This window comes from Microcaecilia unicolor, chromosome 9 (genome assembly GCF_901765095.1).
Source record: "Microcaecilia unicolor chromosome 9, aMicUni1.1, whole genome shotgun sequence".
Taxonomy (NCBI): Eukaryota; Metazoa; Chordata; class Amphibia; order Gymnophiona; family Siphonopidae; genus Microcaecilia; species Microcaecilia unicolor.
This window is the reverse complement of record NC_044039.1, coordinates 7671986-7908663: the sequence shown is the minus strand read 5'-3', so window position 1 is coordinate 7908663 and position 236678 is coordinate 7671986. Positions and strand designations below refer to the sequence as shown.

The 236678-nt window shown below is 43.9% G+C and overlaps 3 protein-coding genes across 6 annotated transcripts; all 3 read left to right on the top strand.

Annotated features, from left to right (window-relative positions):
• The first annotated feature begins 48144 nt into the window (after positions 1-48144).
• On the top strand, positions 48145-99371 carry MDM1 (Mdm1 nuclear protein). Of its 4 annotated transcripts, XM_030215427.1 has the most exons (15): positions 48145-48241; positions 49932-50049; positions 52309-52664; positions 54409-54543; positions 59226-59399; positions 61901-62043; positions 65682-65778; positions 75291-75329; positions 80686-80858; positions 84639-84929; positions 86091-86218; positions 86329-86462; positions 88591-88837; positions 91598-91657; positions 93541-99371. In XM_030215427.1, exons 1-15 carry the CDS (start codon positions 48224-48226, stop codon positions 93651-93653), a joined length of 2226 nt encoding a protein of 741 aa, XP_030071287.1. In that variant the 5' UTR covers positions 48145-48223; the 3' UTR covers positions 93654-99371. The 4 variants fall into 4 exon arrangements, with proteins under 4 accessions (XP_030071287.1, XP_030071290.1, XP_030071288.1 ...); XM_030215430.1 differs by lacking the exon at positions 59226-59399; XM_030215428.1 differs by lacking the exon at positions 75291-75329.
• A 20843-nt stretch (positions 99372-120214) lies between these two features.
• Positions 120215-123276, top strand: IL22 (interleukin 22). The gene is made up of 5 exons (XM_030214828.1): positions 120215-120415; positions 120656-120721; positions 121419-121562; positions 121843-121908; positions 123094-123276. Exons 1-5 carry the CDS (start codon positions 120215-120217, stop codon positions 123217-123219), a joined length of 603 nt encoding a protein of 200 aa, XP_030070688.1. The 3' UTR covers positions 123220-123276.
• Positions 123277-123717: 441 nt separating this feature from the next.
• LOC115477759 lies at positions 123718-190389 on the top strand. Its single transcript, XM_030214827.1, has 9 exons — positions 123718-123742; positions 135161-135294; positions 140969-141100; positions 146910-146978; positions 157208-157274; positions 182412-182497; positions 184071-184148; positions 185263-185457; positions 190240-190389. The coding sequence occupies exons 1-9, from the start codon at positions 123718-123720 to the stop codon at positions 190387-190389; spliced, it is 936 nt and encodes a 311-aa protein (XP_030070687.1).
• Positions 190390-236678: the final 46289 nt, after the last annotated feature.

Sequence of the window (236678 nt, the reverse complement as noted above, 5' to 3'; positions counted from 1 at the left end):
TTACTACTACTTATCATTTCTAGAGTCTGGATGTACGCAGCGCTGTACACCGCGTCCCCTGCTCGACAGAGTTTACAATCTGGACAAATAATAAGGGATAAGGGCATTACTTAAGGTGTGAATGGTAAAACACACATGGGTTGGAGGGGAGAGGGGACTCAGATGCTGCACTTAAAGCTATAGGGGATAGACAGCTGCTGGATTGCAGGGGTGGTGGAGGGAGAGGGGACACGGAGCTGCTGGGCTATAGGGATGGGAGAGAGGTAGAGGGGCGGACATGAATCTGCAGATCCTTAAGGGAGAGGGGACACACAGAACTACAGGATTATGGGTTGCAGAGGGGGGAGGGGACAGGGAGCTGCTAAACTATAGGGGTGGTGGTGTGTGGGAGAGGTGACACAGAACTGCTGAACTATAGGGAAGGGGGAGAGGGGACACAAAGCTGCTGGACCACAGGAGAAACAGGGTTATGCTGGATAATAGGGGTGGAGGAGAAGGGACAGGAAAATGCTGGACCATAAGGGTGGAGGGGAAATGAGGGAATGGAAAAAGATCCTTGGGAACAGGGTTTGATTCCTACTGCAGCTACTTCTGACCCTGGGCAAGTCACTTAGCCCTCCATTGTCCCAGAGAGTAGCAAGATTCCGTGTTACTGACCCCAGGGATAAGCAGTGGCTTAAATCAGGAACGCGACAAACACAGAAGAACAAGAGTCCTCCGCACAGGCAAACAAGCTCGGCCTCTTCAGCTTGGAGAAAAGACGGCTGAGGGGAGATATGATAGATAAGTACATAAGTAATGCCACACTGGGAAAAGACCAAGGGTCCATCGAGCCCAGCATCCTGTCCACGACAGCAACCAATCCAGGCCAAGGGCACCTGGCAAGCTTCCGTAACAAAAAAGCGCTGTTTTATAAGCCACATTTAATGTTAGGTATGTTTATGCCCAGAAATTGTGCTCACATTAGGTGCATATCCCCATTATTCTATTTATTATTTATTTAGATTTTGCTCACACCTTATAGAGGTCTATAAAATAATGAGTGGAGTAGAAAGGGTAGACGTAAAGTGTCTGTTTACTCTTTCCAAAAATACTAGGACTAGGGGGCATTCAATGAAGCTAAAAAGTAGTACATTTAAAATGAATTATAGAAATTGTTTCTTTACTCAACGTGTAATTAAACTCTGGAATTTGTTGGCAGAGAATGTGGTAAAGGCAGTTAGCTTAGCGGGGTTTAAAAAGGTTTGGCTGGCTTCCTAAAGGAAAAGTCCATAGACCATTATTAAAACGGACTTGGGGAAAATCCACTGCTTATGTCTGGGATAAGCAGCTTAAAATGTTTTGTACTTTTTTTTGGATCTTGCCAGGTATTTGTGACCTGGATTGGCCACTGTTGGAAACAGGATTCTGGGCTTGATGGACCTTTGGTCTGTCCCAGTATGGCAATACTTATGCACTTAAGCACAACGGGGGTGACACGAAGGATGATGCAGAGCAAAAACATCCAATGGACTCAGAAAGTTCACATCATTCTGTTCAGTATCAAAGGTAAAAAGCCTATAAAACGTAAAACAAACGCAGGAGCGCTGTGAAACAATGTCGTGGCTGACAAGCAGTGCTCTTGCATTTGTTTTACATTATATAGGATTTTTACCTTTGATACTGAACAGAGTAATGTTTAGCTACATTATCACAACATACAGGGACTCTTGAAGCAGGCCTCTGTGGCCGAAACACAACGTCGAGTCGAGTCCATTTTATTATGAATAAAGGTTCTGTTGTGAACTTTCTGAGTCCATTGGATGTTTTTGCTCTGCATCATCCTTCGTGTCACCCCCGCTGTGCTCGTTTGTCTTGCTTAAATCAGGAACTAAAATGTGGATCTTGGCACCCACTATGTTCCTGCATTTTTAAACTAGCTGTTTTGCAAGTATATTTCAAGATTACGGGGAAAGAACAGTAGAATTCACGAAACAGGCATCGGGGTGCAGACAGCAGCAGTGTGTTTTTATAAGTCCAATTCCCTAGTTCAGACCAGGCACTGAAGTGGTTAAAGTCTTACAAAACAACCTGTAAGGCAAGTGCCCAACATGGCTGACAGACTTACCTGCTTCCTCAAGGGTTGTGTTTCCTTTGGAAGGAATCCAGTACATTTTAGAACACGATTGTAAATATGCAGAGCAAACTTCATAAACCTCTTTTATCTTGAGGCTGTCTGCTGCATTTTTAGGCAATTACTCACTTCCCTCATAATACATCATTGGTTTCCAAAGGCTTCAGGGACATCATGCTGATAAATGTCAGGATTATAATTGAAGTTTCTTTTTTTTTTTTTTTCCCTTCTGGAATAACACATTAAATCGCTCTCTGCTGAATCATCAAGTTGGGAAAGGTATGATAGCACTTCCTTGAGAAAGCCTCTCTGGTGCACAATGCTACTAACCCTGATTATTATTGGACAGCTCCCCAAATGTCCTGCCTGCTGCTTCATCCCTCCCTCTTGTTGTCCCCCTCCTCTCCCCTGCAATAAGGCAGCATGATGAAAGGCAGGAGAGGAGGGGCTGGAACAGGGAATTTACAGGGCAGAGGTAATTTGACTGCTCCTATCGGACCGACCGTTCACTTGTCTATTAGATTGTAAGCTCTTTGAGCAGGGACTGTCTCTCTTTGTTAAATTGTACAGCGCTGCGTAACCCTAGTAGCGCTCTAGAAATGTTAAGTAGTAGTAGTAGTATTACATATAGCAGTGATTTAACCAGAGCTGATATTGTGATGTCATAATGCCTCATTCCACCAATGCCTAAGAGCCAACCTCATCAGTGATGTCACAATGGCTCGACTGTCCTATACTTGGCCCACTTCCCCCCTTAGTGTGAAGAGTTTCAGTCTCTGGTATCCAGAGCTGAGATTGTGATGTCATAATGCCTCATTCCACCAATGCCTAAGAGCCAACCTCATCAGTGATGTCACAATGGCTTGATTGTCCTATATTTGTCTCACTCTTATCTATTAGATTGTAAGCTCTTTGAGCAGGGACTGTCTCTCTTTGTTAAATTGTACAGCACTGCGTAACCCTAGTAGCGCTCTAGAAATGTTAAGTAGTAGTAGTAGTAAAAGCCATTACTTCTTGTTTCAGCCTCTTCCCTTCTATCCATCCCCATTTCCACCTGCTGGCCCTAGATTTTATTTATTTATTTTATTGCATTTGTATCCCACATTTCCCCCACCTATTTGCAGGCTCAATGTGGCTTACAGAGTCCTGTTATGGCATTGTCATTCCAGGATATCAGATACAATTAGTGATGTACAAAGATTAAGTAAGGGAGAGGAAAAGTGTGAGGCGGGTAAGTATAGAAAGTAGACTTTCATAACTGGGTAGGTTGGCGGGGTAATTTAGTGAGGCTATGGGTTCTCTTTGTAGGCCTTGTTGAAGAGATATGTCTTCAGAGATTTGTGAAAGTTGGTTATTTCGTCAATAGTTTTCAAGGCAGTAGGCAGTGCATTCCACAACTGCTTGCTCGTGTAGGAGAAGGTAGTGGCATGTATCAGCTTGTATTTTAGTCCTTTACAGCTGGGGAAGTGCAGATTGAGAAATTTGCGGGATGATCTTTTGGCGTTTCTGGGAGGCAGGTGCACAAGGTTTAGCATGTAGGTTGGGACGTCTGCATGAATAATTTTGTGTACAATCGTGCAGATCTTGAACGCAATGTCCATGCTGCAGGGACTTTGGTCTCAGCAGACAGCAGAAGGGGAAAAGAGTCACCTGGACCTTCAGTCAGAAAAGGATAAATGTTGGAAAGGAGTGGGGTATGGTAAAACGGGGTGAAGAGAGATGAGGGTGAATGATTGGGGGAGGGAGGTGCAAACAAATAATGTTGGGAGCAGTGGCATAGCCAGACTTCACATTTGTGGGGGGGGGGGGGGGGGGGGGGAGACTTAATATGGGAGGCACTAGGCATACAGGCGTGAGTAGTGCTTGATATACTCATAAATAATTCTATTCTATTCTATTTGGGGATTTATAATCCATCTTTAAACCAAATGGTACAAAGTGGAATACAGAAACAAGAAGCTTCCCAAGTGGAAGGAGATTACATATAATTTTATAATTAAACCAAGAACATTGAAAGCGCGGAAAGATTACATTATTATTAATCAGGATACCTGTCTAGTAAATAAATATGTCTTGAGCACCTTGCAAAATAGGGTATAAGAAGTCAAAGTACGTATTTCAATTGGGATACTATTCCAGATCCTACTTGCCTGAAAACCAAATGACCATTCCCTTGGAAACCATTCCCTTTACTGAAGGGCAATCCAAAGATAAATTTGTCCCACTCCTAAGATGATTTCTGTTTCTAGTAAACTGAAGAATCCTTTTCACCGATTCAGAATTCTGTCCGTGAAAACATTTAAACAACTTCCCCCCCCCTTTACTAAACTGTGTGGTAATGGGCTGTGTCAGCATTAGCGCGGCTTAGTAATCGGGGGGGGGGGGGGGGCTTCTGTACGTGCAGGACATCAGAATCACAGAAACAGAAGCCTGCCCTTGCAGATCAGCAGTGCGGCCGCGCCAGAGAAGAGGACTTCGGATGGCGGGGGTTGGGGACCCCCACCAGCAAAGGTACCTGATGGTGGTGGGGGGGAGGGTTGGTGGTGGGAGGGGGGGGGTCGAAAGGGCTGGTGGTGGGGCCAGGGCCAAATCTACAGGGGCCCGTGGCCCCACGTAGCTACGCCCTGTTTTAGAAGCACTATTTGGCCTTCAGAAATGCATAAACTAGCGTTTATAGGCATATAGGAGGAGATTCTATAGGTGGCGCCTAAATTATCAGCACTGAAATCGGTGCCGACTAAGCGTATTCTATAATTGGCACCTAGATTTAGGCGCTGATTATAGAATAGGCTTAGTTGATATTTCAGCACCGATATCCGCGCACATCCATTTACACCAACGAAAACCTGGTGTAAATCTCAGCGCGCAGATTTAGGTGCACTGGGCCGTATTCTATAACTGGGAATGCCCGTGAGAAGCCCATTTTCCCGCCCATAACCACGCCCCTTTTTTGCCTACGTGCGTTAGAAGTTCGGCACACATTGTTATAGAATACGCTATGCGAGTCGTGCGCCTAAATTCTAATCGGTGCCAATTACTGCTCATCATTGCTTGTTAAGTGCTGTCATCAGCGCTCATTAGCTTGTTAAGCCAATTAAGTTACACGCGGTGTTATAGAATCCGCGTCGATTTTGGCACCTAAATCTCAGCGCACTATATAGAAACTGGGGGATAATTCCGATTTTATAAGTTTGGGATATAAACATCTAAAACTTTAAAATGTGGATTAAAAAATATATATACAACCTTAAAAATGTGCATGTGGCAGGGACATGGTCTGAGAATGTATTGGGTGGGCCTAAAAAATAAACATATATTCCCTGTTTCAGAAGGGAAGGCACATCTATATCCTAAAAAGATAAGATCAGTGTCAGGATTTCCACCCGCCTTGTTTTTACCACACCTTGATAATTTCCCCTCCCCCCCCCAAAAAAAAACCCCTCAGAATACATGAATTAGTGAATGTGTTTATCATCGTTTTAGATTATTTCTGTGCTTTAAAAAAATTAAAACATAAAACAATGAATAATAAAGAAACAATACATAAAACAATCACAGTAACTAAAGCAATTGGTTTGTTGTGAATGTTTTTTTTTTTTTCATAGGGCTTTAATTTATGAATGCTGATAGTTTGATTTTTTTGTTATCTAGTAATGTGTGCGTACAATGTTCAGTAGGACGTCTCATTTCTTGCCTTTTGCTGTCCCGTGAGGATCCTCAAACACAGCTGATCTTAGCCTTGGTCCACCATCCAAACTGTTTCAAAACCCTCAAGAGGCAGCGGCCATGACAAAAAGACAGATGCCTCCCTCTGACTGTGTCAATATATATGATAATGTGATAATGCTGCTTGCTGGTCTTCTCCAACCGTGGCTCTGGATCCCTTATATTACGGTGGTAGGTTCAAACAATAAAGCTGGCATATTGTCAGCTGCTGAATTTGCCTCCATCAATAGGGAACTAGGCCAGGAATATGGGAGGAGATGCAGGAATGATACAGTGGAGCCATCAGAAGAGAAGAGAGGGAAGATGAGGGCGAGTGGGCCAGGTATTGGGGTGAAAAAGAGGATGTGTGACAGTTCAAGAACTACCAGAGACTGGTATGTGGTCATTGTTTTCACACTGAGCTATAGGGGCAGAGAAAGAATAGGGCTGGAGGGACAAAGCTTGTTTCTCATCAAGTCATTGTGAGGCTTCATGTCACAAAAATATATTGCCTTCAATTAGAACTGAGCAAAATAATTGCTCGAGCGGTCAGGGTTCAACTAAAGTGCTTATATATTTTGACGAATCCATAACTGGATTTTTAGGAGGAAGGGAGCAGAGGAAGCCCTAACTATGATGTACTTTCAGCTTTGTGGCAGCAAGGAACTCTGTTTTGCAGCTGGAGCAGTATTGGGCATCGTCTTCATGAGTTACTCCCACAAAAACAGAAAATAATAATAGTGTGTTGGATCGTCAGATATGGAGCAATTAACGGTGCTTCTGCACCTATGGCGCGTCTCCTCATTGTCAATCACAAGATCCAGAATAATATGCAATGTGTTTTAAAAAATCTAAATGATCACATTATCAAACCCTCATTGTGAAATAATTTTCGTAGCTTTCTTCTTAAATAAAATTTCCACATCACTAAGCCGCGCTAGTGGCTGCAGTCGCTAACGCCGACACAGCCCATTCACTTTGAATGGGCTGTGTCGGCATTGCCGCGCGGCTTAGTAAACAGGGAGGGTGAATATGAGAAGTATAATCATGTAGTCAGCAGTCAAAAGTACCAGCCCAGAATGCAGACAACATGATTAAAAAAAAAAAAATCTTATTTCCAAAATGACTTAAACACAGCGCTGGCCGGGAAATAGACGTGCGGCAAAATGAAAACCAGCACGTGTCTATTTACGGCCTGAGCCCTTAATGCCACCCATTGGCTTAGTGGAAAGGGCTCACACATTACCTGCACGATAACTGTTCAGCATGCGCCAACTGCTGATTACCGCCAGGAACGCCCCCACGGTAGAACGACAATTGGGTAAATAGAAACCAAGGAATAAAAGCCACGAAACAAGGGAGGGGGAAGGGAATGGGTAATAGAGGAAAAACCAATACTATGTATTTTTTTAGTGCTGGGGTGTGTTTGGGGCGACAGCAGGCGTGCTACATTGTGGCATACCAATCAATTAGCGCAGTGATCTGCTGCCCTGCTGCCTGCAGCGCTTTCACACGGAGGTCAGAGGCATTGTGATTTCAATGCAGGGGTCCTGGCCCGGTGGCAGACAGTCGACGATGGAGGGCGGGTGGGACTGCAGCGCTGGGCCCCCCCTTGGAGGCCCGGGCTTGGGGAATTTTATCCCCCCTGCCCCCCTTCTCGGTGGCTATGGGCACCAGCGGCGTAGCCAGACCTTGATGGGAGGGGGGCCAGAGCTCAAAGTGGGGGGCACATTTGGCCTGCCTCCCTACTGCCGCTGTCCCCCCCCCACCGCATCTGCCCCCTGCTGCCACTGCAAAAGTAACTTGGTGGGGGTCCTGAAGTGTTTCTGCGCTGGTCTCGCATTACCTGTCCTGTTTTCAGTCGCGCAAAACAGGACAGGCAATGTGAGACCAGCAAGGGACAAACGCTTCAGCTGGTGGGGGACGGGGACCCCCGCCAGCCAAACCGGGGGCCCCAGAGCCAAGTTGGGGGGCCCAGGACCCCATGGCCCCCCATAGCTACACCGCTGCTAGGCATGCCTACTCTCTGCCCTCAAAAATATTTTTTAATGGGTGGGAAGCACATGCCAAAAATACCTCAGGATACCTGAGCGTGGCCCGTGATAGAGATTTTCAACCTGAGGTAAGCATGCATTAGGGCTTACCACAGCTAAGTAAAAGAGGCCCTTTGTGTTGGCCAAGGATAATATTGCCTATGTGGTTATCTTATCTTATCTCTCAGATAAGGTTCCTGATATCAGCTCCTTTTCAGCAATTACACCTTTAATTAAATACATTAGAAGGTAACCAAGATGAAAATACATCTTGCTATGCTTCTCTTATTTAAAATCTAATTATCTTGAAACACTTGTCCTCTTTTCACCCACTGTAGGAGTCAGGATGAGTTGTATATGTTACAGGTACTAGATCCATGCTTTACATTCATCTCCAGACTGCAGCAGGACATGTTTATCCACTCGTACCCTAGCTGAGATAACATTTAATCATCTCTCTGACCTCATGTGCAACTTTCTTTAAATTAGTCACTCTCATTTTCTAACTCCTCTTACTCTCTTTACCTATCTATAGGGTCCTTTTACTAAGGTGCACTGAAAAATGGGCTGCGCTAGTGTAGACGTGTGTTTTGGGTTCGCAAAGATCCATTTTTTAGCGCGCCTGTTAAAAAGGCCTTTTTAAAATTTTATGACGAAAACGGACGTGTGGCAAAATAAAAATAGGCGCGCGTCCATTTTGGGTCTGAGACCTTACCGCCACCCATTGACTTAGCGGTAAGGTCTCATGCGTTAGCCGCGCGGTAATTGTCTAAACGTGTAGAATGATGATTACTGCCTGGTTTCTGTTGTGCACCAGAAAATAAAAATTATTTTTCGGCGCGCGTAGCATACGCGTATCAAAAATGAAATTACCGCAAGGGCCACATGGTAGCCAGGCAGTAACTCCGAACTGATGCACGTTGGGCGCATGTAGGCACCTACGCGGCTTAGGGTTCCTATATGCTCCTTCTTTGCTTATACCCTACGCTGTCAATTAAAATGTTTTATTACGTATTGTGTTGACATTGTAAGTATACAATGCCATACTTTGTCTATTGCTTAAGTTTGATTTATTCCTACTGTACACCGTCTTGAGTGCATTCCTTCAAAAAGGCGGTAAATAAATCCTAATAAATAAATAAATAATTTATACTACGCTTAATCTAAATTATAGTAAGCAGCTGACAGTGGTCAATTGCATTGGCCAATGAATTATGCATGTACTGTTTATGTCTTTATAAAAAATTGATCCATATACTATACACAGTTCTTTTAATCTCATTAAAGGTTTGTACGATTAGCAAATTGTTCCAAAACATGAGTTAACAAATAGGAGAAAGTTTTTCTTTACTCAGCGTGTAGTTGGACTCTGGAACTCATTGCCGGAGAATGTATTGACAGCAGCTGGCCTTACGGAGTTCAAGGGGGGGTTGGACAGATTCCTGAAGAAAAAGTCCATTGAACATTATTTTTTTTTAAAAAGGGAAAAAATTAATTAATTAAATTAAATTTTTTTTTTTTTGGGGGGGGGGGGGGGTTGCCGGGTTCTTGAAGCCTGGGTTGGCCGCTGCCAGAGACAGGATGCTGGGCTTGATGTGAGTATGTGAGGTATCTTTTAATTGTTACGTTGTGTTCTAATAGTTTATCCTAATGGAACCATGATGTGTCTTCACAAGCTGTAACACATTGAATATGTACCTGTGGGGTCCTTTTACCAAAGTGCGCTGAAAAATGGCCTGCGCTGGTGTAGACGCATGTATTGGACGAGCGCAGGTCCATTTTTCAGCGCACCTGCAAAAAAAGTCTTTTTTGGGGGCCAAAAATGGACGTGTGGCAAAATATAAATTGTTGCGCGTCCATTTTGGGCCTGAGACCTTACCGTCACCCATTGACTTAGCGGTAAAGTCTCACATGTTAACCGGGTGGTAATCATCAGCACGTGCACACTGCCGATTACCACCTGGTTAGCACCCCTCGCCGGTAATTTTTTGGCGCGCGTAGCGGACATGCGTAAAAAATGAAATTACCACACGGGCCACATGGTAGCCAGGCAGCAGTTCCAAAATGGCACATGTTGAGCACATGTGGGCACATACGTGGCTTAGTAAAGGTGACCCTGGGTCTCTTCTACTCAAGTTTTGAAACTATATAAGTTTGAATTGCAAATGAACAGTAAAACAATTAGTCTAAAAAAGGAAACCACACGAAGTGCGGAGGTGCACTTAATCCCCATGAAACAATAGAGAGAGAAAAGGAGAAGAGTGGGGGAAGATAGGCTCTTTCCAATCAATAGGGGAGACGTAGATTTGAAAAAAGTATAATATTTATTGTAACAGGTTGACTCAACACAGCCGTGTTTCGGCGCTGTAGCGCCTTCTTCAGGAGTCTACAAAGCCAAATATAAAACATAAATAGATATAACTATAAATTGTGAACAACAAAGAATGTTATAGATATAGTAACGTAAAAGATATCTATAAAAGCATAGATTATAATTGAGAAAAAGCATCAAATAAAATTGTAAATGCAAAAATGCATGAAATGTTCTCAAAAAGGAAACGTAAATTAGCAAAATTAAGAACATGGATAAAACAGAAACAGATGTGATGTTGCAGATGAAGACTTAAAATCTTAAAATGCGCAGAGAGATAAGAATTGATGACACATCAATATCAAACATTTAAATGGCGAGTGAACGTACTCACTCGCAAATGCGCAGTGGACTTCCCTCTCTGTCTCGCCCCCGCGTCAATATGTGATGACGGGGGGGGGGGGGCGGGACAGAGAGGGAAACTGCGTGAAGGGGAGGGAACCGCCGAGGTCGTCACCGCTCCCCCTCCCCCCCAAGGTCGCCGCCACTGGTACCCCCCCCAGAGTTGCCGCCGCCGCCACCCCTCCACCCGGCCATCTCTTCGTTATTCAACTTACATCTCCGCAGCAGGCAGATCAGCTGAGCTGCCGTTGGCCTTCCTTCCCTGCCTGTGTCCCGCCCTCGCTGACGTTACGTCACAGGAGAGGCACTGTCAGGTCAGTGCAGGGGGCCCGATACGGAGGGGGGGCGGGAGCGGCGGATGAGATAGGGGGAGAGGGTGGAGGTTGGTGCGCACGATGTTCATTTCCAGGCTCCAGCGACTGACTCCGTTTCCCTCTCTGTTCCGCCCTCTGACGTCATCACGTCTTGACGCGAGGGCGGGACAGAGAGGGAAGTCTCTACTGCGCATTTGCAGGTGAGTCGGTCACTTGTCATTTATATGTTTGACTAGCTGTTGAGCCTGTTAAAACGGGCTATTGGGTCGCCGCTGCCCCCTCCCCCCGAGGTTGCCGCTGGCCCCTCCCCCGAGTTTGCTGCTGCCGGTATCCCCCGAGTAGAAATGTTTCTAAAACAGTTTGGTCCTTCCCTTCACCTCTAGGACTCAGGATTGCGGAGCAGTGATTGTCCTGATGATCAAGCAACAGCATCCTTCTGTGTGGAGCTGAAGCAACGGCCGACCATTCTTGATGTCCTGTGGCAGTCGAGTTTGGTTAAAATAAATGGACAAAGGATTAAATACGGATTAGGACTGGGATATCTGATCATGCTTCTGGCTGAATTCCAAGAGTTTTGTTCTAATCAGAGTCAGGCGCCACATGCAGCATCGGTACTAAATGCATCATCGAAATTGTGTGAACCTATTGTTTAAGACAAGGAGGTGTTCGCTTAGATGCCAATTTAGATCCTTCTGAAGGGCATAAATAGAAATCGAGATTTCTATAACTAGCAGTAGCTTTGTTTGCTCTTCTTTCTGAAAATCAGCTCAGGAACTTCGTTCACAAGTAGGAAATAGAACTGAAGAGCAGGTACTGCAAAGACTTATCCTTAATGAAGCTGAAAGTCCTGTGTTTGCTCTTTTGTGTCTGTGTGTCCCAGAGAGGGACCAATAGACAGAGGAAGAGGATCTGAAATCAGTGTCCCCCGAATTCTATAGATGACACTCAAAATTGTGCACGCAAACTGTGCAATTTAATTGATTCACAAGCCAATTAGCACCAGTAATTGGGGGGCTAATAATTATTGGAGCTAATTGGCAACAAATAAAATGTATGCGCACATCTTCCTAGTTTGGATTGTATAAAAATGTGCACGTAAATGTTCCGTGTGGGTTTGAAAAGGGGCGTGACCATGGGAGGGGCCTGGGCAGATTATGGGTATTCCTAGGACATGTGCGCAATGTTAAAGAATATTTATTTATTTGTGACATGTATATCCCACATTATCCCAAACAAGTTTGAGTTCAATATGGCTTACAATAAACAGTATAGAATACATAACAAAGAATAATGCATAAGAAAGTAATTTGTTGTAAGAATTCAATTTTACAATACAGTATCATAAACATACTGGGATAACTATGGATGTTTAACATTTAGAAAATGTGTTATGAATGAGAAATTGTACACGAAGCAAAGAGAAAGTTAATGGTAAATAGAGTAATAACCAATTCAGGTAATAATTAGTTGTTTCAGATATGGTCGTTCTTCGTGAGGGTTTGTTTGAATAGGAATGATTTGAGGATTTTGCAGAATCTAGGATATTCCTGTATATTTCTTATTTTGGGTGGGAAGGAGTTCTAGGTAAGTGAAGTCTGCAGAGTGGACAGTTTTGTAGATCACTTTTTTGCAATTTGGGGGGTGTAGTCTGAGATAGTTTCTTGCTTCATATTTAGTGTTTCTTTGAGGTAAGTTTATTAATGGTACCATATAATCTGGAGCTGTGCCATTTAGGATTTGAAAGATAAAGGTACATAATTTGAATATGGCAGATCTGGACCAGATACTGGACCAGATGGACCATTGGTCTGACCCAGTATGGCTATTCTTATGTCTGGTTCATTATGCTGGGACTAAATATATCTTTTTTTGCACTGGGGCGGTTTAAAGCTTTTCTGGACTTGATCTCAGGGGTCCTTTTATCAAGCTGTGGTAAAAAGGACCCTGCGCTAGCTGTGTGGAGGGGGGGGGGGCGTTTTTGCTATGCACTGAGGCCCTTTTTACCACAGCAGGTAAAAAAGAAAAAAAAAGACATGGCCATACAGTAAGATTGCTCTTACCGCATGGCCATATGAGGGGGGGGGGGGGGGGATGCACTTAATGCCACCTATTGAGGTGGCGGTAAGGACTCCCGCGGTAACTTGACGGTAACTGGATAGCTACCGCTGGGTTAGCACCGTGCTAGAAAATAAGGGCCAATTTACATTGGGCCGGCGGTAGCTTCAGATTAGCGTGTGCTAAGCCCATGTTGTAAAAGGACCCCTCAGTTTGTTCCACTTGTTTTTGATTTTGGCCAGCTGTAGAATTGGGGGGATTTGAATTCATGTTGTAGCCTTACTTCAAATTATTTGCCTTTTATTTCCTTTTCTTTTCTGATTCCTTCCCCTTTTTATTTTGTAGTGTAAGGAAGAGCGATACGTTACTTATTTGAAACTAGCAAAAAAAGCCCGTTTCTCATTGAAATGAAACGGGCGCTAGCAAGGTAATCACCTTCTGCCATTAATGTTTTTAAGGGAAGTTCCAGCGTCCCCCCTCCCTCCCAATTCCAGGGTCCCCCCCCTCTCTCCCTCCCTCCCAGTTCCAGTTTCTTTCCCTGGCGACTATACAGAGTTCCCTCGAGGGCGGGGCAATTACGAACCCTACGAACACTACACGGCTTCACTGGCACGCTGCCATGGAGTCAGCTTCAGAAAGTTGGAGGTGCGAATTATTATATTAGATGTTGCTTAAATCTGTTTACATAGTAACATAGTAGATGATGGTAGAAAAAAGACCTGCACGGTCCACCCAGTCTGCCCAACAAGATAAACTCACTTGTGCCATTTTTTGTGTATACCTTACCTTGATTTGTACCTGTCTTTTTCAGGGCACAGACCGTATAAGTCTGCCCAGCACTATCCCCACCTCCCAACCACCAGCCCCACCTCCCACCACCGGCTAAGCTTCTGGGGATCCCTTCCTTCTGAGCAGGATTCCTTTATGTTTATCCCACGCATAACTTATTATAAAATAATAACTGTCATCATTTTTACTCTGTTTTGCTTTAACAAGTTAATCTTGCGCATAAGTTTCTAAAAATATATTAAAAAAAAAAAAGAAAACAGGGAAGCACAGATACTAAAATAATTACATAATGCACTAGATGTCATCAGATAAGGAGCATTTGGCCTGCTCACTCTATTACTCCGTCTAGCTGTCTAGCTACAGATATTTCCTAGTGGTCAGCTCTACAAGATTGACAGTCTGCGGGTGATTGTTCTTATCGTTTATATCTTTACCTGGAAAAGGTTCTCAAGTTAGTTGACTGCCCCTGTCATCTTTCCCCTTCTCCATCCCCCTGAGAACGTATCAAGTACTGGTCACCCTCGTCTCCTCTGATAGGGAGGCTGTGCCGCTGCTGTTTGGAAGTCTGTTTCGGTCTCTTTAGGGCTCCTTTTACGAAGCGGTGCTACCGATTAGTGTACGGTGGGGCCATGGGGGCCCCCACAAATTTCATCCGGGCCCCTGGTTTGGCTGGCGGGGGTCCCCAACCCCCGCCAGCCAAAGCCTTCTTCAGTGCGGTCTCCGGCGCAGCCGCGTTCGCAGCCTGCACCCTGCTCTTCTTTCTTCTTGCTCCTCCTGTGCACGCTGACGCTGAGCATCAGCGTGCACAGGAGGAGCAAGAAGAAAGAAGAGCACGGGGCAGGCAGCCAACGCAGCTGCACCGGAGACTGCGCTGAAGAAGGCTTTGGCTGGCGGGTTTGGGGACGCCCACCAGCAAAGGTATTTGTTTGTGAGGGGGCGAGGTGAGGCGTTGGGGGGGCCGAGGAGGTGAGGCGTAGTGGTGGGGGGCGGCACTCAAAATGTGCCCCCAACCTCGGGCTCTGGCCCCCTCCCACCGTGAGGTCTGGCTGCGCCCCTGGCTGAATGCAAAGAAGTCCACGGGAATTGAATGGGCTTCTTTGTATTCAGCGTGCCGCTAATCGGTATTGCCGCTTTGTAAAAGGATACCTTATCCTTCTGTCATTCCAGGCAGATGAGCATCTAAGTTTTCAATCGTAGATGAAACAATCAGGTCTCAGCATTTGTTGCCCCCCTGCCTCTTCTCCACCCCAGTCTTAACATTGCCCACTTTGTCTCAGGTATGCTTTGATTTAGTCACAGACAAGAGTTAGAGAACCAGGCTTGGTATGGAGGGGTTCCCGGTTCAAATAGCACCGCTGCTCCTTGCGGTCTTGGGCAAGTCACTTAGGGCCCCGTTTACTAAACCGCATAGGTGCCTCTGCATGCCCAACATGTGCCAAAATGGATTTACCGCCCGACTACCGCGTGGCTCTTGCGGTAATTTCCTTATTGGCACGTGTCCGCTATGCGTGTCTGAAAAACCATTTGTATTTTCGGACGCACGCCAAGTGGCACCTGAAGCGCGTAGGTCCTTACTGCCCAAATTCTTTACCGCTAGGTCTACGGCTGGCGGTAAGGTCTGAGACCCAAAATGGACGGGCGGCAATTTTGATTTTTCCGCACGTCTATTTTCGGGGGGGGGGGGAAATAAAGAGGCCTTTTTTTACAGGTGCGCTGAAAAACAATTCTGCGCATGCCCAAAACCCACGCCTACACTACCGTAAGCCACTTTTCAGCGCGCCTTTGTAAAAGGGCCTCTGAACTCTCCGTTGCCGCAGGTATAGAAATCAGATTATAAGCCCTCCAGGGATAGGGAAATACCTGATGTACTTGAATATAACTCACCTTGAGCAAAATCCAGATTAATAATATGTCTGATCAGTCTATTGGCTTTACGCTGCAGTGAGAATCTATCTTATTTCTACTGTGGACTGGTTGTCTTATTTACAACAAATTTGAATATAAATGTGTGTTAGTTCTTATGTTGAAAATGTTCTTCATTTATTCTCTATATAGCAATTAACATTTTATGGCTGATCTCTTTTGCATATGGAGTCAAGAGAATGGCTGTGGGTCATGAAGGAAAGGAAAACGTTGGCATGGCAACTGACAAACTGATGACAATGATCAAGACCTCATTTAACGAGCATACACATTTCCCAATTCGAAAGAATATAATCTAAGCACGTTACTGCTTTTTAATTGCACATCTCCAACTGTTCAATCAACTTTTTTTTTTTTCCTCACAGTGTAGGAGCTGTGACAATGTTGCCTTACTTTCAAGAGGTACAGGACTTTGATGCCGCTTTCTGCCTGGGATTCTCTTTGCAACTTTCAAACAAAGCAGAGGGGGACACATCCTGGCCCATGATAAGGCAAGTTCGCTGTATGCTAGAGAATGACACAGGGACAAAGTTTGTCCCCAGTTCTTGCCCCGTTCCCAGGGGATCTGTCTCCGTCCCCACCCTATCCCCACAGGTTCTATCTCCTGGAGGAGTGGCCTAGTGGTTAGGGTGGTGGACTTTGGTCCTGAGGAACTGAGTTCAATTCCCACTTCAGGCACAGGCAGCTCCTTGTGACTCTGGGCAAGTCACTTAACCCTCCATTGCCCCATGTAAGCCGCATTGAGCCTGCCATGAGTGGGAAAGCACGGGGTACAAATGTAACAAAAATAAAATAGATACTATTGGAGATTCTACATGGAATGTTGCTACTATTGGAGATTCTACATGGAATGTTGCTACTATTGAGATTCTGTTGCTACTATTGGAGATTCTACATGGAATGTTGCTATTCCACTAGCAACATTCCATGTAGAAGGCTGCGCAGGCTTCTGTTTCTGTGAGTCTGACGTCCTGCACAAGTCACTTAACCCTCCATTGCCCCATGTAAGCCGCATTGAGCCTGCCATGAGTGGGAAAGCGCAGGGTACAAATGTAACAAAAATAAAATAGATACTATTGGAGATTCTACATGGAATGTTGCTACTATTGGAGATTCTACATGGAATGTTGCTATTCCACTAGCAACATTCCATGTAGAAGGCTGCGCAGGCTTCTGTTTCTGTGAGTCTGACGTCCTGCACGTACGTGCAGGACGTCAGACTCACAGAAGCAGAAGCCTGCGCGGCCACATTGGTGATCTGCAAGGGCCGACTTCTAGTGGAATAGCAACATTCCATGTAGAATCTCAAATAGTAGTAACAGTGGAGGAGTGGCCTAGTGGTTAGGGTGGTGGACTTTGGTCCTGGGGAACTGAGGAACTGAGTTTGATTCCCACTTCAGGCACAGGCAGCTCCTTGTGACTCTGGGCAAGTCACTTAACCCTCCATTGCCCCATGTAAGCCGCATTGAGCCTGCCATGAGTGGGAAAGCACAGGGTACAAATGTAACAAAAATAAAATAGATACTATTGGAGATTCTACATGGAATGTTGCTACTATTGGAGATTCTACATGGAATGTTGCTAGTGAAGGAGTAGCCTAGTGATTAGTGCAGCGGACTTTGATCCTGGTGTTTGATTACCACTGCAGCTCCTTGTGACTCTGGGCAAGTCACTTAACCCTCCATTGCCCCATGTAAGCCACATTGAGCCTGCCATGAGTGGGAAAGCGCAGGGTACAAATGTAACAAAAATAAAATAGATACTATTGGAGATTCTACACGGAATGTTGCTACTATTGGAGATTCTACATGGAATGTTGCTATTCCACTAGCAACATTCCATGTAGAAGGCTGCGCAGGCTTCTGTTTCTGCGAGTCTGCGCGGCCACATTGGTGATCTGCAAGGGCCGACTTCTACATGGAATGTTGGAATAGCAACATTCCATGTAGAATCTCAAATAGTAGCAACATGGGAGGAGTGGCCTAGTGGTTAGGGTGGTGGACTCTGGTCCTGGGGAACTGAGTTCAATTCCCACTTCAGGCACAGGCAGCTCCTTGTGACTCTGGGCAAGTCACTTAACCCTCCATTGCCCCATGTAAGCCGCATTGAGCCTGCCATGAGTGGGAAAGCGCGGGGTACAAATGTAACAAAAATAAAAAATAAAATCCTTTCCCCACATGTCCTGTCTCCGTCCCCGCCCCTCCTTCTCATTTGCAGAAGCCTCGAACACATACGATTTTATATTTAAATCTTTTTATTAAAGTATAAAAAGGAACAATATGCTGAGAAACTGTTGTTTATAAATCACAAATAGAAAACAATAATAAAAATTAGCAACTATAATAACCCCCCCTCCACACACACACACCACACTCTACCCTTCCAACCCCAACAATAGCTGACTTCTACTACCCCAAGGAATCCTAATTCACCCTGTTAAAATGTAGACGCACTGAGTACAAAAACGTTTGGCAAATGGCCATTTTCAAAACAAAAAGTTGGATGTTTTTCTGGTCTGAAAATGGCCATGCTCGCTACTGGAAAATCGGATTTAGACGTCACATCCAAAATGCCCCTCCACATGTCTTACCCTTGCCTGTAGCTTAGCGCCCAGTTTTATGGTGCGGAAGTTTTAGTCCCCTTTATTGAATTGAGCCCTTTATGTAAAAGTCATGCGATTTTGATATGCACAATTGTATAATTGCCATTTTCTTTGTGTACCTACATGCTTTAGGTGTGTAAAATGCTTTATAGAATTAATTATAACAAAATAAGAGTTGCCATACTGGGACAGACCGAAGGACCATCAGAAACCCAAATAGTAGCAACATTCCATGTAAAACCCCCAAAGAGTAGCAAGATTCCATTCAGAATCCCAAACATATAAGTACATGAATGTTGCCATACTGGAACAAACCGAAGGTCCATCAAGCCCAGTGTCCTGTTTCCAACAGTGGCCAACCCAGGTCACAAGTACCTGGCAGAATCCCAAATAGTAGCAACATTCCGTGTAAACCCCCCAAAAGTAGCAAGATTCTAGAATTCTAAAGAATAACAAGATTCCATGCAGAATTTCAAAGTGTAGTAACATTCCATGTAGAACCCCAAAGAGTAGCAAGATTCCATTCAGAATCCCAAACATATAAGTACATGAATGTTGCCATACTGGAACAAACCGAAGGTCCATCAAGCCCAGTGTCCTGTTTCCAACAGTGGCCAACCCAGGTCACAAGTACCTGGCAGAATCCCAAATAGTAGCAACATTCCGTGTAAACCCCCCAAAAGTAGCAAGATTCTAGAATTCTAAAGAATAAGATTCCATGCAGAATTTCAAAGTGTAGTAACATTCCATGTAGAACCCCAAAGAGTAGCAAGATTCCATTCAGAATCCCAAACATATAAGTACATGAATGTTGCCATACTGGGACAGACCGAAGGTCCATCAAGCCCAGTGTCCTGTTTCTAACAGTGGCCAACCCAGGTCACAAGTACCTGGCAGAATCCCAAATAGTAGCAACATTCCGTGTAAACCCCCCAAAAGTAGCAAGATTCTAGAATTCTAAAGAATAACAAGATTCCATGCAGAATTTCAAAGTGTAGCAACATTCCATGTAGAACCCCAAAGAGTAGCAAGATTCCATTCAGAATCCCAAACATATAAGTACATGAATGTTGCCATACTGGGACAGACCGAAGGTCCATCAAGCCCAGTGTCCTGTTTCTAACAGTGGCCAACCCAGGTCACAAGTACCTGGCAGAATCCCAAATAGTAGCAACATTCCGTGTAAACCCCCCAAAAGTAGCAAGATTCTAGAATTCTAAAGAATAACAAGATTCCATGCAGAATTTCAAAGTGTAGCAACATTCCATGTAGAACCCCAAAGAGTAGCAAGATTCCATTCAGAATCCCAAACATATAAGTACATGAATGTTGCCATACTGGGACAGACTGAAGGTCCATCAAGCCCACTGTCCTGTTTCTAACAGTGGCCAACCCAGGTCACAAGTACTTGGCAAGATCCCAGAATTGTAAAAGATTGTATGCTGCTTATCCCCAACATACAAATATATGCAAAATATTTGTTTTTCTTTATAAGCTTACCAAAAATGATATCAACCTGCAGAAAATGCTTATTAATGGTGACAAAGGGTGAAGTGTAATGCCTGTGCTGCAGAGGTGATTTTACGAGCTCGGACACTTCTTAATGCATTATTTATAAAGTGGGAGATGGAGGAGGGTCCGCTCGCTGCACAGAATTACAAGTATTACACAGATGCTTAAACAATTCAGATTTGCACATGTTGCTGTTCACTGCCTGGAAGAGCATTTGAAGACCTGAGGAGAAAAGGTCATTTGTACTGAAATGGAACAATTACCAAGAGATTAAGGGAGAAAACCCCACATGTGACCAGCCTGCTTCTGCTACACTTTTTGCAAAAATTTTACAAGTCCCCACAGTGCTGTTGAACAGGCTGTATGATCCTTCTCGCATCTTGTGAATAAGGCCGATTACAAATATGGGTTAAAATAAATGAATAACAAGCACATTAGCCTAAGTCTGCAAACTTGTCAAACATTCAGGATGAATTTATTTCCACTGAGCTGATTTGGTTTGTGCAAAGTAAATAATCCGATTGAATATTTTAATTACTGTATTTGTTAATGCAGTTTTACCTTACTGGGAACCAGATTCTGCTCCTATTGTGAGCAATTAAGAACTAATTCTATAACCAGGTGCTTCCATTTAGGCACCCCAAGGGCACACGGTAGGAACCTATTGTGTAACTAAACCTGGGCACCTAGGTTCCCTTACAGAATACTAGCATAACCCGGTCTTGATGGAACTAACATTTTTGGGATCCCTACTTGCACCAACCTCTGTAAAATCTCAGCATGTGTGGTGATGGTGGTGGTAGAAGAGTCTCTTCCAAAATTGCATGTTGCAGTAGGCTGGAGGAGGGGGGGTGTCTGTCTCGATGTCACATGTGCCAGCCGTCGTCATATCTTGTGCCAGAGTGAACTTCTGATGCCAGAACAGCTGCTCCTAGGCAATTGCCTAGTCTGCATTTTAGGATGTTTACCCCTTCATATGGCTAGCCATGATGTCTGAGTTTTCGCAGTCATTGGGTGTTTGCTCATGGAAACAATAAGGTGGGTACATTAGAAATCCTTTTTGCAATGTACATGTGCAGATATCAGCATTTAAACAGAGATTTCAAATACACCTAGAAAACTCAGTTTTGAAAGCTGAGATTTACATGTGTATATCCCACCAGTGTTGTTATGTTCATATTAGCCCTCTCCTCAAGTCACTTCACTGGCTTCCTATCCGTTTCCGCATACAGTTCAAACTCCTCTTATTGACCTATAAGTGCATTCACTCTGCAGCTCCTCAGTACCTCTCCACTCTCATCTCTCCCTACATTCCTCCCCGGGAACTCCGTTCACTGGGTAAATCTCTCTTATCTGCACCCTTCTCTTCCACCGCTAACTCCAGACTCCGTTCCTTTTATCTTGCTGCACCATATGCCTAGAATAGACGTCCTGAGCCGGTACGTCAAGCTCCATCTCTGGCTGTCTTCAAATCTAAGCTAAAAGCCCACCTTTTTGATGCTGCTTTTAACTCCTAACCCTTATTCACTTGTTCAGAACCCTTATTTTATCATCCTCACTTTAATATTCTCTTATCTCTTGTTTGTCTTGTTTGTCTGTCCTAATTAGATTGTAAGCTCTATCGAGCAGGGACTGTCTCTTCATGTTCAAGTGTACAGTGCCGCGTACGTCTAGTAGCGCTTTAGAAATGATAAGTAGTAATAGTAGTATATCTGCACTACATGCATGTGGCATAGGGGTGGGATTAAGGCCTACATGTATATTTCCCATTTCAGAAGGGGAATGTACGCATATGAGGAGTTACAGCTGCTCCTGGGGACATCCAGTTTTTTTTTTCAAAGTGCTAATTTTGGGCAGCCCATTACAGGAGGGATTAAGGCAGGTCTACCCCTTAATCCCCCAATGCTTTTTTTTCTCTCAAAATTGACAGTGCAGAAAGATTGCAGCCTCTGTACTTAATAAGGAGCACTTACATGTGAAGGATTCCAAAATGGCTGACGTTCACATCAAAAGTGACGGCACTTAGCTTGTCATACCTCTGTGGTGAATTCATGTGCATTCCTGCCAGATAAAGCAGCTCATGATCCCCTGAGGAGTCTCAGGGCTCTGGGAGTAAAGGAGAGTACCCAGTCCTGTACCTTCTCAGGAACTGGTGCCTGGTAAAGGTCAGGATATCAGAAACGGATCCGTTGGGGGTGAAAGGGATTATTTCGGAGAGAAATCCGGAGGCTGAGCACCCTACTCAAGATCCTCTTAACTCTTCCTAGGTGTTTGTGTCCCTCAAGTGTTTTAGCCAGTGGGGAAACTCTTGGAGAAGGACTCGCAAAGAAGATTATTACAGTACTAAAATGGGGAGGGAAGGTAGCATGGGAAGTGCTGTGTGAATGAATTCTGTTATGAGTTTTGTAAATAAAAGTAGACCAGTTGAGAAAATCACAGGGCATTGTTTGCCACCTTGAAGAAACTGTCTAACCCCTTTTTAAACTCTGCTAAGCTAACCGCCTTCACCACGTTCTCCGGCAACGAATTCCAGAGTTTAATTACGCGTTGGGTGAAGAAAGATTTTCTCCGATTTGTTTTAAATTTACACTGTAGTCCTAGTAATACTAGTCCTAGTATTTTTGGAAAGCGTGAACAGACACTTCACATCCATCTCTTCCACGCCACTCATTATTTTATATACCTCTATCATGTCTCCCCTCAGCCGTCTCTTCTCCAAGCTGAAAAGCCCTAGCCTCCTTAGTCTTTCTTCATAGGGAAGTCATCCCATCCCCGCTATCATTTTAGTCGCCCTTCGCTGCACCTTTTCCAATTCCACTATATGTTTCTTGAGATGCGGCGACCAGAATTGAACACAAGGGTTAACCCTGTGGCCATCTGGAGGGTCCTACCCAGCACTGCCCAGGCCCACCTTTGCACATGCGCCTACATTTGCATATCCTCCATCCACCTGCTGGGTCCCGCTTTCCTCTGGACAAGTTCTCCCACCCGCAAGTTATTTCCCTGGTGGTTTCTAGGGACACTGGGAGCTGAAATCCTGGGGCCCCACAGTTCCTAGAAGACACTCACAGACCGAGAACACAAACTGCCAGGATTCTTAGTCCAGGTCACAACAGAGCTAACAAACTAATGGGTTTATTATTAAAAAAAAAAAAAAAGTAGAACAGTGAACGGTAAAATTTCAAAACAGCAAACAGGAACAGGTAAAATAACAAGGATTTAATGTTAAATCTAACTGAACACTTTTTACTATCTAAATAGTGTCTGGGGAGAAAAGAAACTGCTTATAGGAGTTGAATAGGGTCTCAATGCCGAGGTCTACTCCCTCCACGCTCCCAACTGAGCACATTCCAGGCTAGGTCTTTGGCTTCAGCGCCAATCAGAGCGTTAGCACTGAGGATGTTTGGCCAATGACACTGCAGGTTACGTTTCTTCTCAGGAGTTTTCCTCTTTTCTTTGGGGAAGGTAAGCTACAAAGAAAACGGAACTCTACTACAGCTATAATGCAGAGGTCAGACACCATCTGCTGGCCAATCAAGGGAAATACCCTGAAGGGAAGAAAAGCGTTGTAGGGCAGCATTACAAACCCCAAAGCATGAAAGTCCCCAGTTTCACCACACTAAACATCTCCAAGTAAAAGAAATAAAGCCACTAATGGGGGTCGTTCAAGGCTGCTTTCTTTTCATTCTTCGTCTGTGGGATTCTAGCCCTAGGTTCCATGTTCAATAACAGTTTCTTTCACTTGCTATGCCATTCTACCACTTGCTTCTTTCTATTAATTCATATTTTATTGTTACATTTGTTCCCTGCGCTTTCCCACTCATGGCAGGCTCAATGCGGCTTACATGGGGCAATGGAGGGGTAAGTGACTTGCCCAGAGTCACAAGGAGCTGCCTGTGCCTGAAGTGGGAATCTAACTCAGTTCCTCAGGACCAAAGTCCACCACCCTAACCACTAGGCCACTCCTCCACTGTTGCTACTCTTTGAGATTCTACATGGAATGTTGCTATTCCACTAGTAACATTCCATGGAGAAGTCGGCCCTTGCAGATCACCAATGTGGTCGCGCAGGCTTCTGCTTCTGTGAGTCTGACGTCCTGCACGTACGTGCAGGACGTCAGACTCACAGAAACAGAAGCCTGCGCAGCTTTCTACATGGAATGTTGCTAGTGGAATAGCAACATTCCATGTAGAATCTCCAATAGTAGCAACATTCCATGTAGAATCTCCAATAGTAGCAACAGAATCTCAGTACTAGCAACATTCCATGTAGAATCTCCAATAGTAGCAACATTCCATGTAGAATCTCCAATAGTATCTATTTTATTTTTGTTACATTTGTACCCCGCGCTTTCCCACTCATGGCAGGCTCAATGCGGCTTACATGGGGCAATGGAGGGTTAAGTGACTTGCCCAGAGTCACAAGGAGCTGCCTGTGCCTCAAGTGGGAATCGAACTCAGTTCCCCAGGACCAAAGTCCACCACCCTAACCACTAGGCCACTCCTCCACATTAGTAGGCGATTAACCACTGATAATCTCTGATCTCATACTAGCAAAATGCAAATTACATGAACTGTATCTAAATCCTGGAATTGATACTATACAGTTTATGGCCTGTATTGATACCAGTTTAACCTTAATGAATAGGCGTAAAATGTTATCTCCTATGTAAAAGAAATTATGCTCTATAAAATGATTTCATTGCAATGTTTGAATCCCTAGAAAAAAGCTATTCTAAAAAGTGCTTCCACAAGAAAGAGAATTGGAGGATTGTTACTGGTTTGTTGGCACCATATGGTCTTGCATTGAAGTCTTGCAGAACTGTATATTGCTGGCCTCAACAAGGAAGAGATAGACACTTCTCTGTAACCCCCAAACAAGCCATATTTCAACTGTAAACTGCAGTGGTTTTTATTACCTCTGTTGAGCTTCTGATTTTCTACACTTGCAGGTATTGGCCGCGCCCACTGAAGCTGAGTTCGAAAATGCCACCCTACTTGAGGCAGTGAGGACAATCGATGCCAGTGGGAAACCATTTGGAAGACCACAGAATACATGTGACCCCCCCCCCGGCAATGAAGGTCAATGATGTCCTATGGAAGGCCTGCACATGTTGCAATCCTGAACATGGGTTGGGGGTCACGACCCACAGGTTGAGCTTCAATATTTTCTGGATATCTTCCAGCTAATAATCTAGTCTTTCATTGATGACTTTATGCCTTAAGCTCCTTCACATTAGAACAAATTCTCTTGCATCTTAAAATTTGTAAGTATGGAAAGGTGTTTTTTTAAATAGATTGTAGATGACCTACTGCTATAATGCAGGACATAGGCGGTCGGTGGCCCAACTATTTGGGGAGGCTAAAGGGGGTGGGGCTTACATCCATAATTGTCTGACAACACACAGAAAAAAAATAAGTACAAATAAAAGTCATCACAAACAAAATAAAAGAAAACCAATGGACTGCATTAGGGGCTTAGAGCCCATTTAGTTATGTTTAAACAAAAAAGACTCTTTTGTTTAAACATAACTAAATGGGCTGCGATCTGCATGAAACAAAATATTCATTTTTTTATTTTGACTTAAAGCCTGCCTCAGAGTCAGCACTTACCTCGCAATGTGTGCTGCATGCCACAATTTTCTTTTGAATTTATTATGGTCTTCTACCATCGAAGCGAAGGAAGTGGATGGAAACTCTTAGCCAGCCTTGCCTTCTCAGTGACGGCCCTGCCCGCGCGTTCCTGACTTTGCGGAAGTTGCATCATGATGGGAGCGCCCTCGTAGGGAAGGCTGACTGGCTGAGGGATGAAGGCAGCGGATGAGTCAGCGCGAATCGACGATTAAGGCGGGAGCACTCAGGAGTCAGGACTCGATCATGTCGGCAGGGCAGCAGCCGCCAGCCCTGAAGGCTGAAGAGACTGAGGCGCGTGGGGGAGGGAAAGAGGAGAAATGGGGCGCAGGCAGCACTGCAAAGAAGAGAGAGGAGTCAGGACTGGTTGGAGGAGAAGAATGGAACGGAGAAGAATAAAGACGGAGAAACAGCTGATCCATCCTGCTCCTGTTGTTGAGAACTTGTGGCTGCCAGCTGGGGAGGCTTAGCCTCCCCACGCCTCTTATACCGGGCGCCTATGAGTACCCTCCACTGGCAGCAGTTTGGTTAGAGGATTCCCGCACAGCTTAGAGCAGCCATTCCCAATCCAGTTTCCGGGGCACACCTAGTCCCATCGAGTTTTCAGGATATTCACAATCAATATTCATGAGTTAGACATGCATGCAGTTGAGGCAGTACATGCAAATCTAACTCTTGAATACTCATTGTGAATATCCTGAAAACCCGACGGGACTAGGTATGCTCCGAGGACTGGGTTGTGAATGGCTGGCTTAGAGGGAACACGGTAAAAACTTTAACATCTACAGTTACCAATATCAACCCATCCACTACTGAAGGAGTAGCCTACAGTTGGAGCAGATATTGGGCAAATCACTCAACCCTCCATTGCATCAGGTACAAAGTTAGATTGTGACCCTCCAGGGACAGGAAAATACATAGTGTACATGAATGTGACTCATCTTGAGCTACTAGCGAAAAAGGTGTCAGCTAAATCCACTTGTTTATCATGTTCACTTAATAATCTCAAAAACGAGCTGTATTACGAAGGTACATCTTGAACAAAAGGGTTAAAAAAAAAACTAATTGACAAAATTAATGGTTTGAGGAGTACAGACTTCCTAGCTGATACTATTGGACAACCAAGAGGAGATACACGTCTTTATGAATCTTGGGAAATGAACAATTGTCAAAAACTGAATTATTGATTAGTAACAGATCCTTTTTGTAAACTCACCATAGTGGTTTAACGAATCCTGTAATCAAATTTGAAGGATTGTATGATAACCTTTTGCATCCAGATCATGCAGTTGTTGATATGGTTCTGCCAAATAATCAACAGTGTTCAAAACAGCAATTGTGCCTCCTTTCGTGACTTATAAGATGGGAAAACTTCATAGCATCGTACTGGTCTTTGGACAGGTTGTGATGAATATTATTTCTTTTTCTTCTAAACCCTTTCAGTGTCACAAAGCACCCAACGTTTAAAGCTGTCTAAAGTAGAATCTAAAGGCCTGGCAAAAAAAACAATTGGATTTAGGTCTGAAGATCGAATTTGAAAACCCAAGAGATGGATGTTCAGAAAAAAAAACAGTGTACCACCCGATCACTCGTGTCCATAGGAGCCAACTTTTCAAAATGATTGGGGGTGCTAAACCAAATGGAAGTTACCCTTCCCTTGACACAGTCAAGGAGTTTGTTCAATATTGGGGGAGCTCAAGCACCCACGGCACCCACAGAGCCGGCTCCTATGCTCGTGTCCACCTCAGTGCTGATATTCAGTTAAAGTGCTGCTGAAAATCACCACTAACCGCTCCTGCACTGTCTGGTTAGTGCCAGGGCGGAGCTCGTACTTAACCAGTTAGCTCTTTGCCTGGATTGTTCTTATGATAAATTTAAATCTGGCCTCAAAACGTTTCTCTTCAAGGATGTGCATAACCACTGGCCTTATCGCTACCGCTCCATGATTCGCTTGGGAAATGCTGTGGAGCAACGGTGCTGTCATACTCCGCAGAAATATATGTCTTTTCTCCTGTTATATACTGCACTTCCTTTCTTTTATCTGCTAACTTGATTTTTGTAAACCACTCTGAAAGGTCCCTCAAAGGCCCTATATCAAATACCAATAAACTTGAAACTTCAGGAAGTGGCTAAAGCTAGGACAGCAAAAAGCAACTGCTAGGCCCAGACCCTTCTCTCCCCCCCCCATAGGCCCCCCCCCCCGGGCCTTCCTTGATGCCCACTCACTAGGGGTTGTGGTGGACATTTTGAGGTCAGACCTAGAACAGGCATTTGTAGACCACCAGAGAGCTTTAAGGTAGGCTGGGGTGGGGGTTTTGGGGGTAGGGGGTAGATGAATCGGCCTGGGCCTAGTGGTTGTTTCAAGGGAGGTGGAGGGAGGGGGATTGGAGGGGCTGAGGCCCCTCTTTCAACCTATGTGGGCCCTTGTTGAATATCAGCTGGAACCTGCATGATCTCCAGTGTCCATTGCCGTTTCAATTCGCCCTGGATACTCAATGCCGGTGCCTGGACATGGCCTGGAATTGAACATCTGGGGCTAATTCTTCCATGGCTGAATATTGACCGAAAAGTGTTTACAGATCTGATTGAGTTGGAAATGTATGTATTTTTATATAAACACACACACACAATGAGGGCAATTTCCGAAAGCTATTACTAGAGTATATAGACTACTTGAAAAGTGCTCATCCACCTCACTTCTGTACATGCTGATGGTTCTTTGACTTTATGAGGCTGTTTGACCCTATTGTTTTATTTTAACTGTAGCCTCTCGGTGCTACCCTGGGCAATCTTCTATTCTGCCTAAGGGTTAGGCCGGCCCTGTTTCTATCCTCCTAACACTACCCCACATATTAACTGCAAGAGTAATTTACCAGTTAGTGGTATCAGAAATGATTTATCTGCTGCAAGAATGAAGCTTCAAATACTGCCCTTAGCTGGGAATCTGATCATTCAGATGTTTACGCTGACAGAGGTCCAATCCCAAATGCTCCAATTTCAGAATTATTGTCTCACCTTTTAAACTTTGGTTCGCTGCTAGAAACAGTGACCTTTGAGACTGAAGTGGGTGCATGGGTTCTTTTTTTTTTCTGAGCCCTTAGGTGAAAAAGCTGCGCACATGCAATCAATCTCTTCATTTAGACTGAGCTGAAAGTCTCTTGCTGGGTCTGGGCACCTTTAAATGTCAAACTGAGCCATCCTGCCTGATTTATCGATATGTTTCATACTCTCTAGTGTCGCCATGAACAGCAGAGAAAGGATTAATGAAAATGGAACCTCAATAAAACCCCCACAAACTCTGGTCTCTAATAAAAGATCTTCAGCTTTATCAGAATAATACTGAGGTCCTAGAAGGTTAAAGAAACCAATAATGAACAGCAGGGCATAGCCACAGGAGATCGGAGCCTTTGGAAGGACATTGACTTAACTGTCAGGATGTACTGCAGAGTCAGGGCCTATCTTATAGTCCATGACTACAGGTTCTGGATTGGTCAACTCTAACGCAATTACAACCCTGCTATTTGGGCCCGACAAGCTTTATTTGAGTAGGATACTTGAGCAGGCCAGCAAAGAAGATATGGGCTTGATATTCAAAAGCAGTTATCCATATAACAGCAGCCACTTTCCCCCAAATTCTATGTCCCCATGCACACCTCGACCCAGCATCTTGAAACATTAACACCTCAGCTAAAAAATAATAATAATAATAATGGAAAAAAATCGGGCATATTTAACCAAGTAATGTTTTGTTGTCTTGTAAATGAGGGTTGGGTACAGGAATGGGAAAGAAAGCTGTGGAAATGGTGAGAGGACACCGGGATGGTACCAATATGATGGGGGTTGGGCAGGGTTACCATATGGCTCCAGAAAAAGGAGGACGGATTGAGCCAGCCGGGTTTTACTTCCATTGCTTTCCAAGCAATGGAAGTAAAACCCGGCTGGCTCAATTACTTCCACTGAAAGCAATGGAAGTAAAACCCGGCTGGCTCAATCCGTCCTCCTTTTTCTGGAGCCATATGGTAACCCTTGTGCGGGGATGGGGACCAGATTATGTCCCTGTGTCACCGAGGGGGTGCTTGCTGCCATATGTCTTTATTCAATGCTGTCACATCTGTGACAGAGTTGAATATATGTAAAATATTTAAGTGCCATGGCCAGCGTTTATAAAAAAAAAAAAACCCCAAACACTGACCATATTATGGTCTCTGCAAAGATCACAGTGCAGAGACTTTGCTGTTATTAAGTTTTGATATTAATAGGTTGTTTTTTGATCAAGGTCTATAGCTTATGCTGGTTTTACTTGATATAATGGCTGTTTTACACATTGTATTGTATGATTTTAATATCTCGGGGGTCCTTTTACTAAGCTGCGCCGAAAAATGGCCTGCGCCTTTTTTGGGGTCAAAAATAGGTTTAGGCCTGAGACCTTACTGCCACCCATTGACTTAGCGGTAAGGTCTCATGCGTTAACCGGGTAGTAATCATCAGCGTGTATACATTGCTGATTACTTCCCGGTTAGCACCACATGGCAGAAAATAAAAAATATTTTTGGACGCTCATATCAGATGCGCGTAAAAAATGGAATTACCGCCCAGGGCTCATGGTATCCGGGTGGTAGTTCCAAATTGATGCTCGTTGGACGTGCCTAGGTGCCTACATGCCTTAGTAAAAAGGCCCCTCTGTTAAAATATTTGGGACAAGCTGGTACACTCCTGAAATGCAGTGACATAGGAAGGGCGGTGCGGTGGGGGCGGTCCGCCCTGGGTGCACGCCGTTGGAGGGTGCAGAGAGCAGCCGCGCACCTATCGGCTCCGCTGGTTCCCTGCCGTCTCTGCCCCGGAACAGGTTACTTCCTGTTCTGGGGCAGAGGGAGCAGGGATCCAGTGGAGCCGACAGGTGCGCAGCTGCTCTCTGCACCCTCCAACAGCCAAGAATGCACCCGGGGGGGGGGGGGTTGATGCGCTGGGGAGGGGGGTGTCATTCTGCCGGTGGGGTGTCATACTGCATCCTAGGAGGACGGACACTGCTGCACCCGGGGGGGGGGGGGGGGGGGGGGGTGCGCAGCGGCGATCCACCCCGGGTGGCAGCCGACCTAGGAACGCCACTGCTGAAATGGTTTCTCTCTTTTTTTCTTGGCACAGATTTGAAAGATTTTTTTATAAGAACTTCAAGTTCCTCGTGTTTTTTTTTTCACTTCTTTCTGGAGTGCCGCAGGGATCAGTACTGTCTACTCTGCTTTTCAACATTCTCTTGTAACCCATTTGTGGAGTCCTGTCATGTTTAGGCGTTTCTTACTGAATTTACACTGATGACATCCAGCTCTTTTTTTCCCCGTTGGAATTCAGTTGATGAAGTACTGGTTATGCTTTCTGAATATGTTCTGCAGGCTCAGGAGTGGATGTCTAGCAGTGATGGTTTGCAGCAGTCTCAGGGGCGTAGCCAGACAACAGATTTTGGGTGGGCAAGGGCAAGAAGTGGGTGGGCACCAAGTGTTCTCCCCCCCCCCACCCCCAAAATATCTCAGCTGGAAGGAAAACACTTCTTTCCACCTTGGTAGCCTACAGCAGGCATGCGCTGAAAACTGAGCATGCGCAGGTGCCGGTATCGTGGAGAGCATCGTTTTCATTACCATCAGGGGGAAGTCTTCAGCCGGCGGAGCTTGGGATCCCCACCAGCTACCGCTAAACGTGTGCTACTGTTGGGTGGGCCTGAGCCTGAAGTGGGTGGGCCCTGGCCCACCCAGGCCCACCTGTGACTATGCCGCTGGCAGCAGATCTCACATTGTAACATGCCCTTAACAAGTAAAGATAGGTGAGACCTCAGTGCTACTAGTAACTCAGGTGTTACTCTTGATTTATCTTTGTCAATGAAAGCAGCGCGGGAAGCCCCAGTTTTATAACTGAATCAGGATGCCCTGAATCCATTATGGAATCCTAGTGCAAACCTGCTTCGGTGTGTCCAAAAGGAAGATGTGCCTGTCTACAAGTCAATGGCAGGCATCACGGGTGAGCCTAAAAGCATCACTCAATATGCACATTTGATGGCATTCTAAGATGCACATGGCTCACCCATGCCCTGTCCACATGGACACCCTAAGATACTTACATGCAATATTACAGAATAGTGTGCAGTGTATTAGACAGGCGCCCCCTTGTGCACGCCATTTCTAGAATTGCCTTTATAATTGTTTAGGCTCCACGTATTCCCCTGGATTTTATATTTGGTGAGTAGAATCCTCTAAAGAACAAAGAAAGTGGTAGTGGAGACAAAAATTCACTCACTTGAGTATAAACAATTCACATTCCCCACAGAAAATAGTAAGAATAATCTGAAAGTCTACTTTATTGAGGTTAATGGTAGGGAAAAGCCTCAAGGAGCTCTTGACTGACAAGTCTACAGAGCTACATATGATCCACTCACTTGAGTATAATTTATTATTTATTCATATTATTAAATTTATTACAAGCAAAAATCTTGTGCAGGAAAGTATCCGTTTAACAGTAACATACTCAAACATAATAAAAAAAAAAAGAAAAAGTGAAAGAAAAAAAGGAAATTCCTCACATTTTCAATAAAGGAGCAATACTCAAGTCCATAAATTCAGATCCAAGATTTCGGAAAACAAAGGGAGAAAAACATTACAAAGGAAAAAGAACACAGGATATGCAAATTCCACTAAGCAGAGTTATTATTTATATTTTAGCGCTTTTCCACTTTTACTGAGGCTATAAGTGCCGACACATGAGCAGGTTCTGTAAATACATATTTTTTGTCCCTAAACTTTATTATGCACTTGCAGGGGTATCTTAAAAAAAAGGTACCCCCCAAGTGCAGAATTTCAGGCCTAAGGAGCAGAAATTGTTTCCTCCGTCTTCTTGTCTCCTTAGAGACATCCGGAAATAATAGTACCTTAAAACCTAAAAAAGGTTTATCCTTATTACGAAAAAACAGACGAAAAATCCAACTCTTATCTGGTAACAATGCGACTGTTGCCACTAATGTGGCTGCAGTCGCTAGGTCAGTGTCCGAAGTCTCCAACAAAAGTGAAACATCTAATGGAGCTTCAGGTTGATTTAGGTCTTTCCCAAGGATATAATAAGCCATAGTCATTGGTGGTAAATTTTGTTCAGGAATTAATAGTATTTCGCGCATATAGCGCTTCAACATTTCCAAGGGAGCAACATTTTGAAGTTTAGGAAAATTGACGAATCTAAAGTTACAGTTTTTAGTATAATTGTCAAAGATTTCCATTTTAACCCTTAGGCTCGTCAAATCTTTAATCATAGTAGGTTGTACTGTTTCAAATTTCATAATTCTTTGATCCATTTTAACAACTTTATCATTCAAGTCTTTTATCAGCTCTTCTTTCTTTTGTAAGTCTTTTTCCAAGGTTTTTAATTTAGGTAATACCTCATTAGACTGTTTTAGGAATAACTGCCCAAGGTTAGAGACTAAATCCCACAAAGCTTCTAATGTAACCTCCTGGGGTTTAACCAGGAATTCTGTAGGAATTTCAAACCTTACAGTTTGCTCAGATGTGGCACTCTGTTCCCCAGAACTTCTCTCCTCAATTCGCGGCGTTTCCATGGGCAAACTGCCCTCCAGTCCGGCCCCAGATGTGATATCAGCTTCCATTCGGCGTTCTTCTGGGCCCCTACCCTCTTCCGGGGTGGACCCTGTCGATTCCTCGAGGAACGAACTGGCGCCGAGCGGTTGAGGAGGAGGGGTGCGCTCGGCGGGGCTCAGGGTAACATCGAGGCCAGGGAGCGCCGAAATCTCTAATTCGCCGGCGTCTCCCACTGGCGGCATTCCGCCTTCTTGAATAACTCCCTGGGGTCTCAAATAACGATCCAAAGGACCAGGTAAGGAGGGAGTTAGCGGGGAAGCTCTGACCGCTAATCTCCCTCTCCGTTTAGGCATTTTTTTTTTAGTAGAGAGATCGAGACCCGCTACTGCTTAGTGAGTCGCGGCCATCTTGGTCGTGCCTCACTTGAGTATAAACAATTCACATTCCCCACAGAAAATAGTAAGAATAATCTGAAAGTCCACTTTATTGAGGTTAATGGTAGGGAAAAGCCTCAAGGAGCTCTTGACTGACAAGTCTACAGAGCTACATATGATCCACCTGACCTAGCCTTTTGGTCAAAACAGGATCTCTTCCTCATCATAGGCAATAAACCTTCCCATAACCCTCAATTTATTTATTGTATTTGTACCCCACATTTTCCCACCTTTTTGCAGGCTCAATGTGGCTTACAGAGTATGGAAATGAAAACGTCGTTACATGATTTGAAAGAACAAAAACAGTCAATCATAAGCTGAGGTGAAAGAGGAATTCAGATGGAAAGGTGTTAGGTAAGGTCGTGTGAGAGGTGTTGTAGGTGCCTTATGTAGTTTAAGGAATGATATGTTTCATTGAGGGTGACTTTTGTAGGCTCTGTTGAAGAGATGTGTTTTCAGAGCTTTGCGAAAGCTTGTTAGATTGGTTATGGTTTTCAGGGCCATGGGTAATGCGTTCCAATATTGTGTGCTTTTGTACACAAAGGTAGTAGCATACGCCTGTTTGTATTTCATTCCTTTACAGCTGGGGAAGTTCAGGTTGAGGAATTTGCGGGCCGATCTTTTGGCATTCCTGGGTGGTAGGTCCACTAGGTTTAGCATATAGAGTGGGGCATCAATATTTAACGTTCAACAAAAAATGTTGTGCATTCAGTTACAAAAATCCATGCCTCGTGTCATGGGAAAAATCTCCGGGCTCAAAAGCAAAACTCAGCTACTAGTTATTGCTTCCAGTTGATCAAAGTTAGTTGAAGACTAAATCGCTCGGAGATAAAGATGACTTAGCTCAACAGAAATTGTCTTTCCTGCCGTCTCTTCTCTTGCTTGACAGCCAGCAAATTCCCGGATCGACGATGGCCAGCGTTTCGCTAATGCCTTATAGCACAAAGCTTCTTCAGGGTCCATACGCTGGCGGAAAAATGATAGCTCCCCGGCTTGATTTCTCTTTCCACCAGTCTATGGACCCTGAAGAAGCTTTGTGCTATAAGGCATTAGCGAAACACTGGCCATCGTCGGTCCGGGAATTTGATTTCTGTGAAATATGAAACATACATGTGCAAGTACCGACACTTAGCTGTGTTTGTTGTCCGGTTGACTGCAGTGGTGTTTTAGATGTTGACAATTACAAAATGTGTGCTGCTGCTGAACATAACCGGCACATACATGTCATTCCTTCTGAGTCGGCAGATCCTCTTCTAAAATCCTGACTTGGATTCTCAATTCTGATTTGTACATTCTTTCTAAAATCTGCCTTCATGGGCATGTACATAAGTACATAAGAATTGCCATACTGGGAAAGACCAAAGGTCCATCGAGCCCAGCATCCTGTTTCCAACAGTGGCCAATCCAGGTCACAAATACCCGGCAAGATCCCAAAAAAGTACAAAACATTTTATACTGCTTATCCCAGAAATAGTGGATTTCCCCCAAGTCCATTTAATAATGGTCTATGGACTTTTCCTTTAGGAAGCCGTCCAAACCTTTTTTAAACTCCGCTAAGCTAAGTCATGTTATTTATTGGATTATTAAAAAATTTTCTATACTGCTAAACTTAAGGTAATCAAACCAGTTTACAATAATAACAACAGCACTCAAAAAGAGACACACTCCGAGGAAAACCTTGCTAGCGCCCGTTTCATTTGTGTCAGAAACGGGCCTTTTTTACTAGTATATATATATATTTATCAAATAATTTGGAAGATATAATGGTTGGAATGGGTATGGACTGAGCACATTTAAACACGTATCACATAGGGTATACACAAAAAGTAGCACATATGAGTTTATCTTGTTGGGCAGACTGGATGGACCATGCAGGTCTTTTTCTGCCATCATCTACTATGTTACTATGTAAAAGAGAATAAAGAAAGGAACTCAATTAATATATAAGAAAGGTACAAACATTCAAGACCAAACATACTTAACAACCAGAAAGTTAAGATTTCCCCGGAGACGTATCTGTAAAGTCAAAGTCCGAAGCTCATAACATATCCAAATCACTAACCTCCAACCCAAATGCTAAAGGAAAATATTAAGATTTCAACAAACCTTTGAACTTCTTGAAAGAATACTTTGAATATTTTCACTGCTGTAATTTATTCTTGCTGTATACCACTTTGAGTGAATTCTTTCAAAAAGGTGGCAAATAAATCCTAATAAATAAATAACTAAAACATTCTGCCCTAATATTACTAGGTAATTGATTCCACCACAAAAAAAAAATGCCTTCTCTCTTGTGGATTCCCACTGTGCCCTATAAAGAGGAGGTACTTTCAGTCTTTGAGCCAACACTGATTTAAGAGCCTTCCCAGGAACATAGGGCAATACCGTAAATGCAAGATAAGATGATGCTTCTGTATATAAGACTTTATGAGTGGGAATTAATTTAAATTGTGGGCTATACTGTACTGGCAACCAATGGCAAACATAGTAACATAGTAAACGACGGCAGAAAAAGACCTGCATGGTCCATCCAGTCTGCCCTACAAGATAAACTCATGTGCGCTACTTTTTGTATATACCTTACCTTGATTTGTACCTGTCCTTTTCAGGGCACAGACCGTGTAAGTCTGCCCAGCACTATCCCCGCCTCCCAACCACCAGTCCCGCCTCCCACCACCAACTCTGGTACAGACCGTATAAGTCTGCCCAGCACTATCCCCGCCTCCCAACCACCAGCCCCGCCTCCCACCACCGGCTCTGGCACAGACCATATAAGTCTGCCTAGCACTATCCCCGCCTCCCGCCACCGGCTCTGCCACCCAATCTTGGCTAAGCTCCTTAGGATCCATTCCTTCTGAGTCACTTGGTCAAATTTATATGCGTTGCCAAGCAAACATATGACAGCATTCTTCAATGTTCATAAAAGAAGTGAGTGTAATGTTTGCATAATCCAACTTAGACATTACAAGAGCATGTATCAGAGTATGTAAATCTGTTTCATCACACAATGGCCTATTGTGTCTGGAATGTTATATTGTCATATAAGTTCTAATGTTTATATGTAGTTATTTTCAGTGTTGCACTGTTTCTTGTCTAGTGGATGGCAGGCTACAAATACTTTCAAATAAATAAATATTGACCCGATTATGTCTCCCATTTATTATAGGCAGGCAAGCAGGGAAGTAGAATGTTTCTTTTTTGTTTTTTTCTTGCACAGAGCTGAAAGCAGCCTATTCTCGGTTTATACCATTTTCCCATTCACCTATCAATCAAAGTCTTTTCTGAGCCTTTATTCCATTAGATCTGTCACTCCAGCGCTTGGTGTTTTCATGTTCTGTCACTGATTCCTCTACTTGGTAATATCCGAGTGAAGTAAAGTCATCAAGGTAAAGCCAGCGTATTTTTAGTCCCAAATTGTCTCATTATTGTTTTCTTTTAGCAAATAGCAGTAACTATGTAAAGCATATTTATTTCAGACATGTCAACCCTTAGGTGCCTGACAATTGATTTGAGGGCTCCATGTAGCAAACTCTTGCATTCCAGTGCATTGAAATAGTTCATCATTTAAGCAAACAGTATCAACTGTTTAAACGTTTCTGTTTCATAAAGAATGTTGAAACTGTAGTTTTGTCCTTCAGCTCTGGCCCCTGTTGACACCATTTAATTTAATTTAATATGGCATTTATAACCCGCTTTATTTATTTAAGTTACATTTGTACCCTGTGCTTACATGGGGCAATGGAGGCGCTACAAAGAACTGACGAGTGCAGCACAAGCATTCAGCGCCGAAGTCTCAGCTTACAGACCGTTGTGAATCTGTTGTGGGCAATTAACCCGAGTCCCTGACGAAAGCACTGAAACCCGCGGCGTCGGGCGCAATAAGGGGAAGCCTAAGTGGATTTCAGCAGTGAGAGACACGGACACGACTTTAAGAAAAGATAAGTTTTTTGTTTAGAGCACATGTAGTTTGAGCACTTCTTATGTTTTCGCAATAGCACCTCAAAATAATGAATCAAGGGACAGCCCAATGAAGAGATGCTATGCCACTAGGCAAAAGAATTTATGATATTGCCTATTAGTGGTATCTTCTGAGGGTTCCCTTACACATATACATATATATAAGAATATACCACACTATGAATATGTTTTACGTCATAATGTGTAAGGAGACAAAAAATTCAAGGTAGGGCTATTTGCAGACAGTTAGTTCCTATCTTTGGTTTTGTAGATTATTTGGTTTTGTTTACCAAAGAGTATTTTTTTGGGGAGATTTTTAGTGGTTTCAAGCTAGTGGAATAGCAACATTCCATGTAGAATCTCCAATAGTATCTATTTTATTTTTGTTACATTTGTACCCTGCGCTTTCCCACTCATGGCAGGCTCAATGCGGCTTACATGGGGCAATGGAGGGTTAAGTGACTTGCCCAGAGTCACAAGGAGGTGCCTGTGCCTGAAGTGGGAATCGAACTCAGTTCCTCAGTTTCCCAGGACCAAAGTCCACCACCACTAGGCCACTCCTCCACTCACTTTACCGACAAGTTCTAAGTGGTTTACATTTAACAGTATGTTATCAAAAGATTAGCTAACATTAAGTAGTAATAACTTACAGTCGAATTGTTCAGCATACAGTAAACAACATTACATCTTACTAACTAGCTAGACTAGATACATGGTTGCAGGACGTCAGACTCGCAGAAACAGAACGAAGCCTTGCACCGGAAGAAGAGGACTTCGGCTGGCGGGGGTTGGGGTCCCCCGCCAGCAAAAGTAGCTGACGGCAGCGGCGGGAGAGGGTTAGCGGTGGGAGGGGGTCGAGAGGGTCGTCGGCGATGGGGTCAAAGTTGTTGTTGTTGTTGGTGGCGGTGGCAGCGGCAGCGGGGTCGGCAATGGCGGGGGGGGAGTTGGTGGCGCCGGGGGGGGGGGGGGCTAAAATGTGCCCCCTCACTTCGGGCTCTGGGCAGGGCCATCAGCAGGGGGGTCCAGGGCCAAATCTACGGGGGCCCAGGCCACCGTGGCCCCACGTAGCTACGCCACTGCGTGTAACTACTATGTTAGAATTGGTATTTAGCTCACATCATCCCAGTGACTAACTTTAGGTGACCTATAGAGAATTACCCCCATTGAGGGGCATTTTCCATATGACGTCTAAGTCCAAATTGAGATGTTTTGAGGAAAACATCTCAGAAAAACCATCTAGCTTACAGCCATAATCGAACCAGAAAAAGTCTAAATTTCTGGTTTGGTTATGGCTTTGAGCTACACGCTTTCAGACTGAACAAGTCCATCTGAAGGTACCATTTTCGGGAAAAAAAAAATGGCTCAGTGAAAAATGTAAAAAACAAGTCATAGGGATGTCTGTCTGGCAGCATTCCTAGTAAACTGGCCACACAGACATCCCAGCAGTGCAGAGGGACAGGTTAGCGGTCAGTGCAGTGGACTTCACATAAAGGGACCCAGGTACAAATCCCACTGAAACCCCTTCATATTGTACTTTGAGCCCTCCAGGAACAGAGAAAATCTACCGTATCTAAAGCTCCACCACTACAATAGCCCTCAGTAGGTATTTCGATGCTTCAGGAGGGGTCACATATCTGTACTGAAATTAAAGAGTTAAAGTGGGAATTGGACCTGGGTCCTGTGTCCACTACACTGACCACTAGGCTACTCCATCCACTTGCTTGCTGCTTTCTTAGGAATGGCCTCCACTGGGGGATTATGGGGGGGGGGGGGGGGTCATGCCTTAATCCCTCCAGTCGTCAGCTGGTCAGTTAGGATACCTCTTAGACTAAAACAGGTCTAGACAAAAACATACTTATTTTTTGCCCTGATCGATTTTTTCTATTCCATTATTGCTGGAAAACATCCAGATTTTAAGCCTACCAAAGTTACACCCAAAACGTTCCCAATATGCTCCCTTGGGATTTAGCCAAACTGCAGAGTAAAACATCCCAATTCTGAGGTTTGAAAATCGTAAAATGGACGTTTTATTGCAGATTATAGCCTGGTATGTTTGCATCCCATTCATGGGAACCATTGAGCCGCGTCTCTGTGATTGCAACAAGGTCTAAGTCCGCCTCCAACATCAGGGCTTGAAGGTCATGAACTTTATTGCTTAGACTGCGAGCATTTGTGGCCATCGCTTTCCATCTACATTTCCTGGTATGTGTTTCAACGTTTGTGATTTGGGGGTGTCTTTTCTCTTCGGGTACCTTCATATCTCTTTGTTCCACCTTCATTGCTTTTTCTTTTTCTTCCGCCTCAGTTCTATTTTCAGGAACACATCCAGATGTTTTTCTCTGTTGAAAATGAGTCCCACTGTGTCTTACAGTAACACGCGTGGACTGCGGAACTTTTCATTATTAGGGAACAGGAGAGGCTCTAAAGCTACATCTAATTCCTCCTTTTTAAAATAGATTTTCTATAGGGTAATTCAGCTGCCCGCAACTATTTAATCTGTATTCTTCTGTATCCTTCAGAGCTTCAGCCAAGAACCATCATGTGTTTTATGACAACTAAACCATTTGAAAGTGTACACTCAGGCCCAGATGCATTAAAGACATTGGTAATTCCCGTTCCCTACCGATTCCATAGCGAATCGGTAGGGAACGGGAATGCATCAACGATAGGGAATGCAAATGAGCTACTCATTGTAGCTCACTTGCATTCTCTAGTCCTTCGGTACCTGAGTCGGAGAATCGGGACGTCCCTTTAGATTAGGCTCCTCTTCCTGGTCTCTTCAGCCAATCAAAGCGGGCTTAGCTGGCTGTTGTCAGCGAAACGCGCTCTGATTGGCTGAAGAGACCAGGAAGAGGAGCCTAATCTAAAGGGACGTCCCGATTCTCCGGCAACCAGGAAAATATAAAAGTTTTGCTGTGGAGGGGCAGCGAAGACAAAATAGAAGGGGGGAAAAAACACCAGCGCCGGCAGAGCTAAAAAAAATGCGAAAAAAAAGACGTCTCTCAGAAGCGCAGGGAGAGTACGTCCTTAAAGGACGCCCCTCACATGCGCTCCCTGCTTTTTTTTTTCTTTTTTACCTTTTTTGGGGGCCCTTTTCCTTTCCGATTCCCTCACAGGAGCCCTAACGAGAGGTCAGACATCTCGTTAGGGTTCCTACGGTAAGGGAATCGGAAAAACGGTAGTGCAGCTCATTATAATGGGCTGCAATGGTAGTGCAGCTCATTATAATAGCTTTTCAATCATTTGCATTCCGTTTTCGTTGCCTGCTACCGTGGCAGGGAAAATGCCCTTAGTGCATGCCCGGGGTGAACTACTTGCGTTTTAAACTGGCTGGAACCAGTTTAAAACGCAAGTTGTGGGCTCGTTAGGTTTTGTGCATCTGGGCCTCAGAGCAGTTTCCCAAATTGCTCCTATTTCTCTTCTGCAGTCTGTAAGGATGAACTTGACTGCCCTACTCTCAGCATTCACAGTAATGGGTTGGATGAAAGTAATTAGCATAAGGGACACCTGCAGTGAGTCTGCTGTGGGACTTTAATTTCCATTCACCGGGTCTTTTAGTACCTATATGGGTTGGATGAAAGTAATTAGCATAAGGGACACCTGCAGTGAGTCTGCTGTGGGACTTTAATTTCCATTCACCAGGTTTTTTAGTACCTAAACATAGCAGTGCAACAATACTATTCTCTTACATATGTCACAGCTGGGAATAGTCCAGCAATTGTTTCTTTTGAAAAAGAAAAAAATAATTGAAACACTTCAGCAAAGAGCTGGAGCTTGAAGCCTTCCACACAGCTTTTCTACCTGACTATAGGACACTTGTCAGACAAATGTAAAATAAAAGAGGTTTCATGAGTAACTGATGGAGTCTACTTTCTGAGCTGTACACATATTTGATTTTATTATTTATTTTAGGTTTTGCTCACACCTTTTTTCAGTAGTAGCTCAAGGTGAGTTACATTCAGGTACTCTGGATATTTCTCTGTCCCAGAAGGGCTCACAATCTAAGTTTTGTACACCTGAGGCAATGGAGGGTTAAGTGACTTTGCCCAAGGTCAGAAGGAGCAGCAGTGGGATTTGAACCAACCACCTCTGGATTGCAAGACCTGTGCTGTAACCACTAGGCCACTCCTCCACTTGTTTTTCTTTAGGGTTCTACATGGAATGTTGCTACTGTTTGAGATTCTGCATGGAATCTTGTCACTCTTTAGGATTCCAGAATCTTGATATTCTTTGGGGTTCTACATGGAATGTTGCTATTCTTTGAGATTCTGAATGGAATCTTTATTTATTTAGATTTTGCTCACACCTTTCAGTAGTAGCTCAAGGTGAGTTACATTCAGGTACTCTGGATATTTCTCTGTCCCAGGAGGACTCACAATCTAAGTTTGTACCTGAGGCAATGGAGGGTTAAGTGACTTGCCCAAGATCACAAGGAGCAGCAGCAGTGGGATTTGAACCAGCCACCTCTGGATGTTGACTGGTGCGCTAACCACTAGGCCACTCCTCCTCTCCATGTGCACAAAGATGTCCAGAATATTACAACTGTTTGGGGGGGGGGGGGGTAACCTAAGAAAGTATTTGGAATGCAGGGCTTTTTTTGAGGGGGTACTTGGGGGTACTGAGTACTGGCACCTTTTCCATTGTCAGCTAAAATTGACCCATAGTACCAAAGTTTTAATGAAAGAGCTCAGGCTCTACACACAAATTCTGCCTTGTCATAAATTCTGTGACTGGTTGTAGGGGGCCCGGCTATTGTGGGATGGGTCCCTCAGTGATCACAATACCCCTGAAGGGTGGCTTGGCATTTGAGTACCGGCACCTTTTTCGCTAGAAAGAATACACTGTTAGAATGTAACCGGCTGCAACTCAACCAACCCCATGTAAGGAAGATAATTCATGAATCAGAGGATGTTCTACCAGAAGTGATGAATATGGCCCTTGGTCCCAAAGAGGCGATATGTAATTTGGGTGTAGTACAAGATAGCAAGCATACCGTCCTAATATCGAAGGTTGTATGTGTGCCCATTTTAGGTTACGGGTTTGTTTATCACAGAAGAAAGTTTGGACAATAGAACAGATGCTTGGAACAACAAAGATAGATTACTGTAATGCCTTGTTAGCAAGGCACAGCAAGAACTAACTTAAAAAGATTACAGTTAACACAAAATACAGCAGCATGGCTGCTAGTGAGCATACATAGGTATGATGTTGTTACTCCAATCCTATACCAGTTACATTGATTGCTAGTAGGTGCTCATACAAAATGAAAATGTTGATGTTAGTTTTTAAGGGACTACATAGAAGGTGGGCTGAACTATTGCATACATATGAACCGAGCCAGCCCTTGTGTAGTCGGTGCAAAGGTTTGTTATCACTGCCTTCCCTAGTTGAGGTGAAATTGGAGGCTACAAGCTGAGCAACATGTAAGTATTGTGTGCCAACTTTTGGAACTCATCAAGAAATAAAAAATGAAGGGGCCCTTGTACTAAGCTGCGTTAAAAAGTGGCCTGCGGTAGTTGTAGTGTGTGGCTTTCCCCGTGTGCCGAGGCCACTTTTAGTGTGTGTAGGATTATGAGCACAGGTCAAAAATGACAGAGGCTGACAAGCTACTCTGGAAGCTATCAGAGATTGAGATGTCTGTAATTTATTAAAGAACATGAGCCTGTGTAAACTGAGGAATTTATACCCTTAGGGGGCAAAGCAGGCCTTGGGAAATAAACTAGTATAAACAGAAGAATGTGATTTAGCAACTTAAGGGAAAATATATGGTGAGAACAGAGAATAGAATGATCTCTCAGGAAGATAAGTGCTGAAGTATGTGAAGCCTTGCTTAACACAAAAGGTATATAGAATCAGAGCATTACGTGGGAGAGGTAGAGGCCGACCACATGTTTGTGTCCCCTCCTCTCCACAAGAGAAACTAGCATTTGTAATTGTAACTTTACCTTGGTAAGAAATTAAAGAATTGCTTTTCTCATACGCTGGCCTTCCTATTCTTTTATCTCTCTAAATTGTGGGTGGCTGGTACATAATAATTTGGGGTAGTAGTAAAAAGAGCAGCCTTTTTAAAAACATATGGTGGTAAAATGGCCACATTTTTTCTTTTTTTCCCCTTAATGGCCACATGCGTGGGAGCCCTTACCGTCATCTACCAATTACCAGTGCTAATTGGTTGGTGCATGGCAATGCCTTCACACTAACCGATAAACGCAGGTAATGCCAACTCTCCGCCTATAAACACGCTCCCACGCTAAAAAAAAGAAACCCTATTTTTTAATGTGGGATTAGTGCGCGCTGATCAGTGAACTACTGCAGGATGCCTCAGCGCATCCCGCTGCAGTGCTTTTTGGTGCGCAGTAGGCACACACCAGTGCTAACCAGCACTTAGTAAAATGGCTCCAAAGTATCTTATTTATGTTTTAGGAAGATGGCTAAAGCATAGTTTTTTGAAAAGTGCTTCTGATAGATACTGGAAGATAATCAGAAGGCCAAGCAGTAGGGTGTTTAGGGCTAGTCGAGTACATATGAGCAGGAGAAATATATTTTATAGTTTATTATGTTATGATTGACTAGCCGTTAAGCCCGTTAAAACGGGCGAGATTTCCAGCTACCCTCCTTGCCGCCGCTCCCTCCCCCCTCCGTGCCGGGCCCCCTGCACTGACCTGACAGCGCCTCTCACCTCCGTGTGAAAGTGCTGCAGGCAGCAGCAGATCTCTGCTGCTGCCTGCAGCACTTCCACACGGAGGTGTGAGGCGCTGTCAGGTCAGTGCAGGGGGCCTCTCACCTCCGTGTGAAAGTGCTGCAGGCAGCAGCAGATCTCTGCTGCTGCCTGCAGCACTTCCACACGGAGGTGTGAGGCGCTGTCAGGTCAGTGCAGGGGGCCCGATACGGAGGGGGCGGGAGCGGCGGCGGGGATGGGGGGAGGGTGTATATTGGGTGCACGCGATGTTTGTTTCCAGGCTCCAGCGGCAGCGTCCGACAGTCCGACTCCGTTTCCCTCGCTGTTCCGCCCTCTGACGTCATCACGTCTTGACGCGAGGGCGGGACAGAGAGGGAAGTCTCTACTGCGCATTTGCAGGTGAGTCGCTCACTTGCCATTTATATGTTTGATTGTGTGTTTTTATTGTTTTGGAATGCCTAACAATTTGGATGTTTAACTACAGAAGGCAGGATATCAGGCACACCAACCTAACCAACTAAATACACACGGAGAATTCCAGAAGCCTCTTGACCTGAAATCTGGTGTGGACACCACATCCAAATGTTATTATTTACATACCCATGCATACGCAGAGTGATTTCATAAGACTTCTTCCCTCCAAAAAGTAGGGTGAAATAAAAGTTCCATGGTCACAAATAAGGAACCTAAGCAATTCTTTAATGAACCCAGCCCTAGAAAAATGACAGCAGCTGAAGCAACAGACTTGAATCCACCATTTCATTATCTTCAGAAAGCAGCCCTGATTTTAATACTCTCTGCTCAGCTGACTTCACAGGGAGCATGTCATGCCATCTTGAAGATTTCCTTTTGATAAATTGAGCTGTCAGAAACGTTTTTTTTTTTTTTTTTACCAGTTGTTGTGAAGTCAGGCACTGCATAGTGATATTTTTTAAAATCAGATGTAAATTTTACGTTTTATGAAGGCAGGTGTTTGGTGAACTCTGACAACTGCCGCTCGCAAGTCCTTCCATCTCTAATGTGAACCATCACATAGCAGTTTCATCAGTCTCTCTTGAACTGTCTAATCATTATCTGATGCTACCAGATGTTGACCTGTCACACTTCCAGCTGTAAATTTAAAAAGTCAAAGATTCTAGCGGAAAAGAAGAAAGTAACGTTAATGAGTGATATGAAGTCTGGTGCACGAAAATATGTTTGGCTTAGGATATGGGTGAGTAATATTAAGGAATGGTTTATTAAACAATTAATACAGAGGAAGAAAGTTCAAATCTTAGAAAAGGATTTGGAAGAAGTCTAGGTAATTGGCTGATAAGAAAAGGTGGTGATTTGAGGCTAATTGTGCAGCAGTGGGTGGCTAAGAGGGGACAGCCAGCTCCCGTGGTAACAAGAATGGGCACACGTGTGTGTGACTCAGGTGGAGGCACGTTCAGGGCCACAGGGCTGCCGAGAGACATAATCGGGCCTGGGGCAGAAGCAGACTGCAGCTAGCCGCTCCCCAACTTGCGCCGTTCCCCCTCACTCGCGCTGCCACTCCCGCCTGCCCACCTCTTACCTTTCTGTCTTTGCCTCCAAGGGGGGTAGGGGGTGGCCCATGTCTAGGCTGGCAAGCCACTTCCTGCATGCCTGCTCTCACGGTCTGTCCTCTCCTGCTCCTGTCTACGCCAGGAGTCAGCACCCAGACGACAGCATTAACGTGATATTGTGCTAATGCAATCAGCCAGGTCCTGGGCGGCACGCAGGAGCAGGGGAGGACAAACCCGGAAACAGGCAGCAAGAAGAAGCTTGCCGGTGCTGGGCCCGAGCTCGGGCCCCCCCTTGGAGGTCAGGCCCAGGGAATTTTGCCCCCCTGACCCTCTCTCAGCGGCCCTGCAGGGCCACATTTTGGGTGGCACACAGACAGAGTCATGATATACGTGTGGTCCCTATGAAACAAATGTTCTCACACATACTGTGCATGCACCCATATCCACCAGCTCTAGAGCACCAACAGATTTGTTGTTCCTTTTATTTGCTATTGACTGGTGGTTACGGTTTGCAAAAAAAAAAAGAGAGCTATTTTAGTGGCAGTTTTGAGCTTATGGAACAAGTTACCATAGAGCCTAAAAAAAAAAAAATTAGAGCATTCAGGCTCGACGCTCAAAACTCCGGCGCTATTCTGAATATCACCGTAAAAATACAGCCAGAACAGAGCAGAACAACGCCCTAATGCTCAATGCTAATGAGGTGTAAATATAGGCACGCTCATAGCATTGAGCATTAGGGAGTTCAGTGGGAGAATTGTGCTTGGCGCATGTGAAGAAGAGATCTGCGGTAAGTTCGGCTCCTGTGTACATGCATCTGGTTAAAATCCGAAAATGAAGCATATGTTGGTGTCTGTTTTCTGCACCCTAAATATAAGCATTTAAATTTTTTTTTGTTTAGCTTGGACCCATATGTAGATGCAAGAAACAGATGCCAATGTGTGCTTTCATGTGGGGCTGCTGTTTCTCATGACCTGCACTTAAGGGCTTGCAAGAGCTTCCTTCTGCTTCCCAAAGCAATCAAAACCAGCAGAATCACAAGAAAAGCACGAGAATCCGGGAAATCTTCTCTTCCAACACCCTAACGCTTGCTCCGACTTTTGCAGCGATAAGGCAGGTGCTCTTTTCTGTGCATTGGGGAGGAATACAAAATGACCTCATTTACATGAGCTTGACTACATTTGCATGCTGTCTGCGCTAGTGCCTGGTGCGCTCATTGTTTCCCACGCTAGACCCCTCTGCATTTACTTTTGAGCATCACCCCGATGGGAACTGAATTATCTCTGTTTTTGTAAGTCGGTGAAGCCGTGAGTTTGGCGCAAGCATTTGATCCTTAGAAATGGCAGTCAGTGCATTGAGGGTGGGTTCCATTCTGAAGATATTAGCATAAATGGATGAGTAGAGTAAGTCATATATAGATATATTCATTTATTTATTGCATTTGTATCCCACATTTTCCCACCTCTTTGCAGGCGCAATACCCTACCTTGATTTGTACCTGTCCTCTTCAGGGCACAGACTGTATAAGTCTGCCCAGCACTATCCCCACCTCCCAACCACCAGCCACGCCTCCCACCACCAGCTCTGGTACAGACTGTATAAGTCTGCCCAGCACTATCCCCGCCTCCCAACCACCAGCCCCGCCTTCCAACCACCAGCTCTGGTACAGACCCTATAAGTCTGCCCAGCATTTCCCCGCCTCCCAACCACCAGCTGTGGCACAGACCGTATAAGTCTGCCCAGCACTATCCCTGCCTCCCACCACCGGCTCTACGCGTGTGAAATGCCACTTGGCGCGTGTTTGAAAATAAAAATTATTTTTGGCCGTGCGTATTGGATGCACGCCAAAAATGAAATTACTGCAAGAGCCACGTGGTAGCCAGGCAGTAACTCCATTTTGGTGCGCGTTGGGCGTGCGTGGATGCTTACGTGGCTTAGTAAAAGTGCCCCATGAACAATGCCTGATTACTGACGAGTCACTGCCATGCAAGTCATTTCTGGGGGCATTGACATCAAAGGCAAAAAGAACCTGTTCTTGAGATGGTTGTGGAAGAGTAGCCTAGTGGTTAGAGAACTGGTCAGAGGTACAAACTTTAGTGATTTCATTATATATGTCTACATATGGGAAGCTGTCAAATAAAAAAAATCACATAAGTGCTTGCTATTGTTTTTATATAGCAATACCTTTATTGTCATCATAAGCAAACATAAAGGCATATAGAGCAGCACTGCAAGTACTGGAACACTGATAAATACATTTTAAACCCCGCCCCATCCCCTCCTAACGGAGAGAATGCTATTGTTTTGTTCTGACCAACATGGCGGCTAGCTCCGCCCACCGTCTTCAGCCCAGGCACTGGGCCAGATATGCTCCTGTCATTACACCTCCTTAGCAGGCGCGGAAGCAGGGGGGTGAAGGCGGGACGGAAGAGGAGGGTGCCGCGATTGGTTGAGAGAGTGGGCGGGTTGGCCCCTGAGGCGGTTTGCGCCAGTCGAATGGCTGAGAGCGGGGAGGGACGAAGGAGTGTCCACGCAGGCGCAGAGAGCGGGGGAAGGCGGGGTGGCGTCTGGCGTGGGTTTTTGCTAAGGAAACGGCTGTTGTTTACGGCAGTCGGGTCGCCTTTGTGTTTCTGCGCTTTTACCGTTATCCATTGAAGCTCAGTCGCTGCCGTGATGCCGACGCGCTGCAAGGTTGGTGAGGCCGTTCCCGGGCGAGTGGCTGCTCCTGGGGGTGTAGGACGAACGCCCCCAGCCTGCGCGCGAGGGGCGTAGCCAGACCTCACAGTGGGAGGGGGCCAGAGACCCAGAGGTTGGGGGGCACATTTTGAGTGCCCCCCCACTGCCTCGCTCCCTCACAAACAAATACCTTTGCTGGGGGAGGGGGGTCCCCCCACCCCCCACTGAAGCCTTCCTCAGCGCAGTCTCTAGCGCAGCCTGCCCCCTGCTCGTCTTTCTTCTTGCTCCTCCTGTGTACGCTGATGCTCAGCGGTCTCCGGCGCAGCCGCGTTCGCTGTCTGCCCCCCCCGCTCTTCTTTCTTCTTGCTCCTCCTGTGTCCGCTGATGCTCAGCGGTCTCCGGCGCAGCCGCGTTCGCTGTCTGCCCCCCCCGCTCTTCTTTCTTCTTGCTCCTCCTGTGTACGCTGATGCTCAGCGGTCTCCGGCGCAGCCGCGTTCGCTGTCTGCCCCCCCCGCTCTTCTTTCTACTTGCTCCTCCTGTGTACGCTGATGCTCAGCGGTCTCCGGCGCAGCCGCGTTCGCTGTCTGCCCCCCCCCGCTCTTCTTTCTTCTTGCTCCTCCTGTGTACGCTGATGCTCAGCGGTCTCCGGCGCAGCCGCGTTCGCTGTCTGCCCCCCCCCGCTCTTCTTTCTTCTTGCTCCTCCTGTGTACGCTGATGCTCAGCGGTCTCCGGCGCAGCCGCGTTCGCTGTCTGCCCCCCCCGCTCTTCTTTCTTCTTGCTCCTCCTGTGTACGCTGATGCTCAGCGGTCTCCGGCGCAGCCGCGTTCGCTGTCTGCCCCCCCCGCTCTTCTTTCTTCTTGCTCCTCCTGTGTACGCTGATGCTCAGCGGTCTCCGGCGCAGCCGCGTTCGCTGTCTGCCCCCCCCGCTCTTCTTTCTTCTTGCTCCTCCTGTGTACGCTGATGCTCAGCGGTCTCCGGCGCAGCCGCGTTCGCTGTCTGCCCCCCCCGCTCTTCTTTCTTCTTGCTCCTCCTGTGTACGCTGATGCTCAGCGGTCTCTGGCGCAGCCGCGTTCGCTGCCTGCCCTCCCCGCTCTTCTTCTTGCTCCTCCTGTGTACGCTGATGCTCAGCGGTCTCCGGCGCAGCCGCGTTCGCTGCCTGCCCCCTGCTCGTCTTTCTTCTTGCTCCTCTTGTGCACGCTGACTGAGCAAGAAGAAAGAAGAGCAGGGGGCAGGCAGCGAACACGGCTGCGCCAGAGACCGCGCTGAAGAAGGCTTCGGCTGGTGGGAGTTGGGGATCCCCCAGCCAAACCAGGGGCCCGGATGAAATTTGCGGGGGCCCCCGTGGCCCCCATAGCTATGCCCCTGCCTGGTGGTCCCTCGGGGTCTGCCTGCCACTGCAGTCGCCGCTTTCTCCTGTCCAGCTTTACATCCACACATTGTCCTGTTTTGATGTTAGCAAGACTCTTTCCACAATGCTTCAGCAGCGAATAGCAGCATGTAGTCGTGCCCAGTCTACCATGTCTCACCCCCCCTGCCCCCCCCCAACTCAAAAGGAATTGAGTACTTAGGGGCCATTCTGTTCCTCACCTCCAAAGCCACTGGTCTCACAGAGACGAACAATGTGTTGCTCCTACTTTGCAGGACACAATGTTGGCAGTCTTTCCTGGCCTTTACCTGCAAGTGTTTGCTTTTCTGTCTCTTGCAGCGATTAAGTGAATATGGCAGAAACTACAAGTGGAAGACCTCAAAGAGGTCAGAGCACCGCAGACCAGCCTCTCCCTTGCAAAAGTGCCCATCTGCTGGACTTCGATCGGATCAGTTGGGTGAGCTCTGATACTTAAGATCTTGCCCAAGCACTGACTTCAGTAGGTCTTTCAGATGAGAAATGAATACTTCACGTCATCTGCAAAGAGAAGGGTAGTTGTGTACCTTAGCTCTTGCACATAATTGAAAAAGTAGGGAAGGTGACCTAACTGAATAATTTGCTTTACACTTTGCCTGCACATTGTCTACGTTTTGGAGATCTGAAAATTAACTTTCACTGAATACGGACAGATTTATCTATAGGGTTATGAGTTGGCTCCTGATTTGCCTGTCCGAGCTAATCTGTCAGTTAAAATGTTCTATTACGTATTGTATCCACATTTCCAGGAATAACATGTATAGAATGTTTGTACGTTTGGGAAGCTTGCCAGGTGCCCTTGGCCTGGATTGGCCGCTGTCGTGGACAGGATGCTGGGCTCGATGGACCCTTGGTCTTTTCCCAGTGTGGCATTACTTATGTACTTATGTAAGTAGTATACTATGCCATACTTTGTATTATTCAAATATTTTTTTACTGCTCTAATTGTCTATTGCTCATGTTTGATTTATTTTTATTGTACACCGCCTTGAGTGAATTCCTTCAAAAAGGTGGTAAATAAATCCATCATTGCATATGCAGGGATTGGAAGTTCTCCTCACCTGTTTCCATTCCCTGAGAAAAGCAAGACCACAGGTCCTTGCATGCAATGAGGTAAAGTCAACAGGGATGCCATACAATACAAATTGCCTCTCCCTGGACACAGTCAAAGAGCTTACTTAATATTGAGGTGCTTGGCACCCAAACTAGTTGCAATGTCTGTTGAGCAAATTGGTTGCCAGGTAACAGCCCTATTTACTTAAGATGTAAAACATGTTTGCAAACATTGAAAATTTGGCATAAAGAAAATTAGTGCTATTATATATTTAACATTGTACTCTCTTTGATGAAAGGTGAAGCAATGGTTTCCATTATGAGTAGATAACTGAGGCAGTGTGACACGTCATAATGGTGTATCTGTTGGAAATTAATTATCCTTTAAGTATGTCAAACCTCCCCCCCTCCATGCAGTCATTCTTAATTCCTCATTCCTGAAGATATTATGGAAAGAAAAAGGTTAATTGCATTTCATATTCTAGTTATTGGTAACACAGTCAATATAATTGTTTTGCCTGTGGCATTTTGAAGCCTTTTTCTAATAAGTGATTTTTGTTCAGATCTATCATTCAAAAGGTTGTCAAAGTGATTGTACCTGCTTGTTGATACGGGAGTGTGATCTAGGATTGCCTGAATTCAGTACATGTCCTGCATGGTTCACGTTATTGGTGAGACGAAGCTGTACTATGACATCTGTTGTTGACTTAGCTGTGCAAGCTCGGATTTGGAAAAGCCACATGAAATCTATAATTAAAATCCATGAGGTAGTAGTTTGGCCTGTACTAGGTCAGCCATACAGGAGAATTGGTGAACAGCCTGCCCAACAGATTGTGGTAATAATAAAATGTTCCTTTATAGTGAAAATGCTGTTTTTCAAAGATATAACTGATTAGGTCTGTGGTGGAACGGAGGGATGTAGTTCATTCCAGTACAGACTTTATAATCTGTTGATTTTTGATGGGGAGAGACTTGGGGGGGCCCTTTTACTAGTGGTAGAGGTAATGCATGTGCCAAATCGGCTCTACCGCCAGGGTAGCATGGGCACCTGGTGGTAATTCCGAAGTTGGCACACATTGAGGCATATTTTCAAAGCACTTAACCTTCCAAAGTTCCATAGAAGGCTAAGTGCTTTGAAAATATGCCTCATTGTTTCCTCTGGTAGAAAATATAATTTTTTATTTTCTACCGTGGGGGGGGGGGGGGGGGGGGGGGAAATTCCCAGTAGTAATCGGCAGTGTGGCCACATGAGCACACGCTGCTTGATTACCGCACGAGTAGCGTGTGAGCACTTTTAGGTTAGTGGCTGGCAGTAAATAGCTCCATGCTACTTTTGATTTTACTTCACAGCCGTTTACTGCCCCCATTAAAAAAAACTTTTTTCCCAGCTGCGGTAAAAAAAAATGGCCGAGCACCAATTTCACTTGTGCACTCAACTGCAGGCCACTTTGAGGCTTATTTTCAAAGCACTTAGCCTCCCAAAGTTCCATAGAAACATATGGAACTTAGCCTCCCAAAGTGCTTTGAAAATATGCCTCTTTGTCTGTGTATTTGCATATGATAGAACAACTTTCTTATAACCAGCACTGCACATCTCATTGAGCATATATATGTATTTTTAAAACAGGAATTACAAAAGAACCAAACTTCATTTCAAAGAGAAGAGTTCCTTATTACAAAACACAGATTTCAAAGTCCTTTGAATGGAAAGGAGAGAATAACGCAGAAAAGAACTCAAGTATACCACCAGAATCCATAAAATTGCCAGTGGCACAGCACAGAGTTCGGGAGAACCAAGAAAACATTCCGACACCAGATGCACCCAGACTACTCCAAAAAACTCGTGCCCGTTCTGAAGACTCAAGAGTAAAATATGTTCAGGAAACTCCAGTGACCGATGGGGAAAAATTGCCGCCTTGTTCGGTAGTGGAGCAGAAAGAAGCAGATGCTGCTTCCAAAACAGACTTGGAAAAAGAAAATGGAGTAAGGATCTTTTAAATGCTATTTTTTTTTTTTTTTAGTATTATCTCAAATATTTCATGAATCTTGTTTCTTAAAATGTAATTGATTTTATGATTCAACAATTTTTTATTGATGGCACATGTAAAATGCATGTTGTCGCATGTAGCACATTTAACAATACAAACAGTGCACTTAAGAGCCACAATGCTCATTATAAGCATACTAAATATGAAACGCCATCAAAGTTTTATTAATCACCCTCTTATGCTCCCCCCACCCTCCCCCCTTCCACTGTTATCCATGTATGAACAGAAAAGAAAGGGAGGGGGGGAAGGGGCAAAATGTAATTGATTTTATAATCAGCTGCTACATGCATTTGTTTTCCTCATTACTCCTTGTAAGGTGGAGAAAAAAATTTGCATTTTGGAACACAATATATATTTGTAGCTGTATTGAGGGAGGGTGATTTTCAGACAGCCAATTAAATACATGTAGATCTCTGTACTAGTTCTTCTGAGTCTTACCAGGGGCGTAGCCAGACAGCAGATTTTGGGTGGGCCTAGTCAAGAAGTGGGTGGGCACCAAGTGTTCTCCCCCTCCCCCCCCCCAATGCAATGGGCCAGTATCAGCAGCTTAGAAAGCACCATCAGGGGGAGGTCTTCAGCTGGCAGAGCTTGGGATCCCCACTAGCTAGCATTAAATATTTGCTGCTGTTGGGTGGGCCTGAGTCCTAAGTGAATGGGCCCCGGACCACCCAGGCCCACCTGTGGCTACACCACTGCTTAGTGCTGCAGCTTCCTTCAGACAGTCGTGTGGAAAGACAGGTACAAATGCTCACTTGCTTTAGCAACGTTCTTTTGCCTCTTTTCAACACACATCCTCCCAGAAAATGTATTGCACAGGACTTCTGATATTGACAACCTCTGAATATCTAGGGAGTGAGTTTTGATTCCTCCTCCCCAGCATGAATGTGCAAAGCTAAGCTGCTTGCTTTGTCTCCCTTAAAACATTCTTTAGAGTAAGTGGAGCCTGTCTTGCGTGGATGCTCTTTTCCATCCATGTCTTCACCCCCCCCCCCCCAAAAAAAAAACAAAAAAAACAAAACAAAAACAAAACCTTGAATCTGCAGTATTGCTTTGCCAGGGAAATAATGCATGTTAGTTGAAGTAGTCCTTTCTGATTGTGGCTTGCAATAAAAGGAGGTAGGTCAGTAGGCACTCCTGTGATGTGTTCATTATGTTCTGTACCTGAACCCCTCTATATTCCTGGAGGCGCTGAGGGGCAGGGTAAATAGGAAAGAAGGAAGTTTGCAGAGAGACAGAAGGTTAGAAGAGGGAACATGGCACAAACACAAACTCTCTCTCGTCTCCCACATACCAGTGATTCTCATTGAAGTCTTTGGGATGCACCTGGATGATCAGGTTTACAGGGTATCCACAATGAATATACATGAGAGACTTGAATGTATGCAGATCTGTTTCTTGTATGTTCATTGTAGAGATGCTGAAAGCTGACTGGTTGTGTCCTGAAAACTGGGTGCAGAACCCCTGCTTGCTATAAAAACATGTTGGGAAGTAAGCATTCTGTCCATGGCCTGCCTTTGAAAAGCTGACCTCATTTACTAAGCCGTGCTAAGTACTGGATCAAACCTGCCAGCCTGCAGACACATTGTTTTTTTTTTTTCCTTTTTGATCCCGTAGTTACTATTTTTAGATAAATAGAAAGCATAAAACTGATTAGAAATATTCTGCTTTTGTGTTGCCAGCTTCACAGAGTTCTGAAGAAGAAGGCAGGTTTGCAAGTTGCACCTTTAAACAGCTTGGCTAGAAACTCTGAATACAAAAGACAATTTATATGGAAAAACCCCTTACAAAACTCTCCAGTGCTGGCAGCTGAACAGGTAATTTCAGAGCATCTGGAAGTGTTGCTTGTAGACACCACCAGGAACCACAGAGGGAGGAGTATTTCCAAAGCAGTTAGACTTAGTAACATAGTAAATGATGGCAGAAAAAGACCTGCATGGTCCATCCAGTCTGCCCAACAAGATAACTCATATTTGCTGCTTTTTGTGTATACCCTACTTTGATTTGTACCTGTGCTCTTCAGGGCACAGACCGTATAAGTCTGCCCAGCACTATCCCCGCCTCCCAACCACCAGCCCCACCTCCCAACCACCGGCTCTGGCACAGGCACAGACCGTATAAGTCTGCCCAGCACTATCCTCACCTCCCCACCACCAGCCCCGCCTCCCACCACCGGCTCTGGCACAGACCGTACAAGTCTGTCCTGCACTATCCCCACCTCCCGATCTTGACTAAGCTCCTGAGGATCCATTCCTTCGGCACAGGATTCCTTTATGCTTATCCCACGCATGTTTGAATTCCGTTACCGTTTTCATTTCCACCACCTCCCGCGGGAGGGCATTCCAAGCATCCACTACTCTCTCCGTGAAAAAATACTTCCTGACATTTTTCTTGAGTCTGACCCCCACATGGAGGTGTATTTTCAAAACACTTATTTACAAACTTGTATAGTAACCTATGGAACTTTGTAAGTCCGAGCTTTGAAAATGAGCCTCATGGGGTCCTATTTTCCAGCAAATGTGCAAATCGCCATAAAAATTAAATAGGCAATAATCATTCTACCCATGTTGGTACAAACCCTGCAGGTACATTTTACTCTTGGGTTTGTACCAATAATTCAGAGCAAAATCACACTGTTAATTTTTCTGTGGACATTAAACAAAGAAGCTACCTTGCTTTCTCTATGGGTAACTTCCCTTCAGAAACTATGTTTAAAGTGTGATAAGATTTGGCTGTTAACCTATAGTAACTGCAAAATTAATACATGCAGTAAGTGTGAAGCCACTGTTACCCGCTGAGAATGTTCCCAGCATTTTGCCGTTCAGTTCATGTGGGGTAAATAACTTCTTTTTTTTTTTTTTTTTGTGCTTTTTCTCTTGTGTAACTTCTTACATGACAGCTGGAAGGCACAGTCCTTGCCCGTTCTCTACCCTGCTCCGTATTGGTTGTTTATGTGGAAATTACTGTGCTTTTAACTAAAGCACCATGTTAGCTGTTAGCATACATTAACTGCAGTGTTATCAGCTAAATGCAGCTCAGTAAATAGGTTTCTATGTGTGTGGTGCATCCTGCCTATGGGAATGTGGACAAAATTACCTGGATTGAGATGGGTCAGTTTCCAAAGGGAAGGGAATTTAGCTCCAACCTTTCAGTAATAGTTCAAGGTGAGTTAAGTTCAGGTACGTTCTTTTCCTGCCCCCAGAGGGCTTACAATCTGCTTTTATACTTGAGGAAACGAAAGGTTCAGTGACTTGCTCAGGATCACAAGGAGCAATGATGGAATTTGAACCTGGCTTTCCTGGTTCTCAGCCTGCTGCTCTTCCACTCCTTTAAGTGGGTTACACTTTTTGTTTTGTTTAAAAAAATTTTTTATTTATCATTTTACTTAATTACATTCACATTTATCACATAAATGTAAGGAAATACAGAATTTAATATAAAGGAAAAAGAAAACATTTTCTCTCATCAATATTATAATAATTGTCCACAATTGGGGGATCCAAGATCAGGAAAACAATCTCAAAGAAAATAAGAAAAACACAAAATGGTTAATCTTACAATTCATATTTTGAGGGAGGAAGGTTAATCAGTAATTGCAGCCGGTATGGTGGTAACTAAAGGAAGTTGATGCAGAGGGTTCTTCATCTGTTCTTTTAACTCCACAAATTCTTGTAATTTCTTGGGTTCAACAAATAAGTAATAAGGAAATAAAACTCTTACAAGGGAATCGCTCTAGGAAGGTCCCACCTAGGGCAATGATTCCTGGCTTAAAAGCCAAGACTTCACACCTCCCAGTCTGCGATTCCCTTGATATGTCAGGAAATATATGCATCTTTGAACCCAAAAAACTATCAACCATGTATCAGAAATACAATTTCAAAATATTGTTCCTATCTAAATCAAAGATGAAAGTCACTAATAATATAACTCTTATCTATAGGGTATTTTAGGAAAATTTATCATTCAAGTTATTTTTCCTTAATTGGTTCTCCAGAAATTCCAGTTTTTTTTACAAGAAACATGACTGTCCTTCATTACCAGATTAACTGATTTTCGTAGAGAAACGGGTTACAAGTTTTTACATAATTCACCTAAACAATGTTTCACCTGTTGAAATGGCTTTAAATATTTTCTTATATGTATACAAAACATATTTGAATGTTTCTTAAATGCAAATCATGTGAAGATTAAACAACTTCACTTTATTTAGTCAATATATAAACTGTGATAAGTAAAAATTGATTTGCCTCTCATATGATTTTTGGTTTAAGTAATGGGTGATTTTCTAAAAATTAAATAGGATCTGACCAGAAGAACAAGAGATTGTTATTCAATCCTAGAATCTTTCAAACATCTTTTTCCCTGCCAATAATAATAAAAAAAAACCCAAACCCTCCAGTGGATTAGCGAAGACTGAGTCTTTTTAAACGCATTAAAATCCCATCTAAAGTGGGACAGTGGTCTGAGTTAAGAAGTTGGTAATAATGGAGTATGTTTATCCAGTAGTTTGCCTGAATTCTTAAGCTTTCAGTTTGCTTTTGGCTTTGAGTCGCCACAATAGAGCATTTCAGATGCCTGTGCACAGAAAATTCAAAGTTGTAGTGCAGGTAGATGTACCTCTGATTTGCAGGCAAGGGGCACAGTAAATCAGGATTAGATTTAGGCCTTATTGGAGTGAAAAGTTCAGATTTTCCAAACCAGTTACCTATGTATTGTAGTTGGTGCAGAGTCCATGGGATAAAGTACATGCTGATTTGTATTCATTTGGGTAGTTTAGAAAATTGCCTTTTGAAGGATTAATAGTTAAAGTAACTTTCTGGGACGTAGAGGTTCAAATGCCCTTCTTCCATGATCTTGGGCAAATCATTTCACCCTTCACTGTCTTAGTATATATTTAACATTAGATTTACTAATGTGCATTAATCGGATGTCCTTATTGTCTATGCTAGACCAGTCCAGATGAGTGGTTTATGTACTTCTGCCAGCAGATGGAGCCAGAGAAAGAGCTCAGAGGTGACTTTGCGCTCCCTTATAGGGACTGATGCTGCCTTCAGTTCCTCAGCCTTGTTGCTCCAGTGGATGATGCAGTAACTACGAGTGGGCTGTTGTCAGGAAGAGGCTGTAGGACCAGGTTCCCATTAGAGCCAAGACAGAATATGGGGGATGCTCTGGGCAGCAGTCCTTTGGGGCTGATTCTTCCTCCCGTCTGGGGAATGGACACCACTAGAATGTAGTGATACTAAGGCAACATAGCAAAGATACTTGGAGGCGTATTTTCAAGTGCTTTGAAAATGAGCCCCTTAGTGCCAGGTGATACAATTTTCAGTGTTGTGAAAGAGAACCACATGCCAAATTTATGCTACAGTTTGAAGCTTCTACGAGTTAAGTTTTTGGGGCAGGGTTGGCGTTACATGGGAATTCAAACAGGACAGTTGCCCTGAGCCACAAGCCTGCCTAAATTTGAAGGAAATACAGCTTGCTGGTGAGCTTTAAAGCCCCCTTTTAAAATTTCTGCCTAGGGCCCCAGCGTGTATTAATGATCCTGTTTTGGGGAGATGTTTTCATTTGATGGATCTGTGTTTTTAGTTTTCTTTAGTCATCTTCCTCCACAAGAGATTGGGGTGAAGACAAGCACACAGCTGTCATAGAGGGCAGAGGCTTAGCTTCTGGGACATAGTCATAGAAGCTCTCGCAGTACTCTTCCGCATGGGATGGGAAGTAAATTATGCAAGACCTCTATTTGGCACCTGAGTTAGTCTGATGGTCAGTCCTCCCTTTCAAGCCTCACAGTGTAGTTTTTCTTTAGGTCTTGGGGCAGAGGTTGGTGTGCTTGGATGATTTTAAAGAAAAGGATATGCAGTGGCGTTCCTAGCCTCGACGACACCTGGGGCGGATCGTCGATGCGCCCCCCCCCCCCCCCCCGGCGAAATGACACCCCCCCCAGGTGCACGCCGCTGGGGGGGGGGGGTGCCGCGGCACGCGCCTGTCGGCTGCGAGTTCGAATCGCTACGCTAAATTCTCTCGTTCGCTGCAGCTCCCTCCGCCCCCCCCCCCCAATCATCCTAGAGCACTCTGGTCGGTGGTGTCCCATTAGGACTGTCATTGAGTGCTTAAGGTAGTTGTACTTTGCGCAGCTGTGGAGGTCACTTTTTTTTTTTTTTTTGTTACATTTGTACCCCACACTTTCCCACTCATGGCAGGCTCAATGCGGCTTACATGGGGCAATGGAGAGTTAAGTGACTTGCCCAGAGTCACAAGGAGCTGCCTGTGCCGGGAATCGAACTCAGTTCCTCAGGACCAAAGTCCACCACCCTAACCACTAGGCCACTCCTCCACTCCTCTCTTACTGAAACTGGCCTTTTTCTGTGTCCTAGAAAGTGGGCTCAATCAGTTCTGTGTGGAGCCTCCTGGTTTAATGTTTTCATTTTTTATTTAATGGCTTAACTCTGAAAGGTTAATAGTAATAATAATAGCTTATTTTTTGTACATTTATTTTAAGGTTATTTACAGCAAGCCTAGACCCGTTACCCCATTTAAAGCTGATGTAGTTAATAGTGAAACGGAATATAGGAGTCAGTTTAAAGGTTCACCTCCAGTGAAGGGACCAAAACTGAGAAGAAACTATGATGAGATCTCCCAGTATGAACCTGAAAATATTTCCCCTGAAGAGAAGGTAATTTTCTGTTTTGCTTTGTAAAATAGCTTGTTTAGAGTTCCACCTGTCTTAGCTTTTGTGCAAGTGTGTGTGTATATATATATGTTTGTGTATATATAGATAATCACCCTATTCATGATTTTATAAAGCTCTGTCATAGCCTCTCTCTCTGTCTTCTCCAAGCTGAAGATCCCATGCTTTGCCTTTCTTTGTAGGGGTGCTGTTTGATCCCTTTTGGTTGTCCTTCTTTTAGCCATTTCTATCTAGTTCAGCTATGTTTGCTTTGAGAGAGGATGACCAGAGTTGCATATAGTGTATGGTCCTTACTGCACATGGACAAGGAGGTATTATAATCTCTGTTTATTTTCCATTGTTTTCCTAATAATGTGTTACTTTTTTGACTGCCACATCCACTTATTAAGCTGAGCATTTCAACGTCAGCAGTGACTTTAAGAGCCTTTTCAGTACAGTAGCAGCAGGTGCCTTTCCAACCCATCACCTGCACTTGTGTGTCATGTCTGGCTGACTGACGGATGATCTGATCCTGGATGGCCTGTGCTGTGAGAGTCGGCCTATGGCTGACTGACGGATGATCTGATCCTGGATGGCCTGTGCTGTGAGAGTCGGCCTATGGCTGACTGACGGATGATCTGATCCTGGATGGCCTGTGCTGTGAGAGTCGGCCTATGGCTGACTGACGGATGATCTGATCCTGGATGGCCTGTGCTGTGAGAGTCGGCCTATGGCTGACTGACGGATGATCTGATCCTGGATGGCCTGTGCTGTGAGAGTCGGCCTATGGCTGACTGACGGATGATCTGATCCTGGATGGCCTGTGCTGTGAGAGTCGGCCTATGGCTGGCTGACGGATGATCTGATCCTGGATGGCCTGTGCTGTGAGAGTCGGCCTATGGCTGGCTGACGGATGATCTGATCCTGGATGGCCTGTGCTGTGAGAGTCGGCCTATGGCTGACTGACGGATGATCTGATCCTGGATGGCCTGTGCTGTGAGAGTCGGCCTATGGCTGGCTGACGGATGATCTGATCCTGGATGGCCTGTGCTGTGAGAGTCGGCCTATGGCTGGCTGACGGATGATCTGATCCTGGATGGCCTGTGCTGTGAGAGTCGGCCTATGGCTGGCTGACGGATGATCTGATCCTGGATGGCCTGTGCTGTGAGAGTCGGCCTATGTTAATTTTTGAATCAGTTTTCAGTATCTCTAGTACTTTTTAATCAATAATCTTTACATACGTCTATATTTAAGAATAACTAACTTTTCCCCAGTTTGATAATTCTGAAAATGTATTTGTCGCATTTGTATCCCACATTTTCCCACCTATTTGCAGGCTCAATGTGGCTTACATCTTGCCGGTCAAGGCGGTTGCCTACACCGGTATGGAAACAGATACAATTTGATGTTGGGGTTGGGTAAAAATAATATGTTCAGGTGCCTAGGGATCAAGGATAGGAGGTAATATGTAGCGTCCAGTGCAGCTTATGGTTTGCTGTGTTGCAGATTGGAGGCATCTAGGTTAGATTGGTGGAGAATGCTTTCCTGAACAGGTAGGTCTTTAATGATTTCCTGAAGTCTAAATGGTCGTAAATTGATTTTACAGTCTTTGGGAGTATATTCCATAATTGTGTGCTTATGTAAGAGAAGTTTGATGCATAGGTTAGTTTGTATTTGAGATCTTTGCAGCTCGGGTAGTGGAGATTTAAGTAGGTGCGTGATGCTCTAGTTCTGTTTCTGTCTGGAATGCTGATCAGGTCGACCATGTATCCTGGGGTTTCACCATAGATAATCTTGTGGACCAAGGTGCAGATTTTGAAGGTGATACATTCTTTGCATTGTATTGCATTTAATGGCAATAATTTCATAGCTAGCAAGCTAGTTAACTGATTAATCGGATGTTGTGAACTTTATCCCCCACTGAGCAGCTAAACGTAACTGATTACTTTCACTATGCAGGTATATTTAGCTGCCACAAAACTGTTTTTTGGGAAGTGGGCTTGAGTTGGTGACCATATATTGAATTTCCCAACGTAGATGTCCATTTCTTCCTGCATGAAACACCTGCAGATACAGCAGAAGCAAAGTACCTGTGTAGAGACATAGAAACATGATGGCGGATAAGAGCCAAATGGCTCATCCAGTCTGCCCGTCCACAGCAACCACAATCTCCTCCTTTCTCTAAGAGGTCCGATGTGCTTGTCCCACGCATTCTTAAATTCAGACACAGTCCTCATCTCCACCACCTCCACCGGGAGGCGATTCCACAAGTCCACCTCCCTTTGTAGGTGGTGGTGACAAATTTCAAAGTGAACGGACCCGTGTGATTTACCTTTTGAAAGTTTGCTGTGAGTTATGCAGGTACACGGATTTTCTTACTCTGATCTTGACAGTAGAATGATACTATGAAAAGAATTCATGAAGTTTCAACCTTTTTCATTTTTCTTAATGTGAACGCTAAGCAAAAACTGCTACTCTTAATTTTGTTTAATTTATCTGTGAATTAGAAGAAAGAGAGCATAGCCTTAAAGTCTGGGGAAGGTTCACCAAGGCAAGACCAATCGGAAACGGAACAGAAACAAGCTAATCAAAGAAAGGCAATGAGGCAAAGATATCTTCAGAGGCGTCTCTTTCCACATCAGGGCTATGGGTACGTACACGCTTCAGTGGTGTGATGCTACAGTAGTAGTAGATTGTACTGCAAGAGAATTGCCCGTAGATATATTCCAACCTGAGAGATGGATTAAATGTGGAACTTATATGCTTACTAGCAAAAAAGGCCCGTTTCTTTGAGAGATGAAACGGGCGCTAGCAAGGTTTTTGTGTCCAGTGACCGTCCTGTTCCCCGGTCCCCCCTGCAGGCACCCATGGCCAGGGACCCAGCTGTCCCCCAACCCCCCTCCAGGCAGGCACCTGTCCGCTGCTGTCGCTGGCGCTCCATCCCTCGGCCCCCCCCCTGCAGCCACCCATGGCCAGGGATCCAGCTGTCCCCCAACCCCCCCTGTAGGCAGGCACCTGTCCGCTGCTGTCGCTCCATCCCCTGGCCCCCCCTGCAGCCACCCATGGGCAGGGATCCAGCTGTACTCCAACCCCCCCTCCAGGGACCTGTCCGCTGCTGTTGTTGGCGCTCCGCGATGCGGTGTGCATGTGCATGTGAAAAATGGCCAGCGAGGGGCAGGGGGAGATGGCGTTTCGTGGAGTATGTTTGCTCCGCCCTCGTCGTCATCACGTTGTGACGCGAGGGCGGGGCACACACTCTTGGGCAAACCGGATATCTCGCCCCCTTCACACTTCCGGCTGGAGGCTTCATAGAACGTTGGTGTTGTCTTTTATATAGAGAGATTTACTCATCTCGCCCCCTTCACACTTCCGGCTGGAGGCTTCATAGAATGTTGGTGTTGTCTTTTATATAGAGAGATTTACTCAGAATGGTAGCGAGCCAAAGATAACAATCGATTACTTACGTGTGCTGAAGCTATGGCTGGCAACTGAGATACATAACTGGTCTTTTATATGTCATCCTGTACTATGTTACTGTTTAATCTGAGGGCACCAGCGTCTAATGAAAAGGCAAGGCTGGTCTGGCTACTGGAAAGTAACTTGTTCAGTTCTAAATTGTTTTATGGTCTGTCACTTTCCTGGCATGTTTCTGTTACGGGTTTACTTTTGTCCTTTCTTGTTTTTAAGGCCTCTCTTTCTGTCACATGCACTTTTTAGACCTCTGTTTCCTTTCCATGTATTCCTTTTCCATCTGATCTCTCCTCTTCCTTTTATTTGCTCATCCTTCCTTTACTCTGTGTCTCCTGCCTCTTCCTCCCCCAGTTGTGCCCATCTCTGGGAAAAGGTGACTAAAGTCGTTAGAAGCGGAAATTGAGATTTTAACAAATTCTGTTAGCGCAAACAGTTTGTTACGCAACAATCCAAACACCATCCTTTTTATGTGAAAAAATAAAGTTACAGGAGCTCTCCAACATGTAACCTTTTCAGGCTGCTTATGGACCCATGACATGAAAAATCGGCCATTCTCAACATTTTGGATCCCCTACTTTAGTCACGTTTTCTCAGAGACAGTCAATTGTCTTGCGTGATGGTTCTCTTTGATTTATCTTCCATCTTCTAGTCCCTTCTGTCCCGATCTGATCTCTAATCTATCCTTGGTCCTTGCCATTAAATACACAATCTTTTTCTGAGTTTGAGCTGGCTTTTCCATTTATTCATTTGTTCATTTATGGTCTGGAGGTTGATTTTAACCGAGTTGGTCATTTTTATATTTATAAATAGAGAAAAGCCATTGTGCAGCAGATTTGACGATGGGGAGAAGCTAGTACAGTACAGAAAAGAATTCTTTTTTTTTCCAGTTACGATTTTAGAGTATGCTCTATGTTAAAACTACTTCTGGTCTACAAGAAAAAAAACAAAACCTGTACTCTGCATTTGTGATTTTGCTACTTTTTTTTCTTTGAAAAGGGTATGTGAAACATAAGGGCTGATTTTCAGCCTATCCTGGGAACTAGCAGACCTACCAACTTTCCTGGTTGGCCAGTGCTATGGAAATCATTTTTACCTGCATGTGTCGTAGGTGTAGGAGATGTGGGGGTGGCCTGAGGGAGATGCAGAGGGGTAGGGGCCGACAAAAAGGGCCTTGTGTGAGAGACAGTTGCTCGTTGGTAGGGCTGGGCCCTACTCATGGGGTAAATCGGCAACAAGCAGGCACAAGAATTCCCAAATGAAATTGCCACATTGCTTTTGCTGCCTTGGCCTAGACCTACCCCCAGAAATCTCTTCCCATGGAGAGAGAGAACAATTTTTAAAGCCCCCCCCCCCCCCCCCCCCCTAGAAAAGGACAGAGCCTGTTCTGTAGCATTGAGCTGGAGTTAGCACCAACCTTTTTTTCCTTATTCCACAACTGTCTCAAATAAGGGTAGTGACCAGGATAGCTACATAGGTAAAGACAGACTTTGTTCAGTTAAGATTAGTTTGCCACATTCAAATATCCCTTTTTCTTCTGCTTTTGCAATGATGGGTCCATATTCAGCTGGACGGTGAGTGTTTGTTAAAGGGTTTTGGAGCTGCAAGCCTTTGTGCAGAGATATATTTTTGTATTTTACTGAGGTGGGGATTACCTATCTTTCTTGCCTAAGGTGGTTTCACCATGTCATTGTAAATCAGGAAATTTCCCTGCCTTCTTTTTTGGAGAGAAGTGTGTGTGAGGAGGATTACAGAACTTCTCATGTCCTGGATGTATGCAGGATGCTCTGCTGTTGTTCGGAAGCTATGAATCAGTTTCTTTAGTTTGACAGATACTGCCCTCTTCAGTGGTCAGCAGTAAGGGGAAACTGCTTCTAAGGTTGATGATAGCAAGGTGGCTTAAGGAGACAATAAAATCAGTATACATTATCTCTGTACTCCAGGGGTTAAAAGCACATTCTGATGACCTCATGGATAGAAATTCATTCATTTTTGAGGCATTATAGATTGAGTGAGGCATTTGGGGCTGGTGTCCTTGGAACATGTCTTTTCTCTCTCACTGAGTCTAAGCGGTGCTTTGATACATCCTATTCATCTGGACTGATTTAGTGGGCGATTAGCAGGTAAGACTGAAGTTTTTAACCTTACTTCCTTTCCTTGAGTCCTATCAGACCAGTCCAGAGTCCCACCTGGCTTATGGTCTTGTTCATGTTAGCTGCCTTGTGCATTCTGCTTGTTCTGGTTGCTTAGTTCAGTGTTTGGGAGGTTCTCTGCGTTGGCCCCCTTCTCCCTGGTGGGAGGGTTATGAGGGAGGTCTTTTTTTTTTTTTTTTCTTTGCTTCAGATTAAAAAAAACATACAAACTGAGGAGTGTGTGACTGCTCAGTGCACTGTACAGGGCAGGGTGTACAAATGTGTGTTCTCTGTCTCCATCTGCTGGTAGGTGGGGCAGAACCCATTAATTTGGACTGGCCTGGAAGGACTCGAGGAAAGAAAATTTAACAGGTAAGATCAAATTTTGCCATAGTGTACCCTTTCTTCTATACATCATCCTTTAAGATTTATCTTTTAATCCATTTGTGAGAATCATTACTTAAGAGGCCAGTTTCTGCCTCCTTCCAGGTACTGTTTGCCAATAGTATTACATTCATTAGAAGATTTATGGACTGTTTCAGATCTGAGGGACTAGCCCTTTTTGTACTGTAATGCTTTCTGTATTCTCTTTAACACAGATGTTGGCTAAATGGTAGGTTTAAAACAAAACTAAAAATGATGCTAGAACTGGATTTGAAATTTTTTTTTTTTGCTGCTTATTTTGTAGGAAGGTGAAAACAGAATACACAGCAAACTTTATGTCCCCTGTTCTTTATAAGTATAGAGATGGTGCTTGGGTCCATTCCAAACACATGAAAGCAGAGGTGCGTATTCAATATTGTTCAGATTCTGTACATTTTTTAAAATGTATATGAATCTGAGGTTAATCAGGAACTAAATAGCGTACTGCACACACAGGTTACATTTGTTGAAATATGTGACCATATCTGGAAAAAGGTGACTAAAATCTCCTGAAACAAAAAATACGATTTTAATAATTTCTGTTAGAGCAAACAATTTGTAATACAACGGCCCAAACCCCATCCTTTTGTGTGAAAAAAAAAATAAAAAAGTTATAGAAGTTCAAACATGTAACTTTATCCTAATATTTGAGTAGAGAGGTGTGGTAGCCGTGTTAGTTCACTCTTAAAGGTTATCAATAGAAATCAAACAAAATAAAACATGGAAAAGAAAATAAGATGATACCTTTTTTATTGGACATAACTTAATACATTTCTTGATTAGCTTTCGAAGGTTGCCCTTCTTCGTCAGATCGGAAATAAGCAAATGTGCTAGCTGACAGTGTATATAAGTGAAAACATTCAAGCATTACTATGACAGTCTGACAGGGTGGGAGGATGGGGGTGGGTAGGAGGTATGCATGGGGACATCAAAGCATATCATTGATATTCTAACAGGATGGGTGTGGATAGGTGAGAGGAGGGTAATAAACAGAGAAATAAACAGAGAAATACAGCTTTATGGTTTATAATGGGTTAGAAAACCCAGATCCTTATTAAGTCCTGTTTGTTGGGTGTCAAAATATTCAATCATTCTTATTTCAAAGGTCTTAAGTTCCTGTATTGTTTTAAAATTACCTTTCAGTATTCTTACTGTGAAATCACTGGTGCAGTGTTCTGGTCTTGTAAAGTGTTGGCCCACAGGGGTGGGGGCTTGACTGGCACCGGCTATTTTCATGTGATGTCTGTGCAGATTGAATCTTGTCTTAAGCATCTGGCCTGTTTCTCCAATATAGCATCCTTCGTTACAATTTTTACACTGAATGATATATACCACATTGGAAGATGAGCATGTAAAATAGCCCTTTATGTTGAATATTTTTCCTTTGTGAATGACTGTGGGGTCTTGTGAAATGTTTTGGCATAGTTTGTAGCTGGATGTGTTACAGGGAAACGTGCCCTTTTCTTTTTCCGTCTGTGTTGGGAGTTTACTTCTGATCAGCGTGTGTTTTAAGTTTGGTGGCTGTCGGAAGGCCAGCACTGGTGGGGATGGGAATATCTCTTTCAGTAATTCATCTTCCTGGAGTAGTGGCTGTAGGTCTCTTATGATTTTCCTCAGTTTCTCCAGCTCTGGGTTTTGTGTCACTACAAGGGGAATTCTGTCTGTGGCTTTTTTTTTCTTTGTACTGTAGCAGGTTTTCCCTGGGTGTTATGAGGGAGGAGGCAATATTCTTGGATATTATTTTGGGGTTGTAGCCTTTCTGTTTGAAGGATGCAGTCAGGGTTTCAAGGTGTCTGTCTCTATCCTCTGGGTCTGAGCAGATATGGTGGTATCTTGTGTCTTGGCTGTAAATAATGGATCTTTTTGTATGTGAAGGGTGGAATATTTGGAACTCTTTTGTTTTAAAATTAGAAGATCTGAATAGCTATGATAATTTTCGGAAATATTTGAAGACTATTCTTATCTAATTAGTTGGTACAATTGTGATTCCTGAGGTTTGTCTCGGTTCATTGCTCTTTTACTTCATTGTAAACCGCCTAGAACTTATAGGTTAGGCAGTCTAGAAATTCAATGTAATGTAGCATGAAAAATTGACCATTCCCAACATTTTGGGTCTGAAGCTATAATTATCTTTTCCCAGAGACGGTCACATACATTCTTTGTTCATATATCGGATACAACGTGGCATGAAGTCTAACATTTTGTACAATGGGGGATAATTGTATAAAGCATTAACTCATGTAAAGCATGGCTCTTATAAAACGATGTGGGTATACATGTGTAAATGTAGGCACTAGGCAACCTGGCACTTAATTTTTATTTGATACACCTGCAGGTGTAAAGCAGTTGGCATCAGCATTTTAGATAGCGTCATTCCAGTTTGACACCATTAGGTCTACTGCGTCGTTACAGGTTCAGATTGAGTATCCTTGAGGTCTCGGAGGAGTGGCCTAGTGGTTAGGGTGGTGGACTTTGGTCCTGGGGAACTGAGTTCGATTCCCACTTCAGGCACAGGCAGCTCCTTGTGACTCTGGGCAAGTCACTTAACCCTCCATTGCCCCATGTAAGCCGCATTGAGCCTGCCATGAGTGGGAAAGTGCAGGGTACAAATGTAACAAAAATAAAATACATACTATTGGAGATTCTACATGGAATGTTGCTACTGTTGGAGATTCTACATGGAATGTTGCTACTGTTGGAGATTCTACATGGAATGTTGCTATTCCACTAGCAACATTCCATGTAGAAGACTGCGCAGGCTTCTGTTTCTGTGAGTCTGACGTCCTGCACGTACGTGCAGGACGTCAGACTCACAGAAGCAGAAGCCTGCGCGGCCACATTGGTGATCTGCAAGGGCCGACTTCTACATGGAATGTTGCTAGTGGAATAGCAACATTCCATGTAGAATCTCAAATAGTAGCAACAGTGGAGGAGTGGCCTAGTGGTTAGGGTGGTGGACTTTGGTCCTGGGGAACTGAGTTCGATTTCCACTTCAGGCACAGGCAGCTCCTTGTGACTCTGGGCAAGTCACTTAACCCTCCATTGCCCCATGTAAGCCGCATTGAGCCTGCCATGAGTGGGAAAGCGCGGGGTACAAATGTAACTAAAAAACAAAAAACCTATCCACAGTTGTTCTCCTTATCCAAAATGAAGCAAAGCATGATAACATGTCCAACCCCGGTAGATTACAAAGTTATAGATTTTACAGTTAAACTACAGTGAGCCACACTCAGAAGGCAGCAGGTGTTATTGTGCTTCTCCATTACTAGGAGGGTAGTATATTTAGCAACCAGGAACAAATTTCACAGTTAAGTACATAAGTAATGCCACACTGGGAAAAGACCAGGGGTCCATCGAGCCCAGCATCCTGTCCACGACAGCGGCCAATCCAGGCCAACGGCACCTGGCGAGCTTCCCAAACGTACAAACATTCTATACATGTTATTCCTGGAATTGTTCAGTTGCTAGGTATCACCGTTAAGAAACCTGTATGGTTCTGTCGCTAGGTTTCACATCAAATGAAATACATATCTGAATCACCAAGAATCAGCATGTTAGGATAGAGTTACGGCAGCAGTGAAGAACAAGGAAGATGTATGGTGGGGAGAACATGTGGAGTATACCTCGTGGAATTATTTCCATTCCGTCTGTAGGTGTGTGTACTTGTCTTGGTTCTGTGAATGTCTATGACCAGGAGAAGGAAAAAGCAGCAGTTTGAAAGGAGCAGTTCCACAACTGTTGTGTTAGTGGGTCAAAATTTCTGTGCTGCTGAAGGTGCAGCTGCTTCTCCTGTGGACATTAATGTAATATTCTTCTCTCTTCGGGAAAAAAGCAGACAGTTGGTAATCCTAACTTCCTGAGTCCTGAACACTCTGGAACTCATTGCCGGAGAAGGTAGTGACGGCAGCTGGCCTTGCTGAGTTTAAAGGGGGTCTGGACAGATTCCTGAAGGAAAAGTCCATTGATCATTATTAAATTTTGGGTTTTTGCCAGGTTCTTGGGGCCCGGATTGGCTGCTGTTGGAGACAGAATGCTGGGCTTAATGGACCTTTGGTCTTTTCCCAGCGTGGCAGTGCTTATGTACTTATGTACATTTAGTGGAGGAGTGGCCTAGTGGTTAGGGTGGTGGACTTTGGTCCTGAGGAACTGAGTTCGATTCCCGGCACAGGCAGCTCCTTGTGACTCTGGGCAAGTCACTTAACCCTCCATTGCCTGCCACATTGAGCCTGCCATGAGTGGGAAAGCGCGGGGTACAAATGTAACAAAAAAAAAAAAAATGTAATATTCTTCTCTCTTCAGGAAAAAAGCAGACAGTTGGTAATCCTAACTTCCTGAGTCCTGAACACATCTTGCATGTCCCCTAAACATGTGAACACAAAGCCATGGGTAAAACATTGCACACACTTATTGGGCTCTGCCTGTGGATTGCAGGGGTAGTCATGGGGGTGGGGGTAATTTTGGGGGGGTGATAGGGCAGTTGCATGGCGGTAGTTCTTGAAGTCAGTTTGATAGGGCAGTTGCAAGGGATGTTTGGGGGGGGGAGGGGTAGTTTCGTGGGGGGAAGGACTGTTTGAGAGGGGGTGGGGGTTAGAAGAGCAGGGAATTCACTTTTTAAATGACATTGCCCTGTTTTCTAACTTCTGCGTTTCACTCTAAGTTCTATCCTGCAGGAGCTGGAACTCCTTTTCCCATAGAAATGGATTGGGCCATATTTTATGGCGCTCATTTCTGTGGAAGTTTTATTCAGATATGGCCCATTTTCAAACTCTGTGTGATCTTACTGGGTGTTTTTTTTTCTCTCATTCTGTTACATTTTTGGCGGGTTATTTTGCCCCTGGACAGGTGGACATTCTGTCTCCTTTTTGAATAACTCTTTCTAGGTGTGTTGTGTACTGAACCATAGAATGTGAAAATATTGTTCTATGGAAACCACTATAAGGTTTGATATGAACGGTCTTAACAGTAAAGTGAAGTAAAATAAGACAAGTTTTTAAAAAAAATATATTTACAGTGTTGTGATTCAGACTAAGTTGCTAGGACTTTTTTGCCCTTTATTACAGCTGCCTTGATGTAGGATTAGTATCAGTATTTGAATTTTTTATTGGCTTTCTTGGTTCTTAACTGACTGGTATAACCAGTAGACTAATTCACCACTCTAAAATCTCTATAGATACAATTCCAAAGGGTTGGGCTATATTTCTTACACCGTGTGATTTGCCAGTTTTCACCAGGAACTGAACTTCAGATTAATAACAATAAAAAGGTTTAAGCATAGAAGAAACAAATGTAAAACCGACTACTGGCCCAAGAAAGGATAGTGGGCTGATCAGATGGACCTTGGTGGCTTTTATCCACCGTCAGATTCTAGCAAAGACAGGCAGAGAGTAGCTGAGGAAATGGCAGGCTTGCTCAGAACTAGAACGAAAGTCTTGCAGCATTTCCTGTTAACCTTTCATGCACTCGTATGACCGTAAAAGAGAACCCAGACTTTTATGAAATAAGTGAATGAATGCAACTTATTTACTGTTGAGTCCTTAAAATCCATCAGGTGGCAGTGTTTTCTATAAAATGAAGTGGTGGATTCCACTTGATAAGTTCATAGTTCATATATAGAAACTCATGCACTCACCCTATGATATGCTTAAAAAGTACGTAAGTATTGCCATACTGGGAAAGACCAAAGGTCCATCGAGCCCAACAGTGGCCAATCCAGGTCACAGATACCCGGCAAGATCCCAAAAAAGTACAAAACATTTTATACTGCTTATCCCAGAAATAGTGGATTTTCCCCAGGTTCATTTAATAACGATCTATGGACTTTTCCTTTAGGAAGCAGTCCAAACCTTTTTTAAACTCCGCTAAGCTTAACCGCCTTTACCACATTCTCTGGCAACGAATTCCAGAGTTTACACGTTGAGTGAAGAAAAGTTTTCTCCGATTCGTTTTAAATTTACTACATTGTAGCTTCATTGCATGCCCCCTAGTTCTAGTATTTTTGGAAAGCATGAACAGACGCTTCACATCTACCCGTTCAACTCCACGCATTATTTTATAGACCTCTATCATATCTCCCCTCAGCCACCTTTTCTCCAAGCTGAAGAGCCCCAGCAACTTTAGCCTTTCCTCATAGGGAAGTCGTCCCATCCCCTTTATCATTTTCGTTGCCCTTTTCTGCACCTTTTCTAATTTCACTATATCTTTTTTGAGATGCGGTGACCAGAATTGAACACAATATTCGAGGTGCGGTTGCACCAAGGAGCGATACAAAGGCATTATAACATCCTCATTTTTGTTTTCCATTCCTTTCCTAATACCTAACATTCTATTTGCTTTCTTAGCCGCAGCAGCACAATGAGCAGAAGGTTTCAACATATCATCAGCAATGACACCTAGATCCCTTTCTTGGTCGGTGACTCCTAACTTGGAACCTTGCATGACATAGCTATAATTTGGGTTCCTTTTTCCCACGTGCATCACTTTGCACTTGCTCACATTAAACATCATCTGCCATTTAGAAGCCCAGTCTCCCAGTCTCGTAAGGTCCTGTTGTAATTTTTAAACATTATACAAGATACAAGGAGCTATTTTCAGAGCAATTTCTATGGTTAAACAGTGCTTGAACGGCTGCCTGAATATTGCCTGTTCCTTATCATTCTACTAGACTAGTCTGAAGCAATGGGTTGTGCCCCCCCCCCCAGCAGATTGGAGGCAGAGAGATTTAAATAATCTAGTGACATCACTTATAAGGAGTGGTACAGCCTGGAACAGTTTCGTATTTTTCTGCTTCCAGCGGATGATGTAGGTTGGACTGGTGCAGGAGAATAGTAGGATAGGCCTGACTCCCCAGATTGTAGTCTACAAGCTGTAGTTCTGTGCTAAATTCTTTAGCCATGGCTCCTGGGGATTGGTTGACAGACCTTTCCCTAGTTGAGCTCAGAGTGGCTTTGCCTTGCAGGGCCCTGAGTCTCTCCTTTATGGCTCTCCTCCCCCCTCAAGTGCTCTCTATCAAAAACCCGCAACCAACCAACCAAACAAAAAAAAAAAAAAACTCCTTCAGAGTGGCCGCAACACAGCTGGAGGTGCAGGGAAGTTGTGAGATTAGTCTCTCCTGGGCCAGTGATGCTGCTGGGCTGCCAGTGTGAGGTCTGTGGGAGGTGCCGCATGAATACTTCAGTTAGCTACATCCTACTGCCCTCGGTGTGATGGAGACATAGTGAGGCCATGTAGTTCTGAGGGGCCAACAGTGCTAATTTCGAGTTGACCCTCGAGCTCTTGTCAGGGGATCCTAGTGGGGAGCTGTTTTCAGCGGGGATGGCAGCCATCTTGCTGCAAGACTGCGTGGCTCCCATGGTTTCTTAGTTTCTTGCTCCAGTGGATCCTTCAAGTGGGGGTAGGAGTTAGGGGCCCTTCAACTTATGGAGGCCCATGGTGGATTTTGGACCCTGTTTGGTTCAGGCCCTTTCTGAGGGCATCAGACTTGGCCCTAGGGGGTTTCAGGGTTCCTTGAGTATCTGCACATGCTCAAGGTTTCTGCCAACCGTAGTGCACCTTCTCTAGATGCTGACTACTACGTCTGTTCCTTGGTAGAAGGGAGGTAAGATGCTGAATACCTCTGGGTGGTGGGAAAGAGGGATGCTGGAGATCAAGATGGGGGGAAGAGGAGAAATCCTGGAGACCAAGTGCTGGTTGTGCCCCTTAAATTGTACTGTCGTATTTGGCCATCAGTCTGCCTAGTGGACATCTTGGCCCTGCGACCTCTAACTTCACCAGGCGAAGCTGAAAATCAGCTGTAAAAATGCTCAGCTGTTGGGGTTTTTCTTACTCCGCATGTCACTTTCAAAAGTTTTTTTTGTTTAATGTGTGTGTGTGTGCGCATATAACTAACTGACTAGCTATTGTGTAGCATCTTATGGCATTATTTATTTATTGCATTTGTATCCCACATTTTCCCACCTCTTTGCAGGCTCAATGTGGCTTACAATGCATCATAGATAGTGGAAATGAGAAGAGTAGACATTTGGTGTTACAGAGGATTTGGGTTGCATGGTAATGGAATACATAATAGTGAAAACAGAAGGCATTAATTTACATTTAGGGTATGTGTAGGAGTTTCACATGACTTGGTCTTTGTGATAGGTCTTGTCGAAGAGATGGGTCTTTAGTAGTTTCCGGAAGTTGGTCAGTTCATAGACTGCTTTCAGGTTACGTGGCAATGTGTTCCAGAACTGTGCGCTCGTATAAGAAAAGGTTGATGCGTGCATTAATTTGTACTTTAGACCTTTACAGTTGGGGAAATGAAGATTAAGGAATGTGCGAGAAGATCTTATAGCATTCCTGGATGGTAGGTCTATCAAGTCTGACATATAGGCTGGGGCATCGCCATGGATGATCTTATGTACTAGGGTACATACTTTGAACGTGATGCGTTCTTTGAGTGGGAGCCAGTGTAGCTTCTCTCGTAGGGGTTTTGCACTCTCGTATTTTGATTTTCCAAATAGGAGTCTGGCTGGTGTGAGTTTTCTTTTTCTTGCCAATGACCTCCAGATTCATTTATTATTTCAAGAGGAGTGTGTGGTTACGATTGAGAAGGTAAACTTGGTCTTGGTGCTCTTAAGGGGCTAAGGCAGAATATGTTAAATTGTTTTAAAGCCAGAAAGTGTATTTTTAGGTAGTTGAGTGTTTTGCTTTTTGTGCTGATTGATTTATTTATGTGTTTAAAATAGAGAATTTAGGGGTATATTAGAACATTTCTTTATCCTTGGATCATATCTTTCACCGAAAGGATATTTTTGCAGGAGGAAATACGTTGTTGAGACCACCACAATTTTTCTTGAAGGTCTGCAGACCTTAATTGTTTGCCTTTGGTGTATTGATAGCAGATGACTGTAATGTGTTTTATGTTGGACTACTGTTAAAAAGCAGGAAACAATTGCAGTCTATTCAGAATGTATAAAAGCCATTCATTATGTTTTCAATTGCAGTTCCTTGTTATGGAATTGTTCTAGTTGATCATAGGAAACAAGTTTGATCTACAAACCTTTTGAAATCATAGCATTTTAGGGTGCCTTTCTTGTGATTGTTATGTACTTTTATCTTACTGTTTTGTTGTATTGTTGAATGACTGTTGTATCCCACTTTGCTATTAAGTAATTGGTATATAAATGATAATAAATGAAAAACTTGGACTGTTAGTTTCAGCTTCTGTTTGGTTAGAAGTCACATGTATATGCAGTGCTGTTCAAAGCAGTAGGCCAAAGTACAGTGAAGAACACATTAAAAAATTTACTTAAGTAAAAATAAAAACAGTTATTGTCTAATATAACACTTTTTGAGTAAACAGTAAAAGTACCACAACTACAATGAATGTAACTATTAACGTTTTACCCAACAACTTTATTGCTCTACAATTAAGTCCACTTTTGAAAATGCTTGTGAGTAGGGTTACCATATTGCTCCAGAAAAAGGAGGACACATCGATCCAGTCCGGGTTTTGCTTCCAGGTTGTAGATAAGCTTTTATTAGATATTTTAGAAGTCCTGTTTCTGATTTTATTTGTGTAAAAATAGCAGCACTTACATGTGTATATTGCATACATGTGTAAACCCATTTTTAGAAAACTGGTCTTTATATCTGTAAATGTTTACTGTCTGTCAGAATAAGATCTAATATAACCCGATTTCCACTTTTTCTAAAATTGGCCTTCTGAATGTTGTTTGTGACTCGGTACATTTTACATGATTTGTTTTTCTAATTCCTAGGGGTTCTCAGTTATGATTGAAAAGATTGCGTCTTTTGCTATAGAGCATTTTTCAATGTAAATAACTGACGGTATCAATTATCAAACAATATTTAATGTCTTTATTCCTCCCCATAGGGTTCTCAAAACACCCTAAACTCCATGTGGTTTGCTGAGGTTGGTTACATCCACGTGTGTTTTTAGCAGCAGAGCACTAGACTTGCTGGGTTTGATTCATCCAAATTTGTGAAGTGATAGGTTTTCATGAAGATGATGTTTGATCTCTGCAAATAAGAATATTGAAATCATTGGTTAAACAAATTGCGTATTTATTTTGCATTTAGCGCATACCTTTTCAATATAAAAGCTCAGGGAGAGTTAGGTTGGTTATAGTAAGTATTCCTCTGTCCCCAGAGGGCTTATAAGGTCACAAGGAGTATCAGTAGGAGTTGAAATCCCTGCTTTCCTGATTTTTATCCCTCTGCACTAACCTGCTTCTCCTTTCCATGAACAAATGTGGGTTTTCAGGAGGACAAATGTCTTCAGTAACTAGTGAATTGCTAGGTACTGTTTTGATGCTCCTCTGAATTAGTTACTGGAATAGAGTTAACTGCCAGGAGAACTGGAGAAATACCTATTATCACTTAAAACAAGGAAAGAACACAGCATAAATTGCAGTAGTTAACATTACAATTTCTCACGACACTATACACAATATTTTCTTCCACACCTTTCAATCATCTCATAATGGTTCAGAATGAATTTCTGTCCTTCAGAAAAATAGTTCAGGGCAGAAAATTGATTAGTTTTTTTTTTTTTACCAGTATGATAGTGGTAGCAGGGGGAGGCATGAGAAGGGTGATGTTAGCCCAGCAAGCGGTTCTTCTACTTCACTGGGCAGAGCAGAATCTCTTCTCCCCCCCCCCCCAGAAGTTCACATTGAGACTTCAAAGTGTTCATGTGAACTTTTTAAAGCAAAAATTCCCTGTGGGGGAGCTGGAGAGTTATGGTAACGGTATTTGACCTTATAAGGAGTTGATGGGACTTTCCCCTATTGGACCTGGTGTCAACAAGTGCCAATGCAAAAGTCCCTTGAGGGTTTTTTCTTTTTTTTTTTTTCCCCAGATTTTGAAAGGATGCCTTGGTTCCACACTAGGGCCTCCTATATGTCTTTCCACCATGACCCATGTTTAGGCTGGATGATTCAGAGAATTGTGTCCTCATCCAGACTGAGTGGTTCTGGTAGCTCCAAACTGGCCCGAGACCCTTGGTATGTGGATCTTGTTCATCTCAGACCAGATCAGCTTCTCCAGCTTCCCCGGAAGAAAGGGCTTTCTGGTACAGGGGCCAATAATGATGGAAGATCTGGCTCCTCTTTGTCTTAGGCCTAGTTCCTGAGTGGTCTCGCCTAAGGAAGCTCTAATATTTAGAACCAGCCATTTTTGTCTTGCTTCAAGCCAAGAGACAATGAAGATTGATAGCTTATGCAAGAGCATGGAAGGTGTTTTGAAGCCTGGTGTTCTAAAAGAAGTTTCTCACCCTTTTAAAACCTCCATCACCCACATAGAGTTCCTTCAAGAAGGTCACAGTAAAAGCTTAGCAGTAGGATCTCTGAAAGTTCAAGTTGTAGCCCTGGCTGGTTTTTGGGGCTGTTTAGAAAGATTTTCATTGGATTCTCATCCTGGTATTGGTAGGTTCATGAAGGGAGCAATGTGATTAAGAACTCTACTATGTCCTACTTGTCCCCAGTGGAATTTAAATTTACTACTCAAGGTCTTAGGCCTCCAACCTTTTGAACCTTTGAAGAAGGCAATGCTTAAGGTTCATTCCTTAAAGACAGAACTGTTTTTCTACAGGCTAAAGTGATCGCTGGAAGAATCTTGGAGCTACAGTCTTGTAGGAACCCCTCTATCTGATTTGCAGAAGAAGGGGGTTGCAGTTTCTACAGTGCCATCCTTTCTCCCAAAAATAGTCTCACTGTTACACTTCCCTCAGTCTTTCTTTAAGAGGGAAGAATATAGAAATTCTTTTTTTAATGTTGGATTTTCTGGATGTTTACCACATTCTCATGCAGTATTTGTTAGCCACAGTGAGTTTTGTAAGTTTGGCAGGTTATTTGTTCTCTTTGGTTTATGGTTTATTGATGATCAATGTGCCAGAGTGGATAACAATTTATATTATAAGGAAAATAACTCCACTATTAGATAGTAGAGGACCTAAAGCTATGTCCATGGTAGGGAAAGCTTGAACCAATTAGGGAATGTGGATTCCCAAAGTCAGGACCAAACTAAAATACAAACATCTGTTTTATCGGTTTATAAGTTCTGTCCTTTTACAGTAATGCCTCCCCTTCCATGATCTAAAGGGGTCTACAGGCCAAATGCCTGTGTATAAAGATGGGCCCTCAGTGATGCCCTAAATTTTTTATATTCTGATTCGCTCAAAGGGGTTCAGGGAGGGCATTCCATAAAGTGGGTGCAACAAAGAAAAGAAGTAGAAGATCTAGTGCTTGACTTTTCTTTGGCAGTACACGGAAAGGTCAAACAGCTTCCAAGGCTTTCATTATGAAGTGGCTTAAGGAGACCATTTCTTGATGGGTAAGGAGGTTCCATGAGGTTTTAGAGTGCACATTGCCAGAGGTATAGAGGCATCTCGGTCAGTATTACGTACAGTGTCACCAGAACATTTTTGTAGAGCAGAGACTTGGTCCTGATTGCATACCTTTGTTAAACACTACAGGACTGATGCAGCTGCAAGGGATGAGGTGACCTTTGGTGTCAAGGTGCTGAGGGCCGGGGTTGCTGTATCCTAGCCATTTTGAGAAGTGCTTTGCACGTCTCACAGGTTCTAGTCTGGTGGGAGTCGAGGAAAAATAATTTAGCGGGTAATAATGTTTCCTTATTTGTTAATACTTTTCAGTATTTAAATATCTATCATAATTGTGCAGGCTAGTACACTAAGGGGCACATTTTCAAAGCACTTAGACTTACAAAGTTCTAAGTCAGTATAATTGTCTTGTTTGCCAGCGTAACAGTGCAGTGTGCCGTTACTGTGGGGGTCAATAGTACCATGGATATTTGCTGTATGATTGAGTAGATGACTGTATTGGTGTACAAGAATGTATATGCACGTAAAAAGTGGAATGTGTGCACATATGAATGTAACAGATACACGGGAAGAAAAGCTGTAGATGTAAAACTTGGATCAGAATAGTATAAAAGATACTTGTAGGCGTTAGGAGGGGCCTAGTGGTTAGGGTGGTGGACTTTGGTCCTGGGGAACTGAGGAACTGAGTTCGATTCCCACTTCAGGCAGCTCCTTGTGACTCTGGGCAAGTCACTTAACCCTCCATTGCCCCATGTAAGCCGCATTCAGCCTGCCATGAGTGGGAAAGCGCGGGGTACAAATGTAACAAAACTAAAATAGATATTATTGGAGATTCTACATGGAATGTTGCTACTATTGGAGATTCTACATGGAATGTTGCTATTCCACTAGCAACATTCCATGTAGAAGGCTACGCAGGCTTCTGTTTCTGTGAGTCTGACGTCCTGCACATAAGTGCAGGACGTCAGACTCACAGAAGCAGAAGCCTGCGCGGCCACATTGGTGATCTGCAAGGGCCAACTTCTACATGGAATGTTGCTAGTGGAATAGCAACATTCCATGTAGAATCTCAAATAGTAGCAACAGTGGAGGAGTGGCCTAGTGGTTAGGGTGGTGGACTTTGGTCCTGGGGAACTGAGTTCAATTCCCACTTCAGGCACAGGCAGCTCCTTTTGACTCTGGGCAAGTCACTTAACCCTCCATTGCCCCATGTAAGCCGCATTGAGCCTGCCATGAGTGGGAAAGCACAGGGTACAAATGTAACAAAAATAAAATAGATACTATTGGAGATTCTACATGGAATGTTGCTACTATTGGAGATTCTACATGGAATGTTGCTATTCCACTAGCAACATTCCATGTAGAAGGCTGCGCAGGCTTCTGTTTCTGTGAGTCTGACGTCCTGCACGTACGTGCAGGACGTCAGACTCACAGAAGCAGAAGCCTGCGCGGCCACATTGGTGATCTGCAAGGGCCGACTTCTACATGGAATGTTGCTAGTGGAATAGCAACATTCCATGTAGAATCTCAAATAGTAGCAACAGTGGAGGAGTGGCCTAGTGGTTAGGGTGGTGGACTTTGGTCCTGGGGAACTGAGTTCAATTCCCACTTCAGGCACAGGCAGCTCCTTGTGACTCTGGGCAAGTCACTTAACCCTCCATTGCCCCATGTAAGCCGCATTGAGCCTGCCATGAGTGGGAAAGCACAGGGTACAAATGTAACAAAAATAAAATAGATACTATTGGAGATTCTACATGGAATGTTGCTACTATTGGAGATTCTACATGGAATGTTGCTATTCCACTAGCAACATTCCATGTAGAAGGCTACGCAGGCTTCTGTTTCTGTGAGTCTGACGTCCTGCACATAAGTGCAGGACGTCAGACTCACAGAAGCAGAAGCCTGCGCGGCCACATTGGTGATCTGCAAGGGCCAACTTCTACATGGAATGTTGCTAGTGGAATAGCAACATTCCATGTAGAATCTCAAATAGTAGCAACAGTGGAGGAGTGGCCTAGTGGTTAGGGTGGTGGACTTTGGTCCTGGGGAACTGAGTTCAATTCCCACTTCAGGCACAGGCAGCTCCTTTTGACTCTGGGCAAGTCACTTAACCCTCCATTGCCCCATGTAAGCCGCATTGAGCCTGCCATGAGTGGGAAAAACGCGGGGTACAAATGTAACAAAAACAAAATGATACAGTGATCTATGGTGGAAGAAGCAGCACTAGTCCTTAAGGTGGTGGTATGTTTTGCTTGGAAATTAGTTGTGCTTAAATAGCAAGTGGCTGACATTTTTTTGAGGTGTGTTATGAAGTGAATTTGTTTCAGCTAGCTTTCGAAAACGTTTCTAAGTGTATTAAAAGTTTTAAAGCATCATTACCACTCCCCTCAAACATAATGGGGCTGTGTCTGGCTTTGCCAGCCTGGAGCAGAAAGGAGTAAGCTCAGTTTTGAGGTCTGTTGGAGCTCAGTGAAAAGTTTGTATGTATGATATTTGGGCAAATTAGTTTATGGGCAGAGTAGTAGATATTAATGATGCATCTATAATAACTTCTTTTGCAAACTCCAAATGGCTTTATTCAGATCACATTTTTTCCCCCCTAGTACAACCCAAATACGTGCTTTTAATGACAGTGGCCTCTAGGAGCCAAATTTGGATGAATCAAGCCCTCTGTAAAGAAAAAGCTTTAGAAATTAGTAGTACAACCTGATTTTGTTTTTTGTCATCTTTGCTTGTGGAGTATCAGTTGTGGCTTTGCATGCCTGCTTGTTTTGACACCCATGCAGTCTGTCCTCTTGCTGTATAGCATTTGGCTTCTGTATTGCTACTGTGGTTGGCACTAGCTTACATTTAACTTTCACATCATCTGTGCTGTGTAGATAGTCTGCAAAGAATGATCTGAAATGAGACAACATCTCTCGTGCAGGTGAAAGAACTTCGAGACAAAGCCAGCATCTATAGACAACGAGCACAGGGAACGCACTTTTCCCGGGATCACCTGAATCAGTTACTTTCCAATAATAACAGACTCTGGGATGTGTCTTCTAACTCCAGTGTAGATGCTCTCAGCAACAACATCAAGGCTCTTGATCTGGCTGGGTAAGGTTGTTTCATCATAAGCGTGGAAGCAATGTGTCATAGGGGATGGGAAAACACCTACGCTAACGAACTGTGTATTTTATATCGTTTTTCTGTCTCGAAAAACATATGCTCATACCACAGACGTGTCGAAGACGGTTGTACTTCAGCTATTCAGGCACCGAATATCGCTAATGCCTTTATAACTTGTGGCACTGTCTTGACAGTGTTGCAGCAGTCAAAGGGGGATATTCGTCGCACTGTCAAACTAAGCGTTGCTGAATATCTCCTCCTGACCTGCTCAGCGTAATCTTAACAGTTTTGAATATCAGCTGCTATCCCCAACATTCTATATACGGGGCCTAGATTTGAGCGCATGCTCAAGGTGCGTGTGCAAATTAATTTTGTCTAATGAGCCCTTAACTATCACTAATTGGGTGCTGACAACCAATTGAAGTCAATTGGCACGCATTAATATTTGCGTGCACATCTGGCAGCGTGCTATTCTGTAAGGCATGGTGTCTAACTCAAAAGGGGATAGTAACATAACATAGTGGATGACGGCAGAAAAAAGACCTGCACGGTCCATCCAGTCTGCCCAACAAGATAAACTCATATGTGTATACCTTACCTTGATTTGTAGCTGCCTTTTTCAGGGCACAGACCGTACAAGTCTGCCCAGCAGTATTTCCCGCCTCCCAACCACCAGTCCCGCCTCCCATCACCGACTCTGGCACGGACCGTATAAGTCTGCCCTCCACTATCCTCGCCTCCCAACTACCAACCTCTCTTCCCCCACCTGCTCCGCCACCCAATTTTGGCTAAGCTTCTGAGGATCCATGGGCCATGGGCGTGCCAGAGGCATTCTAAAATGTTGCTTGCACATATAGAGTACTGGGTTGAGCGCTCCTGACCTGTGCACCAGCATTTACAGCAGGCAAAAGTCTGGCGCCTAAAGGTAGGCGCAGGAATTGGCACCATGTGCTTGTATAAAGGGTCTGGGCCCTTTATAGAATAGTGTTTGGAACCAGTTTCTTTTTTTGTTTTTTTTTGAGTGCTATTTATAGAACTTCCCCCTTATATCTTTACTGAGTTACAAGTTGAATAGAATTAATTTAAACAGGTAACAAGCAGAGAGAACTGTTTAGCACCAGATTGAAATTGGGTGCCCCATTTGGTACATTGTCATATGTTGCTGGTGACACATGCAGTGAAAATTGTCAAGAAATGCTGGAATACAAAAAAAGAAAGGCTCGTCTGATTTAAGAGCTATCGATGCATCAAATCTAAATCTGTGCAGATGCTGCGTCCATAGGTATGGAGGATGTAGTATGCTACACAGTCGAGCCAACCAAACAGAACGAAATCGTAAATATATTTGATTCAGAATAGGCCCAAGACTTTTTTTTTCCCTGCCTGTTCCTGCCTACCACAGAGAGAAGGTCCCAGTTATGTTTCTGAAAAAGTACTTTTTCCGTGACTAGAACTTACCACACGGTATAAATATTATCCAAGACAGACTTCAGTAACGTCCACTTATAAGCAGAGCACCAGCAACTAAATCTGTTGTGTGTTGTAATATGACTTTATATGTTTGAAACAAGATCTCTGTGAATAAAAGAACTTACACCAAACAGACTGGGACATAGCTGTCCCTTAGTGAGGAATTAATGGTTGTGTCCATGTTTACCAAGACAATCCCTGTTGATTTCACAAGCCATACAGTATGTGGGTCAAAAGGAGAGGAAACAGCCCTGATATTAAAAAAAAAATGAACACTCTTAACCTTGTCAATTTTATGGAAATCTAAGTAGATGAAATCCTCTTTCTCAGAACTCCCTAACCAACTACCTACTTCCAAATTCAGCTCTGTTTTGCCTGATGCCGGACCTTTTCCTTGTTGCCTAATCTGGCCCATTCAGTTTAGCATTGTCTGTCCACTGCTCTATTCCAGCTAACTGTATTCTAATGCAGAGGTTCTGTTAGCCCACATGTCTCCTACCCTCCTTCTTGCCTCCCCCTCCCCCCCAAGTCTAGCAGCAGCTCTGCCTTTTTGTCTCCACCCGGTCCAACAGCAGTTCTGCTTTTCTGTTCCTCCCCTCCCCAGGTCGAATACGGGGAAACTGTGTAACTGAACATGTTTGAAAGCCACTGCAAGGAGTTACCCAGTGAGCATGTCCTGCTCCGTGGTGCAAACATCGCTAAGATTGCATTTAAATAATGCAGGGAAGAGCTTTGGTCTGTCAGTTGTGGGTGGGAATAATCTCACAGGACAATTTGGGTCCCATACCCATAAAGAAGATCAAGACCACACTAGCCGTGAAGGAAAATTAGATGGTACAGCCATGGCAGTAAGCAGTATCACATTCAGAGTCACAAACACTTCTAAGGGTGCATTTAAATAATGCACGAAGAGCTGTCACTTTGTGGAAAAGATGCCATTGAAATTCTTTGGATGCCATCTTTTACCATCTACTTCATTCGTCATCCCCTGTCTGCTCTGTGGCAAGTGCTGGAAGATGGAGTGGAGCAGTATTCAACAAACAAAGTATTCGCAAATCTTTGAAGACACATCTCTTCAACAAAGCCTACAAAAGACATCCTAATGAAACTAATCCCTCCTAAACCACACAAGTGCTTCAAAAACACCTCTCACACGACCTTACCTATCGCCTTTCCATTTAAATCCTCATCTACCTTCAGCTTATTACCGACTGTATTTAAGATCATGTAATGAATATATCATAATAACACTCTGTAAGCCACATTGAGCCTGCAAAAAGGTGGGATAATGTGGGGTACAAATGCAATAAATAAATAAATAAATTCAGCATTCAAATGGCTCTCACAGCTTCTAACAGTTTTACATAGAAAGCAAATTGATTTTTTGGAAGCATGATTCTATAAAAATATTAACACAACGTTTCTGACTTTCATACTCCAGCAAACACATTCACAATCTTGTTAGGTGCCAAATTTGATAAATTTCCATCTTTTTAGAGAGTTGCATTTGTGGACATGTTCGTACATTGTTCCCTTTTCGGTAGTTATTTCCAACATTCCATGTGTGGGAAAGCATAAAAACGAGATGAAATGTTTTCTATTTTTCCATGCTCTTGCCTGTTCGAGTAGTGCGACTGCATGGTGATCTTGTGTTGAAAATCAATTGTACATAAGTAATGCCACACTGGGAAAAGACCAAGGGTCCATCGAGCCCAGCATCTTGTCCACGACAGCGTCTAATCCAGGCCAAGGGCACCTGGCGAGCTTCCCAAACGTACAAACATTCTATACAATCAAGCCATTGTGACATCACTAATGAGGTTGGCTCTTATTGGTGGAATGAGCCACTTTGACATCACAATAGGTTAAATCACTGCTCTATGTAATAAAAGTGAGCCAAGTAGAGGACATAAGTACATAAGTAATGCCACACTGGGAAAAGACCAAGGGTCCATCGAGCCCAGCATCCTGTCCACGACAGCGGCCAATCCAGGCCAAGGGCACCTGGCAAGCTTCCCAAACGTACAAACATTCTATACATGTTATTCCCGGAATTGTGGATTTTTCCCAAGTCCATTTAGTAGTGGTTTATGGACTTGTCCTTTAGGAAACCATCTAACCCCTTTTTAAACTCTGCTAAGCTAACCTCCTTCATGATCTGACACTGGGAAAAGTTGTGGGTTGTTTTTTTTTTTAAATGCCAGGATTTCAAGGTCCAAATTAACGGGCACTGTACCTATTCATACATTTTCCTCTCTCCAAGCTTTTACTAATCTGTTTTGGTTCTTAAACTTGCAGCGTTCATGAGACACACCCCTTTCCCAGCACCCAGAAACTGGCTCAGCATGATATACCATCATCAGGAGAAAGAAAAGGACCTTTAGAAGAAGGCACTCGACAGGACAACACAGGCATGCTGGTCCTCTCTGACGCTCCCACCCTTCCTGTAAGTAGAAGACTGGCTTGGGGAGAAGAGGATAATCCCGAAATTAAAGTGACTCCAGCAGCAGCAATAAGTAAAGAAAAAGACGATAACCGTACAGAAGAGGAGATTGAGAGATTGCAATTAAATGATGATGAAAAAGAAGGGTAAGCTTCACTTTTCATCAAAATGATGTCTAGTACATTTTTAGTGCACCACAGAAGTGAAGTGAGCCACAAAGTAGGAAAATGGAAGCAGATTTATTGAGCACCCGACACGGACACTCTTTCGGCATATTGCCTGCGTCGGGAGTCAAATAGCAACATTTTGTCATGACAGTGTTTCCTGCAGAACACTTCACTTCTTTGGTGTTTGTTCATTCTGTGTTGTCAGTTCCCTCTGGTTTGGTGTCTAGTATATTTTTAGGTCCATTTTCAAATGAAACTGCCGAATTACAGCTAGAAATTGTACAACTCAAAGCTTACATTCTAAGTGAATGCAGTGGGGAAAGAAGGGCAAACCTGGATCCAATTGGCACGCCTAGTGCTATTGTAAGAGCAGGTATTTTGGGAGTTACACATGTCTGTCCAAAGTGTGTTTGTGTTTTCAGGGCCGCCGAGGGGGGGGGACAGTAAATTCCCTGGGCCCAGGCTTCCTGGGGGTCCCGGCGCCACGGTCCCACCCGCCCTCCCTCGGCTCCGACTCCGATTCTCCCTTCTCCAGCCCCCCCTTACATGTTTCGCCCGCTGTACCGTCCGCGTGGTGATTTTCACTGCCCTCCTGCATATACTTCTCTCTCTCATCCACGTGGTCGCTGCTCGTTTTTAAAGCCCTGAAGACTTCTCCCTCCGCCACCGGCGATTGACATACCCAGCCTTCAGCTAGCGTCGGAGCCTCTCCTCAGGCGCGTCCCACCTCTGCGGAAGAGAGGAAGTTGCATTAGAGGAGGCGGGATGCACCCGAGGAGAGGCTCAGACGCTGGCTGAAGGCTGGGTATGTCAATCGCCGGTGGCGGAGGGAGACGTCTTCAGGGCTTTAAAAACGAGCAGCGACCACGCGGATGGGAGAGAGAAGTATATGCAGGAGGGCAGTGAAAATCACCACGCGGACGGTAGAGCGGGTGAAACATGTAAGCCTGGGGGGGGGGCTGGAGAAGGGAGAAAGCTGGTGGAGGGGGGCCCTGGAGAAGGGAGAAAGCCGGTGGAGGGGGCCCCGGCGACCTCGGGTGGAGGGGGGCCCTGGGCCCAGACTTGTCCCAGGCCCGGCCCAGTCTCTCGGTGGCCCTGTGTGTTTTCACACCTGCATGTGTTTGGCCATGTTTTTTGCAGAAGTGATGCTGCTGAAGTTATATTAGATTCTGTGCATTCATGGGAAGGTGGAAGGCTTCCGACTCCAAAATTAAAAACCTTCAGTGGAGCCCAGAGAACGCACCATGATCTTACCACGCCAGCAGTTGGTAAAAATAAACTTTTACCTATACTAAGAGATTTCCTGTGTGTGACGTTAAATTTCTCTGGGGTCATTGTGTTTTCTGCATCTGAATCGATTCCTTTCCTATCATTTTAGGGGGTGCTGTTTTAGTATGTCCAGACAAACGTGAAGAGCACTTGTTAGAACGGAGAAAAAGAGCCCCTTTAGAAAACCAGCACTCTCCACCTAGACAGGCTTCCGGAGAACCTTCTAAAAGGAAACTGAGCAAGGTAAAAAGCTAAACAGCCTCCTAATTCCACAGTGCAGGATGAATTTCTGTACAGTTGCTTATTGTAGAAATATTCACTTTAGTTTTGAATGAAAGGCTCGTGGTGCCACATCTCAGCCCTGGGTCCAACTGTGCTGAAGGTGAAGCGGAGCAGATGGAAATGGTTGAAACAAAATAAAATAAATCTTCAGATTCTGCATCAATCCTTATGTACAAGCCTGCTAAAATCACACACAAAAACGTAGTATCAAACATGAAGCCCTGGGTTCCTCACCTGCTGCAAAGCTCACAGTTTGAATTCTGTTATATATAGGAAATCTTTCTCTGTCCTCCCCCCCCCCCCCCCCCCCAACGCGTGGATTTCTGAAAAAATTCTCAAGGTATTCTGCACTGGTATTAGGATATTGTCTGGTGGTGTATCTGGTTATAACTGACTGGATAAAGTTAGGGGAATCTTTGTGGCCCTAACTTTTATCCCAGGCAGTTACCAGGTTAGCAGACTGAATATCACCACTAATCGATTAAGTGGAAGCTCTGTCCAGGTCCCCTGATTGCCCTGGCACTGCTTGCATGGTGCCAAGGAGGACTGTCTGGATTTTCAGCGGCGTTAACTGGATCAGTAGCAAGACTGCTGAAAATTCCAGGTTTGCATTTATCCAGGTAGGGGCTGGTCCCACTTGGATCAGTCCCGCTGTGCATCGGATCTGTCCTTTCTATATATAACAGAATTCAAACTGTGAGCTTTGCAGCAGGTGAGGGACCCAAGGCTTCATGTTTGATACTATGTTTTTGTGTGTGATTTTAGCAGGCTTGTACATAAGGATTGATGCAGAATCTGAAGATTTATTTTATTTTATTTTGTTTCAACCATTTCCATCTGTTCCGCTTCACCTTCAGCACAGTTGGACCCAGGGCTGAGATGCGGCACCACGAGCTTTTCATTCAAAACGAATTCCTGTTTATCTCTCTCCCTCCCAACCCACAGAATACCTTGTGTGGTCATTGTAATGACAGACCTTGGTTGGGAATCACGAGCCAGAAATCTGTAATTATGGGCCTTAATTCAGTCACAAGTCCACGACATCTCTAGCAGTCAAAAGGCCTGACTCGAGAATCCAACCCAGGTCCCTGAACAGCCACTGGGCTGGTCCTGGAGAAGAAATGTTGATTTTCAGATTTACTAGCATGTTTTGTGAAAGTGTTGTATGCACCACTAATCTCTTCCTGTATTTCCTGCTACATCTTTGTGACCATGACTTGGCATGTCAGGGGGGCGAGTGTACTATGAATCCTGGCCCCTCCCACAACCAAATGGCTTGGATTAGGACATTTCTGAGCTGGGCGTTTTTATTTTCCATTATCGCTAAAAAAAAACAAACGCCCAGCTCAGAAACGACTAAATCAATGGCATTTTGGTCCGTACAAACCGTATTTTCAAAACGGAAGATGGACGCCCATTTTTTTTCGAAAATACGGTCTGTCCCGCCTCTTCACATATCCGTTTTCGGACATAGACGCCCATGGAGATGGGCGTTCGATTATGCGTGGTCAACTAAATCAAATGCAGAAGACAGATCTAGTGAGAGTAGAATAACTAAGTTATTGCCATCTAGTCTATGACGTATGAATGTAGTAATGCCTAGTAGAGCAGTTTTGGTACTGTGATGTGCCCTTAATCCTGTTTGAATAGGATGGAGCACATTTCGTTTTGTAAGGAAGTCTAGGAGCTGAGAATGGATGATAGTTTCTGTGATCTTATTAAGGAATGGAAGGTTGGTTATAGGCCGGTAGTTGTTTTTATCTGATGACGATTTTGAGGGATCTAAGTTTTGGTTTTACAATGGCTAATTTCCAGGGTCCTGGGACAATTCTCGAGGAAAAGGAGGATGAAATCATATGTGTGAAAGGGCCAAGTTCTATAATTGATTGTTTGATAAAGGTTGATGGGATGGAGTCCTGGGGGGCTGTGGTAGATTTTATGTTCTTTACAATAGTATGTAATTGTTGTTCTGTTGGGATGTTAAAGGAAGAGGGTGTAGTGTATTTAGTAGCGACCATTTTTTGATTTCTCTCCTGGTATAAGGCTTTTCTGTTCTTCAGCTCTTTCTTTTCTAATGTTTATGTTTCAGAACGAAGATGATCGATTGATACAATCTTCTCCAAGTGCTGGTGTGAAAACACTAGATCCTTTGCCTTTGAGAGAGGATCCGTGGCCTGGTACCCATGCTTCTGGGACTGGAGCCTCTCCTGTCCTAACACACTCGGAGCAGGTGAAAACTCCTGTGCAGAACTCTCCCTCTGCCCTCGCTCCACCCTACTGGATCCCATCTTGTCGCATCCAAGGTGCGCTGAAGGATCCAGAATTTCAGCATAACGGTGGGTATAATATCGCATATTTACAGAAATCATAAAAAAATTGGAACTAAATTGTCATTGCAATAGTTACCAGATAACTTATGTACCTTGGGGCCAACATTTAGAACAAGTTATATCTTCTCTAGTAGCTGGTGAATGTATTTACCTGTCTGTCCGTGAATTTTCAGCTGGTGTAAGGATAGACTCCAGACTCCGCCCCTTCTGCCTCGCATCACCTTATGCCTGGAACAGACTTCCTGAGCCCATACGCCATGCGCCCTCCCTGCCCATTTCAAGTCCTTACTCAAGGCCCATCTCTTCTCCCTTGCTTTTGGTGCCTAACCACCTTCCCATTCCTGATACCTACACTGACTACATAGTTTTTACCTTTAGATTGTAAGCTCTCTTGAGCAGGGACTGTCCTTCCCCATGTTTAAACTTGTACAGCGCTGCGTAACCCTATAGAAATGCTAAGTAGTAGTAGTAGTAGTATAGTATTGGACCAAAAATGTGTCCAAAAGACCTGTTGATATTCATATAGTAAAGGGGCTTCCAGATTATCCAGACAGCAGTGATGATCCATCTCTCCAGATAAGTTTTAAAACATTCAGTCCTGCTAAGCAGGCTTAAAGTAAATATATAGCAGAGATCACATAAGACCGTATAGCAGTACTGAATAGAGTTATTAATTTAAATGCTAGCACTAATGTTGCCCGGAAATCACTGAAAAGTGATTCCCGGGTTACTAATAAGAGTAGCAGTAGAGCTTATCACAGTCCAGTTTATATTGTATCTTCTGAAAATTGACCATTAGAGACAAGATTTCTCATCAGGTTTTCCCTTTAGCAGAAGTAGTACAAAACCACCTGCGGCTTGAGACAGCATATAAATGATTTTGAGCAAAATACATCTTGAAAACAGTTGATGTTTATGTTATATATCGAATTGTTATCATGTTAGGGTCCAGTAGTACAATTTTCCCATATTACATAGCTGGCATTCTGTGTTCCATAATTGAAATGGTAAGATTTATCTATTTTTTTTTTGTGTAGTTTAGACTGGGTTGAAAATGAAATCCAGACCTTGATGTCTTTATAACCTTAACTGCTCCCTGACTTCTTTAAATTTGTGGAAGTATGATTCTCCCTCGTCCTATTGTTTGAAAAGTACCCGTTGAACTTCAGGGACTGGGATATTCGATAGAGACCTCTTAATCCCCTTCCTCTCACTTTCTTCCATTACCCTCTGTTTTTTTTTTTTTCATTATTGGCTCAGTTGTACACTTCCTCCCCCCCCCCCTCATTTATCCTACTACTACTACTACTTAACATTTCTAGAGCGCTACTAGGGTTACGCAGCGCTGTACAATTTAACAAAGAGAGACAGTCCCTGCTCAAAGAGCTTACAATCTAATAGACAAGTGAACGGTCGGTCTGATAGGGGCAGTCAAATTGGGGCAGTCTGGATTCACTGAACAGTAAGGGTTAGGTGCCGAATGCAGCATTGAAGAGGTGGGCTTTAAGCAAAGACTTGAAGACGGGCAGGGAGGGGCCTTGGCGTAAGGGCTCAGGAAGGTTGTTCCAAGCATAGGGTGAGGCGAGGCAGAATGAGCGGAGCCTGGAGTTGGCGGTGGTGGAGAAGGGTACTGAGAGGAGGGATTTATCCTGTGAACGGAGGTTACGGGCGGGAACGTAAGGGGAGATGAGGGTAGAAAGAAAGTGATTGGGTCAGATAGTCAAAACAAGCTGAGCTTCATTTTCCTAGTATCTTGTCTCAATCTATTGTGGACTAATATTATGTCATGAGATGTAAATGTGAAAAATTATAAATAAAGAATTAAAAACAAGCTGAGCTGCTAACCCTATCCCCATATTCTATATATGATGCCCAAATTAGGGCACTGATCCAAGATGCACACGCAACTTAATTAGATAACGAACCATAATTGGACGCTAACAACCAACTATTGATGTTAATTGGCACCAATTATGACTTGCGCATGCATCTGGCTACACGCTATTCTGGACCGCTGGGAGCCCAAATGACTGGTTAGCAGTGAAGTGGAAGCTCGTTACATCGGGGACTTTCAGGGCGGAGTCCGGTAGTTCCCATATTCAGAGCAAAACGGCCATGTTTAGCACATAAATAGAATCACATAAATAGCTGTCCTATCTTTATGCACTACTGCTACTACTACTATTTAACATTTCTAAAGCACTACTAGGGTTACGCAGCGCTGTACAATTTAACATAGAGGACAGTCCCTGCTCAAAGAGCTTACAATCTAATAGACAAGTGAACGGTCGGTCCGATAGGGGCAGTCAAATTGGGGCAGTCTGGATTCACTGAACGGTAAGGGTTAGGTGCCGAACGCAGCATTGAAGAGGTGGGCTTTAAGCAAAGACTTGAATACGGGCAGGGAGGGGGCTTGGCATAAGGGCTCAGGAAGGTTGTTCCAAGCATAGGGTGAGGCGAGGCTTTCACTTCTGTACTGATTGGTCTGTAGTCTGTAACTATAATTATTGTAAACCGCCTAGGTAGTTAATGGTAGACAGTATAGGAAACGCTAATGAACAAAGCTCCAGACGCTGTCTGGTGAGAGCGCTTTTTGCTATTACATTTTAACTGCTGTTTCTGCTCTGAACACCTCTGTCTCAAGTTGCAAAGCTGTTTGTATCCAAGCTTGAACAAATGATGCCAGTCTTTGTGAGACTGATAGCACAGCCTTGGCATGATCTGAAGCTGTTCTTTCTGCCTTACAATTTGTACCTTATGTTATAGGGAACTGTGGAAGCCCCGACCCTCTCAAATTACCACTGCACAGAATGGCTTCCGATGATGGTAATGGTTTTATCATTTTAAAGACTGCATGCTGGTTTGTTCTTGTCATTCAGACGTTAATTTGTTTTCAGACTGTGGTGAACAAGGGCCAAGAAGCCCACAGATAGACATAAGATTTTATTTACATTTGGGAGGGTGATTTTATGATGGGGTCCCTAAGTCCATATCTTGCCTGTATAAAATAGGTCACGGGAAGCTCCCACACGAAGGGATATTTGTCGGTAAGAATCAAAGAGTATGTGTGCTATAAAATATCCAGACCCCGCTCTGCACATTTTCCATTCCCAGCAATGCTTGCACACGTATTGCTGTGTTTGAGCACCTGCTCTTATGCACTTGCACCCCTGGACAATTCTCTAAGGGCTGGTCGAGCATGAACTTTTATAACTGCATGGACGCATACATAACTTGGGCGTGCTTTTCTCTGTGTGGGCACTGGTGAATTTTCCAAACAAAAATATTGCATACTTTTGATTTTTGAAAATTACCTCAGGGTAGCTCCCTCTGCACAGGCCGGGTGTACTAAAAGGGGGGTCCTGTACATACGTTTATTCTCATTCAGGAAATGCCTTTTAAAATTGCTCAGTAAGTGACTCCAAGCTGTACCTTCTGTGTGCTCTGTTGTACTATGTAAGTACACGTTCCAGGCACTTCGGTTTGCGTTTTTTAAGGGCGTCCTGTAAAATTCTTCTGAAGTCGGAAGAGCGGCTGTGTTGGGCAGTACTTATCTCACAGAGTCTGACTGATCTTCATTTTAGAGACTTCCCACGTTCAGCCAATTTGAACATAGTCTTTGCAAAGCATTTTGTAAGATTGACTATTTTGTAAAATTCATACATTTTGGAGACTGCTCTAGATTTTTTATTTTTTTAAATAGGAGAACTTCACAAGAGAAGATAAGTTCTGCCAAAATTTCCCCTACTTTGTTTTACTTGGTCAGCATTGGGGCTGGGAACTTCTACCATGACCCATCATGCACGACTATTTTATTTCCCTTTCCCTTACTTAGGCCCATCATCATGGTGATAGCCTTCAATCAGGGGTTATCATTTATTTATAGAGATTTACTAACTTCCTTTATGAAGGGATCCACCGATTTTTCAGTTTCACAGTTGTAGCTCCTGTATGTGGTTGTTAGGTGGTGCTGTTGAGCAACGACTGAGGCTTCCCTTCCATCAGGATTATGAATGCTGTCTTCATGCTGTTCCTGGTTCTGGCCCAAAAATTGATCTGGTGTATCCCTGCTAGTTTTATGCGGTTTCAACAGTACAAATGAAAAACAAGACTGGTCAGGATTATTTATTTTATTGCATTTGTATCCCACATTATCCCACCTATTTGCAGTCTCAATGTAGCTTACAGAGACCTGTTATGGGGTCACCATTCAAGGATGTCAAATACAATTGGTAGTGCAAAAAGCTTATAGATAGGAAGAGAGATCTAAGCAGATAGTTATAGAAAGATGATTTTCTGAGCTAGGTAGTTTGGCGGAGTAGTAAAGTTAAGCTAAGGGTTCTCTTTGTAGGCCTTGTTGAAGAGATTATGACTGCAGCAAAAATCCTGCTCGCACCCTGCCACTAGGAATGCCTCTTCAGTGGGTGGAAGTACACCCGAAATGGTACTAGTCGTGTTTTTACCACTACACAGAGTGACCGTTGTATAAAAACCAAGTGCTGAAATGACTTTGAAAAATGTCCTCCTTTAAAGATAGGCTTTTTCTCTGGTGTGTTAAACTGGTCAGTATTAGAGAAGTGAAATTTGAAGGAAAACACAGGAGTTTATTGAAAAAGGAAAAAAACTGTGCAGAAGAGCCTTATTTACTACTTCTGTGTGATTTATGTATCACTGAAGGGTTTGATTTTCTTTCTTCTGTTGCGCTTCAGATGATGACAGATTATCACAAATTTCTGCACGCTCAGCAGCCTCTAGTTCGCTGGCTTCTCAAATTCTGGAACACGCTCAGAGACGGAAAGAAAATTTCTGGGGCAAGAAGTAATACGTCACAGTGCGGCCTTTTCCTAATCAAAGCAACCGTGTACAGCATCTGGAGCAGAGATGGATAAAAGAGCCTGTTGGAAGCAGGTTCTCAGGTGTGAAGCTATTACAGGGGGTTTGTGTGCTTTTTGAAGAGTTCAGCTTTTATATTTCTAGTTCAGTTACTTACTCCTGTTCACAAATGTATTTTTCCTGGATGAAAAACAAATTGTAAAATGTAGAGCAGAATGGAATATGTATTAGCTTAAAGAATTTGTAAAGACTTTTCTACTTTAGGAAACAGCATCCCTTGGAGTAAAGGGTTGATACAGTTGTTTGAATTCGGGTGTAGCTGCAGGCATTGGAAACTGCAGCAAGAAAGAAATAATGCACTTGAGAACTTAGCCTGGCGAGCACATGTAGACAGATTTTTTTATTGGCTGGGCTATATTCTGAAGAAAAATTCCCTCGCCAACTGCTCTCATGTGATTTCTGGTTAAGATTTCTAACGTTGATCCTTGTTACTTCTTGTTCCTGGTTTTGTGCCTGTTTATTTCTTAAAATCAATAAACATACAAAGTCTTAAAAAGAGAGGGGAAAAGAAGCCCTGCCCATTTTTTTAAATAAATCTTTACCCATTCACAGTCCGGCCGACAGTTAAAGTGATTTAGCTGGCTGCTGACCAGTTAAATTGCTTGTTTGGGCCTAGCTGCTAATTTTCAGCGGCATTTAACTGGCTAAGTCACAACTACCTGGTAAGTTTTGCCTCACTCAAGGCTGGATATGTTGGGGGAGGAGTCGACACTTTGGCCGCTTAAATGCTGATATTCAGCCCTTAAGTGCCAGGTTTAGCCCGTAAATGGAACTGCATAAAAGTCTGTCCTATTTTTACGCACTACCCCATGGCCACTTAAGTGCTGAATGTTGACTTAAGTGGCTGTGTGTCAGCCGGCTCAAAAATAACCGGCTGTTCAAAGCTGAAGACTGGACAGGCCTGGCTTTGAATATCCAAGAATAATTCACTTGGCGGTGAGCAAAACGCTCACCACTGCTGGCTGAATCAGACCTAGTTTATCTACATACAAGTCCACTGTTAAAAGCCTTGTACCTAGTTTTGATGAGCCATTCTGCATGTAGTTTCCCCATGGCTGTAAAGGATCTACATTATTTAGCTGGCAAGTGAACAGCTTGCTGGAAAGCTATGTGTGTAGATGGTTTCCCCAACCCTACCTTAATTCCTTTCCTACCCCACCCAGAACGGTTTCCCTCAGTCTTACTAAAACATGTAGTTCTAGCCAGATTTGAGTGAGGGCGGTTCAGAGTCATCGCTAAATAAACTTGAAAATTGTTCTCTGTAAAATTGCTGGTTGATGATCCCTCTTGACTTTTTTTCACATCCAGTCTGTAGAATTGTGTATCCTGAAACCCTGCTGCTCACGGCAGAAGGGCTTTTGCTTTAGGAACTGTTGTTCTCTGAGGACAAGCAGGCTATATTAATCTCACATGTGGGTGACGTTATCCACAGAGCCCGGTACAGAAACGCTACCTAGCGTAGTTTTCCTTTGAGGTCACGTCTGTTAATGGTTCTCTTCAGCGCATTTGTTTTTTTTTTTGCCTGTAAAGTGCCTTCCCTCGTGGGATTTTGTCCTTATTTACTCCTTTTACCAAGTTTTCCCTTCCTATGTCTTTTATTAATTTTTTTCCCCCACTTTTTAAATTTTTGCATTATTTTTCCGCTCTGAAGGCTGCCTTAGACCTGAGCACTGACTGACTGGCATCAACATTTCTTTTTTCTGGTGAGCTTGTCCCTTTTTCCCTCACCTCACTGAGCTGTTTGATTTTGCTTTCAGCCATTTTTCCTTCCATGTCATCTAAGGTTCCCAGTGGCTTTAAGCACTGTACCCAGTGCAAGTAGGACCATCTCTGGAACTGAAACTCATTCCTAGTGTATCCAGTGTTTGGGGCCAAATGATAACCATTTAAACTGTTTTCTTTGTTTGCATATGCAGAAAAGAACCCAGAAACCTAGAAAGGCTCAAAAAGAGAAGATTTTTGGAGCCAGGTCTGACTTGTCAACATCGGTATCTGCCTTGGCCTCTGCACTGGCATCGGAAGCATCTATCCCCATGGTTGCCAGACCTGAGTCTGACACTAGGAGTGGGCACGCATTGAGTGGGTCTCCACGTGCCTCAGCGCCGGCCACTGTGCAGGGCCCCCCGGGACTGGTCGACATCAGACCTGACACCAAGGAGGCATGTGGATTCAATGTCATCCTCAACACCCAGGGATAACCATGTTCAGCATCGGGCGAGGGCCAAGAAGCACAAGTATCAATCCCCCTCGATGCATGGTACCAAGAGCTTGGGACTCGAGAAGTGCTTGCATCGAGAAGAGTGCACCCCTCTGTTGAAGAAGTGCCTTTACGCCGGTCTCCAGGTAACCGGGACCCAGTTTCTGCTATGTCACCAACAACTCTGCAGGTTGTCTCCGAACCGGCGCCCCAGCCTTTACTGATATCGGCCCTTGATGAGCGGATCTGGGTCATGCTCCAAGAGCACTTGGTGGGGCTTCTTCAGGCGCAGTGTCTTGTCAGCACTGCAGGCGCTTGTGCCAGCCATGACTTTATCTGCCTCGTGGGACTATCATCCTGTAGCGCGGTCACCGATGCTGGTGTCACATGGGGCATCGGTGTTGACACCTACCCATGTGGGTACCACATTAACATGTGGAGGAAGCTTCACCAGAGTCTAGGGCCAAACCTGCATTTCGGCACTATTCCAGGCATGGACATGGTTCCTCTCGTCCGAGGCAAGCTTGGACTTGGCCCTCCCACGCGGAGTATTTTGCTGATTCCAATTCGGACAGTTCATGGGAATCTGTTGATCCAAGGTACTTCTCGGAGGTCTGATGGAATTCCATAGGACTCCTCCTATCTCCTACTGAAGAGAGACATAAATCTCTGCCTGAGAGTCTCTCCTTCCCTACTTTTGTTAAGGAGATGTGGAGGATGAGCCCAGGGCTGAGATGTTTGAGGTTCTGGCCTACGACTCTCATCCAAGAGAGGCTTTGACTTCTCATCTTCACAAGATTCTATGTGATGTTCAGGTGAAGAACTGGAAGTTCCCTCTGTCTATCCCAGTTATGCCCCCCAAAATTGACACCTTGTATCAGATAGGCCACACTCCTCAGTGGTTGAATCTGTGCTCATTCGAGCCAGGAGTTCCAAGGACTTTGTCTCGGCTGCCCCAGGCACTGAATTTGTTTGGGCATAAGATGTGGAAGAGGTCACTCATCTGATCAAAAAGCATACTGATACCATTGATACCCTATCCTGCTGGGCATCTTATGTGCCTTCCTTCTCTAGGAGATTTTCTGACAAGTTGAAATGAGGGACCTACTACTCTCAAAGGCATAGGTACACTCCCTTTTCCTCGCCCCACTCAACCTGTTCATCTCCAGCCGCTCGTTCTTGTCAACAGCATTTGCTTTTGACTGGCTGTAAGAGAGCATAGCCACCGTTATAGTGACTATTTTGGATGACCTTCCAGTATGAGGGAGACTGAGTTTTTTTTCCAAGAAAGGTAGACCCTTGTAACCTCTGTCCGGTGGGTTCTACAAATAGTCCATCTCAGTTACGCTCTGCACTGGAGAAAAATACCACCAAATTGCCCACCGAGTGCAACTTAATCTCAGCTCTCCATACAAAGAAGTACATGTAGAGGAACTCTCCGCCCATCTCAAGGCTCATGTGGTCGAACCTATTCCCAAAGAAAGAAGGGAAGGGATTTTATTGTGCCAATAAAAGACTGGGGGGGGGGGGAGATGCATCCCATCCTAAACCTAAGTGCCCTGAACAAATACCTGGTCAAAGAAAAGTTCAGGATGGTTTCCCTGGGCTCCATTCTTCCCATGATTGAGGCACAAGATTGGCTATACTCACACCCTGATACTTCCAGGCCACAGGAAGTATCTTCAGTTCTAGGTGGGGGCACAACACTTCCAGTATAGCATTCTACCGTTTGGCCTTGTGTCAGCCCCCAGGGTGTTCATCAAGTGTCTAGCAGTAGTTGCATTGTCGCTGTGTAGTCTAGGGGTTCATGTGTTTCCTTACCTGGACAATTGTTTGGTAAAAGTTCACATCAAAGGAGGGTACTCGGGAGTCTATAGGGAAATATTCAGATGATGGAGCTACTGGAGTTAGTTATCAACTACCCCAAGACCCATCTACCACCAGTTCAGCAATTGGAGTTCATAGTATCCCTGCTAGACATGGTTCAAGCACAAGCGTATTCCCCTCCAACACAGGTGAGCCACCGTCGTTGCCATTGCTGCTCAGGTTTGCAGCAGAGCCGGCAGGTCATGGCCCTCCAGATGTTGAGGTTGTTGGGCCACATGGCCTCCACTGTACATGTCACTTCCATTGCATTTCTCCATATGAAACTGCCCAGTGGACCCTGGCCTCGGGGAACCTAGTGGATGTCATTAAGTAACCCCAGAGCTAGCTCAATCTCTCCTCTGGTGGACGATTCAATCCAGTTTGACCTTGGGTCTACCGTTCCAAATGCCTCAGCCCCAGAAGCTGTTTACGACGGATGCATCCAACCAGGGGTGGGAAGCTCATCTAGACAGGCTTCGCACTCAGGGTCTCATGGTTAAGCCAGGAAATGGGTTTACAGATCAACCTCCTGGAGCTCTGGGCAATTTGGAACACACTAAAGGCTTTCAGAGATTGGTTGCTGATCCAAATTGTGCTCATCCAAACGAACAATCAGGTTGCAGTGTATTATGTTAGCAAGTAGGGGAGTATAGGATGCTACCCTCTGTGTCAGGAGGCCGTCGGAATGTGGAACTGGGCTGTCCAGTACAAGATAGATCTCAGAGCCTCAAACTCTTAAAAGACAGCACCCACATGTGAGAATAATTAGCTTATTGTCCTTGGAGAATAGCTGCTACAGGTAAGTAACTTTGCTTTATTGCTTGAACTTGCATGATTCCCAAACTTTTTGTCACCTAATGCCCATTCTGAAATGAAACCATGTAGCGGAGCTTCAGACTAGATACGGCCTGCTGAGGAAATGAATGTGAAATAAACAAAAATAGACTTTTTGTTTTGAATCATGTATGTTCTGGTGCAGAAGTTTTTTTTCATTACAGAAAAGAAAAAAGATTCAGCTATCAGATTTCTGGTTTATTTGTTTGAAAAATATTGTGTGTTAATATTAAGATATGCATTCAGATTAAATCGCATGCCTTTTGGGTTTGCCAACTTTTCTGTGTGAGTAATGAGATTTGTTGTCACCGCTAGAAGTAAATGTGATTTAGATTGCTTGTCTCTGAAATTCTGCATTCACGTATCTGTGGAAAGTAAATGTATTTTTACCTATTGTAGGTTAATAACTTTGTAAAAAAAAAAAAAAAGTATACAAATTTTTTGAATAATTTTTACCCTAAAGAATCTGAAGTGTTGTACACATTTTTTAAAATAAAAGGTTTTGCTGTAAAATTACTTTTGCTTTAACGCTAAGGGATTCGAGTCACACATTGATAAAGAATCTAGTCTTGAAGAACTAGGAGCGGACATTTCTGTAGTCTGCACAGAATATTTTTCTGTCTGACACATCCTCATTTAGCATTTTCTCCCATAAATAGCTTGTGTGGTTTTTGACACTGAGATATGTATCACATGTTTACTACTGTGCTATAACATTGAGCAAGATAAATACAACCCTCTTACAGCCAACTCGCCAGCCTTGGCTCCAGTCTTACTGTTTATTCTGTGCCACTTTGTGGGGCATTTTTCTCAGTCTTTGGGACTAGTATTGATGAGGAACTGAGTTCGATTCCCGGCACAGGCAGCTCCTTGTGACTCTGGGCAAGTCACTTAACCCTCCATTGCCCCATGTAAGCCGCATTGAGCCTGCCATGAGTGGGAAAGCGCAGGGTACAAATGTAACAAACATAAAATAGATACTATTGGAGATTCTACATGGAATGTTGCTACTATTGGAGATTCTACATGGAATGTTGCTACTATTGGAGATTCTACATGGAATGTTCCTATTCCACTAGCAACATTCCATGTAGAAGGCTGCGCAGGCTTCTGTTTCTGTGAGTCTGACGTCCTGCACGTACGTACAGAAGCAGAAGCCTACGCGGCCACATTGGTGATCTGCAAGGGCCGACTTCTACATGGAATGTTGCTAGTGGAATAGCAACATTCCATGTAGAATCTCAAATAGTAGCAACAGTGGAGGAGTGGCCTAGTGGTTAGGGTGGTGGACTTTGGTCCTGGGGAACTGAGGAACTGAGTTCGATTCCCACTTCAGGCACAGGCAGCTCCTTGTGACTCTGGGCAAGTCACTTAACCCTCCATTGCCCCATGTAAGCCGCATTGAGCATGCCATGAGTGGGAAAGCGCAGGGTACAAATGGAACAAAAATAAAATAGATACTATTGGAGATTCTACATGGAATGTTGCTATTCCACTAGCAACATTCCATGTAGAAGGCTGCGCAGGCTTCTGTTTCTGTGAGTCTGACGTACGTGCAGGACGTCAGACTCGCAGAAGCCTGCGCGGCCACGTTGGTGATCTGCAAGGGCTGACTTCTACATGGAATGTTGCTAGTGGAATAGCAACATTCCATGTAGAATCTCAAATAGTAGCAACAGTGGAGGAGTGGCCTAGTGGTTAGGGTGGTGGACTTTGGTCCTGAGGAACTGAGTTCGATTCCCACTTCAGGCACAGGCAGCTCCTTGTGACTCTGGGCAAGTCACTTAACCCTCCATTGCCCCATGTAAGCCGCATTGAGCCTGCCATGAGTGGGGAAAGCGCAGGGTACAAATGTAACAAACATGAGTATCAAAACTGAAGACCTACAGGGTGAAGAGCTTTTTGGTTTTGTGGCCTGGAATAACCTTTCCAGACTGTAAGCCCTGAGCATTCAGTTTGCTTATGACCTTGTAAAATTGTGAATTAAATTTACTTCCCTATTCAGCAGAATCCAGGTTGTCCTCAATCCAGTGGCGTAGCAAAGGGGGGGGGCGGGAGGGGCAGTCCGCCCCGGGTGTCAGCTCGGGAGGGGGGGTGCTCCCTGCCAGCTCTCCCTCCCGGGTGCAGCAAGATGACACCCCCCCGACCCAGTGCCTACCCTTCTTAGCTCCCTCCAACCAGCTGAGCACCCTACCTTTAAAGAAATTTCAGAAGCCGTGGAGAGGCGAGGCGCAGCGCCTCGCTCCTGCAAGTAAAGGAAGCGTGGATCGTCATCGGGCCTTCCCTCACGCCCTCCACTGACACAACTTCCTATTTCCGCAAGGGCGGGACAGATAGCGTGAGGGAAGGCCCGATGACAATCCTCGCTTCTTTTACTTGCAGGCGTGAGGCGCTGCGCCTCGCCTCTCCACGGCTTCCGAAATTTCTTTAAAGGTAGGGTGCTCAGCTGAGGAGGGTAGGCACTGGGTCGGGGGGGGGGGGGGTGTTGATGCGCTGAGGGGGGGTGTCATCGTACTGCACCCGGGGGGGGGGGGGGGGGGGGGGGGGGCAACGGCGAACCGCCCCGGGTGGCAGCCCTCCTTGCTACGCCACTGGCTCAATCTGGCCTCCATTTATGGAAAACAGAATGAGATTTCCGCTTCATAGGCAGGGGGACTCTGTCCTTATAGAAAGCAACCGACTACTCCAGATGCCTTCTCTTGTTTTCTTCACTCCTTTCTAAATAGCAGCTTATGAATAGGCACCTCAGGTGGGACTAATGTTGATTTGTTTGCTGAAGTAGATGTCTCTGAGGATAGTTTTACCCAATTCAGATAAATTTCCTGGGCAAACGTATATATTTTTTGAGCCATCTCAATTTTGTAATAACATTTTATTGAAACATGTTTTTGTAGTTCTGTCTATATAGACTATAAATACCATATCTGATTCCAGGTAGCTTAAGGTGTATATACTTCTGAAGATGAAATATCAATCTAAACGCACATAAAACAGAGTTGCAAGCATGCCTCAAAGCTCTGGAACCAGTGCATTTCAGCAGATCCAGAACAGTGACTGATCTGTTGACTGACTCCCGCAGTAGATGAAATGATTCTGCTGAATAGACATATAACCACTCAACTACCCTACCCTACCCTACCCACCAACAGATAACCAATGTTTTCCAACATAATTCTAGAAAGGTATGAATATACCACTATCTCCACAAATTTCCCCAGTACCACACAATCCATCTACAGGATAATTCCCATGTTAGTGTATGCAGTGGTTAGCCTATTCCTCTACTGATGCCCAAAGTTTATCATGTTCCCCCCCCCCCCCACCCCTCTTGTAAATCCCTTGTAAGTTTGCCATATGTCCTTATTTTCTTAATTAACCCCCACCGTGTTGATCAGGATGGGCCTCTCTCGTCTTTCCATGTCCTAGCTATTCCCATCTTAGCTGCCAGTGTCAGAAGATAAGCAACTCCCCTGGGTCCCACCCCTGCTATGAGTTCTTGTCTTGGGTCAGTGTTGTACATTTTCCCAAACCAGCCTCCAGTACCTCTGTATACAGAGGCAGCGTCACCATAAACGTTCCATCGTTCCTCTCCCACCAGCCTTGAGAATGTGCTGGAGAAAAGGGTGGTGGGAGAGGAACGATGGAACGTTTATGGTGACGCTTCACTTGGTAGCCACCTGTTGCTGATGTTTCCCAGAGGCCCAGTTGTTTAGACCATGTTCTTCTCCATCTCTGCTTTAGGTATGTCAATGTGCTCAAACTAAGCTTTGTTCTCCTTTTGCTTCAAAGTTTTTTTTTTTTTTTTTAAACTTACTCGTCTATAAGTAACTCTGCCCCTGAATATTGTGTCTTTTAAAATTGGGGTACATAAGTCTTGTTTCCTTTTCTTTTAAGAGATTTGTGCTCCTGTGGTGTATATTAAATGTGTGTGGGAGGTGGGGCTAGTGGTTTGGAGGCGTGGCTAGTGGTTGGGAGGCGGGGATAGTGCTAGGCAGACTTATACAGTCTGCCAGAGCCGGTGGTGGGAGGCGGGGCTGGTGGTTGGGAGGCGGGGATAGTGCTGGGCAGACTTATATGGTCTGTGCCAGAGCTGGTGGTTGGGGGGCGGGGATAGTGCTGGGCAGACTTATACGGTCTATGCCAGAGCCAGTGGTGGGAGGTGGGGCTAGTGGTTGGGGGGCGGGGATAGTGTTAGGCAGACTTACACAGTCTGCCAGAGCCGGTGGTGGGAGGCGGGGCTGGTGGTTGGGAGGCGGGGATAGTGCTGGGCAGACTTATACGGTCTGTGCTCTGAAGAGGACAGGTACAAATCAAGGTAGTGTATACACAAAAAGTAGCACATATGAGTTTATCTTGTTGGACAGACTGGATGGACTGTGCAGGTCTTTTCTGCCGTCATCTACTATGTTACTTCTTTATTTCTCAACAAATGCTGTGTATTCATTTTGAAATTGCATACAAAAAAACATACCATATACAGTATGTTACATTTAGCATCCTGTTTGGTATCTTCTCTTACGTATAACACTAATACATATGCTTAGGAATGTAGTGCACAACATTGAGTAACACTTTCCCCCCTACCCTTCCCTTAGCTTTGGTCATCACATATGCTGAACAGGAACATAATTCCATTGTGTGGTTTGCTGAGCCACAGTTGTGTAATAAGGAACCAATGCTGAGAGGAAAAATTGGTACATCCAGTGGAGGAGTAGCCTAGTGGTTAGTGCAGTGGATTTGATCCTGGGGAACTGTATCGGGCAATCAAGCCATTGTGACATCACTGATGTGGTTGGCTCTTATTGGTGGAATGAGTGGAGGAGTAGCCTAGTGGTTAGTGCAGTGGATTTGATCCTGGGGAACTGTATCGGGCAATCAAGCCATTGTGACATCACTGATGAGGTTGGCTCTTATTGGTGGAATGAGTGGAGGAGTAGCCTAGTGGTTAGTGCAGTGGATTTGATCCTGGGGAACTGTATCGGGCAATCAAGCCATTGTGACATCACTGATGAGGTTGGCTCTTATTGGTGGAATGAGTGGAGGAGTAGCCTAGTGGTTAGTGCAGTGGACTTTGATCCTGGGGAACTGAGTTCAAGTCCCACTGCAGCTGACTCTGGGCAAGTCACTTAACCCTCCATCGTCCCTGGTACAAAATAAGTACCTGAATATATGTAAACCGCTTTGAATGTAGTTGCAAAATACCTCAGAAAGGCAGTATATAAAGTCCCATTTCCCTTTCCCTCTTTCCCTTATGACATCACAATATCAGAAGTGAGCCAAGTATTGGGCAATGAAGCCATTGTGACATCACTGATGAGGTTGGCTCTTATTGGTGGAATGAGTGGAGGAGTAGCCTAGTGGTTAGTGCAGTGGACTTTGATCCTGGGGAACTGGGTTCGATTCCCACTGCAGCTCCTTGTGACTCTGGGCAAGTCACTTAACCCTCCATTGCCCCTGGTACAAAATAAGTACCTGAATATATGTAAACCGCTTTGAATGTAGTTGCAAAATACCACAGAAAGGCGGTATATCGAGTCCCATTTCCCTTTCCCCTTTTGTTTCATAATCCCCGTCCAAGATGTGATATTTCATACTGGTGCTGCACAATTTTGTTTATTCTAATTCCTTAATGAAACCAGACAGGTCTGCAGAGTAGACTTCTTTTTAAACTTGCAAAATATCTTTCCTTAGGCATGTTTCATGTTAGGTCACAGCTTCATGCATATTCATTGTGGGTATCCTGAAAGCCTGATTTGCTGGGAGTTTCCTGAGGACTGCATTGAGAACCTCTGCACTTAGGTGATGGTACCTGGTGGCGAGGGTCCATGCATCTGTTTTGCAGTAGTAGAAGAAACAATAATTTGTGGGTGCTGGGGGGAGCCAGGCTCTGCTCCCAAATTCTGAAAGAGATACAGTTGCCTTGGTAAGTGGTAGGGAAGTGCCACCAGTGACTTAACCCTAGCTGATGCCAGAAGAGCAGGTCTGCCATGGCTGTGGCAAAGATTGGAGGAGAAAGTTTACACTTGTACCCCTCCTCTCCCTCCACCCAGCCTGCCATAGCACCAGAACAGGTATAGAATGCCTAGAAGTCAAGAAGCTCACGAATATATATCCTATACACTGAATATCACTCATCAATGCACTTTCCCACGTATCTTCCCATTGAGTCTCCCATGTCTATATGCATGGCTGTTTGAGTATGCACTTATCAACTCTCCTTTTTTATGTTGAGAGAGAATGAGTGAACTTCAGTTTTTTGTGCTGGTAGCGGCACTGTTAGATATTTTGTCATCTAAGCAATGATTTAGAAGTTTATTAAAACACCACAGGTATACATAGTAGTGTGTGCAACTTGTGAATTATCATATGTTACATGTGGGCTCTTGTACAGTAACTGTTATATGGCGCTGAAGTTTGATAGCTCCTGTAAACAGTCTATAAGTTCCTTGGTGGCATGATTGACCTGAGGAGTTCCATGACTCTTAACCTTCTCCTCTTCAAAGATAAATATCTGTTCAAAAACTCTGAATAACCACATTGCACAACACTATTGTAACTCAACCACAATGTAAATTGTAAACCACTTTGAAATGAAATTTGTTTTTGGATGTTATAATAGTAGGATACAAACCTATCTCCTTAGCAAGCCAGCATGGACTTCCCAGAGAATTTAACCACCAGAGTACCAGGTTCGATGAGATTGGCCAACTCAAAAACAAACAAGACAGCGTGCTTAGATTTCATCCAAACTGATATGTTGGAGTGGGGGCGACAACTTATGGTTCCCTGCTACCCTAGTCTCAAAATATATATTTTAGGTCTTGATTGTTATTGAAATCTAGCTCAGGCTTTTTCCAGTGGGAGTCTAAGTTACAGCAACCAATTTTTCCCTGTTCCCAGAGGCTCTGCACTCTAGGTTTTGACCTGGAAAAGTTCAGAGGTCACCCCCAATTATCTCAGTCCATATGAACCAGGGGAACAGAGTTCTGGCTACGTATGTTCCCCTAATAAACCCCAAGTCGTGTGCTCTTATTGGACAATTGTCAAGGACTTTGTATGCCTTTAACACCCATTAGTTTCAAGAGCAAAATTTGTACCTCCCCAGTAACCTAATTATACATGTATTTAATTTTTGAGCGCTCTGCTCCCTTACCCAGATCAGTTCAAAACTGAAGTGTACAAGTTCACAGTCGGAGGACCTGGCTCAGATTATTATTATTTTTTTTTTTTTTTGGCGTCTTAAGACTTTCTCTCCCTATGGAGACAACTAGAATGTCCTGTGATTGGCATAATTCATTTGTTTATTTAACTCAGGGTTCTACGTGAGTATTTTTTCATCCAGTCTGTCTCAGTGTGGCAGCACTTATGTACTCAACATATATGTGGTAAATAAATAAATTCTTTATCGGTAAACCTTTATATGAAAAGAAAGTAAAAGGATATGGGAGTGAAACCTACATTCTAATTTTCTCTGCATTGTAATATCTTCTGAATTATCAGTGCTGTAAATTATTCTGGCATCACGATGACAGTTCTTAAATCTAAAGTGCACATGTTATCAAGGTTCTGTTATTGCTAGGATGGAGCAGAAGTCAAGAGTTTTGAAATACTATCAAAAAAAAGACCAAGGCCGATTTATTTTATTTAAAGCAACATGGACAAGATAAATTCAGAAAGCATGCATAAAGACTATTTCATCCTTATGTGCAGCACCTCCGCACAGTCTCATAAATGCAGCAGCAATGGCGTGCCGTTACGGTTTCCAAATCAGTAGAAAGTCCAAGTGGTTTATTATTCTCGACAATGAACCATTTATATGACTTATTAACCCATATAAAGTAAAAAGGATTTAGAGGAGGCATGGAAGCGTGCATCATATTCACCTCAATAACCACAGACACTTCCTCCTTACTTTTTTAAGTCCTAGCCTCTTAGCTTGATCTTCATCAGCCAATAACTTGGGCTGTACAAGCAGACCTTAGTCATACAACACACTTACCAGTGATACAAGTAAATTCCAGCATTTCAGAAGAAATTCTCTAGGATCCAATAAGAACTTTATTGAAAGAAAAGAACTCGGGGTAATCAAGCAAGAGTGTATGTGGCAATTAAAAAAAAAATAATAATGCACCCACTATTCCATCCTAAGCGGCACAATTATGGTGAGGCATTCTGGGTAAATAAATCAGCAATTTGTAGTATTTAAGTTGGAGATGATGTACCCACGAGTTTTGACATGCCAGGGCTAGTCTGAAGAACACAGGTACAAATCAAAGTAGGGTATACACAAAATTAGCACATACGAGTTATCTTGTTGGGCAGACTGGATGGACCGTGCAGGTCTTTTTCTGCCTTCATCTACTATGTTACTATGTTCTACTTCCATTAAATGCACATTTGCCAAGAGAATCATGATAGGAATATAACAAGAAAGTTATGTTGATGCCAGTCTGCAAGCAAGAAGAGGCATTGACCCTCCTAGTGTAACCCTAGAATATCTCCATAGTGCATTCTCCTTTTTGAAAGACTTGAGAGAAATGGGTATAGAACAAGTTGCGTTGAATGCTAGTTTTTTTTTTTTTTTTATAGCAGCCATGCTTAAGAGCAGAAACTGTACATGCAGTTGCTACCTGTAGCCAGTAGGAGGTCGGGATTTTCCTCATTCCTGCATAGAGCCTAGAGGAGACCTATCTTACCAACAGGATCGCTGTAAGCCTGAAGCCAGTGCCATTTGAGTGGATTGCAGGACTCGAGATGTAGTCCATGTGGAGTAAAGGTTTCCTGGAAGAGTGAAACAAGAATATTCCAAAAAAAAAAAAAAAAGGAAAATTAGTTCAAAAATTAGACGACAATCTTGAAAGAGTCACAAGTATCATAAGTTTAAAACGGAGAGTAAAAGAAATGGTATTCTTTCCTGTGGTACAGTGACTTCACAGTGAGAATCCTCAAAGGTAACTTTAAAACCATACAAGAACGTAAGACCTTTGAAGTCAGAATGATTGAATATTTGAACACCCAACAGAAAGGACAACGAGGACCTGGGGTTCCTAGCCCATTATAAACCATAAAGCTGTATGTCTCTGTTGATCACCCCACCCCTCAATTATCCACACCCATCCTGTTAGAATATCAATGATATGCTTTGATGTCCCCATGCATACCTCCTACCCACCCCCATCCTTCCACCCTGTCAGACTGTCATAGTAATGCTTGAATGTTTTCACTTATATACACTGTCAGCTAGCACATTTGCTTATTTCCGATCTGACGAAGAAGGGCAACCTTCGAAAGCTAATCAAGAAATGTATTAAGTTATGTCCAATAAAAAAGGTATCATCTTATTTTCTTTTCCATGTTTTATTTTGTTTGATTTCTATTGATAACCTTAAGAGTGTACTAACACAGCTACCACACCTCTCTACATGTAGAACCCCAAAGAATAGCAAGATTCCAGGCAGAATCTCAAAGAGTAGCAACGTTCCACGCAGAACCCCAAAGAACAGCAAGATTTCGGAATGCTAAAGAGTGACAAGATTCCAGGCAGAATCTCAAAGAGTAGCAGCATTCCATGTAGAACCTGATCTGACGAAGAAGGGCAACCTTCGAAAGCTAATCAAGAAATGTATTAAGTTATGTCCAATAAAAAAGGTATCATCTTATTTTCTTTTCCATGTTTTATTTTGTTTGATTTCTATTGATAACCTTAAGAGTGGACTAACACGGCTACCACACTCCTCTACTGAAGAGTAAATACAAATTAACATAGTTTTGGTTAAAGAAATAATGCTTTTCTCCCATTCTCAGTGGGTTTGCCCAGAAAAACTCACAGTTCCAAGGTCCAAGATTGATTTTAAAACATTTATTAGCTAGGCAGGTTATAAAATACAATAATTCAAACAAACACAAAAAACATATATAATATAAACATTCCTCATAAAATGCACAAAGTACATACTGAGTTAAATCCTAAAATATGCCCTGTGCAAATAAAAATGCACTTAACTGTTTCTTGAAAATATCAAACTTCTGCAACAAATGAAGCCTCAAAGGTAATTTATTCCACCCAATAGGGTCAGTATGAGATAATGTTGCCTTCACTGTAACTGAAGAATGCAAGCATCTGAAAGATGGAGAAATCAGTCGCTGTTTATTTCAGAACCTAATGCTTGTGTAGCCCCAACACCTTCTTGAGATAAGCAGGAACTGAATCATGTACTCTATAAGCAATTGGTAGCCAGTGAAGAGCTTTCTTTGCACCCGTAACAGACTCAGAATGGCCCAAACCAAAAATCATGCGTACTTTATCATGCTGTACTACCTGCAATGCATGAATTCTGGCTTCTGAAATCCCCAGTAAAAGGCTGTTACAGTAGTCTATTTTTGAACCACAATCTGAAAATCTTACTTCGGTAATAACGGTTTCAACTCGCTCAAAACCTTTAACTGAAAAAGAAAACCATGACTGTTCCAATCTACAGACTTGTGCTTGCATTGTCAACTTTGAATCAATAACTCCCAAATTCAAAATCTGATTCTTAATGGGGATCTGATCCCTTCAAAAAACAACAGGTATATGATCTATATATCAATAGTTGACCTTGTTACAAGCATCATTTCAATCTTTGATAAATTCAGAGTTAAATAGTTTGCTCGTATCCATTGACCTTTCTTAAATACTTGTCCAAATTCTCCCTTCTAACAGAAAAATTCTCAGCTATGGGGGGGGGGGGGGGGGGGGGGGGGGGGGGGAACTGTATATCATCCGCATACAGTTTAAATTCAACCTGCATCTCGTGCACTAAAGCACAGAGTGGCGTCAAAAACACATTAAATAATAGTTCCGATAAGATCCAAGGCATCATGTTTTTATTATGGATGTAATCATGTAACCCATTCTGGGCTATAAAGTTGAAAAAATACATTTTATCCAAGGAAAATCATGTAAAATGAATTTGATTTCTTTGTCTGGGTGACCAGAGAACTGGATCTAGTTTGGTCTATTTGGATTTCAGCAGACCATTTGACAGGGTTTCTCAGAAGAGACTCATGAACAAATCAGTGGCGTAGTTACGGGTGGGCCTGGGTGGGCACAGACACACCCAATCTTGGCTCAGGCCCACCCAGCTGCAGCGCCACACTGCTCTCATGCCCCCTCTCCTCCGCAGTGTCCAGGCATCTGCACTCTGGTCTCTGAACCCCTTCCCAGTGTCAGTACATGTGTCCTTGGTGCCTGCAGCGATTCATTCTTGCTTCTTGTGCCCAGCCCCGCAGGATTCCATCTGCTGCATTCTGCTGGACATGAAACAGGCAATGATGTCAGCGAGGGCAGGACATGGCAGATGGAAGCCTGCGGGGCCAGTGCATGCAGCGAAAATGAATCGCTACAGGTGCCGAGGACACCTGTACCAACATTGGAGAGGGACGGAGTTCAGAGACAGGAGCGCAGATGCCAGGACGCTGCAGAGAAGAGGGAGAAGATGTGGGGTTGGTGAAAAAAAAACCTCCTTATGTTCTTAAAAAAATATCTCCAGGAAGATACTTGTGGTGTGTGGTTGAGGGGAGGGGGCACGTGCGTTTGGAAGGGCCCATCCAATTTACCTCTGGGTCCATCCAAAATACCGAGTCTGGCTACGCCTCTGGAACAAATTGAACAGGCTGAAGTTTGGACCAAAGAGGAAGTGAAACTGTAACAGATCTTGAATTGAACTCCGAATGTTACACTAGCACGTTGCACAAACATCTAGGACTTCTACACATATAGGGGCCAGATTCTGTAAATGGTGCTGAAAAATTGATGTGGGAAAAAAATAGCCGCTATGTGCTGTTTACAGAATTATGCCTAGTGACAGTTTCTGTGCTGTGTATATAACTTGCCTAAATTTCTGTACAGAATACGCCTAGCCGGTTTCTGTGTCCTTTATAGAGTGATGTGGTAGCCATGTTAGTCCACTTTTAAAGCTAATAAATAGAAATAAAATAAACAGAGAAAACAAGATGATACCTTTTTACTGGACTAACTTAATACATTTTTTGATTAGCTTTCGAAGGTAATCCTTCTTCAGATCAGAAATAAGCAAATGTTCATAAGTAATAGTATATATAAGTGAAACATAAAAGCATTCCAATGACAGTCTCACAGGAAGAGGGTGGGGTGGGTTAGGTAAGAAATGGGGAGGGGGGCTGGGTGGATGAGAGAAGTGGGGGGGGAAGAGATGCATGGTGATAAGAGAGTGACAAAATAGTAGAATTTGTCCTAGAATCTGCCTAAATTTCCACTCTGTTTATCAATAGAAATAGATCAAAATTAAACATGGAAATGAAAATAAGACGATACCTTTTTTAAATTGGACATAACTCAATACATTTTTTGATGATTCATGTCTAATAAAGAAGGTATCATCTTATTTTCTTTTCCATGTTTTATTTTGTTTGATTTCTATTGATAACCTTAAGAGTGGACTAACACGGCTACAACACCTCTCTACATGTAGAACCCCAAAGAATAGCAAGATTCCGGAATGCTAAAGAGTGACAAGATTCCACAGCAGAATCTCAAAGAGTAGCAACGTTCCATGTAGAACCCGATCTGACGAAGAAGGGCAACCTTCGAAAGCTAATCAAGAAATGTATTAAGTTATGTCCAATAAAAAAGGGATCATCTTATTTTCTTTTCCATGTTTTATTTCTATTGATAACCTCTACAGCACTCTGATGTTCCTGAAAATAAAACTAAAGTGGAAAAAGAAGAAAAAGCAAGGAAGAGGGAACAAAAATATGAGAAGGTACCCAAAGAGAAAACACCCTCACAAATCACTAAAACCAAAACACATACTAGGAAATGTACATGGAAAGCGATGACCACAAATGCTCACAGTCTAAGCAAGAAAATTCCTGACCTTCAAGCCCTGATTTTGGAGTCTAACTTGGACATAGTTGCAGTCACAGAGACATGGCTCAATGGTTCCCATGAATGGGATGTAAACATACCAGGCTATAATCTTTTTAGGAAGGATAGAGAGGGACGTATAGGTGGAGGAGTAGCTCTGTATGTCAGAAATGATATCGCAGCGACTGAAATGACAGGGAACTGGGGAAAGGAAGAAGCAATATGGATCACCTTAAAAAGAGAGGATAGAACCTTGGTCCACGTGGGTGTTGTCTATAGACCCCCGACACAATTGGAAGAACTAGATAAAGATCTGATTGCTGATATTCAAAAGTTGGGGAAGAAAAGAGAGGTGCTGTTGTTGGGAGATTTTAATCTGCCGGATGTAGATTGGAAGGTTCCGTCTGCAAAATCGGAAAGAAGTAGAGAGATTGTGGATGCTTTCCAAAGTGCTCTGCTCAGACAAATGGTGAACGAACCCACGAGGGAGGGAGCCACGTTGGATCTGGTGCTCACGAATGGGGATAGTGTGTCAAATGTCCGAGTGGCTGCACACCTGGGAAACAGTGACCATCAAACAGTTTGTTTTGATGTAACGGCTCATGTGGATGGCGGCCACTCTAAACTCAAAGTCCTCGATTTCAAGCGAGCTGACTTTAACAAAATGGGAGAATACCTGAGGAAGGAGCTAATGGGCTGGGAGGACATACGAGAAGTGGAAGGACAGTGGTCCACGCTAAAAGAAGTCATAAACAGGGCCACAGACCTTTATGTAAGGAGAGTAAATAAAAGCAAGAGAAAAAGGAAACCGATATGGTTCTCAAAGCAAGTGGCTGAGAAAATAAAGATTAAAGAGTTAGCGTTCCAGAAATATAGAAAATCTCAAGAGGAGGAACACGGGGAGGAATACCGGATGAAACTGAAAGAAGCCAAGAGAGAGGTACGTCTGGCGAAGGCGCAAGCGGAAGAACAAATGGCTAGAAATGTAAGGAGGGGAGACAAAAACTTCTTCAGGTATATTAGTGAAAGGAGAAAGACTATAAAGGGAATTGTGAGACTAAAAGAAACATCAAAACGCTATGTAGAAAATGATGAAGAAAAAGCCAATTTGCTAAATAGATACTTTTGTTCTGTTTTCACTGATGAAAACCCTGGGGAAGGACCGAGAGGGACTGGCAAAAGTACACCTGAGAAGGAGGTGGATAGAGCGCCATTCACGGAAGAGAGTGTGTATCAACAACTTGGAAAGCTGAAGGTGGACAAAGCCATGGGGCCGGACGGGATCCACCCCAGAGTACTGAGGGAGCTCAGAGAGGTTCTGGCGGGTCCTCTTAAAGACTTGTTTAATAGATCCTTGGAGACGGGAGAGGTTCCGAGGGATTGGAGAACGGCGGAGGTGGTCCCTCTTCACAAAAGTGGGGATAGGGAAGAAGCTGGAAACTACAGGCCGGTAAGCCTCACTTCGGTTATTGGAAAAGTAATGGAAGCCATGCTGAAGGAAAGGATAGTGAATTTCCTGGAAACCAATAAGTTGCAGGATCCGAGACAACATGGTTTCACCAAAGGGAAATCGTGCCAAACGAATCTCATTGAATTCTTTGACTGGGTGACGGGAGAATTAAATCAAGGACGTGCTATGGACGTCATCTACTTAGATTTCAGCAAGGCTTTTGACACGGTTCCCCACAGGAGGCTCTTAAATAAACTAGACGGCCTGAAGATAGGACCCGAAGTGGTGAACTGGATTAGGAACTGGTTGACGGACAGACGCCAGAGGGTGGTAGTAAATGGAGTTCGCTCGGAGGAAGGAAAGGTGAGTAGTGGAGTGCCTCAGGGATCGGTGCTGGGGCCCATTCTGTTCAATATATTTGTGAGTGACATTGCCGAGGGGTTACAAGGTAAGGTTTGCCTTTTTGCGGATGACACCAAGATTTCCAACAGAGTGGACACCCCGGAGGGTGTGGAAAACATGAAAAAAGATCTGAAGAAGCTAGAAGAATGGTCTAAGGTTTGGCAATTAAAATTCAATGCGAAGAAATGTAAAGTGATGCACTTGGGGAGGAGAAATCCAAGGGAGACGTATGTGTTAGGCAGGGAGAGTCTGATAGGCACGGAAGGGGAGAGGGATCTTGGGGTGATAGTATCTGAGGACCTGAAGGCGACGAAACAGTGCGACAAGGCGGTGGCAGTAGCTAGAAGATTGCTAGGCTGTATAGAGAGAGGAGTGACCAGCAGAAGAAAGGAGGTTTTAATGCCCCTGTATAAGACGTTGGTGAGGCCCCACCTGGAGTATTGTGTTCAGTTTTGGAGGCCGTATCTTGCGAAGGATGTTAAAAAAATGGAAGCGGTGCAAAGAAAAGCTACGAGGATGGTATGGGATTTACGTTCCAAGACGTATAAAGAAAGGCTTGCTGACCTGAACATGTACACCCTGGAGGAAAGGAGGAACAGGGGTGATATGATACAGACGTTCAAATATTTGAAAGGTATTAATCCGCAAACGCACCTTTTCCGGAGATGGGAAGGCGGTAGAACGAGAGGACATGAAATGAGATTGAAGGGGGGCAGACTCAGGAAAGATGTCAGGAAGTATTTTTTCACAGAGAGGGTGGTGGACGCTTGGAATGCCCTCCCGCGGGAGGTGGTGGAGATGAAAACGGTAACGGAGTTCAAACATGCGTGGGATATGCATAGAGGAATCCTGTGCAGAGGGAATATATCCTCAGAAGCTTAGCTGAAATTGGGTGGCGGAGCAGTTGAGGGGAAGAGGGGGTGGTGGTTGGGAGGCGAGGATAGGGGTGGGCAGACTTATACGGTCTGTACCAGAGCCGGTGATGGGAGGCGGGACTGGTGGCTGGGAGGCGGGAAATACTGCTGGGCAGACTTATATGGTCTGTGCCCTGAAAAGGACAGGTACAAATTCAAGGTAAGGTATACACATATGAGTTTGTCATGGGCAGACTGGATGGACCATGCAGGTCTTTATCTGCCGTCATCTACTATGTTACTATGTTACTATGTAACCTTAAGAGTAGACTAACACGGCTACCACATCTCTCCACTCTGTTCATAGAATTGCTAAACGTATCTGTGCTGATCTTTCAATGCTGATTTGATGTTGGTGTGTAATGATGTCATGATGTTTTATGCACGCGAGGACAGTGAGAAAAATGGAGGCTGGACGTCGGCAGCGGAACTTCTCAGCTCAGGACACCCTGCTATTGGCCAGGCTGTTCCTAACCAAGAAAAAGTGTTTTATTTTATCCTCCTAGGCCACAGGAAAAGATCATACCTGAAATACAGGAGGGCCTGGGAGTGTTTGAATGCAAGTTATAATGCTCAGGCCTACTTCCCCAGAGATGGAAGTACAAAAGGTAAGCAGGGTACTGTGCACAAGTTATATTCCTGATTGCATTGATCAACTGTGCAGGGTAAGGTGACTCGTTCAAGGTGACAGGAACCAGTGCTGGGATTTGAACTGACCACTCCTGAATAAATCAAGTGTTCTAACTACTAGGTTACTTCCTCCCCTGCATAGCAATGCCTCTTAGAATGGGCAGGGCCGCCCCCCCCCCCCCCCGTCGCTGCAGTCCGCGGTCTCACCTGCCTGCCTCCATGGCTCCAGGCCCCCTTCATTCAAAGCAGCAGTCGCAGATCGCCTCTCTTCTGGCCTTCCCTCCCTGTGTCCCGCCCTCGCGGAAACTGGAAGTTACATCAGACGAGGGCGGGACACAGGGAGGGAAGGCCAGAAGAGAGGCGATCTGCGACTGCTGCTTTGAATGAAGGGGGCCCGGAGCCATGGAGGCAGGCAGGTGAGACTGGGGACTGCAGCGCCGGCGGCCTGGCTCGGGGAATTTTGCCCCCCCCCCTGCCCCCCCTCTCGGCGGCCCTGAGAATAGGGAAGCCTCCTGCGCTGGGGAGGGCTCCTCCAGCCCTCCCTCATGGCAGAGACAGTGGCCAGACCACCTGTGGCCGAAGCTGGGAAAGGGGAAACATTGATGAGGTCACTTGGGCTCTACCTTTCTCTCCAGGACTTTGTGGGACATGTTGCTTCTGGGGCTGTTGCTTTCTGGACTTGAATTCCAGGTTTTACCTCACACATTCCTCACTTTTTCTTTCATGTAATCCACATCACAATAGGATGTTGGCTTTTGAGGTGTTGGCAGATGTGATGCTAGATTCCAGTTTTGGGATTGGGCCTGACCTGAGATGCTGCAGCGCCATACAGAATGTTGTAGTTTGCGGGGAGGGGGGGGGGGGGAAGGTGAGGTCACATTGTTTTTTTACCACTGTATGTCACAATGGGGGGAAGGGAAGGGGGAAAGATGGGGCCATTTATTGTTGTTTTATCCCTGTACAGCACAATGGGTGGAGGGGGGAGGGAAGATGTGGGAGGAGGGGAATTGTCACCGAAATACACGTTTATAGTAAATATTCTAACCTTATTCACAAAAAATGCGTTTGGATTGTTATTCTGGACTTGCTGTGCTTTCCGATGTGCCTGGTAAGGTGGCATAAGGATAGCCATACTGCGTCAGACTAATAGTCCATTTAACCCAGTATCCTGCTTTCAGGTCATAAGTACCTGGCAGAAACCGAAATAGCAACAGCATTCCATGTTAACAATCCCATTGCAAGCAGTGGCTTCCTCCATGTCCATCTCAATAACAGACTACGGACGTTTCCTCCAGGATCTTGGCCAAACTTTTTTTTTTTTTTTCAACCCAGATACGCTAACCACTGTTACATCCTCTGGCAACGAGTTCCAGAGCGTAATTATTTTTTCAGTGAAAAAATATTTCCTCCTATTTTTGAAAGTATTTCCATGTAATTTCATTGAGTGTCCCCAGGTGTTTGTACTTTTTGAAAGAGTGAAAAATCAATTCATTTTCACCCGTTCTACCCCACTCAGGATTTTATAGATCTCAATATTATTCCCCTCCCCCCACCCCAGCTGTCTGTGTTCCAAACTGAAGAGGCCTATCCTCTGGTCTCTCATCCTCACTGTTGGTATCGTCCCTGACCTGTCCCTCTGGTTCTGCAGTGAAGATTTCACAGACCTTGGCTGGCTTGTACACATGCTGGTCCCCAGAGCTGTGTAGGCACAGAGTCTGGTCTTCAAAAGGCCCGGGTCTCTCTTTGGGCCATGTTGAACTTGACCTTCTCTGACCTCTGGGAGTTCACAACAGGGGTTAGCCAGCTCCTGATGGGATAGCCATGGTCACACATATTGAGGAGAGGAGAGAAGATGTTAGAGAAGGTACATACACCTTTTGGTGTGAGTTGGCAGTTCCTACAAGTGTTTTTTTCGGTGTCATCCTCCACACCACTGGGACCACACTGGCCACACAGATGTGAAGCAAAGAGAGAGATCTAGTCAATGATTAGAAGGTTGTAGGATGCTCCTCACCTAGTAGCCATTGTCCTCTGATTTCTCCACTCTAAAAGGCGTCGTGGATGCCAGAGCACGAAAGGACATAGGAATCATGGCGGGATCCAGGAAAGTTGGCACACATTTCCAGCACTGCATTACAGACAACCTGCATGTCGAGGGAGTGGTAGGACTTTTTGATTTCTGTATTCTACCTCACTGGCTGCAGGTGGCCACATGCGTACAATCTATGGCACCCAGAACAGAGGGGAAGTGGGCAATCTGATAAAATGTACATGGAGGGAATGTCCTCGACATAAGGGCACAATCTATGGCACCCAGAACAGAGGGGAAGTGGGCAATCTGAAAAAATGTACATGGAGGGAATGTCCTCGACGCAAGGGCCAGTACCACTGTTGCATATTTTGCATAGTGTATTTTCGGTTGGTGGAAATGTTTGTCTCTGAACGTCTATGACTCAATGCATCCTCTTTCAAAATGATTTTTTTTTGTGTATTTTTGAATATCGGAAAACATTTGCCCTCCTGTTTTCTAAGCCGTGTGGCAATGCCAACACAGCCCATTCAAAGTGAATGGACTGTGTCGGCGCTAGCGCGGCTTTAGTAAACAGGGGGGAGGGGGGTTAGTTTTTCTTCCACTATGGACTTGCGTTTTTAGATGTTTTCTGACACACGTTTATTTTGCCATTTGAACATCCTTATCGAAAATGCCCCTCTTTATGATTCTATTTTTGTTTGTCAGTTTTGATTGCTTATTTTAATTATATATTTTTTTGTTAGGGTCTCTAGGCTTTATTATATCTGCTCAAGTTTGTAATCCAGAGAGAGTTTCCAAATTAGTTTATCTTGTGGAATGTAAGTTTTGTAAATAAGTTCAGATCACATTCACAAAACTGTGACTACAGGTAATACTGGATTATGGGCCTCTGAGTAAATGGGCCAGTCGGTCCAGGACCTTCCCTTCTCAGAGAAAGACCCTTTTAATGTCATGTCCCTTGATTCTCAATAGCACACCAGTAGTACTGAATGATATAATAATGTTTGGAAGCTATAAATCTCTTACCCTAGCTGATAGGAAATTAAATAAGCAAAACGTTTGAAGCAGTAGGTCTGACAAAAATCTCAGTGGCCTGGCCTAGTGGCTCACTGGCAGTGCCATAAGGGCAGGTTTGGGTTTGATTCCTGGCTCTGATATTCCACTCCCTAGGTCAGTGACGGCGAACCTTTCAGAGACCGAGTGCCCAAACAGCAACCCAAAATCTAATTATTTATTGCAAAGTGCTGGTACTTATTATGGGTGGGGTCACCACATATGACTCCACCCCTATGATAGCCACATGATAGCCCTATGATAGCGCATATAAACAGACATCATTGAAAATATTATACTAGTATAGGAGAAAAAAATAACATGATTTTCTTCCATTATAAATCATTTCTGTAAGCTGTTACAGCTCCAGTTTACCCAGTGCAAAATAAGACAGCAGATGTAAATTCTCAGATTCGACATATTCCAAACACTAAAATGAAAATAAAATGATTTTTTCTACCTTTGTTGTCTGGTGATTTTGTTTTTCTATCCATATTGGTTCTAGTCGCTGATTCTGCTGCTCTCTATCTGTTCTCTTAACTCCGTTTCCAGGGCTTCCTTTCTATTTATTTCTTTACTTTTCTCCTTTCTTCTTCATTTCTTGCCCTCCATCCATGTCCAGCAACCCTCCTCTCCCCCCTGCCCTCCCTCCCAGCACCCGGCAGCACCCAGCACCCACCATCAGGCTTCCCTCCCACCCAGCACCCAACATCAGGCCTCCCTCCCACCCAGCACCCAGCATCAGGCCTCCCAGCACCCAGCACCCACCATCAGGCCTCCCTCCCACTCAGCACCCAACACCAGGTCTCTCTCCCACCCAGCACCCACCATTAGGTCTCCCTCCCTCCCAGCACGCAGCACACAGACAGCACCAGGCAGTCCTCCCGCCCTCCCTCCAACCCAACAAGCATCAGGCCACCCGCCCGTTCGTCCTCCCTCCCTCCCAGCACCAGGAACCCCCCTCCTCCTAAAATTTAAAAAGCATACCGTCCTCGGAGTTGGGGTTAAGGCGGCGTGCGTTGGCAGTGGCAGCGAAGCACGTGTTCTTCGCTTGGTGCGCCTTCTGCCTTTCCTGTCTCTCAAGCTCTGGACCAGTGCTTGAGAGACAGGGAAGGCCGAAGGCGCGCCGAGCGAAGAACACGTGCTTCGCTGTCGACGCACGCCGCCTTAACCCCAACTCCGAGGACGGTACGCTTTTTAAATTTTAGGAGGAGGGGGGTTCCTGGTGCTGGGAGGGAGGGAGGGAGGACGGGCGGGCGGCCTGATGCTTGTTGGGTTGGAGGGAGGGCGGGAGGGAGGCCGAAGGGAGGGAGAGTGGGCGGACCAGCGATGGCGCACGTGCCAAGGGAGAGGGCTCTGCGTGCCCTCTCTGGCACGTGTGCCATAGGTTCGCCATCTCTGCCCTAGACTGTCTGGGAAACCAAATTCATAGCTCTTGGAGGAGTGGGCATAACAGTCATTGTGCAATGGTGACACCTAGTGGGTAGATTTAGGACCTATGATTCCTCTGGTGAGTGTCTCCCAGCCAAGGCCTGTTACCACAACCGAACTTAAGTGAGAGGGGATGGAAAATAGTGGAACGATTCTCTGGGTAGTAATGAGGGAAGGCTTATTGTGCCAGTGCTTCCAGCTGGACTGTAAACCCAAAAAGCAGAGTTAAACTGCCGGGTTAAAAAAAAATAGAAAGAAAAAGATTCTTTTTTCTTCCCCCCCCCCCCCCATCTTTCTGATACGTGCTGTGTCACTTCATTTGTAAGAAATATTTTTCTTTTATTGTACAAGTCATTTCATTCACTGACCACCACAAGGAAGCTTCCGACATTAAAAATACAAAATAAAACGCAAAAGCCACAGGAGTTCCTTTTAAGAAACTCAAGCCTGCCTGAGACAGTATCATGTGGGTTCCCAGTGACGGTCAAAAATTTCTCAGAAAGACAGACTGGAAAATTAATAAGCCACTGATGTCATTCTTAAAACCTGTATCAACTAGGGAAAAATGAAACCGATCCATCTCTATAAAAGACGATGCCATCATTCACCTGTGCATATACCTTCCAGGAAAGGTAACATTTCTTAAGGTGCCTTACTTTTGAATTTTTTTTCTCCTTATGCTAATCTTGTGACACTAGCAAACTTAACCTCTGCTTTTCTCCTGCATTGTCTTTCTCTGTGTAGGGCATTTGCTGCAGGTTGGAGTGGAATTAGCAGCTGGGTTGGGTTTGAGCTATGGGTGTCCTGCAGCAATGGATGAACTGTTCTGTGCTATCCTGGGTCTTGGTCTTCTACTGTCTCCCTTTCCTCCTCATCAGTCCAGTACCTCTAAAGAAAGACGGTGCCACCGTAGGCTGCAACTCATCCTGCATCCTCCGAAAAGGCTACTTCGACAATCACTACATGAGGAAGTGCATCAACGACCTCGCCAAGCAGGTAATAGAGACGGTGGATGCACTGCGGTAACTGGACAGACAGCTGCATTCCATCTGGGACAAGTTGAGCCAGTCCAGGGTTTGGCCCATTCCAAGCATGGACTTATATTTCAGATTTCTTTAGACGTGTAGTGGGATTAGCCTGTCCTAGGTGACTAGTAGCCCCCCTGCTCTCGCTTTGATCTCATCTCCTCTTCCTTTCTCTCTATCCCTACTCACCTTCTCCTTTCCCTCCTCACAGGCCAGCAGCTCTGACAAGGACACGGTGAACAGGTTGATCAGTAGCCAGCTGTTCCTGCGTGTGAAGGTAAGAAACGTCCTGGCAAGGATTCAGTAATGTTCTGCAAGGTATACAAACTTCAAAGAGTGCTTCAGTAAAGCAAAGGAAACCCTGCTGCAACTGAATTTGAGGGTTAGCAGGAATGAGGTTTTTTTTTTGTTTTTTGCATGCAGTTAGAAAAAGGAAGTGTGGTAGGAGTTTATTCCTCTAAGGCTCCTTTTCTCACACAGTGCAGAATATGAAGTATAAAATGCAAAAAGTATGTTTAAACCAGTATAAAATGTATCCAGAGATGATGATGATGGACATTCGGTGTGACCTTTGGAAGTCATCACAGCTCTCTCTTGTTTGGATATATAAGTTGCAGGAGCAGAACAGTTGATGCATTGTAAGGACTGCAATCAAGTTACAATGTATCATTTAACGTTCTCTTAAAATGAAGGGAGACAGAGGTCTGAATTTCAGTTCTCAGGGCTGATTATGCACCACCCAAAGGATGGAAACGAACCCGATTTCTATTCACTGTGACCATCCTGTAAACCTGGTCTGTTAACCGGAGTCAAGACCCTTTCACTAGAATGTCATTTGAAAAAAGTTGTATATAAATCCATGTACGTACATGCATGTGCGCTGTATATAATGAGTCTTACTTAACATTCTCTTATCTGCTCACGCGCTGCCGTTCGCTCACTTTATTTGTTTTTGGTTTTCCCATCTTTGGCAGGCTAAGGATCAGTGCTACCTGATGAAGAAAGTTCTGAATTTTACGCTGGAAGAAGTGCTTCTGCCTGAATCCGAGAGCCAGTACCATCACATCCAGGATGTCACCAACTTCCTGATAAAAATGCAGAATGAGCTGAAAGCCTGCGTAAGTCCTTGAGAGCCATTATTAAAGTTTCAGTGACCCCCCTGAACCAGCCTAGCCCAGGTCCTGTTTATACTACGGGAGCAGGATTTACACATGTGTCTGCATTGGTATCTGTAACCATGCAGAGTGATGGGGGTGCCCTTCTAATGAGACAAGAGAGGAAACCTCAGATTGAGATGTGGAAGCCCTTAGCTTTGAAATCAAATTTGATTGAACAAGGTTGCAAAAACCCACATGCTTTTTGTGTGAACCTACTTGAACGACTGTATTTCTTTTGCAGAAACATACAGAGCAAAAGCCACAAATTGAGAACAATTTTGAGAAGCTGAAAAACAAAACAAGAGAGGTAATGCAGTTTAACCCTTTCAATATTGGGTTGGGGGAGAGGGGGTGGGATCCCTCTGCTTTGACATGAAAAAAAATGACACCCCTTTCCTGGACAAAGAGAATATCTGTTAACAAATTAGCATGTGATCTTATATCATAATATATGTTAGTGATTTTGAAATGCTTCCCCTATTTGTCAAAATGGTTTACATTAATTATGTGCAAGTACTTTCTCTGTCCCTACGGCACTCACAATCTAAGTTTTTGTACCTGGGGCAATGGAGGATTAAATGATTTGCCCAGGGTCACAAGGAGCTGCAGTGGGAATTGAACCCAGTTCCCCAGGATCAAAATCCACTGCACTAACCACTAGCAACATTCCATGTAGAATCTCAAATAGGGAAAGAGAAATGGGACTTGATATACTGCCTTTCTGTGATTTTTGCAGCTACATTCAAAGTGGGTTACATAGTGTATACAGGTGCTTATTTGTACCTGGGACAATGGAGGGTTAAGTGACTTGCTCAGAGTTGCAACGAGCTGCAGTGGGAATTGAACCCGGTTCCCTTGGTTCTCAGGCTGCTGCACTAACCATTAGGTTCCTCCGCCTCTATGAAGGTACCTAGTATTTGTGTACCTCACAGCTCTGCCATAGCTCTGCCCAAATATTGCCCAGTGAATGCCCACACAAGGCTCTCAGAAATACACATATGTGCTATTGTCAGCACACACATGTGGATGCATGGATCTACACATGTAATTTTGAAATAGTCATTTTTTTTGCTTATTAAACATGCTTTACTTACTAAAAATGCTGTTTAAAATTGTCTCCCGTATCTGAAAATTGCCCACACTCTGCACTTGCATCTCCACAAGGAAGAGCTGGAAAACCGCACTTGCAGAAAAAATCTGCCCACAGAACACATGGCCAGTTTTCAAAGGCAGCATATGCGTGCCCTTTTCTTTGGAAATTGGGCACAAGATCCTTTTGAAAATTACCCCCAGTATATACAGTATGAAAATGAGAAATCTTCCTGTGTTTCCATTGGCTAAGGGATAACAGACAATCTGAAGACTTTATTGAGGGATTGTTGTCCTATGTTATCTATGCAAAATAACCCAGACTGTCCAGGTATCTGCTGGTAATAGCTTAAGTGTAATAGTAACAACAAAAGTGGCTGAATTATTTATCCCTCTTTTATAGCTGGGAGAGAGCTGGAGGAACAAGGCCATTGGTGAACTGGATCTGCTATTTCAGCACCTGGAGAGTTCCTGTTCCCAGGAAAGACTCCTGCAAGCCAAGCCAGCAGGGTCAACCAGAAAAGAGTAAATAGAGCAGAGCACAGACTTCACTACCTCAGGCTGGAACTGATACACCAGTGAGAAAAATCCAGTGTCTTTTAAGAGATCTGTTCACCAAAGGGGCTTTGCACGAAAGCTGTTTACAAAGTGCCACAGAGTTAGTTTAGCCTCCTCAGGATTTGCTGAAGGTACACTTTCCCTCTGCAAAGAATCTTCTGAAAAACGAACGTATTCTGGAACATTTTGAGGCATTTTAAAAGGAATTTCTGTGTGTTTTGCATTATCCAATTGTTAGAGGTTATACACCTAAACTTACGTGCATACACCCTGCATATGTATAATTTACATCCAACCAGATTAGAGATGTTCCTTGGGGCAGGATTTGGGTTTATAAACACATTTTATAAAAGTGTGTACAATAAACCTCGGTGCAGGTGAAATTGTGTGCACGTACGTCCTGTGGGGTCTTTTGAAAAAGGGAGGTTATGTGCATACTTTTCCCTTTGAAAAATGCTGCGCAAGTTATATGGCCAGTTACACGGAGGAAAATGGTGAGCTTTGTTTTTAAAAAGCAAATTAACAAAAAAGTGGCTTTGGAAGGTAAAATAAATGAAATTCACTATTTTTCTCCTGTTTGGTAAAAATGTAGAGAAACAGATCATTTGTATAATATTTTTTGTTTTTGTAGTGAAAGTCTTTAACACCCGACATATAATGCCCAAATGTCTCCTTTCATTTTGGGCCAATGGTTAAAACCCGGGTCCCCTTGAATAATAGGTAACCAGCCATGTGCGGGTTTCTGTACTGGGCCATCTGTGAACAGAATCTGGATTGAGAAGGATTTTTCAGATGAAATATAGTGCTATTTCTGGAAAAATAAGTTTGTTATATATTTAAAATATTTAACATTATTTATTTAATGTGATTATTATAAAATTTACTTATGTCTGTGTGAAGTTATTTATTTTAAAGTGTCATCTGCATTATTTTTAAATGTATTGTAGAACCATAAAAGAGTGCTATTGGAATTGTATTTATTTATGTTACTAAACAAGTTGAGTATTTGATGAATATTTTTTTTCAACATTTGTATTTGGAACCAAAACACACTTTATTTTTGTATTGCTGAATATATTTTTTTTATCAATAAAGAATTATATGTTGCAAATGAGTGACTGTGAAACTTATCTGAGGTATGTCATATCTTGGTCAATGACCGCCTTGCCCCATAGGGAAGTCAGACACACAAATGGACGGCAGCCTGGCACTTGGCTTGGGAAAGGGTTTTGGGGCAATAGGGAGGGGGGAAGGGAGACAGGTAGGTAGGAAAGAAGAGACTTGGGGGACTTGGAGGGGTAATAAGTAGGTCTAAAGCAGGTTAGAACAGGGATAAGAAAATGGGAGGTAGTCAAGGGTAGGGAGATGGAGGGTAGCTACAGTTAGGAATGATGGGAAGTCTTAGAGGTGTGTTAAGGCGGGTCGAGACTAGAAGCATGAAGAGGGGCGTTGCAAGAGTGCAATCACCATTTTGCCTGCTGCTCCAACTTTGACAGAATGGAGGGGCTGAAGGCATCAAGAAAAGGAGTCAATGGTTAACGAGGGGAATATGTTTTTACGGCAACCCCTGATGAGTGATGGTAATACATCGGGACTTCTATGGTCTACGTCCAGACAGGACAGAAATGTGCTTTGGCTGGTTAGTAAGGCGGAAATAGCTGGAGCTGTGTGACTCAGAAGGCTAGACACCCTGCCCTGAAATGATCTAAATAGAATATTGAAAAGGATTCATTATGTAATTGTGTTATACTGTAAGTTGCATTCATGCATATAATTGCACAGTACTGTAAACTGTTAAGCAGTACAGTGCTGTGGCCATAATGAATCCACTCTTCTTCTAGGTGATTTGTCATGTGTTGATATTTTGGAGGGTGATGTGTGGGATGAAAGGAGAGTGCCAAGGTGTTGCCTGGCCAGTTTGTGAATCAGGGTATGTGAGAGCTATAAAAACCGACTCTGAAATGAAAATGGAGTTGACCTAGAAATCTTAGAGAAGCAGAAAATGACTCGCACTTCAAAATACAGTATGAAGGGGGAGGGGAGGGGTTAACCTGCATGGAGCAACAGTTACAACCCTAACCATTTTACTGGGCACACAAGAGGGGCCATGGTAGTTTCTATATGTCATCATTTAAGTACACAAGTAATGCCACACTGGGAAAAGACCAAGGGTCCATCGATCCCAGCATCCTGTCCATGACAGCGGCCAATCCAGGCAAGCTTCCCATACGTACAAACATTCTATACATGTTATTCCTAGAATTGTGGATTTTTCCCAAGTCCATTTAGTAGTGGTTTATGGACTTGTCCTTTAGGAAACCGTCTAACCCCTTTTTAAACTCTGTCAAGCTAACCGCCTTCACCACGTTCTCCGGCAACAAATTCCAGAGTTTAATTACGCGTTGGGTGAAGAAAATTTTTCTCCGATTTGTTTTAAATTTACTACACTGTAGTTTCATTGCATGCCCCCCCTAGTCCTAGTATTTTTGGAAAGCGTGAACAGACGCTTCACATCCACCCGTTCCACTCCACTCATTATTTTATATACCTCTATCATGTCTCCCCTCAGTCGTCTCTTCTCCAAGCTGAAAAGCCCTAGCCTCCTTAGTCTTTCTTCATAGGGAAGTCGTCCCATCCCCGCTATCATTTTAGTTGCCCTTCGCTGCACCTTTTCCAATTCTACTATATCTTTCTTGAGATGTGGCGACCAGAATTGAACACACTATGTTATCTTGGCGATTAAGATTTTTCTTCAACTGTAGTTTAAAAAAAAAACATCTTTTTTTTTCTATCCTTCCAAACAAAAAAGTGGATCATGTTTGTCTTAAGGAGCCTAACTAAAGATTGTTTCTAAGTACACAGACGGCCTTATGTTACTGTTACTGGTTCCTGCTGATACTTCAGACCTTGTCAATAATGTTCTGTCTGCTACGAATAGAATTCAGGATTGGGCTCCGAATAATAAGTTAAAACTGAATGCCAATAAAACAAAGGTTCTCTGGTTCAAGACTTCTGGAGTTTATACCCTCATCAGTTGTTTTGCTTACTGATAAAGTACTGCCAGTTGAGTCTGAATCCAGATTATTGGGAGTGATTCTTGATTCGTCTTTGACGTATGCTCCTCAAATTAATCAACGATGGCGGAAAACGCTCTTTAGATTAAGGCAATTGCGGTTATTAAGATCGTTCTTTTGATCGAGATACATTTGCTCTCTTAGTCCAAATGTTAATTCTCCCACTTTTGGATTCCTGTAATGTTCTTTACCTAGGCCTGCTTTCTAAAGTGGAGGAGTGGCCTAGTGGTTAGGGTGGTGAACTTTGGTCCTGGGGAACTGAGGAACTGAGTTCGATTCCCACTTCAGGCACAGGCAGCTCCTTGTGACTCTGGGCAAGTCACTTAACCCTCCATTGCCCCATGTAAGGCGCATTGAGCCTGCCATGAGTGGGAAAGCGCGGGGTACAAATGTAATAAAAATCTCTATATATAAAAGGCACCACCAACGTTCTAAATGAAGCCTCCAGCCCAGCCGGAAGTGTGAAGGGGGAGAGATATCCGGTTTCCCCGTGAGTGTCTGCCCCACCCTCGCTCTCTCTGTAACACAAACAGTGAAGGAAAACACAGCAAAGCACGAAATCAAATCGCTCTCTCTGTAACAGTGAAGGACTCAGAGGGGGGAGGGGAGAGAGGGCAGAAGCCCTCACTATCTCTGTAACACAGCACAGCAGGAAACTTAACACTGAAGGACTCGACTCCCAGGGGGGGAGGGGACAGAGAGGACAGACAGCACAGGGGAAGGGAGAGAGGGCAGAGGGCAGGGACACACACACTCCCACATGCACACTCTGAAGAAAACCTTGCTAGCCCCCGTTTCATTTGCATCAGAAACGGGGCTTTTTTTTACTAGTAAATAAATAAAATAAATACTTATGGAAGCTTCAACTTATTCAAAATACCGTGGCTAGGCTAATTTTTAGGCTCAGTAGGTTTAGCAGTGTATCCTGTTATATTGCTAAACTGCACTGGTTACCAGTAAGTGAATGGATCTTATTCAAAGCAGCCTATTTGTTTGTTTTAGATTCTTTATGGCTCTACTTCTAAATTATTGATAAATATAGTTTTTGTCCTATTATTTAGATTTACATCTTGATTGCATAATCAACGAATTCTTCATCCTCCTTTTAGAAATGTGCATTTCTTTAGTGTGTCCAACATCATATTTTCTGTTACTGGTGTGTCTTTTTGGAATTCATTCTCTTTCCATATTAGGATAGAACAAAGTTACTTGAAATTTCAGAAAACAGTAGAAACCTTGTTTGATAGATTGACTATACAGTATTCTACTCATTGGCTATGTTTTGTGTGCTGATGAATAATCCTTTTACTAAGCTGCAGGAAAAAGGGCCCTGTGGCAGCGATGGGAGCCATTTTCCCCGTGTAACAGGTCCCTTTTTACTGCAGCGGGTAAAAAGCCCCTTAAAAAAATGGCCATCTATTCCAGCAAGTTTATTCAAGTCTACTTTTCTTTCAACAAGGAGGAAAAGGCTTCAGATGCTCGGCTATAAATTTTTCAGTTTCATTGCGAACTTCCTCATTAGCCAAAAACCTCCTGCCTTACACCTTTTTCTTAATTTTTTTTCTTTTTCCAATTATTTTTAACGTTTTATAGATTTTTCTCTTATATGCAGTCTATTCTTGCACGTCTTTCTTATCAGGCCTCTATTTCATGCCATAAGGACACCAAAGTCACTTATCTTAGTTTAAATGCTCTTAGCATTGGTTTGCTCAATAGAGCGCCTCCGTTTCACCACTTCCTTCTTCAGGAGACAAACCGCTCAGCATATATTCTTTTTTTGTCCTGCATAAAATAGAACAAATAGATAAAATCTAGGGCACTGGACGCACATTGTTGGGAAGAAACGGTAGGGTAAAGTCTTATCCCAGCTCTTGGTCTAGAGTTGTCTTCTTTAACCAGTCTAAACATGGCGGCTGGTGATTTTAAAAGGACGCTATCCCAAAGCAACCAATCGGCTGTTCTCTAACTTTTATCTCATCTTCATGGGATGAACAATTTTGTTTAATGATCTTCGATGTATTGCAAACGGTACAAAAAGGCTTTCCATTCTATTTTATTGTTTAAACCCTTGGGGATCATGGATTGTAATTTATAAATTGAATTGAATTGAAGCGGTGCAAAGAAAAGCTACGAGAATGGTATGGGATTTGCGTTACAAGACGTATGAGGAGAGACTTGTGGACCTGAACATGTATACCCTGGAGGAAAGGAGAAACAGGGGTGATATGATACAGACGTTCAAATATTTGAAAAGTATTAATCCGCAAACGAACCTTTTCCGGAGGTGCGAAGGCGGTAGAACGAGAGGACATGAAATGAGATTGAAGGGGGGGGGGGCAGACTCAGGGAAGATGTCAGGAAGTATTTTTTCACAGAGAGAGTAGTGGATGCTTGGAATGCCCTCCCGCGGGAGATGGTGGAAATGAAAACGGTAACAGAATTCAAACACGCTTGGGATAAACATAAAGGAATCCTGTTCAGAAGGAATGGATCCTAAGGAGCTTAGCCGAGATTGGGTGGCAGAGCCGGTGGCGGGAGGCGGGGATAGTGCTGGGCAGACTTATACGGTCTGTGCCCTGAAGCGGACAGGTACAAATCAAGGTAAGGTATACACAAAAAGTAGCACATATGTGTTTATCTTGTTGGGCAGACTGGATGGACCATGCAGGTCTTTTTCTGCCGTCATTTACTATGTTACTAAATCCACCTTTGCTGATGTTGTAATAACTGGTGGTCCCTGTTACCACCCCAGATCGTATTCTTTACTTGATCTACAAAAACTACACATTTATATTCTGAAAATGGATGCTGGTATTTCATACTGCACAAGTATAACAGGGTGTCTGTGTTGCTTATAGTGTCATTTTTTTTGTCTGAGACCTCAGTTTGGGGTTTCAAGCACACCAATTATTTACGGTGAATGCTTTGCTAAATTTTCTATGATTGGAGATGTCATTCCAGAATTTTAAAGTAGGTATGAAAATGTACTAATTTGTAAAAGTTTTTTTCTTCTTCTTAGTTTATCTCCTAGTCGGGGGGGGAGGGGGGGGGGAGCCGAGCCTGAGACACAGCGACATAGTGAGATTATTGATTATTATTATTTTTTTTTTAATATTTTTATTTATAAGTTTTTAATTTCTTACAAGTGCAAAACTTGTTACAGAAAAACAGCCAATTTAAAATTTTTAAAGTAAAAAAAAAATTAAACAAGAATAAGTTTAACAGCTTTCTTAAACCTCAATTAAGGGGGGGGGGAGTTACATAATCAGTGGAGATTTAAAGGTATTATTGCCAAATTATACATAACGCGGTTTATGTGCACTAATTCGTCTCTCATCATTTTACTATATTTGCATGCAGTTGTTTCATGTCCAGAAAGGATTTCAGCTGTTCTGGGTGATAAAATACATACTTTATCCCACTGAGCTTGACCAAGCATTTGCAAGGATATGCTAACAAAAATGAGCCACCTAACTTAATGACATCCTGTTTCATTAGTAAAAATAATTTTCTCCGTTCCTGAGTTACCTTAGTAACGTCAGGAAATATCCACAATTTGTTTCCAAAGAACAGTTCTTTTGAATATTTAAAGTACAACTTAAATATTGTGTTAAAGTCCTGTTCAAATACCAGGGAAACCAAGAGGGTAGCCCTCTCCGGAACAATTTCAATAGATTGTTCTAAAATTGCTGATAAGTTGTTGAGATCTACTCCTTCTACTCCGAGGCCATCTTTATTTCCTTCTTTCCCAGCAAATCTTGCTGGCAAGTAATATATTTTACTTATAGGGGGAATAAGTTCTTGCGGTATTTTCAAATTTTCCAACAAGTATTTTTTAAATAAGTCAATAGGTGTTTTACCAGGAATTTTAGGAAAATTCAGTACTCGGAAGTTTAGTCTTCTATTGAAGTTCTCAATCTGTTCGAGTTTTCTGTGCATTGCCAACTGGTTTTTCATTACCGTGATTTTAAATTCTTGCAATTGACCAACATCTTTTTTTAAATCTTTAACTTGTGTAGTCAGCTCTTCTTTCACCATTTCTAAATTTTTCACCATGTCTTCAAATTTCAGGGATAAAGTATTTACCTTTTCAGAGGTATTTTGAAGAGTAGAGTCGATTTTTCCCAGCATCAGCCATATCCTCTCCAGATTCACCTCCGGAGTTGTTCCGGGTCCCTCAAACACAGGGACTCCTCTTTCTCGGCTACTTTCTTGTGGTAAAGGGTCTCCGCTTGCAGCAACCTAGATCACCTCCATGGGGTCTCGGGTGCTTGCTCCCTCCACCATCACAGACGCCGGACACGGAGGACAGCTTGATTCTGGAGGCGGAGATAGCGATGTTTCAAGGCCCAGTAGGGGAACCGCTCCACCGGCTGCCCCTAAAGCAGGCGTCTCCGTCTCTAATCTATGAGACGAACGCGAAAGGAAGGGCTCAATGCTGCCTTGAAGTGGAGAGGAAGCAGCTGCGGGTCGCGGAGGAATCCTCACAGCTCCTTTCCGCTTTGTATGCGGCATTTTGCGGTAGGAAAAATCTATTTCACTCGTGCAGCAAAGAGCTCTCTTCCCAGACGCGGTCACAAATCCGCCATCTTAGCATTTTTTTTTCTTTTATGGAATATGAATATTGCATTTTTTTTTGTTTCTGTTCTTTTATTATGAGATTTTTGTAAACCAATTAGTTACCAGAATAGGTGGTTTATAAAATAGTAATAAACTTGAAAACATGGTACATCTTTACTGTGGGAACTTTCCTTTCAAACTGCAAATCGATCCCAGGATATTCAACACCACAGTCAGGGATGTCACCAAGATTTGATGCATCCCTAAATAAGGACCTGCTAGATCTAGTGGTGTCCTGTTTCTCATAAACTTCCGGGAACTGGAAAATGAATGCTTTCACTGAGAAAGCTAAGTAAATTTGTAGCATAATATATCTTTAAAGAAAGGAAAAATAATAAATTATAAGAAAAAAAGAAAAAAGCAAAGAATTTTCTAAAAAAACTTGGTTTCATTACAAACACGAGCACATTAAAGGGTTTCCATTATCGCTGGAAAACGAAACCGCCCAGCTCAAATCCGCACAAATCCGATGCATTTGCCCGGCACAAACCGTATTATCGAAAAAAAAAGATGGACGCCTATTTTTTTTCGAAAATACGGTCTGTCCCGCCCCTTCACATACCCGTTCTCGGAGATAGAACGCCCATGGAGATGGGCGTTCGCGTTCGATTATGCCCCTCTATGTGACTTCTTGTCCAATAAAGGTTTTTTTTTGACTGGATCATTCTTAACGCATAAAACATTTTCATATTATTTCAGAGACCAACATTTGCTTATTTCTGATCTGAAGAAGAAGAAGGGTTACATTTGAAACCTAATCAAAAAATGTATTAGTCCAATAAAAGGGTATCATCTTATTTTCTTTTCTCTGTTTTGTTTTATTTCTATTTATTTATCATTTTTGTCGCCCTTCTCTGCACCTTTTCTAATTCCACTATATCTTTTTTGAGATGCGACGACCAGAATTGAACATAATATTCGAGGTGCGGTCGCACCATGGAGCGATACAAAGGCATTATGACATCCTCATTTTTGTTTTCCATTCCTTTCCTAATAATACCTAACATTCTATTTGCTTTCTTAGCTGCTGCAGCACACTGAGCAGAGGGTTTCAACATATCATCATCGACAACACCTAGATCCCTTTCTTGGTCCGTGACTCCTAACGTGGAACCTTGCATGACGTAGCTATAGTTCGGGTTCCTCTTTCCCACCAGTGGCGTAGCTACGTGGGGCCTGAGGGGGCCGGGGCCCCCGCAGAGTCACCCCAGGACCCCCCCCTCCCGGCGAACCCGCCCCCGCCGCCACCTACCTTTACTTTTGCTGGCAGGGGGATCCCACTCCCCGCCAGCCGACGTCTTCTCAGTCCTTCCTGCACTTCAATTTGTTTGCTGACGTCCTGCAACGTGCAGGACGTCAGCAAACAAATTGAAGAGCGGGAAGCGACTAAGAAGAAGACGTCGGCTGGCGGGGAGTGGGATCCCCCGCCAGCAAAAGTAAAGGTAGGCGGCAGCGGCGGCGGGTTCGCGGCGGGAGGGGGGGGCGGCAATGTCGGCGGTGGGGGGGGGGGGCGGCGCCGGGGGGAGGGCTAAAATGTGCCCCCTCCCCCTGGGCTCTGGACCCCTCTCCCACGGAAGGCTGGCTACGCCCCTGTTTCCCACATGCATCACTTTGCACTTGCTCACATTAAACGTCATCTGCCATTTAGATGCCCAGTCTCCCAGTCTCGTAAGGTCCTCTTGTAAATTTTTCACAATCCTCCCGCGGTTTAACGTCTTCGAATAACTTTGAATATGTGTATTTTTCAGCGTGAATGTTTGGGTGTCTTAGGATGGCTGTGGACAATGAGAGCCGGATCTAGTAAATGACGCCCACATTTGGGTGTTGGAAAAAATTGGCATGGAGCACTATTCTGTAAAGGGTGCTCGTTATTGAATAGCGGTTAGAACCCGTTCCTGTGCCAAACTTTGTGTGCCAGTATTTAAGCCACCTGAAACTTGATGTCAATGCCAGCACCCAACTCTTGGCATTTGGACATGGTCATGACGCTATTCCATAACGCCATGTGAAATACTTTGAAACACGCCTGCCCACTTTTCAGTTGCACGCAAGGGATTTAGGCCCATGGGGGTTTTAGAATAGCGCACGCACAAATATCTAATAATGGCAATTAACTGCAATAATTGATTATTAACAACAATTGATTGCAATTAATTGGCTCATGAACCAATTAATTTGCACACTCATTTTTGATTGTCACCCGCATTTGGACACCATATATAGAATTTGGGTGTCTATGTACAATTCCATATAGAGTAGCAGAGTTTCCTGTCCATAATGAAGTGTTGGTTCTTGTGCCTCAGGATAACAAAAGCTCGTTATTGCAGTGGGAATATGAGAAAAGGATTAAAATACTTCTTTAATCTATTTACCCGTAGACAGCTGTTGCTGACATTGATGTGAAAAAATGTTCGAATGTATGTCTTACTATTCAAAATTATGAAAAGCGTAATTTGAGGGTTTCATTTTTATAATAAGTAGCTAATGGAGTTGCCAATGACGACTAACTCTCTCTTAAACTAAATTACTAAACAAATACTTTTCTTTGGTGTTCGCGGAAGAAATGCTGAAGGACTGCGGTTGGCTGCCAAGGGAATATCTGGGAATGGAGTGGATATTGTACTGTTCACAGAAGAAAGCGTTTATATCGTTTATTCATTTACTAGATTGTCACTTATTACAAAAGTAAATCAGAACGGTTTACAATATAAAATAACATAAAATAACACTAAAATCAGTAGATAAACATACTCTGAAATCCATTTGTGATAGGAAAGCACTACAAAAAGTCAACACACGTACAGATTTCACAAACCGTGGGCTTTTTTTTTTCTTGTTTTCCTTTCAGTTTGTTTTACTTTTCCTATATTTTGATTTTAGGTGATTATTTCTAGTGACTCTTGAAAGAGACGTGTATTTAAAGCTTTACGAAAATGAGTATAAGAGCCCTCAAGTCTAAGTTCTTTAGGAAGACAGTTCCAAAGAGACGGAGCTAGAAAAAAGAATGCCGATGTTCGAGTTGATTCACATCTAGCTTTGGATGGAGATGGAATTACAAGTAAATGACCGCAGTGTCCGAATTGGTGTATAGGGGATGGTAAGGTTAGACAGATATGATGGACTAAATGAATAAAAAGCTTTGTGTGTCAATATCAGAACTTCAAATTTTATCCTTGCTTCTATTGGAAGCCAGTGGAATTGATATAACAATGGAGTAATCCTATCATATTTTGAAGCTCTACAGATGATACGAGCTGCTATGTTTTGTATCATCTGTACTCGTCTTAGATTAAATTTTGAAAGACCTGCACACACTATGTTACAGTAGTCTAAACGTGATAAGATATAAGCATAAGTTAGTGTACGCAGGGAAGATTTATCTAAGGAATTTCTAATCAAGCGTAATTTACGGAATTTGTAAAATGATTTCTTTATCACATCGGTTACTTGCTCATTAAAGGATAAGGTGGAATCAATAATAATACCTAGGTATCTAAATGAGTGTACTGTAGGTATTTGCTTACCAAACAAAGTTGGTGTTAAAGATGGGCTAGGTCCAGAACCCGTTATCCATGAAGTTATCGTTTTTTTTCTGGATTTAATACTAGTTTATGCTTTGCTTGAAAATCTGAACGTGGACAAGGCTATGGGGCCAGATGGATACATCCCAGGATATTGAGGGAGAAGTCCTGGTGGGACCGTTGAAGGTCTGAGGGATTGGAGATGAGCTGATGTGGCCCCTTTCCACAAAAGCGGGGGCAGGGAAGAAGTGGGAAACTACAAGCTGGTAAGCCTTAGATTGGACCGTATAGGCCTTTATCTGCCGTCATCTACTATGTTACTCTGTTAACCAGGTAACCACATTAAAAAACAAAAAAAACAACAAAAATTGATGTGGTAAATAAACTCTCAGTTCTTGGAAACCTACAGCTCTATTTTGCCGGTAAGTTTGAAGTTGAATTTTACACGTCACAAATGATGAGGCGAGGGATTTTTTTTTTTTTTAAATGTGGTAAAAAATGAATAAAACATGATCTTTGGGCTGATGAACTGTAAATTAATCTAAGGCTAAAATCTCAGTGCAGAGAATTACTGAGGGTTAAGAAAAACCAAGTTAACCTTTGTCAACTAGCCCGTTTCTACGTTCCACTCAGTCAGCTGTGGGATAGGTAGAGAGGATGTTAACGAATTCTGCTTTCATATATGTGCTGTTTTCAGTCATTCTGGGTCTTCTTACTGAGGAGCCCAAACTTCTCCCCGTGCTAGCCAACAAAAAGTGTCACAAAGAGACAATGTCCCAAGTCACTGAATATCTGGTCAAAAGGATCACAGCCTTCAAAGCCTCCGTTCAAGTAAGTAACACCAATTTCTTGCACAAAGGAAGGGACGCACCTAGGACAAGAGGTTTCAGAGTTTTGCTATATTTTACAGAAAGACAATGTCACAAGCAAAAGATTGTTGAGCAACCAGCTGAGAAAGCAGTTTATGGTAAGTTTGACATTTTTTTTATCAACGTATCTGTGCCAGAAGTTTTACTCTGGAGATCTTCTACTTGCTTCTCTTAGGCTCGTCTTTGAGGCAGGATTTTCTCGGGTTCAGTTCCTGGAGATAGTGGATTAATAGGCATAAATCTAATGCAGTTTGGCCCTGGACGTCCTGAGCAGAAAATTTATAGACCTACAGAATCATCAGCTGGTCTTAGTAAAGATGAAAAGTGAAGGTTCTTCATTTTGAATAATAAACGTCAGTTTCTGACTCTTTACCAACTTCGTTCATGTATTCATTCAAATGGAGTGGAGGAGTGGCCTAGTGGTTAGGGTGGTGGAGGAGTGGCCTAGTGGTTAGGGTGGTGGACTTTGGTCCTGGGGAACTGAGGAACTGAGTTTGATTCCTACTTCAGGCACAGGCAGCTCCTTGTGACTTTGGGCAAGTCACTTAACCCTCCATTGCCCCATGTAAGCCGCATTGAGCCTGCCACGAGTGGGAAAGCGCAGGGTACAAATGTAACAAAAATAAAATAGATACTATTGGAGATTCTACATGGAATGTTGCTATTCCACTAGCAACATTCCATGTAGAAGGCTGCGCAGGCTTCTGTTTCTGTGAGTCTGACGTCCTGCACGTACGTGCAGGACGTCAGACTCACAGAAGCAGAAGCCTGCGCGGCCACATTGGTGATCTGCAAGGGCCGACTTCTACATGGAATGTTGCTAGTGGAATAGCAACATTCCATGTAGAATCTCAAATAGTAGCAACAGTGGAGGAGTGGCCTAGTGGTTAGGGTGGTGGACTTTGGTCCAGGGGAACTGAGTTTGATTCCCAGCACAGGCAGCTCCTTGTGACTCTGGGCAAGTCACTTAACCCTCCATTGCCCCATGTAAGCCGCATTGAGCCTGCCATGAGTGGGAAAGCGCAGGGTACAAATGTAACAAAAATAAAATAGATACTATTGGAGATTCTACATGGAATGTTGCTACTATTGGAGATTCCACATGGAATGTTGCTACTATTGGAGATTCTACATGGAATGTTGCTATTCCACTAGCAACATTCCATGTAGAAGGCTGCGCAGGCTTCTGTTTCTGTGAGTCTGACATCCTGCACATACGTGCAGGACGTCAGACTCACAGAAGCAGAAGCCTGCGCGGCCACATTGGTGATCTGCAAGGGCCGACTTCTACATGGAATGTTGCTAGTGGAATAGCAACATTCCATGTAGAATCTCAAATAGTAGCAACAGTGAAGGAGTGGCCTAGTGGTTAGGGTGGTGGACTTTGGTCCTGGGGAACTGAGTTCAATTCCCACTTCAGGCACAAGGCAGCTCCTTGTGACTCTGGGCAAGTCACTTAACCCTCCATTGCCCCATGTAAGCCACATTGAGCCTGCCATGAGTGGGAAAGCGCAGGGTACAAATGTAACAAAAATAAAATAGATACTATTGGAGATTCTACATGGAATGTTGCTACTATTGGAGATTCCACATGGAATGTTGCTACTATTGGAGATTCTACATGGAATGTTGCTATTCCACTAGCAACATTCCATGTAGAAGGCTGCGCAGGCTTCTGTTTCTGTGAGTCTGACGTCCTGCACATACGTGCAGGACGTCAGACTCACAGAAGCAGAAGCCTGCGCGGCCACATTGGTGATCTGCAAGGGCCGACTTCTACATGGAATGTTGCTAGTGGAATAGCAACATTCCATGTAGAATCTCAAATAGTAGCAACAGTGGAGGAGTGGCCTAGTGGTTAGGGTGGTGGACTTTGGTCCTGAGGAACTGAGTTCAATTCCCACTTCAGGCACAGGCAGCTCCTTGTGACTCTGGGCAAGTCACTTAACCCTCCATTGCCCCATGTAAGCCACATTGAGCCTGCCATGAGTGGGAAAGCGCAGGGTACAAGTGTAAAAAACATATATATATATATATATATACTTATATCTCATCTATTGAACCATTTCTAGGCAAGTTAAAATTTGACATTCATGATAAACAACGTCATATAGACAGGGACATCCATAACTTAATAAATAAACTCTACCAAATAAAAAGATTATCAACATTTTCCTAAAAACCATAAAATTTTGTTCCTAGTTTAATCAATGAAGGATAGATTAAAATTCTTTTTTGTGGTGAGTGCAGTACACGAGATGGTTCATAACGCTGAACCAACAAAACCAAAACAGAATTTGTATTACCATTCACAGCCTTAAAGATTAAAAATAAACATTTAAACTGTATTCGGTATTACATTAGTAACCAATATTGATTTATTTATAAAACTTATACCGTGCTTAAATCTAAGCGGTTCACAGCATAACATACATAATAATAAAAAGCACATATATCACAACATAAGAACATAAGCATTGTCATACTGGGACAGACCAAAGGCCCAGTATCCTGTTTCCAACAGTGGCCAATCCAGGTCACAAGTACCTGGCAAGATCCCAGAACATAAACCCCTCAAAAATAACAGCTCACAACCAACTGGTCCCCAACTGTGTCACACAGAGAAAGCCTGGACAAAAAAAAAATACGTTTTTTGGGCTGACTCCAGAAGCACACTGGGAGGTTAAGGTTTTGGCATGTCTGCTGGTAACTCTCTCCAGGCCTTACCCAAACCATTGACGTTGCTACACATTCTAACAATGTGTGTTGGTCATGAGTTATGCATAAAGGAGGTAATGTTATAAGTGAGTTGAAAGTGTAGAACAGTATTTTATGAACCGAAGCAGGACATCTTAGGTGCCCAAGGTATAAATGAATAAAAGTGATGCTTGGAAAGCATACTTTCTGATATTCAGCCAATGCGGAGTAGGGAGTGGGGTCTCACAGAGGTTTGGAGAGAGGAAGGGTATGTTATCAGTGAGCCTCTTGGGGAGTTGGGAAGGTACTATGAAGGGAGTGGTAGACTCTTCAGCACCCATTAAGCATGGGTAGCGTCAAGGTTGTTAAAACAAGTGCGGACTGTGAAATATTGCAGGAAGACCTTAGGAAACTGGAAGACTGGGCGTCCAAATGGCAGATGACATTTAATGTGGACAAATGCAAGGTGATGCACATTGGGAAGAATAATCCGAATCATAGTTACCTGATGTTAGGGTCCACCTTGGGAGTCAGCACTCAAGAAAAAGATCTGGGTGTCGTTGTAGAGAATACGCTGAAATCTGCTCAGTGTATGGCGGTGGCCAAAAATGTAAACAGGATGCTAGGAATTATTAGGAAAGGGATGGTGACTAAGACAGAAAATATTATAATGTCTTTGTATCGCTCCATGGTGTGTGTGCACCTTGAGTATTGTGTTCAATTCTGGTTGCCGTATCTCAAAAAAGATGTAGTGGAATTAAAAAAAAGTTCAAAGAAGATCGACCAAAATGATAAAGGGGATGGAACTCCTCTCGTATGAGGAAAGGCTAAAGAGGTCAGGGCTCTTCAGCTTGAAAAAGAGACAGATGAGGGGAGATATGATTGAGGTCTACAAAATCCTGAGTGGTGTAGAACAAGTAGAAGTAAATCGATTTTTTACTCGTTCCAAAGGTACAAAGACTAGGAGACACTCGAGGAAGTTACATGGAAATACTTTTAAAACAAATAGGAGGTAATATTTTTTTCGCTCAACGAATAGTTAAGCTCTGGAACTCTGCCAGAGGATGTGGTGACAGCGATTAGTGTATCTGGGTTTAAAAAAAGGTTTGGAGAGATTCCTGGAGGAAAAGTCCATAGTCTGCTATTGACACAGACATGGGAGGCAACTGCTTGCCCTGGGATTTGTAGAATGGAGTGTTGCCATGATTTGGGTTTCTGCCAGGTACTGGTGACCTGGCTTGTCCACTGTTTGGAAAACAGGATACTGGGCTAGGTGGACCATGGGTCTGACCCAGTATGGCCTACTCTTATGCTCTTAAGGGTGGGAAGAAGTTTATGGTATTCTGATCTGCTGTTAGAAACAAAGAGGAAACGTAGGAAGTTGGAGAGGTACTGGCAAAAGTCTAGAGATGGCTTCGGTAGGATGATGTGGCACCAGCAGATTGAATGTTGTAAGAGGAGATTAAGCAGGAGAAGAAACATTATTAATTCCAGAAGATTGTGGGGAGCTGCAATTATGCCACAGAATTCAGGTACTGAAGTATACATATTGTGTCCCATGAAAACCCGAGGTGGTGAGAGCTTGCAGCAGCTGACTTTCCTTCTTCTTCTGAGGAGAAGGTAAGTTGTCAGGCAGGTCTCAGTTGCTGCTCGTTGTAAGTGGAGCCTAGCAAGTACCTCAGGTGGAGGGATGGGTGGAAGGAGGGAATGAAGAGTTGATTTCTGTCTTAGCTATTGTCTGTGGGAGAAAGTTTTGCTTGTTTCATTGAGGGAGGTGAGTGCGGGTTAAAAAATTTGTAAGGGGATATTGTTCATTGTTTAGAGAACTACCATTGGATCGTCTTCTCTGGCCGACTGTATTTGTGAATAGATTACTGCAGGAGGGGTGTTTTCCACCAAAACTGGGGCATATGGGGCAATTCAATAACCCGGTTCCAAAATTAGGCGCCTAGATGCTGAGTGCAAATTCTGTAAAGGCATCTAAGTGCCAAGATTCTATTCTAGAATCCCAGCATAAAAAGCATCTACTGCCGACAATTAGACCTACCCACTTCTGCAGGTGTAAATATGTGCCCCTAAATTCAGTACCTTTAGCACGTAACTTATTTCCTACTCCACATTGGCTGAATTTCAGATGGTGTGTGTTCAGAGCATCAACTTTTATTCATTTATACCTCAGGCACTCCAGTTCGTAAAATACTGTTCTACACATTCAACTCACTTATAAAATGACTTCCTTAAGTCATAACTCTTGACCAACAAACTTTTTTTTAGTATTCTGTAAGTTATGGGTGTTAGTGGGAGCTTTGCCTATGCCCTGCCCGTGCTCCGTTGATATGTAGACCCCCCCCCATGTAGAAGTTGGCCCTTGCAGATCACCAATGTGGCCGCGCAATCTTCTGCTTCTGTGAGTCTGATGTCCTGCACGTACGTGCAGGACGTCAGACTCACAGAAACAGAAGCCTGCGCAGCCTTCTACATGGAATGTTGCTAGTGGAATAGCAACATTCCATGTAGAATCTCCAATAGTAGGAACATTCCATGTAGAATCTCAAATAGTATCTATTTTATTTTTGTTACATTTGTACCCCGCGTTTTCCCACTCATGGCAGGCTCAATGCGGCTTACATGGGGCAATGGAGGGTTAAGTGACTTGCCCAGAGTCACAAGGAGCTGCCTGTGCCTGAAGTGGGAATCGAACTCAGTTCCCCAGGACCAAAGTCCACCACCCTAACCACTAGGCCACTCCTCCAGTTTAATGACTAAGCAGCTCCAAAGTTCCTAATTAACACTGGTAACACACAGGGAATTAATAGATGCGTCTGACTTTGGTCCTGATTGAGGACGCTAGTGTTGCTTTTAGTTGAGAAATAAGTGGGGTTTCCCTAGCTAATCCTAGACATTATTTAATGGACATCATCACTTTTGTCGTACATTAGAAGAACTGCCATGTTCGAGATCAGCTGCTGTCATTCTATGTGAAAGATGTTTTAGGAAGCATCAAAGATGGGACGGGCACAGAGAACATGATCGATGGCTTTGCATTTCTGAAGGAGAACATGAGAAACTGTGTAAGTATGGTCTCTGTCTCAAAACGAACTTAATAAACAAGATAGAAAGAAGGCTGACGTAGATAGTGAGAAGACTCCTGAATGTGGAGATATCTGGTACGAGACTGTTAAAGCCCTTAAACCATTGTCAAAAATCTTGACTCTCTGTGTTCTCTCTCTACTCCTAGTTTGTCATGTGCTGCTCATTATCATTCTAGGCTCATCATCATTCCATCTTCCATTAGAGACTGTCAATATTTGATGCAAATGTGATACTTAAAAAAAAGCAAAAGCTTTCACAATTTGGACTAAAATGTGTAGTACATAAGTAATGCCACACTGGGAAAAGACCAAGGGTCCATCGAGCCCAGCATCCTGTCCCCGACAGCGGCCAATCCAGGCCAAGGGCACCTGGCGAGCTTCCCAAACGTACAACACTGTAGTTTCATCGCATGCCCCCTAGTCCTAGTATTTTTGGAAAACGTGAACAGACGCTTCACATCCATCTGTTCCACTCCACTCCACTCATTATTTTATATACCTCTATCATGTCTCCCCTCAGCCATCTCTTCTCCAAGCTGAATAGCCCTAGCCTCCTTAGTCTTTCTTCATAGGGAAGTCGTCCCATCCCCGCTATCATTTTAGTCGCCCTTCGCTGCACCTTTTCCAATTCTGCTATATCTTTTTTGAGATGCGGCGACCAGATACTTAAAAAAAAGCAAAAGCTTTCACAATTTGGACTAAAGTGTGTAGTGACAAGCATCATCCTGAATGTGTGTGTTTGCTTCACTATTCATCAGATCAAAAACACACAAAAGGGGGTAGTTACCAAGGTGGACTTTTATTGTATCTTAATTTACTGAGGGACTCACCTACTGGAGGTAGTTCAGTACTGCAGGTTATCAACTCCCACAGTATGACAATAATTCAACTTGCAATTAACCTCCTGGGAGGATCAGACCACAAAGCTGGGGTCTGATGCTCCTAGGCCACTTCTTAAAAGGGCCAGTGCTGAGCAGTGAGGAGCTGCCCCTTTTCCCTTCCTCACCAAAAGACATCCTCCCGCACCAAAGACCCCCCCCCAAAGTACTTCCCTGGGTCTCAAAGCTGATCCAAAAGATCCAAAGCCCTGTTAAATACTTCTCCCTCCCACCTCGATGATACCCCTCTCCCAGAAGATGTCCTCAGGTACAAGCAAAGAATCTCCCACTTCCCCTTAGGATCCTCCCGGCCTATCTTCCCTAATCCCTAGTTTTAGTGGGTTTGGGACAGGAGTGAACCCCAGTTGCTCCTGCTCCATCAGAGTCCTGGGTTCAAAATGGTTCCAGTGATGACTAGTGGTAGGCTTATGGTACTACTGCTGGGAGTCAAATTGCTATATAAGGACAAAAGACCTTTATACAGCATCATGACCCCTAGTGGTAGTACCATGACAGCACTGCTTGTGGTCACCAATGCCATTTTGAGCCTGGCTGCAGAAGAGGCAGGAGCTAGTGGGATCACTCCTGCCTCAAACCCAGCTGACACCAGGGATTAAGAAAGTAAGGCCTGTTATTGAATTTACATAATAATGAGCTAGTTGACATACATTTGCATATTTTGCACTCATTACTATTTAACTCATGGTAAATTAAGCTAACATGTGTTATAGTAATTTAACATGTGTTAGTGCGCTACAACACCTGAGCAAATAACGCACCTTGATAACTACCCTACAAAGGAGTCTTCAGCTTGGAGAAGAGATGGGTGAGGGAAGTTATGATAAAGGTATACAAAATCCTGAGTGGCGTGAAATGGGTAGATGTGAATCGACCATTTACTCTTTGAAAAAGTACAAAAAACTAGGGAACACACCATAGAGTTAAATAGTAACACATTTAAAACAAATAGAAAAACTATTTTTTCTCTCTAGAAAAAGTTAAGCTCTGGAACTCATTGCTGGAGGATGTGGTAAAAGCAGTTAGCACAGGTGGCTTAAAAAAAGATTTGGACAAGTTCTTGGAGGAAAAGTCCATAACCTGTTATTAAAGTAAACCTGGGGAAATCCACTGCTTATCCCTTGGGGTTTGGTAGCCTGGAATCTTGCTACGTTTTGGGATTCTACCAGGTACTCGTGCCCCATTTTGCATAGGACAATCAAGGGAGGACATCAGGATATTCACATTTTATCCCAATATTTTACAAAAAGCTTTGCCAAATGCAGAGCCTTTTGTAAAATATGTATGATGCTGGCAAATACATGTGTTTTGTTAGCAAGTCCAGAGGGCGGAGTGATTTTACAAGGTTGCATCTAGAAGAAAAAAATAGCATCACCCAGCATCTTCCACATATTATCTGCTGGCAATTACATATTGAAGTAGACATTTTGCAACTTCGAAGTATAATTGGCCAGCACTTTTACATATAGTTACATGTTTTCACAACCTATATGTAAAGTGGCAGTATTTACCAAATTAGGCCACCAAAGATTTCTTTTTTTTTTTTTTTAATATTAGATACATAAATAAAAAACATGGGATTAATTGCCACCACTTGGGTTGAGGGGGCTCTTATTAGAACATTGATAATGGATGGCTTTTATTTCTTAGGAATTTTTTTTGTGTATGTGTGTGTGGGGGGGGGGGGGGGGGGGGGGGGTTCATAAGCACTGACTCTTTTAAGTTTTTCCTTGGGAGAATCAAGTCACACTTTATCGACCTGATGCCCTCTGGGGAAGTTAACAACACTTTCCATGAACACCACAGCTTACAAGGTTTAATGCAAGTTGTGTTATCCGTTTTGCGTAATAATGATCTGTTCTGTACCTTTCCTGCTAAAATCTAAACAATGCCAAACGGGTACCAGGTCTGCTGTTAGGCTCTCTCCTTACCCTGATTCATTGAAAGTTATCAAAACCGACTAAGATTTCAGTTGGTGCTGGTTTAGGTAGGGCTCCTAACACTTCTGAATTGTGCGTAGGACAATCTCTCGATGGACGTGAACTGGTAGTTGTGTAGAACATAAGCATTGCCATACCGGGCCAGCTGTAGTCTTGGACAATGTTTTACAGACCTTTTTTTTTTCTATTTCCTGCAGCCTAACTCAATATTTATTCTAAGGGTTTCTATCTTCTTTAGCTTTTCTGTGCATCTCTATCAAAGGAAGCCAAACTTGTTAAGAAAATGAAGCGCACATTTCACAGGGTAAGCATCTGTTTATTGATTTCTTAAACCTGTCTAACTGTGGCCTTCTTACACTATCAGGAAAGATACATTGGGAATCACTGACATCTGTAATGTGCTAATTTTAATAAAAGATTTAGATTTAAGTCACTGGCAATGGATTCAGCAGGACTGAACAATCTCATTCCTTCAAGCAGCATAAATTTGTTGTTTCATCATGGAGACAAAATGACTGACCAATATTCAAATGTCAGAGCCGTTTTTAAATGCTGGCTGTGGCATTTAAATCTATTCCATATATTCAGCGGTGACTGTTGCTAGCTCCACAGTTAGCAGTGGTGTTAAGTGGCTATGTGGTGAGAAGTTATATGTGTGTGCTCGATGCAAAGAGCTCCTAGTTTTCAGAGAATGAGTCCATTCTTTTGAGGCTACAGTAGCAGACTTGGAGGAGCTGAGAGAGATGGCGGTATATAGAGGAGGCCTACAGGGATTCTGTAGAGAAGTCCCATCTCCAGTATGGCAGCCCCTGTGCTGCCTTGGAAGGAGGTCTCCTAAAAGGAAAGCATCACCCTGGTGAAGTAGGAAGCAATCCTGTAGCCAGGATCTGTCCACCATGGGATTATTTATTTATTTTAAAATTTTGTATACCACCCACACCCTAGGTGGTTTCCATAAAAACATACATAATTAAAACAACATACAATTCATCAAAAAATATAATATCCTCTTGCACCGAGGATGTGTCTCCAGAAGCTTCTGCTCAGGAGGGAAGGGTTAGGACGGCTGTTGTAGTTGGTGATTCAATCATTAGGCACATGGATGGCTGGGTGGCTGGTGGACGTGAGGATCACCTGGTCACTTGCCTGCCTGGTGACCTCATGTGTCATCTAGATAGGATTTTAGATAGTGCTGGGGAGGAGTCGGCTGTCTTGGTACATAAGTTCATAAGTATTGCCATACTGGGAAAGACCAAAGGTCCATCAAGCCCAGCATCCTGTTTCCAACAGTGGCCAATCCAGGTCACAAATACCCGGCAAGATCCCAAACATTTACAAAACATTTTATACCGCTTATCCCAGTGGATACCAATGACATAGGAAAAAGTGAGAGGAAGGTTCTGGAAGCCAAATTTAGGCTCTTTCTATCTAAGCTGAAATCCAGATTCTCCAGGGTAACATTTTCAGAACTGCTCCCAGTTCCACGCGCAGGACTCAAGTGGCAGGTAGAACTCCAATGTGTGGTTGAGATGATGGTATAGGGATGAGGGATTTGAATTTGTTAGAAACAGGGTAACATTCTGGGAAAGGGGGAGCCTGTTCCAAAAGGATGGACTCCACATTAACCGGGAAGGAACCAAGCTTCTGGCGCTCTCATTTAAAAGGAGATAAAGCAGATTTTAAACTAAAATGGGGGGGGGGGGGAGCCAACAGTCACCCAGGAGTGCATGGTTTGGTGTGGAGCATCCTTGAAGGATATTAATGAAACAGGATCTTTAGGGAATCCCAATAAAAAGGCTTCAATAATGGTGAAAGAAAGCCAGGAATGTTTAATGGGAGAACAGAGTAAAGGATGCAAATTATCCCCATCAACGTCAAAGCAGCTTGTTGATGCAAGGAAAAAACACAATTTGAAGTGTCTGTGTACAAATGCTAGAAGCCTAAAAAATAAGATGGGAGAATTAGTGTATATAACATTAAATGAAGAGGTATTTATAATAGGCAGAACATAAGAGCATAAGAGTAGCTATACTGGGTCAGACCAATGGTCCATCTAGCCCAATATCCTGTTTTCCAAACAGTGGCCAAGCCAGGTCACAAGTACCTGGCAGAAATTCAAATCGTGGCAACATTCCATGTAGAACCCCAAAGAATAGCAAGGTTCTAGAATCCTAAAAAGTGACAAGATTCCTTGCAGAACCTCTCAAAGTAGCAACATTCCGTGTAGAACCCCAAAGAATAGCAAGATTCTGGAATCCTAAAGAGTGACAAGATTAGTAGCAACATTCCATGTAGAACCCCAAAGAATAGCAAGATTCTAGAATCCTAAAAAGTGACAAGATTCCATGCAGAATCTCAAAGAGTAGCAACGTTCCATGTAGAACCCCAAAGAATAGCAAGATTCTGGAATCCTAAAGATTCCATGCAGAATCTCGAAAAGTAGCAACATTCCACGCTACAAATCCCAGGGCAAGCAGTTGCTTCCCATGTCTCAAACAATTTTCTAATAAGAACTCCCCCCTCAATCAATTTTCCCTTGTTTGGGAGCCTGACCCATAGCAATAGTACCATGAGACTGTGGCTAGGGGTTTGAGGTCAACATTTTTACAGAGGGAGCCACTGGAGCAAAAGCGCTAGGGGATCCCTCCTGTCCTATTATTACCCAACACAGAGACCCATGGTAGGTTGCAGGGAAGGGGGGGGGGGAGGAAATTTAAACTGGATCAGGGGTGGATTGAGGGGCGGGGCTCTTATTTAAGTTCTTCCTTGGTAGAACCAAGCCACACTTTAGCGGCTTGAAGCCCTCTGGGGAAGTTAACAACACTTTCCATGAATACCACAGTTCACGAGGTTTAATGCAAGTTGTGTTATCAATTTAGCATAATAATATCCAAATGATGTCAAGTGGGTAACCACATCTGCTGTTAAGCTCTGTGCTTTATTTGATTGCAGCTCAGAGAAAAGGGAGTGTACAAAGCCATCAGTGAACTTGACATGCTCGTCCTCTGGATTGACGCCTTCGTAAATGCGCTCAAATAAAAGAAGAAGGTGACAGGGCTGTCAGTAAAGGAATGTGTGAGTGCAGAGCACAACAGAAAAGGCAAGAAGTTTACTTGCACTGAATAATATGAGAAACTGACTTGGGCAGTAGCTGGCTTCAGATCAATGAGTAACGTATTTGTCATCACAAATGAGAAGCCATGTCTTACATTTCATATAACGCCATCAAAGAATCATCAGTGTTTGCAATATCCTATCTCCTGAGGACCAAGCACAAGTACGTTTCACTTGAACATGCAGGAGGCTTTTCGTATTGTATAGCTGCCTGTATAATACACGTAATATTTATCCTTATTGTTAAAATATTTCTCAATGAAATTAACAGAATCAGCGCTAACTGTTTTAAGAAATCTCCACTCTAAGTAAATGAGCAAATCAATGTTTATTTATTTATTTGTGAAATGTGTATATGTGTATGTTCTGCGGGTGGTGGTGGGGACTATTTTTAAAAATAAAGAAAAAAAATTAAATTCTATGAATGTAATGAGTGGGTTAGAGAATGGAGAGGTGAACTAAAGGATTGAAATAGATTTCTGTAGGTCCTAAGTCCTTATGAAGCGGTGGCCTTGCAAGATTTCCACGGAAGTCTCACGAGGCCGCCGCTTGAAGTCTTGGCGTCATTTTGAAGTGGTGGCAGCGAGCAGGTCAGCGGCCGCGGACAGGAAAGAGTGGGGTTCCTTCCTGTCCCAAAGAGGTCACCATTAGACCACCAGGCTGTGTTAAGGTACGTTGGGGAGGGGACACCCTGAGGCCTGCCTGCCAGCCCACCTGCCCAGAAACCCGGACAAACGGGCAGGCTGGAAAAAACTGCCAGGACCCCCCGACAGTCCCCTGAAAAGGAGGACATGTCCAGGGAAATCCAGACATATGGTAACCCTAAATACAGAGGTTGGTGAAAGCCAGGTTTTTCCTGCAATCTTTTCTAGAAGCTGCAGAGGTTCCTGCTGGAGCTAAGTAACTCAGCTGTGTCCCAGGGGCTGAGGGAAGGGGGGAGCTTGTGAGACTGGCAGTGGTGAAAGGAACAAGCCTCTAGGGAGAGAGGCTATAGATGTTCCAGCCAAAGCCTGGTGACTCAGCTGTGTACGAGGGGCTGAGGAAGGGGCTGGAGCCTATGAAACTTGCAGTGGTGACAAGAAAAAGCCTCTAGAGGAGAGAACTATGGACAAGGTACTTTTGAAAGGGGGTATCCCCATGTGCTAGTGGGAACATGGCTGGAAGTAAGCCCTGCTGAGAAACCCATCAGAAGCAGCCAGAAGATAAAAGAAAGGCTTTGGGATACCTGTGGAATATAGTAACATAGTAACATAGTAGATGACGGCAGAAAAAGACCTGCACGGTCCATCCAGTCTGCCCGAAAAGATAAACTCACATGTGCTACTTTTTGTGTATACCTTACCTTGATTTGTATCTGTCATTTTCAGGGCACAGACCGTAGAAGTCTGCCCAGCACTAGCCCCGCCTCCCAACCACCAGCCCCGCCTCCCACCACCGGTTCTGGCACAGACCCTATAAGTCTGCCCAGCACTATCCCTGCCTCCCAACCACCAGCCCCGCCTCCCACCACCGGCTCTGGCACAGACCGTGTAAGTTTGCCCAGCACTGTCCCCGCCTCCCAACCACCAGCCCCGCCTCCTGATCTCGACTAAGCTCCTGAGGATCCATTCCTTCTGCACAGGATTCCTTTATGTTTATCCCACGCATGTTTGAATTCCATTACCGTTTTCCTCTCCACCACCTCCCGCGGGAGGGCATTCCAAGCATCCACCACTCTCTCCGTGAAAAAATACTTCCTGACATTTTTCTTGAGTCTATATATTCAGACTTAAATAAGAAATGCCAGTCTTTGCCACATAGTGGAGTTTGTTTTGCTTGGAAGTTAATAAATTAATTCCTTGGGTGTATTTGTGAAACCGAAAACCTGGGCTGGATTAGTGTCTGGCCATGGATTGAACTCCTGGAAACTAAAGTGGTTTTCCTGATCTAAAAATGGTCAGTGCTTGAAGTTGGTGGTTCCTAACCACGATGAGGGTGACCAGGACCATCACACTGGATAGTGCTTGAAATGGAATATCCATGTGTAATTTAGCCCACGGCTGTCAGAGGCTTTAAGACCACTGACCACTGCTTCCTGAGTATCGCCCAGTATCTGTTTCGTGGCTGCTGAAAGGATGCTTTTTTTAACCCATTACTGCTGCCCAATCCAGCCTACAAACACACAGATAATGTCTAGTTGATTTGCTATTTAAATGGTACAATATTATCCATGTATTTTTTGAAAACACATGGATTGGTCAACTGCGTGTTTATTGGCTGCTGGTCAACACATAATTGGCTTTGAATTTTGAGATGAGTGGAGGAGTAGCCTAGCGGTTAGTGCAGTGGACTTTGATCCTGGGGAACTGAGTTCGATTACCACTGCAGCTCCTTGTGACTGTGGGCAAGTCACAACCCTCCATTGCCCCAGGTACAAAAAAACAAGTACCTGTATATATGTAAACCTCTTTGAATGTATTGCAAAATACCACAGAAAGGCAGTATATCAAGTCCCATTTCCCTCCCCATAATTACATAAATACCATCATCTATCTATATGTGCATCTCACATATACATAGAAAATACTTAGAAAGCCAGGATTTACACATGCAAATTGTGCATATGGCAATGGGGTGTGGTCTGGGCAGGACTAGGGTAGGGCAAAAATTGGCATGAATAATCCATTTCAGAAGGGGAATGAATGTCCATGACTTGTATGTTCTTTCTAAAATCTGCCTTCTTCTAATATGTCCTGCCAGCCCACTAGAGGGCAGTGCTCCCTAGCTGAACATGGTCTATTTTTCATTAAAAGGGGGGAAAGGCAGTCAGAAGTTGAAGCTGATCCTAGCTTTTATTTTATTAGTTCCATAAGTGTGAAATCCTGTAGGTAGTTTTGCAATCGTAAAATATAAGAATAATCCAAGCATTAAACCTTTAGCCATATGTTAACTTTGCTCTGCTGGTTATTTAAAGGCAGTTTGGATCTATTAACCAGGGGCATAACCAGACCTCGAGGTGGGAGGGGTCCAGAGCCCAAGGTGAGGGAGGGCACATTTTGGTCACTGCCCCGCCACCACCCCCCTGACGCCTCACCACCCTGCCGCTCCCGACCCACTGCCGCCGCCGTACATTTTGGCTGGTGGGGGTCCCTAACCCCCACCAGCTGAAGCACTGCCACCGCAAATACCTTGGCTGGCAGGAGTTCCCAACCCCCGCCAGCTGGACTTCATCCAGCACTCGTCTCCGGCGCTGCTGCATTGCCTGCCCTGCTCTCTCTTCCCCTAATATCCGGCACTAAATGGAACATGCCGGACATGAGGGGAAGAGACAGTAGGGCAGGCAATACTGCAGCACTGCTGCGGACCAGCGCTGGATGGTCTTCAGATGGCAGAGGTTGGGGACCCCCGCCAGCCAACCAGGGACCCAGAGCAAATTTTGGGGGGACCAGGCCCCCGTGGCCCCACGTAGCTATACCACTGCTATTAACTAAGCTGCATCAGGTGTTTAACGCAGCTTTTAACACACATTAAAAACAGTAACTCCCTCTACTGGAACTTGGGGTTGAAATAGCAGTTAAGTGATTAAATGCACTTAGGTGCTATTGAATTTCTTGATTTCCATTGTTTGAATTTCCATTGTTAATTAATGGATTACGAACATGCATGGGATAAACACAAAGGAATCCTGTTTAGAAGGAACGGATCTATGGAATCTTAGCGGAGATTGGGTGGCAACACCGGTAACTGGGAAACAAAATCAGTGCTGGGCAGACTTCTATGGTCTATGCCCTGATCGTGACTGAATAGATATGGATGGGCTAGAGTGTAAATTTTAAGGGGCTTCGACATTAGCTTCAGAACTTAGTACAAGAACAGTGCTGGGCAGACTTCTACGGTCTGTGCCCTGATCGTGACTGAATAGATAGGGATGGGCTGGAGTGTAAATATTTAAGGGGCTTTGGTGTTAGCTTCAGAACTTAGTACAAGAACAGTGCTGAGCAGACTTCTACGGTCTGTGCCCTGAGAAAGGCAAGGACAAATCAAACTCGGGTATAAAGTATCACATACCATGTATAATGAGTTTATCTTGTTGGGCGGACTGGATGGACCGTTCAGCTCTTTATCTGCCGTCATTTACTATGTTACTATGTTACTCTTTGGGGTTCTACATGGAATATTGCTACTAATTGGGATTCCGGAATTTTGTAACTCTTTAGGATTCCAGAATCTTCAGAACTTTTAGTACAGGAACAGTGCTGGGCAGACTTCTACTGTCTTTGCCCTGATTGTGACTGGATATGGATGGGCTGGAGTGTAAATTTTAAGGGGCTTCGACATTAGCTTCAGAACTTAGTACAAGAACAGTGCTGGACAGACTTCTACGGTCTGTGCCCTGAGAAAGGCAAGGACAAATCAAACTCGGGTATAAAGTACCACATACCATGTAAAATGAGTTTATCCTGTTGGGCAGGCTGGATGGATCGTTCAGGTCTTTATCTGCCGTCATTTACCATGTTACTATGTTATCTCTACCTAAACCATGCAAACCGCACTGAACTCTATTTAGGGGATATTAGGGGTATATAAGACCTCACTTGAAATTGAATTGAATTCTATAACTTGGTGCCTAAGGGACCCTTTTGCAAAGCAGTGGTAAGCCCACCACGGGCTTACCGCGTGACAATCTGGAACTACCACCGGCCCGACGTGGGTGCCGGGAATAGTTCCACCCCCAGCAGGTAATCGGTCAGCACCGCGCACTTGGCCGGTAACTGCCGGGTTAGTGCAGGAGCCCTCACTGCCACCTCAATGGGTGGCGGTACGTGCTCCCCCCTGCAAGGCCACATGGTAAGCGCAATCTTACCGCATGGCCATTTCTTTTTTTGGCCTTTTTACCTGCTGCGGTAAAAATGGCCTCAGCAATGAGCAAAAATGGCCACCGCTGCTAGCGTAAGATCCCTATTAGCGCAGCTTAGTAAGTGTTCTATAGGGTAATTGCAAAGGGGGGGGGCGTTCACATGGGCCGTTCTATTTAATTATGCTCTTTATTGAATCGTATCACATTTACACCTGCCATAGAGCTGGCATACGTGGTGACACCTAATTGATCACTTACGCTAGTAATTCTATAATACATTAGGCACACAGATCTGATGTTTTAAAATACTAGCATAGCGCCTAGATTTTGGGTGCCTAATTTTTAGCGCCCTTTATAGAATTGACCTCTAACCCCCAGATTCTATCTACGGCACTGGAATTTTGGTGCTGAAATTTGCATGAGAAAATGAATTAGCTTATAAGCCAATTAATTGAATGAATTGATGTTAACAATTAATTATTGCAGCAGCAGCTAATTGCCAATAATTGCACACACATCTCCCCATTCCCTAATTTATAACCCCATGTGCCTAAATCTCCTGGCACACAACTCAAAAGGAACCCGAATTACAGCTTTGTCATGCAAGGTTCCGCGTTAGGAGTCACAGACCAAAAAGGGATCTGGGAGTCATCGTTGATAAGACGCTGAAAACTTCTGCTCAGTGTGCTGCGGCGGCTAAGAAAGTGCACAGAATGTTGAGTATTATTAGGAAAGGGATGGAAAACAAACACGAGGATGTTATAATGCCGTTGTATCGCTCCATGGTGCGACCGCACCTCGAATATTGTGTTCAATTCTGGTCGCCGCATCTCAAAAAAGATATAAAGGAACTGGAGAAGGTGCAGAGAAGGGCAAGGAAAATGGTAAAAGGGATGGGAGGACTTCCCTATTAGGAAAGGCTAAGACGGTTAGGGCTCTTCAGCTTGGAGAAAAGGTGGCTGAGGGGTGATATGATAGAAGTCTACAAGATAATGAGCGGAGTAGAGCGGACAGATGTGAAGCGTTTGTTTACACTTTCAAACAACAACAAAACCAGGGGACACAAGATGAAGCTAGAATATGGTAGATTTAAAACAAATAGGAGAAAGTTTTTTTCTTTACTCAGCGTGTAGTTGGACTCTGGAACTCGTTGCCGGAGAATGTAGTGACAGCAGCTGGCCTTATGGAGTTTAAGGGGGGTTTGGACAGATTTCTGAAGGAAAAGTCCATTGAACATTATTAAAAATATTTTTTTTGAGGCTTTTGCCGTGTTCTTGAAGCCTGGATTGGCCGCTGTTGGAGACAGGATGCTGGGCTTGATGGACCCTTGGTCTTTTCCCAGTATGGTGGTGCTTATGGCCAGGGAAGTGGCGAGGGAGTTCCAACACTTACGCACAGGGTTATAGAATGCTGGCCCCCCTATACGGCTCAATCGCTTGTTACTGAGTGTTTTTCCCTTGGCCTTTTTTTTATTAAAATGGTCACAAAAGAAAAACACACTGAGTAATAAAAACATGTAGGAAATGGACATTTTCAAAACAAAAAGATAGATGTTTTTATGGTTCGAAAAAAAACATTTTGACACTTGATTTTTGGATGTGGTACTGTCCAGTTATCATTTATTTATTTACTATACCGTCACTTCTTGCATAGCAAATCAGAACTGTTTACATCTTTAAAAATACAAATATCATACAGTGATATTCTAACTTATAAAAGAAATCCACTTTATCACGACAGCACTAACAAAACCTTCCATACCAAAGAGGACAAAACAATTAATTGTATCGATCATACACATCACATCAGTCAATGCTATTTCCTTTGGTAATATATATTCCCTGCTCAATAGTTATATTTTCTTTCCTTCCTGAGTGCTTCTCTAGATAAGCAGCGCTAAATTTCAAAAGCTTTTTCAAAGAAATAGGTTTTCGAAGCCGTATGAAAAAGCGTAAATAATTCTTCCACCCTGATAAATTTTGGGAGGGAGTTCCAGAGTGATGGTGATAGAAAGAAAAAGGCTGAGGCTCGGCTTGATTCCCGCCTAGCTCTTGAGGGAGGTGGAATTACCAGCCTATTCTCAGTAAGTGAACGTAAAGTTCGCAAAGGTGTGTATGGAATAGTTAAGTTTGCAAGACAGGATGGTGTAGCAGGGTAAAGTGCTTTATATGTAAGGATAAGAACCTTAAATGAAATTCTAAGATAGATCGGGATCCAATGAAGTTGACGAAGTAAAGGTGTAGCCTTTTCGTATCTTGAGGCTCTACAAAATTATATGAGCAGCTGTGTTTTGAATAGTTTGCAAATGTTTCAAATTGAATTTGGTAATGCCCAAATAAATTATATTACAATAATCAAGACGTGTCGTAATGTAAGCGTAAGCTAAAATACGCATTATTGTCTACTAGTAAAAAAGGTCCGGTTCTGACACAAATGAAATGGGTGCTAGCAAGGTTTTCCTTGGAGTGTGTATGTTTGAGAGAGTGTGTGTGAGAGAGAGTGACTGTGCGAGTGTGTGTGTGTGTGTGTGTGTGTGTGACACAGAGAGAGTGAGACTGGGTGCGAATGTGTCTGTGAGAGAGAGAGAGAGTCTGTGTATGAGAATGAGAGTGTGTGCCAGGGGCCCCCCTCCCAGTCCCAGGGTCGTCCCCTCCCTCCCAGTTCCAGGGTCCCCCTCCCTCCCAGTTCCAGGGTCGTCTCCCCTCCCTCCCTCCCTCCGAGTTTCAGGGTTGTCCCCTCTCTCCCTCCGAGATTCAGGGTCCCTCCCTCCCACCGAGTGTTCTTCCTACTGCGCTACGGGCGCCTGATGAGCCGGCGGCGGGTGCGGCTCCTGATTGCTGCACGGTGCAGGACGTAAGGCGTCAGAAACAGAAGATCCCACAATGAAGGCGCCGAAGTCGACCTGCGCTGAAGAAGACTCTTCAGCTGGCGGGGACTGGGGTCCCCCGCCAGCAAACAAGGTACCTGATGTGGGGGGGGGGAGTCAAATGTAGAGGGGGCCAGGGCATAATCTGTGGGGGCCCATGCCCCCACGTAGCTATGCCCCTGCAATGGAGGCAGTCAGTGTATGCAGATCTATCTCACGCATACTCATTGTGGATATCCTGAAAACCTGACTGGCTAGGTGTGCCTGAGGGGCTGGGTTGAAACCCCCTGATCGAAACCCTTTGAACACTGACTTCCAAATGACCAACGTTGCTTCCATCTCTGAGAGGGATATTTGGTGCTCCTGAACTATTTCAGGCAGGTCTGCTTGCCAGACGTATGGAAAAGCTTGTTTTTCATTGACATGGAGAGGTTTTTATTTCTACTGTTACTCGGGGGGGGGGGGGGGGGCATTTCGTAGAGTTCCTGTAGATTCAGGCAGTAGTGAATTTGTGGAGATCAGTGAAGATGGGAAGAGCAGTTTTCGTCATGATGCCCTTGCATAGAATGCTGAAATCCAGGACAGCCCACTCCTCCTCCTTCTACGTCCAGGTCATACTGAGCGGGCTAAATTCATTTCTGGCTGGAACCCAGGCACCTGTACGGACTTCTAGTTTGGCTTTTCTTGGAACATCACAGTGGTGTAGCCAAGGGTGGGCTCGGGCGGGCCCAGGCCCACCCACTTTGGGCTCAGGCCCACCCAATAGCAGAACTTATGAAGTGGCTGGCAGGGATCCCCAAGCCCTACCAGCCCAAAATTCCCAACAGCTGTCCCTCCTGCATACCTTGTAAACAGCAGATCTTCGCCTGCAGCGAGCAGCGACTGATACATGCTGTTCGCACCGGTCCTACAGTCTTCCCTCTGATATGTTCCCGCCTATGCAGAAACAGGAAGTTGCATTAGAGGGAAGGCTGTGGAGCCAACATGAGCAGTGTGTATTAGTTGCTGCTCGCTGCCGGTGAAAATCTTCTACTTACAAGGTATGCGGGGGAGGAGGGATATTTCAGAGACCATATGGCACGCAGGCAAGAGATGGAGAGACCAAATCACTCGTGGGACAGGGCGGAGTTCTTCTGCTCACCCATGTTGGGCCCAGGCCCACCCAAAATTGGGTGCCTGGCTACGCCCCTGGAACATCAGAACTAGAAATTCAGTGGGGTCACACCCGGGACCGGGTTAAGCTGTTCTCCACTTGCTGTAAAGAGGAACTTCAGAGGAAGAGTGGTCTCCAAAACAAAAACCTCTGGTGGAAAGGAATGAGACAATACGCACTGGCTTACAGTTCCCCAGCGGTCCTTAATTATTGAAGACAGACACAGTGATTTACACTCAGAAGGAGAGAGGTGTGTTAGCCCACTCTTAAAGGTTATCAATAGAAATCAAACAAAATTAAAACATGGAAAAGAAAATAAGATGATACCTTTTTTTATTGGACATAACTTAATGCATTTCTTGATTAGCTTTCGAAGGTTGCCCTTCTTCATCAGATCAGAAATAAGCAAATGTGTTAGCTGACGGTGTATATAACAGTCCTTCATAGATGGTCTAGCAGGATGGGTAGGAGATCTGTATGGGGACTTCAAAGCATTCCATAGTCTAGCAGGGTGTTTGTGGGGAGGGGAGGGGAGGGGAGGGGAGAGGAGGGTGATAAGCAGTGAAATACAACTTATGGTTTATAGTGGGCTAGAAGAAGGGCAACCTTCGAAAGCTAATCAAGAAATGTATTAAGTTATGTCCAATAAAAAAGGTATCTTATTTTCTTTTCCATATTGACCACTCAGAAGGAAAAATGTCTCTTTACAGCCTGTATGACTCCTTTGGGTTAGAGAAGCAAACAGTTCAGTAGCAGATGTTACTTCAATTGACGGGTCCACCCAGCAAGTTATTTCCATAAAGCTATTGTCTTCCACCTACCACTAGAACAGTGTGGTCTGGTTACTGTACTCCCAAACCAGTCTGAGAGCTGGCTGTCATGGAACAAGTCTTCCCACACGAAGCGTATGTACATTACCTGTCCAGAACCTTCTCCTATAGCTGCAGAACACCGAGTCCCAAAACTCCACAGTGCTTTCTCCTAGGATATCTGTTGAGCCGGATGGCAGTTAAACTTCTCTGAAGACTGCCAAAGCCACACTTCTTTCACCGTTTCCTTTACGATTAGTCCAGGGAGAATTTCTTTCTCTCACCTCACAAGAGGCAGATCCAGGGCCGTCAAAGGGGGGGGGGGGGGAGAGGAGGAAAGATTTCCTGGGTCTGGCCTCCGAGGGGAGACCGACGCTGGCAAGGCTTCCGGAAGCAGGCAGAAGGTTCTGTTCCCTCGGTCTGTCTCTCTCCTGCTCCTATGTATCAGGATCCAGGTGATTGCGTTAACAGGATAACCCGAGTCCCAGCACACAGGAGCAAGAGAGCAACAGACTGATGAAGGAGAAGATGCAAGAAGGTAAGGGGGTGGGGAGCGAAAGTGGCCTGAGTGTGGGGGGGGGGGGGAGGGGCATTTGGGCTAATCATTATTCTGATTGTTAGGCTAAGGGGTGTATTTTAGAAGTCCTAGCTGCGATTTAAACCTGTAAAGATCAGCATTTACACATTTATTTATTTATTTATTGTTGTTACATTTGTACCCTGCGCTTTCCCACTCATGGCAGGCTCAATGTGGCTTACATGGGGCAATGGAGGGTTAAGTGACTTGCCCAGAGCCACAAGGAGCTGCCTGTGCCTGAAGTGGGAATTGAACTCAGTTCCTCAGGACCAAAGTCCACCACCCTAACCACTAGGCCACTCCTCCACTGTTGCTACTATTTGAGATTCTACATGGAATGTTGCTATTCCACTAGCAACATTCCATGTAGAAGTCGGCCCTTGCAGATCACCAATGTGGCCGCGCAGGCTTCTGCTTCTGTGAGTCTGACGTCCTGCACGTACGTGCAGGACGTCAGACTCACAGAAACAGAAGCCTGCGCAGCCTTCTACATGGAATGTTGCTAGTGGAATAGCAACATTCCATGTAGAATCTCCAATAGGAGCAACATTCCATGTAGAATCTCCAATAGTATCTATTTTATTGTTGTTACATTTGTACCCTGCACTTTCCCACTCATGGCAGGCTCAATGCGGCTTACATGGGGCAATGGAGGGTTAAGTGACTTGCCCAGAGTCACAAGGAGCTGCCTGTGCCTGAAGTGGGAAATAGAGGTTGAAACCTGGTTTTAAAATTGCCTAGATTTACATATGCCAATCCGTGCTATGTGGATATAGGAAGAGGACGGAGTTTGGGTGGGTCTAGGGTGGAGCCTAAATCTACAGGTGTAGTCCCTAGTTCAGAAAGGGAATGCACGTCTGGGGTCACTGCGATCAACCTCGAGACTCACAACTAGGTTCTTGAAAAGTGCTCATGTTGGGAAGCCTTTTCCAGGGAAGATTAAGGCCACTGTTCCCTCTAAGCTGACCCCGCAGTGTCCTCCATCTGCATTTTGCTACCAGTAGGGGGCGGAGCTTCAATATTGTGTTTTTTTATCTCTAGGAACCGGCAGTTTCTCTGGAGGGAGGGAAGAGGACATGCTGGACTGGGGTGGGGGGTACAGAATGGGAGAACTAATTCTGGACCTGGGACGAGGGGGACGGAAGAGGAGATGAAATGCTGGACTGGTGGGGTAGAAAAGGGGAGACGAGAGCTAATTCTGGATCTCGGGAAGGGGGAGGGAAGGGAAGATAAAATTGACTGGTGGGGGGGGGGATGAGGAGGGGAGATGAGAATTAATTCTGGACCTGAGGGGGAGGGAAGGGAAGGTAAAATTGACTGGTGAGGGGAAGATGAGAAGGGGAGATGAGAGCTAATTCTGGATCTCGGGAAGGGGGAGGGAAGGGAAGATAAATGGACTGGTGGGGGGAAGATGAGAAGGGGAGAGCTAATTCTGGATCTCGGGAAGGGAAGATAAAATTGACTGGTGGGGGTGGGGGGATGAGGAGGGGAGATGAGAATTAATTCTGGACCTGAGGGGGAGGGAAAGGGAGATGTGCCACTTGGTGGGGAGGGGGGGGCAAAGAGAAGGGGAGATGCTGGACATGGGGGAGGGGGTAGAGAATGGAAGGGAAGATACTGGGCTACGGGGGAGGGGGAGATCGGTTCTAGATAGGGAAGAGGGAGGGCATAGAGCTGAAGGTTCACTAGGGCATCAGATACCCCTGTATACAAGATAACAATTTATACAGCCAGCAAGTGAAGTGCTGAGACAGAAGCCTGGAAGGGACGGGCCCACTGATGCTTTGCAACATTGTAGCATTTGCACTGTCCTCCCAGGCTTTGGCTGCTAGAAATACAGCTTATGATGTTGTTTCTGTAGAATTGAGCAGGAAACAAACTTTACCACACAGCTTCAGTGTGCAGCAGACGCCAGCTACAAGAACCGCCGAGGCCAGGGAGTATCCTATAGCATTTTACTACGAAATGCTACTGGTGTAAACACTGCAACTGCTGAGATGGAAACTGATTAAGGGTAGGGAGCCGGAGGTGAAGAAACGATTCTCATGACACAGCCACTGAGCTTAGTCCTGTACTGTAATGCCACTCCAGCAGCAAAGAATTTGGGCAGTGGTGAGGTGGCTGTCTCAAAAGTGTGTGAGATTGTTGTGGTTGCTGCTGGGTTAGACGACTTGAACAAGTAGAAACGTGGTACCAGGAAACAAGCTGCAGGCGAGACCGTATTGGATTCACTGCACTCACCTGTGACTACCTTTCAAGTGGTAGCGGCTCCCAATCCTTGAGGGCCACCCATGGGTCATGTTTTCAGCATATGCCTAATGAATATGCATAAATAATATAAACTAGGCTATCCAATTTACTATAGTCAACAACTTATCCTATATAATAAAACACACCTCCAACATTCTGAAGCTGACTGCATGGCTGAGGCATTCCTGCTCTCTGTATCCATCTCCTGAATTGACATCACGTACTTCCGGGTTCATCACAAGCAGAAGTGACCAACCACACGAGGTTTCTCGGCTTCAGAATGTTGGAGGTGCATTCTATTAAAGAGGATTGGTCAGTTCCTTGAAGCACAGCCAGAGCTCAGCGTCCTGCACAGTAACGCTCAGACACCAGAGGGATGGAGGGGGGGCCTGACACCAGAGGGGGGGGAGGTATCTCTGTCACACACACACTCTCTCTCTCACACACTCTCTCTCTCACAGTCAATGTCTTTCTCTCACTCTCTCTCACACACTCTATGTCTCATACTGTATCATATTCACTCTCTATGTGTCACACAGTTACTCACACACTGTCTTGGTCTCATACACTCAGTCTCACAGAGAGTCTGTGTCTCACACACACTCACTCTCTCGCACACACTATATCCATGTGAAACACACTCTCTCTCCCACTGTCTCACATACACACTTGCACACACTCTCTCTCTCACAGACACACTCACACCCAGACTCACTCTCTCTCTCTCACACACACACACTCACACATTCACTCTCTCTCTCACATACAGTCACTCTCACATGCACTCAAACATAACACTCTCTGAGGAAAACCTTGCGCCCGTTTCATTTGTGTCAGAAACGGGCCTTTTTTACTAGTATTTATCATAAATTACTTCTTGTCGACTCTCACAATTACTATTTTACAAGCATTTATATGTTTATTCAAATGCTAACCCAGTAATATATCCCCACAAAATACAAAATTCATTCATTCAAACAAACATCTTTCAACCTTTAAACCATATTAATTGGGCTTAAGTCCTGCAGAAAAGGTCGCAAAGTCAAGACCAGGAATAGATTCAATATTTGCCTTCCCACTTAAGAGATGTGATTGACTCCCCCCCCCCCCCCCCACCCACTTGAGGATTACTATTTGCAGTTGGATATTTTCACATATGGAGATTCTGATTTTTCAAACAGGTGTTGTCAATCACAACACTTAAATGGGAGGACAAGGATAAGGAAGGAGAGAGATGCCAGACTGTGGGGGGGGGGGGGGGGGGGGGAGAAGGGGAAGGGAAAAAGAGAGATGCCAGACCACTGGGCAGAAGGGGTAAGGAGAGAGATGCTAGACTGGGGGGGGGGAGAAGAGGAATGGAGGGAAAGAGATGCCTGACTGCCGGGGGGGGGGGGGGGGGGGGAAGGGAAGGAGAGAGATGCCATATTGGGTGGGGGGAGAGGAATGGAGGGAAAGAGATGCCAGACTACGGGGGGGGGGGGGGAGGGAAGGAGAGAGATGCCAGACCACTGGGCAGAAGGGGTAAGGAGAGAGATGCCAGACTGTGGGGGGGGGGGGGGGTGGAGGAGAAGAGGAATGGAGGGAAAGAGATGCCAGACTGCAGGGAGGGGAGGGGAAGGGAAGGAGAGAGATGACAGACCACAGGGGGGAAAGGGAAAGGAAGGAGAGAGATCCTGCAGGGAGGAAGGGCGGGGAAGGGGAAAGGAAGGGAAAGAGAGAGATGCCAGACCATAGGTGTGGGGGAGGGAGTGGGAAGAGAGAGTTTGGATGAGGGGATGGGGAAGTAAGGAGGAGAAATTCTGGACCTACAGGGAAAGGGAGAAAGAGAGAGAGAGAGAGAGAGAGAGAGAGAGAGAGATGCTTGGATGGGAGGGTAGGTGAATGGAGGATGGAAAAGAGAGAAATTGGATAAATGGTGGAGAGATGCTGGACCCGGGAAGGGAGTAAGAGAGAAGGTAAAAGGTCATAGCTTTGAGTTGCAGCTTTTCTGTGATTCAACCAAAGCAGTTTTGAAAGAGAGAAATGCTATACCATGGGGAGGGGGGCAGGGGTGAGAGATGGAGAGATGCTGGCCAAAGGGTGGGGGTGAAAGTGAAGAGGAGAAGCTGGACAAGGGGAGGAACAGGGACACAGAGGGAAGGTGCAGGACAGGCCAAATAGAAACACAGAATGGCAGTGGACATGGAGAGAAAAGAAACATCTAATGGGGAGGAGACCCTGGAAAGAGCAGAAGATGGGATGGGACATGGAGGGTGGGGGAGAAGGAATAAAGTACATGAATGGCACTGGGAGGGGGAAGAAAGGGAACAGAGCAGAAGATGGATGGGATGGGGAGGTGGGAAGAAGGGGAGCAGAGCAGAAGATGGATGGGATGGGGAGGTGGGAAGAAGGGGAGCAGAGCAGAAGATGGATGGGACTGAAATCTATGATAGCTTCCCAGGGCCCTGTCTGCCTGGCAATAGTACCCCACTTGCAGCAGCTGGACTCTGGTACACCTTCAGGCCCCTGGCTTCCCTTAGGTTCTGTACACCAGGGCTTGGATTCAGGGTTTGGAGACAGAGTGCCAGACGGAATTTAGGAAAGTTGGTAAAATGGGAGGATGTGAATCTTGGATTAGGTCAATCTCTGCACAGTGGCCGTTCCCTAACAGCAAATACAGTCGAATATTTCAGTAAACCTCATCTTTACTTAACAACTTAAATCATAAAGCATTAAAACAAATCATACACAGATTTCATGAGCTTTAAGGCTTTGTAGGCTATTTTCCAAATAGTGTAAACGACTGATGAATTAAACAACAGACTTTCGTAAGTCAGAACCTCTTTATGGAAGTTTCAGTATATATTTATATCACGATGGGGATCTCAGCGCACTTTTGTCTAGGGCTCACCAAAGGGCTGATGCTGCTAAACACATTGAATTTTATTTATTTATTGCATTTGTATCCCACATTATCCCACCTCTTTGCAGGCTCAATGTGGCTTACAATACATCATGGGTACTGGAAATAGGAGTGAATATACATTAGGTTTACAGAAGATTTGTGTTACATGGTGGTGAATTATATAATGGTGTTAAAGCAAAAGACATTATAAGACAGTGTTAGAAGTTCAGAAGATTATGCATTTGCATGTTGATCTTTGTGATATATCTTGTTTTGGAAATTGGTCAGTTCATAGATCGTTTTCAAGTTGCGTGGTAGCGCATTCCAGAGCTGCGTGCTCGTAAAGGAAAAGGTAGATGCAGGCATTGATTTGTATTTCATAGCTTGCATTTCGGAGGATGAAGAATGAGGGGTGTACGGGAAGATGTTTTTGGGTTCCTGGGTGGTAGTTCTATTAGATCTGACATGTAGGCTGGGGTGTTACCATGGATGATTTTATGGACTAAAGTGCAAAGTTTGAACGTGATGCGTTCTTTTAGTGGGAGCCAGTGTAGTTTTTCTCGTAAGGGTTTCGGGCTTTCGTATTTTGGTGTGCCAAATATTAGTCTGGCTGCCGTATTCTGAAATATGCGAGTTCCAGTGGAGAATGGGAGGGAAATTATTTTCAAGAACATAAAACCACAATAGTATCCTGCCAGTGGAAAAGGCTGCCAAGTCACATCATAGGAAGCGGCTAAAAACCCATTAGTCGACAGAATCCATGCCACCAGTTAATAAAATCCTGAACCACCACAGAACAATGAACTAGGAGATCGTATTTCAATGGATCTTCTAACGCGCAAAAGATGAGCATTACCTTAAAGCCGGTGTCCGTTTGCTGTGTTATGAAAGACAATTTGCCTAACATGAAAATTAAATAATTTTATTTTTCATGTTAGGCAAATTGTCTTTCATAACACAGCAAACGGACACCGGCTTTAAGGTAATGCTCATCTTTTGTGCGTTAGAAGATCCATTGAAATCTCCTAGTTCATTGTTCTGTGGTGGTTCAGAATTTTATTAACTGGTGGCACGGATTCTGTCGACCAACGGGTTTTTAGCCGCTTCCTATGATGTGACTTGGCAGCCTTTTCCACTGGCAGGATACATTGTGGGTTTATGTTCTTGAAAATAATTTCCCTCCCATTCAACGGAGACACAAGTGACACAATTATTATCCTCTGAGTAATATGACGAAAACCACAGACACTGTACATGATAAAAACCAATTTTCAGCTTGGAAAATGATGATAGCTACTTCCTAGGACTTATGCAGTAAAGAAGCTTTCAAGGGCAGTTTTCATAGAAACAGAGAAAAATGTAGTCAGAGACAGGGGCAGACTGACCATTTGGGCAGCGAGGGCTCAGAGGCTCTACGGAGCCAAGAGGCTCTGCCCGGATTCCCGGCGTGCCGCTGGTGATCTAGTAGCCTCAGCAGGGGAGAAAGTGTTCTTTCCTGCCCGGCCCACTGGGCTGCCACTATTACCCCCCCCCCCCCCCGCCCAGCACCACTGTATTTTAAAAATGGCAGCCGAGACTCCCTGCAGAAATCTCGTGAGACATTTTGAAAACACAGTGGCACTGGCAAGTGGGGAATAGTGTCAGAGCAGCGGGCAGGAAAGAACATACCCCCTGCAGAGGCCACCAGACTACCAGGACCCCTCAGGGACCGGGGCAGCGGGGGGTGGTGGCTGTGGCATCAGGGGCGGCAGGGAGGGTGTCGGCCGCAGCAGCCAGGAGGGTGGCCCAGACCACCCTCAGTGTGCCCCTGTAGGCAGATAAAGACCATATAAGAACATAAGAATAGCCATACTGGGTCAGACCAATTGTCCATCTAGCCCAGTATCCTGTTTCCAACAGTGGCCAATCCAGGTCACAAGTACCTGGCAGAAACCCAAATAGTAACAACATTCCATGCTACCAATCCCAGGGCAAGCAGTGGCTTTTCCCATGTCTGTCTCAATACAAGACTATGGACTTTTCCTCCAGGAACTTGTCCAAACCTTTTTAAAATCCAGATACGCTAACTGCTGTTTCTACATCTTCCGGCAAAGAGTTCCAGAGCTTAATTATTCATTGAGTGAAAAAAAATATTTCCTCCTATATTTAAAAGTATTTCCATGTACCTTCATTGAGCGTCCCCTAGTCTTTGTACTTTTGGAATGAGTTAAAAAAAAATCACTTCTACTCATTCTACACCACTTAGGATTTTGTAGACCTCAATCATATCTCTCCTCATCCGTCTCATTTCCAAGCTGAAGAGCCCTAACTTCTTTAGCCTTTCCTCATACGACAAGTTCCATTCCCCTTTATCATTTTGGTTGCTCTTCTTTGAACCTTTTCTAATTCCGCTATATCTTTTTTGAGATACGGTGATCAGAACTGAATGCAATACTCGAGGTGTGGTCGTACCATGGAGCGATACAAAGGCATTATTGTATGTTTGACCATCCCTTTCCTAATAATTCATGTTTGCTTTTTTGGCCGCCACCACACACTGGGCAGATTTCAGTATATTATCTACAATGACACCTAGATCTTTTTCTCAGGTGCTAACCCCCAGCATCAGGTAACTATGATTCGGATTATATGATCTATCCAGTCTGTCCATCAATGCCATCTACTCTCCTTATCACTCCCTTAGAGATCTTGAATTCAGATAGTGTTTTGGGAGGTCATTCCACGAATTCACCACCCTTTCAATCAAAGTGGTTTACATATTATATACAAGTACTTCTTTTGTACATGGGTCAATTGAGGGTTTAAGGGACTTGCCCAGAGTCAAAAGGAGCTGCAGTGGGAATTGAATGCTGTTCCCCTGGTCCTCAAGCTGTTGCACTAACCATTATGCTACTCCTCCACTCAAAACATCTTCTGAAAACTACTCTTTCCCCCCCACCCCAAGTGCAGAGAAAAGGGACAGCATAGGATGCAGAACCAGGGATGTCATTGCAAAGAATGAACTGGGAGTTTGTTTTTAATTCTCTAGATATACTGCCCAGCAGGGAGTTTGTACTTGCAAACTCAATGATCGTTAATGTATCCACACTCATCAGCCCAGGAGACTGTTCAAGATGTTTAACCAAAAGGGATTCACACAGGACACCCACGTGGTTTATTTTAGAGATAACTAGAATTGCCTTAATGAAGAATTATTTTAAATTTAATGACAAGTTTTATCAGCAAATGAAAGGTGTGCGGCAATGGCCCCTGACATAGTAAATTTGTAGGTTTGTGATTCTGAAAAAAAAACCCAACAAATTTTTTGCAGAGTCATTTATCTTATAGGACCTGTATATTTATGAAACAGACACATCAAAAATATATTACGTTAATATCATGAGGACCATAGCTGATTTGTTACAATGATTGAACTCTTGGGATACTAAATTTATATTTTCAAATGTCTTGGAGTAATGTCAAATTATATTTTTTAGATATTTTGATACAGAAAGATAAATTTCAGTTTCAGACCACGATTTACCAAAGACCCACAGACAGAAACAGACTCTTGCACTATCAAAGTTTATCACCTTAGAAGTCTAAAAGATAATGTTCCTACAAAATCCTGAGTGGTGTAGAATGAGTAGAAGTAAATCGATTTTTTACTCATTCCAAAAGTACAAAGACTAGGGGACACTCGAGGAAGTTACACGGAAATACTTTTAAAACGAATAGGAGGAAATATTTTTTCACTCAACGAACAGTGAAGCTTTGGAACTCTTTGCCGGAGGATGTGGTAACAGCGGTTAGCATATCTGGGTTTAAAAAAAAAGGTTTGGACAAATTCCTGGAGACAGACATGGGAAGCAACTGCTTGCCCTGGGTTTTGTAGTATGGAATTTTGCTACTCTTTGAGATTCTGAATGGAATCTTCTCACTCTTTAGGATTCCAGAATCTTGCTAATCTTTGGGATTCTGCACGGAATGTTGCTACTCTTTGAGATTCTGCATGGAATCTTGCCACTCTTTAGGATTCCAGAATCTTGCTCATCTTTGGGGTTCTGCACGGAATGTTGCTACTCTTTGAGATTCTGCATGGAATCTTGTCACTCTTTAGGATTCCAGAATCTTGCTCATCTTTGGGGTTCTACATGGAATGTTGCTACTCTTTGAGATTCTGCATGGGATCTTGTCACTCTTTAGGATTCCAGAATCTTGCTTTTCTTTGAGGTTCTACATGGAATGTTGCCATGATTTTTCTGCCAGGTACTTGTGACCTGGCTTGGCCGCTGTTTGGAAAACAGAATGCTGGGCTAGATGTACCATTGGTCTGACCCAGTATGGCTACTCTTATGTTCTTATGTTATATAAGTCTGTTTTTGAGACTAAAAAGACAGTGCTCCACACTCAATGAGTTTGATTTACTGGCTTTCAAGATGAAAGGGAGGTTTGAAGAAAGGGGATACCCAGCTAGAAGTATAAACAAAGCATAAAAGTATAACCCAACTAGAAGTATAAAAAAAGGGTCAGATGAGTTGCTTGTTGTGTGAAGCCTGCAGTTCTCGTAAAAATCTTGAAGAAACATTGGCACATGGACAGTTTTGGATTGTTTTAAAGATAAGAGTCTGTGGTTTGCATATACTAGGGGATAAAATCTAAGATATTTTGGTTTCATTCACCCAAGGTCATAAATACTGTCACTGGGAGACGTGAGATTTGAACTCTGGCTTCTCTATGCCACAATCCACTTTTCTAACCACTCTGCCTGGCATCAAAGGGTGTCCAATGAAGCTGAAAGAAGGACCAATGGTCCATCTAACCCAGTATCCTGTTTCCAGGATACCGGGGCTGTGAGATAATGAACTCTGGGGTTTGATTGGCAGGGGTGGCACTATCAGTAGGCCACCTGAAGCAGTCACTTCAGATACCAATTTTTTTTTTTTTTTTTGGGGGGGGGGGGGGGAGGCAGCAGGTATCTTAAGACAAGGTGAGTGTGGCATACATTTGCAGATGATGCAAAAGTATTCAATGTTGTTAAAACGCATGCGGATTGTGAAAAATTACAGGAAGACCTTGAAGTTGGAAGACTGGGCATCCAAATGGCAGATAAGACTTAATATGGACAAGTGCAAAGTGATGCATATTGGGAAGAATAACCCAAATCATAGTTATTTGATGCTAGGTTCCACCTGAGGAGTCAACACCCAAGAAAAAGATCTAGGTGTCATGGTGGATAGTACGCTGAAATCCTCTGCCCAGTACATGGCAGCTGCCAAAAAAGCAAACAGAATGTTATGAATTATTAGGAAAGGGATGGCAAATAAGACCAAGAATATTGTAATGCCTCTGTATCGCTCCATGATGCGACCTCACAATGAGTATTGCGTTCAATTCTGGTCGCCATATCTAAAAAAAAGATACAGCAGAATTTGAAAAAGTTCAAAGATGAGCGACCAAGATTATTAAGGTATGAGGAAAGGCAGTGGCGTTCCTAGGGGGGCTGACACCCGGGGCGGATCGCCGATGCGCCCTGCCCCCCCCGGGTGCAGCACCCCCCCGGAACAGCGCGACGCCCCCCCCCGGTGAAAGAACCCCCGATCCCCCGGCGAAAGAACCCCCCCGGGTGCACGCCGCTGGGGGGGGGGGTGCGCCGTGCGCCTGCTGGCTCTTCGTTTTCATGCTCCCTCTGCCCCGGAACAGGAAGTAACCTGTTCCAGGGCAAAGGGAGCCTGAAAACGAAGAGCCGACAGGCGCGCGGCGCCCCCCCCAGCGGCGTGCACCCGGGGCGGACCGCCCCCACCGCCCCCCCCCTTGGTACGCCACTGAGGAAAGGCTAAAGAGGTGAGGCTCTTCAGCTTGGAAAAGAGACAGCTGAGGGGGGACATGATTGAGGTCTACAAAATCCTGAGTGGTGTAGAACGGGTAAAAGTGAATCCATTTTTCACTCTTTGAAAGAAAGGCGAGAGGGGAGGTATGATAGAAACATTTAAATACCTACGCAGCATAAATACACGGGAGGCGAATCTCTTTCAATTGAAAGGAAGCTCTGGAACTAGGGGGCCTGGGATGAAGGGGAAAGAGGAAAGACTCAGAAGTAACCTGAGGAAATACTTCTTCACGGAAAGGGTGGTGAATTTGTGGAACGGCCTCCCAGTGGAAGAGGTGGAGACGAAAACAGTATCTGAATTCAAGCGAGCTTGGAACAAGTACATAGGATTTCTAAGGGAGTGATATGGAAAACAGATGGTATGCATAGGCAGATTGTCTACATTTTTCTCTGTTTTTACATTTGTAACTCGCCTATACCTATAGATGAGAAGTTCTTTAATTTCATGTTGCATCCCCATATTGGGATTAGTGTTTAGGTGTACTAGTTACATATTAAACATGGATCTTTCTCATAAAATTTATGGTCTGTTGTTTATTTTATTGCTCAATTAAATTAAGTTAGATTGACTTCCAGGGAGATAAAGCGGACAGGTTTCTTCTCATATCCTTCAGGTATCTTGACTTGAAAAGTGAAAACTGATGCCCCTAAATGTAATTTTAATCTTTCATTCAACTGGGACTCTTGAAAGATCTGTGGCTTCAAAACAGAGAACATATTTCCCTTCTACCTCTACTCAACCTTTCGTCAGTCGGGGCATTTCCTGTCGCACCTTAAAGGGAAGTTGGCGTCGATAATCCGTTCTTCTGTGAACTGGGGAGACTGGCTCACTTTCTGAATTTTAACGTGCTGGTAAAATCTGACCAGAAAATTCTGCCTAGGTCAGTTTGGTCATTCAAGAGCCAGAACTAGTCACCTTATGACCAACAACAGTTTGAGCGATGAGTCAGTGCTTCTTCCATTGGCTCTCAGCAGGAGGGGTGACTCGGCAGAATGCTGTGGTACTAGGTGTTCCTGTGTGGTGAGAAAAAAAAATGACTTGCTTATCTTAAGCAGAGGTAACTTTAAAGAAAAAGCAAAGAGCGGAGAGGCCAGGGAAATTCCCCCTGAAAAGACAATGTCAGAGCTCCTCAGAAAATGGCATTACCTCATCTTACCTGGCAGGAATCTCCCTTGACGTTTTGAAGAAGGTGAAAAGGAAATACAGATTCTCCAGTCTCTGACACAGCAAGTGAGTGCAGGAAAGATCCCCCAAAGCGGGTGCAAAAGGATTTCCCTGAGAGGAAACAGCCAGGTGCACATTTATTGGAAATACATTTCAACCACAGTTAGCAAGGTTAACACCGAGAGGCTGATTCATGAAGTTTTTGACGTGGAAATACCGCTTTATGTACCGACAATCCCATTTTACGCAATTAGGGCTCTTGACTAATAAAGTGGGCTTTCCATGTTAAAATGTGCTTGCAGTTACATGAGTGAACCCCATGACTTTACCTGTGAACGGACTATAGCTCCAATTAAAAGTGGTGGCGCTCTCTAACAAGTGTAAGAGAGAGAGAGAGAGAGCAAGTATTCCTTGCGGAATAGCCAGGCTTGGTAGCGTTGAGGTCTTGGGTTGATTAAACGGTAAATAGATTCACGTGCTGCGAATGGAATGTCTTATCCCCACTTGGTAGACTTATAGGCATATTTTCAAAGCACTTAGCCTCCCAAAGTTCCATAGAAACCTATGGAACTTAGCCTCCCAAAGTGCTTTGAAAATAAGCCTGTTTGAGTGTAAAATATTAAGATTAGAATTGGAATAACCAAGAATTTATTTAGGGGAGGAAGCATGGCACAAGTATGGGACAGCGGGAAAAGGTTTACATCAGATGAAAGGGCGATTATATTACAGGCCCCAGCTCTGTCTCAATTAGGAGCCGATAGTATGTCCGATGCCACCTGGACACAATTGTTGTCAGATTATAAAGATCATGTTCGATATGAATTACACAGTGCAACGTTAGTAGATTACTGCAAGCAGGAAATTATACCTAGGGGCTTGAGGATGACGAAAGCCCCGAAACTGTTCCCAGAAGATGAACAGTTCGTGGAACAGTGGAATAGTATACTGAGCCAATGTTCACTGGACCTTATATTGTTGCTTATTCAAACAGTGCAGAAAAAACTCGCACAAGTGAAGCCACTCTTGGAAGAAAGATTAACACAATTAAGAACTGTGGCAGATTTTGAGGTGGCAAAAGAAGAATTTGAGAAGAAGTTAGAGAAATTTACGAAAGCAATGAAAATCATTAAATGCAAAAAAATTACAGAGAGATCAGATGGACTACATGGATGGATATGTATATAATTGGCAACGCCCCAAACGCGAACCACATGAAGGGAACAAACAAACAAAAAAAGCAGGTTTCGCTTTATCGACAGACTCTTCCAGTGGGGAAGAAGAAATAGCGGGAGATTCAAGCAAAGAGGGGCGGCCGCACACGAGAGATTACAGAACCAGAGAAATACAAAGAGGATCGAGAAGATCAAGGGGACGGGGCCCACGTGTATACAGAGGTCTCAATATTTTATTTATTTATTTATTTATTGCATTTGTATCCCACATTTTCCCACCTATTTGCAGGCTCAAAGTGGGTTACATAATTTTGTTAAACACAGTTAATCCTGGATGTCAGGTACAATTATTGTTGTGCAGAGATTAAGGGAAGAAGTATAGAGAAAAAGGAAGGAATTTATTAGGTATACTAGACGGTGGGTTTTCAGAGGTGGATTAGTAAGGTTCTGGGTTTTCATTGTAGGCTTTGTTGAAGAAATATGTCTTGAGGGATTTGCGAAAGATAGTTGTTTCGTTGATTGTTTTCAGGTCTCTAGGTAGTGCGTTCCATAACTTCGTGCTCATGTAGGAGAAGGTGGTGTCATGCATCATCTTGTATTTTAGTCCTTTGCAGTTGGGGAAGTGCAGGTTGAGAAATTTGCGGGATGATTTTGTGGCGTTTCTGAGAGGTAGGTCCACAAGGTTTAGCATGTAGATTGGGGCGTCTGCGTGAATGATTTTGTGTACCATTGTGCAGATCTTGAATGCAATACGTTCCTTAAGTGGGAGCCAGTGGAGTTTCTCTCTTAAGGGTTTTGCGCTTTCATATTTGGTTTTTCCAAATATGAGTTTGGCCGCAGACCAGGAGAAGGGACGATTCTCTATAGTGAATTTATCGAATTACCAACTTTCTACAGCACAAACGGCGGTACTGCAAAAAGGTCTGTCGTTTCTACCTAAAAAAGTACCATCATCCATTTCAGTTCCGTATGGACTTTAAAAAATTTATTAGAGTATTACAATTAAAAGTGCATTTTTATTATTATTTTTATTTATTGCATTTGTATCCCACATTTTCCCACCTATTTGCAGGCTCAATGTGGCTTACAGAGTGTGGTTATGACATAATCATTTCATGATAACAGGTACAGTGCTTAATGTTTAAAGATTAGGTAAAGGAAGATCTACAGAATCATTTCATGATAACAGGTACAATTATTGATGTTTGAAGGTTAGGTAAGGGAGGATAGACGAAAGGTGTTAGGTAGGATAGAGGTGAACTGTAATAACTGTGTGGATTGGTGAGGTAGTTTTGTAGGCTATGTGTTTTTTTTGCTAATCGTTTTGAGAATTTGAGGTCATTCTCTAATTGTGGTACAAAAAGTACCTGGATTCCACCGGGGCCGGTGGATCCAATTATCAATATATTTCACCAACTGGTTCTGAAAGAAATAGAGCAAATGGAACAAGGGTACAGATACAACAAGAAGAATTTGCCCAGGGAACAGTTTATAGCATTACAGCAATTGGAAATGGAATCTTCCATAGTGGTTCGTCGAGCGGAAAAGGAGGGGTGATTGTAATTTTATCAAAAGCATATTGCATGGAAGAAATATATAGCCAGCTTCAGGACAGATCGACTTACAGGTTATTGGAGGATGATCCCTCCATGGGGATTTTAATAGCGGTACAAGCATTGACGAGACCAGCGGAAAAAGCAATACTCACCAGAAACTATTACAAAATTAATCAAATTCATTTTAACTCACAACTACTTCCGCTTTAACAATGATATCTATCTGCAAATAATGGGCACTGCGATGGGCACCAGGACAGCACCCCAATATGCCAACCTGTTTATGGCTGAGCTGGAAGAGACATTTCTGAATACACACCAGACCAAACCTCTAAAATACTACCGGTACATCGATGACATTTTTATGATTTGGACGGAGGGTGAAGAAACTCTGAAACAATTTTATTCTGCCTTCAATACATACCATCCTACAATCAGATTCAAAATTGACTACTCCCCAGAAAAAGTCAATTTTTTGGACACCACGGTCTCAATCAGTGATGGCTGTATACAAACATCTATATACAAGAAACCCACAGACAGATGCAGCTACCTCCACAACTCCAGCTTCCATCCTTCACATACAAAAAGATCCATCATTTACAGCCAAGCCACAAGATACCACCGTATCTGCTCTGACCCAGGGGACAGAGACAGACACCTTAAAAGCCTGAGTGCATCCTTCAAACAGAAGGGCTACAACCCCAAAATAATCTCCAAGAATATTGCCTCCTCCCTCAAAACACCCAGGGAGAATCTGCTACAGTACAAGGAGAAAAAATCCACAGACAGAATCCCCCTTGTAGTGACATACAATCCAGAGCTGGAAAACTGAGGAAAATCATAAGAGATCTACAACCTATACTCCAGGAGGATGAATTACGGAAAGAGATATTCCCATCCCCACCAGTACTGGCCTTCCGACAGCCACCCAATTTAAAACACAAGCTAATCAGAAGTAAACTTCCATCACAGACTGAAAAGGAACAGAAGGGCACACTTCCCTGTAATTTATCCAGTTGCAAACTAAGCCAAAATATTTCACAGGACCCCAAAGTCATCCACAAAGGAAAGATATTCAACATAAAGGGATCTTTCACTTGCTCATCTTCCAATGTGGTATATATCATTCAGTGTAAAAAATGTAACGAAGGATGCTATATTGGAGAAACAGGCCAGATGCTTAAGACAAGATTCAATTTACATAGACATCATATGAACAATATTGGTGCCAGCAGGGTTCCCACGCCTGTTGGTCAACATTTTACAGGACCAGGACACTGTACCAGTGATTTCACAGTAAGAATCCTGAAAGGTAACTTTAAAACCATACAAGAACGTAAGACCTTTGAAGTCAGAATGATTGAATATTTTAACACCCAACAGAAAGGACTTAACAAGGATCTGGGGTTCTTAGCCCATTATAAACCATAAAGCTGTATGTCTCTGTTGATCACCCTCCCCTCACCTATCCACACCCATCCTGTTAGAATATCAATGATATGCTTTGATGTCCCCATGCATACCTCCTATCCACCCCCATCCTCCCACCCTGTCAGACTGTCATAGTAATGCTTGAATGTTTTCACTTATATACACTGTCATCTAGCACATTTGCTTATTTCCGATCTGACGAAGAAGGGCAACCTTCGAAAGCTAATCAAGAAATGTATTAAGTTATGTCCAATAAAAAAGGTATCATCTTATTTTCTTTTCCATGTTTTATTTTGTTTGATTTCTATTGATAACCTTAAGAGTGGACTAACACGGCTACCACACTCCTCTACTTTACGGCAAGAGAGAGCAAATTCTTACGCCATATGCAGGCAACAATACTGATCCTGTATACGGTACCAAAAATCCATAAAAATGTGGAAAACCCCTCAGGGAGGCCGATAGTATCAGCACATAATTCCATATCTGAAAGGATCCGTCAATATGTGGATGTTTTTTTGCGTCCCTTAGTGGAACAAATTCCCTCGTACATAAAAGATTCCATGAACTTCTTGAACCAGTCGTCTAGACAAAACATCACTGATAGAACAATATTGATCACATTAGATGTATGTGCATACAGTGCCAAATATACGAACAGTGGATCCAAAAGAAGTCCTCTCACAAATGATGTTTCCCAAACAAGGTCTTTATTTAAATCAATAAAACGGCCCCTTTTTGGGTCATCATTAAAAAGCAATATGCTAGATATTCAAAAGCAAGTTCCATGGAGAGGGGCAGCTGCCATCCAAAGAGATGCTCTATTCAGGCCCTTTCCACAAATGTTCAGTGGCATTAAAGGGGTAATTCTATACAGTGGGTGCTAACCTTTATCTTATGATTACATGCATACATATTTAGCATAGCAGCACATAGGAGTGGCCTAGTGGTTAGAGCACCGGTCATGTAATCCAGCGGTGGCCGGTTCAAGTCCCACTGCTGCTCCTTGTGATCTTGGGCAAGTCACTTAACCCTCCATTGCCTCAGGTACAAACTTAGATTGTGAGTCCTCCTGGGACAGAGAAATATCCAGAGTACCTGAATGTAACTCACCTTGAGCTACTACTGAAAAAGGTGTGAGCAAAATCTAAATAAATAGGCAGGTGTTATTCTAAAGATAACACTCCTGCATACCTGAATGGGCCTCGGGTGAAAATTTTATGATGGACCCTGGCCAGCAAAACCGGGGGCCCAGGTTCCTGTGGCCCCAGGCAGCTACGCCACTGATTGTGTTGACTTTATAATATACCATACTCCGTATTCCTATTTAAATATTTTTACTGCTGTAATTGTTTATTGCTTATGTTTGACTTATTCTTGCTGTAAACCACCTTGAATGAATTCTTTCAGAAAGGCAGTAAATAAATGCTAATTAATAAATAATAAATGATTAATTATAATTACTGCTGGAAAAATTGAACAAGTCAGACTGCTAGAGATCCCTACATAGAAACTAAGCATTAGCGGAATACCTCACAGAAACTACACCTCGGTAAAACACGCAAAACATAAACAGACGCTGGGCCTCAACAAATATGAAACAAGGGCATACTCAACAGTAACAGAGATAAAAACATGAGCATTGCCCTACTGGGGCAGGACAAAAGTCCATCTAGCTCAGTACCCTGTTTCCTACAAGTACCAGGCAATCCTAAAAACTGGCTTTCTCTAGGTTTACAGTGGCCTAGTGGTTAGGGTGGTGGACTTTGGTCCTGGGGAACTGAGTTTGATTCCCACTTCAAGCACAGGCAGCTCCTTGTGACTCTGGGCAAGTCACTTAACCCTCCATTGCCCCATGTAAGCCGCATTGAGCCTGCCTTGAGTGGGAAAGCGCAGGGTACAAATGTAACAAAAATAAAATAGATACTATTGGAGATTCTACATGGAATGTTGGAGATTCTACATGGAATGTTGCTACTACTGGAGATTCTACATGGAATGTTGCTATTCCACTAGCAACATTCCATGTAGAAGGCTGCGCAGGCTTCTGTTTCTGTGAGTCTGATGTCCTGCACGTACGTGCAGGACATCAGACTCACAGAAGCAGAAGCCTGCGCGGCCACATTGGTGATCTGCAAGGGCCGACTTCTACATGGAGTGTTGCTAGTGGAATAGCAACATTCCATGTAGAATCTCAAATAGTAGCAACAGTGGAGGAGTGGCCTAGTGGTTAGGGTGGTGGACCTTGGTCTTGAGGAACTGAGTTCAATTCCCACTTCAGGCACAGGCAGCTCCTTGTGACTCTTGGCAAGTCACTTAACCCTCCATTGCTCCATGTAAGCAGCATTGAGCCTGCCATGAGTGGGAAAGCACGGGGTACAAATGTAACAACAACAACAACAAAAAATAATGGTTTATGGGCTTTTCCTCCAGATGGTAGTATAGCCCTACCAGTATTTTCTTTCCCTTCAGACATGGAATTCCTATCCATAAGGATTCCACGTTACGATCCAATTCTTGCATAAATCCCGAGAATAGAAGATCTGAGCTGGCAATTGAGATCAGGTCCCTCTGCGTAGCTAGCAACCTGGCCTGTATAACTTTATTTTTCATTAAAGTTTCTAACTTTAGTTTTCTCCTGCCCCATTGGGCTTCCAGCTCAGTCAGAACCAGAGCCAGGACCTGGCACCATGAGCCTTCATTTTCAGCTACCTGGAGGATAGTTCCCTTTATTTTATATCCCCTATCAGCCTATTTTAGCTGAGTCACAGCGGGGGACTGGGCACCAGGATACCATCTGGAAACTTTATTTATTTGTTACATTTGTACCCCACATTTTCCCACCTATTTGCAGGCTCAATGTGGCTTACATAGTACCGTGAGGCGATAGCCACCTCCGGTGAAGAAACAAATATAGAGTGAAGTTATTTACAATGAGATAAATATGTTACAGACACATTTGAAATCGTAGAGAGGGAAGTTATAAAGTGTTCATAGTGTTCATTACAAGTTTAGGTTTATTTATTTATTTGTTGCATTTGTATCCCACTTTTTCCCACCTTTTTGCAGGCTCAATGTTGACTTACATATTACCGTTATCGGCTTTAGTCGATTTCGGTCTGAACAAATACATGGTTTGAATGAATACAAAGTAAATTGTGGTAGAATGAGGTACATGTGAGGTATGTACAATTGGGGGAACTTAGAGAGGGAGAGGGGAGGAAGAGTCAGGTAATGTCCAATTACGGTCCTTGGTTACGTTGTGTCGCAAGTGTCCGGTGATTTATGTTGGGTCGGTGGGGTAAGCTCTTCTGAACAGTTCTGTCTTTAGTACTTCAATCATGAGCCTTAAATCTGGCTACAAGGTGTCACAGTTGCATCATAACTGCACTTTCTCCCCCCACCCTACCCCCAATCCCAAAGGGCTCTGAACACTGTCCCCCACACTGAAAAGCACTTTGTCCAAAGGGGATTGTCTGAGCCATTGCAAAGATGGGCATCTTCTAGCAGAAAGAAAAGACGGTTGAAACTCAGTCTCTCTACTTCTACAACAGGGGATGAAGTTTGCTAACAGATCCCAGGAACTCAGAAGAAGCTCTTGATGATCAATAATGAAACCGAGAAAAGATCCGAGCCTCCTGTCAGCGTGAGAGGAAAGAAGTGAACCCAGCAGTGTACTGCGGGGTGTGTGCTGTATTGCATGACTTGGATCCTATGCACAGATCTATGGTAAACACACGGCCTCAGATTGGATTGTTTTCGTGTGGTGATGTAGGATATTTCCTATTGTAATCGGTGTTCATGCTGCAGCGCTCTAAGTGCAGGCATTTCCTGCAGAGCGAGTGATAAAATGCAAGAACTTCTTGGAGACTGTTGAGCGAGGAACCTTTACTAATTCATTATGGATGTAGAAACAGAGAACAGGATAGCAGATAAATACTGTGCTTGTCCTATGCTTTCTTAACTTCAGACACAATCTTTGTCTTGATCACCTCCACTGAGCAGGCTTGTCCATGTATCAAGCCATAGGAGCCGACTCTGTGGGTGCTGTGAGTGCTTGAGCACCCCCAATATTGAGAACATTCCTGGTATGCGTCCAAAGGAGGGCTATTTCTACTGGGCTTAGCACCCCCAATAATTCTAAAAAGTTGGCTCCTATGTTTCCAGCACCCTTTCTGTAAATACATATTTCCATAGATTTCTACCCCCTTTCACCCTCATCGTATGACCCCTTATTTCACAACTCCCTATTGTTGAAACAAGCCTGGCACCTGTACATTTATACCGTAGAGGTATATAAGTACATAAGTAATGCCATACTGGGAAAAGACCAAGGGTCCATCGAGCCCAGCATCCTGTCCACGACAGCGGCCAATCCAGGCCAAGGGCACCTGGCAAGCTTCCCAAACGTACAAACATTCTATACATGTTATTCCTGGAATTTTGGAGTTTTCCAAGTCCGTTTAGTAGCGGTTTATGGACTTGTCCTTTAGGAAACCGTCTAACCCCCTTTTAAACTCTGCTAAGCTAACCACCTTCACCACTTTCTCCGGCAACGAATTCCACAGTTTAATTACACGTTGGGTGAAAAAACGTTTTCTCCGATTTGTTTTAAATTTATTACACTGTAGTTTAATCGCATGCCCCCTAGTCCTAGTATTTTTGGAAAGCGTGAACAGACGCTTCACATCCACCTGTTCCACTCCACTCATTATTTTATATACCTCTATCATGTCTCCCCTCAGCCGTTTCTTCTCCAAGCTGAAAAGCCCTAGCCTCCTTAGTCTTTCTTCATAGGGAAGTCGTCCCATCCCTGCTATCATTTTAGTCGCCCTTCGCTGCACCTTTTCCAATTCTACTATATCTTTCTTGTGATGCGGCGACCAGAATTGAACACAATACTCAAGGTGCGGTCGCACCATGGAGCGATACAACGGCATTATAACATCCTCACACCTGTTTTCCATACCTTTCCTGATAATACCCAACATTCTATTCGCTTTCTTAGCCGCAGCAGCACACTGAGCAGAAGGTTTCAGTGTGTTATCGACGACGACACCCAGATCCCTTTCTTGGTCCGTAACTCCTAACGTGGAACCTTGCATGACGTAGCTATAATTCGGGTTCTTTTTTCCCACATGCATCACCTTGCACTTGCAAGTGTCTCGATCATATCTTCCATGTCCTCCTTTCAGGACCAGCCCAAAGGTATCTAATATCCTAGGCATGCCTCCCTCCCACCTCATAGTCCAGCATTTCCCCTTTCCTACCCCCCTTTAGTCCAGCTATGATACATGCAGATCTCACAGCTCTTCATAAAATCACCACATACACAATGCCCAGTGTGCCACCATTCTTTTTATGCAGATTCATTTATACAATACCTGACTTGGACATCATATCAAAAATTTTCCTCATAATCTGTTCACAAATCTAACCCCCCTCATACAGCATATCATATCTAAGCTTAAATAGAGAAGTGAGAAAAAGTAAGAAATAATAATCAGATCATATCCTGGAAAATAGACGCTTTCAGCCTTCTTTTTAGTTTCCAACCTAAGATCTTTTGGCAGAGCATTCCACATGAAAACATCCTGGATCTCAGCCGGTTCCTTTCCACCTCTTTTAACGTGGGTTCTTCTAGTACTTGATTTCCTGACCTGATTTCAAAGTCCTGTCTGGAATATCTTTTCAACCTATTATACAAGTGTACTAGACTTGTGTTTTCCAACGCTTTAAATGTCAACAACAACATCTTAACATTTGACTCTGTCTTGATACAACTGGTAGCCAATGAAGTTTCTTGAATAGGGGAATCACACTTTTTATTTATTTATTTATTGCATTTGTATCCCACATTTTCCCACCTATTTGCAGGCTCAATGTGGCTTACAGAGTCCTGTTACGGCATTGTCATTTCAGGATATCAGATACAATTAGTGATGTAAAAAGGTATAGTCAAGGAGAACGAAAAGAATTAAGCGGATTAAGTTGGATGAGTGTAGTAGGTATAGTCAGGCTGGGGTGGTTTGGTATGGCTATGGGTTCTCTTTGTAGGCCTTATTGAAGAGATATGTCTTCAGAGATTTACGAAAGTTGGTTATTTCGTCAACAGCTCAATAAAATTCTGGCTGTTGGGATTGAAATGGCAGAACATTAAATTACATAATATCTACATAAATCATGCCTCCAGAAACTCCTCTTCTAAATGCGGCTAACGGTATGTATGTTGAAGAAGAACAAGCTACACCGAGATCTGACACTTCGTACTTGTTAGTTGTTCCATCAATCAGAAGGTTTCATCTTGTAGAGATGAGAAAACATTCCTTTCCAATTGCAGGATTAGAAGGATGGCCTGATCTTCCTGGGTATTTAAGATTGTTGTCTGATTCATTTACTTTTAAGAAGCAACCGAAGGCCCTGTTATTATGCAGGCTTATCCCTGTTTGCAGGGAGGATTGTGCACGTATATGCAGTGGTACAATGAAGAATTGTCTGTAGTTGCTTTTCAGTGTATGCCATTGTATGGTGGCATTCTGTTTTACTTGTCAACCCATGTTGTCAAGTGTCTTGGCACAGAAGGCTAAGAGATGTTGCCTCATTGAACAGTAAACTTAGTTGATTAAGTAAGAATTGCAAATAGATGGAGTGGAGGAGTGGCCTACTGGTTAGAGCACCGGTTATGTAATCCAGAGGTGGCCGGTTCAAATCCCACTGCTGCTCCTTGTGATCTTGGGCAAGTCACTTAACCCTCCATTGCCTCAGGTACAAACTTAGATTGTGAGCCCTCCTAGGACAGAGAAATATCCAGAGTACCTGAATGTAACTCACCTTGAGCTACTACTGAAAAAGGTGTGAGCAAAATCTAAATATATGGATCATGGGGGAGATTATATATATGGCACCTAAAAAATCAAGGGTATTCTATAAGTGGTGCCTAGATATAGGCATGGTATATACTACTATTTTATCATTTTTATAGCGCTACTAGACATGCAGCGCTGTACACTGGACATAAAGAGACAGTCCCTGCTCGACAGAGTTTACAATCTAATTAGGACAGACAAACAGGACAAATAAGACAGAAGGGAATTACTAAGGTGGGAATGATAAAACATGGGTACTGAACAAGTGAGTAAGGGTTAAGAGTTAAAAGCAGCATACATTGAGTTGATATCTTAGCGCCTAAAACTACGCACATCCATTTACACCAGCGAAAATGTGGCGTAAATCCCAGTATGTAGATTTATGCGCACTGGGCCATATTCTATAACTGCATGTGTAAATTTCGGAATGCCCACAAAATGCCCATTTCCTTACCCATAACCCCTTTTTACTTGCGCAAGTTAGAAGTTCGGCGCATTTTGTTATAGAATAAGCTTAGTGAGTTGCGTATAAATTCTAATTAGTGTCAATTAGTGCTCATTATTGCTTGTTAAGTGCTATTATCGGCGCTCATTAGCTTGTTAAGTTTATTAAGTTATGTGCATTGTTATAGAATCCACTTGGATATTGGGGGCATATGTTTAACATAATCCATTTCAGTTGATGTTTTCTAGCTCGTAGTAGAAAGGGTGGCTTGTTAATATGTAGGATGGAGACATAGAAGCCAACTTTTCAAAATGATTGGGGACGCTATACCCAATGGAAATTACCCTCCCTTGACACAGTCAAAGAATTGCTCAATACTGAAGGTGCTCAGGTTCCCACAGCACCCACAGTGCTGGCTCCTATGGATGGAGAATGCACAATTGCTGTATTTGTTGTTTTTTGATGTATATTTGTTTGTTGAGTGTTTTATGATTATGAATGCTTTTGATATACTCCTGCCTATAAACAGTTGGGTTATACATGCAATAAACGAATAAATAAATTTAAGGAGGGGGGTACTTTTCAAATGGATAATTTCTGTGCAATAGTCGCCATTCATCTGTTTAAAGGGCTTTGAGAATTGTGCTGAAAATGGACTTAAAGCTGCACACAAATCCCAAGAAATGTGATTGAGAATATGAAAATGTTTTCTCCTGGATTGGCAATCTGTGCAAAGCAACTAGGATTTTATACATAGATGAATTTCGGAAAATAGTGGTTCAAAAGATCAGTCCATGAGCTTTATTGTTAAATGAATAATGTGCAGATCTCTTCAGATACTAACAGCCCCCCACCTTCAGTCAGACAAGGCATATGCTTTAAGATACAGGTGCAAGGACTGACTCAAAACCACATTCCACAACTCACTTCTTGACTGAGTTTTCGAATGTTTTATGATGCATTTGACCCAAAGCAGCAGGTACATTACATTCGCCCTCCTCACTTCCCTTCCTGCTTGCCCAACCACAAGCCCTTCGCTTTATGCTGTGCAGATAGTTGGTAGCTCAGAAGAATTTCCAATCCTGCAGTGCTATCACTTTCTAAGGATCCCTGAAAACTCTAGCATCATGGGGGGGGGGAACCCTGGACAAGTCAGTAGATGTGCACTGTCATTTAAAGGAAACTAGAGGTACAAAGCAGGAACTTCACAAACCAAACCTATTAATAACACCCAACAAATATCACACCACCTATCAAACACCATCTCCTCTCCTATAACTTGTGAAAAGTGCGTAATTCTGATGAGTTAAAAATACATAACAAGTTGGTATAAATACCACTGCGAGGGTTTCGGCTTGATAACAAATTTGGTGAGCAAGCAGAAGCCAGACTTGCTCCTGAAACTCATTACCAGTCTCCAGAAAGTATGAAGTTTGATCTGATCTTTCTGTGTCTAGCCATGCTTTGCTTTGGGAGTTACTCTACCTATAACATCGACCTGGTCAAACTCAACGAAGATGTAGTTAGTTTGAAGCAGCACTTTGTAAGTATGACCTTTTGAGAGGCATTATTCTGAGATGGTTGCACGTTCAGGAGCACTGTTCAGTTTTGCTGAAATTGTTGTGGCAAGATGATTACATTTTAAGGTTATAGTTTTTTGTGTGAAAAGTTGCAGTCTTAGCAAAAGGGTCTCCGAGATGAAGTATTGGTATTGTATAGATTATTATGTATCTGGCTGGTGTATTTTCTGGTTCCTATATAAACATTTCCTCTATTTAGCAACCAGCAGCTACTCTGTATAAGACAAGCCTCAGGTGGCTGGGATAATATATTGTGACTCCCTGAAACCTTAATAGAGAGATCTAGTGGAGAATTGCGATTATTAACATTTGGCTGTGTAAACTCAAGTTTGTACTGCTGGATCAAAGTTAGGAGTGCATTTCCTTCAGAAGGTTAATATAGTGACGACCTGATGTCATGCAGAAGGTTTGGCTCTAACTGTCCCTTTCTAACTTTCACACAGGAAAGTTTGAAAGCTGTTAGTTCTTTTCGGTAAAAGAAGACAGTTTTGCTGGCTGATTTCCCTCTTCTAAAATGTATTAAGGCAATCCATTTATTTCCATGATAATATTACTTTAAATTAACATGCATACATTTAAAAGATGCAAGAATACAAGAAGTGAAACCAACTTATATCTTATATCAGCCTGTTATGTAGTTTGAATGTACAGTACAGTTTCGATTATCCGACCTAAGTGGGACTAACCCGTTGTCAGATAACTGAAAAGTCGGATAATATGGAAAACACTGTATAAACCTCTCAAACTATGCAGAAACAAAGGCATAGAATTCCAGATTTTCAAAAATTGTTCTAACGCAAAGATGTTTTAATAGAAATAAATGCAATGATGTCACCGGGGAGTCTGTTGGATATGCCGGATGGTCAGATTACCGAAGGTCATATAATCAAAACTACTGAATAAGTGTTCAGAAGAACACATTTCGGCCTGCATGTTAGACTTTTGGTTTCGGAATTTTGATTTGAGGATGGATTCTTGATAATATTTGTGTTCTGTTTGATTTGCACGTGAATGTTTTGATGTGATTATGGTGCTCATTTATAGACTTACAAAGTTACGTGTGTGTGTTATAACTGTGATCTGCCCTGATCGATGTTATTGCTAGGCAGGCTATAAACCTGATGAATGCAATCAACAAACGTCTTTGGAAGTAACATAATATCAGATTATTAGAGATTTCATTTAAGATATAATCTTGCTTATTCTGTTGAGGCTTCCTTTGATCAGCTGGCAAGCACTGTAACAATATGAGTTTTCTGGTTATGAGATGACTATCAGACAACAAAGAAACTCGGAAGTAACATTCTTATAACTTGCATATCTATTCTACCACTAATACAGAGCCGGAGCTGACATCTGTCATTTAGCAAAGTCTCTATTCATGTTTGGAAAAAGAAAGTATGAATAATCGATAGAGCGTCCATTTTGTCTGCTAACAATAATTCATTATTCAGTTTGTGATGAAGTACAATGCATATATCTAGCAGACATGTCCCATTGTGTCTTATGGTAAGATATTTGCATTATCCATTACAGGATTCCTCTGACAGTCTTGCCAGTGCTGAGGACAACGAAGGACCTGTCTTTATTAGACTGTTGAAAAGCTGGACTGAGGTAAAAGTTAATGACTGATTCTGGATTGGATATTTTCATGAAGATGCACTAGAAGGCACACTGGCAGGGGCGTAGCCAGACAACAGATTTTGGGTGGGCCTAGGCAAGAATTGGGTGGGCACCAAGTGTTCTCCCCCCCCCCCCCATACCACCAAAACAGCTGGCGGAAAAATGCTTCTTTCCACCTTGGCAGTCTGTAGCACGCACACGCTGAAAACTGAGCATGCGCAGGTGCCAGTATTGTGGAGAGTAACGTTTTTGTTACCATCAGGGGGAAGTCTTCAGCTGGCAGAGCTTGGGATCCCCACCAGCGACTGCTAAATGTCTGCTACTGTTGGGTGGGCCTGAGCCCTAAGTGGGTGGGCCCCGGCCCACTCAGGCCCACCTGTGGCTACGCCACTGGTAGTAACGTGTCGATGCAGGCCGAATGTGGTCCGCCATTGAATTTTATGCGGCCCAGAAGACCTTGGGAAGCATACACAGAAAGCGCCATTAACAGAGATTTGGCAATTTAAAATACTGTATTTCCCAAATACTTTCAGTTTGTTTTCATAGTCTTTATTTTTATTTATTAAATCACAGAATATCTGGGGTACTCTGTGTATTTCCAGTTCTGACATTACATACGGAGAATTGTGTCTCTCTCTGTGTATAAAGGTTGCCCACCCTTGGTCTAAGTTTCCTTAGTATGAAAAACACAAAGTGGGGGAGGGTGACAAGATGTGGCAGAATTTCCTAGCTCTGTTTTATATATAAAATTGTTCCTATTTAAACAAACCCACAGAAAGAACAACCATATCTCAAACAACTAATTATTACTTGAATTGGTTATGACTCTCTTTACTATTAACTTTCTCTTTGCTTCATGTACAATTTCTCATTCATAATAGGTTTTCTAAATGTTAATATCCATAGCTGTCCCAGTATGTTTATGATACTGTATTGTAAAATTGGATTCTTATAACAAATTACTTTCTTATGCATTATTCTTTGTTATGTATCCTATACTGTTTATTGTAATCCACATTGAACTCAAACTTGTTTGGGATAATGTGGGATATAAATGCCACAAATAAATAAATAAATACTTTTTGGGGTTTTTTTTTGGTCACAGGAAAGTGATAGAAGGTTGCTTTTGAGCCAAATTGTCTCCCTGTATTTGGAAATGTTTCAAAAAGACCTTTGGAAAAACAGCAGCGTGGAAGGAAACATTGAAAGTCTCAGGGTGGTCCTCACCCAAGTCAAGAAAGATGTCTTACAAGCAAGCAGTGAAAGAGTGAAAACCCTACTGGACTTGCAGAAGCTGAAGGTGAGCAAATAAGCTTGGTGCATTTCGGAATTTGTCTAGGTAGGTCAAGTAAGGGAACGGACTGAAGCTTTTCATTTTGGGACCTCTGAACCACCCCAGCTGGTGAGAACAGTTTCAGGAGTGGGTCAGACTAGAAGCTCTGCAGTTTGTGGAATAAATACATCTCCAGAGACACGGCTGACATGATCATCCTTCAAAGCGCAAGCTGGATAAAATTCTGTAGACCTGAGAGGATATTATAAGAAGCTGTCAGAATTTGTGCATGTAGAGGGCACGTGCAATTGTGAAGCAGAAAGTTAAGGAGGATTCACGGAGATTAAACAAGTGGTAACAGTCAGGGCCGGTCTTAGCAACTGCAGGACCCTGTGCAGTTTAGTGGGCACCCCGCCCGCACCCACCAAGATAAGCCATAATTTATTAGTTTAAAAGGAGGTTTAGAGCTCTCAGAATCCCACCTCACCCCATACCTTAATATGCATCCACCACATTTCAGTAGAGAGCAGCAGACAGCGGCAACAATTTTCATATCCTGTCAGAGCCTCCTTGCTGCTGCATCCTGCCCTTGCGGAAGCAGGAAGTGACATCAAAAGGGGGCAGGACACAGCAGCGTGGAGGCTCTGGGGGGATATGAAAACTGCTGCCGTTTCCTGATGCTCTCTACTGAAATGTGGATGCATATTAAGGTACGGAGCAGGGAGGTGTTCTGAGACAGGAGAACAGACGTGCCAGAGATGCGGGGCCCTTAGGAGCGTGAGGCCTTGTGCGACTGCCCCTGACGGAGACCGGCCCTGGTAACAGTCAATCTGCAGTTAGTCACTGTTACCCCTTCAGGATTAAACCATATGTTAATTTATATTGACTCAAAACAAGGAAGAAACTGGATCATAAAACAATGTGTCCGTGGACAGCTTAATTCAGGGGTTCTCAGCCCTGTCCTCGAACACACTCTGCCAGTCTGGTTTTCAGGATATCCACCATGAATTTACATGAGATAGATTGGCATATGCTGCTTCCATTTGTATGCCAGTCTTATGGATATCCAGACTGGTTGACTATCTCCAAAGACTGGGTTGAGAACTCCTTTCTTAAGAGGATGAAAATACAGAACAGAACCAGCAGTGCACTGGTTTAGCTCTGCAAGGCACAAAAAACTTTAGGTTTTCTGTGGCTTGTGGCAGTGGGATCCACATACTGGGATCCACACAACTTTCTAGAATCAAAAGAGACTTTTTCAGTGTATTAAGATAACCTAGAGGACAAACGAGATTGCTTGGAGCCCTGCTGTTTTCTAGGGCTGTGATTGGCTTGATGTAGACTTTCGTCTCCCCTCCTCCCTTCCCCAGGCCGCTGGGGTGTTCCACATCAGCCACCCTGCTCCTTATCCCACTCCTGAGTTTCCAATGGCCCTTGGCACAGGGGATTACTTCTGCCCACTGAGAAAGTGCAGAGACCCATGACAGCTTGTGTGTGCAAGTGTGTGTGTTTGTGTGTGTGTGTGTGGGGGGGGGGGGGGGGGTTGTTGTGGTGGGAGAAAATCTGGATGGCTAGGAAACAAAATTAAAAAAACCCCAAGTACTTTGTTTTGTTTCAAATAAGTAAGGGTAATGCATTTGATAAACTGCCTTTCTGTGGTTTACAAATTATATACTGAAACTTTGTCCCTAATGGGCTCATAATCTAAGTTGTTTTTTCGGTACCTAGGGCAATAGAAGTGATTTGCCCAGGGTCACAAGAAGCCACAGCAGGAACTGAACTTGGCTCCCCTGGTTCTTAATCCACTGTAATAACCATTAGGCTACTCCTCCACTCCATGACAACACACGCCTACAGTACTCATTCCAGGTAGTTAATTTACATTCACGAATGGTGTTTGTATCACACGTTCATTTAGAATAAATTACTACGTGGGATTTTATGGTCTTTTTGCATCCTGTCAAAATAAGAGTAGAGGGTTGGCAATGGACAACTCCAACACAGGAACTGGTGCTTAAAAGTTGCTTTACGGGGTACTTTGCTGGATGTCTTTATGTTGTTCCGAAGTACGTAACCTTTTGGACAGCTTCATTCTTTATCCATTCAAATATATTGTGACCCCTGAGGCAGGTGGTTTATTATGCCGAAACAAGGACTGTGTCGGGTCCTGCTGTACTAGCACCCAATAAAGCAACTTTTAAGCGCCTAGTTCCTGTGTTGGAGTTGTCCATTGCCCACCCTCTACTCTTATGTTGGAGGTTCTCCCAGTTTGTTTGCCCTTCCTTTTTCCATCCGGTGACAGATTAAGACATACACAATCTAGGCACATCCTAGGGCTCAAAAATTTAGGGGGGCCTTGTGAGATATGCTTAGGACTCAGAAGGCCACCATTGACAACGATCAGGGTTTTTTCAGGATTCTACATATTTGTAAATTAACTGTCTTGAAGCCAGAAGGATGGCTAAAGGGTCTGAATATATATATATTTTTTTTAGAGTTTAGCCCTCCAATCCTCTCTACCCTTCAAGTGCAGAGATTGTGGTAGGATTCAGCCAGTGAGAAGGCTTCTAGTCACAGGAAGGGACGGGATGACCTGCAAGTGCTATGTGGAGAGACTGAGCTCTGCAAGGTTAGAGGGGTGGGTGGGTGGGGGGGAGCTTTGAAGAGAGACAGTAGAAGCAGTGACTGTCTTAGGGGTGGGGAAGGATTCCAGAGGAATGCCTGAACAATGAGGGAAAGTGTGAGGGTTCTCTGCTGCTGCAGGCTGAGAAAAAGAGCTGCCAGCAAGGGCGTAGCCAGACAACAGATTTTGAGTGGGCCTAGGTAAGAAGTGGGTAGGCACCAAATGTTCTCCCCCCCCCCCCCCCCCACCACCACCACCAAGAAAATATCTCAGCTGGCAGGAAAATGCTTCTTTCCACCTTGGAAGTCTGGAGCAGGCATGCGCTAAAAACTGAGCATGCGCAGGTGCCAGTATTGTGGAGAGTAGAATTTTGTTACTATCAGGGGAAAGTCTTCAGCTGATAGAGCTTGGGATCTCCACCAGCTACCGCTAAACATTGTGCTGTTGGGTGAGCCTGAGCCCTAAGTGGGTGGGCCCCCGCTAAACATTGTGCTGTTGGGTGAGCCTGAGCCCTAAGTGGGTGAGCCCTGGCCCACCTGTGGCTACACCAGAAGCGGAGCCAGGTTGACGGCACGGGGGCAGCGAGAGCGGACTTCCGCCGGTGCCAGAGCACATTTTCAATGCAACACATTGAAAAGAAATAGGAGCCAGCAGAACTCCGTTTGGGGGAGCGGCTGCTCCCCTGGCCCCCCCCCCCCCCCCCCCCCGGCTACGCCACTGGGCTACACCACTGGCTGCCAGGAAGTGCAAGAGCTGTACATGATGCTGAGTAGAGGCACATGAACAGCAGAGAGCAGTGCAGCACCAGGAGAGAGAGAGAGAGAGAGAGAAAGAGAGAGAGAGTACATGCATGTGTATATCTGAAGAAGAGGAGTGCATGTGCATATGTATTTGAACAGCACGAGTATGTGTGTAAGAATGACATGTGCATGCATATATCTGAGAAATGTGTATGTCAGGGGCGTAGCCAGACAGCAGATTTTGGGTGGGCCTAGGCAAGAAGTGGGTGGGCACCAAATGTTCTCTCCCCCACCCCCACACCAAAAAAATATGTCAGCTGGTGGGAAAATGCTTCTCTCCAGTCTCCAACTTGGCAGTCTGCAGCAGGCATGCGCTGAAAACTGAGCATGCGAAGGTGCCAGTATTGTGGACAGCATCATTACCAAATGCTACTGTTGGATGGGCCTGAGCCCTAAGTGGGTGGGCCCCGGCCCACCCAGGCCCACCTGTGGCTACGCCACTGGTGTATGTATGCAAATCTGTGTAAGTGAAGACTGAGAGAGTGCGTGCATTTTTGTGTGTACATATCTGAAGAGTGTGTGCAAATGTGTATTGTTCTGTGTCTCTGGTGGGGACAGTTTCCCTTTCAATACTTGAGTTGGAATGAAGTCCACTGGCACAAATGTTCCTGTGCAATATACTAGGTAAAGGGACATTATCAGTCTTGGGAACTTACCCAGCTATTAAGTTACCTGGGCAAATTCCTTTGAAAAGTGGCCTAATACTGTTTCCACTCTGCCTTTCACAAGCACCAAAGAAAGCTAAGCATCATTTTATTTTGCTTCTTCCAATCATAAAGCTTTTTCTTGGTAAATTTATACTCCAGATGCATTGCCTGTAAGCCTCACTCATTGGGGCAGTCCAACCTTGGTATCTCTGGTTTGTACCGGACGCAGCAGAAAAGTGAAAGTCACTTGCCCCAAACGTCCCTGGTTCTCAACCCACTGCTTCAGAGCTGCCAAGTTAGCCAGTTCCAGGAGGGAGACTTTCTGGCCAGCCCTATTTCTGAATATACACCCCAATTCAGTGTAGTCCTTGCTTCTTCCCATTGAAAATCAGCACTTCGGTTCCTATAATGCACCAGAATAGGGTTGTCAGAAATCCAGGACTGGCCTAAAATCTCCCTTCTGGAACTGCATGACTTGGAAGATGCAAATCATTGAGCCCCCTCCGTTCGAAGCATGTACTCGCCTAGTCCCCATGTTCATTCGGAAATTATTGCTATCAGCACGCCTGCAGCTAAGCGAAATGTTGGGGGAAGGCCATGAATGACGATCCGAGGGGAGAGGGGGCAAAGAAAGCGAAAGTGACTTTGGGAAAGGCGAGAAAAGACTAAATGGGGGCCTAGGGCACAATATAGCGTTTATCCAACCCCTCTTTCACTCTCGTCTTGTTGTTTGTAACAGATGAACGACACTCGAATTCAGCGGAAAGCCATCCTAGATCTCTTCTGCGTCTTACAAGAACTGAAAGCGATCAGCAGCAAACAGTCCCTTAGTACGTGCGTGAGAAGAAAGAGGAACAAAGAACGGAAAAGGAGGGGAAACAAAAACTAGCTGCCTTGCAATCTACTGATTGGAAATTGTGTTATTATTAATGTTATTATATTTTATATGCTTATTTATTTATATTTAAGATTAACAGAAATCTATTTATATAAAACTATTTTATGGAAACACTGTTTAATTATTGATGGTTACTGCTGCTGAGTATCGAACCTGAGGCACTGTATACATTTTAATACACAGACTCTCTAATACTGATGTGCTGATTCATTGGTATTAGACATCGGGCCTTTAGCTGCTTTTGAAGTAAAAATGCCATGTTTGATTTGAATTACCTTAGCATAATGTAGCATTTTGATTTTTTTTTCATTCAGATGTGATGTATGCCTACATCTCTGATACCCTCCCTTAGCTGAAATGATTAATATCATAATTTATCATGGTGCTAGATTCTGGTTGCCCCCCATGGAACATTTGAAGGTCAGAGTGCACTTGAGTGCAGAGCTGTTGAAGAGTTAATCCCCCCCCCCCCGACACTCAGCACTATTTAACCGGCTAACCATGAGTATTCAGCAGCTAACCAGATATCACGTAATATAACTGGTTAGCGCTGGGTTTAGCGGTTCTATCTTTAGTCACTAAGGGACCCTTTTACTAAGCCAAGGTAGGCTGTATGTGCATGCAACGCACGCCCAAATGAGACTCCCGCCAGGCCAGTGCGCCCTCCTGGCTGTAATTTCAGATTTGACGTGTGCCCATAACGCATGGATGATTTATTTATTTCCTCCTATGCACGCCAGTTCTGGCAGTAATCGAAACCGGTCACCACGCGTGTAGCACGTGAGCCTTTACTGCTAGATCAATGGGTGGTGTTAAGGGCTCAGACTGGTTTTGGGCACGTGCTGGTTTCATTTTTACAGCAGGCCCTTTTCCTGTCCCATTAAAAAAAGCCCATTTTTTTGTAGATGGGGTAAAAACTGGCCTGGCTCGCGGCCAATATACGCGCCTACACTACCGAAGGCCACTTTTTACCACTGCTTAGTAAAAGGGCCCCTACGAACGTAACTGGTTAGCACTGATATGGGCTTAACTGGTTAAGGTTCTGGCAGCCAAAAACGAACCCGGAAAATCAATGCCAATCGCTGGATACTATGTGGCATTGAACTTCCGGGCTTTAACCACGCTGCCCACCGCTGCTTGAATATCGACCCCATAGACTCCAATAATTCTTGAAAGACAACAGTGTAGTTTTTCCCTCGTAGGAAATCCAGCGCCCCTCATCTTGTGGTGTATATATTGCTTCAGGTTTGATCTGTTTCAGTTGTTCAGGAAGCCATATCTAGATGTGACTGAGATAAATTTGCCTGAAATGGCATGTAAACGTTTAATCAAACTGGAAACTATGTTTTCATATTGAGTTATTTATATTGACATTAGTTAATTTAATAAAATAATTTTTTATATATCCAAAGCATATGCTGTCATTATCACGGCTGCCAGAAATCTTTGCAGGTTGGGACAGATCATCTTAACATCCTATTTAGTGCATAATTTCCTAAAATCATGTGCCCAGGTGATCGGGCTCTTCAAAAGCTATTCACCCTACATGTGGGTAAAAATACACGCATCATGAAACACCACTTGTACTTGTGAGAACATTCCTAGGGCGGGGATAAGTACATAAGTAATGCCACACTGGGAAATGACCAAGGGTCTATCGAGCCCAGCATCCTGTCCATGACAGCGGCCAATCCAGGCCAAGGGCACCTGGCAAGCTTCCCAAACGTACAAACATTCTATACATGTTATTCCTGGAATTGTGGATTTTTCCCCAAGTCCATTTAGTAGTGGTTTATGGACTTGTCCTTTAGGAAACCATCTAACCCCTTTTAAACTCTGCCAAGCTAACCGCCTTCACTTCGTTCTCCGGCAACGAATTCCAGAGTTTAATTATGCGTTGGGTGAAGAAACATTTTCTCCAATTTGTTTTAAATTTACTACACTGTAGTTTCATCGCATGCCCCCTAGTCCTAGTATTTTTGGAAAGCATGAACAGACACTTCACATCCACCTGTTCCACTCCACTCATTATTTTATAGACCTCTATCATGTCTCCCCTCAGCCGTCTCTTTTCCAAGCTGTTAGGTCAAGATGAAAACACGTGTGACTAGCAGCCCTGCAGAAATTGGGAAGAAGTTCTTTTTATGCCTTTGAAGGGTGGAACTGCCCTGGAAGTAGCAGGAATGGAGGAGCTCCGAAGGTTTTGTAACTGGGTTGTGGTGCACAGGGGAGGCGTTAAGTAGGCTTCCTAAGGTGATTTAAGGACCTAGGTTTGGAGGGCTTGATATTATCAGCAAGGGTTGGGTGCAGAACCTCCACAGTCACAGCCACACAAAGGGTTAAAAGTAAAACAAACCTGTTTATTAACGTTTAACAAGGTATGCTGGAACCTATTCACTTCATAGGCATGGTAAACTGAAAAAAAAAAAAAGTCCCTTGAAAGTCAGTTATAATCTTCACACAGGTCTGTCTTCTAACAGTCTCCACAGTCACAATGTGCACTAGCTTAACTTCAGTATTAAACAAACTTTGACCTGGTTCTGGCCAGACAACAAAAGGATCAGGACTTCCACAAGGTTAAAAACATAAGAACAAAAGAATAGCCATACTGAGTCAGACCGATGGTCCATCTAGTCCAGTATCCTGCTTCCACCAGTGGCCAATCCAGGTCACTAGTACCTGGCAGAAACCCAAATAGTAGCAGGATTCCATGGTACTAATCCCAGGGCAAGCAGTGGCTTCCCCATGTCAATTTCAATAGGAAACTATGGACTTTTCTTCCAGGAACTTGTCCAAACATTTTTTTAAAAACCTAGATACTCTGTTACCACATCCTCCAGTAATGAATTCCAGAGCTTATCTATTCTATGAGTGGAAAAATATTTCCTCATATATTTTTTTAAAGTATTTCCATGTAATTTCATTGAGTGTCTCCAGCCTTTGTACCGGTGGCGTAGCCACAGGTGGGCTTGGGTGGGCCAGGGCCCACCCACTTAGCGCTCAGGCCCACCCAACAGTAGCACATGTTTAGAGGTAGCTGGTGGGGATCCCAAGCTCTGCCAGCTGAAGTTTTCCCCCTAATGGTAATGAAAATGCTACTCTCCACGATACCAGCATCTGCACATGCTCAGTTTTCAGCGCATGCCTGCTGCAGACCACCAAGGGGGGGGGGGGGGGGGAGAACACTTGGTGCCCAACCACTTCTTGCCTAGGCCCACCCTAAATCTGTTGTCTGGCTACACCCCTGCTTTGTACTGAAAAATCGATTCACTTTTGCCCGTTCAACAACACTCAGGATTTGTACCCTTGTATCATATCCCCTCGCAGCTGTCTCTTTTCAAAGCTGAAGAGCCCTAACCTCTTTAGCCTTTTCTCATATGAGAGGAGTTTCATCCTCTTAATTATTTTGGTTGCCCTTCTTAGAGCCTTTTCTAATTCTACTATAGCTTTTTTAAAGATATGGCGACCAGAATTGCACACAATACTCAAGGTGGGGGTCGCACCATGGAATGATATCGAGGCTTTATCTTCCGAAAGTGTGTGCCTTCTTTCCAAAGAATGTGCTCTGTTATCGGCAAACAAACAAACAAACAAAAAATAAACAAACCCTGAATGTTCATGTTTTTTCTGTTCACTTTGGGGTTTTAATGACATGTAACAACATGTGATATGTTGTTGCAAATGACAGCCCATCCCTGTTAAGCAGTGCTCTTATTTAACTTCATAAGCCACCAATTTGCAAGACTAGTTTTGGATTCCTTTCAAACTTTAAAACCACCCGTCTGCTTTCATCTTGGAATGCATTTAAGCATGAAAAAAACACAAACAACAAACAGGGAATACAAATGCCCTAAGTGCAATTAGTCTGATAGAGACTATAACTGGTACCTAACTCATGCCACAGGCATGCATATAGGCAGGCCCGCCAAGAGACTGGGCCGGGCCCGGGACAAGGCCGCCCCCGTGCCCCGCCCCCTGGGCCCCGTCCCCACTGTCACCCCCCCAGGTTGTCGCCGCCCCCCCAGAGGGGGGCCTGGCGCCACAGTCCCACCCACCTCCGCCACCGGGCCGGGCCCCTTCCACCTGAATCCCCGCCAGCAGAAGTGCTGTCTTCTGACTCCGGTGTGCGCAGCCCACAGACGCGCTCCTCTCAGCTGATCTTCGCTGTACTCTGCAGGGCTTCTGTGCATCTGACGTCCTGCACGTGCAGGACGTCAGACGCACAGGAGCCCTGCAGAGTACAGCGAGAGGAGCACGTCTGTGTGGGCCGCGCACGCCGGAGTCAGAAGACAGCACTTCTGCTGGCGGTGGTTCGGGTGGAAGGGGCCCGGTGGCGGTAGCGGGTGGGACTGCAGCGCCGGGCCCCCCTTGGAGGCCCGGGCCCCGGGAATTTTGTCCCCCCTGTCCCCCCCTCTCGGCGGCCCTGCATATAGGTTACATCAGTTTTCTAAAGGAAAACAATTATGCACATACGTTCCCTTGAAAATTACCCTCTGAAAAGCACCAGCACACATTAATACCTGATGTTCCCAGCTTGTGTTATGCACATATGTGATTCTGATTACCAGAGCACACTCCAGGTAACGCCAAGAGGCGGTCCAGAGGCAGAGCTGGAGGTGGAATCAGGGGTTATCTATGCACTGCTATAACACAGAGCAGTGGCGTAGCCAAGGGTGGGTCCTGGTGGGCCCAGGCCCACCAACTTTGGGTTCAGGCCCACCCAGTAGCAGCATACCTATGATGTGGCTGGCAGGGAGACCAAGCCCCACCAGCCAAAAATTCCCAACAACTGTCCCTCCTGCATACCTTGTAAATAGTAGATCTTCACCTGCAACGAGCAGCGATTGATACATACTGTTGACCCCACAGCCTTCCCTCTGATGTATTCCCGTCTATGTGGAAATACATCAGAGGGAAGGCTGTGGGGCCAACATGAGTAGTTGGTATTAGTTGCTGCTTGTTTCCGGTGAAAATCTGCTATTTAAAAGGTATGCGGGGGAGGGGTGATGTTTGAGAGACCATATGGTATGCAGGCAAGAGAGGGAAGACTAAATCACTCGTGGGACAGGGCGGAGTTCTTCTGCTCACCCATCTTGGGCCCAGGCCCACCCAAAATTGGGTGTCGGGCTACGCCCCTGACACAGAGGAGCAAAAAGGCTTGTCTTAAGTTAAGCTAGTAGCTACATAGATATTGCTGTTAAATATTAGCACTGCACAGATTCATGTTACGGATCAAGAAAGGGATCTGGGTGTCGTCGTCGATGATACGCTGAAACCTTCTGCTCAGTGTGCTGCTGCGGCTAGGAAAGCGAATAGAATGTTGGGTGTTATTAGGAAGGGTATGGAGTCCAGGTGTGCGGATGTTATAATGCCGTTGTATCGCTCCATGGTGCGACCGCACCTGGAGTATTGTGTTCAGTACTGGTCTCCGTATCTCAAAAAAGATATAGTAGAATTGGAAAAGGTACAGCGAAGGGCGACGAAAATGATAGTGGGGATGGGACGACTTTCCTACGAAGAGAGGCTGAGAAGGCTAGGGCTTTTCAGCTTGGAGAAGAGACGGCTGAGGGGAGATATGATAGAAGTGTATAAAATAATGAGTGGAATGGATCGGGTGGATGTGAAGCGACTGTTCACGCTATCCAAAAATACTAGGACTAGAGGGCATGAGTTGAAGCTACAGTGTGGTAAATTTAAAACGAATCGGAGAAACTTTTTCTTCACCCAACGTGTAATTAGACTCTGGAATTCGTTGCCGGAGAACGTGGTACGGGCGGTTAGCTTGACGGAGTTTAAAAAGGGGTTAGATAGATTCCTAAAGGACAAGTCCATAGACCGCTATTAAATGGACTTGGAAAAATTCCGCATTTTTAGGTATAACTTGTCTGGAATGTTTTTACGTTTGGGGAGCGTGCCAGGTGCCCTTGACCTGGATTGGCCACTGTCGGTGACAGGATGCTGGGCTAGATGGACCTTTGGTCTTTCCCAGTATGGCACTACTTATGTACTTATGTATTCTGGGCACTGAAGCATCAAGCTATGACAACAAGGACTTAACTCTAAAACCAAAGCAAAGAAATCTACAGAGTCATTCTCCTTTTACACTGTAGTGATCTTTATTTCCTCTTACTTTTTCATTCAGGGTGAGATGTAAATTGATGGCAATATTCCAAATAAAACAAACAAGTATACTGTTGTAAGGGCGATTCACATTTGAGGTCCCAGAGTTTCTGTTATTCAAGTTGGGAAAGAAAAACATGTGACTTTGAGTAATTCCGGATTCATATGCAAATGGGCTCCAAGAGCTATGTTTCTCTCCACTCCAAACACATCAATCTAAATACAAGCAAACCTTGTTTCAAAGCAACAGTACCATCGCATCGTCAGGTGAGGTCATGTTACTCACAAAAGTTCAAAGTCCTCCACAAGTCAAGTCTTATTGCTCAGCTCTTGACTTCCCTCTTTGTTTTTGTTTTGTTTGTTTTTGTTACATTTGTACCCTGTGCTTTCCCACTCATGGCAGGCTCAATGCGGCTTACATGGGGCAATGGAGGGTTAAGTGACTTGCCCAGAGTCACAAGGAGCTGCCTGTGCCTGAAGTGTTGGAATGTAATTGTATTTTTACATGCATTGCCTGTCACCTATTATTTCTCTGTGATTACTCTGTGACCTCTGATGTGAATTACTTAGAGAGGTCACACAGCTATGCAACTTCCTGTGGGGGATAGACACTGCACATGCAGCACATGGAGCACATGGAGCTCATGATCTCTCCTAACCTGAGAGGATCTATGGTGGTGTGAGCATCCATTACCATCTAAGCACATGGAAGGAGCTGATAATACAAATGTATAGTAATATGTATATATAAGCCTGTCTGATTATAATCTAACTACAAACTGTGAGTAAACAGATGTTTTGTTACTTCAACTTTAAAGTGACTCAGCAGTGAATTATTCAGGGGTGAATGAGAGAGAGATGAAGAAAGAAATTAACATTTCTAAAGCTGAAGCTGTGTGTACTAAAATCTGCTAATTATTTACTACAAATAATCCAACAAAAGGGTTATGGGCCCAGGGTCCAGGAATTGAAAAAGAAGAGAAATATTACCAGGCAGAAAAAAAGGCCACATTTTTCTCTTAAGTCTTAAAGGAAAGATTCAGTCTGTCTCTCTCTCCCCCCACACAGCAGACAGAAGGCTAAGAAAATGGCTGAGGGAAGAAATTCACCATTTTTCTATTCTCTCAAGGTGCCTAAATTAACTGAGTTTAATTATCGGCAGTGGGAATTAAGATTCATATGTCTCCTTCGAGCAAAAAGATTAGATATATGCTTAGACCAAGACAGAACAGCTGAAAATATGGCTGAATGGGACAGTGCAAACTATTATGTGAAGTGCATGCTTTTGGAAGCTCTCTCAGAGAAACAAGCCATATTAGTGGAGGGAAAAGATACACCAAAGGACATTTTATATAAACTGAGAACTATGTATGCAACTACATATGCAAAGCAGCAACCAATTTGGCTGGCAGAGTTGAATGAAACCAAATTAAGGGATAAAAGTAAATGTAATGATCACATTATGCATCTTATGTCTTCATTTCAAAAGCTAGAACTTTCTGGAATTCCCATGTGTGATGCATTGAAAAGAGCATTTCTTTTTACCTCACTATCAAAGAAGTTTGATGTTTTTAGGTCTGTAAATGAGGCCATTGAAGGGCAATCTTTTGAACAGGCAACATCAAAACTAAGGCAGGAATGCATAATAAATGATTCTGAGGAGATGTGTTCTCAAAGTCAGTCAGAGAGAAATGAAACAAATTTCTTGGCAAAGAACAGAGGAAGGCGGAGCTATGGGAAAACTCCACCCAAGGGCAAGCTGATTTGCTACTCATGTGGAAAGGAGGGACATGTATCTAAATGGTGTAAGGAAACACAAAACACTCCCTCTAGCTCACCTAAGCCAATGGAACTAAAGAATTTTCAAACCAGGAAATGTATGAAGGACAAAGATAAACACAAGGGTTTTCTAATGGCAGAAAAATCTTTGACTATGGTAAATAATAATTCAAATGAAAGTACTTGGATTTTGGATTCAGGGAGCACATGCCATTTAACCAATTGTAAGGATTTCTTTCAGGAAATGTGTCCAGAGGAAGGTATTCTTAAAACTGCAAACGCAGGGACTGCTAAGATCCAAGCAAAAGGCATTGGATTCTTAAAATGCAAAGTGTCTAATGAAGTTAAAGAAATTCCTGTAAGTGATGTCTTGTATATTCCCCAAGCAGTTTGCAATATGCTTAGTGTATCTACATTAGATAAGAAGGGATTTGTGATTCATTTTGAAAACAGTAAGTGCACAATCTCTAAAAATGATGAAGTGTATGCTGAAGCTTTTATGCATAATGATGTTTATAAACTGAGCATTTCAGGTGAAGCCTCACATATGGTGCAAGTAAGGAAGAATGATGGTAAATGTAGTCTGGAAATCTGGCATCGCCGCCTGGGACATCATGATTTTAAGGTGATCCAGGATCTTCACAGTGGGCAACTAGCCACAGGCATTCAGATAAGTGCAGATGCTGGTAAAATGGAGAAATGCATAGACTGTGTTACTCAAAAGGGTGTGAGACCCTCATTTCCTGCATACACAGGAAATAGGAGTAATAAAGTGCTGGACTTAATACACAGTGACTTATGTGGACCGTTTAATATCCCATCATTGGGAAATAACAGATTTGTGCTAATATTCTTGGATGATTTCTCTAGATATTGTGTGGCCTATTTGCTGAAAGAGAAAAGTCAAGTCACAGACATGCTGAAGAAATACGTAGCCATGGTGAGCAATAAATTTGAAAGAAAACCAAAGGTTCTTCAGACCGACAATGGTGGTGAGTTCACTTCACACAGCATGCGCACATTTCTAGAACAAGAAGGCATTCAGCATATCACAACAGTAGCTTATACACCAGAGCAAAATTCTGTTGCAGAGAGAAAATTTAGGTCACTTGTGGAAATGACCAGATGTATGCTGTCAGATAGCAATCTCCCTAAAAGACTATGGGGGGAAGCCATTCTCACAGCAGTGTACCTACAAAACAGAATGCCAACTAAAGGCGCTGAGCGCACACCACATGAGACATGGCATGGTAGGAAGCCAAACCTGTCACACATAAGAACATTTGGAAGTACAGCATATGCTCATATACCAAAGCAAAGAAGGCATAAGCTGGATTCCACAACAGAAAGGGGCATTTTAGTTGGCTATGCTCCAGGACACAAAGGATATAGAATTTTGAATCTGAAAACTGGCATTGTTGGCATAAGACATGTTACATATTTTGATGAAAACAAAAGGGTTGATAAAGGCTGGATTATCCCAGATGAGCCTTATCATCCAGAATATGAAACTAGAACCATAATAGACATGCCAGTGTATATAAATGCCATACCAAGGCAGATGTCTGAAAGCAACTCACCTGTATCTAACGAGGAACAGGCAGAGGAAGCAGACACAGAAAGGATCATTGAAGAAGACAGTACAGTTGGAGAAGGGGAATCAATTGGAGAAGAACTCTCAGATTTAGAGGATGCGGAAAGGTCAGACCAACCTGTTGTCAGACGCTCATCCAGGGAAAACAAAGGTGTTCCACCCCCAAGACTGTCTTACCTAACAAAGTCAGCAGAAGCTCAAGAGCCCTTAACATGGGATGAGATTGAGAAAATGCCAGCAGAAGAAGCTGCTGAATGGCATAAAGCTGCACAAGAAGAAATTGATGCATTGGATAAAAATAATACTTGGATTCTTACAAAATTACCTCCTGGCAAGAAAGCTATAGGATGCAAATGGGTATTCAAGTTAAAAAGGAATGCACAAGGAAAAGTGGAAAGGTATAAAGCCAGATTAGTGGCAAAGGGATATCTTCAAAAATATGGAGAAGATTTTGATGAAGTGTTTGCACCTGTAGTGAAACACACGACAATAAGAACACTTCTGAGCATTGCAGTCTCAAAAGGCATGCAAGTCAAACACATTGATGTGAAAACAGCGTTTCTTCACGGAGAAATAACTGAAGACTTGTACATGGAACAACCAACAGGTTTCATAAATACAAAACAAAGACAGCTAGTGTGTAAATTAAACAAAGGTCTTTATGGATTAAAGCAAAGTGCAAAATGTTGGAATGATAAATTGCATGAAATATTGACAAATTTAGGATTTAAGCAAGGTGAAGCAGATAAATGCTTGTACACTAGGTGCAGAAATGGACAATATGCATACATTTTAGCTTTTGTTGATGATCTGCTCATTGCAAGTGAAAGTGAGCAAGAGTACAAGGACATTGTAAAGTGTTTAAACCACAATGTTGAGATAAAAGAACTTGGTAATGTGTCATACTATCTTGGTATAGAAATTGAGAAACAAAATGATGGTTCTTATCTTCTAAGCCAGAAGCAGAAAATAAATGAGCTTATTGAAAGTTTAGGTATGCAAGATGCCCAAGTTGTAAGCACTCCCATGATCACTGATTTTCTGAAGGATGAAACAGTAAGAGAACCTTTACCAGATAACATCCAATATAGATCAGCCATAGGTAAGCTTTTATATCTAGCTACCACATACAGGGCTGATATAGCAAATGCAGTAGGAATTTTGAGCAGAAGGGTCAGCTCACCTACCAAATCAGATTGGACTGCAGTTAAAAGGATGGTAAGGTATTTAAAGGGTACCATTGATTGTAAATTAAAGATTTCAGCCAATAGTAATCCAAAACTAATATGTTACTGTGATTCAGATTGGGCAGGGGATCATTCTGATTATAAATCCACAAGTGGATATGTGTTTATGTATGGAAATGTACAAATTTCATGGGCCAGTCATAAACAAAGTATTGTGAGTTTGTCTTCTACAGAAGCTGAATATGTGGCCGTATCGGAAGCGTGCAGAGAACTGATGTGGATTGAAAAACTTTTGCTGGATTTCGGAATAGCTGAACAGAGACCAATCCAGATAATGGAAGATAATCAGAGCTGCATCCGACTGTCACAGAATGACAAGGTTCAGTCACGCACCAAGCACATCGCAACGAAATACCACAACGTGCGAGAGTTGGTGAAAGAAGGGGTCATCAGTCTACACTATTGTCACACCAGTGAGATGACAGCTGACATCATGACCAAACCGTTACCCAGAGAACATTTTGTGAATCTGCGTATAAAGCTTGGACTTTGTATGAATAAATAATTGCATGACAGTTATGCATGAGAAGGGGTTTGTTGGAATGTAATTGTATTTTTACATGCATTGCCTGTCACCTATTATTTCTCTGTGATTACTCTGTGACCTCTGATGTGAATTACTTAGAGAGGTCACACAGCTATGCAACTTCCTGTGGGGGATAGACACTGCACATGCAGCACATGGAGCACATGGAGCTCATGATCTCTCCTAACCTGAGAGGATCTATGGTGGTGTGAGCATCCATTACCATCTAAGCACATGGAAGGAGCTGATAATACAAATGTATAGTAATATGTATATATAAGCCTGTCTGATTATAATCTAACTACAAACTGTGAGTAAACAGATGTTTTGTTACTTCAACTTTAAAGTGACTCAGCAGTGAATTATTCAGGGGTGAATGAGAGAGAGATGAAGAAAGAAATTAACATTTCTAAAGCTGAAGCTGTGTGTACTAAAATCTGCTAATTATTTACTACAAATAATCCAACATGAAGTGGGAATCAAACTCAGTTCTTCAGTTCCTCAGGACCAAAGTCCACCACCCTAACCACTAGGCCACTCCTCCACTGTTGCTACTCTTTGAGATTCTACATGGAATGTTGCTATTCCACTAGCAACATTCCATGTAGAAGCTGGCCCTTGCAGATCAGCAATGTGGCCGCGCAGGCTTCTGCTTCTGTGAGTCTGACGTCCTGCACGTACGTGCAGGATGTCAGACTCACAGAAACAGAAGCCTGCGCACCCTTCTGCATGGAATGTTGCTAGTGGAATAGCAACATTCCATGTAAAATCTCCAATAGTAGCAACATTCCATGTAGAATCTCCAATAGTATCTATTTTATTTTTGTTACATTTGTACCCTGCGCTTTCTCCACTCATGGCAGGCTCAATGCGGCTTACATGGGGCAATGGAGGGTTAAGTGACTTGCCCAGAGTCACAAGGAGCTGCCTGTGCCTGGAGTGCGAATCGAATTCAGTTCCTCAGGACCAAAGTCCACCACCCTAACCACTAGGCCACTCCTCCACTCTTTGTGCTTAAGGCTGGCTAGCTCAAACAAATAGAAACAGCTCGAAATGGCACAGTCCTTAAACAGCCCCTCCCCACAGGACAATTTTAATCGAACAAACAAGCACTATCTTTCACCCCTCTGGCTGTTGGTACACTGGAAAATAATAGGAAAAAGACTCACCTAGTTTCCTGCTTTTAAGTTCAGCTCCTTCAAGTAGGGCTTTGCTACTCTTTCAAGACTTCCATCTGCTCCAAGTAGAGGACGCCCTGTTTATTTCCACATCCATAGGCTCTTCGGGACTAGCTTCAACAGCACATCTCTCCTCAGTCATTCCTGGTGGAAGAGCTCCACCCTTTCTTGCCAGCTGAGGTAGGTTTATGTTGCTCCAAGGAAATTGAACCTTTTCTTCTTCCTCTATGGTGATTGTTTCCCTGTACATTTCAGGGAAGGACTTAGGCCCAGATGCACAAAACTTAACGAGCCATCAACGTGCATTGTACACTGGTTCTAGCCAGTTTAGCAAGCACGGAGTTCAATGAGACATGTACAAAAGGGTTCTGTTGGCTCTTTTCCTGTCACAGTGACAGCTAACAAAAATTGTATGCAAAATTATTTTAATGAGCTAATTACTATTCAAATGCGCATTCCAAGTAATGCATAGCCATTTTCCTAGTGATGCACAGAGAAGACTTCCTACTTTTCAATGAATTTTTTACGGGTGGTCAGGAGCTGCCGGTATTGCTTTTTCCTTTCCATTACTGCTGAAATGGCAGCTGCCAGATGGAAATTGTCCTACTTCTTTATTATTATTTATTGCATTTGTACCCCACATTTTCCCACCTTTGTGCAGGCTCAATGTGGCTTACAGAGTGTTGTTATGATATAGTCATTACATGATCTTAAATACAATCGATAATAAGCTGAAGGTAGATGAGGATTTAAATGGAAAGGTGTTAGGTAAGGTCGTGTGAGAGGTGTTTTTTGATGCACTTGGGTGGTTTAAGGAATGATTTATTTCATTAAGGATGTCTTTTGTAGGCTTTGTTGAAGAGATGTGTCTTCAAAGATTTGCGAAAGCTGGTTAGATTGTCCATGGGTAATGCGTTCCATAACTGTGTGCTTTTGTACGCAAAGGTAGTAGCATAAGCCTGTTTGTATTTAATTCCTTTACAGCTGGGGAAGTTCAGATTGAGGAATTTGCGGGCCGATCATTTGGCGTTTCTGGGCGGTAGGTCCACTAGGTTTAACATATAGAGTGTAAGCCACTTTGATCTAACTTCGGCTTGAGCGGCATATAAGCAATAAATGTAATGTAAAATATGCACATATGTAACATAGCAAATGATGGCAGGTAAAGACCAGCATGGCCTATCCAGTCTGCCCATCACAACAAAGAAGGGTAAACAACAAGAATAAATAGTGCAACAAGGAACAAAGAGTGGCCACGGGCAATGAAGATCAAAAACAGGATACACTTAGGCAAATCACTATGCTGAGTTTATTGAGTGACCTGACACAGACCATGTTTTGCCTCATACCTACATCTAACCACATAAAAACATATAGGTCACATAACATTTATAATTATTATTATTATTTAGGGGGTGTAGTTATCAATGTGAGCTACCATTAAGATTTTACCACTAACTGGTGCTATTTTAGCACAGGTCCCATTTTATGCAGAGGAGGAGGCGGGGAATATCATAACAATATTTGTAGAATTAAACATGCAAATCAGAAACCTGTACACATAACAAGTTAGCAAACCAAATCACCACGAGGGCAGAGGTACACAAATTCCTACGAAAAGTAGAGTCTGAGGAAAGGGGGGAGTAGGAGGAGTAGGCTCTTCAACAACACCAGTAGGCGACGTAGGCGAGGAACAATCTCTTTATTTAAATATACACTCGACTCATAAAAAGTTAGTCAAATAGCTTATGAAGACTTGAAGATTAAACTTATTTGAAGTGAAAGCTGGTGCAGTTCTTCAAGTAAAGCAAGGCTTTATAATATAAGTAATATAATTAAAGCCTCAAACTAAGATGTAAACCTTCCAGAAGTGTTGGGTTGAACTGAATATATAGAGTTTTAATACATTTGGAAAGAGGCTGAAGAAGATTAATTATCTCCCTTAATACTAAACAAATCTGATTTACTACAAATAATTTTGTTCAGAGTTTTGAAGTGAAGAATATTTATAATTGCATAACTCAGTTGGAAAGCTTGAACAGAATCCAAGACTCAAGGTCTTATAGCAACACATGGGCCCTTCTTTTCTAAGTGGTGATAAGTACTAATGCGTGCTTACAGCATGCTAAAATGTTTTAGAATTGGCGTGTGCTATCTATGCGCTAAAAATAGGTTTTATTTTGTAACAGGGGAGTGTGTTTGGAGGTAGAGAGTAGGCATGTGCTGTGCTAATTAAGTAGTGCAGGTAAATGGCAATGCACTGCCCGATTAGCATGGGGTTAGCATGGGAGCTCTTACGTCTAGTAAATAGGTAATGGTAAAGGCTCATGTGCTAATTAGGAAATTAGACCTCTATCATGTCTCCCCTCAGCCGTCTCGTCTCCAAGCTGAAAAGCCCTAGCCTCCTTAGTCTTTCTTCATAGGGAAGTCGTCTCATCCCCGCTATCATTTTAGTTGCCCTTTGCTGCACCTTTTCCAATCTACTATATCTTTCTTGAGATGCGGCGACCAGAATTGAACACAATACTCAAGGTGCGGTCGCACCATGGAGCGATACAACAGCATTATAACATCCTCACACCTGTTTTCCATACCTTTCCTAATAATACCCATTCACTTTCCTAGCCGCAGCAGCACACTGAGCAGAAGGTTTCAGTGTATTATCAATGACGACACCCAGATCCCTTTCTTGGTAAAAATGCTACTGAATACCCACCCATACACATGCACAAATTTTATGAATTGATCTAGTCCTTGTAAAGCTGCTTTAGGGCGAGTTTTTGACTTAAACATTGCATGATATAGTTTCCCCGTCCTTGTTATTTTTTCTTTCTGAAGGACAAAAATTGTACAGAACTCAATATCCCAGGACCTGAAGCACTTCTTAACTCTTTGGCTATCCTCCTTCATGGTCTCCAACTTCCACCTCTCATTCAGATACAGGATTAGTTCTCCTGATGTAAGACAGTGTTTCTTAAACTATTTCTGGAGTATCCGCTAGCCGGTCTGGTTTTCAGGATATCCTCTTGAATATGCATGAGATAGATTTGTATGCGATGCAGGCGGAGCAGGTGAATCGCTCTCAAGGATATTCATTCTGGATATCCTGGAAACCAGTTTGAGCAACTCTGCTTCATCAAACTATTTTGTTTGCCTTCAGTTTATTTATTTTATTGTTGCATTTGTACCTCACATTTTCCTACCTATTTGCAGGCTCAATGTGGCTTCCATAGTACCGTCAAAGGCGTTTGCCCAGTGGGAGGTGGGGGATGCACATGGGAGGCAGGTCCCTTCTGCCTCAGCACTGGGTCTTTCAAGAGGTGAAGGTCCCCAGTGCATTTGTTTTCTAGCAATAAAGGTGGCAGTACTAAAAATGCTAGGCCACTTCAGGGATGGGGTGATCACTGAGGGACCCACCCCACAATAGCCAGGCCCCCTGCAACCAGTCACAGAATCTATGACAAGGCAGAATTGGTGTGTAGACCCTCAGCTCGTTCATTGAAACTTGAGGTCCATGGGTCAATTTTAGCAGACAATGGAAGAGGTGCCAGTACTCAAATGCTAGGCCACCCTTCAGGGGTGGGGTAATCACTGAGGGACTCACCCCACAATGGCCAGGCCCCCTACAACCAGTCACAGAATCTATAACAAGGCAGAATTGGTGTGTAGACCCTCAGCTCGTTCATTGAAACTTGAGGTCCATGGGTCAATTTTAGCAGACAATGGAAGAGGTGCCAGTACTCAAATGCTAGGCCACCCTTCAGGGGTGGGGTGATCACTGAGGGACTCACCCCACAATGGCCAGGCCCCCTACAACCAGTCACAGAATCTATAACAAGGCAGAATTGGTGTGTAGACCCTCAGCTCGTTCATTGAAACTTGAGGTCCATGGGTCAATTTTAGCAGACAATGGAAGAGGTGCCAGTACTCAAATGCTAGGCCACCCTTCAGGGGTGGGGTAATCACTGAGGGACTCACCCCACAATGGCCAGGCCCCCTACAACCAGTCACAGAATCTATAACAAGGCAGAATTGGTGTGTAGACCCTCAGCTCGTTCATTGAAACTTGAGGTCCATGGGTCAATTTTAGCAGACAATGGAAGAGGTGCCAGTACTCAAATGCTAGGCCACCCTTCAGGGGTGGGGTGATCACTGAGGGACCCTGCCCACAATGGCCAGGCCCCCTGCAACCAGTCACAGAATCTATGACAAGGCAGAATTGGTGTGTAGGCCCTCAGCTCGTTCATTGAAACTTGAGGTCCATGGGTCAATTTTAGCAGACAATGGAAGAGGTGGCAGTACTCAAAATGCTAGGCCACTTCAGGGGTGGGGTGATCACTGAGGGACTCACCCCACAATGGCCAGGCCCCCTGCAACCAGTCACAGAATCTATGACAAGCCAGAATTGGTGTGTAGAGCCTGAGCGCTTTCATTAAAACTTGGGGACCATGGGTCAACTTTAGCAATGGAAAAGGTGCCGGTATTCAGTATCCCCAAGCGCCCCTCAAAAAAAGCCCTGCAGGTCCCACTCACAGTTCTAAAACCATTGGTGCTTCTTCCTTACTTAAATGCATAGCATTGATGAATATACACCGCTGGTGCTTTAACTTATGTGGCAGTCAGCAGTGTTGAAAAGTGTTCACATGGGGTGTGCACCAGTAATCAAGGAAATAAATATGCAGGTACTTTTGCTTTGATTATTGATAACATGTGTAGATTTGAAAATTTCTTCTACTTATGTTATTTACCTCTCCTGACCTACAGATGTCCTGAGGAATTCCTCCCGGCATTGTTAAACAATGTGTGTAATTTTATCCACGTTGAGGGTCAGCAGTTTGCAAACAGTCGATTTCTGAGCTAAAATGCATTCAGCCATGGAAATAGCTTTGAAAATGGCCTTTCTCGAGTCTCATTGTGAAGGTGGAACACGGCTGGACTGGAAGTGAAGTTTCTGCTGCTAGGAAAAAGCACATCATTGTCTGGAGGAGTTAAAGGGGAGATGGGTAAAAATGTAATAATAACAAAAATCTTGCCGAAGTTAATGTCTGTATCTAGGCCACCACCTACAAACTCAGTCTAGCAGAATGGCCTAGATAACGTCACATGGTCTTATGTTTCCTATATTTTTTTGGGAAAATCCCTCTAGATTGAGATGAGAAAAGAAGATGACAGCTCCAGATGAATGTCTGAATACCTGTGCACGTTACTGGAAGAATGAGACAATAGAAATTAAAGTTCAAAGATACAGTTTGACCTACTTCTCAATTTCTGTGGTTATTTTGTGTTTCCAGATCATAAAATAGATCAAGTAACCCTTACCCAGGATATTTTATAAGCCTACCCTCACTTTTACTCAATGTTTCTTCCACAGGCAGCTTGCTTAGCAATGGTAGAGTTCTCCGGTAGACAGCAACTATAGAAGCTTTGCACTCAACAAACGGACCGAGAAACAGGGATGGCAATCAGGCTTCCTACATCATCTTGAGAGGACTCCTTTCCACTCCCTTCCATGTTTTACTGAAAGGTTGGAATGGTCCGTTTGGATTCTTTTGGGGGGGTTCAGTCCTTAATTAATTATTTCTTCAACTCATCACGTGATGGTGAACAAGGCGAGGGAAGCAAGGAGAACCGAAGCATGCAGAAAAGACAAGTGACATCTTAGAAGGGAAATTTTGGCTCTGGGGGGCGATTTGGCCATTTACCAGCAGAGTTGGTAAAGGAGTTTACGAAACGTAGAACCGGACACACAGTGAGGTGGGGGAGGAGGGGACTGTGCCAAAGTACCAAGCAGCTGCCATATTCACCGTCTCTTCTGTTCCTGGATCATGAGAGTCCAGGGAGCTGCTATGATCCTGGTGTTACTGGCTTCCTGCTCCTGCCAGACTCCTAAGAACTGCAGAATCCACTTGGGAAGTACGCAATGTGGCAACTACAAGCTCTTGAACTTCAGTAACGTGTCTGAAGTAAGTTTTGCCTGTTCGCTGCAGCAAATTCAGTGCCGTCTGAAGAACAACTTCTAGGTAATACAGCACGTTTCATCACCGAACAACTAAAATACTTTCATATTTTTACAGATAAAAGTAAACCTTTCTGAGCGCATCCTGATTTTTCACCGCCATTTTCTAAAGCTGAAAGTAAGTGTTTTTTTAAAAAATATATATTTTCTAAATGAGTATATCTACCTGTCTGTTCTTATAGATACAAAAAGGAGTGGGAATATAAACCAGGCTTATCAAAAACAAACTAGAACCAGACAACAATAGTATTTCTACTGCGCTCACGCAGACCCGAGTGGCAGTCGGTTTACTTACAACGGTCTTTTTCAAGACCAGTTTTACGTTTTTTGTCTCAAGATTTTTATTTACCAATTGAAGCTTGAGATATTTCATATCATCAATTCATGAGTTTTATTTTTACTACGGTTACAAGACTGCTGATGTAGGCCACCAGGCCGAAACACAACGTCGTGCCGAGTCATTTTTAGAAAATATTAATGAGTCCTTTTTAATAAATATTGTTTGTTTGATTATTAATACTATTTTTGTCTGGTTCTAGTTTTTCTTTTGGATAAGCCTGGTTTATATTCCCACTCCTTTTTTGTATTTATTCTCTACCCCGTGGGATCCACTGAGTTCTCCACGTACGTGGACTCTCTTTAGATTTTGTTCTTATAGATATACACACATTGGAAGGGAAGTTTTATTATTTGAATTTATTATAAGCATTTCTAATGGAAGCTCAAGGTGAACAACCAATAAAAACACAGGGGTTGGTATTCTGCCCACAGGCACTGAATATCCAAGTTTATGTGACCAGCCATCTTTTATGTGGTCAAGTGTGATATCGCGTAAGTGAGAATACATAAAGTTAGAACTGTGTTTAATGTGGTCCAATTTAACCGCTAAACTTAGGTGGTTAAGGTCTGAGGGGTCCTTTTACTAGGGTGTTCCAAAAAAAAAAATGGTCTGCACTATCGTAGGTGCGTGTTTTGGACAATGGAAGTAAAACCCAGACTGGCTCAATCTGTCCTCCTTTTCCTGGAGCCATATGGTAACCCTACTCCGAGGTCCAGGATCCTTCCTGCTCCTCAGAAGCGGTTTACATACCTACCCTCCCCCTTCTTCCCTTAATTTTCCGAATATTGCACACCTTGGTTGAATGTAGTTGTGATGGAGCTCTTGTCGCAGTTTGGGAAAGAGAAACCTCCTTTTGAACCCAAATGTGGAAAGCTAGCTATTTAAGTCTCTCTTTGTATGGAAGGTCCTTTATAACCAGTTTCAAATATTTGCAAGATTAACAAACAAGTTGCATGCGATGTCATTTTATTCGAGTAACTTAATACGCAGCAATTGCACTGCTGTCACTTCTGCAGTTAGTGAAGGTGCAGGCTACCGCCTCCTATCTGTGCAGTTACAGCAGGGGATATGCTGAGCATGCTTTTGCACTGACCGCATGTAAATATTTCACAAGAAAATGGAAAGAGGAATTGGCTGTCCATGCACTAATCAAACACTTCCCACGTTTTTCTAGGAGAAGCAGAAAGTATGCCTTCTAAGAAAGATTTTTCAGTTCTACATCTTAGTCCTGGAAAATACAGTTACAACCAAAGTTTCGAATGCAGAAATCTCCAAGTTAAGAAACGATCTTCAGTGGTTTGATGGTCACTGCATACAATGTGTAAGTTTGAAAGAATGTAATGACTTGGAAGATTAAAATTTACTGGATCCTCAGGAGCTTAGCTGAGATTGGGTGGCAGAGTTGTTGGTGGGAGGCGGGACTGGTGGTTTGGAGGAGGGATAGGGCTGGGCAGACTTATACGGTCTGTGCCAGAGCCGGTGGTGGGAGGCGGGACTGGTGGTTGGGAGGCGGGGATAGTGCTGGGCAGACTTATACGGTCTGTGCCAGAGCTGGTGGTGGGAGGCGGGACTGGTGGTTGGGAGGCGGGGATAGTGCTGGGCAGACATACGGTCTGTGGCAGAGCCGGTGGTGGGAGGCGGGACTGGTGGTTGGGAGGCGGGGATAGTGCTGGGCAGACTTATACGGTCTGTGGCAGAACCAGTGGTGGGAGGCGGGACTGGTGGTTGGGAGGCGGGGATAGTGCTGGGCAGACTTATACTGTCTGTGCCAGAACCAGTGGTGGGAGGCGGGACTGGTGGTTGGGAGGCGGGGATAGTGCTGGGCAGACTTATACGGTCTGTTGCCAGAGCCGGTGGTGGGAGGTGGGGCTGGTGGTTGGGAGGCGGGGATAGTGCTGGGCAGACTTATACGGTCTGTGCCCTGAAGAGGACAGGTACAAATCAAGGTAGGGTATAAACAAAAAGCAGCACATATGAGTTGATCTTGCTGGGCAGACTAGATGGACCATGCAGGTCTTTTTCTGCCATCATCTACTATGTTACTATGTTACTGCAAGGTCATCGTTGTTTGAAAATCATTAAACTGCTCTTCTCTAATTTCCCTGTGTCTCTTTGAGCAGCCATCTTTGAAACTGTGTCACATACGACGCCAGATGGAAAAGGATGTGATTAGCTATCGCAGTGCATGTGATCATAACTTGGTAGGAGCCAGGAGATAGGCCCTCTCAGGAAACAGATGACTGTGGTATTAGAAGCAGGGCTTTTTTTGAGGGGGTACTTGGGGGTACTGAGTACCGGTACCTTTTCTATTGTCTGCTAAAATTGACCCATGGACCCCAAGTTTTAATGAAAGCGCTCAGGCTCTACACACCAATTCTGCCTTGTCATAGATTCTGTGACTGGTTGCAGGGGGCCTGGTTATTGTGGGGTGGGTCCCTCAGTGATCACCCCACCCCTGAAGGGTGGCCTAGCATTTGAGTACTGGCACCTTTTCCATTGTCTCCTAAAATTGACCCATGATCCCCAAGTTTTAATGAAAGAGCTCAGGCTCTTCTGTGACTGGTTGCAGGGAGCCTGGCTATTGTGGGGAGGGTCCCTCAGTGATCACCCCACCCCTGAAGGGTGGCCTAGCATTTGAGTACTGGCACCTTTTCCATTGTCTCCTAAAATTGGCCCATGGTCCCCAAGTTTTAATGAAAGAGCTCAGGCTCTTCTGTGACTGGTTGCAGGGAGCCTGGCTATTGGGAGGTGGGTCCCTCAGTGATCACCCCACCCCTGAAGGGTGGCCTAGCATTTGAGTACTGGCACCTTTTCCATTGTCTCCTAAAATTGACCCATGATCCCCAAGTTTTAATGAAAGAGCTCAGGCTCTTCTGTGACTGGTTGCAGGGAGCCTGGCTATTGGGAGGTGGGTCCCTCAGTGATCACCCCACCCCTGAAGGGTGGCCTAGCATTTGAGTACTGGCACCTTTTCCATTGTCTCCTAAAATTGACCCATGATCCCCAAGTTTTAATGAAAGAGCTCAGGCTCTTCTGTGACTGGTTGCAGGGAGCCTGGCTATTGTGGGGAGGGTCCCTCAGTGATCACCCCACCCCTGAAGGGTGGCCTAGCATTTGAGTACTGGCACCTTTTCCATTGTCTGCTAAAATTGGCCCATGGTCCCCAAGTTTTAATGAAAGAGCTCAGGCTCTTCTGTGACTGGTTGCAGGGAGCTTGGCTATTGTGGGGAGGGTCCCTCAGTGATCACCCCACCCCTGAAGGGTGGCCTAGCATTTGAGTACTGGCACCTTTTCCATTGTCTCCTAAAATTGACCCATGATCCCCAAGTTTTAATGAAAGAGCTCAGGCTCTTCTGTGACTGGTTGCAGGGAGCCTGGCTATTGGGAGGTGGGTCCCTCAGTGATCACCTCACCCCTGAAGGGTGGTCTGGAATTTGAGTACCGGCACCTTTTTCGCTAGAAAAAAAAATGCACTGCTATTTATTTAAAAACAAAACCCCAAAGCTTAGGACAAAAATACCGTCAACCTATTCTCCTGGCCTCAAGATAACAAATAAAGCAGTTTCTGGCTTCTGGTCATAGTGAGGCTTCAGCTACACAGCAATGTTCTAGGCCTGGTTAAACAGCAACTGCCTCCAAATTTGGAAGGAGTTCCTGCAGCCCCTGACTGCTTGGCCTTGTGGCCCTTTACACAGAAAAACTCACAGACAATAATAAAGGTTCTGGGTTTCCTAAGGTAGCTCAGATAAAGATCTGCCTGCTAATACCTCACGACTGAATATTTATGGGAGGTGGACCACGATAAGACCTGTCTTCAGTCAGTGTTAGTACTGTGCGATTACAGAAAACAGCTCAGCCCTGCTCTTGACTTCAAGCAGTTATAGAGTCCAGCAGATCTCTTCCCCCCCCCCCCCCCCCCCCCCCCCAGGGAGAGCCAAAGCCAGGTACTACATCAGCCTAGCTGGCAATAAATAGAAAATTTACAGAGGAAAAGAAATATCTCTGCTCTTCGCCATTAGCTGGCTTACCTGAGCCTAATGTAGGTGGGCCGTGACTGTGCTCCCGAGACACAGGGGAGACACCGGAGACCTAACATGTACAAATTTATTTCATGTATATTCATTGTGAACTGGGTCAGTGTTAGGGGATGGCAACAGGGCAATTGCCCTGGACCCAGGTGCCACAGGGGCCCTCAAGCCTGCCTGAAGCTGAAGAAGGTGTGGTTTCAAGGTCCCACATGTCTAGCACCAGTCTTGATTGCTGATATCTCAAAAAGCCATCTAGCTGTGGCCTCAGGACAAATTTGGGAAGCACTGCCATACTCTGCTCCTGTCTTCTGGGGTTCCTTATGGCAGAATTGTTTCTACGGTCCTGGGAGGCTGTTTCTGCTTCAGTTACTGGGGAGGAAGCATTTGCTCCATCACTAAACCAATCATATCAGCCCGACTCTTTAGACCCTTTCTACCATGGCTGGTCCTAGAGGTTACGGGAACTGCTTGAAGAATTTCCAGAATGGCCTCTTGGGACTTAAAACATAGTAACATAGTAACATAGTAGATGACGGCAGAAAAAGACCTGCATGGTCCATCTAGTCTGCCCAAGATAAACTCATATGTGTATACCTTACCTTGAAATTGTACCTGTCTTTTTCAGGGCACAGACCGTACAAGTCTGTCCAGCAGTATTTCCCGCCTCCCAACCACCAGTCCCACCTCCCATCACCAGCTCTGGCACAGACCGTATAAGTCTGCCCAGCACTATCCCCGCCTCCCAACCACCAGCCCCGCCTCCCACCACCGGCTCTGGCACAGACCGTATAAGTCTGCCCAGCACTATCCCCGCCTCCCAACCACCAGCCCCGCCTCCCACCACCGGCTCTGGCACAGACCGTATAAGTCTGCCCAGCACTTTCCCCGCCTCCCAGCCACCAGCCCCGCCTCCCACCACCGGCTCTGGCACAGACCGTATAAGTCTGCCCAGCAGGATTCCCCGCCTCCCAACCACCAGTCCCGCCTCCCATCACCAGCTCTGGCACAGACCGTATAAGTCTGCCCTGCCCTATCCTAGCCTCCCAACCACCAACCCCTCTTCCCCCCACCTGCTCCGCCACCCAATTGATCCAGTGCCATATGATTTGACCTGAATACTATTGAAAGAGATCGTGTATAGCCATGTCGAAATTTTGGGGCAGCCAGCTTTGGAACGCTCTGCCAAGATCCATGCGAACAATCAACGACCATCTACCATTCAGAAAAATGTTGAAGACCCATCTCTTCAAGAAAGCTTACCCTAATGACCCAACTTAACTTTTTAAGCCCACCCACAGGATTCCTGCCCCGACGATTGTTATGATTATTATACCTTTGACCATGTCTCACAATCTCCTTATGTTCATTCCTCAGTCTCTTCCTCTCCATCCTTCTTACAGCTTACCCCTCCCATTCTCTTCTCCTTTTGCTCAACCTATCTTTGTTTACCTCTCCAAGCTCAATTTACATATCCTCAAAACCTCACTACTACAATGTTTACTACAACTTGTAACCTTCTCCTTCAAGACTTTGTAATTCCATTTATTTTTATTTTTTATTTTATTTATTTGCTACATTTGTACCCCACATTTTCCCACCTATTTGCAGGCTCAATGTGGCTTACATTATATTGCAAAAGATATAGTTATGAACAGAGTGAGAGGTTTGTTCTAAATTAACATATTACTATGTAAGAATTAAGGAAGACATGTCTGTGGAATAATTTACATAACACATAATGAAAAAGAAAAAAAAATATGATAACATGGCTAATATAATCAGTTTAGAGGGATTCAATCTGTTCAGAACTCTGCAGCATGTCTCATATTCCGCCAAAACCGATATACTCATATCACCCCTCTCCTCAGGTCACTTCGCTGGCTTCCGATCAGATACCGCATTCAATTCAAGCTTCTCCTTCTTACCTACAAATGCACTCAGTCTGCTGCCCCTCACTACCTCTCTACCCTCATCTCCCCTTACGTTCCCGCCCGTAACCTCCGTTCACAGGACAAATCCCTCCTCTCAGTACCCTTCTCCACCACCGCCAACTCCAGGCTCCGCTCATTCTGCCTCGCCTCACCCTATGCTTGGAACAACCTTCCTGAGCCCTTACGCCAAGCCCCCTCCCTGCCCATCTTCAAGTCTTTGCTTAAAGCCCACCTCTTCAATGCTGCGTTCGGCACCTAACCCTTACCGTTCAGTGAATCCAGACTGCCCCAATTTGACTGCCCCTATCGGACCAACCGTTCACTTGTCTATTAGATTGTAAGCTCTTTGAGCAGGGACTGTCTCTCTTTGTTAAATTGTACAGCGCTGCGTAACCCTAGTAGCGCTCTAGAAATGTTAAGTAGTAGTAGTACTTGGCTCACTTTCCCCCCTTAGTGTGAAGAGGTTCAGTCTTTGGTAACCAGAGCTGATACTGTGATGTCATAATGCCTCATTCCACCAATGTCTAAGAGCCAACCTCATCAGTGATGTCACAATGGCTCAACTGTCCTATACTTGCTATACTTGTCTTTGCTTAAAGCCCACCTCTTCAATGCTGCGTTCGGCACCTAACCCTTACCGTTCAGTGAATCCAGACTGCCCCAATTTGACTGCCCCTATCGGACCGACCGTTCACTTGTCTATTAGATTGTAAGCTCTTTGAGCAGGGACTGTCTCTCTTTGTTAAATTGTACAGCGCTGCGTAACCCTAGTAGCGCTCTAGAAATGTTAAGTAGTAGTAGTAGTAGTACTTGGCTCACTTTCCCCCCTTAGTGTGAAGAGGTTCAGTCTTTGGTAACCAGAGCTGATACTGTGATGTCATAATGCCTCATTCCACCAATGTCTAAGAGCCAACCTCATTAGTGATGTCACAATGGCTCAACTGTCCTATACTTGCTATACTTGTCTTTGCTTAAAACCCACCTCTTCAATGCTGCATTCAGCACCTAACTCTTACCCTTCAGTAAATCCAGACTGCCCCAATTTGACCGCCCCTATCGGACTGTCCGTTCACTTGTCTCTTAGATTGTAAGCTCCTTGAGCAGGGACCGTCCCTCTATGTTAAATTGTACAACGCTGCGTAACCCTAGTAGCGCTTTAGAAATGTTAAGTAGTAGTAGTAGTAGTAGTAGGTGGTTGGTTTAGATATAGAATAATCAAGTTCTAAGGAGGATTCTTATTGTAAGTTTTTTCAAACAAGTGTGTTTTCAGTAATTTCCTGAACTTTGTTGAGTTATGTGTTATTTTTATAGTGTTTGGTAGTTTGTTCCATGTTTTTGTGCAGATGTATGTGAAGGTAGGTGCATGAATTGATTTGTATTTGAGTCCTCTACAATTAGGGTAGTGGAGGTTCAGGAAGGTATGCCACGAACTGTTGATGTTTCGTGCCGGTAGGTCAATTAGGTCTGATTGAACCTGCTATGTGTGGGAAAGGGCGGGGTACAAATGTAATTAATAATAATAATAATAAAAATTGGTGTACAAGTTTCATTGTTAAATTGCAAAAATATTAGAAATACCCAACTGTTTTTTTTAATCTCTCTCTCTGTTTTTCCAGAGAAAATGCAATAAAGCAGTGAACTCGAAAGTACCCATGAAAGAGCCGGTAGGTAGCACCATAATATTCTGTCAAAGGGGTGTGACTTACAGAACTTTCCTTCCAAATGTGGCGAGGGATATGCAAATCCCAAGAGCAGCTAGATTAGTGGGCAGAGAATAGGTTGCTATAGAGTTTGGACTGGAGTAACAAGTCTTTCCAAATGTGTGAAAGACAAAGGAGTATTTCCTATGTATCTGACACATCTCGCTTTCTGCTTCTCTGCTGGTCCAATCAGCGGGAAGGAGGGAAAGAAAGCAGGGCCGCCGAGAGACTGAGCCGGGCCCGGGGCAAGGCCGCCCCCAGGGCCCCACCGCCACCCCCCCATCACTACTCAGGCCGCCGGCGCCGCAGTCCCCGGTCTCCACCTGCTCACCCCCAGCCCGTCGACAGCCCCCCTCCGTTCGCCACCGGGACCCCTGCATTCAAATCGGCAGCGCCTCACCGTGTGAAAGCGCAGTGGCAGATCGCCTCCCTTTGGGCCTTTCCTCCCTGTGTCCCTCCCTCGCGGAAACAGGAAGTTAAATCAGACGAGGGCGGGACACAGGGAGGGAAGGCCCGAAGGGAGCCGATCTGCCATTGCACTTTCACATGGAGGTGAGGCGCTGCTGATTTGAATGCAGGGGGCCCGGTGGCAGAGCCGAGGGTGGGCGGGTGAGACCAGGGACTGCGGTGCCGGTCCCTCTTGGAGACCCGGGCCCGGGGAATTTTGTCCCCCCTGCCCCCCCCCTCTCGGCGGCCCTGAAACAAAGTGGATAAAAATATAAGAGGTCGATATTCAGTACTGATTATCTGGATGGAGTGGCTCGTATCTGGATAAGTGCCACTCACTGGGACATTATTTAAATAATAAAGGGACCCAGGTGCCACTAGGAGGCAAAGGATTTTGGTTAAACACTGCCTTAATGCAGCTAAGTTAAATCTGACTACTTTTTGGAAGACCCATTTGACAATAGTTTGCCCATATGTGGGGAAAAAGCAGGGGGGGGGGGGGGAGAAAGTAGGAAAACACCAAATGACCAAAGGCAAACAACTGAGTAAGAGCATCCAAATGTTTATTTTGCCAAAGGTAAATTGACCCAACATGAACAGTGTTTCAGCTAAAAATCCTTCCTCGGGAGTCGTAGTAGTAATCGGCTGATATGTGGGACAATTGAACTCTTGAAATAATGATGCCACTTGAATGAAAAGAAAACGCTTTTGCTGGCATAAAAAGTCGTCAGTTCAGTATCTTTCTGTGGAAGGAGCGGACCCCCCTCTCTTATCTTCCGATTGCCCATATGTAGGACATTCATAATCTGTAGAAGATTAGGGTTTTGCGAGACCTGAGATCCCTTTAAATTGAAATGTGTTTCACAGGATGTCTGATCAGGGACAGAAGATAGGGAGGGGGAAGGTTCGAGATGGGGAATTCAATCAGACTGGGTATCACATTGAACTGTTTTATGGAGAGGGGAAACTGAAAAGAAATGGTTCTATTAATCTGTATTGTGCAATTATAGCTTTTGTGACAGTGGATTTGTACAGGATCAATGTTACATGTTTTGGAAGCTATAGCAAATAAAGCCAGAACACAATCTATTAATACCACGTATTCTTTCTAAAGTCTACTATAGAAGTCTGCAGTCCTTGCTCCTCAGAGTCTGCAGTTGTCAAGACAAAGTTAGAAAACAAAAGAAACTTTGGGAATTTCATTCATCAAGAAGGGTAATCAATAGAAATAGAATAAAATAAAACATAGAAAGGAAAATAAGATGATCCCTTTTTTATTGGACTAACTTAATACATTTTTTGATTAGCTTTCGAAGGTTGCCCTTCTTCGTCAGATCAGAAATAAGCAAAATTTGATAAGTAACAGCATATATAAAGTATTTCAGTGACAGTCTGAAGGGATGAGGGAGGGGTGGGCTAGGTGAGAAACAGAGAGGGCTGAGAGGATGGGGGACAGGGAGATATGCACGGTGATCAGAGGGTGACAAAGCTGTGAAATTTCATGAATTATAATGAGCTGGAAAACCCAGATCTTTGTTAAGTGCTGTTTGGTGGGTGTCAAACTATTTAATCGTTTTGACTTCAAAGATCTTGCGCTCCTGTATTATTTTAAAGTTTCCTTTCAGTATTCTCACCATAAAATCATTGGTACAGTGTTCTGGCTTTGTAAAGTGCGGTCCCACAGAGGTAACATCCTGGTTGGCACTTTTCAAGAAAGAAAACCATTGTAGGCAAATGGGTGGGAGTTAACTTAAGTACATAAATGCATAAGTATTGCCATACTGGGAAAGACCAAAGGTCCATCGAGCCCAGCATCCTGTTTCCAACAGTGGCCAATCCAGGTCACAGATACCCGGCAAGATCCCAAAAATGTACAAAACATTTTATACTGCTTATCCCAGAAATAGTGGATTTTCCCCAAGTCCATTTAATAACGGTCTATGGACTTTTCCTTTAGGAAGCCGTCCAAACCTTTTTAAAACTCCGCTAAGCTAACTGCCTTTACCACATTCTCTGGCAACGAATTCCAGAGTTTCATTACACGTTGAGTGAAGAAACATTTTCTCCGATTCGTTTCAAATTTACTATATTGTAGCTTCATCGCATGCCCCCTAGTCCTAGTATTTTTGGAAAGCGTGAACAGTCGCTTCACATCTACCCATTCAACTCCACTCATTATTTTATAGACCTCTATCATATCTCCCCTCAGCCACCTTTTCTCCAAGCTGAAGAGCCCTAGCCGCTTTAGCCTTCCCTCATAGGGAAGTCGCCCCATTCCCTTTATCATTTTCGTCACCCTTCTCTGCACCTTTTCTAATTCCACTATATCTTTTTTGAGATGCAGCAACCAGAATTGAACACAATATTTGAGGTGCGGTCGCACCATGGAGTGATACAAAGGCATTATAACATCCTCATTTTTGTTTCTCTCTGTTTTCTATCTTTTAACCAGTTTTTAATCCACAATAGAACACTACCTCCTATCCCATGACTCTCCAACTTCCTCTGGAGTCTTTCATGAGGTACTTGCTAAATCTCTCCTGTTAAAAATATTGTCCTGCTCAGCGGCTACATTTTGCTGCTAAAAAAGGGTCCTTTTATTAAAGGGCATTAGAATCCGGGCTTAGTGTGTCTTAACGTGAGACTTTCCCATGCGCTAAGCCAAGATTCAATGTAGCACCTTTAAAAATATTTTCCATTATTTTTCACAGGCCATGTGCTAATGTTGCCATTAGCACGCGGTCCATGCAAAAAGTTAATGCATTGTACACTCCTATTTAGGAGGTGCTAAGTTCTCCCGCATTAACCCTGCATTTTCCAGTTAGCTTATGCTAATCAGGACATGTTAGCTGAATAATGCTTCCATGTCCATTCACCATCCATCAGGCGTCATTTCTGTGTATTGCCATTGAGGCACTCCATAGTTGATTGCTCAATTTTTGAATTTGACGGAAGTCCCATTACCATGTTTTCTGTTTGTCTATAATTGAACGACAACCGAAAAAGATTTGTTTGACCCCTGATGCAGGCTTTGATGCCGAAACACGGCCGTGTCGGGTCGTCATCTGATTATCAATAAAGCTTTTTGGATTTCCTCAACATTAGTCCTCACTTTTTCGTTTTCATTCACCATCCATGACACACCCCCTCCGTAGGGGGATCTAAGTTGGGCTTCTGGTTAGCTGTATTGTCATTTGCAGTAATGGCTTTCCTTTTTTTTTTATTTTATTTTATGAAAGTTAAAAAAAAAACATTATAAAAGGTGAAAAACATAAAAGAGAAGCAGTCCAAAGTTAAACTTCACATGGTGGATTGTGACCAACTTGTCAACCATGACATTGTTCAATCACTTTAGTAACTTCTAACCTTGACAACAGGCCTTGGAGACTATGAGTATAGGATGTCACTGGCCAACCAGTGCTCAATTGTTTAAATAATTGTAACTCTCTTCTTTTCTGTAGTATTCCAGGACAATGAATCTGAACGGGTCAGCCATAATAGGTTATCAAATGGAGAATCTGAAACGCGCACAGGAAAAGGTACTTCCTAGTCTGAAATTTATTTATTTATTTATTTATTTATTTGTTGCATTTGTATCCCACCTTATCCCACCTCTTTGCAGGTTCAAAGTGGCTTACAATACATCATGATTAGTGGAAGAAAGTTAATAAGTAAACATTTGATATTACAGGATTTTGGTCATTTTGATGAAGGTATAACATACAGAATAAACGATTTCATAGTGTACAAGCAGATATTAAGAATCAAGTTCTGAAGTGTATATGCGAGTTGTGCCTTTTCTCATTTGTTGATCTTTGTGGTACACTTTATTGAAGAGATGTGTCTTCAGTAGGATGCGGAAGTTCGTTCTTTCGAATGTCGATTTCAAACTGCGTGGTAGTGCATTCCAGAACTGTGTGCTCAGGAAGGTAAAGTTTGACGCGTGCATTATTTTGTATTTCATTCCTTTGCAGCTGGGGAAGTGCAGATCAAGGAATGTGCGAGATGATAATTTGGTGTTCCTAGGTGGCAGGTCTATTAGGTCTGACATGTATGCTGGTGCGTCTCCGTGGATAATTTTGTGGACTAGTGAGCATATTTTGAACATTATGCGTTCTTTGAGTGGAAGCCAGTGTAGTTTTTCTCGTAGGGGCTTGGCACTTTCGAATTTTGGTTTGCCAAATATGAGTCTAGCTGCTGTATTCTGGGCTGTCTGGAGTTTCTTGATTATTTGTTCTTTGCAGCCGGCATATAGTGCGTTGCAGTAGTCTAAATGACTGAGCACCATTGATTGTACTAGGTTACGGAAAACACTTCTTGGGAAGAAAGGTCTTATTCTTTTTAATTTCCACATAGAGTGGAACATCTTCTTGGTTATGTTTTTCGCGTGGTTCTCTAGTGTTAGGTGTCGATCAATGGTGACTCCAAGAATTTTTAGGGTTTCTGAAATAGGGAGGTTTAGAGTTGGTGTGTTAATGGCGGTGAATTCTTTCTTGTTGTGTTGCGAGGCGAGTATTAGGCATTGGGTTTTATCTGCATTGAGTTTTAGTCGAAATGTGTTCGCCCAGGAATGCATGATGTTAAGACTTTGGTTAATGTCGTTGGAAATTTCTTTTAGGTCTTGTTTGAATGGGATGTAGATCGTTACGTCATCTGCGTAGATGTATGGATTAAGGTTTTGATTTGCTAGTAGTTTGGCCAGGGGTATCATCATTAAGTTGAATAAGGTCGGCGAGAGGGGGGATCCTTGTGGTACTCCGCATTCAGGTACCCATGCGGCTGAAATAGTCGAGTTTGATGTCACTTGGTATGATCGTGTGGTTAGAAAACCCTTGAACCAATTGAGGACGTTGCCTCCAATTCCGAAGTATTCAAGGATGTGTAATAAAATGCCGTGGTCAACCATGTTGAACGCGCTTGACATATCAAATTGTAGTAGTAGTATGTTCTTACCGGTTGCAATCGTTTGTTTGAATTTAGTCATGAGAGTTACTAATACAGTTTCGGTGCTGTGGTTAGATCGAAATCCTGACTGAGAGTCGTGAAGTATTGAGAATTTGTCTAGATAATTTGTAAGTTGCTTGGTCACTAATCCTTCCGTTAATTTGGTTATTAAGGGAATGGGTGCTACTGGTCTGTAATTGGTTAATTCACTTGCATTTTTCTTTGCATCTTTGGGTATTGGGGTGAGTAGGATGTTTCCTTTTTCCTTCGGGAAAAGTCCGTTTTGTAGCATGTGGTTCAGGTGTTTCGTTATGTCGTTTATGAATTGTTGAGGAGCAGATGTCATCAGGTTGTTTGGGCATATATCTAGTCTGCAATCTGATTTGGCAAATTTTTTGAGCGTTTGGGAGATAGTGTCCTCTGATAGTATCTCGAAGTTAGTCCAGGTCCTGTCCGCTGGGTAAATGCCAGGGGTTGGATCTAGGCAATTGAGGAGTTCAACGTAGTCGATGGTGCTGGTCGGTACTTTAAGTTGCAGTTGTATTATTTTCTCATTAAAGTATCTCGTGAGATTGTCTGCTCCAGGAGTGTCTTTGCTATTGGTGGTGACTGGTGTTGTATCTAATAGTTTGTTCACGAGTTGGAAGAGTTTATGTGTGTCCTTGTAGTTTGGTCCGATTATGGTTTTGTAATGTAGTCTTTTGGTTTGTCTTATGGTGTATTTGTATTTTCTGTGAAGTTGCTTTCAATCGTTATGTGTAGTGTCGTCTTTCTTCTTAATCCAAGCTCGTTCTAACCTTCTGACTTGTATTTTAACCAGTAGAAGTCTTTTAATTCCAATTATTGGATTTCAAAATTGTAGTAAATCTCGTTATCCCAGGACTGCATAGCACCTTAACATTTTGAAACTATATTTTATTTCAGCTGAAGACCAATGGAACAGAAATTCAAGAAAAAGCCATATATGAACTATGGATATTAAGGACGTTCCTAGACAAAGCAAAAGGCGAGGAAACACCATGAACACCTTCCAGCTGATGCGAGATGTGGTTTCTGATACGTGCGTTACAGCTGCTTCCTTTTGTCACATAATTTATTCAAACCCGTTGTATGTTAAGAAACCCTTAATATCTGTGCTGTATTAAATGCAACTCGGAGGGAAGTTTTTCATAATAAAATCAGCCTGTCAACAAAATATGTCAAGCTATCTACTTCCTGAATAACTTAAAACATTTGCTAGTAAATCTTCAAGGACTTAGTCAGGATTTGCATCTGACATCAGAGTTACGTTGTAGACTGGCTGGACCTGCAGTACTAGATTTTTTACAACTCATGCATTTAAAAGCGCATTAACAGGAAATGTTCTGGGGTGATTTGTGGGCATAGTTGGAGACTATTTATCTACATATCTAACACACACACCCAGCTCAGAAAGGGACAGTGTTCTTTAATACAGGAGGTAGTACAGCAAAGAAAGGACTGAAACAGTCACAAAGGGAAGACTGCAGTAAACAGATAACTGCCAGAAGCAGAGAAGCTCTGCAGACAAAGGGTTAAACCAAGCTCAGCACACAGACAGCAACCAGAGGCAGGGAACACTGCAGACAACAGGGTTAATCGGGAGTACAATGAAAACAAACAACCCCCACGGAAAGAAACAAAGGGCAGGACCTGCCAAGCAGAAAATAGGAATTTGAAACAGAGGTCTAAAGATGCCCAATATGGAGTATTTGAGTACTGTAATTAAGTATGGTTGAGCACTATTTAAAAGACCTTCCCCCCTCCGAAGGGACACCACCTTGTAGTGGTGGAGGGACTTCTGGGTTTCAATGGATCAGAGGGCTATGCTGAAGGGTTACCCATATCAGACAAGCCTCTGAGGAGAAACCAGACAAAGAGTGTCCCAAATTGGGAGAGTGGTAAGATGGCGACCTGAAGTTCGTATGCCCAACGGCCCAGCTGCCCTCTGAAGTTTCGTCTCTGCAATTGCAGTTACCTTAACTGAGAGGAAGGGGACAATTGGCGGTCAGCAGCCGATGGCCAGCATTTTGTCCCCTGACCAGCAAGTGCGGGACTGCTGCGTGACGAACTGTCCACAGATGAAAGGGTTGGTGAGTCCTTTGATTAGCGCCGGTGAAGGAGCATCAACGCTCTTGGACCTGGAAAAAACAACTCCATCACTCCCGAATTATTCAACCACCATGTCCAAAGGAGTGGAGGAGTGAGTTAGAGGCATATGCTGAAACGGAGGACGTTTACAGCAGAACCCGAATCGGCGGAGCCACTCCTAAACACCTATGAGAAATCAACTTGGAGTTTTTGGCTCCCGTGGAGGTTACATTGAATACCATCTGGAAGGCACTTCGGGACCTAACAGTGGCAGTAAATAATTTTGTCTCAGATATAATTTTATTAGAGAGTTACATGGACAATTTAACTGAACCCGTTGAGAGTGAAAAATTGATATAACAAATGATTGTACACGAGCAAGAAGTGGTTATGATTTTGAAAATGATAATAGACCAGAAACTTTGAATAATAAAATGAATATTACTATAGATGATTAATATTGAGATTATTGTTTTTCCCAGAATTCCGGGTATGACTCCTAAAGTTTTCCTCAGAAATATTTCCTCAATTATTACTTTAAAAGGAGTGAAGCCTGTGAAAACTGGGATTTCTTTAATCAGTGGGATTTATTTATTTATTTATTGCATTTGTACCCCACATTTTCCCACCTTTTTGCAGGCTCAATGTGGCTTACAGAGTATAGTTATAATAACGTCGTTACATGATATAAAAACAGTCGATCATAAACTGAGGTCCGTTCCGATCCACTCGGGGCCTCTGCTCAAGGTGCCGCGCGCCATTAGGCGCGCGAAAGCTTTCCTTCTAATAAGTTCTGGGAGAAGAGGATATTTCTCTGGTAAGTGAACAAATTTTGCTTGTGCTTTCGGAACTTGAAGATTGGGGTTTAAAGGAGGAACTGTAAGTTAGTGATAGGCTGATATCCTTAATACTTTAGCAAGTTTTAAATTACGGAAAAACTCAAAAAACACTAAGATGGAGTCAGCAGTCCAGCAGCGAGAGGGGTGCTATCCAGTCTTTTGCATTGAGTGTCACATGTATGATTATCTCCCAATTGGTGAGGTGTCATATGTGTGTGCCCGATGCAAAGAGCTCCTAGCTCTCAGAGAACGTGTCCGTTCTCTAGAGGCTAGAGTAGCAGACTTGATGGAGCTGAGGGAGACAGAGAGGTACATAGAGGAGACCTACAGGGATGTTGTAGAGAAGTCCCACCTCCAGTCAGGTAGCCCCTTGCTACCTTGGAGGAGGGAGGTCTCCTAGAAGGAGAGCATCACCCTGGTGAAGTAGGAAGTACTCCTGTAGCCAGGACCTGCCCACCAGGGGATGTATTATCCTTTCGCACCGAGGATATATCTCCAAATGTTGCCCGGGAGGGAAAGGTTAGGACAGCTGTTGTACTTGGTGATTCGATCATTAGGCATATAGATAGCTGGGTGGCTGGTGGACGTGAGGATCGCCTGGTGACTTGCCTGCCTGGTGCGAAGGTGGCGGACCTCACCGCGTCACCTAGATAGGATTTTATATAGTGCTGGGGAGGAGACGGCTGTCTTGGTACATGTGGGTACTAATGACATAGGAAAATGTGGGAGAGAGGTTCTGGAAGCAAAATTTAGGCTCTTAGGTAGAAAGCTGAAATCCAGATCCTCCAGGGTAGCATTTTCTGAAATGCTACCTGTGCCACGCGCAGGGCCCAAGAGACAGGCAGAGCTCCAGAGTCTCAATGCGTGGATGAGACGATGGTGCAGGGAGGAGGGCTTTAGATTTGTTAGGAACTGGGCAACATTCTGGGGAAGGGGGAGCCTATTCCGAAAGGATGGGCTCCATCTTAACCAGAGTGGGACCAGGCTGCTGGCATCGGCGTTTAAGAAGGAGATAGAGCAGCTTTTAAACTAGAAATGGGGGGAAGGCCGACAGTCGCTCAAAAGAGCATGGTTCGGGATAAGGTATCTTTCAAAGATATCACCATAACAGGGAAGATAGAGTATCCTGATAGTGAGGTTGCAAAAGAGATTGTAGTAGATCGGGTATCTTTAAATAACAATAAAAATCAGACAAAAGATTGCCATTTAATACTGTCAAGTACTAAGCATGATGTACTTAGGAACAACAAACATAGTTTGAAATGTCTATATGCGAATGCCAGGAGCCTAAGAAATAAGATGGGGGAGTTGGAATATATTGCACTAAATGAAAAATTAGATATAATAGGCATCTCTGAGACCTGGTGGAAGGAGGATAACCAGTGGGACACTGTCATACCGGGGTACAAATTATATCGTAGTGATAGGGTGAATCGGATTGGTGGAGGGGTAGCATTGTATATTAACGAGAGCCTTGAATCAAATAGATTGAAAATTCTGCAGGAAACAAAACACTCCTTGGAATCACTGTGGATTGAAATTCCATGTGCAAAGGGGAAAAGGATAGTGATAGGAGTGTACTACCGTCCGCCTGGCCAGGACGAACAGACGGATGCGGAAATGTTAAAGGAAATCAGGGACGCAAACAAACTGGGCAACACAATAATAATGGGGGATTTCAATTACCCGCATATAGACTGGGTTAATGTAACATCTGTACACGCAAGGGACATAGGATTTCTTGATGAAATCAAGGACAGCTTCATGGAACAGCTAGTTCAGGAGCCGACAAGAGAAGGAAAAATACTAGACTTAGTCCTTAGTGGTGCTCATGATCTAGTGCAGGGGGTAACGATACGAGGGCCGCTTGATAACAGTGATCATAATATGATCGGTTTTGATATTGGCATTGAAGGAAGTGAAACTAGGAAATCAAGTACGCTAGCGTTTAACTATAGAAAAGGTGATTACGACAAAATGAGAAAAATGGTGAAAAAAAGACTGAAAGGAGCAGCTCGCAGAGTAAAAAACTTGCATCAGGCGTGGATGCTGTTTAAAAACACCATCCTGGAGGTTCAGGACAAATATATTCCACGTATTAGAAAAAAGGGAAAAAAGACTAAACGTCAGCCGGCGTGGCTAAACAGTAAGATAAAGGAAATCATTAGAGCCAAAAAACAATCCTTCAGAAAGTGGAGAAGAGAACCAACTGAAAGTAACAGGATAGATCATAAGGAATGCCAAGCCAAATGCAAAGCGGAGATAAGGAGGGCAAAAAAGGACTTTGAGAAGAAATTAGCGTTGGAAGCAAAAATACATAGTAAAAATTTTTTTAGATACATTAAAAGCAGGAAACCGGCCAAAGAGTCGGTTGGGCCGCTGGACGAAAATGGTGTTAAAGGGGCGATCAAGGAGGACAAAGCCGTAGCGGAGAAATTAAATGAATTCTTTGCTTCGGTCTTCACCGAGGAGGATTTGGGGGGGACACCGGTGCCGGAAAGAATATTTGAAGCGGGGGAGTCGGAGAAACTAAACAAATTCTCTGTAACCTTGGAGGATGTAATGGGTCAGTTCAGCAAGCTGAAGAGTAGTAAATCACCGGGACCTGATGGTATTCATCCCAGAGTATTAATAGAACTAAAAAATGAACTTGCGGAGCTACTGTTAGAAATATGCAATCTGTCCCTAAAATCGAGTGTAGTACCGGAAGACTGGAGGGTAGCCAGTGTTACTCCGATTTTTAAGAAGGGTTCCAGAGGAGATCCGGGAAATTATAGACCGGTGAGTCTGACGTCGGTGCCGGGCAAGATGGTGGAGGCTATTATTAAGAATAAAATTGCAGAGCATATACAAAAACATGGACTGATGAGACAAAGTCAGCACGGATTTAGTGAAGGGAAGTCTTGCCTCACCAATCTAATGCATTTTTTTGAGGGGGTAAGCAAACATGTGGACAATGGGGAGCCGGTTGATATTGTATATCTGGATTTTCAGAAGGCGTTTGACAAAGTGCCGCACGAAAGACTCCTGAAGAAATTGCAGAGTCATGGAATCGGAGGTAGGGTATTATTATGGATTAAGAACTGGTTGAAAGATAGGAAGCAGAGAGTAGGATTGCGTGGCCAGTATTCTCAGTGGAGGAGGGTAGTTAGTGGGGTCCCGCAGGGGTCTGTGCTGGGTCCGTTGCTTTTTAATGTATTTATAAATGACCTAGAGATGGGAATAACTAGTGAGGTAATTAAATTCGCCGATGACACAAAATTATTCAGGGTCGTCAAGTCGCAGGAGGAATGTGAACGATTACAGGAGGACCTTGCGAGACTGGGAGAATGGGCGTGCAAGTGGCAGATGAAGTTCAATGTTGACAAGTGCAAAGTGATGCATGTGGGTAAGAGGAACCCGAATTATAGCTACGTCTTGCAAGGTTCCGCGTTAGGAGTTACGGATCAAGAAAGGGATCTGGGTGTCGTCGTCGATGATACGCTGAAACCTTCTGCTCAGTGTGCTGCTGCGGCTAGGAAAGCGAATAGAATGTTGGGTGTTATTAGGAAGGGTATGGAGTCCAGGTGTGCGGATGTTATAATGCCGTTGTATCGCTCCATGGTGCGACCGCACCTGGAGTATTGTGTTCAGTACTGGTCTCCGTATCTCAAAAAAGATATAGTAGAATTGGAAAAGGTACAGCGAAGGGCGACGAAAATGATAGTGGGGATGGGACGACTTTCCTATGAAGAGAGGCTGAGAAGGCTAGGGCTTTTCAGCTTGGAGAAGAGACGGCTGAGGGGAGATATGATAGAAGTGTATAAAATAATGAGTGGAATGGATCGGGTGGATGTGAAGCGACTGTTCACGCTATCCAAAAATACTAGGACTAGAGGGCATGAGTTGAAGCTACAGTGTGGTAAATTTAAAACGAATCGGAGAAAATTTTTCTTCACCCAACGTGTAATTAGACTCTGGAATTCGTTGCCGGAGAACGTGGTACGGGCGGTTAGCTTGACGGAGTTTAAAAAGGGGTTAGATAGATTCCTAAAGGACAAGTCCATAGACCGCTATTAAATGGACTTGGAAAAATTCCGCATTTTTAGGTATAACTTGTCTGGAATGTTTTTACGTTTGGGGAGCGTGCCAGGTGCCCTTGACCTGGATTGGCCACTGTCGGTGACAGGATGCTAGGCTAGATGGACCTTTGGTCTTTCCCAGTATGGCACTACTTATGTACTTATGAGGTACAAGAGGATTTAGATGGAAAGGTGTTAGGTAAGGTTGTGTGAGAGGTGTTTTTTGGTGTACTTGAATGGTTTAAGGAATGATTTGCTTCACTGAGGGTAACTTTTGTAGGCTTTGTTGAAGAGATGTGTTTTCAAAGCGTTGCGAAAGCTGGTTAGATTAATCATGGTTTTCAGGCCAAGAGTGGAGTGGAGTGGAGGAGTGGCCTAATGGTTAGGGTGGTGGACTTTGGTCCTGAGGAACTGAGTTCGATTCCCGGCACAGGCAGCTCCTTGTGACTCTGGGCAAGTCACTTAACCCTCCATTGCCTCTTGTAAGCCACATTGAGCCTGCCATGAGTAGGATAGCGCAGGGTACAAATGTAACAAAAAAATAAGACTGTGTGCTTTTGTACACAAAGGTAGTAGCATAAGCCTGTTTGTATTTTATTCCTTTACAGCTGGGGAAGTTCAGAATGAGGAATTTGCGGGCCGATCTTTTCTCATTTCTGCGTGGTCAGAACAGCTGCTCCCTGATGCTCAATGCTAATGACATGCAAATTTAGGGGCCCTTTTACTAAGTTATGCCGAAAAATGGCATACACTGGTGTAGACGCATGTATTGGATGCGCGCAGGTCCATTTTTCAGCACGCCTGCAAAAAAGGCCTTTTTCGGGGGCTGAAAATGAACGTGCGGCAAACTAAAAATTGGCGTGCATCCATTTTGTGCCTCAGACCTTACCGCCACCCATTGACCTAGCAGTAAAGTCTCTCACGTTAACCGGGCGGTAATGGTCTACGTGTGTACAATGCCGATTACTGCCCGGTTAGTGCTGCGTGCCGGAAAGTTTCTGGTGCACTTAGTGAATGCGTGTAAAACATGACATTACCACCTGTGCCACGTGGTAGCTGGGTGGTAGTTCAAAATTGACACGCATAGGACATGCGTACGTGCCTACACGGCTTAGTAAATAAGAGCTCCTTAGTTAATGTTGAGCATGAGGGATAACTGTGGGAGGATTGTGCCTGGGCATGTGCTCAAGTGCTATGCTTGTTGTGGCTTCATCTGATGCTGTTCTCCTTCCTGCGACACCCTAATGCCAGCTCCAAGCTAGCGTAGGATTTTATACAGCAAGAGCGCCCTTGTTTGGCGCACTTGTCACTGAGCATTATGGAGGAATAGGGAATTAGCTCATCACTACTACTACTACTTATCACTTCTATAGCGCTACAAGGCATACACAGCGCTGTACACCATATATGAAAAGACAGTCCCTGCTCAAAGAGCTCACAATCTAAAAATGGAATGTTGCTAGTGGAATAACAACATTCCATGTAGAATCTCCAATAGTAGCAACAGAATCTCCAATAGTAGCAACATTCCATGTTCCACTGCACTAACCACTAGGCTACTCCTCCACTACCAATATTCCATGTAGAAGCCTGCCCTTGCAGATCAGCAACGCAGGACGTCAGACTCACAGAAACAGAAGCCTGCGCGGCCGCGTTGCTGACCTGCAAGGGCAGGCTTCTACATTACTACTACTACTACTTATCACTTCTATAGCGCTACAAGGCATACGCAGCGCTGTACACCAAACATGAAAAGACAGTCCCTGCTCAAAGAGCTCACAATCTAAAAATGGAATGTTGCTAGTGGAATAACAACATTCAATGTAGAATCTCCAATAGTAGCAACATTCCAGAATCTCAAATAGTAACAACATCCCACGTTCCACTGCACTAACCACTAGGCTACCCCTCCACTACCAACATTCCATCTAGAAGCCTGCCCTTGCAGATCAGCAACGCGGCCGCACAGGACGTCAGACTCACAGAAACAGAAGCCTGTGCGGCCGCGTTGCTGACCTGCAAGGGCAGGCTTCTACATTACTACTACTACTACTACTTATCACTTCTATAGCGCTACAAGGCATACACAGTGCTGTACATCATACATGAAAAGACAGTCCCTGCTCAAAGAGCTCACAATCTAAAAATGGAATGTTGCTAGTGGAATAGCAACATTCCATGGAGAATCTCAAATAGTAGCAACATTCCATGTAGAATCTCAAGTAATAGCAACATTCCAGAATCTCAAATAGTAACAACATTCCATGTTCCACTGCACTAACCACTAGGCTACCCCTCTACTACCAACATTCCATGTAGAAGCCTGCCCTTGCAGATCAGCAACGCAGGACGTCAGACTCACAGAAACAGAAGCCTGCGCGGCCGCGTTGCTGACCTGCAAGGGCAGGCTTCTACATTACTACTACTACTACTTATCACTTCTATAGCGCTACAAGGCATATGCAGTGCTGTACATCATACACAAAAAGACAGTCCCTGCTCAAAGAGCTCACAATCTAAAAATGGAATGTTGCTAGTGGAATAGCAACATTCCATGGAGAATCTCAAATAGTAGCAACATTCCATGGAGAATCTCAAATAGTAGCAACATTCCAGAATCTCAAATAGTAACAACATTCCATGTTCCACTGCACTAACCACTAGGCTACCCCTCCAGTACCAACATTCCATGTAGAAGCCTGCCCTTGCAGATCAGCAACGCAGGACGTCAGACTCACAGAAACAGAAGCCTGCGCGACCGCGTTGCTGACCTGCAAGGGTAGGCTTCTACATTACCACTACTACTACTACTACTACTTATCACTTCTATAGCGCTACAAGGCATACGCAGTGCTGTACATCATACATGAAAAGACAGTCCCTGCTCAAAGAGCTCACAATCTAAAAATGGAATGTTGCTAGTGGAATAGCAACATTCCATGGAGAATCTCAAATAGTAGCAACATTCCATGTAGAATCTCAAGTAATAGCAACATTCCAGAATCTCAAATAGTAACAACATTCCATGTTCCACTGCACTAACCACTAGGCTACTCCTCCACTACCAACATTCCATGTAGAAGCCTGCCCTTGCAGATCAGCAACGCAGGACGTCAGACTCACAGAAACAGAAGCCTGCGCAGCCGCGTTGCTGACCTGCAAGGGCAGGCTTCTACATTACTACTACTACTACTTATCACTTCTATAGTGCTACAAGGCATACGCAGTGCTGTACATCATACATGAAAAGACAGTCCCTGCTCAAAGAGCTCACAATCTAAAAATGGAATGTTGCTAGTGGAATAGCAACATTCCATGGAGAATCTCAAATAGTAGCAACAGAATCTCCAATAGTAGCAACATTCCATGTAGAATCTCAAGTAATAGCAACATTCCAGAATCTCAAATAGTAACAACATTCCATGTTCCACTGCACTAACCACTAGGCTACTCCTCCACTACCAATATTCCATGTAGAAGCCTGCCCTTGCAGATCAGCAACGTACGTGCAGGATGTCAGACTCACAGAAAGAGAAGCCTGCGCGGCTGCGTTGCTGACCTGCAAGGGCAGGCTTCTACATTACTACTACTACTACTTATCACTTCTATAGCGCTACAAGGCATACACAGCGCTGTACACCATACATGAAAAGACAGTCCCTGCTCAAAGAGCTCCCAAACTAAATAGGACAGACAAACAGACAGAACAACTAAGAGGTAAGGGAATTAAAGAGGTGAGGACAAAAGGGTATAGGGCAAGTGAGTAGTGGTTAGGAGTCAAAAACAGCGTTAAAGAGGTGGGCTTTTAGCCTGGATTTGAAAACGGCCAAAGACGGGGCTAGACGTACAAGCTCGGGAAGTCTATTCCAGGCGTGAGGTGCAGCGAGATAAAAGGAACGGAGTCTGGAATTAGCAGTAGAGGAGAAGGGGACAGACAAGAGAGATTTATCCACAGAGCAGAGTTGTTTGCAAGTTGTTCGCACTATCCCTAGTAGTGGGGGCCTTTGAGCATGGTGCGCCGGCAAACGCGGATGCTAGTCTGCTGCTAATGGCCTCTCCTTCGAATCTAGATCTTACAGAATAGCGCTTAGGCAATTTTTCTGCTACTTATTTGCGTATGTGCACACCTTACCCATGAGAATAGCAGGATTCTGTGCATTTATGCATTACAGTGGACTTCAAATGTAGACGCACTGTTATAGACTTGCCCCTGGGCCTTCTTAGCGGGTTTCAGCATGTTCTCTGTTTATGTCTTTTCACTGGGTTCCTTTTGCGGTCCAGTAACCCAGCACAGGCTTGGGCTTTGTGTGAAGACTCAACCTGAAGTGAAGGTGGTCGCCAAAGGTGGAAGACCACACGTCTGCTGCCTTGGGCCCAGGCATGCTTCATCCAGTCGTTGTCTTGCCCTGAAATCGTAGCCTGCTCACCGTCTCGGTCCCTGATACGGATGAGATCTGCCACACTCTTTGTATCTAGGTTATATGCTGTCCGTCCTTGGCCGACAGGCACCTGTTACCTTTATACTCAGCCTTTGTTTTTCCTTCTAACAACATCTCGGAGAAGGCGCTGGCCACAGTCCAAGAGTGCCATGGACAAGCAACAACACAGGTTGCGTTTCACAAGCAATTTTCACAGAGCAGTAACTGAGACAGTACAAAAGTAACACTATTAAGTGGATGAGTGAATACCGTACATACTGCATGCAAATGGAATCTATAAACACAGGTAGGTCGCACAATGGATTTATGTGCAGTTGGTGACAATTATTCACATTACAAGATGCTAAGATAAATGATTCAGCTTCAGTAAATGATTTGATTTTGCACCTACTACTACTACTAATAGCATTTGTATAGCGCTACCAGATGCACGCAGCGCTGAACACTTGACATAAAGAGACAGTCCCTGCTCAAAGAGCTTACAATCTAGGTAGAACAGACAGACAAGACATTAATGGGCAAGGGAATTAATGGGTAGAGAGGAGTAGATAGTAACATAGTAGATGATGGCAGAAAAAGACCTGCACGGTCCACCCAGTCTGCCCAACAAGATAAACTCACGTGTCACTTTTTGTGTATACCTTACCTTGATTTGTACCTGTCTTTTTCAGGGCACAGACCGTATAAGTCTGCCCAGCACTATCCCCACCTCCCAACCACCAGCCCCGCCTCCCACCACCGGTTCTGGCATAGACCGCATAAGTCTGCCCAGCACTATCCCCGCCTCCCAACCACCAGCCCCGCCTCCCACCACCGGTTCTGGCACAGACCGCATAAGTCTGCCCAGCACTATCCCCGCCTCCCAACCACCAGCCCCGCCTCCCACCACTGGCTCTGGCACAGACCGTATAAGTCTGCCCAGCACTATCCCCGCCTCCCAACCACCAGCCCCGCCTCCCACCACCGGCTGTGGCACAGACCATATAAGTCTGCCCAGCACCATCCCCACCTCCCACCACCGGCTAAGCTTCTGGGGATCCCTTCCTTCTGAGGAGGATTCCTTTATGTTTATCCCACGCATGTGGCAAATGAGTAGTGGTTAGGAGCCAAAGGCCAGAGCTGAGCCCAAGCCCCGATCCAACGTCAGATGATGGTAAGGGCCAGTAACTGGCGACAGGACTGAATGAAATGCGCAGAAACAGAATGAAACCTATGCGCTCAGACTGAAGGTCTTTTGCTACAATGTAGAAACGAGTTTGCTAGAAAAGGACAGTTGCCAGAAATTCAAGTGCTTTGGGATATAATGAGGACTTGTCTATTGGTTCAAAAGCATCTTAGAAACATAGGTTTCGAGCCCACTAAATGCTTACTGGAAGTTATAGTGGGTAACAGCTACATTTACCGTAACTGTTTCTAGGGGCAGACCACAGGTTTTGGCAACTTAGAAAAATAAAGGTGGAACTAACAAGCAACAAGCTGACAGGAAACAAAGGCAAGTGTCTGATTATTAAACAATGTAACACATGTGTGAGAGACAGACAGACTGCTCATTAAACAATGCATCATGTGCGTTTACCAGAGACAGACAGTCAGATCAATAGACACTCTAATGCATGTGTGAGAGACAGACAGATTGACAAACAATGTAACACATGTGTGAGAGACAGGCAGACTGATCATTAAACAATGCATCATGTGTGTTTACCAGAGACAGACAGTCAGATCAATAGACACTCTAATGCATGTGTGAGAGACAGACAGACTGCTCATTAAACAATGCATCATGTGCGTTTACCAGAGACAGACAGTCAGATCAATAGACACTCTAATGCATGTGTGAGAGACAGACAGACTGATTATTAAACAATGCATCATGTGTGTTTACCAGAGACAGACAGTCAGATCAATAGACACTCTAATGCATGTGTGAGAGACAGACAGATTGACAAACAATGTAACACATGTGTGAGAGACAGGCAGACTGATCATTAAACAATGCATCATGTGTGTTTACCAGAGACAGACAGTCAGATCAATAGACACTCTAATGCATGTGTGAGAGACAGACAGACTGCTCATTAAACAATGCATCATGTGCGTTTACCAGAGACAGACAGTCAGATCAATAGACACTCTAATGCATGTGTGAGAGACAGACAGATTGATTATTAAACAATGTAACACATGTGTGAGAGACAGGCAGACTGATCATTAAACAATGAATCATGTGTATTTACCAGAGACAGACAGTCAGATCAATAGACACTCTAATGCATGTGTGAGAGACAGACAGACTGATTATTAAACAATGCATCATGTGCGTTTACCAGAGACAGACAGTCAGATCAATAGACACTCTAATGCATGTGTGAGAGACAGACAGACTGATTATTAAACAATGTAACACATGTGTGAGAGACAGGCAGACTGATCATTAAACAATGAATCATGTGTATTTACCAGAGACAGACAGTCAGATCAATAGACACTCTAATGCATGTGTGAGAGACAGACAGACTGATTATTAAACAATGTAACACATGTGTGAGAGACAGGCAGACTGATCATTAAACAATGAATCATGTGTATTTACCAGAGACAGACAGTCAGATCAATAGACACTCTAATGCATGTGTGAGAGACAGACAGATTGATTATTAAACAATGTAACACATGTGTGAGAGACAGGCAGACTGATTATTAAACAGTGCATCATGTGTGTTTATGAGAGACAGTCAGATCAATAGACACTGTAATGCATGTGTGAGAGACAGACAGATTGATTATTAAACAATGTAACACATGTGTGAGAGACAGGCAGACTGATTATTAAACAGTGCATCATGTGTGTTTACCAGAGACAGACAGTCAGATCAATAGACACTCTAATGCATGTGTGAGAGACAGACAGATTGACAAACAATGTAACACATGTGTGAGAGACAGGCAGACTGATCATTAAACAATGAATCATGTGTATTT

Bases quoted from the DNA above. Each gene is read 5' to 3' on its own strand.
- MDM1 (XM_030215427.1), top strand. The intron at 59,400-61,900 runs GTAATTTTCTGT...TCTGTGAATTAG, and splicing joins ATATTTCCCCTGAAGAGAAG to AAGAAAGAGAGCATAGCCTT. The intron at 65,779-75,290 runs GTGCGTATTCAA...TCCTCCCCATAG, and splicing joins CCAAACACATGAAAGCAGAG to GGTTCTCAAAACACCCTAAA.
- IL22 (XM_030214828.1), top strand. From the start codon at position 120,215: ATGGGTGTCCTGCAGCAATGGATGAACTGTTCTGTGCTATCCTGGGTC. The intron at 121,563-121,842 runs GTAAGTCCTTGA...TTTCTTTTGCAG, and splicing joins AGAATGAGCTGAAAGCCTGC to AAACATACAGAGCAAAAGCC. The intron at 121,909-123,093 runs GTAATGCAGTTT...CCTCTTTTATAG, and splicing joins TGAAAAACAAAACAAGAGAG to CTGGGAGAGAGCTGGAGGAA.
- LOC115477759 (XM_030214827.1), top strand. From the start codon at position 123,718: ATGGCCAGTTACACGGAGGAAAATG. The intron at 123,743-135,160 runs GTGAGCTTTGTT...TGCTGTTTTCAG, and splicing joins CAGTTACACGGAGGAAAATG to TCATTCTGGGTCTTCTTACT. The intron at 182,498-184,070 runs GTAAGTATGACC...TATCCATTACAG, and splicing joins TTAGTTTGAAGCAGCACTTT to GATTCCTCTGACAGTCTTGC.